Genomic DNA, 227,076 nt, shown 5'->3' with positions numbered 1-227,076 from the left:
TGTGAAAGAGTCCCTCAGCTCCACAGGGGGTCCTGACCCGCAGGTTGAGAAACACTGTCTTAAAAGCTGAGCTGTCCCTCCGGCTTCCTCAACTTTCCTGTCTTAAAACAGCCAGTTGCCTAATCAAGTTTCCCCCTTTTCAGCCCAGAAGCTGCTTCCCGCATAATTGTATACTAAGATGTCCTGGAGAGTGTTGAGTGCATCTGCGTTTTACAAATCAGGATGAATTAGAAACATGCAGAAAAGTACAGAAAATAACATTAATAACACCCACGCACCTCATGATTAAACCATCAAAACATTTTTGCAGGGCCTAGAAATGGTGTTCAGCTGTAGAGCACGTGTATGACAAGCCCTAGGCCTTTGGTTTGATTCCAGCACGGCAAATAAAATTTAAAAGGCATTTTGGGACCAGCTAAATGACTCAGTGGATAAAAGCTTGATGACCCGAGTTTGATCCCTAAAGCCCATGTGAAAGGACAGAAATGAACCCTGACCCTCTGCAAAACCAGTAAATGCTCCTAACCACTGACCCATCCCTCCACCCTCACCCATGCTTTTTATTTACATGTCATTTTCTGCCTTTGTGTAACACTGAGTTCAGTTTCAAACAACAGAAGCCAGGCTGGGCATGGTGTCATACACCTGAGATTTCCTCACCTGGAAGGTGGAGCAGGAGGACTGCAGGTCAGAGGTTATCCTGGGCTGCAAGTGCACTCCGGCTGGAGAGATGGCTCAGTGGGTAAGACCACTTGAAACCCTTTCAGAGGACCCGGTCGGTACCCAGGAAATTGGGTGCTCACAGCCACCTGTAACTCCCTCTCCAGGGGATCTAACACCCTTGGCCTCCACAGGCACCTGTACGCATGTATACATGCCCACACAGAGACACATAATTAAATATAATCAAAATAAATCCTTAAAAAAGAAACAGGCATGGTGGCACACACCTTTAACCACTTAGGAGGCACAGGCAAGAAGATTTCTATGAGTTAGAGGCCGGCCTGATCTACATACTGAGTTTCAGGCCAGCCAGGGCTGTATGCTGAGACCCTGTCTCCAAAGCAAGCACATGAACAGGTGAAGTGACACATACGTTTAACCACAGCACTCGGGAGGCACAGGCAGGTAGAACTCTGAGTTCAAGGCTAGCCAGGTCCACATAGTGAGTCAGGCCCTCTTCCCCACCATTTTACTAAACAAACAAAACCAAATAAGCTAAAAATCCATTCTAGCTAGTTCAAGTGATAAAGGAATTGCTTAAAAACCTATTTGGAAGATTGGCACAGACTCTGGTGTTGATGGCCTGGCTGCAGAAATGAGTCAACAAAGGAGCCACTACCTCTCCTGGAATAGGAAGCCACCAACCGGATAGAAAGCTGTCACTACACTTAGCTACACTTAGCAGCTCTGAAAACACACAGGGGAGGATACTCCCCACCCATAGTTTCATTTCTCAAGGTTTCAATTACACTCCATCAACCATAGTCTAAAAATAGTAAGTGGGACATTCCAAAAATTAATAATTCATGAGTTTTACATTGCTTGCCAATCTGAGTAGCACAATGAAAATTTGTGTCATCCACCTGCCCAGAAAGCATGTTCATGCTGTATAGATCTGTTTGGTTTCTTAGTAGGGTCTCAGGTAGCAGATCAACTGCCATGAAATGCTTTGTTCACCTTTATTTTTCCTAATAAAAAGCCCCAGCTGGGAGCCAGCAAGGTGGATTGGAAATGCAGACACTTGCTACCAGTCCTAACAACTTGAGTTTGATCCCCAGGATCTACAGGGCAGAAAGAGAATCAACTCTTGCAAGTTGTCCTCTAACCTTCACACAGGTGTCATGGTGTGTGGACATGTACACACACACACACACACACACACACACACACGCTAACAATGTAAAAGATACTAATAAAGAAGCCCTCACCAGGCACCTACAAGAGTGGATAAAAGCTCTTTCTGTGCAAGCTTAACTAGAGAACTGACCGACTCCTAGAAAGATGGTCTCTGATCTCCACATGTGCACAATAAATGCAGTGAAACCTTAAGAATAGATCCCTAGGGACTGCAGAGAGGGCTCAGAGGTTAAGAACTTGTACTGCTCCTGTAGTGTACCCAAGTTTAGTTCTCAGCACCCAAGTCAGGAGGCCAGAAATGGGCTATAACTCCAGTTGGAGGCATATCGAAAGCTTCTGACCTTGTCAGGCATCTGCACTCATGTGCACACATCCAAGCACGTAACGTAAAGATAAAATCCTTAAGGAATAAAGCCCTGGCTGGTCACGGCGGCACACATCTATAATCTCAGAGATTGGGAGGTGGAAGCAGAAGGATCAGGATTCCAAGGCCAACCTCAGATACCGGGCCAGTTTGAGAGTGGTCTGGACTACATGGGACCCTGTTCCTAGGTAGGGGGCAGTTTAAAAGGAAAAGCTCCAGCCCTCTGGCAATTCAGATATGCCAAAAAGAAGTTATAAAGTGTCTTACTTTTTTTTCCTTTTAACATGAAAAGGTAAAAGCTCTTAAGAGTGGGGAGGACTGTGTTTAGATTGCTGACCCGTGACACCAAAGACTAAGGGAAAACATATGCAGAGAACTCAGTACTGTCTGTCGTTCATGCAACCACAGGTGTCTCTAGCGTGGAATCCCACCCTAGGGAGCCACCGCTGTATCTCCATGGTGAGAAGCCGCTGTAGGAAACTCAGACACCACCACGGTAGCCTTCCCCAGCAGAAACAGTACACACAGCGTCGCTTCCCTTCTGTTCAGCAGTCTTCCCTTTTTTAACATTTGGTTTTATTTGCTTATGTGTGTGTGTGCTCACAGCAGATTCCCATGGTGGCACTGGGTCCCTTGAAGCTCAACTGCTTGACTGTAAGTGCTGGGAACTGAACTCAGGTCCTTGGGAGAGCAACAGGTACTTTTAATCACTGAGCCATCTTTCCAGTATATCTATTTACTGATCTTGGAAGACAAAAAAATGACGGAAAGAGACAAAATTGTGGCCAGAATCCTAGCTGCAAGGTTTCCTGGAAAATGTAGTTCTAACTTTCCAACTTTTCCCATCTGAAAGGACTGAAGGGCACTGGGATGGTTATGGAGCTAAGTGAGCTGTCTCTGTCAGCCTGAGAACAACACCAGGGGCTGTCACTGCATCCTAGATCCACGTTTCTCTCCCCATCCAATCTGGAATATATCTGGTCTGTTTCAGGTCTTCTTGAAATTAACTTGTTTTATTTTTTTTCAATGAACCCAGCATCTTGCACATTATAGGAAAGCCTCTACCACTCAACCACACCACCCAGCCCTAAACTTAAATTTTAATCCAATTAATACAGTGTTTGCAATTGCTTGGAGTAAGTACAGAGGTTTATAATTTTAGAAAGATAGTTCCACTGAAAGCGGCCCTGTAACTTTGCTGTCTGTGACGGGCTTGATCTTATAGATTGCTCATTTTCTAGTCTTGAAAAGGGTGCCTTATGCTCAGCTTTTAACATTTTTCTCTGCTTTCATTCTTTCAATGCAACTAAATGATCACATCTGATAAATCAGCATTAAGTGTGTACAGAGTATATGCTTTAGTATATATTTGAGAGAAGAGTTAAAAATTGCCTTCCAAGGGGCTGGTCAATAAGCCCTACAGCCTAAATACAGCTACTGCAAGTTGTCCTCAGGTCTGCACATGTGCCGTGCACACACATACCCACACACTAATAAATATGCATGAGGCAGAGGCAGACAGATCTCTGTGAGTTCGAGGCCACCCTGGTCTACAAAGCTACACAGAGAAACCCTGTCTCAAAAAGTCAAAATCTAAATAAATGAATGAAATGTGCATGGAGATTGGAAAAATGACTCAGTGGTTAAGAGCACTGACTGCTCTTTCAGAGGACTCGGGTTCAATTCCCAGTACCCACAGGGAGGCTTACAATCATCTGTAACTCTAGTCCCAAGAGCTCTGACACCCCCTTCTGGCCTCAAGTGGTGCATAACCATATACATTTAAAAAAAGTTGTTATGTATTTTATTTATTGGTATATTGTTGAATATATTTTTACATTTTTAATCTCACAATGCCTCCTGAGCTGGTGGAGGTATCACAATAGGTAAAGTGTATGCCTGGCATGCACAAAACCCTGGGAACAATCCCAACACTCCATAAACCCAAGTGTGGTGGCCAGGTCTGTATCCCAGCACCAAGGAAGTAAAGGGTCAGAAATTCAAGGTCATGCTCAACTACATTCTAGCTCCAGAACAATCAGGGCTACATAGTGAGACACTGTCTCAAAACCACAAATCAACATACACCCCACACACCCCACACACTCCACACACACATATACACACACACCACACACTCCACACATACCACACACACACCACACACTCCACATACACACACACACATACCCCACACACACACCACACACACACATACCACACACACACACTCCACACACACCACACACACACATACACACACACACCACACACACATATACACACACATACACACACACATACACACACACATATACACACACACACCACACACACACACCACACACACACACACACACACACACACACACACACACACAGTCTCCCTTACCAACAGGTATGGCCACAGACTGTATTCTGTCCAGCAGGATTTAAGCAGGGGTAACAAGGACTGTGCCCTTATTTAATCAGAAGGAACAGTCATTTCTTCCCTCCTGTCCTCGTCTCCTCGCCGTTCCTCTCTCCTCTTACTGTCAGGAATGTGGATTTGCCAATGAGAATGGAAGCAGCTGTCTTGGCCACTGGATGGAAGGGTTAATTTGAGAGTGACAGTACTGTCAGCTCCCTGGTACTATGGAACCGAATGTGCATCCTCTGCAGCTTCAGGACCATTGTGATCGTTTAAAACCCTGTTATTTTACCCTTTGTTAACCAGCCCAGGTCCTGAATCAGGGCCTGTAAAAGTTAAATAGAAGAATTTTTACTATACGTACATCAATATGTAGGTACAGGAATATAGAGAGTCCTGGGAAATATTATCTTCCACTTTACACATCTCTAAGGAATCTATATTTTATTTTATTATTTTTGTTTTTTGAAATAAGGTCTCCAGTAGCCCAGGCTAAATGGCTTAGGATGACCTTGAACTCTGATCCTACCTCTACCTCCAACTGCTGGGATTACAGACATGAACTATTTCCTCTTACATTTTATTTTTTGACTGGTGTATATTAACCATACATACTCATCCCTTCTCTCTTAACTGTTTATTGTTATTTTTTCTTTGTATTATCAAGTTTATGTATTTACTGTTGGGGGGCATGTAGGAGTACCACAGGGCATAATAGAGGTCATCTAACAACTCTTAGAAATCAGTTCTCTCCTCCCACTGTGGACGTCCCAGGGATGAACTCTGGTTGTCAGGCTTGGCAACAAGTTCCTTTACTCACTGGACCATCTCATTGCTGTTAGACAGGGTCTCAAGTATCCCAGGCTGGCTTCCAACTCACTATGTAGCCAAGGAGGATCTCAAACTGATTTTCCTGCCTCCACCTCTCTACTGCTGGGGTTACAGGTGAGCACACACACACCCCGTTTTTGTGGTGTTGGGGCCACAACTGGGCCCCAGTGTTCTGGGTAGTTTTTGTTTTTTTCCTTTAGTTTGATGACTGTTACTTTGTAGATAATCCTTATCTTCTCTCTGGTACAGGGATAACAGATGTGGTTCAGCTAAATTGTTCTTTGGTTTTTGTTTTTATCTTAAAAAGTCTGCTCTCGAGCAAAGCGTCTTTGGAGTAAGTCTGTTATCCTGACCCCGACATGATACTCTGTCTCTTCTCACTCCTCTCCCTTCCTTCTCTCCCTCCCCATTCCTAGTACCCCACCTCCTTAAAAAATGCTTATTCACTTACTCATTCATTTAATCTGTATAAGCGTGTTTCCTGCTTTCATGTATTCGCACCACCCACGTGCAGAGTCCAGGAGGGGGCACTGGAACTCCTGGGACTGGATTTACAGAGGGTGGCTAGATACCTTGTGGGTGCTGGGAACCAAATCAGGTTTCTCTGCGAGAGCAACCCCTGTTAGTTACTAAGTCATCTCTCCAGCTCCCTTCTTTTATTTTCCTAGTGTGTGTACTTGTACGGCTATTCTTGTGTATGTGGGTGCACGTATGTGCCTGTGATGCCAGAGGTCAATCCAGGTGTTTTTTTACCAGGTAAACACTCTGCCCTGAGCTTCATTCCCCGAGCCTTCTGCCCCCCACCACCCTTGATAGTTGTTTTTTCTGTAGACAATCCTAGCTTCATTTGGTTACTTTGCAATTTTGTTACTGTGTGTCAAGATACCAATCTTAGAATTCTGAAAATGTAAATCTAAAGAGCATATTTACTTAAGAGTATATTTCAATCTAAAGGTCTTGTTGTCTTAGACAGGGTCTCTCACTGGGACCTGAGCTTTCTGATTAGGCTAAACTGGCGGGCTGGCCAGCCCCAGATCTGCCTGTGTCTGCCTCCATCTCTGGAGCTAGGATTACAAACACAGGCTGGCACTCCTAGCCGTGTTGCTGCTGTTGAATAGAGGTGTTAAGGATTGAGCTCGGCTTCTGGTGCTTGTGTTGCAAGCACTGAACTGACTGAGCCACCTCCTCAACCCAGTATTTCTTTCCTTTGGATCCAGAGCCTCGGATCTTAAATATGGAATCTGGGCTGGCAAGCTATCTCAGTAGGTGAAGGCACTGCCACCAAGCCTGAAGACCCGAGTTTAATCCCTGGGACCCAGGTGGGGGACCAACATACTGAGTCTCCCAAGTTGTCCTCTGAGTTCCATAGACACATCCTGCACACACGCTAAATTAAAAAACATAAAATTAAGCTTCAGGTTAAGGAAAGGTCACTTTCCCACAGTCGAGTTCTCTGAGAAATTCCCACCTCCTTCTGAAAGTCACAGTCCAGGAGGGAGCAAGTCCAGCTTCCCCATCTGCCTTCCTCGTCTGTGCTTTTTCCGAGGTCCCCAGCAGCCACCAATGAGCTTCCTCCTCCATCCCTTTCCCACTGAACAGAACTTGGCCTCTGGCAGTGAAGACGGCTGTGCAGGCACCGTCTGTTTTCTGGAGCTGAAGATCAGAGCTGGCCTTTATAGATGTTATTCTTTAATTCACATCATACTGACCTTTCTAGTGAGTGTCTGGTGACTCCCCTCCAGATCTTGCTGCCACCATTAGGAGCTATGTGTATCTATAGCAATGTGTTTCACTCCTGCAACAAAGGCCCGTGGCTGTGACTGAGTAGGTTTATCAAGCGAACATTTTTTTTTCCAGTGCAGGGGCATTGCACCTAAGGCCATATATATATAAAATTTTTTCTAGGAAACAAATGACAAAATTTAAGACCGAAAAGTTTTATGTGTGTGTCTACACACGTGTGCGTGTCCGTGCAGGTGAGTGCCTGAGGATGCCAGAAGAGGGCGTCGGATCCCCCACAGCTGGAGTTACAGGTGATTGTGGAGCTGCTTGGTGTAGGTGCTAAGAATTGACCCAGTTCCCTCGCAAGAGCAAATGCTCCTAAGCTCTAAGCTGCCTCTCCAGTCTTGCCATAAGTGTTGGTGTTTATCGCAGGCTTGACTGGAACTCATCTCTGAGGGTAGGTGGCCTTGAACCTCAGATCCTCCCTCATCCCTGTGGTGGGAATGAACCAAGTTCTCACTTCCTGAGTAACCCCCCCAGCTTAGCTTGCTTTGCTTGTGCGCACACGTGTGTGCACTCTCGGTGGGGACTGAACCCTTATGCGTGTTATGCTGGCAAGAACAAAAAAATTTAAATGAACTTACCAAAACTATAATGAAATTGCAGTCTGAAGTCAAAAATTCTACACAAATTCAACATACAAATGCACAATCTTCCCTTTTTGTTTTCTAGTAATATTTGCTATTTACAGATGGCCTATGGTGCATCCTAGCTCCTTCTTGCACTGGATTTCAGAGCAGTCCTGGAGCGTGAGTCCCCCTGACAGCCGTGAGGCCTTGGTAAGGGTCAACAAGCTGGGACTGTGGGTCAGAAAATCTGTGGAAAGCTGTGCTCCATGGACTTCAGTGGGCTTCACGACCGTTTGAGTTCAGCTATGCTTTCCTTGAATTCTTATTGTCATTTTTGTTCCTTGTATATTTATTTATTTTAGCTAGAGGACAATTTTTTAAATTATTTTTATTTTTAAACTTTTTATTTATTTATGTTTCTTTTTTTAGTTATCACTGCTCTGTCTGCATGTATCCCTGCAGGACAGAAGAGGGCACCAGATCTCATTACAGATGGTTGTGGTTGCTGGGAATTGAACTCAGGTCCTCTGGAAGAGCAGCCAGTGCTCTTAACCTCTGGGCCATCTCTCCAGCCCCAGCTAGAGGACAATTTTACTAAAGCTTGAGAGAAAAACAGTAGGGCCACCAGGCTGTAAACCCTGGCGGCTGTTTCGAGGTGGGGGACAGAGAAGAGGACACGAGTCTTGCCTCTGAGTGCAGGGCCAAGAAAGCTGGCAGGTTAGAGGTGCAGGATTGTGAGCAGCTGCCAGGGGCTGATAGGGCCGTCTTCAGAGAAAGTGAGAAAGCCCAGAGTACAGGACAAGTATTCTCAGGGTTTGCGCAGGTATTCAAAGAAGAAAAAGACAGAAAAAAGAGGAAAATCGAAGTTTGGGGGCAGAGGGGTGGCTCAGCGGTTGTGAGCACTGATTGTTCTCGCAGAGGACCATAGTTCCAGGCACCTCAGTCAGGTGCCTCACGACTGCCTGTAACTTCATCTCCAGGGGTCCCCGTGCTCTCTTCTGACCTCCTCGGGCCTCAAATGCACACACATCCTGCCTGCCCACATGATTACAAATAAAAACAAAGTCTAAAAAAAAAAATCAGAGCCTCTTATGTATTTATCTTCTGTGTAGGGTATTGGAACATTGTTCTCCCCCAACGTTCTCTGTAATAGAAGAGAGAAATGCTTGTTGGTCCAAGAATCCAGGGCCCATTGTTCCTCCTACAACTGCCAACAAGTAATTCTAACTGCCAAATATGTCCAGAGCTCTCCCGACCTCTTTGCATCCTAACACCCAGTGCACAACACCAAACCTCTCCCTAACTGAGACCTTAATTGGTCCACTGGTGTATCAGACAGGATCCCAGCAGGATCAGGTGGCATACTCAAACGGAGTGATTTGAAGAGAAGTTAATTAAGAGGCAAGGCAGAGCTTAGGGATAATGCAGTGTCTCTGGGGGCTAGTTACAGCAAGAATCGTTAGATTGAGGCCCAAGGGTCTTGGGGTGAGATTGTTTGCCGCCCTGGGGAGAAGTGAGTGTTTGGAGAAGCTGCCTGTTGGGGACCCTGGGCAGAAAGAGGAGCTGGTTCACAGTGACCTGGTTGAACAAATCCTGTGCTGTCCCAGTCTCCTGGTGATGCTTCCCATCAGCCCCGCCCAGTCAGAGACCATGGGAAAAGTGATGGGTGTCCACGTGCAGCTGTGAGGGTGGCTTCCCAGGGCAGTGGTGGGGCAAGAGGGTGGAAACTGGCTCCTGAGGCCTGAAGACACCTGGATCAAGCTGTCTCGAGTCCAGCCCCGAACTCCCACACCCTTCACATTTCTGAGATAACTCTCCGAGCCATTCTTGGTCTTTGAGTCATCAGTAGCTCCCCCATTGCCCTCAGAAGGGACTCGGTGGCACAGCACAAACTCCAGAGAGGCTGTCCACACGTCTTCCCAACTTGTCATTCACCGACCAGCGGACAAGGCCTGAAGCACAGGGTAACGAGTCTGAAAGATGGAACTGTGGAGGCAGGGTTACTTGGGGAAAGCTAGGTGGCATGAAGCCCAGCAGGGGTCTTGACTTCTCAGAGTTCTCATGAGCTACAGCTATATAAAAATGGCTTTTGTTTGTGGGTTTGTGTGTTTGCGATGAACTCACAAAGTGTTTTTCTCCTTAAAGTGTTTTCCCCTACCGGAAAGCTTAGAGCTGTGTGTGCTGGCTCATGCCTGTAATCTTACCACTTTGAGGAAGACTGGGAGGTCAAAGTTATCTTCCAATACATAATGAGTTCCAGGCCAGCCAGCCTAGGCTACAGGAGACCATCTTACCACCCCCAAATATGTATGTATGTATGTGTGTATATGTTTGTATGTATGTATGCATAAGGTCCAGGACTTTATAATGATACTGTACGCATTTTAGACAAGGCCTTGTAGAATGATCCTCCTGTCTCAGCCTCATAGGACTGGGAATAGAGTATACTGTGCTAGTGTGCTGCTGTAGTCAGATGTGTTCATAGCGATTTGTTGTTGTTGTGTTTTTGTTGTTTGTTTGCCTTTGAACGGGGCCTCATGTATCCTGATCCTCATATGTTCATTTTTCAAAAGTGTCGGGGGCACTCAAGTGTCATAGCACATATGTAGAAGTCAGAGAACAACTGGCAAGAGTTAGTTCTCTCTTTCTGCCATGTGAATCCCAGTATCAAACTTGTTATCAGAGTGGCAGCAGACGCCTTTACCCATCTCACAGACCCTCACTTTAACCTCCCAGTTTTCCTGCTTCCACCTCCCAAATGCCATGATTACAGCAAATGTGTGCATGGCGTCTGGTTTATGCAGTTCCCATGGCTACCTGCATGCTAGGCAAGCCTGCACCAAATGAACTACATCCCAGCCCCATTCACAATGCTTTCATTTTACACAAAGCTCATTAGTCACTTATTTATTTATTTATCTATCTGTTGTGTGTGAGTGTATGCATGTGTGTGCACAAGTGTAGGGGTCCCTGAGGAGGACACAGAAGGCATCAAATCCTAAGTCACTGTTAACAGTTACTAATGGGGAAGGGACTGGTTAACAGCCTTTGCTGTTCCTCCAGAGGACCTGAGTTTGGTTCCCAGGATCTGTATCGGTGACTCACAAACACCTGTAATTCCTGCTCCAGGAGATCTAACATTCTCTTCTGGCCTCCTCAGGCATCCTCCAGTATGTGTGCCTGCCCACTTGTACATACACAAACACAGGACTCATATACATACATAAAAATAAAGAGCCAGGAGAGTCAAGGTGGCAGAGGCAGGTGGATCTCTATGAGTTCAAGGACAGCCAGGGTAACACAGTGAGACTCTGTCTACAAACATAGAATAAAATAGGAATCCTGATATTGTTAACTCCTAATACAAAATCTAGCCAGCTCGTTCATGGCGCTCACCTTTAATCCCAGCTTCTTGGCGGCAGAGGCAGGCAGACCTCTGAGAAATCAAGGTCTACAAAGCATGTTCCAGGGCAGCCAGGGCTACATAGTGAGATCCTGTCTTAAGACAAAAACAAAAGCAAAGCAAACAGAAATCTATGCAGTCAATCACTTCTTGGCCTTTTGGTTATGATGATGTGGAAAAACTGAGTCAGTCCTTGTCAGTGGCCACTTGGACCTCTTGAAACAGGATGAGGACAGACGTGAAGCTCTTTGTTTTGTTGTTGTTTTCTTTCTTTCTATTTTTTTTAGGGCTGTGGATCATACCCAGGGCCTCACATGAGCTGAAGAGTTGCTCTTCACTGAGGTGCGGGCTGTGTCAACTCTGCTGGGAAGCTTCGTAATGAATGAGTCAACCTGGCAACATCAATCCAACACTCAGTGTTTCCGTTAACAAAAGATAAGCCTCTGATGTGCCGGGGGAAATTCTGAACTATTCTGCCAGAGGGTAGAAACTGAGTGACACACAAAGCTGAAATTAGAAATCCATGGTGGGATTCTATCTAGGTCCATCAGCAGATCTGCGTGAAGAGAACTACCTAACCAGAGAGGGGAATTTCAGAAACAGATCAAATTAGATGTAATGTGTGGTCTTGTTTTGCAAACGTTCAAACTGTTCAGATATTATAAGATGAACAGAGTGGGGAAATTTAAACATGGATCGAGTGTGTGTGTGTGTGTGTGTGTGTGTGTGTGTGTGTGTGTGTATGTGTCAAGTACATGTATGTGCACGTGATGCTCATGGAGACCAGGAGTGGGTGTAGGATGACTTTCCTCGAGTGCTCTCCACCTTTTATATTTTGAGGCAAGGTCTCTCACTGAACTTTAAGTCACTGATTCAGCTAAATGTCTGGGGTCATAGCACACACCTCGACAGCTGGTTCCAGGGATCTGAATTTGGGTTCTCATGCTTGCTTAGCAGGTACCTTACCCACTGAGTTCTCTCCTCAGCTCATGTCTGCTATTTTAGTTATTTTTAGGTCTGACAATGCTGTAGGGATTCTTGCATTCTCTCGTGTCTTTCTTTTCCTTATCAGTAAGATCAGAGTTTGCTTCGGGGCGTTGTCCTGTTGAAGTCTAAGGTGGCTAGCAGCCATCATTGGGCTCTACCCACTAGATACCAAGAGCACTCTGCTTGTTAATCTCCAGATTTTCCAAACATCTGTTGGAAAGTAAGATTGCTCCTGTTGAGAATTTATGCCAGAGACACATCCTAAATATTTATTTATCAAGGAGTGCCAAAATGACCATGGGATGAGGGGTGGGGTGGGGGTATAAGTAAAACTAGTTTGACATGACTGGGTACTGACAGTTTTTGAGGCCAGATGGTGGACTAGTTCACTGTGCTGTTTCTTCTTATAGGTTTGTCATTTTCCATAATAAAAACTCTCAAAATTGTAATGCAGAACTGTCATGGTCAGAGTTGCTATTGCTGTGATGAAACACCATGACAAGCTGGGGAGAAAAGGATTGATGTGACTTACACTTCCAAGTCACAGCTCATTGAAGGAGTCAAGTCAGGACAGGAACTCAAGCAGGACCTGGAGGCAGGAGCTGATGCAGAGGCCATGGAGGGGGCTGCTCACTGGCTTGCTCTCCATGGCTTGCTCAGCCTGCTTTCTTATAGAACCCAGGACCACCAGCTGGGCAGTGGTATACACCTTTTGTCCCAGTACTCAGGAGGCAGAGGCTAGCCTGGTCTACAGATGATGGTGTAGAATATTATTTTAAGGTGTGTTACATTTGTTTCTGCAATGGAACATTTATTTTAATGATGCAAAGATGTGTTGAATTCTTTTATGTTGCTTTTGTTTAACTCTGTGAAGCTGTGTTACTTTGCCTGTCTAAAACACTTGATGGTCTAATACAGAGCTCACTGGCCAATAGTGAGGCAGGAGAAAGAATAGGCCAGGCTGACAGGCAGAGGGAATAAAGAGAAGGAGAAATCTGGGAAGTGTAGAAGGAGATTTTTCTCTGTCTATCTAGGTCCAGTAGACCCGTTTTCTCTCCACCTTAAGCAGGGTTCCACAGCTGCTTAAGAAATAACCACTCTGAGACTTACTACCAGCTCCAGTTGTTAAGCCAATGGCTTAGGCTTCTTACTGGATATCTCTCTCTTAATTATTAACCTGTTTCTATTAACCTGTGTATCTCAGTGTGGCCTTCGCTTACTGGAGATGCCCGGGTCTCTTGACTCCCTGGCTGCTATATGGTGCCTGTCCTTTTTCTTTCCCTGCCTCTTTGTTCAGAATTCCCGCCTAGCTAAATTCTGCCTGTCCATTGGCTAAAACAGTTTTATTCATCAATCAATAAGAGAAACATAGTCATAGCATACGGAAGGACATCCCCCCATCCGGGAAAAGAGGAAGAAATGAGGAAAGGAGGGAGGAGGAGCAAGAGAGGACAAGGAAGGGAGGGTATCAGGGGCCAGCCACCCAGCCAGCCACAGGGTAAGAGTGAAAGCAAGATATATAGAAGAGAAAGATAAAAGCCCAGAGGCAAAAGGTAGAGAGAATAATTTAAAATAAGAAAAGCTGGCAAGAAACAAGCTGAGCTATGGCTGGACATTTGTAAGTAAGAATAACTGTGTGTGATTTTGGGGGGGGGGGGGAGGGTGGAAGTTCCCCCAAAGAACACAAAGAGCCAGAGTAAAAACAACCAACAACAACAATTTGGCGTCTCAATGTGGGGCTAGAGTAAAAGAAAATCAACTACTGCGGTGATGTTTTGTTTATGATCTAACAAATAAAGCTTGCCCGAGGATCAGAGGGCAGAGCTAGCCACACTAGTTGGCCAGAGAGGCCAAGCAGTGGTGGTGCATACCTTTAACCATGGCACTGGGGAGATGGAGGCAGACAGATCTCTGATAGTTCAAGGCTACACTGACTATATGAAATTGATCCAGTCTAAAATGGAAACAGAGCTCACAAAAAGGTGATCCCAGCACTAGGGAGGTGGAGACAGGAGAGATATGGCTGGGTGGAGAGAGGAAAATAAGGCAGGAGGAGACAGGAGGTCAGTGCAGTCTGCAGAAGGCAGTCTGAGGCTTGATGGAGAGCAATACAGCCTGGAGATGCCATCTGAGGACAGGGTCGCCCCTTTGATCTGAGCATTGGTAGAGGTGAGAACTCTCTAGTGGCTGGCTGTGTTGCTTCTCTGATCTTCAACTTTGACCCCAATGCCTGTCTCTGGGTTTTTTTTTATTAATACCAGTTAGAATTTGTGCTACAAACTACAGATGGAGTTCCATGACAGCCAGGGCTATGTAGAGAAACCCTGTCTCTAAAAAGGAAAACAAAACAAAAAAAAATCCTTTTCCAAATCAGGTAATGTTCTTTCATACCAAATGTTTTCATTTTTGTATTTTTTGTTTGTTGTGTTTTTTGTTTGTTTTTTGGGAGGTGGTGGAGGCAGAGCTGGGAATAGAATCTAGTGTCTTGAGCATACTTAGTAGTCAGTCTTTATGTTCCCTCCCAATGGAACTGTGGAGCCTAGGGGCCTGGAGAGATGGTTTAGCTAAAACTCTTGCAGAAGCCCCAAGTTCGGGTCCCAACACCCATATCAGGCAGATAACTCCAGCTTCAGGGGATACCAACCATCTTCTGGCCTCCATGGCTACTTGCACACTCATGCATATAAATAAAAATCTTTTCAAAAATAATCCTTAAAAACTGGTGGAACCTAATCATGTTATTATTTCTGTTATAAGCAACTAGTGTTTTTTTTTTTTTAATAGAAATAAGGATTCCTAGAGAACCTTCCCTGGTCTCAAGAAATGAGTTCCAAACAGCTTTCAGAACAGTCCCCTTTGACTCTTCTCTGCCATTGTGGTCAATATGTGCCACATCTGCCAAGCCTTTCAGAATCAAATACTCCCTGCCCAAGAAAGAACAGCAAGATTGTGCCACTTCCAGTGGATTTGGATGGAAGTTGGTGACAAAGTCAGATACAACTCTAAGAAGACACTGGAGGGGAGTCTGGCAGGGTCCCTAAGTCCCACACTCTGCTCAACTATTCTGAGTCAGGGCAATGATCTGCAAGGGCTGAAAGTTTCTGAAGCTGGAGATGTGCATGTTTAACTGGGATTCTGATCTCTCTCTCTCTCTCTCTCTCCCTCTCTCTGTCTGTCTGTCTCTCTCTCTCTTCTCTCTCTCTCTCTCTCTCTCTCTCTCTCTCTCTCTCTCTCTCTCTCTCTCTCTCTCTCTCTCTCCCTCCCTCTCTCTCTGGGTTTTCAAAACAGGGTTTCTCTGTTTCTCTGTGTAGCTCTGTAGATCAGGCTGGCCTCGAACTCACAGAGATCTGCCTGCCTCTGCCTCCTGAGTGCTGGGATTAAAGGCGTGCACCACCACTGCCTGACTCTGTTTTGCTTTTTATCTGCTTTACAAGAGTGAGTTGGTTGATTCAGTCATAACGATGTAAAACCCTTACAAATGTATTGTTACTGGGATCAAATATGCACTTACAACGGTAGTAAATAGTGAATTTTCTGGCTGGTTTAGTAATTTTATGGTCACACAAAGCCCTAATGAAGAACCCATTTCTATTTACTTGTGTGTGCATGTGGAGGTGGGAGGATGAAGAACCCATTTCTATTTACTTGTGTGTGCATGTGGAGGTGGGAGGATGAAGAACCCATTTCTATTTACCTGTGTGTGCATGTGGAGGTGGGAGGATGAAGAACCCATTTCTATTTACTTGTGTGTGCATGTGGAGGTGGGAGGATGAAGAACCCATTTCTATTTACCTGTGTGTGCATGTGGAGGTGGGAGGATGAAGAACCCATTTCTATTTACTTGTGTGTGCATGTGGAGGTGGGAGGACTTTGGAAGTTGGTTCTCCCCTTCTACCATGTGGGTCCTGAGGCTCAAACTCAGGTTATTAGGCTTGGGTGCCAGTACCTTTAACAGCTCAGCCATCTTGCCAGGCCTGTTTTGTTGTTGGTACAAGTAACTGATAGAATAATTAAAAATAAGACTTGTTTTTAGCTGGGCGGTGATGGTGCATGCCTATAACCCCAGCACTTGGGAGACAGAGGCAGGCGGATCTCTGTGAATTCGAGACCAGCCTGGTCTACAGAGTGAGTTCCAGGACAGTCTCTAAAGCCACATAGAAACGCTGTCTCAAAAAAAACCCCAAAATAATAATAATAATAATAAAGACTTGTTTTTAGTCAGGCATTATGGGCAGATACATAACCCCAGCTACTTGTATGGCTGAAGCAAGTGGACCTAAGTACAAAGCCTGCCTAGGCCATAGAACAAGTTCAAGGCTACCATGGGCAACTTAGTGAAATCCTGTCTCAAAATAAAAACCATTTTAATAAATAATAAAATTTATACATACATATTGTATATATATTTGGCTTGTGTGTGTACATTTGGTTGAGACACGGTTTCCCTATGTAGCTTTGCCTGTCCTGGGACTCACTATGTAGACCAGGCTGGCCTTGAATGCAACAATCCTCCTGCCTCTGTGGCTTTCACCATTACACTTGGCTAATAAGTAATTTTTTTAAAGGGCTAGGGATGTGGTGAGAGTGCTTGCCTCGCATGCTCTAGGTCCTGGGTCAATCTCTAGAATCATAAAACAATATTTTTATTAGGAAAAGAAGCGCTGTGAGAGAGGAGTTTAGAGCCATAGCTTCCACTTAGCGGTAGAAAGCTGGCCCATCTCACAGGCAAACAAGAAAACAAAACCCATGAGTTTCAAGGGAGGAACAAAAGGGATTCAAAATCTCCCCAGAGCTTCATATACACACCTTTCCAAAAGGGTGCGAGCTGCCAGCTATGGCGGAACACACCGTGAAATCATTCTTGGTGAGGCACAGGCAGGCAGATCTCGGTGAGTTCCAGGCCAGCGTGCACTCCACAGTGAAACCCTATTATCAAAACAAAAACAAAACCAAACCAACCAAACAAAAGCCCTGGTGGCAGTGGGTTCCACTTGATAGCTGTATGAAACAATGGTCGCCTCAAAGGCCACAACAAACCAGCAATGATAAGGCTGCCCCGGGTGATGAGTCCATGGTCCTACGCATGCTGGGCAAGAGCCCCGTCACTGAGCTATACCCCAGCCCCCACACTTTGCAACTTAAATTTAAGACCTTGCAAGTGAGCTCTGAGTGGTGGCCCACGTCTGTAATCCTATCGCTTTGTGGAGGTGGAGGCAGATGATGGAAGTCCAAACTGTCCTTGGCAATAGGAATTGGATGCTAATGTGCTACTTGAGACCATCTAAGACCAACCAATGAAAACGAACCACCTGTCAAATTTGAAGTGAGAATGTGTAAAAGAAGATAAAAGCTTCCCCAAATCTTTTTAGGGTTAAGTGTCAGGGTGTGTACCCCCAGAGTTTCTGGAATGGCTATCAGCTGAGAGATGACCTTCATTTTGTCTAAGTCAGCTCCATGGTGCCTTTACTGATTGGATTTTGCCTGTGGTTAATCCTGCCAATTTGACTGGATTTGGAATCACGCAGGAGACACACACAGCTCTAAGTGTCTTTGTTCCTTTAATTCATGTGTATGAGCACTCTGCCTGCATCTATGTCTGCATACCCATGAGTGCCTGGTGCCTTTGGGGCCAGAAGAGGGCGACAGATCCCCTGGAACTGGAGCTACAACTGGTTGTAAGCTGCCATGGGGGTGCTGGGAACACAGGTCCTTTGCAAGAGCAGCACATGCCCATAGGTGAGGAGCCAGTTCTCCAAGCCCTCTAAGTATATCTCCAGAGAGATTTAACTGAGAGGACCTGCCCAGGGATCTGGTGGGACCTTTCCTCGGGCTGTCATCCTGGACAGAATAAAAAGGGGAAAGGGAGAAAGTCAGTTGAACAGACGTTCCCTTCTTCCTGGTTGGCATCCCCAACCATGCTGCTCGCAGCTGCTATGCCTTCTCCACCATGGTGACTGCACTCCTCTGAACTAGGAGCCAAAATAAACCTTCCTCTCTATACAGTTGCTTTTAGTCGGGTCACTGCAAGGAATAAAAGAGCACATTGCTGCCCAATTCTCTGTATTTAAGGATCCTCTTTTAATACCCTGGCTTCTTTGCAGAACAGTATAGAGCACAGACTAACAGAGTTCATGCTCCAATGACCAGCCTGCCTGATGGCACCATGTGTTTCAGAAGGAGAAATCTGTGGCTCATCCTGTGTTGGCTCCTTCCCTAAGGTCCCGTGCCAGAGAAGCCATATTCTGACCAAGGCATTCTTCCTTCCTTAGGGGGCCACCGCGGCCACTCACAGAAACCACTCAGATTTGTCAATTAAACTAACTTAGGATTATTGTTTCTATCATATTGACACTGACTTTGCACATCTGGCAACCAAAGACATGTACTCTCATGCAAGGTTGTGTGAGCATTGGTGAGCAAGGGCACTGGCCTTTATGTGGAGGCCAGAGGACCAAGGTGTCAGTCCTTGTATTCCACCCGAGACAGGGTCTTTTGTTTTACTGCCTCCCTCGTATGCCAAGCTCAAAGGCCTCCCAGCTTTTGGAGATTCTCCTGTCCCCATTTCCCATGTCCTGCAGGCACACTGAGTACAGATATCTGCTACTATGCCTACTCTGATGTAAACTCTGGGACTTGAACTCTGGTCCTCACACTTGTGTCACAACTCTTCTTACACATTAGGCCGTTTCTCTAGCATCGTTCCCTGCTCCCATTTTACTTTTATTTTTTGTAACCTATGATTTACTGTTTCCATATCCAACTTACCCTAGTCGTTTCTGGTGACTTGAATGTGACAGGACCCCCCCCCCCCCCAACACACTCTGCATGTATGCTTAACAACTGTTGTGCTCTTCATAAAGTAACATGAGGGCAATTTACACCTCCAGGCTTTAGCCAATCACAGTTAAGTGGCAACAGTCTGCCCCTCACTATATTCTTATGTTGAGGCTACTTTTAAGCACAACACACTTTAAAAGGTTAAACATCAAAATAGTCCATAATGGGGGTTGGAGAGATGACTCAGCAGTTAAGAGCACTGGCAGCTCTTTCAGGTCTTGAATTCAATTCCCAGCAACCACATGTTGGCTCACAACCATCTGTAACGGGATCTGACGCCCTCTTCTGGCCTGCAGGTATAGATGCAGTTAGAACACACACACCTTTAAAAAAAAAAAAGGGCGGTGGTGGCACACGCCTTTAATCCCAGCACTTGGGAGGCAGAGGCAGGTGGATCTCTGTGAGTTCGAGGCCGGGCTGGACCGACAGCCTCCGAAACAATACAGAGAAACCCTGTCTCGTAAAAACCAAAAAAAAAAAAAAAAAAAAAAAAAAAGAAAGAAAGAAAAAAGTCCATAATCGGAGAGCTGCGGGATGGCTTCACCTGCACCTGCTACCAAACCTGACTGGCTGAATTTGATCCCTGTGACCCACAGTGGGAGGAGAGAACCTACTCTCAAGTTTTGCTCTGACCTCCACTTCACACAATAAATAGAATGTAAAAATGGCATTCTGAGGTTCGAAGGCAGACTTGATTCGCTCTTTTTAAAAAAGACTACAAAGGGGAATGGTGATTTAATCCTACTCTAGTTAGCACTGTTTAGCAGGAACGGCTAACAATGAAGCTGAGAAGAATAAACACAAACAGGAACAAATGACCTTTTATTTCATACAGAGACACAAAGGCAATTGTGTGTAGCAACAATCTGATGGCCAGTCCAAATTCTTGGGAGGAAGTAAATTCATAGTAAATGTCATGATGGCTGGTCAGAGAGAAGGTCAGAGGAGGAGGAGGGAGCCAAGACAGAGACGGCAGCAGCTAATAAATAACACGAGCGTGGCATGGCGTCAGTGTGCCAAGCTGAGGCTCACAGGTGACGACCTCAGTGCTGCTTACAGCGGGACTCCACTGCAGCCGTGAAAAGGTCTCCAAGGGCATCTGGCGCAGTTCTAACTGGTATTCAGGTAGGAGCATCCTAACAGTTAACTGAGACATATTAAGGCACCGCAAGCCGTACTGGTACTGTCTTGGAGGTGGCTGATGGGACCACATTTGTGATGGGCTTTCTTCTTAAGAAAACATACTTGAGACCAGGCATAGTGGCCTTGTGCTTTTAATCCCAGCACTTGGGAGGCAGAGGCAGGCCACTCACTGAGGCTTCCACCATGGCCTGCCCATGTGGACACAGTGAAGGACATTTCTCCAAGACTTACATTTGTAATAGGGACATGCTACATATCCACTACTAATTAACCTTTTTTGGGGGGAGGGGATCGAGACAGAGTTTCTCCATGTAACAATCCTGGCTGTCCTGGAACTCACTTTGTAGACCAGGCTGGCCTCAAACTCACAGAGATCCACCTGCTTCTGCCTCCTGAGTGCTGGGGTTAAGGAGTTTGCCACCATCGCTTGGCTATGGGGTCCCTAATTAAAATAGTTTATTGGCCTTCAATACAACCAGTAAACTCTGTAATGTTAGTTTAATTTTATGTTTTATGCAAGAATACCGAACCAAAACATCAAAGAAATTGAAGGCTCAGTAGCATGATTTACCTATCTTTTTGGATAAACAATTTTTTTTTAAATTTATGACTTTTAACCCAAAAACAAAGGTTTCCAAATTCAATGCCTGAAACGAGTCCAACTGTCCAGGCTTCTCAGAATACAAGCGTGAATATGGTGGCAGAGAGAAGAGTGGGAAATGGACTTAAACTTCAAACACGACATGGATTGGCTGCTGTTGCTGACATCTTGCCGACTCTGTAGGTAAACCCTAATGTAGGCCTTAGAGAAGCTTCAAGAATTCAGATATACAGATAACCCAATTAGAAATGACCCTTTCTCAGGGTATTCTAAAGCATTATACAAATATTTAAAATTTCTATCACTCACATTTTAAGAAATAAACTTATACTTTAGTAAGGCACTCTTGGACACAAACAGTTTTGAAAACATTACATTTTGGGCTCGGGAGAGCCATTCCTTTGTGGGAGGGGCAGAGCGGTCACTGTCCTTGAATAGAACTCAGTGCACTGCTCTGAGTGGGTACCTCGGCCCACTCACAATGTCTCTGAATGGTCAGCTGTGGTCATGGGGTTCTCCTTCACCAGGAAGGACACTACACTAAGAGCGCTGCCCAGACATAATGGGGAATTCAAAAGCAGTTGTTTTTCTCCTGAAGCTGCTTCATTTGAATAGAGAATAGAAACTTGGAATTAGCTCCACCCACAAAGGCAGCAGAATGGAAGGCATCACAGACTTTACCTCTGATTGATGGGCCATCCTTAACCATGAATCTGGTGTTCACGTTTGCTGTTAACCTGACAGCCTTCACTTCTAAATGAGAATCTGAATCCCACCATCCTTACTTCGAAGTAAAACAAACACCAGCGTTTACAAGTAGCAATTACCACTTAGGAGACCATAACAGAAAGGGGGTGGGTGGGGCTCCGCTGTCTACATGATGAAAGGGGGTGAGGGAAGGCGGTGTAAGAGGAAGCCTGAAATACAACTTCACTATTAAAAGAGGACCCTGGATGTCCTGGGGGCGGGGAGGGGGCGGGCTTATACATGGGGCTTCAGGAGTGTGAGACTGAGGCACCACTAGACCAGGTCTTTGCTTCCGAGGAGTAATGGAGGATCCTACAAAGGCAGCGTCGAGGCGTTGCTTTTTTGAATTCTTCTGGGCTGGCAGCAAACGACCAGTTACTTCCCGTAGAACTTTTTGTTGAGAAGGAAGATCAGGAGGTTGACATTAACTTTAGCTCTATCAAATAACTTCATGACTGCAACCCCTTCATACTGTAGCTGCAGCAAGTCCTGTTTAAAACAAAAGAAGACGTTTTAACGGTCAGATCTGGGATAAGAAAAGGAAGGTCCCCATGGAGGGAGGGGCCGGGAGGGGTGAGACAGGCCTTTTGTGGCAGGTGAAATGCAGCCAGTGAGACGGGGCCAGCGCAGGGCCTTCCACCACACAATCACCACCCCGGTGCTGCAGTAACAGGCGTGCTGGCCAGTTACCCAGAATCTTCAGACCAACTTGGTCTTAGGGAATCATTTAGCTTACAGTCAAATATTCTAAACAGGAGGCGGTCCGCTCAGTTAAACTATGTACATTATTTCAGAAGTTACAATGACATTTTCCCATTCCATTTCAGCTATAAGTTAAAGTATCAGTACCGTGGAAAAGAGAAAGACATGTCAATTCATGGTGAAACATGCTAATGGCCAAAAATGAGGATGGCTAGTAATGTCTCAGGACCTACGAGGTGTTTTTGTTGTTTTTTCTTGAGACACTCAAGACTAGCCCCAAACCACTGTCTCCATGCCTGGGATAACGAGCATGAGCCACCACACTCAGTTCTACAGCGCTGGGCTCAAACCCAGGGTTGTGTGCATTACAAACAAGCATTCTACCAGCTGAGAGCCACATCTCCAGCTCTGAGAGCCACTGGACTCTTCTTTTTAGGAGACGGAACCCGGCCTCTGAATACTGAATATGTGCTCTCTGACATGCAGCCTCAGCCCTACCAGACTCAGACTTCTGCTCCGCCTGAGAAAGATTTTCTACTGTAAAGGCAAGCGAAATAGGAGGACCGCACATTCATCGGATGCCCGGCCTGTGAGAGGCATTGTTTTAGGCATATAACACAGAATCTTTTCAAGCCATCGCAAAAGTCCTATGAAGTGTGATTATCCGAACTTTAAGGATGGGGTGCTGAGGCTCACAGGGTTGGGTGGCACGGCCATCAGAAAAGAGCTGGCTTTGGGGTGGTCCAGGTGTGACACAGGCTGTTTTCTTAGCACTCTCTGCTGTCCTGAAGGCTTATGGCAGCACTGTCAGGGTCTCTACCGATAAACAAGAGTGAAGAAAGCCAGGGTCAAAGGGCATGAAGGGACCTCAGTCATGAGGATGGGGACCATGGTGTGTCCTCTTTACCTAACCCATCTCACTAACCCCATGCACCTGAGGGCCAGACAAGTTTAATGAATGTGAGCATCAGTGTATGTCTCCTTAGCAGAGTCGTTGGCCTCTACATACATGGGGAGACCCATGGGATATGGGGTTGTGTGTAGTAATTCTTAGTTACGGTGTATGAAGAAACCCTTTCACGTTTATTTAATTAATATGCTCTGAGAGACTACTGATTACCAAGAAGGAAATGGAGATGACTAAGGCATACTGTTTTGAGAGTTCACAGTTTTGGGGGTGGCAGGGAAATGAATCAGCTTATACCGTCAACAGAGGACGTCTCTCAGGGCTGCTGAGGCAAAGGGAAGAGCCGCCAATGTGGCTCTGGGGAGGCAATGCACGTGCCCGTGCTCACTGTTGGATGGAGGCAGAAGGGGGTAGGAGGACGGGAAGGCCGGCCAGTCATGTGAGGGGAGAGCATCCTGTGCAGAAGTCTGACTGGCTAGACCACGGCAATGTGAAGCAGGGCAGGGCTAAGACATGGATGAGCACAGTTCTCGGCAGAGCGTGTGCGAGGCCCTAGGTTTGATTCCCAGCACTGCAAAAACAGTAAACAATCAACAAAAACTAAGAGGCCTACTAGGTGGAGCACACACAAAGCTAGAGGGGGGCTGCTTCCTGCTTATGAGTCCTCCCAATTTTCTGATTATTTTTGGCCTTGGATTTTTTTTTTTTTTGGTTTTTTTCAAGACAGGGTTTCTCTGTGGCTTTGGAGGCTGTCCTGGAACTAGCTCTTGTAGACCAGGCTGGCCTCGAACTCACAGAGATCCGCCTGCCTCTTGGCCTTGGATTTTGAAGATGACTTTCACTATATAACTTGGCTTGGAATACACAATGGAGCCCAGGCTGGTCTCAAACTCTGAATCCCCCTGCCTCTGTGTGTTGAATTGCTAGGACTAGTGTTGTGCATCACCACTGGGTAGATATTTTTAGGTGGTCAGGCATGATGGCACATATCTATGATTCCAGCATCGGGGAGAAACAGTTGGGTCAAGAGTTCAAGGCTAGCCTCAACTACATAATGCATTTGAGGCTAGCTTGGGTTACATGAGATTCCTACCACTTTTCTAATTTAGATACCTTCCATCAAGGACACCAGTTCAGTCGAAGGTGCACTGAGTGAGGTTTCGGGTACTGATGTCCTCTAAGCTCATACACCTTGGGGAGCTCTCAGAGGGCACGGGCCATGCCCAATTCCCCAAACCCTTGACTTCTCCCATCAACCAGGCGCTGAACCCTTTGAACCCCATCAGCATTCCCCCGCGGGCCTTCTCTTATCTTCTCCCACCTCATCAGAGAGCTTCAGGTCCATGCCTGAGCGTACCCACCTGATAGTGCAACATGAAAGTCTCCATCTGAACTCCCATGAACTTGGCTTTCACTTCAAAGTCTCCCACTTCTTCTGTTGGACCGATTTCAAAGATAACATTTTTAAACCTGTAGAAACACAACACCATATGAGTGAGCTTCATGTTTTCAGGTGATGATACTGAGGTGGGGGAGGGGGGACATCAGGGGTGCCTGGTAGAAGGTACAGGATCAAAGTTGTCCTGCAAGGGGGGGGGCACCATGGGCAGGACATCCTGCCATGCCCTCTGCTTTGAGACCCAGAGAGAGAGAGAGATGGGCACCTTTCCCTGAAGCACTCATATCCTGTTCAGAGAGGACCATGGGGAATGCCACGGTGGCCTGAAATGGTGATGCCGGGGGGCTCTTCCCTGAAGGTACTATAGAAAGTTAGTGGTAAAAGAAGGAAAAGGAGCCAGGTGTGGTGGCGCACACCTTTACTCCCAGCACACAGGAGGCAGAGGCAGGCGGATCTCAGAGTTCGAGGCCAGCCTGGTCTACAGAAAGTATTCCAGGACAGCCAGGGTTCCACAGAGAACCCTGTTTTCAGGAGGGGATGACAACAACTGGAAGTGGGCTGAAGCTGAGGCAGGAGAGTGATTGATTGCATGGATGTGTGAGGACTGGGAGAGGAGACTGGGTAGGGCAGAGTGGGGTCAACAAGGAGCAGAGGTTTTAGGGGACGGAGCATGTGTGTGCACTAAGTGTGCTGAGTACACGCTGCCCCAGGGCAGCAAACTGCATAGTACCAGCAACAAGGAAGATTATGCTGCTCCCTAAGAGAACAAAGTGCACCACCCCACATTTCCAGAACCCCTTCATGGAGCTGTGACCCCCTACAAATACAACAGAGAGTCACCAAGGGTGTGCAAGAGGGCACCAAAGGCAAGAGCGCCCACAGAATCTGTGCTCTGAAACTGGACTGGAGCATGACTTTCCTAAGGCTGGCTGCTCCGGTGATCTGCATGGACGTGCTGGGGCTTCTGGGTTCTAAGCCCACAGCAGCAAGGACAGAGAAGAGAAGCAAACAGAGCGGGCGTGTGAACAGCAGCAGAAAACAACGACAGAAAGCAGGGAGAAACAAGGCTACAGACTGGGGAAAATGCAAGGTGCCAGACCACCAAACCCAAATGCCCACCGCAAAACCAGAAAGACAAAGGCCCCACGGTGAAAACCTCACCAGAGCGGGGGAGGGGACAGATGATGAGCCACACCCAAATCACACCAAAAACCTAACAGCCTGATCTACAAAGTGAGTTCCAGGACAGCCAGGACTACATGGAAAAATCCTGTCTTGAAAAATACAAAACCAAACAAAACCAAACCAAAACAACACTTCAATCAGAAATCTAAGAAACACGTACTTCAAGGAGACACTTTTAATTTTAATTAAGAAAAGAAATTTAAGTGTTTGTATGTTATGACTGTGTGTGTGACCATGTATGCATATGGAGGCCAGAAGAGGCATTGGATCCCTGGAGCTGAAGTCATAGGCAACTGTGGACCATCTGGCCTGGGTGCTGGGAATGGAACCCAGGTCCTTTGCAAGAGTGGCAAGTGCTCCTGGCTGCTGAGCTCTCTGCAGCCCTTACAGGGGCATTGTAAACGAATGGCCGTCCTCACTGACAGGAGGGAGCAGCACTGGCACTGCTGGAATGACCGTGGCAAGATTGTATCTGCACGCTTTGCAGCCACAGTGGAAAACAGCACCACAGCCCCCACAATCAAAGCGTGAGCCACCGCGTGGTCCTCCGCCTCACTTCTGGGCGCACACAGCACGACTTGAGAGCAATGGCTCTCACAATAGCTGGGAAGCGGAAACAGTGTCTGTCCATCAGTGCATGACCGAGAAACAAAATGTGGTACACAAAGACAATGGAATATTATTCAGCCTTAAAATTAAAAACGAAGGAAATCCTGTCATGTGGTTAAATCTCTGGGACATCATGCTAAGTGAATGTCCAAGCCAGTCATAAAAGATAAAAAAGTACACAGCCTCACTCATGTGAGGGGCAAAGACCATAAAGAGCACGGTGCTGCCGGAGGCTGGCTACAGGGAGGCGGGGTGAGTGCTGAGATGAGAACCTTCCAGAGATCTGGCTGAGCTACTGGCTAACCCGTAACTGCACCATTGAAAATGGTTACAATGTGAACTCTATGTCATCTGTCTTTGTAACAGTTTTTTTAAAAAACACGCTTTGTTCAGAAATCAATTTGTAGGCATCTATTATTTTAAAAAGCAATGGCCCAGAGTTGTAGTGAGTTTTTTTCTGTCCTGCCAGCCAGCTTCCAAATAATGACACAGAGACTTCTTATTAATTATGAAAGCTTGGCTGACAGCTTAGGCTTGTTTTTAACTAGATCTTATAACTTAAATTAACCCATTTATATTAATCCATATGCTGCCCCGAGGCTTATTTATCTGTCTACACGCTGTCTGTCCTGCTTTTATGCTTTCTGTATGTTTGCTCGGGTTCATGCCCCTTCTTCTTCCCAGCGTCCTTTGTGCCAGGAAATCCTGCCTAGCTAATGACCGTTCAGTTTTTTATTAAACCAATCAGAGCAACACTTCCTCACAGTGTACAAAAAGATATTCCACCCAGCCTGGTCTACAGAGCGAGTTCCAGGACAGGCTCCAAAACAATACAGAGAAACCCTACCTCGAGAAATTAAAAAAAAAAAAAAAAAAAAAAGATATTCCACAACACAGTGGCGGTGCATGCCTGTAATCCTAGCCCAGCGAAGGCTGACTCGGGCTATAGTGAGGTCCTGTTACTACTACCACACAACAAAAACTGAGCATGATGCTGTGAGCCAGTAGTCCTAGCCATGCAAAAGCGTGAGGTGGGAAGATAACTAAATTGTTAGTTCAACAGCATAGCCAGGAACCATCTCAAAAAAGATGGCCCCTCGTGTGTCAGCACTGGCTGACAGGTAAGTCTTATCACACTTACAATAATATAATAAAAAGTATAATTAAGTGTTCTAAACTAGGTTTAGATAGGAAATATGTAGCCATTATAAAGGTACTCTATCTTTTTCTTTTTTCTTTTATTTTTTGACCTAGGGTTTCTCTCTGTGTAGTCCTGGTTCTCCTGTGCTCTGTAGATCAGGCTGGCCTCTTAGTTGGAGATCTGGCTGCCTCTGCTGGGTCTAAAGGCATGAACCACCACTGCCCAGCTCAAAGATACTTTCAAAAAGTATGAGAATGTCTCATAATACAATGTTATCAATAAAAGCTGGATAGGTGACAACAAATGGTATCCTAATTTATGCTCAGAAACCGAGGTGGACTACCCGTCTCTGAATGAAGGCACAGAAGGAAGTTCACTACCTCAAGAGCTTCCTTCTACCTTGTGGAGCCTCTCTCATTCACTGCCCTACTTTCAAGGCCAGTCGCACATACATATTTCAGAGCTAAGATCCTTCTGGAACAAAGGATGGGATGGTCAGCAGTCCAAGCTCAATGTGTACTTTCTAACAATGCAGGCCAGGGCTGCCAGAGGACACTGGGTCAGAGACTTGAACTGTTCTGACCCAGGGGCAAAGAAAGCTGGGCTTCCCGGGAAGGATGCAGCAGATCCCTATATACAACAAAGCAAATACTTTTTGTGGGCATGCATGGTGGTTTCACACAGGCTCACATGTTTCAATGCTTGGGCCCCAGTTAGTGGAATTGTTTGGGAAGGATTAGGAGGAGTGGCTTTGTTGGGGTGGGCGTGGCCTTGTTGGAAGAGGTATGCGACTGTCTCTGAGATACCAAAAGCCTTTGCCAGGCCCAGTCTTGCTCTCTCTCTGACTGCTTGTGGATCAGATGTGGGCTCTTTGCTACTGCTCTATGCCATGCCTGCCTACCTGCTGCCAATTTCCCCGCCACGATGATCAGGGACTAAACCTCTGAAGCTAATGCTTCCTTTTATAAGTTGCTATGGTCATTATGTTTTGTTACAGCAGTAGAATGGTAAGTAAGACAGTATGTCTTGGTCAGACACAGAAAATGAAGGAACTGCTTCCTTTTTCTAAGAGGTGAAATTAGGATGGGGCACACACACACATTGCTGCCAACATGCCTCGGACAAATGAGAAAAAGAAATTCACTGTCAGGTGGCAAACTTTTGAGAAACAAAGACACCTGTCCTCAAGTCTGATTACAGGAGTTCCATCTCTGGGACCCATATGGTAGAAGGAGAAAACCAACTCCTGCAAGATGTCACCCAACCTCCATGTATATACCATGGTGTATGCATGTGCACACGTACAGAATAAACATAATTTTAAACATGCATTCTCCTTTATTGCCAGGTTAATGAACTATTTGTAAAACCTAGCTCTGCACATATAGATATAAGAATGCATAAAATATATAAAAAGAGCCACCTAGAAAGAGAAGAACACTAAGATAACATCAGGATGAATTCAAAATTAAAAAGCTTCTAAAACAAAGTTAAAATGGAAATATGGGAAGAAATGGCTCTGCAGGAAAAGTGCTACCACTCAAGTCTGAGGACTTAGTCAGATCCCCAACATCCTCGTAAAACTCTGGGTACAGCAGTGTATTCCTGTAACCACAGCACTGGGGACGAGGGTGGCAGACACAGGCAGAGCCCAGGAGCTTGAGAGCCAGCAGCCGAGCAGAACTGATGAGCTCCAGATTCAGAGGAAGACCGTGCCTCAGAAAATAAGGTGGAGGGTGAAGAGGAAGAGGGCACCTGACACTGGACACTGGCCTCCATGTTCACACACACACACACACACACACACACACACACACACACACACACACACACACGCACGCACGCGCACACGCACGCACCAGCACACACACACGTGCACATAAAAAGGAAATACTCACTGATTTGCTTGGAGGTCCTCAATTTCCAGAAGAACTCCCTTTTCATGTAGTCTTGCTGCTGTGTACTTCAGAGAAATCTTTTTGCTTTTCTTGCCTTTCATTTCCCTTGGCTTTTTAGAGACCCTGTGAAAGAAAAAGGAAACTGCATTATGACACTCTTTAAGTAATCTACTACAAGCCTTAGGCATCATGGAATTGAGGCTAGAAACTCACACACAAGCATAAAGACACATCAATTCTAAAATGGCAGACAAATGTGAGGACCTCTGCAAAACGGGGAAACGTTACTAATTCTCTTCCACCTTGATTTTAAGTTATATTGGAAAACAAGGCACATGTCTAAGATGCTGATGCAGGCATTTTAAGAAAAATAAAATAGATTTGTGATTATCTGTGTGGGGGCTTTGTTCTTTGTTATTTCATGTGTGTAAGTGCATGACCACCACAGGCGGGTTGGAAGAGGGCATCGGATTCCCTGGGACAAGAGCTACAGACAGCTGGGAGTCACCATGTAGGTGCTGAGAATTGAACCCAGCTATCCATAAAGCAGATCTTAGCCACTGTACCATCTCTCTGGTTTCATTAGTTTGGTTTTTTTTTTTTAAGAAGTAATTTTTATATTTTATGTTTGTGTGTCAACTGTGTGCATGCTTGTGGAGGCTTGAAGTCTGTCAGATCTGGGACCTGGAGTTACAGACAGCTATGAGCTGCCTGATGTGGGTGCTGGGAGCCAAATTCCAGTCCTCAGAAGAGCAGCAAGTGCTCTCAACCACCTGGCCATCTCTTTAACCCCACAGAATTGCATATGGTGAACAACTAGATACAAATGTTCGTCAGCGGAGAGCTGATTAGAGGCATCTTTCCTAGCTATCTCACAGGCATTCAAAGTGAACACCTATCTAGCCATGTTTGCCTAGAAGACCTAGGAATGTTGAACCTGGTTCTACATGAAACCAGGGCAGCTTGGGGACAGCACTGTTCTAGGCCTGGGCAGAGTAAACTACAAATTAAGCTAGACACAGCATCTGTCAGAAAGCCAGGGGGCACACAAAGGCTGACAGGGACATGTCAAAGGGTACGGGTGTCAGCTCTCCCAGGTGGGCTAGGGGCCCACCTCTCCAGTACCAGCCTCCCTCCAGGGATGAGTGTGATATAGGAGGGAATGCAGGGAACACAAATAAATTCTAGAGCACCTGTAGGAAGGGCTCATGGGTGTCCTATTCTTTCAACCTTTCTGAAGTTTGAAATTTCTAGAAAATGAAAGGTTGGGAGTTTGCAATTTCTTTCCTATAGAAGCAGAAGGCTCAGGTTTGTGGCCATCACAGGAGACTGTGATCCTGCCCACAGGCATCAGGGAGCCCAAAGCTCTATAAAATCCTTAGGAGGTTGGTTGGTTTGGGGAGACAGGCCTCCAAGTGCTGGGACTACAGGTGTGCGCGCCATCATGCTTGGTGGGAGATTTGGAAGCCAAGTTAGATGGTTCCCTTGCACGAGTCATTAATTCCAGACCAAACTAATATTTTAGAACAAGAAGTGCAGCTGTAGGAGATTATTATAAGTTGTGTTACATTTGTCTATGCTGTGGAACATTTGTCTAATGATGCAAAGATGTGTTGCATTATTTTATGTTGCACTAGTTTAACTCTGTGAAGCTGTGTTACTGTGCCTGTCTAAAACACATGATTGGTCTCATAAAGAGCTGAACAGCCAATAGCAAGGCAGGAGAGAGGATAGGAGGGGCTGGTAAGCAGAGAATATAAATAGGAGGAGAGAAAGAGGGATCAGGAAGCAAGAAGATCAAGGAGAAAGAAAAGGAGGAGAGGAGGACACTGGGGCAAGCTACCCAGCCAGCCAAGGAATAAGAGTGAAAGAAAGATATACAGAAGCAGAAAGGTAAGCTGGCGGTGGTGGTGCATGCCTTTTATTCCAGAGGCAGGTGGGTCTCTGTGAGTTTGAAGCCAACCTGTTCTACAGAGCTAGTTACACAACAGCCAGGGTAATCCTGACTTAAAAACCTAAAAGAAAAAAGAAAAGAAAGAGAAAGGTAAAAGCCCAGAGGCAAAAGGTAGATGGGATAATTTAAGTTAAGAGAAGCTGGCAAGAAACAAGCCAACCTAAGGCCAGGCACTCATAAGAAAGAAAAATATTCCGTGGATTTATATGGAGCTGGGAGTTGGGCCCCCAAAGGGCAAAGAGCCAAAAAGAGTAAATAGTAAAAACCAACAATAAAATGTTTGGAGGGAGCTGAAGAGATGGCTCAGAGGTTAAGAGCACTGACTGCTCTTCCAGAGGTTCTGAGTTCAATTCCCAGCAGCCACATGGTGGCTCACAACCATCCATAATGAGATCTGGTGCCCTCTTCTGGTGTGCAGACATGCATGGAGGCAAGATGTTGTATTCATAATAAATAAATCTTAAAAAAAAAAATGTTTGGAAAGAAGCATCCTCAAGCCGCTTCCCAACAGCCACATCACACTACTAAATGGAACCAGGCAATTATGCAGACATCAGAAGCAAAATAAGGAACTAAGGTAGTAAGTGGATCCTAGGTGTAGTTAAAAAGTTCTGTGTCAGCCAGGATTGGTTGATTGCACACCTTTAATTCCAGCACTTGGGAGACAGAGGCAGGCAGATATGAGTTCAAGCCCAGTAAATTTAATGAAAAATTAAAACACCCCTTCTCTACTTCTCTCCATCCCTGTAATTCTCGCCCAGGAATAATTAAAAATGGAGACTCACTTGCCCTTGCTGGCCAAGTTATCCAAGCAGGTTTTGATGTAGCTCTTGTAGTAATCCACCTGCTCTCCATAGAAAGTGGCCTTAGAGTTCAGAGCTGCGTATGTCTGCTGCAGTTTTACCAGCTCGGCTTTCCTCCTCTGCCGGTATCTCCGCTGATTCCGGATATCCTGAGGCACAACCACGAAAATGAGGAAAATGAGGACAGGCAGCCTGTGTCTCTTGAACCATCACCATTCATGAACTCTACAACCCAGCTGGGCTGAACTCAAACATGCCGACTGTTCTTAACAGACAGCAACCTGCGTTCGCAATCTGAAAGAAATTCAGATCTCATCTGCCTAAATCCTCTAGTGGCAGGGAGCTGTGTGCTCAGATTTTCATACTATACTTACAGAGCTGCTCTAGACCTCATAAACATGCTATCCCAAGAAGGAAGAAAAAGAGCCAGGTTCTTCAGTGCAAACAGCATTATCCTGGTGAAATTAGAACTCTGAGCCCCGGTTTGGGGTGATTCACACAAATCAAATTGATCATACAACTACAACTTTATATATGCCATAGCAATTATGGAAAAATCCTGAAGGATTCTTTAAAGACAATGAAAAACTGAAGGCTGTTTCCCCATTAATTTAGACCATACAAAAACACACCCCCAGGAGAAGTCCTGGTGTGAGGCGGACTGTACTATTCTGCATATGAGAAGCTATGCTGTGGCCTGAGTGGCTGCTGCCCTTTCATGAGCTCCTGAAGCAGCTGTAAACAAGGCTGGGCCACCACTGTTCCCACACGCAGTACCTTGGCAATGTCGTTGATGAGTTCCTGGTATTTGTTCTTTGGGTCCACGGTCCCGAGCTCTGTTAGCTTCTTTAGGCCGGTCTGAATTTTCTCCTTCTTCTCCTGAAGGCTGAGGTTGTTATCCTCCTTCATGGGTTTTGCCTTTTTCATCTTGTCAGGGGTTTTGGCATCCCGGATAGCCCGTCTCTGCATGGCCCTCTGATGTTCGGCTTCCTACAGATGAAAACAAAAATACTTGTTGGTGAGTTCACCATAGGAGCCCTAAACTTGGACTCATAGCGTATCTGCACTTGAATGTGGAGTTCTCCAACTCAGCTGCGAATTTCTTCCCTCTACCAGACGAGGAACAGCATTAAGGTGAGATATCTCATTTCACCTAGCAAAGTACAACTGTGAATCCAGATGCTGGTCTTTCTTAACACTAGGTGTAGTCAGAAAACTAGATTCTATGAGCTACGAAATCCTTTATCTTTCCCTAGCTTAATTTAGGACATTGAAGCCACTGTTATTTTATCCAAAATGTGGGTCATTATAACTACACAAATTAGCGCAACAGCAGTGCCCAGTGAAATCTTGCTAATTGCTCCTGACACGCTGCCTGAGCTGGAGCAGGCTCCTGCTGCCCTCTGCTCCCAAGCACACTGCAAACACTGGCGTGTCAAGGAGCCTTCCTTAGACTCCGCTGTCTTTCCTTACCCTTTTCCTTGCATTTTAAAAAAACCACCGAGACAAGGTCTTGCTAGACAGCCCAGGCTGGCCTTGAACTTGGTAATCCACCTGCCTCAACCGAGCAGGGATTGCATACTGCCAGGTCCAGCTGGTCCTTCTTTAACAACTCCATTGTCTTTTCTGACTTCTGTCATCCACAGCTGGCATCACCATCTCCTCACCCTGGCTCTGGAGTTCTAGATAATTCCACCTGGGCTTTGCTTTTCTCCTACCTACCCTCCCTATCTTCACCCCTCCCCCCCTTGTCCCCATTTTCCCTGTGGGCTCTCTGTTTTCCATCACACCAAATCCCCCAGACTTTAAGTGTGGCTTCGGTTCTTGCTTCTTTTGTCGTCACTTCCTGATACATTGTTCCTCACTGGCCTCCACCTCAAAAACTGGGGGTTTTTGTTGTTGTTTTGTTTTTTGAGATAGTCTCACTGGCTGACCTGAAACTAGCTGTGTTGACCAGGCTGGCCTTGAACTCACAGATACCTTTGCTGGTATGCTCATCATAGCCAGAAACTTCTGGAATCTTTTTTAACTTTTATGTGCATTGGTGTTCTGCCTGCATGTATGTCTGTGTGAGGGTGTCATGTCAGATCTTGGAGTTACAGACAGTTGTGAGCTGCCATGTGGGTGCTGACAATTGAACCAGGTTCTCTGGAAGAATAATCAGTGCTCTTAACCACTGAGCCATCTCTCCAGTCCCCTGGCTTTTTTTTTTTTTGGTTTTTTTTTTTTTTTTTTTGGTTTTTCGAGACAGGGTTTCTCTGTATTGTTTTCGAGGCTGTCGGTCCACCCCTGGCATTTTTATAACCAATACTATAGTTAATTTCTAATGGTCTTATGGTTTCAGGTGCATGTATCATAATTTTTCTAACTGGACCTTAAGTTTGGAGTCACGCCCTGCACTTTTATAGACACAACCAAGGTACTTCATATAATTACTACGATAAGAAAGTCATTAAATTACTAGGCAGACAACATGTTCTGTCCCAGATTAAATTCTTATCCATCCTATAGTCTCCATTTCATGTTTCCTGTCCTAAGAACACCTTCTGGATTTAGGAGCTAACAACTTTCTCCATCAGATGAGCCCTAATTACTACTGTTACATAGCAGATCCATGCTCACCCTAGGGTCCAATCCCTTCCCTGTGCCCCTAATCCCCACCCAGGGATGCACCTATCATAGAAGAGCTTATCCAGTGTAGTAACACACATATGAAACCTTCGTGTGTACCTGTTCACTGGTGGCTGGTGTCTCTAGGATTTCAGTCAAGGTGTCTCCTGGCTGGAACCGGATGACATCCACAATTAATCGTTTGGTGCTGCAAAGAGATGGGAATGGTCTGAATGTGGCTGTGTGCTCCACCTCCTTGTCATTGGATCTGAGCAGCATCTGAAGCACCATCACCCCACAACGCCTTGCTCCGGCACCCACAGGGACAGTTATCAGCACAAGGAACAAGGGGACTATAACAGGTGGTACAGGGGAGGAGTTCCAAGATTGTAATTGTATATTGGCAAAATAAGTCCTGTGCCAAGCACGATGCAGGGTGATGAGTACTGTGACGGGCAGGAGAGGCCAGGGTGGGGTTCCAGGTGAGCTGGATTCAGGCCACGCCCTTCTCCCTTTCCATACTCACTTCAGTAGGATGGCCCGGGCGTCCATCTCTGCATTCTCGTCACCAGGCACATCAAACTTGTTGGTCAACGTGAGAGATACTTCTGTCTTAGCCAGTGCCTCCTTGTTGGGGTCATTTAAATTGCCACAACTTTCCCCTGAAGTTTTGGGAGTGCAGAAAGAGCCAATGTAATAAAAAGACACTTTGGAGAAAATGATTCAAATAAATACAATGCAGGTCAGTATGACTCTTGATAAACCAATGCCCTTCAGTGTGGCGAGCAGTCTTCACTGAGAAGTACAGGAACCTAAGCCAAATGGTTGAAGAGAAGGGTCCATAATGCAGTAACTTCACGAAAGTGTGAAAAATCATTTCACTGAGCACAGTGGTACATGCCCCTAAGCCCAGTCTTCAGGAGGCTGAGAGAGGGGGATCTCTGGGAGTGTGAAGCCTGCCTGGTTTAGGGAGTTCTGAGCCAGACAGGACTACAAAGTGAGGCGCTCGTCTAAAAAAAAAGTCATCAATGTAACATTTCCTTTGTAAGACTTGCTTTCTGATTATATATGATTACTTTTGTCTCTGTATTTGAAAGTGTCTGCTATTTTGCTGGACTAAGCTGCTCGTAGGTGGGGTCTACACTGGTTTTGTCCCCCACAGCGTATCTAGACTCTGATACAGCACAAGATCAGAGAGACAATGACACTAAGTCCCCTGATTCGATCCCCTCTCAGCTTTCCAGGAGCTCACTAAGAACATTACCTATCAGGGACTCGATGGTGGGCACCTCGCCAAGGTCGTCCAGCAGCTCGTGGATGGGGTCGTTGTGCTCTGGAGCAATGGCGTCCTGGTGGTCCAACAGGAGCTGCAAAGACCCAGTGATTGACCCTGAGTCCCACCCTCACCCTCTGTCCCCATCGGCAGGCCCAACAGGGATCTGCACAAAAAAGGCCAACAACAAAGCCACCACATCTGAAGCACAAACAAGCTAACCTAGTAAACAGCACTAGGGACCAGGCAGCACACTGGACTTCACAGAACAGTGTACATCGTGAAACACTAGGGAACCTTGGCCATAACAAATTCAAATGCCCATGTAAGAAAGCCACAGGAACAGACTAAAATCATCACTATACCCGACAAGCACCAATACAATGACACACTCTGGGTCCTAGGGACATAGCTTGTTTTGTGTTTTGCTACTGTTTTCTAATGTCGGGTTTTAAAACTCTGCCAATGTATGGTATCTTTTTATTCAGAAAAGAAGCATCCAGGGCTGGAGAGATGGCTCAGAGGTTAAGAACGCTAGCTGGTCTTCTAGAGGTCCTGAGTTCAATTCCCAGCAACCACATGATGGCTCACAACCATCTGTAATGAGAACTGGGGCTCTCTTCTGGCCTGCAGGGATACATGCAGACAGAACACTGATACATAATAAATAAATCTCTTTAGAAAAGAAGCATCCAGATTCACATCAACATTATCTTAGTGTCACACGACAAGGCCTCATGCGTGCTACTATCCCAGCCAATGTCTTTTTTTTTTTTTTTTTTTGGCTTTTTGAGACAGGGTTTCTCTGTATTGTTTTGGAAGCTGTCAACCAGCCCAGCCTCGAACTCACAGAGATCCGCCTGCCTCTGCCTCCCAAGTGCTGGGATTTAAGGCGTGCGCCACCACCACCCGGCCCCAGCCAGTGTCTTCAGAGAGGACAGGACCTGAAATTCCATCTCATATGTACTTCTTGATGTACATGTCCCCAAAGTGAGAAGGAAATTGTGTTTGAATATCTGTATAAATAGAGAGCTTCCAAGAGGAACGAAGCTGGTGTTCTAGGTCCTGTGAGAGGAATAAGGCGGATGCCTGGTGTAGGAGAGAGCGTTTTTATCAAACCCCTCAGTCAGTGCTCACGATGCACAATTTGGAGTCCATCCCCAGGGATTCTGGGTCAGGACACCTGTCGTGTGGCTGGCAAACATCACTTCTCAACGTCAGCATGGATGATTCTGATGTAGGAGGCTTAGGGAATCATCTGCAGAGCAGCAGATATCTCAGATATGAAGCAGGGATGGAGTGTGAGTGTAGCGCAGAAACAGAGCACTTAGCACACACTAGGCCCTGGATTTGATTCCTAGCACCATAGAGCAGCAATAGAAGAGAAGGAGAAAAAAACAAGGAGCCCATGGTCAATAAACATCACAGCAAAATACAGGCAGTGGTGGCGCACGCCTTTAACCCCAGCACTCAGGAGGCAGAGGCAAGCGGATCTCTGTGTTGTAAAGCAAACCGGGCTACAGGGTGAGTGCCAGAACAACCAGGACACAGAGAAACAAAACAAGATCACAGCACAGTGAGACAGATCCCTGGCCATTAGGGAAGAAACAGGTGCCAGGGAAGGTAATTAAGGGAGGCATGATGAAATGAAGTAATTAAGGGGAAACACTTACAGTGTGGGTGTTGATGATTTCACCAATGGAAATGTAGATAACCGGCTTGGTGAGGGTGACGAGGTCAGAATACTCGTCCACGTTAAATTTATCCTGCAGCTCTGGGACGTCACAAGCAGTTTGGAAAAACCGTCTGAAAGTAAGCACCGGCAAGCAGCATTGACTGGGCAGCTGTGGAAAGACACTCAAACCTTCCTGGCCCTGTGTTCAGATACTAACCAGCCGAGACAATGACATTCTAGAAAAATGACCACATGTTTGCTGTTCAATTGCTGCCTGGCAGCCTTAGTCAGTTCTCTGGTTAGTTTTATTTCCACCCACAAGAATCACTTAACTAGCCATGCGGTGGTGGCGCACACCTTTAGTCCCAGCACTCAGGAAGCAGAGGCAGGGCAGGTGGATCTGAGTTCAAGGCCAGTCCGGTCTACAGAGTGAATTTAAGGACAGCCAAGGCTGTTACACAGAGGAAACCTTGTCTCGGAAAAACTAACACCAAAACAAAACAAACCAAAAGAACCCAATAACAACAAAAAAATGTACAACTCTTCCCTAGAAGAGAACATTTCTCAATTCATTTGTGAGGTCAATGTTACCTTTGTACCAAACACAGACCAAAGTGTCATAAAAGGCTGGGTATCGCCTGCTTTGCTCCTTACCTGAATTTCTGGTAGGACTGAGAAAGATACTCATTAATGATGCTTAGGTGGGCATTATCGCCCAGAAACATCTTATTGGAGGCTGCGTGCTGGAGCATCTTTGCAATGGAGCCCAGATTTCTGCGCTGGTCTGTGGTGAGCTGGCCCCCCGCGGACAGGTCAATGATGTCGAAGGCATCCGGAGCGACCGTAGCTGGGTTCATGTATCGGTAGTACAGCAGGTTACCAATAATCTGAAACAGAAGCATGGGCACTGAATACCACAGTGAAGCCACACGTGAGGCCGCTAGCAATGAAAATGAGAAAATGCAGTCCTGTGAGGAAACGGTAAACAAAAATACACACCAACATGCACACATGCACATAGCCTTCCCTTCAAGACCTAGAATTAAAACAAATTTAAAGCATCTGGGGGGTGTAAGGGGACTAAGAGTACTGAGAACGTCAACCAGGGATGAATGAAAGAATGGATTCAGACGCATAAGTGACATGTAAGCTGTGGGGTCCAACACGTCAGAGCATCTTTTGTCCTCGTGTGACAGCGGCAGCTAAGGCTGCTGCCAATGCCTGTGCTTTTGGTTTTCACGGGTGGGCTTTTGTGAAGCTATGGAGCACAGCGCAAGTAAACCCATAAATGGCCTATTTAGCACAGTGCCATCTGTCCAACCCCACCATCCACATGCTACAGACTGCAAAGGCCAAGTTCATGCCTCTGAAATGAGAGTCACTCAACACACATCTCTTCCACAGGAGAACTCAAGGACAAACATGGCATCTCCCCTAGAGTTCCAGAAAAAAATAAAATGAATTCACCTGAACAGAAAGTCTAGAATCGAGGCCTCACTGTAGGAAAGCACAGAACTAGGAGAGAGAAGAGAAAAGCGTTCAGATTAAAAAAATAAATAGGAAGAGTACAGTTGAGTAAGAGGTCGGCAGCCAAGCCTTAGCAGAGCAATTGTGCTTGCTGCTATTCACCTGACCACCAGAAGAGGGAGCAATGTTTCAGAGAAAGGAGGATTTAGGAAAAAAAATGCAACTTCCTATACTTAGTGCACATTGTGTGCCTTTCAAACGGATAGGACTATTTGATTAGAAGAACTATAGTCTTCTATTTCCAACTGCCTTTTGAGGGGCACAGTCAAGGACAGGCTACACCAGAACTGACAGTCAGGCACCCCCTGCCGGTCTGCGACCGGGGCTAGGTTTCTAATGGCTCTGAGAAGGGCAGAAACCACCAGCTTCACATTCTTACCTTCAGCAGCTCGTCCTCACCAGCGTCAGGGAACTTCTCGTGCAGTGAGTCCTTCAGCACTTTGGCAATGAAGCGCATCCCGTAACTGCGGGATGGACAAACAGAGAAGAGGTCAGGCCAGAGTACAACATCGATGCCGGGTTTTATTTGGGGCCATAATAACTGATGGCACTCACGGGATCTTGTCCACAGAGCTGATGATGGCTGAGAGGAATTTGTCTGTCACGGCCCTCATGTTCCTGATGGAGTTGTCTAGCCTTGTCTTCACTTCTTCATGGGACAAGGCTTGCTCAGGGGTCACATCGTAGGGCAGCTTGCTGAGAAAACAGAAATGACCCCAGTAAAGTCACACCAATCCTCAGGATAGCTCGAGAGAGGAAACCCATCTTTTATAAACAGACAGACCCAGAAAGTTTAGCTAACTTAAGTTTGTTCCTCTGCATGGAGCTGGTAGAAGCTGGGGCTAAAATGTGGACTTAGGTTTTCAACTGTGAACTGGATGCTTTTGCCTTATGTGTTGGGCACTCCGATGAGCACTTAGCAACCAAGTACTTAAGACATCACATCTACTCTCGAGTTGTCTCACAGCAGCAGAGGCAGGCAAACAAGTAATCATACACATGCTACATAGACCAGAGGTCGGCTCAGCAATACTGCACTTACCTAGCATACCCGAGGTGAGTTCACCACAAAGAAGAAAGGCAATGCTCATAAAAGAAAGCTGTGCTGTGGGCCACAGGGGGAGCATCTACTCATATTGGAGAAAGGAAGGAAGGCTCCCAACCCCAAGCACAGACACTTCAGCTCAAGAAAGCGGAGGTGGAGGGTCTTCTAGGAGGGAAGGAAAGCAGCGCACAAATGAAGAACAGAAGGGAGAGAAACAAGAGTAGAAAAGCTAATGGGGTCAGGCCCTGGAGGGTCCTATACACACTGCGAAGTCTGGACTTGCTTAGAAGCCAGAAGTAGCCATTAAAAGAAAGTTTTTGGATAACTGAGATTCCTCAGCAGGTAAAGTGCTTGTCATAGAAGCCTGGAGACCTGAGTTTGACCCCCAGAACCCATAGAAGGGTGGAAAGAGAGAACCAACTTCACAAAGTTGTCCTCTGACCTCCGCATGCCCCCTTATTCCCTAACATGGACACACAGACACAGACACAGACACACACAGCTTAAGGAAAGTTCTCAGTTTTGAGGGAAGACTGCTCTGGCTCCCCACAGGAATTAAAGATGAGAGATTTGGGAAACCAGTGTCCCAGCTTGAACCAGAGACGATGCGTAGGAACAAAGACGCAGGCCCAACAGTGGAGGCCAAGAAGTCCATAGGACTGGAGAGACACAACACAGCCAACAGAACTTGGTACCCCTGGGTGTCAGGGAGGCCGTCAGAAGGAGCACTGTTTGCTAGTCAGAAGAGGCAGGTTGAGAGGCTGGGGTGTGCGCCAGTGGCAGAGCGTCTGTCTAGCACACACCAAGCCCTGGCTTCAATCCCCAACAGCACATATATCAGGCCCTAAAGCGTATGCTCCGGAGGTGGAGGTGGAAGGATCATGAGTTCAAGTCGTCCTCGGCTACACAGTGAATTTAAGGCCTGGGATGCATAAGGACTTGTCCAAAAAGAAAGAAGAGAAAAAGCAAGACTGACTGGCATGAGAATAACAGATGTGCTACAACATCTGCCTACACTTAATAGGAAGGAAATAAAGATAAGGAGTTGAGACAAAAAGAAATGCAAGGATAAGGGTTCTGGTACACTCAAGATTTAAAAAAAAGTGATTATCTTAGATTATCCAAGTCTTCCCTAAATATAAACCATGTGACCTAATAAAAGAGAGACAGGGAGATTTAGTGTCCAGGGGAGAGAAGAGGTAGCCAGGGAGGCAGAGAATGTCACAAGTTAAGCAGTGCTGAAGGCAACCAGAAACTGAAGCCAAGGAACATATGTGTGGTAAGTTGGTTATGGTCGCCATGATATCCAACAGCTGCCATAGCACACTGAATGATATCCAGTACAGTATTTGTAATTTACCATAAGGCACTGTGTGTTTAACGTTCTCTTTTACACCAGTAAATTCACTGTAACCTTACGTTTGTTTTTATAAAGCAGTAGTGCTAGGGTGCGTGGCATAGTGTCGTAGCATGGTCTACCATGTACAAGGCCCTGGGTCTCATCCTCAGCATTGTACAAAAGCTAACAAACAAAACAAAAGTAGTAATAAGCAAAAGAATTAAAATCACAATTGCCAGAGGAAAAGAACACTGAGAAGAGGGAGGGTTTTTTTTTGTTTGTTTGTTTTGTTTTGTTTTCTGGATAGGGTTTCTCTGTGTAGCCCTGGCTGTCCTGGAACTCACTTTGTAGACCAGGTTGGCCTCAAACTCAGAGATCCACCTGCCTCTGCCCCTCAAAATGCTGGAACTAAAGGTGTGTGCCACCACCACCTGGCTTGAGGAGAGGGAAAATTTAAGAATATAGAGATGATTCTTCTTAAGAAGCGATAAGGCCTGAGTTGGTGGTTAAGCAGAAGGGAAAGGCTTTGGGGGGAGGGGATGGGGCTGACATGCTGGATGTTTCTCAGACCTCATAGGTACCAGTACTGAAAAACACTCAATTTCCATCGGATGAAAATCAGGCCACACAGTTCTTACCAACACCAACAAGGACCAAACCCTGAAGTGGCCGGCAGAATTCTGATTTGTAAATGACTGACTCATCGATCATCTAGGGAAATAAGTTAGTAGTCTTGAGCAGTGATCACAGGGCTGCTATTGAAGATGGCCTGGGTGACAGGCCAAGTGGGCAGAGGAGCAGCACAAGAAGAAAAAAAGAAAAAGACAAGTAAAGTGTTCATGATGCCCAGAAAGACGGCACTCATGGTGACAGACTTACAGGATACTAAAATCAGAAGACTTTGTTGGTGGTCTACAAGGGACACATTTTTTGGTTTTATTTTCTTTTGTTGAGATAGTCTCCCTCTGTAGCTGCCTCACTCCCCAAAGTGATGGCTTTACAGATGTGTGCCACCGTGCCCGGCTTGCAGGCTGAATGACAATGCTGTGAAAAGTGACTCCACCAAGTACCATTGAGATTCCTGCCATCTAGCCTGCCCCAAATGAAAACCAGAGGCAGAGGTGCTTATGTCCCTGGGTCCTCATCACTCCACCTGTGTAAAACCAAAAGCGGCATGGCTCCCTGAACCTTTTTTTGCCCGACATTACCCAAATCTGAGTGACAAGCATTTGCTTTAGATCTGTTTCTGGCAGTTGAAGTTCACTCTGGCAGACACATGCATTGAGTTGACTCCGCTCTCAGTACCTAGGCACAGAGCACCATTCATCCTCACCCTTTCCTCCCATCCAATCTGCTCCACTCAACTGCTCCAAGGACAGTAGAATCTTTTCAGGTTCCGGGCCCAGCACAACAGGCATTAGACAGGCACACTGCACCTAGCACTTACCATCTTATCCTTTAGGCCCAGCTAAAAGATGGTTTCCCCAATCACCTGCCAACACGCACGCTCTCCTGTACTCGGGTAGAATCCCTTACAAAGCAACCTTTGAAAACCTTTCCTTGACTGTAATGTTTATTTACCTGTTCGCTATCTCTCTTCCCCAATGAACTATGAGGGGGTAAGGGAATGAGTCTGTTTCATCAACTCCTACAGTTTTTTATTAGTTTCTCTTTTCATTATTATGGGGGGAGATGTGTGCCACAAAACACATGTGGAGGTCAAAGGGCAAGTCTGTGGGGTTGGTTCTCTCTACCTTTACATGGACTCTGGAGATGGAATCCAGTTCTCCAGGATTGCATAGGAAGAGCCTTTACCCACTGAGTTATCTCACCCATGCCTTGTTCACTAGTGTTTTATTCTACATGTATCTAATAGTGGTGGCATATAACAAGCACTCCATAAATATTTGCTAAATAACTGAATTATCAACTTAACTTGAAGCATAGTTCTCAAAGGAAAAGTTTGTGTGTGTGTGTGTGTGTGTGTGTGTGTGTGTGTGTGTGTGTGTGTGTGTGTGTGTGTGTTTGCTTTTTAGAGACAGAGTCTCATGTAGTCTTTGCAGACCTGGAACTCACTATGTAGCTACCATTGACATTCCTACCTCCAGATGCCAAACACTGAGATTATAAACATGCCTGACAGGAAAAGTTATTTAAACTATTATTATAGTAAATCAAAAGTTACTGCATTTTTACAGATACAGCGAACGACAAACACATGAAAGAAAATGCTATGATCATCATACCTTGCCTCTCCCGTTTGAGACTCCATCTGATTAACCCACGACTTGTAAATATCCACAGGGTCGGTCTTGATGTTGAGTGATTTGTCATCCATAATCTCCTTCACAACAGGGGCCAAGATCTGCCGGAGGGCATTCTGGCCCCGGGCACCGCGGTTGAAACTCACAACCATCTTAATAACTGTAGGGTTCCCTGTCACGATTTCTTGAATCTGATCCACCTTCGACCTATAAGATGTCAAATACAAATTAATTTAAATTAATCCCAGAATCTATTAACTTGTTTAGGTCAATTTTCCTTGGCAAGCATTTCCTAATATTCACAGAACCTCCTGGTAACTGCTCTCTCAGTTATAGGAGTCATGGCTGGACCCTTCACTTAGGACCAATACCATAGCATTGTTTTTTCCCTGAGATAAGGTCTCTATCTAGCCAAGGCTGGCCTCAAACTCCTAATCTTCCTGCCTCTGCCTTCTGGCAATAATTTCTGTGTTTTGTTTGAGAAGGGGGCCGGGGGGGGGGTCTATGATTTTCTTGCCTTCATTTCTTTAATGTTGGGATTATAGGTTGGACACCATGGCTGGCCTACTCTTTCTTTTAAAAATTACATGTAGTTATTTATGTCTACCATGTGGGTCTGAGGATTGAACTCAGGTCATTAGGCTTGGCAGCAAGCACTTTGTACCCATTGAGCCATCCTGCCAGCCCCACCTGCCTCCCTCTTAAGAAGTCACTCATAACTATAATAACTATGCTATAGTAATAACTGCTAAGCACTAGCTACTGTCTAGCTCAGTTGCAGAATTAAAAGGTCTCCCATGCCTCTTGATAAACGATAAACTAGACAGGGACAGACAGGTGACCTCACTGGACACAGTATGCTTTGCAGGCCCTGGGTATGAAGACCTGCTCTGGGCATTAATTCTATTAACTATAACCTCCCGCCCAACCTCTAGATCGCTGGGATTGCAGGAGTGCCCCACTGTGATAGGCAGTCACTGACACTTTACATTAGCTACTTTTAAAGTGGATTCACAAATTGAAGCCAAGGAAAGGCAAAGTTAATCCGAGTCTGAACTATGAGCATCTCTGGTGATGGGAGGGGCCCACCTGCCCACCCAGTCCATACTTGATCTCCTCCTGGAGCGCAGTCTTGAAGAGTCGCAGCAGGAGGTACTCCTCTCGCTGGTTGGACGCGTAGTTGTACAGTGTGAAGATTACAGAGTCCATGAACTTGGTGGACTTGTTCTGAGGCATCTGAAAGATCAGCTTGGCCAGATAGGTAGGGTTGGTCTGAAATGAAATCAACAGATCAGAAACTTTTAGATACTATGAAGGCTGATTTTTTTTAAATTCATGCTTTTTATAGTATTTTTTAAACTACAATTCTATCATTTCCTCCTTCCTTTCCCTCCCCACAATCCCACCTATAAACCCTCTCTTGCTCTCTCAGACACATGGCCTCTTTTTCTGTAGTTGTTGATATATAAATACATAAATAAAACCTGCCCAGTCTGCATAATGTTCCGTGTACGTGCATTTCCAGGGCTGACCATTTAGTCCTGGATAAGCAGCTGGTGTGTCTTCCCCTGGGAAGACTTTCTCCCCTTCTCAGTCTTCCTAATTGCCTGTAGTTCTCTGTCTAGGAGGTTGAGGCTTACTAAGCTTTCCTCTCCCAAGTGCATGCTCTGCAAAACCACAAGGATTACAATATAGAGAAGGAAAGCCCGGCGGGACTTCCAGGGGGACCAGGGGAAGGTTTCCCCACGAGAAAGATCAACTAGGTTTACACACCCAACCCCAGGAGCCACGTACTTGCAGTAGATAAAAGAGATGTTGGTAGGCCTCCAGCTTCTCTCTCTTCTCCTTGCTCAAGGCCTTGAGGCCTCCCTTCTGCTTGTTTATCATCATCATGTCAGACAACTGCTCCTTATTCTTCTTGGTAAGTTTTTTACTATGGGAAACCACATCCTACAAACAAAGCCCACACACAGATGAGCAGCTAAAGAGCAGAGCAGCACCGTGTACACCTGCACGCACCACGCTGGCCAATCCCCTAAACGGCCCGTTTTATCCTGTTTTTGGTATCAAGATATTGTCACGAAATAAAATTTAAAAAAGGTTAATTTTGGTAGTGGTAGGGGCGGTGCAGTTAGGGATCTGAACACATAGCTCAGCCTAGCATGTGTGAAGACTTAGTTCTGTTTCCTATACTGCCTAAAATGAATAAACAAACAAACAAAAATTTTTTTTAAAAGGCTGTTGAGGACTGGAGCGACGGCTCAGCAGTTAAGAGCACTGGCTGCTCTTCCAGAGGACCTGGGTAGGATTTCTAACACCCACATGGCAGCTCACAACCATGTGTAGTTCCAGTTCCAGGAGATCTGACACCTTCTTCAGGTCTCCTAGGGCACCAGGCACACATGTGGCATACAGATATATAAGCAGGAAAAACACACGCATATAAAATAATAAATAAACTGGGGGAAGAAGCTAGTGAAACAGCTCAGCAGGTGACAGCACATGGTGCTACCCCTGACAACTGAGTTTGATCCCCATGTCCTATATGGTACAAGGAAATAAGTTTCAACGTGTCCTCTGACCTCTACACATGCCCAACTTCCAAGTAAATTAAAGAATAATAGCCTGAAGTCTGAAATACCTAAAGTTTGAAAAACTAAAGGATACCCCACCCAAAATATGATTCTAGAAACAAAGTCAGCGAGGCGCAGGGGTGAGTACAGTCCTAGCCATGTGAATGATGGCAGGAAGGTACCTTGACCATAGCAGTTACATAGAGACCCTGTCCTAAAACAAGTCTTCCCGTATAGTTGGACATTGACAGGGATGTTATTTATAATAAAAACTTAGAAAAGAACTGGATCAGATAATAGAGGGACAAATGAGGTGACTCATTGACCCAAAACATTTAAAGACAAAGTCATAGTCTTTAAGCAAACAAAAATGTAGAACAAAAATGACAGTGGGCACAATTAGAAGAGGATTAGATGAGAAGTGTAACGAGATTCTTCCCGCCAGCCTGGTCCCAAATAACACACAGACACAGTAGTTACAATGCTGTCGGTCAATGTCCAGGGCTTCTCATGGGCTAGTTCTGTCTTAAGTATTAACCCATGACTACTAATATATATTTCTATAAGGCCTTATCTTTCCGAGGATGGCATCCTGACCCGTCCGTCCTTTCTTCCCCAGGATCACATGATGATGACTCCACTACATTTCCCAGAATCCTCCCAGACTCCTAGTCCCACCTATCTTGCTTCCCTATTGGCCAACAGTGCTTTATTTACATATACACAGAAGGACTTCCCCTATCAGAGAAGAAAGTCGGCCTCCATACCCCCTGTTAGACAAGGTCGGCCTCCTCACCCATTGGACAAGGTTAGCCTTCATACTCGGTTAGGGAGAGAGAAGCAGGACCCCACGGCAGCACGGGTGCCCATGCTGGTCACAGGCAGCAGGCCACACAGCCTCCACACCCCATTGGACAAGGTTGGCCTCCACACCCTATTAGACTAGGTTAGCCTCCATACTCCGTTAGGAAGAGAGAAGCAGGACCCCACGGCAGCACGGGTGCCCATGCTGGTCGCAGGCAGCAGGCCACACCTGCAGTGTGATCTTGTTCTTCACTAGCAGTCCGATTTTGATGTCCATGAGATTGAGGTCATTCTCCAGCTGCTGGTTGGAACGGATGAGGGTGATGACCTCCTCCCGCATCTTCATAAGGTCAAGCTCCTCTTGAAAGTCCTGGTCACTTTGGTCCAGGAGGTGGACAAATTTTCGAACCACAATCATCGGCGGGTCCTCAGCATTGACTGACAAAGAAAATAGGAATCAGACAGAGACCCAAGTTACCAGAAAAAACTCCAAGTCTGAGGATGGATTAGCACTGTCGTAAAGCTCTAGTGACACGTAGGATATAACACTTAGCTTTGAGATGTGCTAAGACAACCACCAAGTGTAGTTCCTGAGTTGTGTTATTGCTGTTACCACAGGGGCTATGCCGGCAAGCAGCAAGTCATCTAGCCACACGTTAGCAAAGGGGTTTAATCACAAGTGGCACCCTTCCCCCAAGCCTTGCCTTCAGGACAACCAAAGAGCTCCGTGGAGAGTGCCCAGGACCTGAGGGGCTCCCAAGCACTGCCTCAACTCTTCACTGCTGAGCCACGGTTACTCACTGAGAGTCTTGTAGTCATCACGAGCTTTGTTTGCCCGAATGAAAGCCTGGATTTTGATAATGTCATTTATCTAAGGAACAAAGAGGAGATTCCTTATTCATTTGTCCACCAGGCACAAGGAAGAACCCACCTGGCCAGCCTGCTGCATGTAGGGATACTCACATGATCTCGGAAATACTGCAGGCGATCTCTATAGCGCTTTCTAGCTTGGTGCATCCTGGCAAGGGACTGAATCTGTGGGAAAGGGTCCTGGAACTCAGAGGAGGCCTTCTCAACATGTCACACTTGTACCCCACATGGGTGAACCCTGCTGGGCTACCGTACCTTCACAACTTCATCTTTATGGGAGCGCAGGTAAGCCAGCCGGTCTTGATATGCCTTCTTCTGCTTGTACCCTCTCCACTGTGACTAAAAGTATCACATAGAATATGTGACATTATTTTCAAGAATCGGTGAAAGTTAAAAAAAGAAGTGACCTCAGCTTGCTGTTCTCCAAGCTCCCCTCCTGATGAAGCTGTTGGAGGAAGTGCGTCTGCAGGCCCAGACCTTCAGTCCACCTGGAGAACACTACTTTCCTGGCATCAGTGGAGCTTTGGTGCCAGGGACCCAATCTACGGCCTCGTGTACTCTCTGCAAGTGCTCTACCACTGAGATGTATTCCCAGCCTACACTTGTCACCATCTTAAAACACAGTCACACCAATTTGTCATCCTTACTGTTGTCAGGCAAGGGAGATACACATTAATATGCCCATTTCACAGACCAGGAAACTTAAGAGACCTATGGTGCAGCAATGGAGCCAAAATTCCTAATTCAATGTTTCCTGCTATTGTCACTGAAGCACTATTGTTTTATTTATTGTGAGTATAATATCACTATTATTTCTCTGGAGGTGCAAATATTGCCCACAGAAAGAGAACATGAGTGGGGCTCCCTAACGCCTCTTGCCACCACCATTAAGCACAATGATTGTAATTTCACAAACAGGCAGTAACCATCTGAAGATGAAAAAAGAGGTCACAAGAAGCACACTCACACATTCAGCTTTCTAGCGTGACAGTTTATTCCTCCTGTTTGGGAGGCCTGCTCACTGTCTCAAGTACCTGAATGCAGGTGATGGCAGGGATCTGTTTCTTCAGAAAGTTCATCCGCGATCGGAATTCCTGGCGAACGAGGTAGCCACGGCAGCAGGCTTGCAGCTTGGTGATCAAGCCTTCATTGGCCAGCCAAAGCTGCTCTCGGTTATATGCAGCAGTCACTCCGGAGATGGAGCTCTGGGAAAGCATTTGGCCACATTCAGGGACAAGAGAATTGGCACACAGCATCACCCAGGGCGCACAAGCTGACTTCACTCCCCCTCGATTGTACTCAGTCCTCAGTGGAGTAATGGGCGTTAAAACCTCCTGTGTGCTTTCCAGGGCCAGGCTGATTTGTTAATTAATAATTAAACATTGAAGGCCAGGTCTTTAATTCAGTCCTTATTCTTGTACCCGTGGCTCTATCCTCACTGGAACATGATGTCAGTGAGGAACCTAGAATCCCCACCCACACTGTGGAGGGTTCTTCTCAGAAGCCAGCAGTTTGGACCATTACTACAGGTGATGAACAATAGGAAAACTTTTGAACAAAGGAAAAAGTGATGAGATCTATTGGCAGATTTGTTGGCAGAACAGCTAACAGACTAAGGAGAGTTGTGTTCGCTTGTGCTGATGACAACCCCCTCCCTCCAGTTATTTTTATTTTGTTTTTGAGACACTGTCTTGGTATGTAGGCTGAGTTGGCCTTTAGCTCCTGCTTCAGACTCCCAAGCACTGGGATTACAGGTGTGTATTCATGTGTGTGAGTATGCACCCTCTCCCCTAGCACGCTGGAAAAGAATTTTGAAGTGCAAATGAGGTGAATTAGAATTCAACTATTGTGATCCCAGTAAGAGCCCTGGGCTTGAATGAGGCAGCAGTCATGACACATTTAATATCCACCTATCTGGTTACCTACCAATGTGGCCTTTCTTTCTTTCCTTAGTATTAGAGACTTTTTTTCTGAACCCTAACACACACACCAAAAACACTGTGAGCTCAGCGCTTTGGGAAAGCTCATGAGGAAGAGCCGAGAACATGCCCTGCTGCTTTTCCTCTCTCCTCTGCTGCCTGCCTGGACAGCTACTTGGATGGTTATCAGTCCAAGCTGTCTCTGGGGATGACCTTGAGAATGTTCTAAGAATGACAGAGCATGAAGACTGAAGGCTCCTGGAACTCTGAGGTCAAGGAGTCACCACACCTTCCCTGAAGGGCAGAAGTCCAGAGTTACCTTCTGTGAAGGGACTAAACAAAATGCAACGAAACCCTCACACATTTCAGCTTCTATTCTCGGTCAAGCTGTATCTCAGATATCTGGGTTTCCAGATGGAAGGGAGATCTGCTGGTGTGGGAAAGGGTTAAAATATGGAGGTACAGATCTCAGGTGGCCCCTCAAAGGAAGGAGTTGGAGCCACAGGCTTGATTAAAGTCATGGCTGTGTCGTCACTTACTGCCTGACAGCATCCTCTCTTACTTGCTTACCAGCCCTGCAGGGACAGGGGGGGATGGAGGGCCAAATCGGGCAGAAGCAGAGAGAGGCAGCAAGAGACTGTGAAAAGGCATGAGAAGCAGGAGGTCGGGAGAGAGCTGCGTGGACATGGACTGAGGATTTCAGAGACTTCCTAAAGGCACCTGACAACTCAAAGGCTGCTGCCAGGCGCTAGAGGAAGCATTTTTACTAAGAGACACCAGACAAAACAAGCGCTACTTTGCTGTGAGCTAAGAAGTGGACGGAAACAGAACGAATTTGGGGCAGACTAACTTTCAAGGCACTTAAGACAGGGCATGGGGCTGGAGAGATGGCTCAGAGGTTAAGAGCACTGGCTGCTCTTCCAGAGGTCCTGAGTTCAATTCCCAGCAACCATATGGTGGCTCACAACCATCTGTAATGAGATCTGGTACCCTCTTCTGGTGTGCAGGCAGAACATTGTATGCATATTATTAATAAATAAATAAAATCTTTAAAAAAAAAAAGACAGGGCATGAATGTAGGTTAGGTTAAATCAGAGAGATCCTATGGGCTTTGCCTTTTTTCTTTCTCTTTTTTAAAAGACAGGGACTCTATGTCTCCTTGGCTGTCCTAGAACTCACTTTATAGACCAGGCTGGCATGGAACTCAGAGTTCCACCTGCTTCTGCCTCTAGAGTGGAATTAAAAGCATGTGCCACCATGGCTGGCTGTTTCCCCTTTTTTCTTTGTTTTTGGGTAAGGAAGACAGGATCTGTGTGTAGGTCGATACTCAGAAGCACAGTCCTTAGAGCAGCAGCAACCGCACTGCCTGGGAACTGGTTAGAAATGTGGACTCCCAGATTCTGCCTTTGACACACAGATCGATCAATCTCCACACCCCACACTTTAAATTCAGACAAGTATAATAATGGAAAATATGAGAGGAGGAGTCAGGACTTGCAGGAACCAGGGAGGATGGCAACAGACATTAGGCAATATCAGACAGTGAACTCTAGAAGGAGAGACTTCCCTCCTGAGGGCACACGAAGGAGCAAGTGGGTAACCAGTAAGGTGAGAAGTGCAGAGTCGGGTATGGGAGCAGCCATACTTCCTGCCACAGTTTTTGTAGGAGTAGGAGATTAGGTCATGTGCTAAAAGTAAGGGAACCTCACTCCCTTGGGATGCTGGGCCCACATGCAAAGCACCGTCGAAGCCTGGCTGTGCCTATGGAGGTTAGGGAAACTCTCCACGGTTAGAAATCACTAGTGCAGCCTCCATTCCTCGGCCCAGCACTGGCCCCTCCCTCACGGCTTCACGCCGCAGCTCCAGCTGTTGTCAGGCAGCAGCATGTAGATAGATCTTTCCTCACACAGTCCTGGTTTTTCCATCCTCAGTGACTTTCCTCACCATATACTTTCTGTCTAGAACATTCTTTCCTCTCTTACTCACTGGTTAAAAATGTCACTTAGGCTGTCTTCCTCCAGGACAGAATTAAACTTTCCCCTAACTTTTCCATGACTGCCCAGTGCTGGAGCCCCGTCTCTGCCTGGACTCACAGCCTCTCTTCTGGGCCTGATGCTGCCACGACACTCAAAGGCCAAGAGGTAGAGACAATGGGTCACCCAAGCGTTCTTTAATAACCACACAGTGTAACTCACTGGACTGTACCACTCAGATGCTTTCAAATTTAGACTTCATCATCTCTCAAACCACTAAAATATGACTAATCCAAATAATCCGTTGCATGACCTACATTTGAGGCTACCGTGTTGCTCCTTTGAACGAATACTAGCCGGAAGCGCTTTCTCTCAAGACCCTTCTTATGTGAGGAAAGGTGGCCTACCTGGATCTCCTCTCGAGAAAGCTGCAGAGAATTCTGCACAAAGTCTGGGGGTTCGTCCCATCCTCCGCCTTGCGTCTCCAGATTGTGGTAGTAGTAGTACCCGCCTTTCACCCAGTGCTTCACCCATTTGCTGTTATTGTCCCCTGGAAAGTAAGGGAAAGTGAGGCTAACCCAGCGCCACACTCCATACCGATACACCCAACCCAGAGGGTCTACTCTCCTCAGCAGGGACAGCCAAACATTTCCAAAACCCGTTCCTTGGACCTCTCACGTGTCCACAAAACCTCAGCTAAGTAGTGTCTACTTTATGTCATCCGTGTCGTACTGCGGAAAGGAATGAACACCTAGGAGGGCCCGCCACAAAATCAGCCATGCCAATCTTTTCTTTCAAGGCCTCTAAGACCTGCATGTCAGCCATTCAGCATTGCAGTTCAGGAAGGAGGAAGCCACGGAACGGCCTCTGCTCTACTTCCAACCGTCCTCAGATAATCAGAGCTATGGCATGGTTGGCAAGGCAAACAGTCAAGTCTCTTGACCTTTCCCACACTCTCATAAAACTGTCTAGTTAACACAGTTGTCTGCAAGCGTTCAGAGCTTAGGACTATTTCCTGAAAGTGAGCCTAAAGACTACATCCACGCCAAAGTATCTTTTCTCACATTTGTCCCCTTCCTCTGCATCTGTCTCCTCTCAAGCTCGTGGACGTATTTACTCCCCCATAACTCACCTGATGCTAGTCTTTTCTTCTTGGCTTCAGCAAGGTCACTCTGGTATGTTTCCCCACACTCGGGGATGACTCCGTACAAGCCAACATCCGGGGAACGAAGGGCACTCAGCGTTCTGCCAACATCACCATTGTCTACAGCTTCATTGATGGCAAAGATTCCTACGGCAACTGTCTCACCAGAGGATTGTTAATGTAGGTTAGAAGGGTCTATATTCACATGACGTCACCAACCATGCCGACTAGTCCCCTATCCTCCTACCCAGCAGACCAAAGATTTGTCATTCTCACCCCCACCCAAGCGAAAACAAAACAACAGACACATGGATACGTACACCTCTGAGCTTCTTGGGTGTCTTTGTTGGACTGCCAGATTCCACCCTGAATTTCATCCAACCATAACACAGCTGACTCATCCTGGGTTTCCTACATATGATTAAAAGGAAAACAATAATAGAGCCATGATGTCAGGGTATATGTGATGAGGGCCTTCTGAGACTGCAGAAGAAGCAGCTTCACACATGAGCTGTGGATTAATTGAATAGAAAAGCCAGGCATCAAAAAAACCTGCCCTAAGCTAAGCGGGAAATGGCTCTGATGCAAGCACAGGATGAATGAAGACGAATCAAGCAGCTCAGCAAGTTGACAGCAGCAGAGGGAACAGGAGCACATACACCAGCAAGGGACCCAGGGACTTGTTCAGTATGACAAAAGCCAGAGCGTGTATATTAGTGCAGAAAGTCTCCTTTGCCCTTGATACTCAGAGAGAGGCAGCTCAAATTCTCCACTACAGCTTTCAAGACTGGCCTTTTAATTCTCATATTTAAAGCCTCGAGTGTCATATACCTTTCTCTTCCTAGGGTTTTGTTGTTGTTGTTGTTCTTTTTGTTTGTTTGTTTGTTTTTCTTTTGAGAAAGGGTCTCTCTACATAGCCCTGGCTGTCTTGGAACTTGCTATGTAGACCAGGCTGGCCTCAAACTCTGAGATCCAAGTGCTGGGATTGAAGGCATGCACCACCACATCCTGCTTAAGCTTTTCATTTAAATCAGTTGCTAGAAACTAAGAACACATGTCCATATAAAAATCATTATAATAAATGGTGAAGAGATAGCCAACAAAACCTGTGCAGCCTGGGTTGACTCCTGGCTACAGAGGTGATGGGGTAGAAATGGCTTGTTTACTTGTTATAGCTGAATTTTTTACGTTAACATACAAAGGTTTCAATATGTCACTTTAATACATACATCATTTTGTTTTATTCACCCCATTCCTCCCTGGTCCCTTCTTGCTGGTCTTGTATCTCCCCTCAAATATCCCTTCCTTCTGCTTTCATGTCACATATACTAAAGACAAAAAATGTTCACACACAATCCCTGAGTCCCCAACCTAAGGACTGGAAATGCTAAGCATCAATTCCAGTGTGAAGCCACAACAAGCCAGCCACAGGCTTGTGACTATACACAGCATATATATGTATACATGCAAGCACATGTCTGTAGAAGGGGAGAGTTTTTTTAAAGTCACTCATGCACACAACACTAAATGATTCCCGAGAGCCACATCTCCGCATTTAGTGTCTACTGCCCAGGGACTGCTAGTTCACTTTTAGTAAGGTAAAGGAAGAAAGAATCACCACTGATAAGAGAAACCTTGCCACAAACGCAACAAAACGCTGGCCAAAACCGGTGAGAGGTCGCTTTTCCAAACTGATGAGGCGGATAATCAGAGCTGGCATGAAGGCAGGCAGAATCTCACTGAGTGAAAACGTGCACTTGGTGGCTCACTGAGAGCGAGCTTTGTGCTCATGCGCGCTTGCTCCTGTCCTCATTTGACCTGACCAGGGGCTTAACTAGCTGTTTAGCATCACTGATGATAACAGTCTGGGCAAAGACAAAACACAACACTAAACAGAAAACTTGAGAAGGAAATCTACAGAATGGATATTTAACGAAAGCTTTGAAAATGTGGCATATTCCTGGGATGGGACTCTAGGAGGCCACACACAGTATATGTGGGGATGACTTGAACTTCTGAGGGACTGTGAGAGTTGCACAATTCTGTGAATATAGTGGAAAACACTGACACACATTTTAAGATGATGAATTTTATGGTTTGCAAGTATATTCCAATGCAAGCATTGTACAGGCAAACATGGCGTTCTCTGCTAAAGCTCCAAGCCCTCACCTTAGAGTGCTGGCCTTGGGAGTCTGAGCAAGCTTGAAGGGAAAGGTGTGCCGCTGTGCACTGCCTCCTGGGCGGAGCACAAAGGGGACAAAGGCCCTCAGCAGGGTGGGGAGGCTTCCCCGGATCCATTGATTCAAGGAACACAGTGCGATTGTTAGCAAATCACTAGCTGATTAGGGAGATTTTAGTTTTAGTGCATAGACATGACAAAGACACTTCATACAATTCACAACAGTCACTGACCAGCTGTACCTCAGAAAACTAAAGCAAGACCCTGTCTCAACAAAACAAACCCCTAAAACCATAAACAAGTGATTTATGAGAGAGAGGAATCTGATTTCTGGAATTAGCACATTATCATTAAAATGGGAACATTAAAATTAAAAATCATCAAAACAAAACAGCAAGAACAAAAAAATAAGATCTGCAAAGAGACTGGAAAGAACATACACAAAAACAAACAAAAAACCTCAACAACAACAAAACACCCCACAGGAAGACAAATTGCTGAGAAGCCTCATGCGACTTATAGTCAAAGTCCCAGATCAGCTATTTATCCAAGTTCAAAGAACTAATGGGGATCGTGTCTAGACGTAAAGTGAGAGAACATTACCAGACAGCATCTACAAAGAGAAACCACACTCTTAAACACACCAAAATGGAGATTCCAGAACTGAAAAAAACGGCACGATAACTGACATTGGAAACGCAGACTATTGCAGAGTGTGTAGAAGGGGACAAAGGTCAACCTGAAGACAGAAAACTAACAAGAAAAAAGGATGAAGGTGAACACTCCATCAGGTTAGTGTCTAACCAGCCGGGTTCCCTGACAGGAGAGGAAAACTTGCAGGCAGGCACCAAGCAAGGGATACACCACAAAAAAATCCTGTGTTTAAAGGATTTGTTGATCCGTTAGAAACTTTTAAGTCTGTACGGCAGTCTTACCCCATGATCACCACAGACACAAAGACACCCCCAGGAGGGTTACACACTGCTATCTTGTCATTATTTTTGAGACAGTGTCCATGTAGCCCAGGCTGGCCTTGAACTCATATGTAGCTGAGGACCTCCATGAGTACCTGATTCTGCTTCCACCTCCTCAGAGCTGGGATTTTAAGCATGTGCCACCCCACCCAGCTACAGACTAAATTTAAATTTGGGGCTCGCTAAATTTAGAATTCTGTGATAATTATATTTTTAAAACTATTCCCTAGATGGCTTGTAGGGCTTGGAAGCTAAACGGATGCCTAAAAAAAGACAATTCTACCCGAAGCATAGTTTACCCACTTGGTCTGGTAGTGTCCCCAAGGCTCCCTTTCTCCTATTTTTTTTGGGGGGTGGTGGAGAAACAGGGTTTCTCTGTGTAGCCCTGGTTGCCCTGGAACTTGCTTTTGTAGTCCAGGGTGGCCTTGAACTCATAGAAATCTGCCTGCATCCCGAGCACTGTGATTAAAGGCATGCATCACCACACATGGCCTTTTCTCTTTCTCTTAATGAACTTTGCAAAGTTTTTCCACAGCAAAATGAAATGCTTTAAACTCCATTATAACTTAGAAAAATGAAGTTAAATGAAGCAGTCACAAAAGTCACTATATCACATGATTCTATGTATATAAAGTATTCTGGCTACAAAAATCCACAGAGCAGGAGATTGACGGCTGCACAGCGCAGGTGAGACTGAGCAATAATAATGAGGAACCACTAACAGGTACAGGGCTTCTTCTGGGGATGATGAGAATATTCTAAAAGTGACAAGAGTTTCACAACTCCATGATCATATTGGAAACCACTGGTACATTTTAGAATAGCGAGTTATATGTTTAATATGTAAGTTATATTTCAATGAAAGTATTGTAAAGCAAACATTATGGCATTGTTCACTAAAGTTTAACTTCTATTTACTTCCCCTGACCCACTAATGGCAGTCCTAAGTTTATTGGTTTGGTTTTTGAGGTGTTGGGGGGCAAATCCATAGCCTCCTGCATGCAGGGCAAGCATTCCACCACGGAGCTGCACCACCTACAAGCATCTGTTTACCAAAGGACACATTATAATTCTCACAGAAGGACCTTCCAATAAGTCAAGAAGTAGGAATCCATAACTCCCAGTAACAGAAAATAATCAAGACAATAAGATCACACACAACAATGTTCATATGGATGAATGCCACTAGCATGTTGGACAAAAGAAGCCTACAGAGGCACACACGATGTCTGGATGCACTTAAATATAGGGCAAAAGTCAACTGTGTGTCTGAAATTGGGACAGTAGGAACCACCAAATGGGACGTGGGTGGGTATGGACAGAAGGAGACATGAGTGAGAGTTTTGGGGTGCTGATAACTCTCGCCATGTAATCTGAATGTTGATCACACTGGCACATTCACTTCTAAAAGTTTATACAACTGAATACTTCATGACTTGACTTTTTCAGGGTCTTACGTTTTAATTAATCTGAACAGATATCAGCAAGGAAAGGGGAGGCAGAAGTGGGAGGGAGAGCCAGTCAAAACGACCATTTATGAAACTGCCATGAAGAAACCTGCCACTTTGGAAGCTAATTGAGAACATTAAATTTAATTTAAAAAAGGATTTTGCTAAAGAGACATCTACAAGAGAGGAGTATCATGAGTTCCCAGAAGGTGGGGAAGCGTTTGTCCCTTGGGAGTCCCCAGTGGCCAATGATGAGACAAGGGTGCCACCTTTGCTCCAAGAGGCTGACTGCTCCGATCAGAGCAGTGCCCATGCTGCTCACCTGGGCCTTTTCTCTCTTTGCCCTGATCAGTGTGTCTTGGTAATGCTGTGCCACTTCTGCCAGGACCCCCTCGAGTTTAGCTGCAGGGATCTGCAAGGCCTGCAGGGTCTTCTGAGCATCACCCTCATCCAGAGCTTCATTAATTAAACCGATGGCCAAAATCCCTAAGCACAGAGAAAAAGTTAGTCTTTAGCTAAGGAATTTAGAAACCCATCAGTCCTACAGCCACAGCTACTCGGAGGCTGGTAGAAGAGAATCGTATGTGGCCACAAGTTCAAGACCAGCAAAAAGCAGTGCTAACTCCACAAACTCACTAAGTCATGACTCAGACTACAACTGAGCAGCACTGTGCTTCAAAGAGTGATTGGTCTTTATTTCATCTGAACTCCTTCATCCTAGCCTTTCCTACAGGCGGCTCAGGTCCTTTTGTTAAGTGGTCGGGATTTTGCTTTTGTTTCAGACGGTCTCACTCTGAAGCCCAGGCTGGCTTTAACCCTGCCCAGGCCTCCACCACGTGCTGAGGAAGTGATGAAAGTCAATGGAACCAGCTTCACAGCTTTCAGAAACATTCAGATGTGCAATCAAAATCATTCATCAATTTTCGTGAATGAAACATTTAGTGCATGACAGGAGGCGTGGGGCCCTCCTCCCTAGGATTACACAACAAACGGGGGGCAGATGGAAGAGCCAAGCCCAGGCCTGCCCACTCCAGGCCTGCCCACAAACCACTTGAGTGTTTCACAGGAGAACTCTACCGTGGGCTGCGTCCTTTGGCTGGTGTCTGCCCCTGGTTTCCAAGAGGAAGCCTGGAATGTCCTGAAGGACAGAGCGCCATCCTATGGTGGGCCTCAGTAGTGCCAGGATGGGGCTGGCCATGCCAGATACAAGACATGGCTTAAAGTCGTGTACTGTCAGCCTGGCCTCCTGATCACCAGATCCATGGCCAATAATAACTCAGCCAATCGTGTGTGGGTAATGATTCTGGATTCCCAAGGCTCAGGTGAGCTTCCCTGCTCAGTGACGGTAACAGCTTGAGGACCACACATCCTGGGGCCATAGCAGCTTTGCAGTCAGAACTCTCCCAGACAGGCCCTGGCTTTCCTCTTTTGCCTCCTGATTTATAGCCTTTATAACCAACTGTAATCCCAAGTCTAGCAAGATTCTGAGTTCTTAAGAGCCATTCCAGCACACCACTTAAACCTCAGCTTTGTAGCTGATTGTTCAGAAGTGAGACCTAGCTTGAGCTTGCAGCTGATGTCTTGTGGGGGGACGGTGCCCTTGGTCTGTGCTAGATGACACAATTCAGGCAGTTTATGTTAGAATCACTTGGTATAACTATCTCTTATATCGATAACAGATTCTGTAAATTCACCTCACCCCCAAAAAATGTATTTATAAGACACATACCGCATTATTATAACTGTCTAGTATACTGAAAACAGTACCCAACCATAGCTATTTGAGATATATGTGTGTGTGTGTGTGTGTGTGTAACATATAAACATATATGAGTCAATATTTCCTTCGAAAGCCTTGGAGGAGTGATATTTGGAACCAGTTCATACATGTTTATGTGTATACTGTGGATCTGTGCCAGTGGCCCGTGTGGGTGTATGTGCAGACATGTGGACATGCATTTAGAGATCAGAGGTGGATATGAGGTATTTCCCTAAACACTAGGTTGGCTGGTCATGAGCACCCAGGGAGCCTCTTGTCTCTGCCTCCCTCCTCCCTAGTACTGGGTCTACAGAAGAGCACCAGCACCCCAATTTTTACATGGGTGCTAGGGATCCGAACTCATGGCTTCCTGCTTGTGGACAGGCACTTTGCGGACTGCGCCATCTTCCCAGCCCCAAATCACATGTCTTTGAGAGGAAGCTTCCCGCGGGGACATGACGATTACTCACGCTCGTGTTCCTCATGCACCACCAGGTTCACATGGTCCACACAAGCCTGGATGTCGTTCCATGTAATGAACTCATTGTTCTCTGCATGTGCCTGAGCTTTCAGCTTCATCAGCTCATCGAGATACCTGTCCCAACCCAAAATTAAAAAAAAACAAAAACCTTCAGAATGATTATGCAAGGAACAAAGGTCTCTAGAAAACGGGAAGTGTTTAACATAAGTTATGGGCAAGTTCTGGAAAAAGCGGCCTTAAGACGTAAACACCCAAGGAAAGCACTCAGTCTCTATTTCTAGAAGAGTGGCTCTCAAAGCAGGGGAGTCATCTAAAGACAGACAAGGGGGCCAAGCTGCAGACAGCCCAGTGGCAGAGCGCTCGCCGCATTATGTATGAGGCCCTGGTTCCAAGCCTAACACCAGCAAAAACAGAACGCCATGGTGTCTGTAATGTCCTGACCGCACATTATGAAGACAGAAAGCCTGCAAGGAAAACAGGCATGCTTTCACAAGGAGACAGAGGTAACCGTCACGCAATGGCCCCACAGCGCGTGCTCTGGGTCCCACCTTTGACAGTTTTCTTCCTCGATATTGGTAAGGCCCGTGACTGTGCTGCTGAGCTGCTTCCACACCGTGTTCATGTCTCCTGACTCCAGAGCTCTGTTGATGAGGGCCACAGAGGATAGCATCTCCACAGCAACAGTGAGTTCGGGATGGGTGAGGCTGTGCTGTACAGGAGGGGAGAAGGGAGGAAGAGTGAGGAAAGGCGATCTCCAATACCAAGGGAATTGGAAGTTCTACACGAACACCTAAGTTTCTGGAAAATGCTTCTATCCAAGCACACGGAGATGTGGGTATTAAATTCACTTCCACCGCATTCTGCTCCCCAAAAGAACAGGCTGGCTTAACTTACTTCAGGGCTCTGCTGCTGCAGAGTAGCCAACTCCTTCTGATAAAGATCGGCTGCAAATGGATACACCTGGGGCAGCTGGGCTTCGGGATTCATTAGCTCCAAAACGGTCTTCTCGGCGACGCCCTTCTGGATCGCAGCATTGATGGCTGCTACTGCTTCCAATCCTGGCAGAAAACAGGTCAACATGCAGTGGGCTCAGAGCCCTGTGCAGAAACAGTGCCTTGCTTTGTTTTGGAGACAGGGTCTCACTATGTAGCTCTGGCCGCCCTAAAACATCTCTGGCCTTGAACTCAAAGATATCCACCTGCCTCTGCCCCCCAAGTACTGGGATTAAATGAGTGTGTTACCCTGCCTGGCTGCTTTTATTTTCTTCAAAAAAATTTATGTCATGTGTATGACGTTTTGGTTGCATATAAGTATGTGTACTGCATGTGTGCTTGGTATCCATGAAGACCAGAAGTGGGTGTCAGATCCCCTAGAATTGGAGTTACAGATGACTGTAAACCACCATGGGAATGCTGGGAACAAAACCTAGTTCTCTACAGAGAGGTAAGTGTGCTTAACCCCTGGGCCAGTAGCACCACACACACCCCTACAAGCCCCCCACAATCTGTTTTAAATTCTGTGTGGAGCCCACGAGGTTCAAGCTAGTCTGGCTATGCATCTTACCTACCATGTACTGGGATTACAAGGCAGCTGCCAAGTCCACCGGGCTTTTACATAGATCCTGGGGATCAGAATCCTGGTCCTCATGTTCAAACAGCAAACGCTTGACCTACTGAATCATCTCCAGTAGTACCCCATACTCCCATACAAAAAAGAAGTTTCGCTATGTAGCTCTAGTCTGAGTTTATTCGTAAGGATTCTCCTGACTCAGGAATTGCTGGCATTATAGGTACAGGCCTATAAAGTTCCAGTCGATGTCTACAGTATCAGCCGTGATGAAGTGGATCCCTCATCTCTAAAAACCCACCACCTCATTGAAGATGGTAGCAGCAGCCCTGCCTGCAGTGGGGGTGGAACACAGTGGCAGCAACAGGGGCATGGACTCCCAAAGGGTATGCTGGGCAGGGATGGAGCTCGGCCACTCTGAAGGTCAAAGAACGCCTTTACCACTGAGTACCTGGCTGCAGAGGCCATGGCAGTGGACACAGACCTCTTGCTGGTGTTAAGGGCTGTACCCACATATTCAAGTCACCCAAATCTGAGTCCATGGGCTAGACTATAGTCCATGAGCAAGGATCCACCCCTAACTCTCTTGTGCAGGGCCCACAGGCAGCATGGGAGACTGTATAGTCCAACAGGCAGCCCGTCATGCCGGGTACCCTGTACCAGCTGGCTATCACCCAGTAAGTCCTCTCCCGCAAGGGACTGATTTACCTGGCACCTAATTTCAAGCAGGTCTATGCCAGGCTAGCACTGTCTGGTGGTTGAGGGACAGCGTTAGGAGGTTGAGGTGATAGGCATGGGGTCATAAGTGTTTACAAAGATGTCTTCACACCAGTGCTTGGGTTTCTTGCAGGCTCGTTCTGCTCTCCATGCCACAGGCATTAAGGACCTGCTTACCTACATGCCAATGGCTACCTCTACCTTCCTGGGAATCTACTGAGCTATCAGCTAGCACCTTGCAACACTTTATATGAGAGCGTTTTCAGTTTGCAGACAACGCCTTAGTCTTGCAAGTACTAGACAGTGCCAATGGTATAGAACTCATATAGCAGGGCCACGCCAGGGAAAGCACTCTGTCCACTGTTGGGGGCAGTTCCTCCCATCTTCCTCCTTACCTCTAAAAAGGTCAAACCCCTAGCTTTGAAAACTAGTTCATTTGAGGGCTGCCTGCACCTTTGACTCCCCAGAACTTCTGCCCCATGCAGGGCTGACTGCAGCCCCTGTTCCCCCAGCCTCCCTTTCAGCGGCTGCTTCCTGAAGGGCCCAGGACCTCCAGCTGAGTGCACTCCAGAAGGGGCCCCTGCCCTGGACTGAACCTTTTGTTCTCCAGCATTCCTCCTGTCAGAAGGGATGAAACCTGCTTCCAGTGCCAGACCTGGGAACAATACAGCCCAGAGGAAAGGGCCTGCAGGACAAGCATGCTGTGGGAGGGTGAGTAATGCTGTCACTGCACTGGTCATCACGTGTGCTGTCACTGCACTATCATCACCTGTGCTGTCACTGCACAGTCATCACGTGTGCTGTCACTGCACTAATCATCACGTGTGCTCTCACTGCACTAATCATCATGTGTGCTGTCACTGCACAGTCATTATGTGTGCTATCACTGCACTAATCATCACATGTGCTGTCACTGCACTATCATCACGTGTGCTGTCACTGCACGAGACATCACGTGTGCTCTCACTGCACTAATCATCATGTGTGCTGTCACTGCACTATCATCACCTGTGCTGTCACTGCACTAATCATCACGTGTGCTCTCACTGCACTAATCATCATGTGTGCTGTCACTGCACAGTCATTATGTGTGCTATCACTGCACTAATCATCACATGTGCTCTCACTGCACTATCATCACGTGTGCTGTCACTGCACGAGATATCACATGTGCTCTCACTGCACTAATCATCACATGTGCTGTCACTGCACCATCATCACCTGTGCTGTCACTGCACTAATCATCACGTGTGCTCTCACTGCACTAATCATCATGTGTGCTGTCACTGCACGAGACATCACGTGTGCTGTCACTGCACTGGTCATCACGTGTGCTGTCACTGCACCATCATCACATGTGCTGTCACTGCACTGGTCATCACGTGTGCTATCACTGCACTAATCATCATGTGTGCTGTCACTGCACTAATCATCACCTGTGCTGTCACTGCACTGGTCATCACGTGTGCTATCACTGCACTAATCATCATGTGTGCTGTCACTGCACTAATCATCACCTGTGCTGTCACTGCACTGGTCATCACGTGTGCTGTCACTGCACTAATCATCATGTGTGCTGTCACTGCACTGGTCATCACATGTGCTATCACTGCACTAATCATCACGTGTGCTATCACTGCACTAATCATCACGTGTGCTGTCACTGCACTGGTAATCATGTGTGCTATCACTGCACTCACTAAGTTCTTCTTCCTTCCCCAGGAGCCTCCCCAGCTTCCCAGCTGTACCTTCACCACTGGGCCCACAAGTAATTCATTCACAGCAGCCACTGCTAAACTCACCAGGCACCACGGGCCCTGTCTGCTCCTCCTCCTTTTCTTTCCTTCCTGATACAAGCAGGAATGTTCTCTCCTCTTCCCCAGCCCAAGTCTCTACCCTCTAAGTGTTGCCTTCTCCAGGTACTTCCCTAACTACCCACAAAGGTTTATTAACCACAGTCAATCTGCCCAGACTCCAGTTCTGCTTTTAAAACTAGAAGATCTCTATTGCTACCAAAGGACTTGGCTTTTCATCATGACTAGTAGGCTTAGGTATGAGGTGACATAACTTCAGACCCCTAAATGACAGAGCCACAGCTTTCCTCCCCTTGAACATTTCTGTGGCCTGGGGCTAAGGATTCTCACTTCGTTGATATTGCTGGGCAGCACTGTTGGCAGCATCCACTCCGGCCTGTATCTCCTCTTTCTGCAGGGCGTCAGTTTGGCCACTCTAGGGAAAGCAGGGGACATTGATGAGATGATTGTTCATGCATTGGCCTCTAGGGCTGAAAGTTCTCTTAACAGAAGTCACAAGGGAGAGAGAACCAGAGACCTAAGTGACAGCTCCAGGCTTCATACAAACAAACCCTTGCTAAATCTGAGGTACAATGGCTTTCCATATTCTAGAATATTAGTGCGTGCGGGTGTGTGTGTGTGTGTGTGTGTGTGTGTGTGTGTGTGTGTAAAGCACTGAAATGTTCTATGAACAAATATTTATTTACTCGCAAGGGTAATGATGTGGCTTATTCCAACCAATGCATGCTGGGAATCTGTAAGGTACAGATTGTCTTTATCTAGACCAGAAAGAGGAGGCTTTCCTATTTGTTCTTCAGGGAAACGCCTACAAGTAGAATCCCACATGATCCACCCACCCTGCAGCCCCTGAAGTATTCTCCAGTGTTGGCTGGAGGAAACTAGTGACACAGGCCTTCCCTGAAGTAAGAATGGAAAAACGTCAGGTTTTCCTGCAAAGCTTCTCCTTCGAGGAAGGGGACCGGAGGAGTGGGTAACGGAGAGAGGAGGCATTATGTATTTTAAAGGAGGATTCACAGTTCTCAGAGTGAAATGGGGCTTTAGATAGTGTGTACTCTAGTGAAACTAAACACAGCTCAGGCCTAAGTTGTTTGAATGAAAACAATTGCATTAGGGATGACTACATAAATGCCTGGGGAGACAAGAAGTGAGGGGGACAACACAGAAGTGAGGGCCAGACATCTTGGGGGAGAGCGTGGAATCAGGAAGGCGGGGCAGCCCCGCCTACCCGGCAAGCCCACCTGTCTCTTTTGCTGCTGGTCGCTCTGGAGCTGCTTCAGGTACCAGTCACTGTTCTGGGTCTGCAGGCCTCGAAGGCCCAGAGCCGGTGATTGCAGAGCCTTGAGCAGGGCCAGCGCACAGCCCTGCTCCAAAGCCAGGTTGATGTTGGCCAGGGCAGAGAATGCTGAGGGCAAAGGCAAAGGCTTAAAACCAATCTGACACAACAGCCTACAGAATCTTCCTTTCCCCCAGACAATCCCAGCTCCAAACTGCGGAAACCCAGTCCTGGCACTACTGCGACTCAGAAGCTCAAGAGTCTAGAGTCAGAGAAGCAGAAAGCCAGTAAGTCGAGGGGCCTCGGAGCAGACTGTTCTCAGTCTACAGACTCCCGCCCGCCACGCCCCAGGCCTACTGAAAAGCTTGTAGCTGTGGATGGCTTAGCGCCTTGATGGGCCCTCCAAACAGGACCAATACAATTCCCACAATCCTCAAAATGCCATGTCTTTCCCAATGATGCTTCCAAACTGTGGAACACAAACAGAATAAAGGGTCTTCCATGGCAGCTTTGGACAATTTGTTTTTTTAAAAATCTTTGGAGATGTCAACATGGAGTTCACACTGGATTCATCCAACTCTCCCCTACTGTGGCAGCATACACCTCACATCAACCATTTCTCCGATGGCATTTGAATCCATTAGCCTGCTGTGCCCTGTGCTCGATAGTTTTATGTCAGCTTGACACAAGCTAGAGTCATCCGACAGGAGGGAAACTCCACTGAGAAAACACCCCCATGAGACCTGGCTGTAAGGCATTTCCTTAATTAGTGACAGATGGGGAGGCGGGTGCTGCCATGCCTGGGCTGGTGGTCCTGGGTTCTACAAGAAAGCAGGCTGAGCAAGCCATGGGGAGCAAGTCAGTGAGCAGCTCCCTCCATGGCCTCTGCATCAGCTCCCGCCCTGTTTGAGTTCCTGTCCTGACTGCCACGGTGAGGAACTGTGATATGGAAATACAGACCAAATGAACCCTTTCCTCCTCAAGCTGCTTTTGGTTAAGGTGTTTCATCACAGTAATAGTAACCCCAAGACACCCCCAACACACAGCGGTCAGAAGCAGACAAAGGCAGTCCAATTGGCAAAGAGGAGGGGGCTGTGTCTCCCCCTCAATACTCTTCCTTAGTCACAGACCTAAAAGGCCCGTGACGAGAACCCAGATGTTTCTTCATCAGAAAAGGCCTCCGTAGGTGACTGGGGGTGGGTAGGTGACTGGGGGTGGGTAGGTGACTGGGGGTGGGTAGGTGACTGACTGGGGATGGGTAGGTGACTGACTGGGGATGGGTAGGTGACTGACTGGGAATGGGCCATCTCAGTGTGTTGCCCAAGCTCATCTGCAACCTGAGGGCTTGCTGAGCCTCCCGAATGAAGGGACCTGAAGTGTGCACCCCACGCCTGGATCACAGGACAGTTTGTTTTTTTTTTTGTTTTTGCTGTGTTGGGAAGATGGTGTTCTGTTTTCTATTGCTGTGTAAGCTAATGGATCCCTGTGACATTGTCACACGTCCATCAATCACGTCCATCTACATGTTCACCCTGCCCGCATTCTTCCTCTCATTCCTCAACCCTCCCCCAAGGCTGGCTTTTAAGAGTAAATGAAATCATACGCATGAAAGCCCTTCACTTAATGTAAAGAAGGCAATTCTGATTTAAGAAACTATAGCTTAGGAAAAAAAAATTAAAGCCAGGCATGGTGGTGCACACCGTTAATCTCAGCACTCAGGAGGCAGGGCAGGCAGAGACCTCTGTGAGTTCGAAGCCAGCCTGGCCTACAGAGCTACACAAAGAAACCCTGTCTCAAAAAATCAAAAACAAACAAACTAAAAATTAAAATATTTGGGACATAGCAATACTTTGAGTGATTAAAGAAAGTAGTTAGAGAGAGAGATGCAGATCACAAGGTCTCTCAGAAAGTGAGACAGCCGTCTAAGAGGGACGAAGTCTCAAATAAACCAGAGGTACAGAGTGAGGCCAGGGGCGCAGCACAATGGGAGGGCTCGCTGGGTATGAGTGAAGGCCTGGGTTCAACTCCCAGCACTGAAAACAACTAAAATTAAACACACACACACACACACACACACACACACACACTCACTCACACATACACACTCACTCTCACACACACTCACTCACACACTCACACACGCGCACTCACACTCATTCACACTCGCTCACACTCACTCGCTCACACTCACTCTCACTCACTCTCACTCACTCACTCACACTCATTCACACTCGCTCACACACTCATTCACACACTCACACACTCACTCTCACACACTCATTCACACACTCACACACACTCACTCACACACTCACTCACATACACACTCACTCACACACACTCACACACTCTCACACACTCACTCACACATACACACTCACTCACACACACTCACTCACACACACTCACTAACTCACACACTCATTCACACACACTCACTAACACACACACTCATTCACACACACACTCACTCAACACACACTCAACGGTAGGGGTAGGCTGAGTGAGAAGTTGTTTTAGATTTGTGATCTCACATCAGCTCCTATGAAACTGTCCCTTATGTCTGCAATTCAGTTAAGTGATATCTGAGCTGGGGTGGTAGCTTTTTTTTCTTTTACAAAAGAACACCAATATAAACAGAAGCTAATGCATAAGATTGTTTCTTAACAGTTACCTGTGTATATATATTCATATATAGAGTCAAAAAAATTTTTTGAAGGAGCCATCTCTTAAAATCCTTCTTGTCGTTGGGGGTGTAACTCAGTGGTAGAGCACTCGCTCAGCAGGCCCAGGACTACAGCCTAGACCACAGAGAAAGAAAGCTCAAGCTCTTTGGAACTGGAGAGACGCTCAGTAGGTAAAAGCACAAGCCTGAGTTCAACCCCCGTGAGCCACATAGGGTGGGGGAAAGGACCGGTTCCACAGCACTGTCCTCTGACCCCTACAAGCGCATGTGCATCTGTGTATTACTGCTCCTGCTAGTAATAAATTAAAAATAAACAATGCTTTTGGTGAGTGAGAGAGCTCAGCAATAGCAAAGACAGCCTTTGCAGTGAAAAAAGGCCCCTGGGATAAGGCCATGTCTCCATGACAGGTTTTCAGAGCCTAAAGCTATCAGGGGTGGTACTGGTCAGTGGTGGTGCTCGCCTTAATCCCAGCGCTTGGGAGGCAGAGGCAGGAGGATCTCTGAGTTCCAGGACAGCCAGGGCTACACAGAGAGACCCTGTCTCAAAAAACAAAAGAAAAAAAACAAAAATAACAACAAAAAATATCAGGGGCCTGCTCAGTCCTTAGCATGGCTGTGGCCTTGTGCATCCTAATTTCCAAGGTAACACAGCACACAGCTGGTTATACTCCACCTCCTCACTGGCCTGTCTCTAAACTCTACTGTCCTCAGCACTAGCAGACTTCAAGCCAGCTCTCTACGGGACAATGCTGTCAAGTCGGTCACCACTGTGCTCATTCAGAACCTTGGGCATCTTATGCATCCACGTCCATTTTGGGGAGCCCTACTGGTCGCATTTTCAGCCCCAAGTCTTTAGAGTGGAAAAGAACAGGGATGTCTCCTGGTGAAAAGCCCTTCACAGAGACAAGATCACAGAATGGCACCACGCTGCCAGCCCCTGCATAAGGCCCTCAATGAAGCAAATAATCCAGACACAACATGCCCAGAGGTCTTCATGACCACCGTGTTATTCCTTTACTTCAACAAAAACCCCTCACTCTCATGGCACTTTGGCAGCAGTGGAGGGACATAAAAGAAAACAAAACAATGTAGTTAACAGCCAGGCTTTCTCTAAATTGCACTTGTAGTCTCAGTGTAGCCATCCACAGAAGCTTCTAGTCCGTGAAGCTTTCCCTGGAAATAAACTTAGCACTTAAATATGCAAATGAACCCTGAGCAGCATCCGACTGCAAAGTTTAGATGAGGTATCTCGGTGGACACACTGGTACAACTAACAATAATCACATGCCACTATCAGTGTTTACTGAGTCCAAATGCCACACAGCTTACTTACCCAGTCACATCCCTACACCCCTTGGGAGGGGGCAGGGCTGGGGCACAGGCATAGAGGCAGAACCTGTGCTTAGCATGCAAAGACTCTAGGTCCTCAACTCAGCATAGGAAAGGAAAAGGAGAGGGCAAAACAGGGAAAGCAGAGAACAAGAAAGCAGTCCCGGGTCTGAGACAATTCAGAAGCAGCCAGGAAATGAACCGACTGCATCTGGGAGAAAATCAAACAACTGGTCCTATAGAGGGCTGCATTCATGAAACGCCGCACAAGTGGCCATCCAGGTTAGCGCTGCAGTGTCCAGCGTGTTACAATGACCCAACACAGGCTCTTCAGCAGAAGAGCGACAAAATGAATGACAGTCCAGAGGAGCTATTCTAAAAGTGTGTGCTACACATTTTCACAAAATCAATGTAAAAATAGAATCTCATTTTTACTTAAGTGCACCTTTTGAAGGATATAAAAAAATACAGAGGGTATTTCTATATGACAGGACTTATTCCTTATTGTTTGCACAGCTCTTTGTTCTTTTTAATTTTTAGTTGCACGTTTGCATTTCCTGGGAGGGGAGGGCGCATGTGCCATTGAGCACTTGCGGAAGACAACTTGCTGGAGTTGCTTCTCCCCTCCCACCACGTAGGTCTTACGTGGGGCCTGAACTCAGGTCATCAGACTTGGCAGCAAATGTCTTTACCTGCTGAGCCACCTTGCCAGTCCCAATTATTCTTTTTATGAAATTTTATTTGTGTGTGTGTGTGTGTGTGTGTGTGCCATGGTGACAGTATGGAGGTCTAAGGACAGTCAGTGGGACTGAGTTCTCTCCTTCCATCATGTGAGTCCCAGGGGTCAAACTCAGATCATCAGACTTGGCAGTAAGCATCATTTACCTGCTGAGCCATCTTGCTGGCCCCATCTCAAAAAAAAGAAAGGACAGGACAGAAAATATTTTTTAAGTTTGCAACAGGGTAAGAGTATGAAATTGCAGCCAAAAAGACTACCCCAGGAGCTATTGCAGATGTGTGAATGAAGATCTGCCATAGGAACACGGGTCATGCTAAGCACAGACTACACAACCCACTGAGAGCCACAACTAACTGGGCACTCCGGCTGCCATAGGCCACCTCTTAGGTGTCCAGCGCAGTCATACTTACTATTGACTTTGTTTACATTCCCTTGGATTTCAGCTTGTGTGAGCAGCTCCTCATAAACGTCCCTTTCCCTGTCAGAGTTTTCTGTCTGAGGATGAACAACAAGGGTAGAGATTAGCTAGGTCTCTGAAGAGCCTGGAGAAGTATGTGTGTACTTCTCCCCAACCATGACAAAACCAAGAACGAGTCCACGCCTGAGTTCAGATCGTCTGTACATGACATAGTTACATGACTCTACCTAAAAACACAAGACCCAGGTCCACCTGGCACTAACAGCAGGCGGTTCCTCCAGAGCTGGGCCAGGAAGGAAGCACTAGAGGAGCCGCCCTGCCTCCTGAGGGCAGAGGGCTGAGCCGGCATCCTAGCCCTGAGAGCAGAGGACTTCTGCAGGTACCGGCTTGCAGCCTCTCACTGGTGATACGGGCAGAGGCATGGCCTCACCACCTGCCCGCAAGCATATTCAGCACCTACTTTGGGGCTTCAAATTCCCTGCTCTATAATACAGAAACATAAAAAAATCTATACCCAGACCTTCAATTTGACATGTGAATGCCTACCACTGAACATGTCAATCTGACTTAAAAGGCTCAATAAGCACGTGTGGAGTCTTTTGTCCGTCTATTGCTGTTGTGTGTGGGTATGCTGGAGGGGTAGGTGCAGCTTGTACACGCAGCAAAGACAGCTCTGTGGAACTGGTTCTCTGCCTCCACCTTTACCACGGGCTCTGGTGACTGAACTTAGGTCCTCAGGCTTCTGTGGCTTACTTGCTGAGCATCTCACAGGCCCCTGTGTTTGCTTTGAGACAGGGTCTCACTATAAATCACTGGCTGGTCTGGAGCTCACTATGTAGACCAGGCTGGCCTCGAACTCACAGAGACCCACCTGCCTCTGCCTGAGTGCTGGGATCAATGGTACACACCATGGCTGTTTTGTTTTGAGACAGGGTTTCATCTGTGGCTCAGGCTGGTCTACAACTACTAATAGAATCATTCAACTAACTTCCACATACTTATAACAACAGTAAACAAACATTTCATCCCAGAGAACAACAGTAAATATACATTTCATCCCAGGGCCATATCAGTATTTGGAGGTCACCTTTCAAAAGAAAACTATTCAAACTGATTTGAAATGGCCACACACAAGTGTGAAATGGGAGTGTATGTGCAATACTAGAGGACTATGAACTAAGCAATTACATTTATGGGAAATTCTAGGCAAGGTAAGATGTAGTGATAAACACACTGGAAGCCAGCCGGGCATGGTGGCATATAGCTTTAATCCCAGCACTCGGGAGGCAGAGGCAGGCAGATTTCTGATTTTGAGGCCAGCCTGATCTATAGAACGAGGCCAGCCATGGCTACACAGAGAAACCCTGTCTCCAAAAAACAAAAAAAGGAAAACCAGACTGGTCACTGCCTGGAGTTGGGGTGAGGAGTAGCCTGATGGCCAGGGGCAGCAAAGGACAGTTAAATGAGCACACACACACATCTACCAAAACTCAACTGTATACTCTAAACAGGCAAACTGTACTAAACATAACTTACATTTCAATAAAGTGGCCTTAAAATGCAGATTTACCAAGCATGGAAGAATATAAGCTAATTTTTAAAATGCTGCATTTTTACCCTGTTCTTAGCATTTGTCATCTTGTCCTGCTTGGCCTGGTAAAGAACATCCTGGTAAGTGGAAGCCAGGGGTTCTTCAAGATTGACGAGCATGGCATTAGGGTTTTTCAGAGCTGTAAACGTGTCGGCTGGAACTCTACGGTCAACAGCTTCATTAATAGCAATGACAGCAGCATGTACTAAAAGACAAACAAACCAAACCAAAGTTCAACATTGAAGTTATAGACGGTACTGAGTGTACACTATACAGACAAACAATATTGCAGCCAGCTGTTACAGAGAAAGACTCCTTTCCTGGAGAAAATAACAAGCAGGACTATTGGCACAGCCTGGCCTCCACTTGCCATCTCTTCCCTATGCACAGGGCAGCAGTTCCTCCACTGGAAATTCTTAAGGTAACCTGGCCAAGAATATTTGCTGTGAAAAATTGTTCATCCTTAATTATGTAGTAAATACCATTAAGAAAAAGATCCCGAAATGAGGACTCACTTTCTAGTGTCTTTAGCAAAAAGTGATAATCTATTTCCAAACAACCACACCATAGACTACAGCAGGGTCTAAAACTATTTATAGATTAAAGCTTGCTAGCAAAGCTGCTTGTGCCTGGGACCCCAGCCCAGCATTAGCCACTGTGAGCCCAGAAAAGCTCCCTTACATGCAGCTTCATCCACTGAGAGTTCATTAGCCAGGATGCCCCCGATCTTGCTGAAGGCAGGCATCTGGATCCCGTACTTCTCCAGCTCGATCTTCATGTTGTTGATTTCTTCTTCTGCAGACAAGAACAAAAACCCAGGCAAGCAAGCTAAGCACGTTCTCATAACTCAGAGGATCAGATTCCAACCATAAGATGGAATAAATTGGTCTCTGCCTCTAATTGATGAAAAATTAAGGAAATACTAAAATACTATATGAAAGCACTTAGTACAATACCTGCTAGATGACATGTCATCAATAAATACCAGTTCATTACTATTATCAATAGCATCAAACATAACTATAAGACAAGAAACTGTAGTGGACATAGGGTTTTTTTGTTTTGTTTTGTTTTTCGGGACCAAATGGATTCCTCTGTGTGCCCTGGCTGTCCTGAAACTTGCTCTGTAGACCAGAGATCTGCCTACCTCTGAGTGCTGGGATTAACGGAATGTGAGCCACTGGGGATGAAGTTTTTAAACACTGAGACTCACAGCATTTACTACAGCAATCTATGGATGAACGGAGGCATTAAAGGAAACTTAATGACTAAATCACAATCTATTGTCTCAGTCTTTATAATCCAAATCACTAGCTGTTACTCCATTTCCTTTCTAAGGCAGAAAGCCAAATAAATGATAAAGAAAACAACTGGACCTTGACCTTTTCCTGAGTCTAGTGAATGAGTTTCCTGAAAGGAAAAATATTATAGATAAAAGCTTTACTACCAATTTTAAACTCAAAGGCTGACAAAATAGTCACCAATTGAGAGATTTGAACCTTATTCTTAAGCAATGTTACTCTTGCCAATTCTCTTCCCAAGCCTCCATCTCGTCAAGCACCTGACGACAGCAAATACACAAAATGCTACGGCCTGGAAAGTGGCTTACACACAACAGGCCACATGTTAGAGGCTCAGTCCACACTGTGTGGTGGTGAGAGGCACTGAGCTCTTTAGGAGGCGTAACTAGTGGGAGGTCCCTGGGTTACTGAACACACTGTTCCCAGAGAGGATTAGGCTGTTGTGATAGATCTTCACTTCTCACAGCTAACTCTGACAGGAAAGCTGGGCCCGCCCACTTCCCTGGCTCTAGTCTTGAGCAAAACCTCCCGTGTATGTGCACACACCAGGCCGTTGGTCTCTCATCAGAGGTCAGACCAATGGGGCTGTCTGACTCTATAAGGTATTTTGTTATACTTAACAATACACAGGAAATAAGTACCCAAAAAAGCTTAAACATGAAAATAAAGTATGGTTTCCGAGTCACCTCACTCTACACTCTTGCCCCTTGGCTTTCCCCAACAGGTACCGGCTGGAAGGGAAAGACCTCATTTTATAAGGCTTTTTTTCACAGCACGGAAGCGTTTAATGTTAGCTCCACACACCACCATTTTGCGGTTTATACGCTACTGTTCTCAGATAGCTGATACTCGTGTGAAAACTATGTATAAGATAACTAAATTCACCAACCATCCCACATAGTAAGTCAAAGAGCAGAGGGTGCAACCCCCAGGCTCACGTGGTGCCCACCACACCGAAGGGCAGTTTCCTTACTCCTGTCGTCTTCCTCCCCCGGGAGGATTTTCTAAAGCCTTCCCCTTTAAGACAGGTACTGCTGAACTTTCCAGGCGATTACCACATGACTCATACATTTGCTGCCAAGCCTCGGTGACTCCTTACCTGTGAAGTCAACCTTTCCATACAGGTCTTGAATCTGAGGAGCCAGGCCCAGTTTGAACAGGTACAAACTAGAAGACAGCAACGTGCAAAAGCATGAGGCCTCGCACTGCAGCAGCTGTGCTCTCAGACAAGAGTGAAACCGGGAGACTGGACGGAGACGGGGACGAACGGACGGACGAGACACACACACACACACACACACACACACACATTGACACACTCTGAAGAGAGTCTCCCTTGCCGTGACAGTGTCCACCTCGGCATACTTTCTGTCCCAGCACTCGGGAGGCAGAGGCAAGTAATTTCTGTGGGTTCGAGGCCAGCCTGGTCTACAGAGCGAGTCCCAGGACAGTCAGGGCTGTCACAAACGTCTTGAAAAACAAAACAGACTCTAGGTCCATGAAGGGCAGGACAACGAAGCTCACCAGTGGAATATTCCAGAGATAAGTGTCTACAAGCCTGTGCTGTCAGGTTGATTCTCAAGCTCAAACAGATCAAAATTACCGAATTAGAAGAGCTCAGATATGCATTTTACAAACACTGACATCAGTAAGACACAGGGGGAGAGATAAGCACATCAGGAGGCGCTGGCATTGGGTCCAGCAAGTGAAGGCACTTTGCTCTGGTCCAGCCTGACAGCCTGTGTCTGATCCCCAGGACGCACATGGTGGAAGAACAGACTGACTGCTAGTGACCTCTGACCTTGACATTCATGCCATTGGGCACACACAAATAAAATGTTTTTTAAATCATTGTAAAAGACAAAACAGGGTACTACACAGCTTTGTACACAATCTATAAAACCGTGGTATCTTCTAAAACACACTCTGTAGATAACTATCTAGATAATCTCAGTTAATTCTTACCACAATTTACAAACAAATGAACTCATACTAACCTAAACTCAATTTTCACAACATGAAGGATTTTTTTTCTTTTTTCTTTTTTTGGTTTTTTGAGTACAGGGTTCCTCTGTGTAGCCCTAGCTGTCCTGGAACTCACTCTGGAGATCAGGCAGACCTTGAACTCACAGAGATCCGACTACCTCTGCCTTCTAACTGCTGGGATTAAAGATGTGCACCACAACTGATCTCTTTTTTAAAAATTTATTTATTTTTACTTTATATATATTGGTGGTTTTTGCTTTCATGTCTGTATGAGGGCATCAGATCCCCTGGAACTGGAGTTACAGACAATTTGTGAACTGCCACGTGGGTACTGGGAATTGAACCCGGGTCCTCTGGAAGAGCAGTCAGTGCTCTTAAATGCTGAGTCATCTCTCCAGCCCCTATTTCTCTTAATATAAGGTGAGGGATTATGGCCCTATTTAACATCCAAATCAGTAAGGTTTTGTTTAAATTTGCTTTTGGGGGGTTGGGGCAAGAGTCTTACTATGCATTCCTAGCTGTCCTGGAACTCACTATGTAGTCAAGGATAACCTAAAATGCCTGATCCTTCTAATTCCAAATGTAAAACATTAGAGGGAGAGGAAAAAAAAAAAAAAACATACAAACAACAGAGAATGGAATGTTACCTACAAAATAACCAAAGAGCAGTAACTATCTCTGGAACAATGCCAGTTAAAACTCTTTGTAAGGGGGAGGCAGGGAGAGCATATCTCAGTGAGAGAGCACTTTCGTGTGGGTAAGACCCCTCGGCACTTGGCAGTCAGGGGTGCTCCAGGGTGACTGCTGGCACAAAGGAGGAGGATGTCCCCATAACAGTGAGGTGGGGATCTGCCCTGGGAGCTGCTGTTGAGGCCCTAAGTAGTTAACAGCCCTTCCTACACACTATCAAGTGTTGCCAACTTACCTTTCAGGAAAACACCAAATGGGAGGAAAGAAACCATAAATCCTGAGCCAGAACACCCTGCTCTGTATGAGCTTTCTAAGCACAGACTACATATGCAGGAGAAATGGAGAACAATAGTGCATTTCCTCCCTTTGTCCTGGCTCCATCGTTAGAAAGGCACAGTAAATTCTTAGTTGGTATTTCAAAGAACTGAGGGCTTGGGACCCAGGCTACATCAGAGGCTACAGAAGGAGCAGAGGGGTATTCTGCCAGCTTCGCCTCCATGCCTGCCAAGTTCAGCCGGACATTGTAGGCACGGCCTTTCCAGGTTATCAATGCAGACAGACCTCAGCACACTAAGCCAATCACAGTGCTGAGAATTAACCAAGTTTTGGTCCAGACTCATGCATTTGAATTTGTTCCGTTCTTAACACTGGAAACGCATTAGCCAGATGTTCACCCTTCTGCATGCTCAAAATGATACCAAGAATCCAGCCTAAGTCTCACCAAAAATCCCAAAACAGGTCAGGTCAGCGGCGGCAGAACGTACACTTGGCACGTGTGAGGTCCTAGACTCAACTAGAGATAGCAGGCTTCTTATAGACTCATGCCATATATCCCCTTTCACTCATAAAATTGACATTGATTAAGCATATACACAGAAGGCTATAGCAAGAGGAGCCAAACAAACATATCTCATCTTCGAGTCTCACTTCCTCCCCAGCCTTCTCCTTTAGTCCTGTAGCCATGAAGTAAATCTGACAAAATACCACACTACCATTCCCAGCTACATCCTCATCTCCCCCGACCCTACCTTCAGACAGCACTGTTTCCTGCTATTCAGTACCCGGCTGATTCTTGAAATTAGGCCTTTTCCCATCAAATGATACTTTATTTCCTACCACATTTGTGGTGGTATAAAATTATTCAGTGGATAAAAAATAGCTTACAAAGGCAAGGGCCTAAATGGCTGAATAAAGGAGACCTCACCCTGATTAAGATGCAGAGTCCAGAGAGACACTGGATCAATAGTGAACGATTATGCCATGTTTTTGCAACAGTAATATATCATGGGGATAAACAAATCCCTTCTCTCTGCTCCCTAGAAAAACGCAGGTGTTTCTGTCAGGATAATAGCCTTCTATTCCATTTGAAAATCCTGAAGTTGATGTAAAACCTCTTTCATTCTTACACCACCGACAAAAAGGATGCACACTTGACTGAGAAGTTATCCTTAAATGATTTATTTCACCAAGAAGCCCTGGTTACCTGAGAGCATGGATACAGTAGATACATCTTGGCATGTTCTTCCGATCATAGATATCTGTGGTTTCTGGGTAAAAAATCTAGGGAGAAATAAAAGAAGCAGACTGAGTGAATTGGTGGAAGAACCTGGAAAAGAACAAAGACCTTTACTAAGTCAGCGAGAGTGAGGAAAAAGTCTAACGCTTTCTGAAATGCACAGAATACATTGTAGAAATTTCTAGAAAACACGGTAGCTATGTAGGATGGAGTCAGATGATTGCAATCACGTTCAAAGACAGACCTGGCGAGTGGGACACAAAGCTGCGCCCTAGCTTAGGAGCAAAGGGTGGAGCTTTAGAGGCGCTGCCCAGGCTGTGCTGAGGAGTGGGGAGAGAGAAGCTGGAGAAGCAGGCTGGAAAGTTGTTGTGACGGTGGATGGACAAAAGAGGCAACGCAAATAAAAGAGAGTTTGGGGGAGGCTAAGGCAGAAGAAGCCTAAGTTCAAGGTGTGCTGAAGGGCAGCCTGGACAATGTGCTGAGGCTGTCTCAAAATAAAAACTAATGACGCTGAGGATACAGTGCCGGGGCACAGCACTTGCCTAGCATGCATGAAGGCCTGGGGTCAGTCTCTAGTGCCACCACAGACAACAACAAAAAACCCCTGGCAACAGCAAACAGACACGCTCCAGATACCACTCAAAGGAAGTTACATTGCTCCTGCCCACAGATGACAACACTGTAGAAAGGCAGGAAGTCACAAGTACATGGTGTAGTATTTTACACTGACGTGCATTTTACATCGTAGAAAACGGGAACAGAAGGTATAGGTGCACAGAAAGGCCAGGTAACCATAGCAACTTGGTGCAATGCATTTCCTGGCATTTGTGGGAGCCAATCTCAAACACACCCTTGAGGAAGAAGAGCACTTCAACACCCTGCTCTGAAGAAGTGAGGACCACAGTCGGCCTCTTGCGAAGACTCAGGTCTGGACTAGAGTCAGCTCAACAGACCCATGTGCAGTGATGAGCTAAGCACCGTGCTGCTCCCACGCGGCTGGCCTCTGCATCTTACTTCTATTCTTATTCCTTCTTCAGTTACAAATGCCTGGGCCCCACAGGGAAGTATAAAGAGAATAAAAACCACCCCCTAATCCCATCGCACAGGAACGAAAGCCTCTCCTCGCCAGTGTTTCATTTCAAAGCCTACCTACTTTATTTTTGCACAAAAACAGTGGTCTCACCTTTATTGAAACAAGCTTTTATAACCTTAAGTTGGTGTCCTTCCCCTTACCTAATATCAAAGACAATTTTTCAATATTTATGCATATGAACCGGGTACAGACAGGCCTGGCCGCTGTGCAGGCCAGGGGAGGCCAGTGGAGCTCCCGAAACTACAGATGGTGTGGGTGCTGGGACTCAAACCCGCGTTCCCTGGATGAGCAGTCAGTGCTCGGAAATGCTGAGCCACCTCTGAGGCCTCTCAAAGACAATCTTTTTTGGGGGGGGCAGGGGGATTTCCAGACAGGGTTTCTCTGTGTAACAGTCCTGGTTGTCCTTGAACTCACAGAGATCTGCCTGCCACTGCCTCCCAAGTGCTGGAATGGAAGTCATGCACCATCACCGCCCAGCTTCAAAGACAATCTTCAATGGCACTAGGATTTGTAGCTTTGACATGAGCATCTCCCCTACTTTAGAACATGTAGTCTGCTCCAGTTGCCCCCCCCCCATCATTAGCACTGCTGAAACCATCTTGTGACTTTTTAATTATGGGGGAGGGTAGAAGTATGTCAAAAAATGGGAAGGCAGGCAGGCAGGCAGGCAGGCAGCACTGTAGATGCAGAAGACAGGCAGAGTTCGAGCCAGCCTGGTCTACATATATAGTGAGTTCTAAGCCAACCAGGGCTGCATAGTGAGACCTTGTGTTAAAAAAAATTTTTAAAGAGAAAAAAAAGCAAAATGATAACTACGTAAATGTATCCTCTAATGGTAACTACTGAGTAGGTGATAGATGATGACTTACTAAGGGCATCACAAAATATGCTCCTGAACAAAACACTCAGGATGCATGCTCCCATAGTAAAACCACAGTCACCTCACACACAACTCAGTACACTGCCTCAACAACTAAAACGTGAAGTAGCTCTCCTACTCCCTGCAGGTCTGAACACTCCGAGGCTGGAAGGTGACATCTCTACAACAACACTGTGAATAAGTGAAAACTACTACTGTGCACTTTAAAATGATGCATCTCCATAGTATATAAAGCGCATCTTTGAAGAACGACACTATGTGCACGAGGCAGGTATAAAGCCACGGGCTGGATGATGCCTGCTATCCCAGCACTCAGAAGGCTTGGGCAGGAGGATCTTCAAAGAACCGAGCTGGGCATGTAGCTCGTGGCTCAGTTGGTAGCGTGCTGGCCTGGCATGTGCAACACCCTTGGCTTGATTCCAGTAAAAGGACAAAAACAAATCAAATGTAAAGCTACAATTGATGTAGTCAAAATAAATACCACTATAGGAAATTTCCCTAGGAAAAGGACACACAAGGAAAAAGAGCAAATAGAAAAGAAAAAGAGCAAAATTATTTTCCTAAGTCACACTGAAAGGAACCTTTAGCATTAAGGAGATGGGGAAAAATTAGCCAGCATGTTGTTATGTGTCTATAACCCCAGTACTCTGGAAGCTGAGCCAGAAGGATTCTGAGTTCAAAGTCAGCCTGTGCTAAAGCTTGAGTTTGATCCACTATCTTAAAAACAATGAAGAAAGGCATAAAGGGAGGGAAGGAGAGAGGCAGGGAGGGAAAGAAGGATGGAAGGAAGGCTAGAAGGAAGAATGGACAGATGACTGGTTGTTATGGAGAGTAATTTTACAGACTGAATGAGAGTTACTATGCCAAGACCACCAATAGTATGAAAAGCAGGTAAGTTACCTTAGGCAATCCAATCTCATCCATGGCATTCAGCCACTGAATCACATTGTCCGTGTGTCTGAAATGCAGGCCAGTAGCCTGAAAGAAGCACAAGAGTGTTAGGTGCTGCCGGCAAACACCATATAAAACTCTTCTTATGAATCCCCTGTGAGACTCTACAAAAACCCCTCCCGAAGTAATACACTCACTAACAAGAAGTTACACTCTCCCCTCCTCTCACGTAAGAACTGCCCGGGAACCTCGTTCACCAGAGTGCTCTACAGCGTGGTCTCTGGAATCAACTTTTCCAAGACTCAGTTCTACTGGTGACAGTGGACAGTCATTCACCCTTCAGCCTGAGACACTTCTTCTAGTATAGCTACTTAGTGCATCTGTGTGAGGCTGTATGAGACAGTGTACACAGAACCACTTAGGTTAGTGTTTGAACAGATATTATACAATGTGTCAGTGAAGGCTTTCATTATATACTTAGAAGTAATCCCCTGCAAATGCCCACCTGCTTATTTTTTAAACAGTGCTGGGTATCATACCCAGGGCCTCATACATGCTAATCAAGAGTTCTACCCCTGAGTTACAGCCCCAACACTATGTCTATTAGTTTGGGGCAAGATTACTTTACAAAAGAAGTCTGTTTGTTGTTTTGACTTTTTGTTTATTTGTTTGTTTTTTTGAGACAGGGATTCTCTGTGTGGCCCTGGCTGTCCTGGAACTCTCCTTGTAGACCAGGATGGCCTCAAACTCAGAGATCCACCTGCCTCTGCTTCCCAAATGCTGGGGTCAAAGGTGTATGCCACCATGTTCAACTACAAAGGGATATATGAATAGGGCTTTTTAAGAAATCACTGTTTCAAATCATTTTTCAAAAATTAATATAAGGTTGCACAGGATGGCACGCCTGTGTCACTCAGGAGGCAGGAGCAGAATTGTCACAGCTTTAGGCCAGCTGGGATTACAAATTGAGACCCTACATCACACAAAACAAGCAAAACCTCTACTCTGTATTAGTGTGCTGCTATTGTGTCGACATGTTCTGGGTGTGATGGTACGTGCGTGTTTAATTCCAGTCCTTGGGAAGCAGGGGCACGCAGATCTCTGTGAGCTTGAAGCCAGCCTGACTTATAACAGCAAGTTCTGGGTTAGCCAGCATACAAAGTGAGACCCTACAAAGGGGAGAGGTGGTTCTAAAGATATCTTTAGCATAACTATTTACTTAAAATTCAAAACATTAAATCTTACATTTTTAAGAAGTAATACTTAGGGAGCGGATATTATAGAGTCTCACAGGGGATTCACACTTGGGAGACATGTAGGTTGGATCTATGAGTTTGAGACTAGCCTGGTTTACATGGTGAGCTCCAGGCCAGCCAGACATCAAGACCTTATCTTACATATCAAGACCCTGTCTTAAAAAGAAGAAGTCCAAGTTGTTTCTGTTTAGGATCTCATGGTTTGTACCTAGATAGAAAATTCTGCAATATCCTGAGTTTCAGGGTTAGTCCCCAGCTAACAGTGCAAAGAGGTGACTACTAACCTCATCAATGATTAATCCATTGATTAAATTCATGGCTGGTTGGCCCAGTGGGGTGGGAGAGGGTCACTGGAGATACATCTCTGGAGTCTGTCTTCTCCTCTTCGCCCCCTCCACCACCCGAGACAGTAATTCCCATGGCCTTGGTCACAGGAATCAGTCCACTCACTTACCTAAGCCTTCTGAAATTAAGTCTTTTTCCCATTTGATCTTAAACTCCATTACTGTAGTAAGAATTTTCCCAAAGTCACGATAGCTACACTTCAGTGCCTAGCTCTAGTCAGACTGACAGTGGTAATTCCCCCAGTTACTTCCTCTACTTTCTAAGAATGAAAAAACGACACCAACAAAAAAAACCATCCAGGACTGAGAAATTCTAAATAAATAGCATGCTACCAGAAATGCCCAGCTGCCGGCATTCCCCACCGTATCTACATCTGTACTACTTACTCCCTGCTACCCTGGGCTTGCCGGGAACGAACACCAAACAAGTGTGCTAACCCCCCCTCAAGCACACCGAATAATCTAAGCACTAGACAAAGAACTCACCTTGTATCTGGTCTGCTCTCGATCATAGATTTTTTTCAGGGACACTACTTTGGGAGAGAAGAAGTTCCCTAGTTTGGCAAGGTAGACTCCATTCCTAAGCCCCTCCTCTAGCTCCGTGGTAGGCGGTAGGTCCTCCCCGAGGCACGCTTCCATCCACCTGCACAAGAGGAAATGAGGGTAAGAAGTCCTTAGGGATCTTAGTTTCCATTCTCCTAAGCCAACTCTAACAGTGCTCTTCACCACCTTCCATACAGCCTCACCTCCCAGCTCAGACCTGTGAGCTGGCACCTTAAATGCTGAGGACGAATGCCACCCTCTCCACAGGGTGAGGCTGCTGCAGGAACCTCAGACTCAAGTCCTTGCTACCCCTTAGCAAGGCCAAGAAAAGCCACTTGCAACTGAAGCCACTGTCTTTGTCACTGGTGATCTTTTCAGGGCGGTGACCTGTTAGGCTAAGGCACTAAGGTTGTTTTTGGAAGAGTCAATCTGGTAAAATACCACAGGGAGGAAACGCCTAAGGAAAAGTAAGTAGCAGGCTTCCCCATCCCCTCCCTTTTACCTCATTGGTTTTGTTTTGTATTGTTTTTCGAAGACAGGCCTCAAAATCAGAGATCTGCTGGGCAGTGGTGGCGCACGCCTTTGATCCCAGCACTCGGGAGGCAGAGGCAGGTGGATGTCTGTGAGTTTGAGGCCAGCCTGATCTACAGAGTGAGTTCCAGGACAGCCAGGGCTACAGAAAAACCCTGTCTCAAAAAACAAAAACAAAAACAAATCAGAGACCCACCTGCCTCTGCTTCTGGAATGCTGGAATTAAAGGCGTGCGCCACCACTCCAGGCTGGAATAACGAATTTTAAAGTGTGACTGTACCCACCTCACAGAAGTTTACACTAAAAGCCAATGAGGGATAAGGCTATAGCTCGGTGGCACAGCACTTACCTAGCAGCAAATTTTAATCCTAAATTCTAAACCCTAAACTAAATGCCCGGGACCTCCACAACACTAACAAGGTAGGGGCAGCAGGGACGGCTCGGCAGTTAAGAGCACTGGTCGCTCTTCCGGAGGACCTGGGTTCCATTCCTAACACCCACATGGCAGCTCACAAACATCTATAACTCTAGTTCCAGGGGATCCAAAACCCCCATCTGACCTTCATGGACACCAGGCACATACATGGTACACATACATACATGCAGGCAAACACTCATGCACATAAAATAAATAAATCTCATGCATCCACACACCCATTAAATATATGTAAAGACTTTTCCTAATCTTTTTAAAAACAAGAAAAATAACAATTCTCCTTCCCCCCACACACACTATAGAGCGGTCAGTTTTGTTTTCAAGTCTATTCTCTTTTAGTGTACCTTGCACTACTGACACACAGCAGGCATTAAGTCAAGGCTGATGGATACATGGATGGACCAGAGAACATCTGCTTGTCTACTGAGCACAATGACAACAAGCTCTTCTTCTGACCTGAAATAGTATAATAACGAAAAGAAGCAAGTTTCCCAAGAGTTGTCATGGAAACTAAATTAGCTATCAATCTGCCAGGTCCACAAACGATACCATTGGTAAACCCTAAATCCCAGGACAACAGTGTGGGAGAGAATGGCAGCTGCCAGGTGCAAAGAGCTGTCGCCAAAGGACACGTGTCACACACCTTCTTTCTAATATCTTACTGCTAGGAAGGCTATGGACGGCCAGGCACAGTGGCGCACGCCTCTGATCCCGGCACTTCGGAGGTAGCGACAGGTGGATCTCTGTGAATTCAGGGCTACAGAGTGACTTTCAGTCAAGGCTATGTAGAGAGACCCTGTGTCAAAAACCAACAGGGGAGAGAAGGAAGTGAGTCTGATGACTCTGGCAAACAGTTGCTGGCAACCCCAGCTCTCAAGGGACCTTCTAACTCAGGTTCTCATTAACAGGAACAACCTCACAACAGCTGAAGCCAGGAACAGCACAAGAAACAAAAAAGCATTTATTCTTTGCTCAGTATAGGGCAGAGAATAAAAGTATGGTGGACTCATCTGCCCAGGTCAGAGACAGTTCCCAGGGGCAACTGGATCTTCCTCCTCTCTGAGGTTACTAGACTAACAGAAAATAAAGACAGGGCTTGGGTCACCCTAAATCTTTTCTTTGCCTTCCCTGTCCAACAGCTAATGCCTATGTTGACAAGTCTCCTGCAGGCACAGCACCCACAAACCAGAGATAGGAAAGCCAGCTGTGATCTGGTGACAGGGTGAGCAGAGGCAGAAACTAGACTAGAAAGAAAGGACAAAGCAGTCACAGCTTCCAAACACGCACTCAGGCTCCTCTGAGCCAGCTATTCCTCAATGGTTTGTTTCTGTGACTAAAATAAATCAGATTTGGGAAAAGCAGGGTTCTGTGTGTCTTAGTTTGCTTTCTATTGCTGTGATAAAACATAACCAAAAGGAAGCTGGGAAGTAAAGGGTTTATTTCACCATCACTGAGAGAAGTCAGGGCAAGAGAACTCAGAACAGGACCCTGTGAGCAGGTACTAGGACGGAGGCCATGGAAGAGCGCTGCTTACTGGCTTGTTCTTCATTGCTTACTTAGACAATTTTCTTATAGCACCTAGGACCACCAGCCCAAGGTTGGCATCACCCAAGAGAGCTGGGCCCACCCACATCAATCACCAATCAAGAAAATGTACCACAGGCTTTGCTCACAGGCTAAGCAGGTGGGAGCATTTTCTCAACTGCAGTTCTCTTTTCCAAAACGACAATTGCTTGTATCAAACTGACATGCAATTAGCCAGCACGCTGTGTTAATCCAATGTTGAATATTAATTTTAAGTACAGTGCCTTCATATTATGATTGATTGATTGACTGATTGACTGACTGAGCAGAATTTCTACAAAGCCCAGGCTCTAGACTGGCCTCAAACACAGGCTCTTCCTGACTTTGCCGCCAGCGCGCTGGAGCTGCAGGTGCTCAGCACCACACCTTGCTACGCTGTTGTAACTTCTGCATTAGCACTTTGGACTCCACTGCTAAGAAAACAACAACCCTCTTTTCAGTCCTCCATAGTGCACATGAAATCTCTCTTGCCAATAAACTGGAGTCTTAACGTCTGAGAACCACAAGTCCACAAGTGTTCTTCTAGTGTAAAGTCCCTTTGGGTTTGTTCTTTGGGTTTTCGTTGTTTTGTTTTGTGTATGTGTGATTTGTTTTTTGTTTTGTTTTTGTTTGTTTTGGTTTTGAGACGGGGTTTCTCTGTGTAGCCCTGACTGTCCTAGAACTCTCTCTGTAGACCAGGCTGGCCTCCAACTCAGACATCCTGTCTCTGCCCCAAGTGCTGGGGTTAAAGGTGTGCACCACCACTGCCTGGCTTTTGGTTTGGTTTTGAACATAGAACAAACATTAAAGAAAATCATTTAACATTTTCTTTCAAATTGCATTACTATTTTACATGTTATTATATAGTTTCTGAAGACGTTTAAGTTACATAAAGACTCCACCAAGGTTGGTCACATTTTGGCATTTATGTCATTTATAAATGTTCAACCATTAATAATACTGCAAGAATAGCTCTGTGCATAGTGTTAGAATTAATCCTGAGGAGGAGAAACCCTTAGACAGAAAACATACTCAGAAAGTGCAAAGTCCTGGGTCTAGTTCCCAGAAAAACCAAAAATAAAATAGGAATATATGTACATTATACACACAAACATTTAAAACTATTTTAACACTGAAATGGGCAATGGTTTTTAAATAGTTTATGTGTACGAGTGCTTTGCCTGCATGTCTATATGAGCACCTGTGTGTACCTGGTGCCCACAGAGATCTGAAAAGGCATGGGATAGATGCCCTGGAACTGGACTTACGGACAGTTGTGAGCTGCCATGTGGGTGCTGGGAACTGAACCAGGGTCCTCTGCAAGAGCAGCCAGTGCTCTTAACACACTGAGCCATTTCTCAGGCTCAGTGTTTTTGGTTGCCCAAGAAGCTCCTTCAAGGTTGTACCTTAATTGCACAATCACTAAATTTATAAATTATGAATAACTTACCCAAAGTCACTGCTACTAAGAGGCAAACTCTTAGACTGGAATTCTTCTCGTGGTACCACTGTTGCTGTTGCTACACACTCGCCCAAGAGCCCAACAGAACTGGGCACCACAAGGGGGGTGAAGTTTCAGAGATGTCATGCAAGGGGGCGGGGAAAAGACTGGGAATTCCTCATGGCCTATCTCCTCAACACTGTTTTTATTTAGCTCAATAGTAAACCTACCAATATTCTCAACTCGGACACAAATCTCCCTTATAAAATACAGCACTTAGGGTTGACAAGATGGCCGTGTGGGTAAAGGCACTTTACCACCAAACCTGACAACCTGATTGATCCCTAAGACCATTCTGGAAAGCTGCCCTCTGACCTCCACACACATTTGTGGCACACGTACCCCTCCCCCAAATAAATAAATAGATAAATGCAATTTTTTAATGTAAGTATTTTTGTTTTGTTTTTGTTTTTCCAGACAGGGTTTTCCTGACAGTCTCCCTGCTCTTGGTTGTCACTGAGAGTCTCATTGTGTAGCCAATGTGGGCCTGGAACCTGTGGTCCTGCCTCAACTGCCTTAGTGCTAGGGTCAAGTGGTGGTTTACAGAGAGACCCAGGCCTCCACACTCTAAAATTTCTTCATTTGATGACAGGGGAGAGTAGCAAAACCTTCCAAATGGTGCTGTTCCTAAGAATTCAGTAGGATTGTGAGTGGAGTCTAGCATGGTGCTTGGCTGATGATTAAAAGATATCTTGGCCTTTTCCTTCTATGAGTCACACATTCGCCACTTGACACTTCCGTTAAGTACAATGATTCCAGTTCCTTCAAGTATTCTCGTAAAAAGAATAATAGCATGTACCTGTAGAATGTACTGGGTGGTGAAACAGTATATATAAGTGCTAAGACTACCGAGTGGCACAGAGAAGTCACTCAGAATGGCACCTGGCACTAACAGGAGTGTGGGACCTGCTCCTCGTGCCCCTTGACATCTTTCAGGCTCCCCTCTGCCATTCTCCAGCTGAACACTATGACCCTGACAAGATCTAGGGTCACAAGGGTCGGACCTCTGAACACATCTGTGAGGGAGTTTTTCTATTGGGCTAACTGAGGTGAGAAGATCTACCCTAACTGTGAAGAGCAGCATTTCACGGGCTGTGCCCCCAGCTGACTGAAAAAGAGAAAGCCAACTGAGTGCCAGCATTGATCTCTCTACTCACTGAGAATGCAATGTGACCTCACACTCCTTTCACCATGACTTCCCCACATGATGGACTGCACCCTCAAACTGGTGGCACACACCTGGAATACCAGTACTCAAGAGGAAGCAGGAGCTCTGTGAGTTCAAGGCCAGCTTTGTCTATATAGTGAGTGCCAGGCCAGTCAGGATTACAAATGAAACCTTATCTTAAAAAAAAAACAAAAATAGCCGGGCGGTGGTGGCTCACGCCTTTAATCCCAGCACTCGGGAGGCAGAGGCAGGCGGATCTCTGTGAGTTCGAGGCCAAGCTGGACCGACAGCCTCCAAAACAATACGGAGAAACCCTGAAACCCTGTCTCGTAAAACAAAAACAAAAACAAACAAACAAACAAAAAAAAAACAGAGCAAAACAAGAAATAACTTTTTTTTAAGTTCATAGAATATCATAACTGATTATCTAAAAACAACCTTACATGTGATCAGGATTCAGATACAGCTTGGCAATAAATTGCTATTTCTATAGAAAGTGGAGTTCTCCCTCTTACAAAAGGTATAAATGTTCACCATTTTCTCCTACTACTTGCATGAAGCCTAAATGCAAAATAGTATTCAAAGTTCTATCAGATCTGGAACTACTTCACAGCATATTAGATTAAAAGGCTTGCTGTCAATATAAACAAAACTTTTTAAAAAATCTCTAACACCTTGTGGCAGCTATGAAAATAAATATATGCATTATCTCATGTGATCTTTACATCAAACCCAATAAAGCTAATAGTGTTGCCTTGCTTCACAGATAGACAGTAACCCCAAGACCACTCACTAGTCAGTTCACGCTTGAACCTAGCTTGGCATGATCCAAAGCCCACACTATTCTTTGAAAGCTTTCTTTTTATATTTATGTGTATGGTGTTTGGCATGTGCACCATGTGCCTACAGTGCCTGTGGAGGCCCTAAGGTGTCAGATCCTCAGGACTAGAGTTACCCACAGTGGGGAGCCTCCATACCAAAGCTGGGATCAAACCCAAGTCCTCCAGGAGAGCAACCAAAGTGCACACTCCTAGTAACGACAACATACTCCTTCCTTCAAAGACAGTAACAGTACCACCTCACGAACCATCACAAGCTCAGGCTCTGGAGTTGGCCTTCCTCAAGCTATCAGCAGCACAGTTCATGACCTCAGTAACAGGCTCTGCTTTAGCCAAGTCCTCAGAGAGGAGTCTCGAGAGGGCTAAGCCTTGGAGACTACTGCTGACACAATTAGTAGGAAACCATGCACTTGTATAATTACATAATAATTTTAAAGAAATTCTTTATGGGGGAGACGTGCTGAGACAGGGTCTTCCTATATAGTCCAAGCTAGTTTCAAACTCCCAATCCTCTCACCTGTCTCCTAAACACAGGGATTATAAAAGACTGTCACTATGTCCAATACATAGAGCTAGGATTTTTTTTTTTCCGAGACAGGGTTTCTCTGTATTATTTTGGAGGCTGACCTGGAACTCGCTCTGTAGACCAGGCTGGCCTCAAACTCACAGAGATCAGCCTGCTCTGCCTCCTGAGTGCTGGGATTAAAGGTGTGCACCACGAATGCCCAGCAACATTGAGCTAGTTTTTTTTTTTCTTTTTTTGTTTTTGAGACAGGATTTCTCTGTATTGTTTTGGAGGCTCTCCTGGAACTCGCTTTGTAGACCAGGATGGACTCGAACTCACAGAGATCCGCCTGCCTCTGCCTCCCGAGTGCTGGGATTAAAGGCATGCACCACCAACGCCCGGCTCATTGAGCTAGTTTTTGACCATACATTTTACAAATAATATGAATACCAAAGTTGACTTAGAGACGTGTATATATTTGTGTGTGCACATATATACATACGCATGTATGTATGTATATATATATATATATATGAAAAGTTATATAATGTTAAAAACAAGACTACACGCAGAAATCTGAGAGGAGAATGTAATAAAATGCTTATACAGAAAGTATTTAGGGGTGGTGAAATGGCCCAGGGGTACAGGCATGATGACCAGAGTTCAATCCCCCAAAGCCAACTTCCCCCAGCTGTCTTCACATGAGCAGATGGCATGTGCATACTCTCACACCCATACACACGCAAGACAAACACATGTAAAAAAAAATAGTATTAGCCAGGTGCAATGATGCTGGCCTGTAGTCTCAGACACAGGGAAGCAAGAGGTTCATAGGCATGCCTACAAGCCTCACTATAACCCTTAATCTCAGACACAGGGAAGCAAGAGGTTCATAGACATGCCTATAAGCCTCACTATAACCCTGCGCTCGGCCAGCCTGGGCTACATACCAAGACCTTGTCCCCAAAAAACAAAAAACAAAACAAAATAACCCAACAACAACAAAACATTCGACAAAACTAGACATGGTGTCCTATGCCTTTTTCCTCTATGAGTTCAAGGCTAGTCTGGTTTACATGGTGGACTCCAGACCAGCCAGACCTACACAGCTGAGACCAGGACTTAAAAAAATAAAAATCCAACAAAATAAACTGAAGAGGTAAAATTGCAACATATAACAACTGATAACAATTTCCTGTATTTATACATATATATTTTAAACACTTAAAATACAATGACAAATATTTCCCTAAAAAAAAGCAGGCTACAAACAGAAGCAAGCAACTCATACAAGGAAAAATAGAAATAGCCAGTACTCACATGAAACTTTCAGTCTTACCAGTCATCCATGAAATGCAAATTAAAGTAACAATATCACCATCTGTCAGACTGCCAAATAGTAACAATAATAACCTATTATTTGATTTGTGGGAAAATCCCACATTATCACACAGATCCAGAAAACAAAACAAAACTGGCACCATAAGTCATCTATAGCAACTTACAGAAACTTCTATAAAAGGAAAGAGAGAAGGCTTTATTTTTAAAAAGTGACTTGGTGACCTGCGGCAGAGATGACTAAATAGGAGATGAGGCCATCAAATGAGATGGGGGGGGGGGACAGGACACATGACACGACACGACATGGAACCAGAGGACAAAAGGATGCAGCGTACATTCTGGGCCCGAAATGTCAATGGGTCAGCGACATCCTGCAGGCACTGGAAACACAAGCCTGGGGAGGGAGGGGCTCTCCTGAGGGGCCTGCTGTCGAGACAGATACAAGAGGGGAGAGAGTGCCTGGGACAGAACCCTCCACGGGTGAAGTCACTGTGCAATCAAGACGGAATGCGTCCAGTGGTGGCCAGCAAAGAAGGAAAGCACTCTGAGCATCTGGATGCACTCACTACCTTCAAATGCCGTAAAAAAGGGACAGCAGGAAGAAAGGATGTGGCTGGCAAAGAGAGGGTGTGGCAAAAATAAAATGAAAAACTCAGTGGCCTCTGAAAAGGGACGCTCAAGCAGGAGTCAGCTTGCAATAACCACAAAGAACTGACAGCCAAGTAGAAAGATAACAGAGTGGCATTGGCAAGGTGGCAAGGCAGCAAAAGTTTAAGCAGAAAAGAGTTTTCTAAGCAGAGCCAGTATGATGCAAGCTTTCACTTAAAAAACAGGGAAGACCATCACACGGAAGGCTCAACACTCAGATTCTACAAAAAGAAATGTAAACCCAGGTCCAGGATAAGGACTCCTCCTAATCCAGGCTGGGCAAGCATTCAAAAGGGCCACTCTTCACCTACTACGGAGACTTCAGGACACCAAGTCCTAAACCACAAGAGAAAGCAGCTTAATCTCAGCACTAACAAGGCAGAGGCAGGAGGATCTCTGTGAATTCAAGGGCAGGCTGGTCTACACAGCAAGTTCCAGTCCAGACAGGCTACACAATGAGACCCTGGGGGACAAGGAGAGGAAAAGAGGGAGAGAAGGAAAGAGAAAGGAGGGGAGAGGGAGAGACGAGGGAAAGGGGAACCACAGAGTAAGTTCAACTGGGCAGCCCTCAGCCCTGAGGAGTAGAACCTAGTTGCCTTCAATGGGAGGGCCTTTTAGATGAAGGCTGCTAGCCACCTTGACAGACACGACTGCAGTAAATGTCTGTCTCAGCAAATCATTGTGCATGAGTGATGAAAGAATGAACTAACAAAAAGAAGGGGGTCCAAGGAAAGTTGGAGAAGTGGATGGGGACTAGTCCCGGATGGTGGTAAATCCAGGGAAAGGGGAGTGTTCATTTTCTCCTTGTGAGGCCATAGGGTATGCCTACAAAAAAGAATAAAGATGGAGAACTTGAGAATTCAATAAGGAAAACAAGATTGGGAAAGGACATGCCCTATGCCCTACTCCTTACCTGAGAAAAGAGGGAAGGAAATAAGAATGAACAAGAATGACATGTTATCTAATGACCCCATGGACTTCCGTTTCCTGTCAGTAACATGGATTAGGACCAACATGTAAGGTAGTGTGAAGATTAGAAGAGATCATATACACTAAGAAGTGGAGGCAACAAATGCTGGTAGCTATAGTATGGGTGTGTGTGTGTGTGTGTGTGTGTGTGAGAGAGAGAGAGAGAGAGAGACAGAGACAGAGACAGAGACAGAGAGACAGAAAGAGAGAGACAGAGAGGGAGGGGGAGAGGGACAGATGCACAGAGGGAGGGAGTGAGCGAGGGAGGGAAAGAAGGAGGGAGGGAGAGGGAGGGAGAGAGAGAGACAGAAAGAGAGAGAGAGAGAGAGAGAGAGAGAGAGAGAGAGAGAGAGAGAGAGAGAGAGAGAGAGAGAGAGAAACAGCTCAATTCCCAGAAATAAATCTTCCACAGGCCAAATCCAGTGATTACATAATACCCGACTACCTGGTCCTACTGATAACATTTTTCAGTTCTCAGCCCTACCCATTCTGCCACCAACAGAACAAAGCTGTGACTATCCCAGAACACTACTGTGGCAAGGCTAAAACAAGCCCGGGCCAAGAGCATGTGCAGAAAAGAATCAAGGTGGGAATCTGAATTAGGGGTCTGTAAAGAGGAAACCAGTTGAACAAGTTCTGCAGAGCACATGACTTCAGTGGTTTCCCAGCTCTGTGCAATACAGAAGGGGAACCGACCAATGCCGGAACTGACTGCTCCAACCGCTGAGATTCGGTTCCTCCAGGAGCAGAAACTGCCACCACACCCATCCTGTCCAGTGGAACCCATGCCAGGACTGCCCTATGCTTAAAAACCTCCCAAATACGGCCAGCTTGCCCTGCACTGGGGATTCCACCTAGGTGTATGAACGACCTCAAAAAGTCAACAGCGTGTGGCAGGTGCAGCCCAGAGACAAAGCAACAGCAAGCATAAGACAGCATTGTGTCTCGCAGGAGGAGGGCAGGCAACCCTCCCGCTTCCTAGGGAAAGTGCAACTTGGGTATTGAAAGACTTTGGGGTTCAGGGGACCGGAGGAGGGGTGTGATAGGAGAAAACACACCAGGCTGAAGGAGAGAGAGAGGAAAAAAGACAAACCCTTTGGGGATTTGAAACAGGAATGAAGGGATAAGATTTGATTTAAAACTGGGTGTGGTGACAAACACCTGTAATCCCAGCACTGGAAGACAGAGATCAGGAGTCCAAGGTCACCTTCATGAATGGGCCAGATGGCCTCAAAGCAAAAGAACAAGAAAGACAGACACATGGGGGAGGGGAGCAGGAATTTGATTTCAAAAGATGTTTCTGAGCAGTATGGATAAAGAGAAGGGGCCAGTGAGAGAAGGCATGAAATGAAGGAAAATACTACAGTAATAGGGACAAAACACACACACACACTCACACACACCACACTCATACACACACACCACACTCATACACACACTCACGCACTCATACACTCACACTCACACTCACACACACACTCATACACACACACCACACTCATACACTCACACACCACACTCATACACACACTCATACACTCACACACCACACTCATACACACACTCACACACACTCATACACACACTCACACACACTCATACACTCACACACACACTAAAAGCTTGTTTCCAGGTTAAACCAGCAAAATGAGAAATTTTGATAGCATCTGTTTTGAAAGGAATTTCTGAGTTCAAATTAAACCAATTTGGAAAAAAAACAGGAATAAGTTAGAAACAGAGGAAAATATTCTCCCCCTTAAGTAATGTCTTTAATTTCTGTGGGGTTTTTTTTTTAATATCTAATACAGACTTATCCCTGAGCAAATCATTTTATTAAGAGTTGAACTGGAGGCCTGCTGGTGGTGGCACAGACTTAAGGGGGCAGAAGCAGGAAGACCTGAGTTCGAGGCCACTGGTCTACAAAGCAAATTCCAGGACAGCCAGGGCGTTACACAGAGAAACCCTGTCCAAAAAACAAAACAACAACAAAAAAGAGTTGAATTGGGAAGGGTGTCTAATCCTATTTCAATAGGCCCTCTGTCTGACTGGGGTGATAAAAACCAGACTTTGCAAATGGGTGGCAGAACCAAATTCACTAAATATTACTTACAACTGAACTTTTGTCATTTAGAGTCTACAAATATATTTTCATTAAATTTATTTATGTATTTATCTGTGTCCCATGGCACACAGCAGAGGGCTCTCTCCTTCTACCATGTGGGTTGTTCCACACACTAAACTCACACTGTCAGGCTTTACCCACTGAGCCATCTTCCAGAATGGTTAATATTAAATAATAATTTTTAAAAATTCAGGGCGTGGAGGTGGTAGCCCATGCCTTTAGTCCAAGCACTCGGGAGGCAGAGGCAGGCAAATCTCTGTGAGTTCCAGGACAGCCAGCTACACAGAAAAGCCCTGTCTCGAAAACAATACAAACTGAATTAAGTCTAGACAACCAACAGCTAGTTCTCAGCAGTTCAGCCTAACCATTGCTGTGACCCACTCTGAAGCGCAAGCCAGGAGCTCAATAGTGAGACGACTGCCTTGGCATGTGTGAAATCTTCACACACTACAACACACCAGATAAACAGAAAGTACAAGACGGTTCCTCCTTCTTTATGAGAGCAATTTTCTCTAGAGCCCTGGGAAGTTAGGTCACAATAGTAATATACTTCAAAAACTTAAAAATTTCCAATCTATGACTTGGTAACAACAAATTAAAGCATGGTTAACTATGGGTCTTACTAAGAACACAGTTTCTCCAGCGTAGGCTCATTACATTTCAGGGGAGAGGAAGGGCTGTGAGAAGCTGTAACAAAGCTCGGAGAGGAGTTCTCCACTCAGCTCTCCCTTAGTGTGTCCAGAAAATTCCAGAGTTCATGTTCTCAAAAAGGAGACACATTTTTCAAACACAGTTCAAAATCAAGAATCTGTCCCAGCACTCAGGAGGCAGAGGCAGGCAGATCTCTGTGAATTTGAGGCCAACCTGGTCTACAGAGTGAGTGCCAGGATAGGCTCCAAAGCCACAGAGAAACCCTGTCTCGAAAAACAAAATAAAACCAGAAAATCCAGAATCTGAAAACAAAACAAACAAATAAAAAAAAACTAGAATCAGGGGTCACTGCTGATCTTAGCAAGAAATTCCAGTGAGGGAGAGGAAGGGTCAGCAGCTGCACCCTCGGAGTATGGCTGGCATGAAGAGTAACAGAGAAGCTCTTCCCTGACAAGCAGGGGACAGTCATCAGCTGGAAGTGTCAGGACTAAGGAGGCGCATGGCAAATGGTTTCTGTGTGCTGAGAAAGGAGCACGTTACAGTTAGGAAAATAACACTGGGTGATGGCCCCAAAGACAAGGAAGACTAGCCGGACAGGAGGCCAAGACAGTGCAGTAAACAAAATGGGATCTGCTGGGGTGCAACAAATTTTGAGGAATTTTCTGGAGCAGACCAATGTCATCAAGCCATGGAGATGAGATGCCTGCCAAGACTTCCTAATGAGCCTCATCCATCCATCCCTGTCAATTCCAACAAAGCCTGGAAGCCACCTTCCATAAGCAGAAATCACAACACCCAAACTTCTAATACCACCTGTATCTCTTCATTCACTGAAACCAGTCATTATGCACATAAAGGCACTCTCCTTGTCTTCGGTCAAAGTGCTCTAGCTACTGGAAGATCTCTCGGTTGCTCTTGCCTAAGGAACATACGACCTATGGACTCAATTCTAAACAAACAAGAAACTAACAATACCCAGAAAATTACAGCAACTTCATGACGCCACACCACTAGCCCACCGTTGGCCTACATGCCAACTGAGCCACAATTCTGAACACCCACTTAATGAGGAGCACTGTGGTCAGGGGTACCCGACTACCAAAGGTAACTGAGGGCACCAAGAATATGGACGCCATGTTTTCCTTCTCTCCCTCAGCCTTTCTTGCAAAATCCAACCAACAAATGCTTCCCCCACACCTAAACCTTTACACAGTAACTGTTTGCATCATTCCCTTAGCCACCATATGTCGCCTTGTGACATTCAGGCTTTTCATTCTTTCATGTTGGGTAACTTTTCAATGCTTATGTCTTGTCAGTCCAAATAATATGGAGGCCTCTTAAAGAAAAGATTATCTCTTTAATTATGTGCATGCAGTTCTATACTCCTAAGTGCGGGTACAGAGGAGACCAAGAGGCCACAGATCCCCCGGAATGGGATTTCACACGTGGGTGTCTGGGAATAGGACTGGAAGAGCAGCCAGCATTCTTAACTGCTGAGCCACCTCTCTAGTCCCTGGATGGAAGCCTCTTAATGGCAGGACTGGTTTATCGCTTCAAACCCTCCCTGGTACTACAACCAAACTGTGCTGAACAATGGAAGAGTTTGAAAATGCTTTTCATTTGTCTTAAAGCAATAAAAACACTTTTTTCCCCTCAATCCCTTTCCACATCAGAGAAAAATGGGCAGTAGAATATCACCAAGTCATTCAAATCAGAGTTTAATAAAACAGGAAATGAAAATAAAACTTATCTTTAAATAACTTCAGAAACAGGCTGGAGAGATGGCTTAGCTGTCAACACTGGCTGCTCCTCCAGAGGTCCTGAGTTCAAGTCCCAGCACCCACACGATGGCTCACAACTGTCTCTAATGGGATCTGATACCCTTTTCTAGTATGCAGACAGACAAAGAATGCACATGCATAGATAGATAAATAAATAAATCTTTAAGTGGCTTCAGAATAGGCTAGAGCAGAGTGAGAAGTTTGAATATCTTTTTCCAAAGTGGCTCTGACAACTTCAAGTGGGTGTGCTTGGAAAGGATGCCCATGAGGGAGCTGGTGGTGCACGCCTTTAATCCCAGCACTCAGGAGGCAGAGGCAGGCGGATCTTGGAAAGCTTCCCATGAACATGCTTGAACATGCTTGAACATTCACGTTACGACCAGGTCAACCTCACAAGTCACGCCTCAGGTGCTGTCCACCTTGTGTTGTTCTTTTTTATTTACAATATTTACTATTGTTGTTTGTGTGTATTCCAGACCACAATGCACAGGTGAGGTCCAGGTCAGGGCGGCTCCCTCCTCCACCTTCACAATGGTCCCAGGGTCAAATGCAGGTCACTAGACTTAATGGTTAACAGATCTCAGGTTTCATTTGTTTTTCCCACTAATGCTACTTCTCTCCTATTCTGTGCTGAGACCTTTTTTAACCACAATGTGAAAAGTTATCACATTTAAGGTTAGTGTGACCTAGACAAGACCCCATCTAAAAAACAAAACCCAACAGCTCTTTTTCTGAGATAAACTTTGCAAGTTCATCATCTTTAACCATTTTAAAGCAAGCAATTTGGTGATTTTTTTTTGTTATATTATGTTGTCTATCACTACACAATATAGTCCCAGGACACTTTCATCACCCAAAAAGAAGCCCTATACTCAAACAACCACTCCCCTCTAGCACCCCTTTTAAAATCTGGCTGACTCAGGCAGCTGTAAATCACCTTAATTACATTGCAATCTAGTTCATATTTATCCAGCCTCTCTGCAAATGCATCACAGGACATTCTTCCAAATGCCTTGCTGCAAACTAGACAGAACTTGGTTTCCTGACTCACCAACTGGTGGCCCTGTTCAGGAGAGGTTTCTGCAGCACAGTTCTGAAGGAGTCCATGCTGAGGAGTCAGTGGTTCCCAGCATCGCTCTGTTCTCAGGAAGTCCTCAGAATCGGTCTATCTAACAATATGCCCTGGGGCTCTGCCATCCCTACATTCCGTGAGAAGTTAGTTCACTAGATCAGAATTTGTGATATGTTTTCTTTTCCTTTTGAATCCCAACTCTTAAAAATTAGGGGTGGGATTGACATGTGAAGCAAGTATGTTTCTAATTTAAATTTAAAAATATAATGGAAAAAAATCACAGTTCTGTCCTTTACAATGAATGACTTGGGAGAGCTGGGTTTGATGGTACACACTTGTGACAGTGTACACTTGTGATGGTGCACACTTGTAGTCCCAGCACTTAGGAGGTAGATGTAGGAGGAAAATCAGGAGTAGCCTTGGCTATATGAGATTATCTCAAAAAACAAACAACATAAAACAATGTCCTATAGATCGTGGACAACAATTTAGCAATTATACTCAACTAATCAGTGAAAGTCTTTAATTTAAACTTTGTCAGCCTCCAGGAATGAGGACTCAATTACACAGGAAAGAATTTAAACCACAGAATAGGAAAGAGATTACCATAAACATCACAGGTTGGTTTTTTTTTTTTTTTTTTTGAGACAAGGTTTCTCTGTAGTTTTGGAGACTGTCCTGGAACTTGCTCTGTAGACCAGGCTGGCCTCGAACTCACAGAGATCCTCCTGCCCCTGCCTTCTGAGTGCTGGGATTAAAGGCATACACCACCACTGCCCAGCTACATCACAGTTTCTTAGTGAGATCAAATCCCTAACTCTGACAGAGAACTGTGCTTCCCAGACCAGAGGAACTCAGAGCACTATTTGCAAGGTAGGCGATCCATGAGAGACAACAGAAAACTGAGTGGGTTTGAGGAATGCTATATACACCATTCTCTGGTACAGCACACCCCCCTGCCTGTTTATTAAGACAGCTGTTAATAATGTACAAAGTTTCAGATATTATGCAAAAACTACCTGGATATGGTGGCATAAGCCTCTAAAGGAGTTCGAGGCCAGTCTGGTTCACACAGTGAATTGTAAGTCAGTCAGGGTTACACAGTGAGACCCTGTCTCAAAAAAAAAAAAATAGATACCCACTCATGTCCTCATGCCAAAATTCAAAATGAACCAAAGAGTTAAATAAAATGCTAAAACTCTACATAAATACACATGTTCAGTTTTATCATTTACATATATTATATGTATATACATTGTATGCATCCATATCAAATGTTATATATACATATATTTATATTAAATGATACTACATATACATGTATGCATATATATTTTAAAACACCATTAGGCAGTACTGGTCTGGAGGTAAAGCCCAGCAGAATACATGGTCAAGGCCCTCAATCCCCATCATTGAAGGGGGAGAAGAGAAGCCCATAAGGTAATGTTTTTAAGACTTCTTTCTAGTAATTTCTAATTATGTGTATGTGTGGGTTCGAAACAAGCCTGTTTAGCAGGCCATGTTCTTAAAGAGATGTGTATGCTCCCTTTTGGGTGTCATACTGCTGAAAAAATGGACCCCAAGAAATTGAATTTCCCCAGTACTCTCCTGCTGGGAGAGGAAACAGCACAGTCCTAGGGGCATCAGGAAAGGACCTATTTTCCAGGAAAAACACCTGCTCAGATGACCTTGCAGAGAGCCAGGAAGCAAGACTGTGAAATACTCCAACCACACCGTGCTGGACTGCTTATCTGTGTGTGTCTTGCTTCCTACTCAAACCCTACTCTTAGGTCAGGTCCCCCTTCCCAACATGGCTCCACTGACGAAATCCCTTTTTTTCTGCTTTTGCTATTGTTTTGGCTCTATTAGTTGGCTTACTAAGGACAGATGGCTGGACCAGGCTTGTTGAGGGCACAAAATATACAGATCAGTGCAATGTGTGTATGCACATGTGTGTACACATGTGCCTGTTGAGTACCCGTACCTAAAAGGACAAAGAAATCAAATGCCCGTGAAGCTGGAATTAAATCATTCAACATAGGGGCTGGAAAGCAAACTCAGATCCTCAGGAAGCAACTGATGCCCTTAACTGCTTAGACATCCCTCCAACCCCAGAATGATTTTATTATATCATTCCATCTACATTAGGACTGTATAAAAATGGCCTGAAGAGGAAGACCCCCAGGAGCTAAAAAGATTAATAATAAATTCAAACATGTTTTAAGATGCTCCAGGAATGAGGACTCAATTACACAGGAAAGAATTTAAACCACAGAATAGGAAAGAGATTACCATAAACATCACAGGTTGGGTTTTTTTTTTTTTTTTTTTTTTTTTTGAGACAAGGTTTCTCTGTAGTTTTGGAGACTGTCCTGGAACTTGCTCTGTAGACCAGGCTAGCCTTGAGCTGTTTTTTTAAACAGTTAAGTCTCAAACCCTTTGAGTCCTGCTTTGACACATTAAATAGGCACCTGAGTCATTTGTCCCAGGTTTGAAACTTAACACCTTACACAAATAAAAGCTTAGAGGGCAAAATGGAATAAAAAAAAATTTACAACACGTAAGGCATAAAAAGCACCAAGTTCCTCAATATATAAAGAGTTCTTACAAACCAATAGGAAAAGATTAATTGAGTAACCATGGTGGCTCAAGTCTATAATCCAAGCTTTTAGGAGGCTGAGGTAGAATGATTGTCAATAGCATACACACAATGTTGCTAACTACAGCACGAGTAAAATAACAAGAGCTAAGAGGGACAAGAAATGCTCACCAATGGTCAAGCCCACAACTGAAAACAAAGTCACTGAAAAATAAAAATGAGGCACTTTGTTTGCATTTTGTGTAGTGCACAGCCACTTCTAAAGGAAAGTGACCCCTGTTCATCACAGAGAGGCTCTGGAAGTGGGCGGATCCTAACAGCCTTCTATCTGGAAAAGATGATCCTGGGTCAGGAAAAACAAGACCAAGGAAAACATGTGGGCTTTTTTTTTTCTACTGTATATCCTCCCATACTCTATGAATTATGTACCATAGCCATGTATCTCTGATTTTGAAAAAAAAATTCAACCTGGGCCACAATTATACTTAAAAAAAAATCGGCTGGGTGGTGGTGGCACCCATCTTTAATGCCAGCACTCAGGAGGCAGAGGCAAATGAGTTCAAGGCCAGCCTGGTCTACAGAGTTCCAGGACAGGCTCCAAAACTACACAGAGAAACCCGGTCTTGGGAAGAAAAAAACAAAACAAAACAAAAACAAAAACTACCTCTCACAATCAATACCAGTATTCCCTTCTTCTGTCTGTTCTCAAAACTCTCACAATCTTGGGATCCTCCTCAGTCCCCTGGGGCATCTGCCCCGGAACCAGCAAAGCCCTGGGCTGGCAGCTGCCTCTCCAGTCTTCCTTCTGCTTTTCGTTATGATTTCCAATGACTCAACAGGAAGGCATTCTCAGTAAAGAAGAAATAGAGGCCTTTAGACAAGTCCGTCCTCCACCCACAACCCCCCAAACACAATTCTTGCCAAAACGAAGGAAGGCAATTTCCAATCCAACTTGCCACTCCTGTCTGCATGAGGTCACTATTTAGCAAATGACCGTCTGGTGGGACAGGAGCTAGGTCCAAATGCAGAGACCAGGTTAGAAGAGGAATGATGAGAAATAATGCAACGATCCAGCTAAAGACAAAAATAAATGACGGAATTGGGTGTGGTGGACTGTGCCTGTAAATCCAACCTACTCAGAGACCAACCAGAGCAGGACTGAAATCTGAAGCTAGCCTAGACAGCTTAAGGAGGACCCTGCTTCAAACTGAATCACTAGGGTTTGGGGTGTGGTTTAGCGGAAGGCAACTTGCCCAGCATGTGTGAGACTCTTAGCTTAATCCTCAGTATATGAAACAAACTAAAAGACAAACTGGGCATTAAGAGGTGGACGAGACCACAGTAAACAGATAAGGCCACACACAGAGAGCTCAAGAAATGGTACCGATGACCACAAGGGAGAGGGAATGAAGCAAGAGGAAGTCACTGAGTTTGGGACACATGGGGAGTATTTCCATCATTGCAAATGGCAGGTTTGGGGACCTGGGGTTTCACGGGGATTTTGTTGTTTCCTTTTAGCTCTCTTAAACACAAAGGATTACACTTCCTATAATATAACACCTGATTGAAATAACTAAGTCTTCCGAAATAATTATAAGAAGTTTTCTGAAAATTCAAACTTAAGTAAATTTTTACTTTTCAAACTAAATCATTAACCAAAATTTTCATTTATACGTTAAACTTTTTATTAAAAACACTGCCAGGCCATTATCAGGAGCCTTCCAAAATTAAAATGAAGAAGCAGAACTGCCATTTATTTGATCAGGTAGGTCCTGGCCCTTGACATTTAACTAGTACTTCACACAGCTCAAAGATATGGTCTCTAAGCAACAGAGTCCCAAATTAAACAAACAGCAGCCATAATATGAATCACTTCCGGAAGGTCTCATTTTGTCTACCAGCACTTTCTTTACACAAATACTTGTCACAGGCTTTATTTAGGCAGCCCCAATTAAAAGCAACCAGAGGCCATCAAATGCCACATAGTTTAAAAACACTCAAAACCGGTCCAGCTACCTACCAACAGGTATCCCCAAATTGCTACATAGTAAGGCAGGGAAAAAAAAAAAAACGGTACAGAATCAGGGACAGGCCACCAAGCAAGGCCAGGAAATGAAATTCCTAGAACAAGCTAACTCAGGACTTCAAATACATTTTTACTATTTTGTCACCGGGGTTTAAAATATACATGAGCACAGTTACTGCTTTGATCTCTAAGACCAGGAGAAACAGATGCCAAATTAGGTCAAATGAACAGGCTGCTTGGCTCTCTAAGACTTTCTGAGTCTTGACTGGTGAACAGTCTGTACACTAAGCACTGGGTTAGCACTGGTCTGCAGTCACGTCCGCCTCCACAGCGCTGTCTGTAAGGAGAACTGTAAAGTGTCAGCCCACGTCTCCTGTGAGACTCCTCTCTCCACCTCCCAGAGGACTGCTGTGTACCCCACTATTCTTCATGAACTAATGGAGGCCCACTTAACTAAGAGTAAAAAGACTTAGCAGATTGAATTGAAAGCTATAAGAAGTCAGTCAACAGGACCAGTGAGAACAAAACCAAGGGAGCGGAGCATCAAGCCAGAATGTGGTGCGCACCGAGGATGAAGGCAGCGGATGACTTACGATACATCTCTGCTGCAGCGACTTTACATAAACAAACGAGCTGAAGAGACAGCATGAGGAGACTCTGCAGCTCTCACCCTCACGACAGGACTAATGAATCAGGGCAATTATTAAAGGTTAAATGGATAATTTCCTAGAGCTAAAACAAACAAAAAGATATTACAGGAAGGGACGAGCTAGGGGGAGGGCAGAAGACACAGGGAAGAACAAATTTGAACAAAATATGACACCTATGCTTGAAAATGAAGCTGCCACAGTGAACCACATTACTCTGTGTGCTAACTTGAAATTATAATTTTAAGAAAGAGAAAAGGGGAGGGTAAAAACTTTAAAAATACATTATAAATCGAGAAGAGTCTTGGACTGAGTGCTGTGTTGGTAGTAGTGTGCCTGTGTCTCACACCGCACACCTGGAGCCCTGGGTTCAATCCCCACCACTGAAAAGAGTTCAAATTACAGACAAAACTGCTAAGACAATGCCAATGTCAAAGGAACAAAGATTCTATAAAAGGAAAGCACCAAGCAAATCACAGCATTTGTCAAAGAGCCAACATGGAGCTGCTTCGGTGCTGTGCCCCCAGAGAGAAGCACATAACCACAAAACTGGACTGCACACTTGGCATTTACCAAATTAGACTAAGATTGCTTTAAGCTGCACACTTGTGGTTTGGTTTTGTCGTCGTTATCGTTGATTTTGTTTGGTTTTTGGTTTTGGGAGAGAGGGTCTCTCTATGCAGTCCTGGCTGTCCTGGAACTTCGTCTGTAGACCAGGCTGGTCTTGCTGCCTCTGCCTCCCGAGTGCTGGGATTAAAGGCATGTACCCCATCCCTGGCTAACTTGCAAGAACTTGGGAAGTAGAAGCAGGAAGGTTAAAGGTTCAAAACTAGCCTGAGCTATAGGATCCTGTCTCTCACACACACACGCGCACACACACACACACACACACACACACACACACACACAGAGAGAGAGGCAGACAACGACAGAAAATCTGGATATGAAGACAAAAACTACAGACAAAAATGTTAGAAAATGTTCAACTTGGCCAATAATCAAAGCAATGTAACTTTAAACTGGATAAATCTCAATAAAAATATTATGTAGTTGCTGAAAATAGTAAGAAAAATTTTGGATTTGTGGTACTGGAGAGAGGGCTCAATGGTTCAGATCATATGCTGCTCCTGCAGAAGACCTGAGTTCAGTTCCCAACACCCATGTCACAAGCTCATAAGTGCCTGCAACTCCAGGAGATCCAACTCCCTCATGTGACCTCCCCAAACTCCTGCATGCATGTGTACACCTACCCACATATACACAAATGGACAGACATATAAAAATAAAACAGGTCTTTTAAATGTTTGTGATACAACTATCTAAAACTATGTACATACACAGGTAATTCCTTAGCCCCTCCCTTTCCTTTTATTATCTCATTGTAAAAGAACTTTAGATACAATGGTACAGTAGTCAATAAAAAAGCCGCCTCCTTACTCCCTCTACCCCCATTTTCCCCGTTACTGTGTTTCCTTTCCAAAAAAGTACAAGTCTCCAGTGGAAGCAGTAGGGCCACCAACCTTACAGGGGTGTCTACCTTCTGACATTGTGATGTGAGGCTGTTGAGGGTGTTGGGTCACATGGGTAGCTCTGCATCCTAGGCCACATACTGGGTACAACTTACTTAGGACTCAGAAAGCATATTAATGCTGCTTCAAGTTCTTATTAAATCTTTAAATCTCCCTCTTCCAGAGGATCGGGGTTCAATTCCTAGCACCTACAAAGTAACTCGCAACTCTCTGTAACTCTAGTTCCAGGGGATCCAACACCCTCATCCATGCAGGCAAAACACCAAAGAACATAGAAATTCAATAAAATAGAATGCACTTACTGAATGTTTTCTGTTATCTCCCTGGGCCACCACTTAACCCGTACAACAACTCTGTACAATGCAGAGAATTCCCACTTCGAAGAGCAATGCAGGCCCACTGCCTGAGGTCAAGCAGCTTGCAAAACCAGAATCAGAATGTGTACCTGCTCAGACTCAAAGTTCCATTCTTTTCCCTTCACCAAGTGTCTCAACATTCTTTTCCATGGCCCAATTACCTCAACAGTCAAGATTTTCAAGGTTGTTTTTTTTTTTTGAGACTTTTTTCAGTTATAAGAATCATGAGGGTAGCTGTGTGACTTTTTAAAATAATGTTGGTAACTACTAATGACTGCTTTATATCAGACTACTTTTAATATTGTTTCGTTTTGTTCTGTTTTTTGTTTTTAAGGCAGGCCTCACTTTGAAGCCCACACTAGTCTCAAATTCTCAATCCTCCTGCCTCCGTCTCCGAGTTCTGAGATTATAAGAGTGCACCACCAGTCCTGCCTTTTGTTTTGCAGTTCAGGCTGGCCTCGAACCCAAGATCCTCCCATCTCAGGCTCCCCGACTGTTCAGATCACATGTCACCCCAGCTCCCTATTTCTTTGTGTCTTGAGATTGAGTTTTGCGTGGCTCATGCCGGGTGTGGCTATGGTGCGGACAGTGACTCTGAACTCCTGATGCTCTGTGTCGCTACCTCCCAAAGGCTGGCAGCATGACTTGCCATTCTAGCCACCCATACAGCTTCACATTTTCTTTTTCTTTTTCAAAACTTTTTTTTTCATTTATCAAGACAGGGTTTCTCTGTGTAGTCCTGGTTGCCCTGGAATTCACTCTGTAGACCAGGCTGCTCTTGAACTCAATTTTCGTGTTTACATACGAGTATTTATTTCTGTTTGTGTATGCACACATGTGGGTCCGTGTGCACACACGAACATGGAAGCCTGAGGTTTACCACAGGAACCCTCTTCCATCACTCTTCCACCTTACTCAGTGAGGCAGGGTTTCTCAATCAAACCCAGAGCTTGTCAAACGGCAGTCTCACTTGACAGCTCTGAGTCTGCAATTAAAGATGGGCTCCACCCACCTACAGTTTTCATGGGTTTCTAAGGACTCAAGTATCTTTAACCCCAAAAACCATTAAGTCATTCCCCAGCCCTAGCTTCACTTTTTTGGGGGGGAGCGGGAAGCTATAGTCTCCTTACATTGCCCTGGCTGGCCTGGATTTCACTATGTAGACCAGGGAGGCCTCAAACTCATAAAGATTTGCCTGTCTCTACCTCCTCCTGCATCCCCAGTGCTAAGACTGAAGGCCTATGCCAACCACACCCTGCCTCTGCTTCACATTTGTAAAGTTTACAATGGGGTCTGGTTAAAAAGTGACTGACAGCCATACTAGGAAAGAAAACTCATATCTGTAGCACTGTTTGTTACTATGTGAGTAGTGGTGTTACTATGTGAGTAGTCTGTTACTGTGTGAGTAGCACTGTTTGTTACTATGTGAGTAGTGGTGTTACTGTGTGAGTAGTCTGTTACTGTGTGAGTAGCACTGTTTGTTACTATGTGAGTAGTGGTGTTACTGTGTGAGTAGTCTGTTACTGTGTGAGCAGCACTGTTTGTTACTATGTGAGTAGTGGTGTTACTATGTGAGTAGTCTGTTACTGTGTGAGTAGTCTGTTACTGTGTGAGTAGCACTGTTTGTTACTATGTGAGTAGTGGTGTTACTATGTGAGTAGTGGTGTTACTATGTGAGTAGTCTGTTACTGTGTGAGTAGCACTGTTTGTTACTATGTGAGTAGCACTGTTACTGTGTGGGTAACACAACTGATCCTTCCCTCACCTTAAGCTATACCTCTCCATCTAAGGACTCTAAAGGCTGATGAGCGTGCTGTTTTTCCTAGCTACCTCACCTATGCATTAGGGGGTTTTGCCTTGTAAATATCTTAATGTCTGTTTTCAAGATCAGAGTCTGAGCCTGGATGGAAATAGTCAGATGTTCCTGGAATTCCAATACCATTCAGGAAAAGTGATCTAAAGGGGCCAACTCAGAAAATGTTCCATGCCAACAGCAAAGATGTACACACAAAAGGGAATCTGTTTCCAAGAGCTGCTTTCTTTCCAAAATACTTTTTCAACCCCCCTCATCTGACGGTAAAGCGCTTCTGTTGAATACTAAGCTCTTGTTAACATCATGTAGTTTCCGACGATCTCCATCCAGCTACACCCTATACTTGCCCTTCTACAAAGGTAGCGGGGGAGTGTCTATACCCGTAAGCTGGTGTGTGGACACTCAGGAAGAAGGTTGCCCAGGGAAGACTCAAAAGGATACACCAAAAAGCCCCTGAAAGACTATGCAGATTAGCCAAGATAATACTAGAACTGTCTTTTTGTGACGTTTAACCTACCTGAATTTTCCTTCACTTCCAACTCACCTCACCCTCTCCACTCTTCCGACCTACCTAATAAGTTCTTTCTTGGTTCCTTTTTTCTTTTTTTACCCAATCTTCTGATTCTTCTCTGTTACATTCTCTTGTCTCAATCCTAAGTACCTACATACCTTAAATGTCATTATCACCTCCTTCAAGTGGGTGAAATGGCATACCTCTCTCATTCAGTTACTCCTTAGCTAAAATAAATGTCAGGCCCAATCAGAACAGGCACAGATAGATGATAGATAGATAGATGATAGATAGATAGATAGATAGATAGATAGATAGATAGATAGATAGACTAAAAGGAGTCCCTATCATTCTAAAATTTTATTAGACCACCAGTTTAACTTCCATACTGAAGCCATTTTTCAATAAAGCAGAAATCTCTACATTGTATTTCTCAACTATTCCCAGGACACACTTTTATGAAATCCACACTTAACGTTCTCACTTAATTTGGGGGGAAACTATGAACCCAAACCAGTTCCCACAGCATCCTCTAAACTCTCTACACACAGAGACACAGCACAACAGTCTCCACACATCCAACCTCTCTCTTCGCTCCTCCCTTTCCCCAGGAACAAACCCTGTTAAAGGTCCAGGGGAAAGAGAGAGCCCTGGGGCGCACAATGGTGCCTCTGTACTAAAAGGTGGAGCGCTCAGCAGGAGCAGAGGAGTTATAAATAGGAGTGAGGAAGGGAGCCTTTCTCCCCTGGATCCCTCTCATCTTTATTCCTGGCCTCCTAGTTGATGTGAACCCCAGACCTTGGGGATCCTCCAACTTGAGAGGAAATAGGACCAGGTCAACCCAAAAAGGCACACAGGGCTTTTGCTGGAGGGGAAGATGAGCCCAGGAGCATACAGACACAGCCCTGCTGCCCAGGTGAGGCAACAGGGCAGAGAGAGGAAGTCCTGACGAGTGGTGACTGACGGGCAGGCACTGTGTGAAGTGACTGTAGAAATTCTGCTTCTCTGGTCCTATCATAACATCCCCAGGTTTCTTGGCTCTCTCTAGTTGCAATTCAGACACTTCCATAGCTGATCTTCTAATCAGAGGTTGCTGTTGGCTTTGGGGGTGGGAGGCAGACAGACTAGTACTGAATCTGAACTGGATACCATTTACTCCCTAGGAAAAACAGGCGGCATTTCCACAATGCCAGGGTATGGCAAGATGATGCACAACTATTATGTCCAAAGCCTTGAAAAAAAATACTATCCCAATGTCTCCACTGCCTAAGTCACTTCCTAGGCTTAAAAAAACCCTTCAGGGACTAATGGACTCTAAATGGGTCAGATAACGGGCTGCTTTTCTATACTGGAGATGGCTCCAGTCAGAAGGTACAGGCTCTGAAATACTGCACATAGAATGTTACCAGTGCTGCACTCGAAAGGAAGTTAAGAACATCATTAACTTCCTAAGAGGTTATGATCTAAACACCATTCAAAATGTTTAAATATGTTAAAAGTATAAAAATCTTCTCAACTGGGGCAAAAGGACCAGCTAAGTCACTAGAGACATTTAAAATATTTCGGGATGGAGCTCAGCAGTAGGACACTTACTGACTGTTCAGCAGTAAAACCCAGACTATCTGTAAAAACTCTCCCAGGAGATTCTAACAATGCACACACCACACACCCGGTTAATGACCGCTGCACAAATAAGGAACATTCCTTAACCAAGAACTATGAGAAGGCAGGTGTGGCATGGGGCTCATAATTTCAGTCATCTTCATAGTGAGCTCCAAGCCAGCCTAGGTTACACGGCCCCCATCCCTAAAAGAAGAACCTCCAAGTAGACTAAGAAAGTTCAGGCCTCGGTTTCATCCCTGAAACGAGAGGGCTGCTTTGGACAGAAAGTGACCTTGAGCTAGGGATGTAGCCGGGTGGTGCACTTAGCAACCACACGGCCCAAATCCCTAGAGCTTTGGGGAAAGTAAAACTGTGAGCTAGACTAGTGTAATGGTACGGTAATATCACAGTGGATACTGGCAAGATGCTCTGAAATACTACAAATGAAATGTAAAATGTGGTCAGTGTCACTGTAAAACGGCAATGTCACCATAGAAATCCAGCAGAAGGGCTACTGGCAGGAGAGGGAAATTAGGAATACCTTAACAGAATCCCAATGACTCCATAGAGCACAAGATGGTATGAGACCAGCAGCCGCTTACAAATTCCTTGACCTTCTATAATAAGAAGTTCACAATTCAAGTGGCAGAAGACTTAGATCTTCATTTCCTTACACACTTTTTTTTAGACAGGGTTTCTCCATGTAGCCTTGGGGCTTGTCCTGGAACTTGCTCTGTAGACCAGGTTGGCCTCGAACTCACAGAGATCCTCCTACCTCTGCCTCAGGACCGCTGGGACTAAAGGTGTGCGCCACCACCACCCAGCTCCTTACAAACTTCTTACGAGAAAATATTCCCTTTCTCACAAATATCTCATCTCTTGCTGTCTACACTTTCGCTTACCATTAAGTTGGGAAAGAAGCTCAGTGGTATGGCAAATGCTCTCTGCTTCACCCCTGACACCACCAAAACTATCATAATAAACTTCCATTCAGAAGACTCGTATCAGGCAGAGGCAGGAGGATCTCTGAGTTCGAGGCTAGCCTGGTCTACAGAGCAAGTTCCAGGGCAGCCAGGGCTACACAGAGAAACCCTGTCTCAAAAAAAAAAACAAAAGACAAAAAAAAAAAAAATCATCACCTAAAGTATCACTAACATCCTTCTCTGACTTTCTAAAAAGTAGAGAAGCAGCCAAGACTCAAGAAGACACAATAGGGGACAGGAAAGATGGCTCTGGAGTTAAGAGCCCAGTTCAGTCCGTAGCACCCATGTCAGGTGAGCCAATCTCCTTCCACTCCAGCCCCAGGGAACCTGATGCCACTGGCCTCTGTGGACCATTCGATTAAAACTAAAAGTAACTAGGCCCTCTGTATGTGGCAGACAGTTGTGAAGCTTGGACTATCTGAGGGGCCCCTGGCAGTAGGACCAGGATCTATCCCTGGTGCAGGAGCTAGTTTGTTGGAGCCCATTCCCTATGGTGGGATGCCATGCTCAGCCTTAACGCAGCGGGGAGGGGCTTGGTCCTGCCTCAACCTAATACGACAGGCTCGGTTGACTCCCCATGAAAAGCCTTACCCATTGAGATGAGTGGATGGGGGTGGGCTGGGGGAGAGGCAAGGGGGAGCTGGAGGAGGGATGGGAGAGAGAACTGTGGTTGGCATATAAAATGAAAATTTTAAAAATAATAAGTAAATCTTAAAAGAGTCCAAGGAAGGGCCCCTAACTGAGACTGGTTTTTTGTTTTGTTTTTTGTTTGTTTGTTTTTTTTTTTTTTGTCATCTTTTAGAGAAAGGGGAAGATCTGAAGGGCTTAGAGTTCTGGGGCTTAAGGATGCTTGTTGTATGTACTATCGACTTTCCTGGATTGCTTTTACTATTGCTTTCCTGGATTCCTGAATTATTTTAAAAACACACACAAAGTCAAATCTTCACTCTTGATTTCTCAGCCCCATTTGGAACATCCCTGACTTTTAGTAAACTTGGATGACCAGTAGCTTTCATTATTCCTCACTGTACACAATATATAATTGTATTTATCTACTCTGGAATCTTGCAAAGGAATATAAGCGACAGAACAAAAGGAACTACTGATAATAAACTGACACCCTGAAATTAAGATCACAAGGTCTTGAGATATCCTGAAAAGATAACCAGCAGCTGCTCATCTACTTCATAAAGAATGCAGAGGAGATGGGTGTGGTGCAGCATGCCTGTAATCTCAGCACTGGGGAGGTGGTGGTAGGGATCAGACGGGCCTCAGCAACAGGAGGAGTCTGAGACCAGTACGGGCTACCTGAGACCCTGTCTGCAAATGGATGGATCTGCATCTACAGCACAATCCTTGGTAGACAAGGTTCTTTGGTTTTCTTCTGACACGGGGCATCTCCCAGGACCTTGGGCATACTTGTCTAAGGCACATCCTCAGCCCCTCACAGCACTACCCTCATCAGCCTCCCAAATCTAATACCTACTCCACAAGTCACAAGGGGACGGGACTAAATACACGAACAAAAACCTGTGAGGAATTAGGAAATGTTAACACCAAGAGCATCAAACCCTAACTTAAAATGTTATTTCCAGGGCTGGAGAGATTGCGGTTAAGAGCATTGGCTGCTCTTTCAGAGGAACCAGGTTCAACTCCCAGCACCTACATGGCAGTTCACAATTGTCTGTCACTCCAGTTCCAGAGGATCTTACCCCCTCACACAGACAAACATTAGAGAAAAACACCAATGCACAAAAAAATAAACAACTCTTCAAATGTTATTTCTAACAGAGAGCTGGCAGTACTCAAAATAACCCCTATCCACACAAAAGCTGTATAACACAAATCTAGAAATCTCTTCAGGAAGCACAAATATTCAACAGTGCTCACGAAAAACCACCTTGGACCACTTGTTCCCATCAATAAACACTCTGCCACCAACCTCCAACATTCTTACCTTAAATTTAATACACACAAAGAAAGCCATCTGGAGGCTGGACAGATGGCTCAGCAGTTAGGAAAGGACCAGAGCTGGGCTCCCAGCACCCACACCAGGTGACTCAACTGCCTGTAACTCCAGCTCCAGTAAGATCTATCGCCTTCTTCCAACCTCCGCGGGCAACAGCACACGGGTACCAAAACAAACACATAAATAAAAACATCTTTAAAAAGCCCCCGTATCAGTTCCCTTCATTAGTGCGCCTTTACCTCTTTGCTTCTTCCAAATGACACAGGTACTCGTAAGCCACGTTCTGCCGTCTCCTCTCATCCATCTCCTCTGCGGTGATCCTCTCATTGTCCAGCACAGCTAAGACGAGAAGGAAAGAGCGTAAAGGCCAAGACCTGCTCCTTTCCTCAGTCACAGCCATCAAACTGCTGCCTGTCACCTAGAAAAACAGGCTAACTAACAGATATGTGGGTAGCCAGGTGCACTACAAATGACTTTCCTAAAAAACAGTAGCTGGGCGTTGGTGGCACACGCCTTTAATCCCAGCACCCTTTAATCCCAGCACCCTTTAATCCCAGCACTCAAGAGGCAGAGGCAGGCGGATCTCTGTGAGTTCCAGGACAGCCTCCAAAACAATACAGAGAAACCCTGTCTCGAAAAACCAAAAAAATAAAATAAAATAAAAAAATAAAAAACAAACCCGTATGGTTTCAACTATACTCATATAGCCTTACGTGTGTGTGTGTGTGTGTGTGTGTGTGTGTGTGTGTGTGTGTGTGTGTGTAAGGGACTGCAGAGATGATGGACCTGGGTTCCTAGCACCCACATGACTGCTCACAGGCATCTGTAATTCTAATTCAAGGGGATCCAGTGCCCTGTTTTTGACCTCCAAGGACACCATACATACATGCATATCACATACATGCATGCAGGTATGGGTCACTGGTAAGCTGCCCATGCCCCAGTGGGCAATCCGACATACACACACACACACACACACACACACACACACATAGGAGCATCACCAACTGGACCTAGTTGGGCGTTTCTTATTGTTATTTCTTTAAAGGCTGGAGAGATGGCTCAGCCTCAGTTAAGAGGATTGGCTGCTCTTGCAAAGGACCTGGGTTCAATTCCCAACATCCACATGAAGGCTTACAACAGGCTATAACTCCAGTTTCAGGGGATCAGACATTTTCTTTTGGGCTCTGTAGGCATCAGGTACACATACAGACATCATACATGTAGACAACAAGTCACCCATCACATAAAAAAAGTTAAAAAAGAAAAAGAGCCAGGAGTGATGGCACAAGCCTAAAATCCCAGCACTTGGGAGGCAGAGGCAGGCAGATCTCTGAGTCCAAAGTCAGACTGTCTAAACAAGTTTAGGCCACCTAGAGTTATGCAGTGAGATCCTATCTCAGATAAATTATTGAAGGGGAGAATCAAATTTTAAATATGTACTACATTTTTTGGTAGCCTCAGAAGATGCCAACTAAGATCTGGTCAGAACTAAAATAGAGGGCATCATAATCTCCCCTCTTTATCCTTAGCTAAACCGTGAAGCTTTTACATTCATTCTCTCACAACAGCCCAGAACAATCCTGTGGTTACCACTATTTGACAGAGGAGGAAATTGAAGCCCCATGAACTCAGCCCCAGGGCTAACAAAGGGACCTACATTCAAATCCACCAGTCTCAAGGGCCTGTGGGCTTAACCCTGAAGCAATCTGTCTCCTCCATAACCACCCCAAGGTGTGAAATGAATTCCTAACCCCCTAGAAAAGCAAACAAAACCATTCTAGCTCTGGCCTCGGACTAGTAGGAAAATAAGTTCTCCCTTCTTTCCCTTCCAGTTCCACCCCTTCACGACCACACCACTCACGGAGTATCCCTAAAGTCTTCAGTACCACATTTAGTTTACGTCTGCCCTCTCAAAGTCAAGTATTGCCAAACACAGCATCTTTCAAGTCCCATGGCCTCCCTAAGTCTCTTCTCTTCACCATCATGGCTCTTTATCCCTAGTTAGATCAGGCACCATGTATCTTTATTGCACCTTATTACCTCTTTCTCCCCTGGAGCTGAGGACCCAACCCAAGGCCTTGCAGTCCTTAGGCAAGCGCTCTACCGCGGGACTGAATTCCCAACCCGGCATCTTACTATCAATCGTTTGTACACCTGTCTGTCTCCGCCAGTTTTTGAAGGCACTGCATGGTCTTACTCATCTCCGATTTCACAAATGTGGCACACTATCTCACACCTAACTGTGGATACGTTAAAGGAGCCCTTAAGAATGTACTTTTCCCGGAACATAAAACAAAATCTAAACCCGTCCAAAGGATCCTCTTGTAACTACTATCCCACGTACATTTGGTTAGTTCACTGATGTTGCAGGATGGCCACAGAAAATGAGGAAGTGGGGGTGTGATTATTTGGGTGTGTGTGTGTTTTAATTTTACTTTTGAAATGCTGACGAGAGAAGCCAGCCCGAGGAAGTTTAAGCAGCTTGTCCAAAACTGCACCTCGCAGCTAGTCTGGCCGCGCGGGTCTACACCTTGGGTCACCCTCTCGGGCAGCAATCGGGGCAGCTCAGCACTTTCCCACCACACCCGAGCAGCACCCGCGGGTCCAGTGCCCAGGACACGCCCTGCACAGTCCTCCTGCCACCTCACCCCAGGCCATCTTCCCCAATCTCAGTAGAGCTCAGCGGCGGAGGCGCTGGGTGGGGCTCCCCTGCCGCAGCGCCTGGCGAAGGCTGAGGCCTCCAGGTTCCTATCCGCCACCTCCGGAGCTCCAGAGGGTTCGGGCGCCAACCTTGCTTCTAGCCACCACACAGCTGGGCTGCTCTTCCGGGTCCGTGCGGTCCCAGGCCACCCCGCGCACCCACCCTGCTGAGCCCCCGGGAAAACCCGAGGCTGGCCCGTCGCCCACGCACCCCAAGCCCCCGGCACTCACAGCCATAGTGCGGCCGGACCACACCCAGCCCATCAACCTCCTCCGCGGCGGACATGGCGGCCGAGTCCGTTCCTCGGTGAGGAAGCGCTGAGACCTTGAAGACGCGGACGGCAGTAGCGGCGGCAACTCCTGCCCTAAGCGCGGGCTGTCGCTGTCCCCGAGGCCCCGCCCCGCGCCATCGGCCCCACCCTGCAGGCCCCGCCCCACAGACCCCGCCCTGGAGGCCCCGCCCAGAGCGAGCGGAAGGGGCGTGGTCGCTTTTGCAGGACCCGCCCTGCCCGCTTCGTCCTCCACTTGCGGAAGCGAGGAGGCGGGGCGCAGTAGGCAAGTCCCTAGACCAGCTTGGTCCGTTGTCCCGGCACTCCTCTGCAGTCGTCCTGTCCGCAGCTCAGACTGAAAGACCGCCTGTGTCCGCAGCTTGAAATCCAAACTTTTTCGGCCGCGTGCCTGCCTTACCCTGACAGCTGAGTTAACTCCCTCTGCACTGCGGCTCATTGAAGGAGCCCTTTCAGGTGGCTCAGGGTGCTCTTGTTGGACGCAAATAGGGCCCAAACTAACAGGAAAGACTGTCACCCCTACTCTCTGCCACGTTTTGTCTATCTGGGCTCCGTTCTCCCCAGCAGTATCGCTAAGTCTCTGAAATTTGGGGGACAAAGATGCTGAAGCAGGAGAGCTGTTTATCAGACTAACTTTACATTGATGCTCTTCTTTGCACGCTGTTAAGGATGCCTCTTCTTGCTCTTGTGATCTGCTTTCAAAGTGTCGGTGCCTGCCCGTGTTGGGGATCAAACCCATTCTAGGACACCCTACTCTCTACAGAGACAAGAGAACCCCCCCCCATCCTATCCTTTGCTATTACCTCAAAACTATTTTTTCTTCACTTGTCATGGTCTTGATTAACCCTCACATCTCTATGCAGCAACAGCTCCATTGTTAAGTTCATCTCAGCTGCCCAATTCCATCGTTCACTGAATGGCACCTAAGTGGTCCAGCTATCTTTTCACCTCATTGGTGTATCCCTGCACACCCACAAGTGGGCTGCCCTTGAACTAGATACCAATTAAGAATAGAGCATGCTAGCCGGGCGTTGGTGGAGCACGCCTTTAATCCCAGCACTCGGGAGGCAGAGGCAGGCTTTGGGGTCTCACATACTCAAGCTGTGCCCAGTGTCACAGTTAACTTCCTGTTGCCTATGGAGTAAGATGTAGCAGCGTGGCTCCTTCTCCAGCCCCATGTCTGCCTACATGCTGCCGTGTCCCTCCATGACAATAATGGACTAAGCCTTTGAAACATAAGCCACCCCAATTCAATGTTTTCCTGTCGTCATGGTGTGTCCTCACAGCAATAGAAACCCTAAGTAAAACAGAAGTTTTTCCCACCTAGCATGGTGGTACATATATATTAATCATAGCATTTGGAGGGTTAGGACAGGAGGATAGCAAACTTGAGGACTGCCTGGACCACATAGTAAGTACTTGTTCCAACAACAAAGTAAACAAATGGAGACATTCTTTTTCATTTTATGATGACATAAAAGATACAAGTTCAATAGAAACCATACTTCAGATTTTAAACTGTAGTTGTTTTCTTGGGCTGGAGATAAGTCAGTAGATGCCCAGAGGTGAGACAATGGAAGTGGTTTGGGAGGAAGGTGAGGCTGTAGCAGCCACTTAGCCGGATGTGTTAGTGCGCTTGTCAGCTTACATGTCTTCATTATGTGGGTTGTATGAGATATCTCACCATAAGCAGAAGAGCATCTGTATGTCTTTAGAAGGAGACTGGGTAAGCAAGAGACACTGGGATTCCTGAAATTATGCTTAAATGAAGATAAATCCTGAACTCACAAACAAATTATGATGCCATTTTTGTTTTAAAATACATAGACATCCAAGGGCAGTAATACATACCTCTAATCCCAGTCTGGTCAAAGAGTGGAGTCGTGTGAGATTTCTGAGTGCTTGTCTAAGAGGGCTGTAGTATTGTACATGAAGTCTATTAGCATTAGTGTGTAGGTGTTGCTATCCCTGTTCGGCACCACTAGTTTACCACTCCAGAGGCAGTGGGACTTGGGAGAATGGGGCCAATAAATGAGGCAAACTAATGTCTCATGCAATAGTCAAATTTATTCTGAGCATCAGTTTTTACATTGAGGGCTAAGAGGAGTCACAGGAGTAAAATGTACAATCATAAGGGTAAGCCAACCTAACAAAAACACATTTTTCCATAAAGGCATGTAAACAAATAACTACAGAGGTTGTAATGAATGATCTAACATATACTCACTCCTGAGATCACAAGACTTGTCTTGTTTTCTCAGAGCTTTCTCACAAGTACTCAGAAATCTCACACAACTCCATTTTTGGACTGTGTTCTGACAAAGGAGAAAGAGGAGGACAAGGAAAAGAAGAAAGAAGAGTAAACAAAGTCAGGAGTAGTGATACACATCTGTATATCCCTGAACTCATGACGCACATCTGTATATCCCTGAACTCATGACGCACATCTGTATATCGCTGAACTCATGAGGCACATCTATATATCCCTGAACTCATGACACACATCCGTATATCCCTGAACTCATGACACACATTGTCTATCCCTGAACTCAGGAGGTACATCTGTATATCCCTGAACTCAGGAGGCTAAGACAAGGGGATAATAGGTTCAAGACCCTGTCTGAAGGGTAAGGGGATCTGGGATGGTCATGCTTGATTTTCATCCTAGCACTGGGGAGGCAGAGACAGGCAGATATCTATGATGCCCAGGTCAGCCTGTCTACAGAGAGTTCTAGACAAGCCAAAGCTTGTGTGACCCTGTCTTAAGAAGAAGGAGGAGGAAGAAGGAACAGCAGCATTTGGAACAATATATTATCAGTGGGTTCTCCAGGTTGTGAAATCGCTGGATTTGTGTAGGCCTCGTTTGTTTATATCTCTATGTTCTCCAAAATGAAATACTAGAAATACAATCTTGTCAGTGAACACAAACATGAACATTTTATTAAATAATGAATCAGTCTAATTAAAATTAAATGGCAAAAAATGGGCATTTTATGAAGTCACATTGGTTCATGACCTCCAGGGGTTTGTAAGCTCATGATGGAGTGGAGAATATTAACAGAATAGCTTGGGATAAGCATCATAATACAGGTTCCCTTGGCCTGGAAGAGTTTTAGCTCCTCATCTGCCTGGGAAACTCCCACTTAACTTCCCAGACCCAAATGAAATATTGCTCCCTCCCCTCAGCTAATCTCTTTCTTATCGAGTTCCCAGTAGCACTTCAGAAATCATATATCTCCAAAAATAAGTAGAAAGATCCTTCACATGTTAAGTGCTTCTGAAAGCAAGGTCAATCTTAGAATCAGCACAAAACAAACAAAACTCAACTAGCTAAATAACTCATGAAGAAAACAGCTGGGAAAAAAAACTTGCATTGCTTAAAGATGTGTGACATCAGAGATAGGAGTGTGGCTCAGTTGACAGACAGGCTAGTGTGCATTAGCCCTGTGTTTAGTCCCCAGATACTTCATTCACTGGGCATGGTGGTGACACCTATAATCCCAGCACCCAGGAGGTAAAGGCAGGAGGATTGCTGTGAGTTTGAGGCCAATCTGGGCTATGTTGTGGAATATTAGTTTAAGATTTCTTACATTCATTTAGGCTGTGGAAATTTTGTTTATGATGCAAAGATGCGTTGCATTATTTTATGTTGCGTTTGTTTAACTCTGTGAATCTGTGTTACTACTTTGTCTGTATAAAACACCTGATTGGTCTAATAAAGAACTTAACATCCAATAGCTAGGCAGGAGATGGATAGGCAGGTCTGCCAGGCAGAGAGAAAAAGTCAGAAGAGAAATATAGGCTCAAGAGAAGAGAGAAGAGGGAGGAGTGAGAAAAGGAGAAGGAGAGGAGGATTCCGGTAGACAGCCACCCAGCCATGGAGTAAGAAGGCAAGAAAGATATATAGAATAGAGAAAGGTAAAAGCCCAGAGGAAAAAAGTAGACAGGATAATTTAAGAAAAACTGGCTAGGCTGGGCAGTGATACCACACACCTTCAATCCCAGCACTCAGGAGGCAGAGGCAGGCAGATCTCTATGAGTTCGACACCAGCCTTGTCTACAAGAGCTAGTTCCAGGACAAGCTCCAAAGCTACACACAAGCTCCGAGCTACCATGCCTCGATAAACTTAAAAAAGGGAGGGGGGAGGAAGAAAGACTGACCAGAAATAAGCCAAGCTAAGGCCAACTAAGGCATTCATAAGTAAGAATAAGTCTCTGTGTATTTATTTGGGAGCTGGTGTTGGGCCTCCAAAGAGGAAAACAAACAAAACCCAACAATAAGGCTACACAGCAAGACTCTGTCAAGAAGAAGGAACTGGGCAGTGGTGGTGCATACCTTTAACCCCAGCACTCGGGAGGCAGAGGCAGGCGGATCACTGTGAGTTTGAGACCAGCCTGGTCTACAGAGTGAGTTCCAGGACAGCCAAGGATACACAGAGAAACCCTGTCTCGAAAAAGAAAAAAAAAAGGGGGTGGGGAGAAGAAGCCTACCTAGATTTCAAGAGAAAACTAATATAAGTGCTCAGGGACACGGGGACATTTGGGGTGTTTGGGTAGGAGTCTGAGGTGGCTCCTAAGTATCACTGTCAAATAAGCTAATATATAAATAAAGATTATGTGTCAGCTGAGCTCCTTCCTTGCTTCTCTGTGACAGGTCTGATGTAGCCCATAATAATCTGGTCTTAGCTAGGCATTGGTGGCACATGCCTTTAATCCCAGCACTCCGGAGGCAGAGGCAAACAGATCTCTGTGAATTCGAGGCCAGCTTGGTCTACAGAGCGAGTTCCAAGACAGCCTCCAAAACAATACAGAGAAACCCTGTCTTGAAAAACCAAAAAAAAAAAAAATCTGGTCTACACAATTTGAGTTCATTTCTTTACCCTATGCACTGAACACCCTGGATAACCTAATTCTAGAGATTAGACCCAAACAGCTTGCATATACCAAGTAACAAAGTCAGGGCAAAGGCTTCCTTCAAGCTCAGGTGATGCTCTTTGGTTGGTTGGTTGGTTTTGGTTTTGGTTTTTCAAGACATGGTTTCTCTGTGTAGCCTTGGCCATCCTGGGACTCACTCTGTAGATCAGGCTGGTCTTAAACTTGGAGATCCACCTGCTTCTGCCTCCCAAGTGCTGGGAGTAAAGGTGTGCACCACCACCATTCCCCAGCTTTCTTACTGATACTCTGTCAGCACTAGTGAGCTCTTTTAACTTGTGTTTATACGTGTTAGGTAACAAGACTTTTTAATCTCACTATGGATCTGAGAATGAATTTCTGACTCTTCCTCCTAAATGCTGGGATTATAGGGTTACAACCAAGGACTGCCATTTACCTAGTGTATGTGATGCTGAAGATCCCACATGTCAGGGATACACGTTACCAAATGAGCCTCATGTGAGCCCTGGACACAATCTCATTTACTTCTCACAAAAATGTGTAAAATGAAGAAACAGGAACAAATCAGTCAGTTAGGTATTTTGCTCAAGGTTTGAAGATTCAAAGTTGAGAGTAAATACCAGGTCTTTTTGATTTTGGAATCATTGACAAGTGATCCCAGACCACCACCTCCCATATTAAGGACAGCAAAACAATGGGAAGGTTGTGAACTGAGTTCACTGGAAGACCCCTGCTGAGCGTCATGCACACCGGCTGACTTATGAGAACTTCTGCTGTAGAATATTAAGATGTGTTATACTTGTTTTATGCTGTGGAACATTTGTTTAAGGATGCAGAGATGTGTTGCATTCTTTTATTCTTTTATGTTGCATTTGCTTGACTCTGTGAAGCTGTGTTACTGTGCCTGTCTGAAACACCTGATGGGCTAATAAAGAACTGAGCAGCCAATAGCAAGGCAGGAGAAAGGATAGGCGGGGCTGGCAGGTAGAGAGAATAAATAGAAGACATCTGGGAGAGGCAGACTTCAGGGGCCAGCCACCCAGCCACCCAGCCACCCAGCCAGCCACAGAGAAAGAAGAAAGGCACACAGAAATGGAGAAAGGTAGAAGCCCAGAAGCAAAAGATAAATGGGGTAATTTAAGAAAATCTGGCTAGAAACAAGCCAAGCTAAGGTCGGGCATTTATAAGTAATAATAAGCCTCTGTGTGTGATTTATTTGGGAGCTGAGTCGCTGATCCCCAAAAAAGCCAAAGAGTAAAGAGTCAAACACACAACAACCAACAGAAAACTTCTATGACTGTGGAGAACTGGAACGTTGCAGAGTCACAGGGAAAATATTTCATGCTGTCTCTTTATCACCCACCTGGGTGTGGCCTAACATTGCACTTACTATCGGGCAAAATCTTTGAAATGCATCCTTAGCAGACCACTCACTTCTACCAACCCGCAAGCTGAGAATGTCCTCAGACAGCATCTGAGACCACAGCTGGGCTTCCCCTATCCTGCTGTAACCCACCTGCCCCAGGTCCTCACACAAGGATTTACTAAGTGCTTTGATTTCTCGTGACTATGAAAGTCCATTAAACTGTTTCCACAATGGAACATGTCCTTCAGGCAACCTGAATCCATGTATGTGGCCAAGGTCACTCATATTTGACTCAGAATAAAGTCTCTCATTCCATTTGAGATGAGAGCTGTGTTTTATTTTGTCTGTTTGACTGGTTTTGTTATTGTTTTTTTTTTTTTTTTTTTTGGTTTTTCAAGACAGGGTTTCCCTGTGGCTTTGGAGGCTGTCCTGGAACTCGCTTGGTAGACCAGGCTGGTCTCGAACTCACAGAGATCTGCCTGCCTCTGCCTCCTGAGTGCTGGGATTAAAGGCGTGCGCCACCAACGCCCGGCTTGTTATTGTTTTTGTCAACAAGGTTATTTAAATATTCACTTCCTAACCAACTCTGGAAATTCCTCCTCAAACTTTAATACACTGTGTCCGAGTCTATTGACACTATGTAACAGAAAACTAAGCCAGGTGTGGTGGACACATCTACAGCAACTTGAGAGATGGAAGATGAGAATAGGATTTTATAACCAGCATCAGCTATATAACACATTTGAGGCCAGACTGGGCTACATGAAATAATTTTTTTTTGAGACAGGGTTTCTCTATGGCTTTGGAGGCTGTCCTGGAACTAGCTCTTGTAGACCAGGCTGGTCTGGAACTCACAGAGATTCACCTGCCTCTGCCTCCTGAGTGCTGGGATTAAAGGCTAGTGCCACCAGGAAATAAAATTTTTAAAAAATTGGAAAGCTAGAGTGGCATCAGAAATCAGGTTAGTCCAAAATGGAGTGGAGCATTGTTTCTGGGCTGGGGCCCTCCTGAGGTGTCAAGGCTAAAGACAAAGGACAAATCTAATGAACCATCAAGAAAAATGGTTAACCTTGCTTAGTGGTACACACATGACAATGGAGAATTGTGAATTTGAAGCCAGCATTGACTACAGTGTAAGTTCAAGGTCACTGTATCCCAAAACCACCTAGTGGAATGACTAACAGGTGGAGTGCTTGTCTTTGACTTGTAAGGCCTGCGTTTGATCCTCAGCATGGGGAGGTGGGCACAGAAAAAGAGTGTTAGTTCAGGGATGTGGCTGGGTAGTAGAGCCTGTGCCTAACACGGTTTTCATCTCTACCACCTCAAAATCTAGAGAGGAAGAGAGAGAGGCAGTGATGTAAAACAAAACAAAAATATAAAACTGAAAAAGTACCACTACCCAAAAACCATCTGTTATGTTAGCTGTATTCCCAGATCCCTGTCACAAAATCCAAAAGTTCCTGGAGAGTGCTTTGACACCTCTGTGACCATCACATATTTTTTTGTTGTTGTTGTTTCTTTGTTTTGAGACAAGGGCTGTCTTACCCTGGGTGGTCTGGAACTCGCTAAAAGACCACTGGCTATGTATGTGATGGTCATGTTACTTTGTTGTTGTTTTAATACAGTGTGTGTGTGTGTGTGTGTGTGTGTGTACTTGTACACTTGTGTGGAAGTCAGAGGACAGCTTGAGAGTCAATCAATTCTCTGCTGTCACCGTGTGGGTCCTAGGGACAGACCTCAGGCTGTCAGACTTGGTGACACACACCTCTACAGACTGAGCCATCTCACAGATCTGCTTTATTTTGTCCTTTGCTTTGTTGGTTGGTTTATTTGTTTGTGACAGTGTCTGGCTATGTAACCCTGGCCGGCCTAGAACTCTCTATATAGGCGAAGCTGGTTTCAAACTTGTGGCAATCCTCCTGCCTCTGCCTCCTGAGTGCTGGGATTTCAGGTGTGTGCCACCACACCTTGGTACAAACAGTTTTTACTATGCTTTCCTAGAAGTGTTGTTTAAATAAGGCTTCCAGGGAAATCACAGAGCAGAGTTAGGGAAGTGGTGTCAACAAAGCCTTGAAGTCAGGGGGATGCATGTGATTGTGTGTGTGTGTGTGATTGTGTGTGTGTGTGTGTGTGTGTGTGTGTGTGTGTGTGGCTGCGGCCGTGCTATCTGCCTGGCTGAATTCAAGCTGGTCTTCTCAAAGCAGGAGCCACACAATGCTTCCCAAAGTTCATGTGGACTCTTTTTGGAAAGGTGTTCTGTGCTTGGGAGAGACTGGCCTCCTCTTTTTAGGTACCACGGGCTGCTGGGAGATGGAGAACATTTGGGTGACAGGAGCTAGAATGTTTTCTTCCTTTGTTACTTCTTGTTCTCATTAAGACTGAGACTGGATAACTAAACCAGGTGTGTTACTGGACATGGCAGCACGTGCCTATAATCCCAGTCACAGTTGTTCTCAACCTTCCTAATGCTTCAACTCTCTGATAGAGTTCCTCATGTTGTGGTGGCTCCCAGCCATGAATTTATTTCATTGCTACTTCATAACTGTAATTTTGCTACTGTTGTGTATTGTAATGTAAATATCTGATATGCATGATATCCAATATATGACCTCCTAAAGGGGTCAAGACCCACAGGATGAGAACCACTGTCCCAGTGCTTGTGTAGGAGAATCAGAAGTTCAAAGCCAGCCTCAACTACATAGCAAGTACAAAACTAGGTAGGGCTACATGAGATCCTATCTGAGTTACTTTCCTGTTGCTGTGACAAAACACTAACCATGTGAATGAAAAAATGGCTCAGCAGACTGCTGCTGCAAAGAATCCAAGTTCAATTCGCAGCACCTACCCAAATAGACTAGCTCACAATTGCCAATGATAACCCCAACTCTAGGAAAGTCCTACTCCTCTGACCTCTATGGGCAACTGCACTAAAAGTTCACATACACACTTAAAAAAAATAAAAAGAAACCCTAGAAAAAGAAAAGTAATAACAACAACAACAAACAAGAAAGCCACATTGGGGGTTGGAGAGGTGGCTCAGAGGGTAAGAGCACTGACTGCTCTTCCAGAGGTCTTGAGTTCAATTCCCAGCAACCACATGGTGGTTGACAACCATCTACAATTCAATCTGGTGTATATGTAATAAATAAATAAATCTTTAAAAAAAAAAAAGAAAACCACATTGACCAAAACCAACTTGGAAAGGAAAGAGTTTATTTCATCTTGTGGGTTAAGGAAAGAGTTTATTTCATCTTGTGGGTTGTAGTCCTTTCTCAAGAGAAGCCACGTCAGAACTCAGGGCAGGAGCTTGCAGGCAGAAACCATGGAGGAACGTTACTGACTGGATTGCTCTCCACAACTTGCTTATCTCTCACCTCAGTCATTAATCAAGAAAATGTCCCACAGACCGGCCTAGGGACAAGTCTGATGGAGGCAGTTTCTTAGTGGAGCTTCCCTCTTCCCAGGTGACTCTGGCCTGTGTCAGACTGGTAATAAATTAACCAGCACAGACCTTGAGTCAGAAAACAACAGAGACAGGTTCATTGGAATAGCACAGAGGGTAAAACGGTTGCTCTGCAAGTCTGACAAGCCACGTTCAGTCCCTGGAATCCACACAGGGGAAGCAGAGAAGGAGCTCCACAAAGCTTTCCTCTGACAGCCACACATTCACCAGGGCATGTGCATGTCCACTCACAGTAATAATAATTTACACTTGAAACTCTAAAAGCTGAACAAGCCAGGTGGTGGTAACCCCAAATTTAATCCTAGCACTCGGGAGGCAGGGACAGGTGGATCTCTATGAGTTCAAGGCCAGCCTGATCTACAGAGTGAGTTCCTGGATAGCCAGGGCTACACAGAGAAACCCTGTCTTGAAAAACAAAACAAAACAAAAATAGTCCTTGTGGTATCTACTAAAATACCAGCACTTAGGAGGTAGAGTAAGTAGGATCAAGAGTTCAAGGTCATCCCCAGCTACATAGCAAGTTCAAGGTCAATCTAGGTTACACAAGAACCTCTTTCAAATCTCTTCCCCAAAATAGTGGAGGTGAGGAAAATCTTCCTGAGCCTCCAACCATTTGTTTTTTGGTTTTTGGAGACAGGGTTTTTCTGTGACTTTGGAGGCTGGATCTCTGCCTCTGCCTCTGGAGTCCTGGGATTAAAGGCGTGCGCCACCACCGCCCAGCTAAAAAATGTTTTTAACTGTACCCCTGTCCTTACCAACCAGTTTATGTCCCTCAAGAAAACTGTCACATTCGTACCTGTGTCTCTAGCTGCAGCCTGGCTTAGGCCGACACTGATACGTGAATGATTATCTTTTATTGAGTTAAATTTGATAAATCTAAGAGCTACAGCATGGAGTTGGCCATGCACTGTCTGATACACCCATGTCTTGGTCGGGACAGGGTATTCTGGGGGTTGAAGGCTAAAGTTGAGTGTTTTACCTTTTCTTCAGTTGGGCCTGGTTTACCAGATTAGGGCAAAACCCCTGCTCAGTAAATAAAAACAAGCTTCCGGCTTCAGGAGCCCTAAATTGCCTCTTCAAGAATCTCATAAAGACTGGACAGTGGTGGCACATGCAACTAATCCCAGCACTCGGGAGGCAGAGCCTGGCAGATCTCTGTAAATTCGAGGCCAGCCTGGTCTACAAAACTAGTTCCAGGACACTCTCCAAAGCAATACAGGGAAACCCTGTCTCAAAAAACTAAAAAACAAAACAAAAAGAACCTCATAAGGGGTTGGTGAGAAGTCGCACGGGTAAACTCACTTGTCACCAAGCCTGACCATCTGAATTCTACCCCCAGAGCGCCCTGCTCAACCTGCCACATGCATGCTGTGGCACATACTCATGAGGGTATGCAAGGCATGCACATGGGAGAGTGCAGGCACATGCGTGTGTGTGCACACACACACACACACTAAATAAATAAGTAAATAAATAAATGTTGTTGGCTTTCTTTTTCTTTCTTTCTTTCTTTCTTTTTTTTTTTTTTATTTTGAGACAGGGTTTCTCTGTACCGTTTTGGAGGCTGTCCTGGAACTGGCTCTTGTAGATCAGGCTGACCTCGAACTCACAGAGATTCACCTGCCTCTGCCTCCTAAGTGCAGGGATTAAAGGCATGCACCATCAATGCCTGGCTAAATTTTATTGTTTTAATGTAAAAAGATTCTGATGGGCAACTAAAATGGGTGGATGGACCTGCCATCCTAGCTGCAGAGAGTAGAACCCAACAGTGTAAACCAAGAACCGAGGGTATAAGGCAAGAGTCAGGCAAGTCAGACTGGTACCTTTGAAAGAGCCTTAAATCCGACACTAAAGTAAGCCAGGCCTGTTGGAACCTGGGTATAAATAATCCCAGCACTTGTGAAGTAGATGCAGGAGAATCAGAAGTTCAAGGCCTGTCTCAGCTACATTGTAAATTCAAAGCCATACTGGGTTACTTAAACCCTGTTTAAAAACAAAAAGAAAACAACTGTATCTGGGGATGTGGCTCAGTTTGTATGGGCTTTTCCAGTCCTGGAAAGTAGAGGCAGGGTAATGTAAAGTGTAAGGTCATCTATGGATAGACAGAGGTCAAGGTCATCCTGGGCTACTGCAGACCCCGTCTCAAATAAAATGTATTTCATACTTTACAAGTGGGGGTGGATTGTGATTAGATTAAAAAAAAAGAAGACAGGACATAAATATAGTCTCTGCCCTTAAGACAAGAATTCAAATGACTGGAATAACAGATACAAGGTAAGCTGAGCCCAAGCTGTGGGAAGAAATGATTCATATTCAAAGTAGACCCTATCTGCCTGATTGAGGAAATCCAGGAATGTTTTAAGTAGAGGGAGACATTTGTTGTTTCTTATTACTGATTTACTTATTCATTTTGAATGGTGCTGGGGACCAAACTCAGGGTTCTCTCATATTAGTAGGGATTTGACAACACAGACTTCTCCAAAGAGATAATATAAACAACAAACAAACTTGTAAAGGTTTGACTTTCCTACTAATTAAGGAAATTTGTAGTAGACTCGTAGTAAGGTATCACTTCACACATCAAATTGGCTGTTCTGAGCAAACCTAGGGTTGACTGGGGAGAAGAGCGATGGAGGTGTGTGTACCACTGCTTCAAGGGAAACTTAAGACAGCCACTTCAGAGGATGAATGGAACTAAACTAATCAACTACACACTTACGCTGGGCCCTCAGAACCCAATTCCCAGGGAAACTTCTACATCTTTACACAAGATGGACCAAAACATTCAAAGCCAAGGGCCTGTACCCTAAACCCGCCCCAAATTACCAGAATGACCACAACAGGAAAACAGATAAACCACAGGTGTGTCCTAAATACTAAAGCTGCAAAACTGAATGGAACACAAGGACTGATGTTAATCCAGATACCCCCCCCCCCACAATATAACATTGAAAGAGAAGAACCAGACATGGCAGCTCACATCCGTAATCCTGGCTTGTGGGAAACTAAGATCAAGGCCAGCATGGACTGCAGAGTTAGATCTAGGCCATCCTGGGCTACAGAGTGGGATTCTGTCTCAAACAAACAAATGAACAGGCAGAATATTGATGGAAAAAAATACCGAGAATACTTACTTTGATACCCATTATAGAAGTTTAAGTAAGTTGTGTAATCAAATATTGTAAAATACATGGGAATTTCTATATAGTATATAAATGAAATATAGCAATTTTTCCCCCAGAAGAATGGAAGGAAAGGCTGAGAACATGACTTGGTGATAGAATACTTGCTTAGCATACACAAAGTTCTAGATACCGTTCTCAGCACTCAAAAGGCAGAATCTACAGTAGGAGACTCTGCCTCAAAAAATAACAATGAAGTGCAATTGAAGAAGATACCAGGTGTTAATCTCTGGCCTCCATGTATATATGTGAGCTCAAGAGCACACACACATACACACCGACACAGACACTCACACACACACACACCTGAAACTTGAAGTCATACTAGACAGAAAACTTTAAGAAACTCACCTTTAGCCGGGCGTTGGTGGCGCACGCCTTTAATCCCAGCACTCGGGAGGCAGAGGCAGGCGGATCTCTGTGAGTTCGAGGCCAGCCTGGTCTACAAAGTGAGTTCCAGGACAGCCTCCAAAGCCACAGAGAAACCCTGTCTCGAAAAAGAAAAGAAAAGAAAGAAACTGTGTCCAGTGAATGACAAAGCTTGCATTTAAATAATAACTTGTACTTTATCAACGCTTTTTTGTTGTTGTTGTTTTTCGAGACAGGGTTTCTCTGTGTAGTTTTGGAGCTTATTCTGCCACTCACTCTGTAGACCAGGCTGGCCTCAAACTCACAGAGATCCTCCTGCCTCAGCCTCCCGAGTGCTAGGATTAAAGGCGTGTGCCATCAACACCTGGCTTTTATCAATACTTTTGGTAGAGCTTATGGGTAAAGGCACTTGTCACCGGGGAACCTAAGTTTGCGCTCATGAGCCACATGGCAGAAGGAGAGAACTGACGACAAGCCGTCCTCTGACCTCCAGATGTGCACTGTGGAACCCACCCCTGTGAGAAGTGGTCTTTTCTATCAAGGATGGCCAACCCACCAAGAGCTGGATCCTAAAAATGGCCCTGTCCTGTGAAATCTTACCTCATCCAGGCCCCTGGATGACAGACATTCCTGACACTTGATTCCATCACACTCTTCCCCTTTGAACGAGAAAAATGAGGACGTGACTGCTTCTGGGTATGGGTTGAGGAGAATGTTTATTGTAGACATGAGGGAGAAAACAGCCAGAGGCATCTGGAAGGTTCCAGACTGAACTGGGCCATGAGAGGAGAGAGGAGGGTGGAGCAGCAAGAGAGAATGAGAAGAGAGAGGAAGTAAAGAAGGTATCCCGGAACCCAGAGAGTAAGAGCACCAAAAAGACCACGTAGCCAAAATGGCTGAGGTTCTATAGGAATCAGAGAAGCTGGGGGAAGGGACAGGAGGCTCAGGGGCTAGAGAGGGTCAGGGTAGGGAGCAAGTATGTAACAGGTATTGGTGAGGCTGAGAGATAGGCAGCCAGCCTCGATGTGATATGATAAATAGGCGCCTCAGCCATTTGTCCTGTGGTTCTTTGAGACCTAACACCCTTTGTTTCCATTATGTCAATCATGTCAGATTGTGAGGTCCAGCTCCCACCAATGGGGTGTTAGGATAAAAACTAAGTGAACGGGTCCAGTGTGCCTGCTGATCTGGTTTGAATGGTTTGGTAAAAAAATAAATTGCCTTGCTGAGTTACTTTTTTTTGTGTTTCTCTTTGTGAGACACCAGGATTATTCTTTTCCAACAATTTGTGAGTTTGGGGGTTGTCTGGGATTTCAAATCCATCTGGGAAAGTGTTCGGATCCCATCCCTTGAAGGAGGCATAGTCAATGGCCCCTCTGCAGTGATACCTCCAGGGTCTCAAGCAAATGTCACTTCTTTAAGATTATTATTTTTTTATGTGTATGGGTGTTTTGTCTGCATGCATGTTTGTGTACCAGTGAGGCCAGAAGAGGGTATCGGATCCCCTTACAGGTGGAATTACAAACTGTTGTTTGTGTCATTTGTATGCTGGCAATAGGACCGGGTCTTCTGAAAGAGAAGTCAGTGTTCCTAACCGCTGAGCCGTGTCTCCAGCCCCCATATGAACCATTTAGGATCAGTGATGGGATTCCCTCCCAGTACTTCCTTAGCAATGTAGTTAAGGAGGGGCCCAGGCCAGCACTTCAGTGACCAAATGGGCCAAGTATTTCCTTGAGGGTCAGGACACATCTTAGAGGTTACAAGAGAGTGAATGAGACATGCTCTGAACACAAAATAAGAGTACAGCCGGATTCAGGGTCCACAGGTGTTCAGGCCGCACACACACGGCTCAGCCACAGTCCCTCAGACCTAATCAGAGGTTTACACCAAACTGCCAAGACATGCCAGCACTGAACACCCAAAAAGGGATTGGTAGGAGATGAGCAAAGTGGTTGATTTGGAGTGCAGGAAACCATCGCCCCAGGGAAAGGAATTCAGCTCTCAGGAACTCTCAAGCCTGAAGGCCGGGTGGGAAAGAAGCAAAATAAAAAGAACCTTTGGGAAGATGAAAGGAGGGATAAGATTCCCTTTGGTAGCCCCTGAGACTCCTGCTTCACAATTGGAAGGATAAAGAGAGAGCCAAAAACCAATGTGAAAGGGAGCTAGCTTCAAAACCTTCCCTTTCTTTCGGCCCCACGAGGCTAACTTCAGACTTGATTGTCCCTGAGGGAGGTCTCTCCAGTGGAGGGAGAATTGGGTTTGTTAATCCCCTCTGACTAGCCCTGAGGTCAGGAGTTGGGTCTGCCCTCCATGCGGATTAAATGGCACACCCTCCCTATTCTCTCTTCCATTCTTCTCAAACAATAGCTAAGATGTATGGCTTGCCTGTTTGGGGGTCTTTTCTTTTAAACCCTAATAAAATTGTCATTAAGTTTCCATTTGAATCCTTTCTGAAATTATTTTATTGTGAGGCTAAAAATTTCAAGAGGGGACCCCAGTTTCCCCTGTGTCATCTGACAATCACAAAGGGACAACAAAATACCAAACCAGTAATATTGGTGGATGACATATACTCTGAATACAAAACAGGTGATGTCCTTTATCTGTCTTGCCTTGGGACTGTGGTGCTCTGGCTCTCTGGGAGGAGAAAAAACAAAACAAAAACAGAACCTCTTTTAATTTTCTTTTTTTCCCTCTTGTCTCTCCCAGGCTGCTGTGGCTCACTGACCATCATGTGCAGGGAGCAAATAATGTCAAGTTTAAGTCCCTATGCTCTCTCCCTGGCAGAGGGTCTTCCTTCTTTCCCTCAACCTGGGAGACTTTGGATAAGGTTTAGGGAAGGGAGAACAGACAGGCGTGTGGTGTAGTTAGTTCAGATGCTGCCTTAAGACTATGTGGTTCCATCAGGTGTTGGTGGTGCATGCCTTTAATCCCAGCACTGGGGAGGCAGAGGCAGGTGGATCTCTGTGAGTTCGAGGCCAGCCTGGTCTACAGAGCAAGTTCCAGGACAGCCTCCAAAATGATACAGAGAAACCCTGTCTCGAAAAACTGAAAAAAAAAAGACTATGTGGTCCTTGGAATGTTGCTTTTCGGTCTGGGTAAAAGTACCACAAAGCACTGTTAAGGTTTTAAATCAGGATTAACTAATTTTAACAAGTTGGTTTGTAAGGGACTTAAATTTCCACTGACAAGGAGGGTCAGAGGTACCAGAGCTATCAGATCTCAGCCTATGCCGTGCTCCAATGGGACAAAATGGTGCCAAGGACACCTTCTCCTTACTCAGATTTATTGTTGTTGTTTATTTTAGAAAGGAGTGTGTGTGACTGTCTGCATTTAATCTGTAAAATGCGTGAATCCTACACGTACTTGTGCCCTGATGAGAGACATGATCGTTTTGTTATTGAGTTGAGCTTACAACAAGCAAAAGGTAACCTCACAGCTTTGTCACCATTTAGCTGGTGACTCATCAACACGGTGACCTCATTGCCATCTCAGTTAATGCAATTGCATAGCAGAAACCAAAGTGGTAGCACCCCTAAAACTTCACGGTACCATTGAGCCATCTGGGGATTACAGACCCCTATAATTTCCAAACCACAGACATTCAGTCACACATCCCAACATTCTTCTTTTGGGTTTCACCATTTTGGCTGTCCAATGGGATCATGGGAATGAGAGAACCACAGGGGATTCAAACACTGGCTTTATTGCCAAGTGATAAAGTCAGTTCATTTTTACATCAAACTAAGGAGGTGCTACCAGACCTAAGGAGGTTTTGTTTGTTTATTTAAATTTTGACAATTATTTTTGCTCAATGTATTTTACTGGTGTCTAGAAGAGACTTTTCTCACCCAATGCTCCCAACACTAGCCAGCAGCCACCAGAAGCTAACACTTCCAGGTGGCCCTTAACATTTCCAGGTGGCCCTTAACATTTCCAGGTGGCCCTTGTGAACTCACTGGACTGAGTCCTGGGAAGCACAGAACCAATCAGGACCCAACAGATAGATTGCCAGGTGCAGCTAACCACTATGCAATTGCAGCAGCCTGAGGCAAAGAGATTGTTTGGATGAGAGGCTGACCTCTGGGATTGAGTGGAAACCTGCTCTTTCTGCCCTGCATCTCCAAGTCTGCTTTTCTCTAATCCAGATAAAAAAGCCTTCCCTTCAAGATCCCTTTGCTCCACTGGAGTCCTGGGTGTGTTTTTCCTTTCCAATTACAGTGACATAGACAGGCTAAAGACAAAGAACAGGCAAGAACCATCCCTTTCCAGGCTCTTGTAGGTGCCATTGTTTTCTGTAGGCTCTCATTACAGGTAGAAACAAAACAAAACACAGCTATTGACAGTCAGTTCGTGAAGAGGATAGAGAGGGCTCTCTGCCTAACACGTCTCTTGGTTGTAATTCCAGTGTCACAATTTCAACAGGGCTTCCTTAATTGATCGCTGCTGGATGATGTAAACATCTTCAGTTCAATGAGGTTTTACCGTTGCTTCTAGCTGCTATTCGCACTCACTCAAAACCAACAGCACAGCTTTGGTATTTTACTCTCTAGACTGTACAAAGCACATAAAAGATTTGATGTGTGTGTGTGTGTTTCCAGACAGGGTTTCTCTGTGAATCCCTGGCTGTACTGGAACTCACTCTGTGGACCAGGGTGGCCTTGAACTCACAGAGATCCACCTACCTGGGCCTCCCCAAATGCTGGGATTAAAGGTGTGAGCCACCAACGCCAGACTCAAAAAGATTTCTGATTGCCTTTTTTCTCTATAAGGTTTCCATTATAAAGTCTTATAGTTTAACGATATTTTCACAGGTAATATTAATTCATTACTATGTCCTACGTGTGTAGTTGGAGTTCAGTGTATATATATATATATATATATATATATATATATATATATATATATATAATGTAGCATGGTCTTCTGAGCCAAGGACTGCCATCCTCACAACTTCAGCTGTGCCTGCTTGCAACTGATCATCTCTGCTGCACTGCTAACTATTGGTGTCCCTTCTCTGAGGAAGGGTGGGAGGGTCATGGGACCCTCACCTGAGACTTCAGCCACTCCTCCCAGCCAGTTATGCACAATTCTGCCCCACTTCCAAATGGCCTGAAGGTGTTGGGGACAAACAGAGTACATATGCTGGGAAATACCAGGAGGGGGGCACTCTACCTACGTGTCTGTGGGAAAGCCCTCATCCTCATGCGTGCTGGGTGAAAGCTCTTTCACTGAGGCTGTTTTGGGTCACCTATACTTTTGTTAGTAACTCCTTACCAATGCTCTGTAAGACACATTGGTTCCCTGGGTGAACTTTGCTAAAACAGAACTCTGGTTTGTCATTAGGGCCTTGCAAGGAAAAAGTAGACAATACTTAGCCCCGCCCACACTTCCAAGAGAGAATTTTCACAACTGGTGACAAACTATTGTTAATATTGCTTATGCCTATGGTGTGATGGTGGGGGGTAGTAAGTAAAAAACACTAAAAAGGATGTAAAAATAGAAATATTTTTAGTAAAGGAGAATTTGTGTATGAAAATTAAGATGTCTAGATATGGCCTGGAGAAACGGCTCAGAGGTTAAGAGCACTCACTGGCTGCTCTTCCAGAGGACCAGAGTTCAATTCCCAGGACCCACATGGCAGCTCACAACTGTTTGTAACTCCAGTTCCAAGGGATCTGACACCCTCACACAGACATAGATGCAACAAAACACTAATGCACAGATAAATAAATCTTAAAAAAAAAGATGTCTAGATGTTCTTCTGAAAACCAGAAAAGCTTAAACTTAGATATTTATCTTAGCAAGTTACACAAGGGATGTAAAATATGAATTTTTTTTTTTTTTTTTTTTTTTTTGGTTTTTCGAGACAGGGTTTCCCTGTGGCTTTGGAGGCTGTCCTGGAACTCGCTCGGTAGACCAGGCTGGTCTCGAACTCACAGTGATCCGCCTGCCTCTGCCTCTATCTCTACCTCCCTGAGTGCTGGGATTAAAGGCATGCACCACCACCACCTGACCCAGTATTAAAATTTCTAAGGTCAAAGTTTAATACATTGATGCCAAACTTCTGTTTAAATCAATGGGACTAGAGAGATAGTTTATTGAGTAAGAGCACTGACTACTCTTCAAGAAGGCCTGGATTCAATTCCCAGCACCTACATGGCAGCTCACAACTGTCTGAAACTCCAGTTACTGGGTATCTGGTGCCCTCTTCTGGCCACATTTGACACTGATGCAAATGGTACACAGACATGCATGCAGGCAAAAAAACTCATACACATAAGTAAATCTCAAAAAAATTAAGTCAATGGAGCTATTGATCCATTATTGATAACAATTACAAGGACTTGCTTAAAGAGTAGCTTAAAGAACAAAACCATATGTCTACTCACAGCTTATGTAAAAGTGTTTGGGTTTTGCCCAAGTTGTATGTGAACATTACCTAGTAGTTACAAAGTCCCTGAGTGGTGTGATTCACCATCTGGGTCGTGAATAACCAGATATAGAGACCTATACTGATGTTGTCAGAGGAATTAAAAAAGGGGGCAATATTCTGCTCCTTGTCCTCTGAGGTCACTAGGTCCCAGGAGATGGTGAGGCATTTCTTAAAATGCCCTGTAACTGTGGGGACTCACCTATTCTATTGTTCATGGAGGCCATGAAGACCCCACCTAGTGCACTCTTATCAGATTACAAAGAAGTGGACCAACCTAGAGGAAAACTTTCCTAAACGCTCCCCAGTGAAGCCACAGTCAAGCAAGGCCTTTGCCTGATCCTCACATGGATGGAAAAGACATGGGGCTGCAGAGATAGCTCAGAGGTTAAGAGCACTGAGCACTGACTAAGACAGCACCCTCCTCCTTGTTGGCGGGCAGAGATACCGGAAGTGCCTAGGGGTTCTGATCTTTGATCTGGTTGCTAAACCATTTTAGGGTTACCTCTTCAGAGGGGGCATGTTACAGTACCAGTAGAAACCCATTAGAGAAAATCGCCTCTCTTCGAGAGTCTCTTGAATAGAATCTCTAGCCTGGGAGGATACCTGACATTTCAGCTGGGTCGCATCACCCAGTCAAAGGATAGAGGGCTCACCATAAACCATGCTAACAAGCCAGGTGGAATAATTAATTCCTCCTGTTAGGGGGCCTCATCCAGACCACTCTCACCAAACAATCCCCAGTCACTCCCTTGTCATAACAGTAATTTACTGTTGCTAGAGGCTGGAGAAGATGATCAAGTCTTTTCCATGTCTCCCTTCCACAGAGAGAAAAAAAAATTCTCACCTTATGGTCCTGTAGAAGACTGATGCTGTTCTTTTTGTTTGTTTGTTTGTTTTTGTTTTTGTTTTTTCGAGACAGGGTTTCTCTGTGGCTTTGGAGGCTGTCCTGGAACTCCCTTGGTAGTCCAGGCTGGTCTCGAACTTACAAAGATCCGCCTGCCTCTGCCTCCCGAGTGCTGGGATTAAAGGCGTGCACCACCAACGCCCAGCCTGATGCTGTTCTTTGATACTTCTGCCTCCAACACAATGGAGACTTGGGTATGGCTAACTATATGTGGACTGGTCCCTGTCATTTTTATTAGATTCAAAAGTTAAATAGAATTTATCCTTCTCAGATCTCTGATAGTATTGATGGTTGAGCTAGCTATAACTTTGTTAGCTTGGCAAGCATTAGGCAGCCAGATCCTTCTATAAGGTTATGGCCAGCTTGGTAGTTCATTTTATATATTAAGATCAAGACTTGATATAGTTCCTAAATAAAAACCTGAGGATATAAGTACATATAAGTTTCAAGGATATAAAAATAATTTAAAATATATAAATGATTTTAGACTGTTTTCCCCTTCTATGATATAAAAGTTCAGGTCTTAACTTTTAATAAAGTTCTGATAAGCTGATAGAGCAGTGACTACCTGCTGTTCAGTCACAAGCTCAAGAATTTGGATTTATTTTGGTTGTCATCTAAGTATAAATCTAAAGGGCTTCTGATCAGGCCATAGGTATCTCTGTCCAATCTATACCTGGCCCTCTCTGGACAGAAGAAAAATGTACAAAACTGTAGGTTTTGTTGAGACTTAAAGGTATGAGTCTATTACAGATACCCAATATCTGCTTTTTCTGCAATGTGGATTTCAATACAGATTGGTAATGCTAATATATCTAAAACTCTTATGTCCCTTTATATAATAAAGCTCTTATAGGCTTCAGAGGATCAGAAAGTCATAAAGCTTGGATCCACTTCTCACGGGTCAAAAGGACTCCAGATAAATGTCTCACCTGTCTGTTCCTGAGGATGGGATTTTCTCTCCTGGTCTTGGGACTCCTGCCCTTCCTGATCACAAAACTATGGGTCTAAGAGTTCTGATTGAATACATACATTTTAACTTCTGTGCCTAGTTTAAACATGTCTCAATGGGTTTACACTTCTGGCAGACACATCCAAGTGTCAGTTGCTGACTACAGCCTGCTCCAAAAGACTGTGAGCCCTGGACTTGCTGCTGATGTAGATCAGTCCAAACAATGTGAACACTCCCCATATCTTCAGCAGAGTCTTTGAGCCAGCTGCTTCTGATAAAGACCCCCTTGCCTAAATCCCCATTTCAGCCTGCTTGGACCCCTGACAACAACCCAAAAGTCAGCAGGAAGTGGCAAAGTAGCGAATACGTCGTCACTTTTCCCTGGTTGAGATGCTAAGTCAAAAGAAAACTCCCTTACATAGGGGACAAGAAGACAGTAGATCTTGTACCCCAAACTTCCCCCAGAGTCTTTTTAATTGTCCACTAGTAACCCAAGAATGGGTTGCCTATAAGGAAGGGGGGGGGGATATAAGAGCAAGGTAAACTGAGAGGATGGAGTTAACTCCATTCTCAGAAAAAGTCACCGTGGTTCACCACTCTGTTGTCCACCCTGATGGGCCCCTTGCTTATTCTACTCCTTTTACTTACCTTAGGACCTTGCATTCTTAATCGCTTAGTTTCTTTTGTAAGAAAAAGAGTGAGTGCAGTTCAAGTTTTGATGCTTAGACAGCAGGATAATGCTTAAGTTAAAACTGAGTGTTAAACAGAAATTTCAGGATTGAAATTAGTAACTAGAAGAAGAGGGGAATGAAGAGTCCTAACAGTTGGAAAATTATTAGCTGTCCCCAGGGTGAGCAGCTGCACTTAAAGATAAACATCCTCCCCTGGTGGTCCTCAAGGACTTGGGAACATTCCCCAGACCTCAAGGTTTCAGGCCGGTCACAAAGTTCAGCCAGGCACAGCCGTTGCCTAAGACAGATAACATAACGAGCCCGTCAGCCACAAGCGTGAGTGTTTGCATGGAGGTCTGGCACCGATTACCTTGTACCCCCACCACCCCGTTTGCGGTTTCAGGCTTTAAAAACTTGCTGTAATTTCTGCTCACGGTTCACTCCTTCTCAAGGCTGCTGAACCCCAGCACTCCGGCTTAATAAAAATAAAAATCCTCTTGCTGGGCAGTGGTGGCGCACGCCTTTAATCCCAGCACTCGGGAGGCAGAGGCAGGCGGATCTCTGTGAGTTCGAGGCTGGGCTGGACCGACAGCCTCCAAAACAATACAGAGAAACCCTGTCTCGTAAAAAAAAAAAAAAGTAGAAAAAAAAACAAACAAAAACCCTCTTGCGTTTTGCAACGAACTTTGGCTCCCTGGTGGTCTTTGGGGCTAGGGTCCCGAGAGAAAGACTGCAGGGTCTTTCAACTCCCTTGTCATAACAGTAATTTACTGTTACTAGAGGCTTCAGAAGATGATCAAGTGGGGGCTGAGTTTGAAGAAATGAATAAAAACGTATGCTGAAGAGGGGGGAAATATGAAAAAGTTTCTCCTATCAAGGATAGTTAGCCCAGCAAGAGCCAGTGTTCTAAAAATGACCCCCATCTTGCGAAACTCTTGCCTGCTTGCCCAGCTTCTGGATGACAGACATTCCTGAGATTTGACTGTTGTGGAATATTAACTGGACAAAGCTGTGTTACATTTGTTTATGCTTCAGAATCTTACTTTAGCTGTGTAAAGAAAGGTGCGCTCATTTTGTTTATGCTGCATTTGTTTAATTATGTAAAGGTGTGTTGCTATTTTACCTTGCCTGCCTAAGGCACCCAACCGATCTAATAAAGAGCTGAACAGCCAATAGTTAGGCAGAGAAAGGATGGGTGGGACTGATGGGTGGAGAGAATAATAGGAGGAGAAATCTAGACTGGGGAGAAAAAGGGAAGAATGAGAGAAGGAAGAGGGAAGGAGGGACATGGCCGGGGCAAAAAGCCACCAGACACCAGCCAGCCAGACACAGAGAAGCAGGGAAGCAAAGACATACAGAAGTGAGGCAAAGGCAGATCAAGAGAAACAGGTTAATTTAAGTTAAAAGAGCTAGCCGAAACAAGCCTAAGCCAGGCTGAGCTTTCAAAACTAAAAGTAAGTCTCTGTCGTTATTTGGGAGCTGACTGGTGGCCCAAAAGAAAAATCCTGGTACACTCGACTCCGCCACGCTTCCCCTTTGTGCCCATTATAAATTAGCCAATTGCACATCGGAGTGAAGCAGAGCGCCCATCAATGGGGTGAGACAGTCACCACCTTGTGTTAGGATTAAAACGGAGTGAACTGCCCAACCAATGTGTTTGCTAACTGGGGTTGGGTCCTTGTGTACTTTCTTTTTCTTTTTTGGTTTTTCGAGACAGGGGTTCTCTGTGTAGCTTTGTAGACCACACTGGCCTTGAACTCACAGAGATCCGCCTGCCTCTGCTTCCTGCGTGCTGGGATTAAAGGCGTGCGCCACTACTACCTGGCTCTTTGTGTATTGTTTAAAACTTTTTTTTTTTCTTTTGGTTTTGGTTTTTTGAGGCAGGGTTTCTCTGTGTAGCTTTGTAGAGCAGGCTGGCCTTGAAGTCACAGAGATCGGCCTGCCTTTGCCTCCCGATTGCTGGAACTAAAGGCACGTGTCACCACCACTTGGCTTTAAAACACTTTTTTAACACAAGTTTTTACTATATAGCAGCAGTTCTCAACCTGTGGGTGGTAACTCCTCTGGGGGGGGTCACATATATAGTTACCATTCATAACAGTAGCAAAATTACAGTTATTAAGTAGTAATGAAAATAATTTTATTGTTTGGGGGGTCACAGAAACACGAGGAACCATATTAAAGGGTCACAGCATTAGGAAGGTTGAGAACCACTGCTATATATATCTTTGACTGGCCTGAATCTTACTATGGAAAGCTGGCTGGTCTCAAACTCATAGAGTTCCAACTGACTCCGCCTCCCAAGTAAGTGCTGGGAGTAAACGTGTGTGCCACCATGCCTGGCCCCTTAAAATAAAATTATTTTCATTATTTCATGTGTATAAGGGTTTGACTACATGGGAGTCTGCATCACATGCATGCCTGGTACCTGAGGAACCCAGGAGAGGGAGTTGGATCCTCTGGAGTTACAGTTATGAGTTGCCATGTGGGTGCTGGGAAACCTGGATTCTCTGGAACGGCAGCTGGTGGTATTAGGCACTGAGCCATCTCTCCAGCCCCACCACCCAAAAGACAATTGCCTTACTAAGTGTGTCACTTTGTGCAATATCCAGGAGCATGTGTTTCCAACAATTGGGATTTCTTTTCCAGCAGTCCCAATAAATAAACACAAAAAATTTTTAATTAAAAATACCTTTGCAGGAGCCGGACATTGGTGACACACGCCTTTAATCCCAGCACTTGGGAGGCAGAGGCAGGCGGATCTCTGTGAGTTCGAGGCCAGCCTGGTCTACAGAGCTAGTTCCAGGACAGGTTCCAAAGCAACACAGAGAAACCATGTCTTGAAAAATCAAAAAAACAAAAACAAAAAACTACAACAATAAAAAAAAAACACATTTTCAGGCTGGATTGATGGCTCAGAGTTTAAGAGCACTAGCTGCTCTTCCAGAGGTCCTGAGCTCAAGTCCTAGCCACTAATATGGTGGCTTACAATCATCTGTAATGAGATCTGGTGCCCTCTTCTGGCATGCAGGTATACTACATGCAGGCAGAGGTAGGTAGATGGCTGTGAGTTCTAGGACGGCATATAAGAGTCCTCTCTATTAAATGAGCAAAACTGTATCTCAAGGAGGAGAGTGTGTTGAAAGCAGTAACCATAGACTATGGCCGATAACATTATAAAGTGGTAGATTTGCTTAAAAGACTTGGCAGGAGTAATTAGAGCTATAAAAAATGTTCACACCCTTTAAAATAATCATTGTTTTCTAAAGGGGAAAAACGATGTTCGCATGAGGGTTGCTTTCTCACTCAGGCAGTCCAAGTTTGGAGGTTTATAGACCTTCTGGACTGATACAGAGTGGGAGTGAAGACAACCGTGAGCCCTGAATTCAGTTCCCAGCACCACGGAAGAGTAAAAGGCTGGGAGGCAAGAAGGCTTTGGTGTCGGTTCAGGGCAGGAACTTGGATTGACTCCTACCCCGATTGCTATAACTCAGTTTTATGGGGTTTGAGGAGAAAGGTCAGTCTTTGGAAGAACGCTGTTTTCCTGTTTGTCATTGTGGTGTTTGGCCTTTAGAGAAAGGGTCTCTCCCTCTTTTTTAAAAAACATGTTTAGTGTGTGTATATGTATGTATGTATGTACGTGTGTGTATGTATGTGTGTGTATGTACCTGTGTGTGTGTGTATGTGTGTGTGTATGTATGTATGTATGTATGTACGTGTGTGAGTGCATGTATGTATGTGTGTGTGTATGTATGTATGTGTGTGTATGTATGTAGGTATGTAAGTATGTATGTGGTTTTGCCCATGTCACAGAGCACATGTGAAGGCCAGAGGACAACTTGTAGAAGTCAGATCTTTCCTCCCACCACCGGGGTGTCAGGGATACAACCTGAGTCATCGTGCTTGGTGACACTGAGTCATCTCACCGACCCCAGCTTCAGTCCTTCAATTCTATTTACATTGCTCCTCTGCCTTTTCAAAAAAAAGTTTACCCATCTCTCCTGACCTAGGTTTTCTTGATTACAAGTTTTATTTTATGGGAGTGATATATGTCTCTCTACCACTTCCTTGCTGGCACCTGTATTGTTTTGGAGTCTGTCCTGGAACTCGCTCTGTAGACCAGCTGGCCTCGAACTCACAGCCATCGCTCCACACTCTACCAACACCAACACCTTTTTAAAAAAAATTTTTTAGAAGATCTCACTCTATAGTCCAGGCAGGCCTCAGATTTATGGCAGTTCTGCCTCCCAGGCATAAGCCACCACACCCAGCTTCTTCACCTAGATTAGTGCACTGAGGTCAGTAACTTATCCAAGGAAAAGGCTGTCATCACTGGTGTTGTCGACATTGACGATTATGGAGCAGAGTGTTCCAGGAGCTGCACGGAGCTATCTGTATTGTCCTATTAATCGTCACCCAACCCCATAAGGAAGAGACTGTGACTGTCCTTTTTTTACACATAAGGAAATAAGGGAGGTCAAATAACTTGCCCACTGTCCAGCAGCTTTTGAAGGTGGATCTCTGTTTCTTCCGTTCTCACACTTCTAGGGTTCAGGGTAGGACACGGTGTGCTGCGGAAGGCTCTCAGGGTTTGACAATAGGGACCGAAAGGGAAAGGTAAACAGAGCAGATGGAAAGCCATTGCTGTGGTTCTGATGATGGCTGTGGGAATGGAGAAGAGCTGGAAGCAAGACCTGGCTTGCCAGACTTCACAGTGCTGAGATCTAGGGAGCGAGGCTGGGGGAGGGGAAGACTGTACGTGCTGTTTCCTTTCCTTGGCTTTGGGCACATTTGCATTTTAACAAATTCATAAAGCAGAAGGCATTTACAAATGCTTTAAACACACCCACCCACACACACACACACACACTCTAATGGCAGCTACAACAGGACTTGGCACCAGCAATATAAAGGAAACAAGGGAGAGGAAGAGAGCCAAGCAGAGCAGGGGATTGCTCCAAAGAGAGAAGAAAAGGCCTTTGGAATGCTTTGGGAGGAGAGGCTGACTATAATTTGGGATCTATCAAGCTTAGCAGGACTTACAGGTCTAAAATTCCAGAAAATCAACCAGACCACATCTTTTAATTTTATTCGTACATTTGTTTGTTTAGTGTATACATGTGTGTGTGTGCTCATGCATATGTGTGTGTGTGTGTGTGTGTGTGTGTGTATTTACAGGTACAGGACAATTTCTGGGGATCAGATATCTCCTTTCACTATGTGAAATTCAGGTTGTCAGTATTGGCAGCAAGCACCTATACCTTCTGAGCCATCTTGTTGGCCCCAGGCCATGTTCTGAAGGATTCCAGTGGAGGCAGGGGAATATACACAGTAACACATATGCTTGATTGTGCTTGTAAAGATTAATGTGCTTAGTATAGACAGGGCCCTGAGTTCTGGACTCACCATTGGCAGAAGGGGTGAGTAGTAGTATTGAATAATAAAGATAATACAGGGCTGGAGAGGTGGCTCAGAGGTTAAGAGCACTGACTGCTCTTCCAGAGGTCTTGAGTTCAATTCCCAGCAACCACATGGTGGTTGACAACCATCTACAATTCAATCTGGTGTATGTGTAATAAATAAATAAATCTTAAAAAAATAAAGATAATACAGGTATACCACACAATCCTACAGGGCAGGCAGTTATAGAAAGATCAAACCAAACTCTCTTTTTTTTTTTTTTTTTTTTTTGGTTTTTCGAGACAGGGTTTCTCTGTGGCTTTGGAGCCTGTCCTGGAACTCGCTCTGTAGACCAGGCTGGTCTCGAACTCACAAAGATCCACCTGCCTCTGCCTCCCGAGTGCTGGGATTAAAGGCATGCGCCACTAACGCCCAGCCAAACCAAACTCTTAAAGGATATGCTAAGTAGACAGAAAGGGATGATAAAGAACCTCAGAAATAGATTCCATAATGCCCTATTAACTTTTAATTTTTCTGAATGCTAATGAGCAAGGAACAATAGCTATGGAGAGACATTGGATAACAGAAAATCTACAGAATTAAATCAGCCAATATACTTTAAAGGTGTCTTGATTTCAGAATGGAGACCAGGACATGTGTTACGTTGGGGAAGAGGTTTTGCTTTTGTTTTCACTGGTGAAGAAAAGCTATGGATACCATCAAAATTGATAAAGATTGGATTTGAACAAGACAGCTCTTAATTAGAAGAGATGATTGTTCATCAAGCAGCATGACTATTTAATCTAAACTAACCTAACAAACTAACAAATGTTTCATTTGATCAGATATAAATTGCCAAAGGAGAACCTCCCCAAAATTTAGGGTTGGGGAAGGGATTTTATTTTTGTCTTTTCAGGAGAATAAAGGGCTCCAGCTAAGGAATCTGGAGACCACTGGACAATTGAGACATCTGAAGAAAAGGGACAAGTAATCCAGAAAAAATTGTCCCAAGAAAAGGAATAAATTGCCAGGCATTGGTGGCGCATGCCTTTTAGAGAAAAGGTATTGGTGTTGGTAGAGTGTGGAGAGATGGCTCAGTAGTTAAGAACACTGGCTGCACCCGGCGTTGGTGGCGCATGCCTTTAATCCCAGCACTTGGGAGGCAGAGGCAGGCAGATCTCTGTGAGTTCGAGGTCAGCCTGGTCTACAAAGCGAGTTCCACGACAGCCTCCAAAGCAAAACAGAAAATCCCTGTCTCAAAAAAGAAAAGAAAAAGAAAAGAAAAGGAATAAATTGATCTATTGATACATCATATTTCCAACAGGATAAAATTTCATAAATCTTCCCAAATGTTTGTTTCTACTGTTCTCTACAGACATAATGCAAATGGTTCTTTTGAAGTCCAATTAAAGATTGATGTTGGGTTTGGAGTTAGAGTATGGCTCTCTCCTTCTGTAAACCTAAGCAGGCTTGTTTAAGAAAAATCCAAAATCTCTGTCTCATGTCAGAAGAGTCACCTAATGTGGGATGGAAGAAAAACAAATAATTGAAGGACTTTTGTATTTCCACAAATCTCATAATTCTTTGGTTTTATATTGTTTTTAACAGCTTTTCTTAAAGCACAAATCTTATATTTATATAAAAATTTATAAGATTATTATATATGTATTTTAAAGTTTTTGTCATGATATTAATGATCATATATATAGACTACTAACTAATTCTAGAAAAAGGTTTCATCTACCTTCCTGTACATGATTTCGGGTTTAAGTCTCTATTAGTTTCCTGCAGTGAACCATAACCACGACTAACCTCGACCTTTGAAGTTTCCAAAAGGAGGATGGAGCCCCACAACAACATTTTATCCAAGACAATGATAACACCAGTAAGTTGAACAACACCAGCTAAAGATCAGCTTTGGACTACAAACTGTTCAGAACAATTTCAAGGTGACCAGCTGAGATGACCCAGACTCATGACTCTGCTCAGAACAATTTCGAGGTGGCTAGCTGAGATGATCCAGCTTCATAGACTACTCTAGCCAGGACTTGAGGCAATCCCTGCACTTTCCCATTATGCAGAGATGAACAACAAATGATACAGCTTGACATTTAATCCAGTTTTTCTTTTCAGGGTCCCCTAAAGATGCCATCACCCCCAGAGAGCAGGAAGTAAATTTAAGAACATGACACCCACATTCCCAAGAGTGGACGGTTTTTGGTCATTCAATAGGTTATGAATATTTGTCTTTGTTTAGGGGGATGGTTACAAGTTGTTATTGGTTTAAAAAGGGGGGAGAGGGATACAGATATGATAGTAGAGAAGGGTAGATTATTGAATCTACTCTTTAAAAGAAACTACTAGTTTTAAATATTTTACATTGGATTGGACTTTTGTATATTGTATACAAATATTGTATACTGACACAAATTTGAAATTAATTGGTTAAAGCTTACTGTATATATATCTCTAATATTGTTCAAAGTATTGTATCTATACAGCTCATTTGACAATGTAATGCAAATTTCTAGTCCTTGAAAGTTATTAGTACCAACTATGTAAGAGAATAAGGAAATGTAAGGTTAGTAATTAGTAACTATTCTAATCAAACTTGTAGTCATATTACGTATGTTATCAAGGTCAAACAGAGATATATTTTAAATAGACAGGTCATCTTCAAACACATTAGAGATCTGCAGAATATGACATTTAAAGTGTTGTAATAATATAGGTTCTTTTTTTTATGACAATGAGACATGACTGCTCCTGGCAGCATCAATTTACTTCAGAAAAGATGTTGGGCCTTGAAGAAACTCCACACAGAGTTTACTTTCTTTATGGCAAAAGTAAGTCACTAAGCAAGAAAGTGCACTTGCCTTGACGGCTGCCAGTGTGTTATCCAAATTGGACAGACAGGACACAAAAGAGAGTGACTGCAAAACCTTACCAAGACAAAGTGGGAGAGTCCTTCAAAAAAATTCTGCTCCACAGAAAAGTGTCAGAGATGCTAGGCCTATAGGCCAAAGATGGATGCCCCAACATTGCAGAGAAATCTTGGATGACTATTCAGATAGCCAGATGTTTTTGTCCCTTCTCACATTTTTTAGAAGTCACTTCCTTGCACTTCCTGCTTACTCAGTTAATATTATTTCCTTCCCAGGTCTCTGAGCAAGTTGAAGACTAGATAGTTATAGTTTTCATTGTTTACCAGACTCAGAAAAGAAACTCATTAAAGAGATGTAAAATGTAGCCGGGCGTTGGTGGCGCACGCCTTTAATCCCAGCACTCGGGAGGCAGAGGCAGAGGCAGGTGGATCTCTGTGAGTTCGAGGCCAGCCTGGTCTACAGAGCAAGTTCTATGACAGGCTCCAAAACAATACAGAGAAACCCTGGCAGTGGTGATACATGCCTTTAATCCCAGCAGCCAGAAGCTAGGAGTTGATGGCACACACCTTTAATCATAGGACTCAGGATTAAGAAGTAGACAGATGTCTTTGAGTCCCAGGCCACCCAGATCTACACAAGATTGATCCAGTCCTAATGAGAAACAGCTCACACAAAGATGATCTCAGCACCTGGGATCACACTACAGGAGTATAAAGAGAGGAGCAGGGTCTTTAGTAGTCGGTATCAGGCATTCATTCTCCAGCCACAATGAGGGCAGGAAGACATTGACGTCTCAGGATTCTCCAGCCACACTGAGGAGAGGTTATGGTCTGCAGTTTGGTGGAGCCCAGATCACCTTTCAGTCTGAGGTAGAGTGAGAGCTAGTGACCAGCTGCTTTGCTTTTCTGGTCTTCAGCTTGAAGCTTGAACCAGAAAGTCTGTCTCTGGGTCTTTTATTTTCATGTTACAGCCTGGTGTGATGGGTCATACCATAATCCCAACATTCAGGGGGTGAGGCAGGAAGATTGCCACTAGTTTGAGGCCAGCCTGTGCTGGAACTGAGACCCTGTCTCAACCTAATTAAAAAGAAGAAGGAGGAGGAGGAGGAGGAGGAGGAGGAGGAGGAGGAGGAGAAGAAGAAGAAGAAGAAGAAGAAGAAGAAGAAGAAGAAGAAGAAGAAGAAGAAGAAGAAGAAGAAGAAAAAGAAGAAGAAGAAGAAGAAGAAGAAGGAGGAGGAGGAGGAGGAGAAGGAGAAGGAGAAGAAGGAGGAGAAGGAGAAGAAGAAGAAGAAGAAGAAGAAGAAGAAGAAGAAGAAGAAAGAAAGAAAGAAAGAAAGAAAGAAAGAAAGAAAGAAAGAGAGCTCATCATTACTTGGGATGTAGAAGCAGTGAGATTAGGAGTTAAGGTCATCCTGGGCTACAAAGTGAGTTTGAAACTAGCCTGGTATACATGAGACCAACGAAAAACAGTTTTAAAGTCAGGGGGTAGTGATGCATGGCTTTAATCCCAGCACTCGAGAGGCAGAGCCAGGTGAATCTCTGAGCCCAAGGCCAGCCTGGTCTATAGGGTGAGTTCCAGGACAGCCAGGCCTGTTACACAGAGAAACCCTGCCAAAATATATTTAAAAAATAAATATTAATCACTAATAAGAGTTACTGAGTGGAGAGAAGACAAAAAAGAAATGAAATGAGAGGAGCTTGGAGAGGCTAGCTCCAGAGCATGTTTAATTTAGAAGTCATTGTCAAAGGGTCTGGACACAAAATCTTGGAGAATACACACACTGACTGGAAGCTTGGCCAAAAGGGAAAGGCAGGCATAGTCTAGAATATCTTCCTGACTGTGCCGTGTTGTTGTGGTGTCCCTCATACTTGCCATGACCACTGAAGAGTTACATGCCTGGCACTGTTTTAATGCCTTCACTTTTTCTCTATGTAACACAACTTACACATAGTGGCCAAGTCTACCTTTCTCAGTGTTGACCATGCCTCTCCATCCCTGGATAACTTTGGCCACACCCCATTCTTAAAGCAGAGCATCCAAACTTCATGGTTAGCAACTATGTACCATAACAGTGAGACTCTCACTCACCTTTACAGCTTCATCTCACTCCCAGTAAGTCCCTTAACTGACAGTGGAAGGGTGAATCCATCCATCCATCCATCCATCCATCCATCCATCCATCCAATAAGCTTTTGTTTGTTTGTTTGTTTGTTTGTTTGTTTCAAGACAGGGTTTCTCTCTGTAGCCCTGACTGTCCTGGAACTCACTCTGTAGACCAGGCTGGCTTCAAACTCACAGAGATCCGCCTGCCTCTGCCTCCCAAGTGCTGGGATTAAAGGTGTGAGCGGCTATCACCCAACCACAAACATTTCGTTAGCATTCATTATTGCAGAATGGAAATAAAAAACGAACATTTCCTTTCTGGGACTTATAAACACAAACAAGCAGGAAATTGTGCAACAAGTGTAAGGACTTCAGTGAATAGAGAAGATTGATGGTGACTGCTGGGGAAGGAGGCCAAATGCAGATGTGATTGCCAGAAAGTATTGATAAAGAGGCCAGTTTAGGTTAAGCCTGACAAAAACAGCCTATGAAAAGATGGAGTAAGGAAGGTTCTTGGTAGGGAGAGCAGTCACATAGCCTTGTTGTGACAGAGGAACGAGGACTGCAGATGTGCAAGGCACAGCGAGGGACCAGGAAGGTAAAGTCAGAAGAGATGGAGTAGCTGGTGTGGTGGCTCGCATCTGGGAAGCAGAGGCAAGAGGATCAGGAGCTCACGACTGTTCTTGGCTACCTAGCTGAGTTCAGGGCTAGCCTGGACTCTTGAGACTGGTCTGGGAAAAGTGTGGGTGTGTGTGTGGGGGGGGAATTGCTTCAATAGCCGGAGAGGCAGAGTTCAGTCCTCAGCCAGACACACACTAGTAATCCCAGCACTGGAGTCAGGCACGATCCCTGGGGCTTGCTATCCAGCCAGTTTGGCTGATTCATAAGCTCCAAGTTCAGTGAGAGCTCTGCGAATATGAGTTCACCGCACACATACACGGGGGAGGGGGAGGGGGTGGGAAGAAACAGGGCAAACAAAAGAGGAGGAAGCTGCTGGCGGGATGGGGAAGGGACCAAACGGAAGCTCCCATGTACATTTGGGTGCCAGGAGCTGCTGCGATTCTCCCAGCGCCTAAACCACGGCATCCACTAGGATAATTTTGCCTTGTCACAGCGATGAGACAGCTGGTGACTAATGCCTGAACAGCAAGTCACTGGGAGAGAATTTCCATCTTTATATCTGTGCTACTACTACTGTCTTCCAGGTTCTGAACTCAGACATCATGAGATTGATGAAACAAAACAACCAAGCCAAGTTTAGTGAGAGAGAGAGAGAGAGAGAGAGAGAGAGAGAGAGAGAGAGAGAGAGAGAGAGGAAGAATGAAAGAAAACAGGGAAGGGGACTGGTGAGATAACATGCCTGGAGACCTGAGTTCAATCCCCAGAGCCTGGATAAAGGAAGAAAAGACTCAACCCTACAAACTGCTCTCTCATAACACACCCATATCAAAGCAATAACAAAAAACTAAGCTTGAACTGGAAATAGTGGGTTTTTGGTATTTGCTTTTATGGTATTGCAGATTGAACCTGGACACATTTTACATACTAAGGGCTACTCCATCACTGAGCTGTGTTCTCAGCCTGTGTATGTATGTGTGTGCTGAGCTGTGTTCTCAGCCTGTGTATGTGTGTGTGTGCTGAGCCAGGGTCTCACTGTGAGGCAGCTTGGGCTGGTGTCACCATGTCCAATTCCCAGTTTCATTCTGTATGTTTAATTGTGTGTGTGTGTGTCTGTGTGTGTGTGTGGTGTGAACATGAGTGCAGGTGCAGGTGTCTACTGATGGATGTTGGAAGACGGCACTGGATGCCCTGGATCTGGGGTTACTGGCAATGTGGGTGCTGGAAAACAAGCTCAGGTCCTCTGGGCAGAGCAGTATGTGCTCCTAATTTCCAGGCCATCTCTCCAGCCAGCTGTTTTTGTTTCTTTTTTAACGTTTTCTTTTTAGATTTTAAGTTATTTTATTATTTTATGTGTAAAGTGTGTTGCCTGCATGTATGTCTTTGCACCATGTGCATGCTTGATTCTCATGGAGGCCTGTAGAGGGCATCAGATCCCCTGGGACTGGAATTACAAATGGATGTGAGCTGCCACTTGGGTGCTCTGTAAGAACAGTCACTCCTCTTAACCACTGAGCCATCCCTCAGTCCCTTAATGTTCTCATTCTGAGACAGAGTTCCACCAAACGGCCCCAGAAGTCCTTGTTTTGATTCTTTTTTTTTTTTTTTTTTGGTTTTTTGAGGCAGGGTTTCTCTGTATTGTTTTGAAGCTTGTCCTGGAACTTGCTCTGCCTCTGCCTCCATAGTGCTGGGATTAAAGGTGTGTGCCACCAATGCCCGGCTCCTTGTTTTGATTCTTATGCCTCTGCCTAAGTAGCTAGAATTAAACCACCTGATTTCAATGTTTCTTGTTTATAGTGCTGGGAATCAAACCCATGACCTTGTGCATGCGAAGTTTTCCTATTTTTTTAAGAAAAAAAAAAAAAAAGGAAGGGTCTCATGTAGCCCAGGCTGCCTTGAACTCACTGTGTATCTTAGGATGAACTTGAACTCCTGATCCTCTTGATTCCCTTGTGCCTAAATTATAAGAGTGCACCACCGTGATAGCCGTGCCTCAGATATTAATCATCAATACTGAGCATCTACTCTGACCTAAGCATCACTAGATAGTTTATCACCGGTAGGCCACCAATCTTTCATTTCTTGCCTGGGATCCAGGCATCAGGTTATTAAGTGCATAGGTCCCCATCTAAGACCCAGTTATAAATAGTGAAGGAATGTCTTCAGTGTTTTGGAGCAGTGTTTGGACCCTCTTATTTATCCTGTTCACGTAGAAAAGACAGAGCAGACCAGGGCCTGGCAGAGCTACCAGCACTCAGGCTCTGTTCGGGGTAGTGGAAGACGGCCATGGGAACTTGGGATGGAGACTGAAGACCTGCTAAAGACCATTCCCTAAACCAGGTGGGTGTTTTGGTGGCATTAAAAGATGTGCTTTCTGGTCAGTCGCTGCTCGCTTGGGTCCATTCGCGCCCGTCCTGTCGGCCACGTTCCGCGGGGTGGGGGGCGCGCTGCGGCCCCTGGTGCAAGCCACGGTGCCCGCCACCCCACCCCGGAGCCTCCTGTTCTGGACGGGAAGCGACCCTTCCTGTCTCGAAAGTCGCTGAGTGGCCAGGCTGCAACCGGCCTTTGGTCGCCACGGTGGGCCTCAATGTTCCTGCTTCTGTTCGTTATTCCCATACAGATGTCAAGGTGCCGGACTTCTCTGACTACCGTCGTGCTGATGTTCTAGATAGCACAAAGTCTTCTAAAGAGAGCAGTGGCGCTAGAAAAGGCTTCTCGTATCTGGTAACTGCAACTGCTACTGTGGGTGTTGCATATGCTGCCAAGAATGTGGTCATCCAGTTTGTTTCCAGCATGAGCGCGTCTGCTGATGTACTGGCCATGTCGAAGATTGAGATCAAGTTGTCTGATACTCCAGAAGGAAAGAACATGGCTTTCAAATGGAGAGGCAAACTTCTGTTTGTGTGCCACAGAACCCAAAAGGAGATTGCCCAGGAAGCTGCTGTTGAAGTGTCCCAGCTAAGGGATCCACAGCATGATTTAGAGCAAGTAAAGAAACAGGAATGGGTTATTCTGATAGGTGTCTGCACTCATCTTGGTTGTGTACCCATTGCAAACGCAGATTTCGGTGGCTATTATTGCCCGTGCCATGGGTCACACTATGATGCCTCTGGCAGGATCAGGAGGGGCCCTGCGCCTCTCAACCTGGAAGTGCCTACCTATGAGTTCACCAGTGATGATGTAGTTGTTGTGGATTAGACACTAGACTCAGGCCCAGGCTTCTTTCAGTCTTCCTGTCCCATCAGAAGAGTTGAGAGAAAGCCTTGTGTACTTCTAGGTTGGTTGATTTAAAATATTTAAGAATTGTGAATAATGTATTGGCAAACATTAATGTGAAGTAATTGAATTCACTATTAAATATTGTCAAGCATTATTGTAATAAAGCCACTGTAGAGCATCATTAAATTCAGTCACAGACTTGAAAGGTGCAATGTCTTTAATAGCTAATTCTAATAAAACATTACAGATTGTTGTAAAAAAAAAAAAAGATATGCTTTCCGCCAGCAGTTCTTGTCACGTTTTCCAAAGTGAACTGGTTTCTCTGCTGTATGTGTTCTCTGGTGTGTGAGAACACAGGAATGTTGGATGAAGGTCTTTCCACACTCGGGTCGCGGGCAGGGTCGTCTCCCAGACGGCTACGATGATGGGTTGTGAAGTAGGAAGTCTGGCTGAGGCTCTCCCCACACTGGAATTTGTAGGGTCTTTCTCCTGTATGGATTGTTGGTGTTTTTAACGAGGGCCGAGCTTCCAACAATCCTTTCCCACAGTCGCTGCACAAGGCCTCTCACCCATGGTGTCCTCTGATGAGTGGCATTTGGGACAACTGAAGAGAGTGTATTCACGTGAGCCACAAAAGGAGAGCTCCCCCCGAGGCCCTTCCTGCACCATGGGCTTTGAAAACCCTTTCTCCCGTGTGGGTTCCATGGTGCTTGATCAAGCCTGAGCTCTGGCTGAGGCCATCCCGGCAGTGCTTACTTATACCTGTAAGGTTCCGCCCCGTGTGGGTCCCCTGGTGGGTGATGAAATTTGAGCACTAGTGCTTTAATGACACCCCAGCACGTGTAGGGCTTTGATACCGTGTGCATTCGTTGGTACGCGCTGAGACGGGGCCACCGCCCAAAGGTCTTCCCAGGATCTGGGCACTCGTCGGGTCTCTCACCGCTGTGGGTTCTTAGGCTTTTCCAGGTGTGGAGCTATGGCTGAAGTTTTTTCTCACAACTGCTGTTTCTCTCTTGGGTGACCTCGACCGTGAGTGACGAAATCGGACTCTGTTGGAAGCTTTTCCCACACTGCTCACATTCATAAGGCCTCTGGCCAGGATGGGTTCTTAGGTGTCTGGCGAACTAGGTGCCCTGGTTAAGGAATCCCACACAGTCTGCACACACAGGCTTCTTTCCTATGTATTCGTGCTTGTTTATATCTTTCTCCTGGTCCTCATCTCCTAGAAGCGTCCATGATGTTCTTCTAATTCCAGAGCCTTCTCCCGGCTCCTCCCCAATTAGAACTATGAGAAATATTATTATTGGTCCATTTTGAAGCGGTTTCATACTTTCTGTTGTCTCAGGCTGAGTTTCGTCATAAATTGGCAGCGACAGCACAGACTTTGGGGAAGGATGGTCATAGTTGGCTACTACGTGGACTGGTGATTCATTGAGTCATTACAAAGCATCGGGGTCACCAAGAAATATAAGGTGATGTTTTTTCCCCTTAACGAGTTTGCAGTAGAGGGGTTGGGGAGGCGGCTCAGAAAAAAGTGCTTGGCACAAAGCATGAGGACCTGAATTTGGATGCCCAGCTCCTCCCACACAGGGTGGGATTTAACAGGGGATACCGCAACAGGCAGATTTCTGGGCAGTCAGACTAGCAAATCTATGAGCTCCAGGTTCAGTGAGAGGCCTAATCTCAAAAACTAAGGTGGCGGGTGACTGACATTGACCTCTGGCGGCCAAGTGCACGCACACATCCACACACGGATAACACACACACACACACACACACACACACACACACACACACACACACAGAGTTCCAGTAGAAAATGGAAGTTAGCTTCTCAGTTTCAGGAGGTCCCGTTTATTAATCGTTGCTTTCAGAGCCTATGCTGCTGGTGTTCTATTTAGGAAGTGATCTCCTGTTCCTTAGTAGTTGCTTTCTTGTAGAACCCAGGACCATCAGCCCAGGGATGGCACCACCCACAGTGGGCTGGGCCCTCCCTTATCAATCACTGATTAAGAAAATGCTCTACAACTGGGTCTTATAGAGGTGTTTTCTCTGCCAAGGTTCCCTTCTCTCAGATGATTCTAGCTTATGTCCAGCTGACATAAAATTATGCAGGACACCATTCATGTTTATATACACAAACACATTTATAGACACAAATATAGGAATACTTCCCTAAATTTTAAATCCCCCTGAACAGACACATAGATTTTTAAATTAATTTTAAGAATTATTTATTAAGGGCTGGGCGTTGGTGGCACACGCCTTTAATCCCAGCACTCGGGAGGCAGAGGCAGGTGGATCTCTGTGAGTTCGAGACCAGCCTGGACTACCAAGCGAGTTCCAGGACAGCCTCCAAAGACACAGAGAAACCCTGTCTCGAAAAACCAAAAAAAAAAAAAAAGAATTATTTATTAAATTCTACTCATTGAAACGTTTCAGATAATTCATATAAAAGGGAACAAATTTAGAAACAAAGTAATTTTCATTCTTGCTAATAATAAAAGTAGCAAAATTAGTCTAAATCCCTTTTTTATTATCCTTATTTTTTTGGATTGGTATTTTGCCTATATATATGTCTATGTGAGGGTGTTGGGTCCCCTAGAACTGAAGTTACAGACAGTTGTGAGCTGCCATGTGGGTGCTGGAAATTGAACATGGTCTTCTGGAAGAGCAGTCAGTGCTCTTAACCACTGAGCCATCTCTCCAGCCCTATCTAAATTCCTTTTAACTTGAGCCACTTCCAATATGAATAACTTGGATGTTAATTTCTAATTTCTCCTTTCTTTTTCTTTTCTTTTCTTTTTTTTTTTTTTTTGAGATGGGGTTTCTCTGTGTAGCCCTGGCTGTCCCAGAACTCACTCTGTAGACTCGAACTCCTGCCTCTGTCTCCCAAGTGCCTTCTCCTTTTTTAAATAGAAAATTTTATATTTAGAGAGAGAGAGGGAGAGAGAGAGAGAGGACAACTTATAGGAATCAGTGTTCTCTCTCCTCCATGAGCTCCATGAGTGTTCTGGGTATGGAACTTAAGTCAGTCAGGATTGCTTGGCTAGTGCAGTTACCTGCTGAGCCATCTGGCCAGGCCCAATTTCTCCTTCTAGGTAAATGTCAAACCAAAACATCCAATGCTTAGGCCTAAGCATGTGTGTGTTGGGGTGTGGGGATGTGTATCACATAGGGTTTGTTACAATAGTATAATGATTGGAAAGTTTTCTTACATTTATCTCCTAAGGACTGGAGATGGCTCAGATTTTAATTAGCACTGACTGCTCTTCCAAAGATGACTCAGAGGATAAAGAGCTTGCTGTGCAAGCCTAAGGACCTGAGTTCAGATCCCCAGTCCCTATAAAAAAAAACCAGGTGTGACAACACATGCTTGTTTCTGAATACTGGAGGGTGGGGCCAGGCAGCCTCTGGGACTCACTGGCCAGCCAACCTAGAGGTTGTGCAAGCCTAAGGACCTGAGTTCAGATCCCCAGTCCCTATAAAAAACCAGGTGTGACAACACATGATTGTTTCTGAATACTGGAGGGTGGGGCCAGGCAGCCTCTGGGACTCATTGGCCAGCCAACCTAGAGGAATCGTGAACCCCTGGTTCAGTGAGAGACCCTGTGTTAAAAAAAAAACAACATAGTGATGATGATGATGGGGGCTGGAGGGAGGCTCAGTGCTTAAGAGCACTACTGCTCTTCCAGAGGACCTGAGTTCAATTCTAGCACACGTATCAGGCAGTTCATAACGCCTCTAATTCCAGTTCTAGCTTTCACAGGCATGTGATGCCTGTGGTGCACACACACGTAGCTAAGCAAATAAATTTATTTTAAAAATTAGTGACGAGTGACTGAAGGAGACATCCAAATGTCAACCTCTGGTCTCCCCAGGCACCACAGAGCAAGCACACCCACAGGCATTCATATACCACACATGCAAACACACACAAAGCAGGAGGGACCTTGAGGTTAGTGGGAGTTGTCTCTCTGAGTCTGGGTGGTACATAGGCCCAGGGGCCCCACAGGATGAAGGAGTTGTCTGTGGGCTCAGAAGTCTAAGGGTAGTTTGAACAATTTAACAAGATCCTGAGCAGGAGGGAGGCTCTTACTTACAGATAACAAAGTTGAGGACCCTCTATGTGGCCAGAGGGTAGATTTCCATGGTGTTTCCCACCACCTCCTGCCAAGAGCTGAAAACCAGCTTCCTTTCCTGTTTTGACCTCCACAGCACTTACAAAAGACTTCTCTGTGTTCTGTGAGCCCTGGGATGGCGCTGCTGTGACCACATACATTAACTTTGTAGAGAACAACCGATTCTCTATGTAAGGATTCATGAACTCACAGCCCTTCCCCATGGGAAGTTTCTCATTACTTCCAACAGAACATTTTATTTTCATACATACATGACATTATAAGTTCATTTTAAATATATAAATACAAGTAAGTAAAAATGGAAAAAAATACTTCAGGAAAAAACAAACAACCAACCAAAACCTCTCTATTGTTGCATTTCTTTTTGAAATAGGAACAGCAGTTCCCAACCAGTGGGTTTTGATCCCTTGGGGGATCAAACGACCTTTTCACAGTGGTTGCCCAAGAACATCAGAAAACACAGATATTTACATCACAATTTATAACAGTAAAATTACAGTTATGAAGTAGCAAGGAAAATAATTTTTTGACTGGAGGGCCACCACAACTGAGGAACTGTGTCACAGGGTCGGAGAACCACTGGAATGGAAAAAGTTGTATCGAGGGCCAGGCAGAGTGGAACAAGCCTGGAATCCCAGCACTTGGGAAGCAGAGGCAGGAGGATCAGAAAGTCATCTTCTGCCAAAAAGACCTTGGGAGGCCAATCTGGGCTACATGAGACACCACTAACACCACCACATCTCAAAAAACAAGACACGAGAAGAAAGCTTAGGGCTCAGGAGAGGGCTCCGTTGGTAAGGAACCTGCCTGGCTGAGTGTGATTCCACAGAACCAACTTGAAAATTCAGGGCACAGTGCAGCTGACTGTTGATCCCCCACCCTACCCCAGGGTTCCCTGATGAGCTCCAGGCCAGCAAAGAGCCTTTCTCACGGGAGATAGACCATCTTCAGGAAGAGTGAACCTGCAAAATATGCTTGAAAATAGGTGGGTCAAAACAGGCTCTGGAGACTGATATTAATTTCCATCAGGCAGATTTCTTGACACAGTAGCCCAGCTCTTTCCCCCAGGAACCTGCAGGCATCTGTAAAACAACTGGAACGGATTTACATCTTGGTGTTATAGCAAAGGGCTACGGGTTAAAAGGCATGAACATTTTTAGAAGACAATCAGAGGAAATTTAAAACTCTGAACCTCTGAAGTTGCATCTGAAACCTGTTCATTCTGGACTATGAAGCCTGTAAAAGAGGCACACACACCTGTCTGTATTTTTAGCAGGAAACATAACTAATGAGCTGGTGAGCTCTCAGTACCCTGCTCATCAAACGCCATCAGATAGGCCTGAGAGGGAGGAGTAGATGAACAGAAGTGAGACAGCCTTTCCAGCTCAAGCAGTCCCAGGTTTCTCCGAAATGGGAAGGAATGGGTCCCATCCACCCCTGTGACAGGAATTGGCAAGGGAACTGTGGGACCCGAGTGAGAGGTCAAAACAGAATAGGTAACTCCCAAGCCCAATAGAAAGTCAATGGACTTACATGCTATTGTCAGGCTGGGAGAGGGGAATGAGTCTCCAAGGCTCCCTCATTTCTCCACCAGGCTGAGGAGTTTGAAGGCTGGCAGAGTCTCAGATGGCCGGTATTGGTGAGGCTGGACCTCCATGGCGTGGCATATAGGATGAGCCCGCATGGGGGCATTCTGATTTCCAGTGTCTAGGTGTTGGCAGACAGGGCATGGCCTAGCTGGCAGCTGAGGATCAGAGCAACATTGTGACAAATGACTATACTGACCGCATTTAAAGCAGGCTCCTGGCTTAGTTGATTTGGGCTGAGCTCCAATGGGATGGAGCCTAGTGGTTAATATTCCTTGTCCCTCTTGTGGCCTCAGGGCAGCTGCTAAGGCTTGCATACACACACACACACACACACACACACACACACACACACACACACACACACACACACATCGTGGTGGTTTTGAGACGGGTTCTCTCTGTGTAGCTCATGCTGACCTGGGATTCACAATCTTGCTGCCTCAGTTTTGAGTGCTGGCATAACAGTGTGCCCTCTAAAGGATTTCTAAGTTTTGTTTTGAGTTGTTTAAAGGGACAGAGCAGAGTGGTGGGAGCTGTCATCTTGCAAAGGGCAGCCCATGTTCTCTTCACATGGCCCTGAGGTGGGTATCACGTGCTCTGAAGTCTTGAGTGGTTTACCGGTATCACAAGAACAAGCAGGATCCTCACCCCCCTTCGGCTGAGGCCTTTCCAGTGCCAAGATGTAGATCTCTGACCTGTTTCTGAAGAAGGTAAAAGCTGATGAATTCCTATTATGTGGCCACGTGGTGTCAGATTGAGCGTGAGCAACCCTCCTTCAAAGCCCTGGAGTCCGTACACCCCTATTTGTGCCAACAAGTACATTGTGAAGAGTTGTGGGGGAAATGGCTTCCATATTCCAGTGAGGACATGCCCTTTTCACCATCCGCATCAACAAGATGCTGTCCTGTGCGGGGCTGAAGGCTCCAGACTGGAATTCAGAGTGGAGCGCTTTGGGGAAGCACTGGGCATAGCGGCCAGGGTTTATATTGGCCACGTCATTATGTTTGTCCTCACCAAGCTGCAGAATAAAGAACATGTGACTGAAACCATGCCAATTTCAAGTTCCCTGGCCACAAGATGATCCACATCTCAATGAAGTGAGGCTTCACCACCTCTAATGAATTTGAAGATAATGGCAGCTGAGAGGTGGCTGCCACTGATGGCTATGAAGTGATAAATGTCCCCAGTCATCCCCTGGAGAAATGGCAGGTCTGGTGTTTGAGGGCTTCCATTGTGCTGGGTCCTATGTCACACCAAATTGTATTCAGTAATAAATCTCACATCCAGTTTGGGGGAAAAAAAGGGTTGGGGGAGCAAAGAGGGGAGTTTTGGAGGCTGGAAGGCTGGGGGAGAGTCTGCTGTCGGGCCGTTTTTTCTGCCATCCCAAAGGCAGCAAACAAGAACAGAGGCTGGAGGTGGCTCTGGCAGGTGACACGATGCAAGCTAGAACCTGAGGAAGAGCATTCCTTTTGCAAGCAGTCACAGGAGGTGGTACTGTCAGGAGGACCACACCCTGGGAGAGGACCGGGAGGAGGACGGGGGATAGGGATGGGGCCTGAGCATTCCTTTTGCAAGCAGTCACAGGAGGTGGCACTGTCAGGAGGACCACACCCTGGGGGAGGACCAGGAGGAGGACAGGGGATAGGGATGGGGCCTGGGGGATGTGGTTCTTGCTTAGAGAAGCGTGACAGTGCAGGGAGAGTTTTTCCCTGTGGAGGACGGGAAGTAGGACCCTGCAGTCTCATTGCCAAAGTGATGGTGTTTCTCAAATTTAATGTTACACAAGTTACCAGGGGAACTTCCTTAAAGGCAACAACACAGAAAAGCCTCATGCTACCCTCCCCCCAAAATTCAGTACCAAACTCAAGGCTTCTTGTGCTGGCTGTCACCCCCAGTCTGTCACCCCCAGTGCTGGTCAGCCACTTTTACCTTCAGCAACTTCTCTCCCTTCCTTCCTTCCTTCCTTCCTTCCTTCCTTCCTTCCTTCTTTCCTTCCTTCCTTCCTTCCTTTCTTTTGTTGTTTTGTTTTAGACACAGGGTTTTTCTGTGTAGCTTTGGCTGTCCTGGAACTTGCTGGTCTTTAACTCATAAAAATCTGCCTGCCTCTACCTCATAATTGCTGGGATTAAGGGCCTGGACCACCAAAAGTCTCGTTCTATCTTTCTTTCTTTCTTTTTTTCTTGTGTGTGTGTGTGTGTGTGTGTGTGTGTGTGTGTGTGTGTGTGTGTGTGTGTATGCATGTTTACATTTGTGTGGACACAACTTTTTGGCCAAGGAGGTCTGCTTTACATCCGGTAATTGCTCTCTATTAAGGCAGGGTCTCTAGCTGAACCTGGATCTCCCCAATTCCAGTTACTCTAATCTAAAAAATTTACCCTCAGGGACCCCCCCCAGCTCTATCTCCCAAGTGTGGGATTACAGGCGGCCATCGTGCCTGTGAGGTGCTCATTATATGGGTTCCATGGGTTGTGACTTCACCCACATGTTTGCATGACAAGTGCCTTATCAAGTGAGCCATCCTCCAAAGCCTGTCCGTCTGGTTTAGTTTGTGTGTGTGTGGATACAGATTCATTAGGGGGAGTGAGAAGGCACTGACAGTGGCGGACTTTAAGGAAGGACTAGCTTGGTTTTCTGTTGTTGTTTGAGACAGTCTTGCTATGTAGCACCCGCTACCCTGCTTGCTATGTGGACCAGGCTGGACTCAAACTCACAGAGCTCCTCTTGCCTCTGCCTCCAGAGTACTGGGATTAAGGATGTGTGCCACCATGCCTGGCCTACAGCAGTATATTTACAAAGAACCTTTTGCATTACAGTCATAGGGAATGGTTCAAAATAACCCTCCAGGACTTTTGAGTGGGGAACAGAACGATAAGCACCAGCTGAGGTAACCTGGGCGGGGGACTGAGCCTCTATTTTCGAACATGGAACATGGAAATTTAAGATATTAAAGTAGACACTTGGCTGTAGTGTTGATTAAATATACACATTTTAAAAATGAAAGTAGAATCACGCTATGAATATTACTTAGTAATTTGCTTCTACAACTTATTTAGGAACATAATTGCTTAGCAAATAAATGCCCAATCGGATCCTGACCCATCAGGTCCGTACTGGAGCAGCTGGAGTTCTGTGAGGCTCAGGGCTCCATTTCTTTTGTCAGAGCTAAGGAGGTGCTAATCTTTAGCCTTCATTTGGCCTAACTCTAAGCTATTAGTCGTGAGCACACGAAAGAGCCTGGACTGACCTTAGCACACATATAAAATGCCGGTTCCCAGAAGAAGCCATATTCTGTCGAGTTAATTGAAGAAATTGCTAGAATCAAAATACGAATTGGATTTTATGTTTTCCCTTATTATGGATCCCTGTCTCCCTTTTTAACATTTTACTGTTGTTTATTTTGTGTGTGCTTTGTGTGTACTCATGTGTGAGTGAACGCATTTTAATTGAACATGCCAAAAAATAATTTGAGCACATAAAAGAAATGAATTTGAAAAGAGAACTGAGCCGGGCGTTGGTGGCGCAGGCGGATCTCTGTGCGTTCAAGGCCAGCCTGGTCTACAAAGCGAGTTCCAGGACAGCCTCCAAGACAATACAGAGAAACCCTGTCTCGAAAAACCAAAAAAAAAAAAAAAAAAGAAAAGAGAACCTAAGTGGCCATAACATGTTAACATCGTTGACAAAAACAGCATATGAAAACAACCATAGATACATGAATTACTAGAGACCCATGACACAACTACATGAAAATAGGGCATCCAGATTAGAAAAAAAAGTTAGAAAGCTTATCTCTAAATATCTTAATACCTATTAAAATGATATCTTTGGAGTATTAAGGTTTTTTTTAGAAAATATAATCCCAATAAATAATGAAGTTCAAACTCTGTTTATTAAAAAATATCTTCTATATGATTATGTATATGAACTATCTGTCTACAAGTGGTTATATTTTATTTTTACATAATGCATTTTTTTTGCCCAATTGTCTTGTAACAAAGTGCTCATGTAAACTAAAGTTCTTAACTCAGCCCAACTTCATTTTGCTCATAGTAAATCAAAAAATTTAAGGAAACAAAATGATGTTACAAGACAAAAAAAAAGGAAAAGTCAGCTTTAATCCCAGCACTCAGGAGGCAGAGACAGGCAGATCTCTGTGAGTTCAAGGCCAGCCTGGTCTACAGATAGAGTTACAGAAGAGCTGTTATATAGAGAAACCTTGTCTCAGAAAACCAAAAAGAAAAAAAGACAAAAACATTTACTCAACATGACCACATAGGTCAGAAAAAGAGATGGCTAATGTCCTAAATCTTTTTTAAAAACACATAACATAAATTTTTAAATAAAAAAAATTAAATCTGCTTTTAAGCAGGACATGGTGACACACACCTTTAATCCCAGCATTTGGGAGGCAAAGGCAGGCGGATCTCTGTGAGTTCGAGGCCAGCCTGGTCTACAAAGCAAGTGCCAGGATATCCAAGGCTATTAATCAGAAAAATTCTGTCTTGAAAAACAAAAAAGCAAAAAAAAAGAAGAAAAAACAGACGATCACCCCTACTGCAGGATGTGTCTTTCCTTCTAAGCAATTGTCCTTCCTTGAGATACTAAACACTTTATTCCAAAGATTAAGAGGGTAATTTATATCTGTGCTCTTAGATATGTCTTGTTTATATATGAGTATATAGATAAATACAAACATTTTTAGTATGTTTTTGACTATTACTATTTTAAAAACAAAAATAATGAAAAGGTTTTTATTTTTTTTAAGATCCCTTTTTTTAAACAGGCCTATATAAGAGAAAATCCTAAGTGTTTTCTGTTTGGTGGGGGAGGAGGGGTTGTTTTTTGTTGATGTTTTTTTGTTTTGTTTGAGACAGGGTTTCCCTATGTAGTCCTAGCCATCCTAGAACTGGCTCTGTAGAAGAGCAACCAGGCTGGCCTCAAACTCACAGAGATCTGTCTGCCTGTGAGTGCTGGAATAAAGGTGGGCACCACTACTGCCTAACTACTTTTTATGAATATGTTTTGGGGCCATTTTCTTTCAAACCACCACAGTAACCTATATCACAAATAAATGCTATGTCAGACAGAAAGGGTGTTTAAAAAGTCAGATCCAGATAGTGATGTCTAATAGATTTTGTATAACCCAGGAGCTTCTTTCTTTTTTAATAGCTTATGTTTCTCTGTTTTACATGCGTTGGTGTTTTGCCTGTGTTCACGTCTATGTGAGGATGTCAGATCTGGCACTGGAGTTACTTACAGTTACTTACTGCCATGTGGGTATTGCTTAACCAGTGAGCCATCTCTCCAGTCCCCAGGAGTTCCTTCCTTAATGGTCTTTACCAGCTGTTCCTGAAGATTGATGTCCTGCTAACTACTCACCTTCAACTATATCAGATCCTAGGAACAGCCGTCCCAGCTATGAGGGACTTCATTTAATAAATAGTATGTGCCCCCTTATAAACATAAAATGTGATATTTGGCCAATAGGGAAAACTGTGAATGAAAACTTCCAAAAAGAAGCTGTGGAGACTGACTGCCTGACTGACTGCTGCAGGTCCAGAGCCATCTTGAGCTAACTCCAGCCCCAGGACAGCTGTCTCTTGCGCTTATGACACCTGGGAACTCCCTTCTCTTGCCAGCTCTTCCGTGTCCTCCCTTTTCTCCAGCTGCCCTTCAGCCTGGCTCCTCCTAGCAGGCCGGATTCCCCGGTCTCACTTTCTAATCCACCAGTTTCATTCTCCAAGCAGGGGATTCCCCACCATCAGCTTCTGCAATTTTCAGGCTGGTAGACGTGTTCTGTGTGCTCAGACAGAGAGGTGCAAACAGCAAAGACAGCGCCATCTACTTCCTGTCTCTTTCCTGCCAGCTGACTGGCCTGGGAGTGAGGATGACACGGAGAAATTTACAAGGGAAGTAAGCAATGGATCAGTACCTTGCTCCTGATATGTGCGTAAGATCTTCCCTGTCACTGAAAAATTGCTTTCACAGACATTTTGGTCCTCAGTTTGGAACTTAGTGCCTGAACACAGGGAATCCTCCAACTGCATGCTGGGCCCTCCAAATGAGATATGTCTTGGGGAGTGGGGTGCAGAATATAAAATAGAATTGGAGGAAATAGAAAGGCTGTACCTTGTCAAGCTGGGATGTGCATGACTTTCTCTTTCTTTTGTGTTTTCAGATGTACATGCCTGTGCACACGCACACGCGGAGGTCAGAGGTCAATGTCAGCTGTTTTCCTCTATTGCTCTCCTTCCTACTTTTTGAGACAGGGTCTCTCACTGACCCTAGACCTCACCAACTGGCTAGACTGACCTACAGCAGGCCTAGGGATCTTTTTGTCCTGCCTCCATGCTGGGTCTGCAGCCTTATCACTCTACCGAGCTTTTTATGTGGGTACTGGATCCCACCTTAGGTCCTCATGCTTGGTGACAAGAGCTCTTACTGACTAAGCCATCTGTCAGCCCCTTCCTTCTGTCCTTCTTTCCCAAGACATGATTTTAGCTGTTCATTTTATTTTGTTGGGAGACAGGGTCCCACAATGCACCTGAGACTGGCCTGAAGCTCAGACTCCTCCTGAGTCTGCTTCTGATGGTGTTTATGCCCGAGATGAAACTGAATTGTATATAGGCAAGAGATGTGCTTATATGCATAAAGCAAAAAAAAAAACAAAAAACAAAAACAAAAAAAACAGCACTGTGCTTTGGATTGCGAACTTTAGCCTTTAGCCACTGAGACTTCTCTCTGGCCAAGCACTAGGGAGGCAGAGGCAAGTGGATCTCTGATTTGAGTCCAGTCTGGTCTACATATTGAATGCCAGACCAGCTAGGCCTACATAATGAGACCCTGTCTGAAAAAGCAACAACAGGGCTGGAAAGATGGCTCAATGGTTAAGAGCACTGACTGCTCTTTCAGAGGACCTGAGTTCAATTCCCAGCAACCACATGGCAGTTCACAACTGTCTGTAATTCCAGTTCCAGGGGACTTGACATCCATGGCTAAAGCACCAATGCATATATAATAAAAATTAATAAATAAAAAAGCAACAACAACAACAAAAGATTACTCCTGGAAGCAAACCAAACAAAACCAATGCAACGTAGGTTCATGGAATCGGTGGTATCGGTGGTATGGTTTGTGCCAAATTCCAAAGCGATCTTCCAGCACAGGCTGCTGGACACAGAACCTGCCTAATGCTGTACCCTACATGGATTTAAACTAACAGAAAGTAAATATTTAAAAGTAGATTGGGGAAAAGCATAAATAAAATACATTAGTTGGCTACGGTAGTAATTACCTGTAATTTCAGCTTCAGCACTTGAATAGCTGAGGCAAGAGTATTGATTACAGGTATGAGGCTAACCTCATTTCCATAGGGAAATGTCTTTTTTAAAGATTTATTTTTTATAGTGTTCTGCCTATGTGTATTCCTACATGCCAGAAGAGGGCACAGGTCTCATTATAGATGGTGGTGGGAATTGAACTCAAGACCTCTGGGAGAGCAGCCAGTGCTCTTAACCTCTGAGCCATCTCTCCAGCACAGCACATGTCTTATAAACCCAAACACTTAGGAGGCGGAGGCAGGAAGACTGTAAGCTTGAAGCCAGTTTGGGCTTTAAAAGGACTTGAAGTCCAGCTTGAGCCAAAGAATAAGATCCTATCTCAAAAACAAAACAAAAACAAACAAAAGGTAAATATGTCAAGAGAACAGAAATTCGCAAAGTCGAGCTGGCATGATGGTTCAGCTAGTAAAGGTACCTCTGCCAAGCCCCAAACCCTGGGTGTGATCCCTAGGACCCACACTGAGGAAGCAAAGAACAGATTCCACAAGTTGTCCTCTGACTTCACCATATTCTCCATTGAGTACACACACACACACACACACACACACAACCAGGAGTTGTCCATAATCTCCATTGTGTCTACACACACACACACAGTCAGGAGTTGAGTGTTGCTCAGTGATTATGTGTATGTTTAGCATTTACAATAACCTAGGCTCAATTGCCTGAACATTAAAAAGAGAAACAAATAAATCAGAGTATGGACTTTTATATGTGATATTTATAGCCATATAAAAATGTATGTTCCATTTAGCTATTTATAGCTGAAGATGTAAACTTGTGAGTTGTGTGTTTCTACTGTTCTACTAGAATGCCAAAAAAAAAAAAAATCTCCTGAGGCTGACTCCCACAGGGTCCCAGTCCTCTTGGGGAAATAAACAGAATTAGTTGTTGGGGAGGGCTGTTTCCCCTGAAGGCTGTCAAGTTCACTGCCAGGGAAGTGGGGACCAGTAACCACCCTTTTGTGTGAGGGGGCCGACAAAGAAGACAGGGGTGTCAACACGGTACTAGAAATCCCCTTTGGGTACAGCGTGGTGGTGGTGTGTGCTTGTAACTGTAGCACTTGAGGGACAAGAGGATCGTTATAAACTGGAAGCTAGCCTGGGCTACAGAGTAAGACTGTCTCAACTCAAAAATAAAATGAGCAGTCACCGTGGGGCTGTAATCCTAGTTCTTGGGGAGATCAAAAGTTAAAATCATCCTTGGCTACATACTCCCATCCCAGACCAACCTGGGGTACAGGAGACCTTGTCTCAAAATGGACAAGTCAGCCTTGGATAGTCGGTGAACTTTGTATCTCTTCGGTCTGTAAAAAAGCCAAACTGATGAGATTCTATTTGTGGATAGAAAATGAGAGTCGTTTGTTGTCTGGGTCAGGAAAAGACTGGTAGCTGGTAGGAAGTGGACTCTTACTGGCCTCTATCTGAAGGACTGGCAAGGTCACCCTGGGGAGAACTTGCAGGGCCACCAGAGAGTGACACCTTGTGGTGGTCAAGAGTAATGACAGAAACAGTCCCGTGCTTGGGAGAGCTGGGCTTTCCTTCAGTAGGTGTGACAGGCCCAAGGTCTCTATAGGGAATTATTTGAGTCCTTGGCCTCAGCAAAACCTGGAACAGGGACAGCTTAAATAAAGCTAATTGACTAACTCAGTCTTTGAAGAACAAAGTTAGTTTTTAGTTTCATTTATTTTGGGTTCTGGGGGTGGGGGTGGAGAGTAGGGGCAGGGTCTCACTATGTAGCCAAAGCTGGCCTTCAACTCAGGATCTTCCTGCCCCAGCCTCCTGGGATTCCCTGGGGGGAGGGGGGCATTTATTTTTAAAAAATGCTGATTGCTGAGCTGCACATGATGGCTCAAATCACAGCTCTAGGGATGCTGAGGGGAGCAGAAGTCTGAAGTTGCCCTAGGCTATGGTGAGTTCTAGACAATGCTAGTCTACAAAGTAAAATGCTGTCTCAAAAATCCCAAACAAAAAACTCAACCCCATTGGGATTAAAAATGATGGTAGTGGTGGTGGTGGTGGCATTGGTGGTGGCGGTACACACCTTTAGTCCCAGCATTTGGGAGGCAGAGGCAGGCAGATCTCTGAGTCTGAGGCCAGCCTGGTCTACAGAGTGAGGGCAGCCAGGGCTACAAAGAGAAACCCTGTCTTGAAAACAAAACAAAAAGCAAAAACCGGTAAAACAAAACAACAATAGCAACAAAAAACTCAACCCCATCTCTTTCCAAATGCAAACAAGACCGTCAAAAACCAGCAACAGGGCTGGAGAGATGTCTCAGTGGCTAAGAGCGCTGATTACTCTTCTAGACAATGAAAACTCAGTCCCTAGCACCCACATAGTGGCGTATAACTATCTGAAACTCCAGTTCCAGGAAGCCTGAAGCACTCTTTTGGTCTCCTGGGGTACTAAGCATGCATGTAGTGCCTAGACAAAATGTAGACAAAATACTCATTGCATAAAATAAAAAATACAATATTTTTTAAAAATTTAAAAAGGAGGCCATGCATGGTGGCAAAGCCTTTAATCCCAGCCCTTGGGAGGCAGAGGCAAGGGAATCTCAGTGAGTTCCAGGTTAGCCTGGTCTACAAATTGAGTTTCAGGACATTCAAAACTATTTCACAGAGGAACCCTGTCTTGAAAAACCACTCAAAATTTTTTTAAAAAAGAATCCAGATTTTTAAAAAATCCACTCACGTTATAAAAAGCAAGCAAACAACAACAAAAACCCCAAAGCCAATCGTTTTCCAGCCTCGCTCACTAACACAAACCATTATCAGTACTATTTAATTTTGTTTTTACTTCTGGGCACCTAGGATTCTAACATTTGGAAGATGAAGGCAGCAGGGTCAGTACTTCAAGTCCAGCCTGGGCTACATAGTAAGACCCTGTCTAAAAAAATTTTTAAAAGTGGGACATTGGGCTGGGCGTTGGTGGCGCACGCCTTTAATCCCAGCACTCGGGAGGCAGAGGCAGGCGGATCTCTGTGAGTTCGAGACCAGCCTAGACTACCAAGCGAGTTCCAGGACAGCCTCCAAAGCCACAGAGAAACCCTGTCTCGAAAAACAAACAAAAAAACAAAACAAAAAAACAAAACAACAAAAAAAAACAAAAAAAAAGTGGGACAGTGGGACCAGAGAGCTAGTTCAGTGGTTAAGAGAGCTTACTGGGGCTGGAGAGATGGCTCAGAGGTTAAGAGCACTGACTGCTCTTCCAGGGGTCCTGAGTTCAATTCCCAGCAACCACATGATGGTTCACAACCATCTACAATTCAATCTGGTGCCCTCTTCTGGTATGTAGGCAGAACACTGTATATGTAATAAATAAATAGGATCTCTCACTGAACCTCAGACTGTTGGCAGTCAACAAGCCTGATCCTTCTGTCTCCATCTGTCTCCTACCCCTGTAGGGTGGGAGTTACAAGAACATATGGCCACACCCAGCTTTTTACTTGGTGCTGGGGATTTGAACTCAGGTCCTCATGCTTGCACAGAAAAAGCTCTAACCTACTGAGCCATCTCCATAGCCAGCTCACTTTTCTTCCTTTCTTTCCTTCTGTCTGTCTGTCTTCCTTCCTTCCCTCCCTCCTTCCCTTCCTTTCTTTCTCAAGACAGGGTTTCTTTGCGTAGGCTTGACTGTCCTGGGACTTCCTCTGTAGACCAGACTGGCCTTGAACTCACAGAGATCCCCCTGCCTCTGCCTCCCAAGTGCTGGGATTAAATATTTTTATATTTGTGTATGAAAGCTTTGCCTAAATATATGTCTGTGTACTGCATGTGTGTCTGGTTCCCACAGAGGCCAGAAGAGGTCATCGGGTCCTCTGAAACTGGAGTTATGGACGGTTATGAGCCGCCATGTGAATGCTAGGAATCAATCCCAGATCTTTTGGAAGAGCAGCAGATGCTGTTAACTACTGAGCCCTCTCTTAGGTTCCCCAGTTTTCTTTACTTTTAATGGCAGTGCTACATAGCAAACCAAAGGCTCAGCCATGCTAGGCCAGCACTCAGTCCTTAGCTGTGACTCCAATCCACCTATGCCTTTGACACTGCACAATATTTTTTTTTTGTTTTTTTTGTTTTTCGAGACAGGGTTTCTCTGTGGCTTTGGAGGCTGTCCTGGAACTAGCTCTTGTAGACCAGGCTGGCCTCGAACTCACAGAGATCCGCCTGCCTCTGCCTTCCAAGTTAAAGGCGTGCGCCACCAACGCCCGGCTGACACTGCACAATATTTTAATTTTATGTATTTTTGTTTTTCTTATTTGCTTGGCTTAGTAGATATGCTGTCATACCTAGTCATGCTCTGTTTCTGCTCCACTCTCATTTTTCATGTATGTGAAATGGCATGCATGTATGTACACATGGTTTTTCCTATGTGTGAGTGCATTTGCATGTGAGTATGTGCCAGTACATGTGGAGGTCAGAAGTAGATGTTGGAAATTATCGTCCAGGAGTGGGGGCTCACGCCTGTAATCCCAGCATCTCAGGTGGGAGGGAGCAGAAGCCGTACTTGAGAGTTTGGGGTCAGCCTCCTGGGTTTCAGGAAATTATCCTCCACTACTTTTCCACTTTATTCAGGGTTTCTCAGTCAATCCCAGAGCTCACTGGTATGATTAGTCTTGCTAGGTAGCTTACTCTGGGGACCCCCCCCATCTCCACTTTCCAAGGCTGAAATTACAGGTACGCCATCATGCTTACCTGACGTTTATGTGAGTTTCTGGGGATCCAAACTCTAGTCTTCAAGCTTACAAAGCAAGTGTTTAACCTGAAACACTTTTATAACCCATTTTTCATTTTTTGAGACATGTCTTGCTATGCCGCCCATGCTGGCCAGGAACTCTATATAGCCCCAAGCTGGCCTCGAACACTTCATCCTGCTGCCTCACCTCTGGGGTGTTAGGATCACTAGATTGTGTCACCATGCCACCTACTTACACACGAAAGCTTGTCTTTATGTTTGTCCTGATTTCTTTTTTCATTGTTGTTCCTTTTGGTTTTTAGAAACAGGGTTTCTTGGGGCTGGAGAGATGGCTCAGAGGTTAAGAGCACTGACTGCTCTTCCAGAGGTCCTAAGTTCAATTCCCAGCAACCACATGGTGGCTCACAACCATCTACAATTCAATCTGGTGCCCTCTTCTGGAGTGTAAACAGAAACTGTATATGTAATAAATAAATCTTAAAAAAAGAAAAAAAGAAACAGGCTTTCTTTGTGTAGCCTGGGCTGTCTTAGAACTACCTCTGCAGACCAGGCTGGCCTCTGCCTTCCGAGTGCTGGAATTAAAAGCCTGCATCACCACCACCTGGCTTGTCCTGATTTCTGAATGGGTTACTTTTATTTAACTTTTTATTAGTTAATTTATTTGAAATAAAGTCTCATAATGTAACCCTGTCTGCCCTGAAACTCTATATATAATCCAGGCTGGCCTCTTACTCATAAAGATCTGCCTGCTTATGCCTTCCAAGTACTGGTATTAAAGATGTGTACCACTGGGGCTGTCTGCTTTTTTTTCTAAGAAAAAATTTGAGGGGTGTGTGTGTGTGTCTGTGTGTGTGTGTGTGTATGTGTGTGTGTGTGTGTGTGTGTAATCAAATACATAATAGTATAATAGTGAAGTCCGTTAAAAGCAATCTTTGGCACCAGACAACTCCCTGAGGCAGTCTCAATTTCCAAGCTGTACGGCTCTGTAGGTTGCATAGTTAGCAGAGGGACTTGTGGTAAGAACAGCTTATGATTAAGGAACTTGCATGGAAACTGCTTTTGTCTGTGACAAGTTTATAATTTTTGCTGAAGGCTATAGGATTTTTTCTTTTCAATAGCCAGCTCACTGTTTTAGAGACACTTTTTTTTCTTATAAATTAAACAGCCTCTGAGTGTCTGTGTCCTCTTTCCCTCTGTGTGTGTTACATTTTCCCTTGTTTTTATTTCAATCCTATCTTTATGATTGGTTTGTAATACCTTAGGAAACATCGTAGATTATGGAGATGAATCCCTTCTGAGACACACCCTGCCCCAAGCTCTCTTTGGTGCCACTCATGTCTGTCTCTCTCAGCGAGGACCAGCCCACACTGGGGTTTCCTCTGAGTCATTTTGTTTAGCCTGGAGCACCCTTGTGCCTTCCCACAAATATCTCTGAATAGAGAAATTCAGAATAGGGCATGGGAACCAGTCAGAGGTTGCAAACCCATTCTCCTCTTGGCAGGAAGGGGCTGGAATAGAGCCTAGCCCCGGGTCCCAGAGAAGCCCTGACCAGCACAGGACAGCTAAGAGAAAAGCAAGCTTCCCCTGAGGAATAACAAAAGGTCCTAAGGGCCCTCACTGTCACATTCAATGCAAACCATAAGTAAAAAGCAAGGAAAGTATTTGACCATAGAGGATGGAAAAGTTTGTTTTTGGAAGACACCCAAAACCTTGTATGTGTTCTAAGGGAGGTTGCCCCTTTGGAGTCAGTACAGGACATACTCAGACAGCAAATTCTCAGCACAAAGGAGATTTATTACCCCAGGGGGCAACGGGGTGGGGAGGGTGCAAAGGCGGTGGCGGCAGCAGCAAGTAAAAGCAAGAGAGTCAGAGGGTGTGTCTGCAGGAGTGGGGTTGTGAGGGGAAGGGGTGGTCTGCGCCAGGGTGAGCTGGTAAATCCTCATTGGGCATGAGAGCCAAATAATGAACTTTGATTGCTGGAACTTGGTGTTTTGTCTCAGGAATGAGTCAGTGGCTGAGTAAGGGAGGACCTCGTGGGGTAGCTTTAGGAATGTAATCGTTTTTAGCAAGAGAGGGTAAAAGGGGCAAAAGGGGCAAAACCTGTCTGCAATGTTTGCCCTGCTCGGGCCTGCTAGAGTAGAGCCCTAGTGTAGTCCTAGAAGTCTGGAGGCAGAGGCAGGAGGCTTGTCACGCCTTTAATCCCAGCACTCGGGAGGCAGAGGCAGGCGGATCTCTGTGAGTTCGAGGCCAGTCTGGTCTACAGAGCGAGTTCTAGGACAGCCTCCAAAACAATACAGAGAAACTCTTTCGCAAAAAACGAAAAAAAAATGCCTGCTCTAGTTCTCTTCATATGTCATGTCATGTGATATTAATTTCACAGCTGTTCAGTGACACTTCCTTGTTGGGGGGCCCCACTGGTCAGAGGTTACAGTCTACCATTAGTTTCACAGCTCTCCTAGGGCCTAGCACAATATGGAGGATTCTGTTGCCCTCCCCCCTAAAGGGGGCATCCTGCTCTCTACCTAGCTCTATCTGGAAGGTGTCTCTGGGCCCAGATGCCTGACTTATCTCAAGGATGACCCTTAAGACTCTTCCCCAGCTGCCACATAGTAATGAAGTAACATGCTCTATTTTCATAGAGCCAGGCTGCCACTAATCCAGCTGTATGATAGGAGGATGCCACCTAATGCAAATTAGGGTTTACCCCAGCTACCACCCCAATCCTGTGTCTCCCCTGTACTCTGAAATAAAATTGGGCTGTCTCACCGAAGCCATCTTCCAGAAGGCTGTTTCTGCCATGTGCACAGGCCGTCTTTCTGCCCTTTTGTCCTCATGGACTGGTGACACTGGCGACCAATGAACCTGGAAGAAGAAGGGCCCCCTCATCTTCTTGGACTGGATTTCACTCTTCCTTTCTTGCGATAAATGTTTCCCCATCCCGTTTTCCAGTCTCTTTCTGTCTAAGTGTTTTGTTTTGTTTTCTCTAGTCTTTTCTTTCTCTTTAGGCTGATCTTACTACTTCTTACATACTGTGCATTTAAATGGTCTTTTCCAAATCACATTTAACAATCTAGGCCTACAGCAATGTTGGGGGGGAAGTCCTGTGCATTTGTCATTAAAGCACTGCTGGCCAATAGGGAATCAAGATAGGTGGGACTAGGAGTCCAGGAGGACTCTGGGAAGGAGAAACACAGGGAGTCAAGATGTAACGCCATGGGGTAGGAAGCCCGGAACTATTCTCCGAAAATGAAAAGCTGAGGATTCCTTCCAGGCTTCTGTGGTTTAACGAACCAAGACCCCCGGAAGCAGTGGCCCAGGTGTTTCAACAATTGAGACAGCTAAGATAATGGAGCCTTACAGACCCCAAAATAAGGACTTATACAGGTTTCTGAGTTTTTTCATGATCCCCATTGTCCCGTGCTACCATCTCGCCAGCAAGAATGACGCGGCACACTTAGGATCCTTCTGCAGAACAGCTTTAATGCGTCTTGAGAGGGAGAGCATAAGCTTACAGAGCAAAGACCCAGGGAGCGAAAAGCCCAACCCTTATATAGCTCAGCAGTCCCCGCCTCGGACGTGTCATCTCCTGACTGGCTCCTGCTCGTCAGCCCATATGACGCCACGGGAGAGGCAGAGAGTAAGGGATAGAAAAGTAGCAGGCACGTGCGCACCAAGGTTGTTTACTCCAACTGACAACTGGTGTCAGCGCCATCTTGTAACGGAGAATGTGGGGGCGGCTCCCCACATCTCCCCCTTTTTTGTTTTAATAGCAAACAGGCTCTCCCAGGACATTAGAGGGTAGAGACAGTGGTTGAACTTCCCAAAGAACAAAATTAGTGAGACGTGTACGAAACCTATCCCTAGATTCATCAAAATCCGGGATGCTTCCGACCTGTCCTCTGCCTTTTTCTGGGAAAAGGGAAAAAATACAGCAGGTAACCCTTATGCAGGACAACATGTCTCTCAGAGGAAAATATCTCTCTGTGCGATGCCTTTGCTCAACACCCCTCTTGGGAGGCCAGACTAAACACTCTACCCTGTGCAATGAACCTAAGTTCTGGGTGTGCAGGAGCTGTTCAGTCGGCAGCCTATTGCTTAAGCATAGTCAACCAGATATCGGTTGACACCCCTTGCTCGAGCGCAGTCAGTGCTTGTGCTATGACCACCTTATCTCTTTTGTTTTGGGTTCTGAGCTTGCAGACCAGCCAGAGAATAAACACTATTCCGCAGCATAGGACTGCTCCAAACAATCCCACCCCCACCCATTCTTTGAAATATTAAACAGCTGAAGAAATCCACGAAGACAATCTCTCCCCGTGAAGGACAGGTCAACTCAAATTCATATGTCTCGCCATCCTTTTGCTCCATAACGGTTCTGGTGAGCCATTCTGGGACCCAAAAGGGATTTTCTTCACTCTGTGGAAAAACACAAACAGCTCCCCTAGATCTTATTAGAATAGGATCCGGGCCTTTCCATTCATTAGTTAGCACATCTTTCCATTTCACAAATTCTTTGGGTCTTTGCGGATCCGAGCAATGCCTGGTTGCTGCATTTTGACCCTTATCATCCAGATTTTTAAAAATTCATAGTAAACAATGCCATGGCAATAGCCACTCTTGGTGTTGGGGGAAACTCCTTCATAATTCCCCCTTTTTGTTTTATTAGGTAAGACTTAAGTGTGCGATGTGCTCGCTCCATGATACCTTGTCCCTGAGGATTGTAGGGCAGGCCTGTAGTATGTGTGACTTGCATTTGTGCAAGCTTCCAGTTCCTGAAAAGGGTATAATCCTTCTCCCATTTTTGTTTATCTTCTAATGTCCCTCTTGAGGACTGTAAGGGCTCCCCCTTATCCTTAAATTTACCGGGGGGGGGGGGTGTTATCTTTCTTAGTTACAACCGGTTTCTTTTTACGTGCACCTAACCTCTCACTACGCTCGGTTTCTGACATGCTAGACGGATTGAGAGGAGCCATGATAAAAATAAACACCTGCGGCTCGAATGAAACAAAAGTAACGACCGCGCGCAGCTCTTTTATCTACAAGAGACTAAAGCACACAGTCAGGCACTGCCGCTTATCCTAACAATTGTAACGATGTAACAATTGTAACACAGGCTCCAATCCAAAGTCCCAGAATAACATACCTCTCCGAGCGTAGTTACCTGCAGTTCTGAATCCTCCTTGAATCCAAGGGGTCTCCGATGGTGCTGACGATGATGAGGTCTCAAGTTCCCGGGTTTCGGCACCAGATGTCCCGCGCTACCGTCTCGCCAGCAAGAACGACGTGGCACACTTAGGATCCTTCTGCAGAACAGCTTTAATGCGTCTTGAGAGGGAGAGCATAAGCTTACAGAGCAGAGACCCGGGGAGCGAAAAGCCCAACCCTTATATAGCTCAGCAGTCCCCGCCTCGGACGAGTCATCTCCTGACTGGCTCCTGCTCGTCAGCCCATATGACGCCATGGGAGAGGCAGAGAGTAAGGGATAGAAAAGTAGCAGGCACATGCGCACCAAGGTTGTTTACTCCAACTGACAACTGGTGTCAGCGCCATCTTGTAACGGAGAATGTGGGGGCGGCTCCCCACACCCCATGGTATGAACAGCGCTCCCTTCCAGCAGGAAGCAGTTTGGAATGAGTGACGTCCTAATTCCCATCTTGTTTATAAATCTTTGTTTTCATTTAAATGGGATTGTTTATAATTAGCTAGTGATCACAGCCAATCTCTTTTTAATGGTAGAAAGGGGAATTATGGTATGGGTATGGTTTTTCATTTATTGAGACAAATTCAAGGTCAATTTTGTGATGTGTGTATTTCTCCTCTTGATTAAGTATTGTGCTTATACTGATCTCTTAAAACATAATGCATAATTAAATACAGATTATAGATAGTTACTTATAATGGTCAGAACTTATAGTTAGGTAAGTTAGGTTTTCTAGATATACAGAAATATATTTGAGATAGACAGGCTTCAAACCTTTCAAAGACCTTCAGAAAATGACATTTAAAATGGTTTAGGGTTTTTCTTGACAATGAGAAATGTCTTCTCCTGGCAGCACCAATTACGTCTGAGAGGAAGATGGGCATCGAAGAAACTCCTTATGGAGTTTGCTTTCAACATGGCAAGATTAGCCATTTGGGCAAGACACTGCTCTTTCCTAGACTGCTTGACTGTTATTGTATAATCTGGACATGCAGGACCCACAGGAAAGTGACTGCTGAACTCAGTCTTACAGGGTTCCTGCTTCATGGAAGAGTCTACGAGACTTTCTGCAGGACACAGAGAAGCGACTGACAGACTGCCAATGCAGATGGACAGTTTGAAATTTCCTGCTTTGCTGAGAAGTCTTCCAGACACATTGTGGCCTTATGGGCTGAAGATGGATGCCCCAACGTTACAGAGGAACTCCAGGTGACTGACCAGGAAGTGAGATGTCTCTGTCAGTTCTAGTGTTTACATATTATCCTTCTGAAGTCTTTGATAGAGTTGAAGACAGATAGTTATAATTATAGTTTTCCTTAGTTATGATAAGAGATAAGCTACATATAGGACTTTGGACTCACAAGAATGAGATAGATGATATTTTCTTTAAATCTTGCTAAATGTTGATAGACAAAATATTGTAACTATGTTCTTACTTGATAACTGTTCTTTTATATATAATTTGACTATGTTAAAGTTAAGACCTTTTTTTTTTGTTTGTTTAAACAGAAAAGAGGAGATGTTGGGGGGAAGTCCTGTGCATTTGTCAATAAAGCACTGCTAGCCAATAGGGAATCAAGATAGGGTGGGACTAGGAGTCCAGGAGGACTCTGGGAAGGAGAAACATAGGGAGTCAAGATGTAATGCCATGGGGTAGGAAGCCCGGAACTATTCTCCGGTAAGAGAAATACTTAGATTAACAATTATGGGGTAATTACTTAAGTCAGAGCTAGCCAGTAAGAAACAAGCAAGGCCAACAGCTTCATAATTAATATAGCCTCCTGTGTGTTTATTTGGGACTGATGCGGCTCTAGAACCAGGCTGGCGGGAAGGCTTCTCTCAAGGAAAAAGTTTCTCTTTACACTTTAGGCTGATCTTACTACTTCTTACACACCGTGCATTTAAATGGTCTTTTCCAAATCATGTTTAACAATCTAGGCCCACAGCATCAAAAAGTAAAATAGCACCTGTGTTCAGCAGCAATAGGCCCCCAAGAAACACTGAGGAAGTAATGGTGGGTATCAGATAGCCCAAAGCCTCCCTGCCCCAGTGACTGGGCCTCTTGTCAGGGCTGACTGATCCTGTGACCAGGTGTTCTGAGAAGCCTAACCTCTCATTATCCCCATCTACTCTAGGAGAGAAGAGGGTCTCAGAGGACCTTAGGCTGGGCATTCCTTGAGGTGAGCTTCCTTCTTGCTTAGCATCTAAGACAATCAGGGAATACGTAGTTCCTAACAGACGACCTGTGTCTGCTGGAGAACCTGCTTTTGTGCAGGGTGGCAGTGAGGAAAGGCTCAAGGCCAGAGCCACCCACTCTGGACCTGGTACTTCTAGGAAGTGGGCATGTGGCTTAGATTCAGCCTATCAACTGTTCCTTCCTTCCTCTAGGGAGGTGTAGACAGGAGGGAGAGAGACACAACTGGTTTTAGTGTCACCAGGGCTCACGGGTGAAAGGCTGAACTTTGGCTAACGGATTACTGTTGTGGTTCTTGGGGACTTACACTTTGTTCCATGGTTCCCAGATGTCCCCAAGCCTGGCTACTCAGCTGCCATCAACTCTGAGAGTTCCTTGACAGTCTTCTGATTTGTTTAAATTACCTGTAAGTAGTTTCACCAAGGTTGTTGTATTTATTTTATTTTAAGTGTTTGGGTGTTTTGCTTGCATGCATGCCTAAGTACTTCATATGTGTCTGATGCCTTCAAAGATCAGAAGGTGGTGTTGAATCACTGGGAGCTGCAGTTACAGGTGAGCCACTGTGGTTGTGCTGGGAGTCAAACCCGGTCTTCTGGAAGAGAGTGCTGTTAACCACTGAGTCATCTCTCTGGCCTTGGTTCCGTGAAGGTTTTAGTCGTGAGTTCTTGGTGCAGCAGAACCACTCTCTCCCTGTGGTTGGCTGGTGGTGAAAGGAATATCTTGGAGGAGATACCACAAACTTATCTGTGTTTCTTTCTTTTTCTGGGGGGGGGAGAGGTTGAGACAAGATTTCTCTGTGTAGCCATGGCTGTTTAGGAACTCACCCTGTAGAGCAGACTGGCCTTGAACTCACAGAGTTCTGCCTGTCTCTGCCTCTAGAGTGCTGGGATTAAAGGTGTGTGCCATCACAGCCTGGCTCTTGTTGTGTTTCTAAGATGGCCTTGTCAGCGGAGGCAAGGATGGAGGCACAGCTGCCCTCTGATGTCCACAGAAACCTGACTTTTTAGTGACCAGACCCTTTAGTGATGCAGAAGATAATTTGGGGATAAGCCAGTATGAAGCAAAGTAAGGTTTATTAGGGGGTGTCTGGGGCTGGTGGAAAGCCTCAGCTCTAACTCGAAGCTTTCCCATCTGCTTCTCTGAAGACATCTTCACTGACTTAATACCTCCATTTACAAATGGCGTCTCTTGCAGGATAAAAGCTTCGTGTGTACTGTCTTTGCTATTTTCTTATCTGTTGCCTTACTTATTGAGATAGGATTGCACTATGCAGCTCTGGTTGTTGTAGAACTATGTAGTTCAGACTGACTCAAACTCATAAAAATAGGTTCACCTGTCTCTGTCTCTGAGTGCTTAGATTAAAAGCATGCACCACCCTGCCTGACCATGTTTTGTTTTGTTTGTTTGTTTGTTTGTTTACTTCAATGCCTGTGAGTATTTGTCTGCAAGTATGAATGTGTACTACCACATGCATGCCTGGTGCCTTTGGATCTCAGAGGAGGGTGCCGGGTCCCCTGAAACTGAAATTAAATGCTTGTGAGCCCCTGGGTAAGTACTGGTAATTGAACCTAGGTCTTCTGTAAGAGTAGCAAGATGGCTTAACCATTGAGCCATCTCTTCAGTCCCCCCGTCTCTCTATATATGTATGTATATATTTTTCAGTTGTTTGTTTTGCTTTTAGACAGGATCTGTGGTGGTTTGAATGTAACTCATCCCCATAATCTCGTAGGTGTGGTTTTGTTGGGGTAGGTGTGGCCTTGTTTGAGGAAGTATGTCACTGTAGGGGTGAGCTTTGAGGTCTCCTTTGCTCAAGCTTCACTCAGTGTGATACTCAGATCACTTCCTGTTGCCTATAGGATCAAGATGTAGCTCCTTCTCTACTCTCAGCTCCTTCTTCAGGACCATATCTGCCTTCCTACTGCCTTGTCCTGCCATTATAATAATGGATAAACCTCTGAAACTGTAAGCCGCCAATTAAATGTTTTCTTTTATAAGAGTTGCTGTAGTCAGCTGAGCAGTGGTGGTGCACCCCTTTAATCCTAGCACTTGGGAGGCAGAGGCAGGCGGATTTCTATGAGTTTGCGTTCAGCCTGGTCTACAAAGTAAGTTCCAGGATAGCCAGGGCTACACAGAGAAACCCTGTCTTGAAGAAAAAAGAAAGAAAGGAAAGGAAAGAAAAAAGAGTTGCCATGGTCAAGGTGTCTCTTCACAGTAACAGAAACCCTAACCTTAACTCGGTGTGTGTAATCCTCACTGGCCTGAGACTCACTTTATAGACCAGGTTGACTTTGAGAGGCTTCTGCCTCCCAAGTGCTGAGATTAGAAGCATGCATCACCATGCCCAGCCTCCCTCTGTTTTGATAAGTAAGTTATAGGATGAACCTAAAAGTGTCTTGGATGGAATTATAATCTGGCAAAGGATTTAGGACTTCTCTTCTAGAGAAATTGGGGACCAGTGAGTTGAATGAATCAGTCAATAAAGGTGTGTGCTGCCAAGTCTAATGAGCCCCATCCCTGGGACCTGCATGGCAGGAGAGTGCCAACTCCTGAAAAGTGTCCTCTGACATCTATATTTGCACTATGGCTCACATGCACGTGCACAAGCAGACACACATGCACAGAAGATAAACTAATAAAAATGCAATTAAGAAAATATTTCAAGCCAGGCGTTGGTGGCACACGCCTTTAATCCCAGCACTCGGGAGGCAGAGGCAGGCGGATCTCTGAGTTCAAGGCCAGCCTGGTCTACAAAATGAGTTCCAGGACAGCCTCCAAAGCTACAGAGAAACCCTGTCTCAAAAAACCAAAAAAAAATTTTTTTTCTAGAAAATTATAGCTTTAGAGCTGGGAAATGACAAGAAGCCTTACGCCAACATAATTGTGTTGCTCTCAGAGGCTAGCTTGAGCAGCAGGCCCCTTCTCAAGAGTATTGTTATGCCATGAGCTGGTCTCACATGTGACTTATCCTTTGTTTCACTTGGGATGGTTGACCTAAGCCAAGACTAGCTTCCTGGAGCCTGAGTCACAGGACTGCCATGACTGGCTGTGGGACACTTCTGTGACAAACTATGGTCAACAGTGGGTTTGGGATGGGAGCAAATATATAAATGAATCCTTAGACTTCTGGAAAGTTGCAGCTGTGCACCAACGGCACATCAAATCTTTCCCTTGTGGAAATTTCCTCTGGTAGTTAAGAATGGACATACAAAGAGACAAACTTTTGTTGAGATAAGGTTATCCCTTGGCACCATCCCTGGCAGTATTCTTTTAGCTCTTCTCTCCAGAAGGGTGGTGGCTGGCAATTGGTCCAGAAACTTAGTGTAGACTTCTCAGGTTGGCCTGGAGGTGGTGCTGTTTGCATGTGGTCAGTTTAGGATTACTAAATTAAGGTGCTGTCATCTTGGTGATAAGATTCAGTCTTATACCTAGTAACAAATCTGAATGCTACTTGGATATCTTTTTGTTGAGTTGTTTTTTAGATTTATTTTACTATTCTATGTTTATGATGTTTTGCTTACAATGCATGTAAGTGCACCATGGGTGTGCCTGGTATCTGTTGAGGTCAAAAAGGGTCCTTGGATTCCCTGTGACTGGAGCTACAGACAAATGCTCTTAACTGCTGAGTCAGCTCTCCAGCCCATCCTTTGTGTTTGGATTAACGGGGTTAGTTAGTGAAAAATGGTTGATTCAAATGATCTTTGGGGTGGTGTGGAGGTCTTTCTAACAGAAAACTCAGGATCTATAAAAAGACAGGACGAACAAAATTGATTGGATAAAAATTCAGATTTTGGGCTGGGGAGATGGCTCAGTGATTTAGAGCACACATTTGCTCTTGCAGAGGATCTGAGTGTGATTCCTAGCACCCATGTCAATCACCCTCTAACCTTCTGTAACTCCAGCTCCAGAGGGCCCAGTGCCTCTGGCCTCTGTGAGCACCCAGACTCATGCACATACTCACACAGAGACACACAATTAAAAACAAAAGGAACCTTTAAAAAAGCCAAATATTTTTAATTGAAAGCTTTTTTAAAGAAATATTTTATTTTGTGGGGTGTGTGTGTGTGTGTGTGTGTGTGTGTGTGTGTGTGTGTGTGTACAAGTTCTACGCTGGTGTGAATGCCTGAGGAGAACAGAAGAGTGTTGTGGGTTATTTGCACACTGTGTGAAGATATATTGCTAGGATTGGTGTAATAAAAAAAGATTAATGACCAATAGCTAGGCAGGGAGTATACGCGGGATGTTCGGGCAGAGAGGGAGAAACTGAGAGGAGGAATCTAGCAGACTCAGAGCTAATTGAGTATGCTGTACTAAGAAGAGGTAACCAAGTCATTTGGTAGGATGTTGGTTAAAAAAATATGGGTTAATTAAGTTGTAAGAGCTAGTTGGGGGAAAAGCCTAAGCTAAGGCCAAGCTTTCATAATTAGTAATAAGTCTCTGGGTCATTATTTGTGGATTGTCAGTCTAAAGATAGTCTGACAAGAAAGCTTGCTACAGAGAAGGGTGTCAGATCCCCTGGAGGTAGAGTTGTGAGCCACAGATATAGATGCTGGGATCTGGACTCAGATCCTCTGGATAAGTAGGGAGTGCTGTTTATTCAGTAAACCATCTCTCCAACATTCATATTTCTTCATTTGATAAACTACCAGAAAACAAGCAGCAAACTGAGAAAAAATAGTAGTTCCTGGGTCAGCAAGATGGCTCAGTGGGTAAAAGCACTTGTTTTATCATAGACCACAAAGGATTGTTTATTGCTTCTTCCTTAGATTTCCTGTCCAGGTGGTTACTCTTCTGCTCTGTTTTTTTTTTAAAGATTTATTTATTCAGTGTGCATTGGTGTTTTGGCTGTATATACTCTGCGTGAAGGTGTTGGATCCCCTGGAACTAGAGTTACAGACAGTTGTGTGTGGACACGTTATTTATGATTTATTAAAGTTTGCCTGAGGATTCAGAAAGCAAAGTCAGCCACAAGCTACAGAAGGTGGTACACACCTTTAATCCCACCACTTGGGAGGTAGAGGTAGACAGATCTCTGTTAGTTTAAGGCTACACTGAGCTACAAGAGATATATCCGGTCCTAAAGAGAAACAGCTCACACAAAGATGATCTCAGCACTTGGGACCACAGGCTTTTAATTCCAGGACTTATAAGAGGTATTTAAGACAGGAACAGGGTCTCAGAGATAGCATTCATTCTTCAGCCACCTTGAGGATAAGAAGACATATCTAGCTATGTTGACGAGAGCATAGCAATCTGAGTGAATCTGAGGAGCATTGAAGTTGAGAGAAATTTGAAGATTGCCCCTTTGGCCTGAGCTAAAGTAGAGGTAAGAACTAGTGGCCGGCTTGAACCCCAATATCTGTCTCTGGGTCTTTTATTTATGGTGCAACAGTTGTGAGCTGCCATATAGGTTCTGGAAATTAAACCCAGGTCCTCTGGAAGAGCAATTATGCTCTTAACCACTAAGCTATCTCTCCAGCCCTACTCTCCTGTTTTCATCCAGTATGGAGGCAGCCATTTATTTTGTAGCACCAACCTTGGCAACATAGAGGTGCAGTCAGTCTTTCTCTGTCCCAGCAGCAAGCTTCAAATAATGACACAGAGACGTCATATTAAGTATGAAATCTCAGCCTATAGCTTAGGCTTGTTTCTAACTAGCTCTTCTAACTTAAATTAATCCATTTATATCAATCTAATGTCTATCATATGGAGGCTCCTCTCTTCCATCTTGCATCTCCTGACGTCTCCTGGCATCTCCTGTGCACCTAGATTCTCTTCCTCTCCCTTTCTCTTCCCACAGATCCTGCCTTTACCTCCAGCCCAGACATTGACAGTTCAGGTGGTTTTTTGTTTGTTTGTTTTGGTTTTTTGAGACAGGGTTTCTCTGTATTGTTTTGGAGGCTGTCCTGGAACTCGCTCTGTAGACCAGGCTGGCCTTGAACTCACAGAGATCCACCTGCCTCTGCCTCCCAAGTGCTGGGATTACAGGCGTGCGCCACCAATGCTCAGCGAGTAGTTCAGTTTTTTATTACACCAATCACAGCAAATACAACTTCACACAGTGTACAAATACCCATTTCCCCTTTTTGTCTAAATAAAAAGAGGGTTTTAACTCTAGCATAGTAAAACTATATACAATAAGAACAACTATCAGGTAAGAATTACATTCAAATGTCCATTTGGATTTGGCAAATTTGGAGAAAGTACTATATTACCTATCCTATCTTAGTGAGTCCAAAGTTTTGTACCTATAAGTCCCTTTTTATCCTAACTTGTATCACCAACCTAAAGCTGTCTTTTTAGACCTCAAAACATTTTCTTAGATAAACAATTTAAACTTTTATGTCTTCCAATCTTTTACACTCTGTATCTTTAATGTAATTTATTTTCTGAATTTGGTAGTACAGAAAACTGTAACTATAACTATCTCATCTTAAGCTCTACCAGAGACCTGAGAATATAATGTTACCTGTGTAACAAGAAAAGCAGAGCATTAATTCCAGCACTCAGGAGGCAGAGGCAGGCGGATCTCTGTGAGTTCGAAGCCAGCCTGGTCTACACAGTGAGTTCTAGGACAGCCTCCAAAACAATACAGAGAAACCCTGTCTCGAAAACAAACAAACAAAACAAAACAAAACAACAAACAAACAAAAAAAAGAAATGCAGAGCAAACAATTTCCAAAACTAAGAAATGACAGAGACAGCTGGCTGCCTGGTCAGTTGTCCAAGGCTCCTCTGTAACGTTGGGGCATTAATCTTTGGCCTACAGGCTTAGGATATCTGACAGACTTTTTGTGAAGCAGGAATTTTTAAGAACTATCCTACCTTGCTTTGGCAAAGTTCAGCGGTTGCCTTCTTTTGTGTCCTGCTTACCCAATTTGGACAGCGCACTGTTAGCAGTTGAGGCAAGGGCAGTTTCTTGCCTAATGGCTAGCTTTGTCACAATGAAAGCAAACTCCATACAGAGGTTCTTCCTTGCCCATCATCCTTTTTTGAAGTAAATTGGTGCTGCCAGGAGCAGACTGGTCTTATTGTCATGAAAAGCCTTAGGTTATTAAAACATCTTCAATGTCATATTCTGCAAGTTTCTGAAGTGTTTGAAGACCACCTATCTATCTAAAATATATCTCTGTTTGACCTTGAAAACATACTTACCATGACTACAAGTTTGATTGTTATAGATGACTAACTACTAACTGATGGGGGAAGTCCTTCTGTGTATATGTTGATGAATAAAGCACTGTTGGCCAATAGGGAAGCATGATAGGTGGGACTAGGAGTTGCAGAGGATTCTGGGAAATGTAGTCAAGAGTAGAGAGTCCTCGCCATGTGATCTCCGGGAGAGGACGCATAAGGCTGCGTCCCTGGTAAGATAAGACCTTATAAAAATATATATTAGTAATTATAGGTCAATAATTAAGTCAGAGCTAGCTGATAAGAAACAATAGCAAATGGCCAACAGCTTCATAATTAATATAGTGTTTTGTGTTGAAAGACCCCTACCCAGGACCCCCTAGGAAAAGAAAAGCAAGGCCAGGCCGTTGCCTAATGAAAGAAACCCAGACCAGGTGCCTCGCCCAGCTGGCAGGATGTCAAACAGGATCTGTGGTCACCAGAGCAGTCATGGGACTGAAGCGTGCCAGGGTCTTTTATGTGGCAATACCAGGACACCTAGTCCTTGGCAATTACCCCTGCCCCCAGTTGTGTCTATGATCACCATAGTAGTCATGGGACCCGGATAATAATTGCTGAAGCGTGCCGGGGTCTTTCATAAAGTAATACCAGGAAACTTAGTCCGTGGAAACTACCCTTGCCCCCAAGATGAGCCAATGAAATGCCTGTTACTTATGTAACCATTAAAACTCTATAAATATTGTGCTCCCTGCAAGCCCGGTATGCTCTGCACCCGAGTTGCAGTAGCATCCACAGGCGCCTGTGTACTCAATAAATCACCTCTTGCATTTGCAGCCAGTGGTCTGGCCCCAGTTCTTGGGCAGAGGGTTCGGTTCAGTGCCCGGTGCTTTGATGCCGAGGTCTTTCAGTGTGTTGTTTGGTGGCTAAAGTGGTGACAGGACCCAGGTGGCTGGTGGGAAGAATGCATGTTACAACTAACCCATGATTTTTTAATCATAAATGGTTTGTAATAACAGCTTCCAAGGACTAGAACTTTACATGTTTGTATTTTTAAAATTTTATTTGTTTGCTTATTTTTTGTTGTTCGAGACAAGGTTTCTCTGTGTAACAGCTCTGGCTGTCCTGGAGCTTGCTTTGTAGACCAGGCTGGCCTCTGCCTCCTGAGTGCTGGAATTAGAGGACTGTACCATCATACGCGGCTACATTACATTTTTATTTGAGCTGCATAGGTACAATACCTTAAACAAGATTAGAAGCTTATATACAGTATTAAAAAAATAACCTTACATTTGTATCAATATACAAAAATACCTTAAACAAAAGTAGAAACATATACTGTAGGAGGAGACTTAGGACGGGACATTAGCCATGTGGCTCGATAGAGCCGCATGCGGATGTAGTAATGAAAGGGCGGTTTACCGCGCCACTAACCACACCCACTTTGGGCGTGACTAGAGAGGCATATGGATGTGATGATGAAAGGGTGGTGAACTATGTCACTAGCCAGGCCCACTTTTGGACGTGGCTGGAGGCGTGTACAGAGGTTCTCATAAAAGACTGCTGGCTTCAGTCTAATGCCCTCCCAACTGAGCTAGGAGAGATGGCTCAGAGGTTAAGAGCACTGACTACTCTTACAGAGTCTTGAGTTCAATTCCCAGCAGCCACATGGTGGCTCACAACCATCTGCAATTCAATCTGGTGTATATGTAATAAATAAATAAATCTTAAAAAAAAAAGACTTCTGGCTTTAGGTTCGGTGATGAAAACTACTTGACTCATTTGGGTTGCCCATTTTCTCTTATAAGTAATTTTTACAATAAACAATTACCTATACCCTCAACAAGTGTGCCTTTTATCATTATAGCAACAATATATAGAGTGTGTTATAACAAAATAACCTTAAATTTGTATCAATATACAAAAATCCACACAAATGTAAAATATTTGAGACTAGTGGTTGTTTAAAAGTAGACTCAATGCCGGGCGTTGGTGGCGCACGCCTTTAATCCCTGCACTCCGGAGGCAGAGACAGGCGGATCTCTGAGTTTGAGGCCAGCCTGATCACAGAGCGAGTTCCAGGACAGCCTCCAAAGCCACAGAGAAACCCTGTCTCGAAAAATCACACAAAAAAAAAGTAGACTCAACAATCCATCATTTCTATACTATATCCTCCCCTTTTCCCTTCAGAAAGAGATCCCTGAATCTAACCTCCTTTGTTTAGCTTTTTTTTTCTGACCATCACCAATAACAACTTGTAACCAGCCCCCCTAAATGATAACACACATCCATAATCCACTGAGTGACCCAAAACTACCCACCCCCACCTCTTGGCAATGTGGGTGTCATGTTTTCTAGGCAACATCTTTAGGGGACCTGAGAAAGTTGGAATAATGGTCAAGTCCTAGGAGAGCAGGTTGTATTATTTTTTGTTGTTGTTGTTTAGTCTCTGTGTGATGCTGAAGTATAGCACTTATCTGAAGTCTTGGCGTTGTAATTTTAAAAAGCAGCTCAAGAGAGAAAGTTGTCATGCAACAGAGTTCAAGCAGAGGGGTTTTTTATTGAGGGAAAAGGATCATAAAAAAGGGGAGACCAGCCTCCAGGGACAGGAGCAGGGGGAAAGAGAAGCAGAGAGGGGCAGAGGGCAGCAGAGAGGCAGGGGCAGGCCGAGAGAGAGAGAGAGAGAGAGAGAGAGAGAGAGAGAGAGAGAGAGAGAGAGAGAGAGAGAGAGAGAGAGAGAGAGAGAGAGAGAGAGAGAGAGATGGGAGAGAGAGAGAGAGAGAGAGAGAGAGAGAGAGAGAGAGAGAGAGAGAGAGAGAGAGATGGGAGAGAGAGGAGTGGGGGAGGGATGGGAGGGAAATAGGCGGGGCTCTTTTAAAAGTGAATAGGCACAGGTGGCGCTCTTGGTGGCAGCAGTTGAGGACGTATCCTGTCAGAACTCCAAAGGCAGGCCAGAACAAGTGCCTAAAACTAACTCTTGGCTGGATAGTCTGTGAGACGGGACCATCTCAGTTAGCAGCTTTGAAGTTATTCTGGATGTAGAATTTGGAGGAAACTGCAACAGAAGTAATATGATGAGAAGCTGGATCACCTGGGCTACTTGCCTTTATTGTCTGGTCCTTTTTTATTTTTCTGAAAACACAAACACTTTTTTTTTTTTTGGTTTTTCGAGACAGGGTTTTTCTATGGCTTTGGAGGCTGTCCTGGAACTCACTCTTGTAGACCAGGCTGATCTCGAACTCACAGAGATCTGCCTGCCTCTGCCTCCCAAGTGCTGGGATTAAAGGCGTGCGCCACCAACACCCGGCCAAACACAAACACTTTTAAAGGTGACATAGGGCTGGAGAGATGGCTCGTCCTATAGCTTAGGCTTGTTCCTAACTAGCTCTCCTAACTTAAGTTAACCCATTTATACCAATCTATGCTCTATCGTGTGGCTTTCATTACCTCTCTGCCATCTCATACCTCCTGTTTCCTCTCCATGCTCCTCTGTGTCTAGATTCTCCTTCTCTTCCTTTCTCTCCCCAGAAATCCATCTAATACCTCCTGCCTAGCTATTGGTCATTCAGCTTTTTAATACACCAATCACAGCAAATACATCTTCACACAGTGTACAAATATCCCTCAACATAGAGGTGCTGCTGTGACACCAAGGGACGAATGGAAACACCGCGGGAGTGGCCACCTTCCTGTTCCCACCCATCCAATGGGGACACGAACAAGCTAGCCTATGATAGCTTAAGTACTACAATGGAAACTTTATACAGCTGTGTTAGGGGCAGGGGTGACCTAGGCAGGTGGCGCTGGTGTTGTGGAGAGGTCCACACTTTCCTCTGGTCTCCACACCAGCAACAGTCTTTGTTCTTGTGGTCACAAAAGAGAAAAATTCAGAAACAGGCATAAAGGACACAGGAGTAAAGCAGTTTTATTTTTGTGTGAATTAGTATTTTGCCTGCATGTCTGTATGTGCACCGTGTGCGTGCCTAGTGTCTGAGATGGTCAGAAGAGGGCTTTTGGACCCCCTGGAACCAGACCTACAAACTGTTGTAAATTGCAATGTGAGTTGTTGGGACTTGAACCTAGGTCCTCTGAAAGAGCACCAAGTGCTCTTAACTGCTGTTCCATCTCTCCAGCCCCTAAGTCAAGAGTTTTAACTAGAGCAAGAAGGGAAGTAAAAGTAGGCTCTTTGGGAAAAGCAATGCTCTGTCTGTCGCCCCTTCCTGTGCCTCCCTCACAGAGGGCGCTAAACGAAAGTGGCATGCTTTTTCTTGGAAGCTCGTTTTACCCACTCTAAATAAACAATTAGGAAGCAAGACTATATGACTAAGAAAGACCCTGAAGCCAGTTTAAGATGAGCCGACTAGTAGACCACTATCACCTCTTGCTCTTTATGTCCTGTTTCAGGGGGCCTGGTTGGCCATTCCCTCGCTAGAGTTAACCTCCTGCTGAAACACTGTGGCGGTCTCCCAGGAGGAGGCTGAAGAGGACTAGGAGTTCCAAAGCAGAGAGAGCAGGGCGGGGCTTTCATGCAGACGCTGGAATATCACGTGTGAAAACAAAGGGGGTGTGCAACCCTCGTGCATGTGCGAGGCTGCAAACAGCGCGGAGAAGTGCGGTCTTGGGCCATGAGGGACTTCACCTGTGCAGATTTCTTCCCTGCTTAGAGGCAGCTTTTGGCTGTCGAAGGCTCAACAATATCATTTACCACGCAATTTTCCGCTGAAAAAGACAGACAAATCCACCCAGCTTTCATTTTTTTTAAATAGACAAATACACGTAGGCTTTAGAGACTTGACACTGTCTCAGGTAAAAGGCTTGGGTAGCAGTGGAAAGCAGACTCTAGTCCGCGGATTTTCGCTGCCTCCATCACCTCAGAGCTATATAACCCTCGTTAAGCCCTGGTTCTGTGGTCGGCCTTTATCTAAGTAGACTACATTTCCCACAATGCCTCGGTCCTAGCGTCCCTCCCACTGCCCTGCTGAACGCTGCCTCCACCAGTAGCGGAGCAGAGTTTCCAGGGATTGTCCTGAGCAGCCAATGAGCGTGGCGGTGGGCGGGCCTCTCCCGTCCATTGTTCTCTGTACCCCGTGGGCTTGAGCTGAGGTGAATCCAAAGGGGCCGGACCGGGCCGAGGGGCGCTTTTGCGCGCTGAGCGACTTGGGGAGCCGGATCTGGTCCCTGGAGAGGCGAGCGTGAGAGGCAGGTCTGGAGCCGCGCGCCCCGCGGGGGACAGCCAGAGAGACGAGCGAGTAACGGGCCTGGAGCCAGCTGAGGGCAGTTTGGGGGAGGGGCGTCGGTGTCGGCGCCCGGCGGGTCGGGGCCGGCGCTCAGCTCTGCGCCCCTGCTCCTCTGGGCCCGCGGAGTCCCGCTCTCGCCCGAGCTCCGCGCACACGCAGCCCAAGAGCGCACCTTTTCACTGGGAAGGGATGCCCAGCGACATCCCGCCGAGCCTCCTCGTCCAGATGGGGAAACTGAGGTTCCGAGGGGGCGTGTCGTCTCCCGGTTTAGCGAATAGACTGTCTAGGGTCAGTGTACCGGTGCTGCCCGGCAAGAATTAGGATATATTTGTTTTTCACGTAGTCATTTGGACAAATTGACATTAGAAGCATCAGTTTTTTTATTGTTGTTTTATTGCTGTTCTGTTTCATGGGGGTGAGAAGGCATGTTATCTGAATCTATGGTGCAATGATTTTTAAAAATAAATATTCATTGCTTTCATAGTATTTAAATAGTTTTTAATTCCACTGCTCTGAATATTTTGTAAGAATTGCTCTTCAGCCCCACCACTCCCAAGAATCCCTATGTATGCTCCCAAGAGAATTGGGAAATCCTAGGTGATGGGGCATGGTATCTCAGCCCTCGGGAGGCGGGACAGGAAGATCAGGAGTTCAAGGCCACCTGGGCTACACAGTGAGACAAAAACAGAATGTCTGTACTGAACCTGCAGGGACTTTTTTTGTTATTGCTCCCAAGCAGTACAATATAACAACTGTCTACTCGGTATTTACACTTAGGTATATGTTGTCTAAAGATGACTGAAAGTACACAATGCACCATTTTATATAGGGGCTTCAGCATTCACAGATGTGGAATCCGTGAGATTCCTGGAAACAGTCACCTGAGGATAACCTCCCTTGAATATAGCAGTGATGCCTTCTCCTCATTGACATATGCTCCATGGCTAGCCATTAAGATGTCCAGTGCGATGAGGATGAGTGTTACTGTCTGTTTATTAAGTGCTCTGTGTATTAGTGAGGTTGAATGGCTGACCTCTTTGTTGGATCAGGGTCCCTTGTTCCGCAGGAAGTCTGGACTGACTCAGGGCAGGATATGTCAACTCAGTTTCCCTCACCCCAGAACATTGCTTTTCTACTGCTCATTCTTGGGGCTTCAGGAAAGAACAGTGCTGTGGGTATATGTGTTTGCCATATTTCTTTTGCCATAGAGTAAGGCAGCAAGCCTCTGTTGGTTCTGCTTTGCATTTAGTTTGGTTATTTTTGAGACAGGATTTCTCTGTGTATCTTTGACTGTCCTGGCACTCACTCTGTAGACCCTCGTGCCTCTGCCTCCTGAGTGCTGGGATTAAAGGCGTGCGCCACCAACGCCCAGCCCCTCTGTTGGTTTTGAATGTAAGGCGGCTGCTGTACTTAGTGATTCTGGTTCTCTGTCTTGTTTCTCAGCAGTGTTTCCTGTTGAGATTGGAGGAAGGGGCTGCCTTCTCGGAGAGAGCCTGCCTGGAGACACTGGTGTAAGGCTTGAGGCCTGAGTGATCATCCAGGAAGTTGGACAATGGCAGAGGAAGAGCCCGCAGTGACCACTCCCCTCAGCCCTTTGGTTCAGGTACCTCAAGAAGAGGAAGATGAACAAGCAGAGGTCACCACTATGATCCTAGAGGATGATTCATGGGTGCAGGAAGCCGTGCTGCAGGAGGATGGCCCTGAGTCTGAGCCCTTTCCCCAGAGTGCTGGAAAGGGCAGCCCCCAGGAGGAGGGTGCAGCCGGGGGGCCTCAGGGTGCGCTGGTACGGTTCCGGGAGCTCTGTCGGCGCTGGCTGAGGCCGGAGGTGCACACTAAGGAGCAGATGCTAACTGTGCTGCCACGGGAAATCCAGGCCTGGCTGCAAGAGCATCGGCCTGAGAGCAGCGAGGAGGCTGTGGCCCTGGTGGAAGACCTGACCCAGACTTTTCGGAACAGTGGTAAGCTGCAGAAAGAACCACCTGGGGAGAGCGTGGAGAGGTGTAATGTTTGTGCAGGAGCAAGTGTCTTCACACACAGTGGAAGATGGCACTTGTCTCTCCCTGCCCTGTCTGTGGTACTCAGCAGGATCTTAGCTCTTTTAACGCCCTCACTGTATGTAGTGGTAGCTCCAGAATTTCAGTATGAGCGGCTTGGAGGGCTGTTCTTGGAGCTTCATTTACACGCTAAACTCAGTCTTGTTGATTCGGGAGGCTGGGAAGTTGATTCAGATCATGGCGTGGTCTGGGATAAAGTTCAGTGGTAAATAAAATGCCTGCCTAGCATGCACAAAAGGTTATCTGGGAGCTATTTTTGTGCTTGTGACTTTTTTTTAAAGATTTATTTATTATGTATACAGTATTTTGTCTGCATGTCTGCTTGTAGGCCAGAAGAGGGCAGCAGATCTCGTTATAGACGGTTGTGAGCCACCATATGTTTGCTGGGACTTGAACTCAGGACTTCTGGAAGAGCAGCCTGTGCTCTTAACCTTTGAGCCATCTCCAGCCCCCGTGCTTGTGATTTTTAATTTCCGTTGTTATAGAGAGGAAGTGGTGGGTTGTTTGTTTGTTTGAGATAGGGTCTTATTATATAGCCCTGGCTGACCTGAACTCGTAGAGATCAGGCTGGCTTCAGGCTCACAGAGATATACCTGCCTCTGACTCAAGAATAAGGAATCCTTCCCCTAAGAAACAGAAATTTCATTGGTTTGCAGATGTAAGCTTTCTAATCCACCTCTTGGTCCTTTCAGTTGGTTGTAATTATTCAGATAGTTCCAGCAGTTAGAAAAAATGCATTTTTCTCCAAAGTGGTCATTGGATGAAACCATGGTAAAGAACAAGTAAACTGTCTGGGCTTTCTATTGTATGAAGTTATCTTAGACCCTTAACAGAGTAATTATTGGCCAGGCATGGAGGGGCACATCTGTTATCCTAGTACTCAGAATTGAGGCAGGAGGATTGCAAGCTAGGTCTCTTCTCTGTATATAGAATAGATCCCACCTGGAGAAAGAAAGGAAAAAAAGGTAATTCGAGGCAAGCTCTTTACAATGTTACTATATTTGTCTGCTTTGTTGGTAACAAGGTCTGGATCCTTGTCCATTTAGCCGTGTGTTTGCATTTGGCCCTGGGTGGTAAACTGTACTCATTTGGTTACCAAGTATCTACTTCAGTTCTACCTTTCCCCTAGGACCGTTTCAGGACCCGTAGGATGGGTTGCTTTGTGCTGATGAAGTAGCACAAGTGTTTAGAAAGTCTAGACAGGAGTGTGGAGAGGACAGGCCAGACCACAGGAGGGGGCATAGTAGACATGGGCTGTGAGTAGGAGGAAGCTGAGAGCTGAGAGAGCTGTGTTCAGCCAAGGTTCTGAAGTGGGAGCGCAAGGAAGTAGGTTTCTTCAGATGACAGTGAGGCAGACTTGCTGATTGGAATGGAAAGTGCATTTTCAGGAAGTGGTGGGAGTTTGGGGGAAGGGAGGATGGAGTTTTGAATTAAACATCATTGGCCTCCACAGGTTCTTGAACCAGGGCCTGTGGGGCATGAGAGGAAGCTGAGTTTGGCAACAGGATGTAAGTTTGATTAGACTGGGGAGAGGCTATCGGCTGGCTAGTAGCCAGGAAGCAGCCTGGTCATAAGATGCACAGTGATGGAGTCAGGAGGAGGTGGAGACTATGGGATGTGCAGTGATGGAGTCAGGAGGAGGTGGAGACTATGGGATGTGCAGCTATGGAGTCAGGAGGAGGTGGAGACTATGGGATGTGCAGTGATGGAGTCAGGAGGAGGTGGAGACTATGGGATGTGCAGTGATGGAGTCAGGAGGAGGTGGAGACTATGGGATGTGCAGTGATGGAATCAGGAGGAGGTGGAGACTATGGGATGTGCAGTGATGAGAATGAGGAGGAGGTGGAGACTATGGGATGTGCAGTGATGGAGTCAGGAGGAGGTGGAGACTATGGGATGCGCAGTGATGGAGTCAGGAGGAGGTGGAGACTATGGGATGCTCAGTGATGGAGTCAGGAGGAGGTGGAGACTATGGGATGTGCAGTGATGGAGTCAGGAGAAGGTGGAGACTATGGGATGTGCAGTGATGGAGTCAGGAGGAGGTGGAGACTATGGGATGTGCAGTTATGAGAATCAGGAGGAGGTGGAGACTATGGGATGTGCAGTGATGGAATCAGGAGGAGGTGGAGACTATGGGATGTGCAGTGATGAGAATGAGGAGGAGGTGGAGACTATGGGATGTGCAGCTATGGAGTCAGGAGGAGGTGGAGACTATGGGATGTGCAGTGATGAGACTCAGGAGGAGGTGGAGACTATGGGATGTGCAGCTATGGAGTCAGGAGGAGGTGGAGACTATGTGATGTGCAGCTATGGAGTCAGGAGGAGGTGGAGACTATGGGATGTGCAGTTATGAGAATCAGGAGAAGGCGGAGACTATGGGATGTGCAGTGATGGAATCAGGAGGAGGTGGAGACTATGGGATGTGCAGTGATGAGAATGAGGAGGAGGTGGAGACTATGGGATGTGCAGTGATGGAGTCAGGAGGAGGTGGAGACTATGGGATGTGCAGTGATGAGAATGAGGAGGAGGTGGAGACTATGGGATGTGCAGCTATGGAGTCAGGAGGAGGTGGAGACTATGTGATGTGCAGCTATGGAGTCAGGAGGAGGTGGACACTATGGGATGTGCAGTGATGGAGTCAGGAGGAGATGGAGACTATGGGATGTGCAGTGATGAGAATGAGGAGGAGGTGGAGACTATGGGATGTGCAGTGATGGAGTCAGGAGGAGGTGGAGACTATGGGATGTGCAGTGATGGAGTCAGGAGGAGGTGGAGACTATGGGATGTGCAGTGATGGAATCAGGAGGAGGTGGAGACTATGGGATGTGCAGTGATGAGAATGAGGAGGAGGTGGAGACTATGGGATGTGCAGTGATGGAGTCAGGAGGAGGTGGAGACTATGGGATGTGCAGTGATGAGAATGAGGAGGAGGTGGAGACTATGGGATGTGCAGCTATGGAGTCAGGAGGAGGTGGAGACTATGTGATGTGCAGCTATGGAGTCAGGAGGAGGTGGACACTATGGGATGTGCAGTGATGGAGTCAGGAGGAGATGGAGACTATGGGATGTGCAGTGATGAGAATGAGGAGGAGGTGGAGACTATGGGATGTGCAGTGATGGAGTCAGGAGGAGGTGGAGACTATGGGATGTGCAGTGATGGAGTCAGGAGGAGGTGGAGACTATGGGATGTGCAGTGATGAGAATGAGGAGGAGGTGGAGACTATGGGATGTGCAGTGATGGAGTCAGGAGGAGATGGAGACTATGGGATGTGCAGTGATAGAGTCAGGAGGAGATGGAGACTATGGGATGTGCAGCTATGGAGTCAGGAGGAGGTGGAGACTATGGGATGTGCAGTGATGAGACTCAGGAGGAGATGGAGACTATGGGATGCTCAGTGATGGAGTCAGGAGGAGGTGGAGACTATGGGATGCTCAGTGATGGAGTCAGGAGGAGGTAGACAGACCGCAGTGACTGAGAATAAGATTGGACAGGACGAGCTGGGCGTTGGTGACGCACACCTTTAATCCCAGCACTCGGGAGGCAGAGGCAGGTGGATCTCTGTGTGTTCGAGGCCACCCTGGTCTACAGAGCGAGTTCCAGGAGAGCCTCCAAAACAATACAGAGAAACCTTGTCTCGAAAAAACCAAAAAAAAAAAAAAAAAAGATTGGACAGGATGTGTGAGAAAGAAGTTCAGAGTTTTTTTCTTCAGGCCTACAATCTGTTTAGCATCTCATGTACAAAACTTGTGTACATGGCCAACATTGTCATCAGAGGGTTAAAGTAACCCACTTTAAGATCATGCAGCTGGTATGAGGCAAGACCAAGACCCATGTTCCTAACCTCTTGATCACATGGATGGTCCTGAGGATTCCTAGTGAGGAGCTGGAAGGAGGAGACTCCCATCAGGACTAAGGCAGTGACTCAGTGCCATCCAGTGGACTTAGACTTGGAAGGGAAAGGATGAGGGGAAGATAGTTTAGAGCAGAGGGTGTGACAGTGGCCAAGGACTGAAAGAGACGGATGTCTGTTCCCAGCAAGGTCCCGACTTTGAAGACTGACTGTGACCAGCCCCACACTGAGCACCTTGCATGGTCGTGTGAGGTGAGTGGCACTGTCACCTGGCAGATGGGAGGCACCGCACTTTCACACCACTGTCAGTTGGTGGAGCCAGGACTCAACCTCAAGACTGTGTGCTTCTCTGCAGGGGTTCCACAGATCCTAAGTTTGATCTGAGGCAAAGTATTTTAATTTCTTTGGCTTTGACAGATAACTTCTTTAGGAGCATGCTTGAGAGGAAGCCTACAGTCTGGATCGTGCCAGACGAGTACCATATCACTGAACTATAGCTACAGCCCCATAACTTTTATTTGATAATTTATTTTTCAAACAGGATTCTGTGTATTCCAAGCTGATCTAAAGTTGGTATGTACTTGAGGATGATCTTGAACTTAAATTTTTTCTTTTTGCTCATTTATTTTTATGTGTATGGGTGTTTTGCCTGCATGCATGTCTGTATACCATATGTATGCCTGGTCCCCTCAGAGGTCAGAAGAGAGCATCAACTCTCCTGGAACTGGATTTACAGACTATTCTGAGCTGACAAGGGATGCTGGGAATCGAACCCTGGTCCTCTGGAAGAGCAGCCAATGTTCCTAGCTGCTGAGCCATTTCCAGCCCCACTTTGAACTTTTGATTCTCCTGCTTCCATCTGATGGGATTATAGATGTATATTGCTGTTCCTAGTTTGTGTGGTGCTGGAGAATCAAACCCAGTGTTTCATGTCTCTTAGGCAAAGCATTGCACCAACTGAGCTACACACACACACACACACACACACACACACACACACGCACGCACGCACGCACACTTTATTTTTTTATTTCATTTGCATTTGTTTTTTGCATGCATATATTATCTCTGTGAGGATGTCACATCTTGGAGTTACAGATAGGTGTGAACTGCCCAGTGGATGTTGGGAATTGAACTCAGGTCCTCAGGAAGAATAGCCAATGCTCTTAACTGCTGAGCCATCTCTCTAACTACATCTTTAATATGTTTTTTGAGACAAGGCCTCACATTGTAGCCTAGCTTGGCCTGAATCTCATGGTAATCCTCCTGCTTCAGTTTCATAAATTCTGGGATTGCAGGATAGCTACCACATTCAGTTTAATTTTATTATTTGTACAAGGAAGAAGAAAGAAAAGAAACTCTCTCATCCCATTTTAGACTTCACTTGTCTTCTGATGGCTGTGGCAAGTTTATAATGAACTTCGGATTTCCAATATATCATAGAAGTTTGGGTTGAGGAGAGGTCTGTCTGGGGATAATTTACTTGGGGAAGTCACAGATATGCCATTTCTAGTCTGTATCTGAGATGATCCCCCCAGAGGAACCAGGTTGTCAGTCCTGACTTCTCCTTTAAGATTATCTCTGCTAGGTGGGGTGGTGGTGGCATGCTCCTTTGCTCCCACAGAGGCAGGGAAGCCTTGTCCTGGGATGATCACTGTTGGTCTTCATTTGATAACACATTGTGCCCTTCTTCCTCATAAATCGTTGCTCACAGGAATCTCTACACTTTTCTTCATTCCTTCTCAAACATTTGCTCTACCTGACACCAGCCAGCCTCGGTTTTGTTTGTTAAGATCAAGGTTTTAGAGTGGGCTTACCCAGAAAAGGGCATTCATTTCAAGGCCTGGTTAGTCATTGTTTAATATTTGACTAAGGGACACCTCTGGGTGTTCATGGTTAAATGTTCTATAATTCCAATAAACCATACCTCTAGTAATGATTTACATGTAAAGCTCCAGTCTATTTCTTTTTTTTTTTTTTTTTTTTTTTTTTTTTTGGTTTTTACGAGACAGGGTTTCTCTGTATTGTTTCGGAGGCTGTCGGTCCAGCCCGGCCTCGAACTGCTCCAGTCTATTTCTTCATGTTTCCCATGGGTGTTTTAATCCTATCCCAAGTCCTGAATCAGACTGTTATTTCTTGACTGAATTTTTTTTTTAGTAGAATGTCCAGTTTCCTTATGTATTCTTTTTTATTTTATTTTTTCTTTTTAAATTTACATGTCAATCCCAGGTCCCTCTCCCTTTCCCTCCCCTCCTCCCACACCCTCCCACCAACCCACCAACCCCCCCCCCATCTTGACTGAATTTTTGCATTCACTTCTAAACTAAACCCGTGTCTGGCCTCTTCTCCCTCATCTGTGCCCCTCCACACCTCCCGGAGCAGTGGCTTGAAACTCTACAGGCTTTTCCACTTGTCTACCAACCAAGTACCTCCCTCTTCTCCTTCAGGGTATCTGCCGTCTCTCTCTTTGCATTTTGTCATTTGCCGACTTGTTGTTTTGACATGAGACCTTACTATATATTGTGTCTAGCCTAGGCTGACCTTGAACTCATCATCCTCCTGCCTCAGTCTTGACATTTTATCAGTCTGGCTTTTTTGTTGTTATTTATGTAAATGCTCTACTTGTTTCTTTTAGGAACCTAACAAAAGTCCCCAAAGGCCATGGACCTTGTTCTCTTTTCTTCTTCCTCTTTCTGGGTTCTCTCTCACATGAGAATTCAATGAGTATTGCTGGGATTAATAAAGGAAAGGGGTTTTTTTTGTTTGCTTGCTTGTTTTTTGTTTTTTCAAGAAGGTGTTTTTCTGTGTAACAGCCCTGACTGTCCTGGAACTCACTCTCTAGACCAGGCTGGCCTTGAACTCACAGAGATCCACCTGCCTCTGCCTCCCAAGTACTGGGATCAAAGGTGTAGGCCACATGCCTGCCCATAATAAAGGAAACTTTTGCTCTTGAAGCTTGAGAGACCTCCGCTTAGTCCATGAAGGAGACAGGCATATGGCTAGCTCTTTCCAGACCCTTATGATCCAGAAACAAGGATTTGTAGGAAATCTGAGTTACAGAGGAGCGCTTTGGTTGGGGAAGGCAGTGCAAAGTTCTCAAGCTGAGGAGCTGGCTCTGGTGTGGGCTACAGTGTCTGTCCCTCGCAGGGAAGTGAGGTCGGGAGCCGGAATGATCAGATCTCAGAATTAAAGACTGAGGAGAGGCCCAGCAGTTAAGAGCACTTGCTACCCTTGCAGAGACCTGAGTTTGGTTACCAACACCCAGATGACAGCCATCTATAACTCCAGTCTCAGGGACCTGATGCCCTCTTGGGTCTCTCTGGGAAACAGGTATGCACATGGTGCTCATGAAATGAAAATCACAGGCTGATATCACTGCTCCTGGGGGAGACTGTCTCTCAAGTGACTTGGAGCTTGTATGAGATTGACCACATTGTCTTTGTTTGGCTGTGTTTACAGTCTACTACAGATCTATCAAAAGGCCACTTATACAAAGCAGAAGTTTCTGTAACTGGTTACAGGTTATTGATGTTTAAAAAAAAAAGAATATGTGGGGGGGCCTGGGAGGTACTTTTTGAGACAGTTTCTCTGTATAATCCTGGCTGTCCTGGAACTCACTTTGTACACTGGGCTGGCCTCGAACCCATAGACTTGCCTCCATTTGCCTTCAAGTGCTGGGATCAAAGGCATGTGCCCCCACTGCCCAGCTGTGTGTTTATGTATTTTTCCTCCTTGAATGCTTTGGGGAATGAGACTCAGGTTTTCCAGGAGGAAAAAAAAAAACCTGAGTTTAAAATATTTGTCTTAATGGGACTGGAGAGATGGCTTAGTGGCTAAGAACACTGCTCTTCCAGAGGACCTGGGTTCAGTTTCCAGCACCTACATGGCCATGTACAACTGTCTGTAACTCCAGTTCAAGGGGATCTGACACCCTCACACAGACTTATATGCAAGCAAAACACTGATACATATGAAATAAAAATAAATTAATTAAAAATATGAAAGATCTGTCTTTTGGTTGGAGAGATGGCTCAGGGGTTTAAACACTTATTGCCCTTGCTGAAAATCTGTTTGGTTCCATGCACCCACATTAGGTGGCTCACACCTGACACCTTAGCATTCAGGTGGAACAGGATGGTTCAGGGTTAGAGGTCAACTTGAACTACATAGGAACTTGACGTCCTTCATGGGCCCTGGGGGTAAGGCCCGTCACCTAGCCCCCTCCCAGAATTATACAAACATTTCACATTCCAATAGTTGGCAGTTAAACTATTCCATCTGTTTCATACCTAAGGTTAGAAGACCTTTATCAAATTCATGACCCAGTTTTTGATCTCAATAAGGCTTGGTATAAAATGGGGACAGTTTGTCTCTGAGCTGCTCTACTGCTGTCCCCAAGTTCACCCGTTTTCTGTGAGATGATGAGACAGAGAAAGACCTGTAGGGTCAAGGAGACCAGTGAGCTCTTGCCATGGCTGCATCCCCCAGGCAGCTCCGGGCAGTGTAGTGGGAGGAGCTAATCCTCTCCTGACAGATGCATTGGCCTCATGGAGTCCCATCACCCTAAATCGTGCTGATAGATATCACAGGGAAGGGAGTGTCGGGGGTGGCCTGGAGAGATGGCTCAGAGGTTAAGAGCACTGGCTGCTCTTCCAGAGGTCCTGAGTTCAATTCCCAGCACCCACATGGTGGCTCACAACCATCTGTAATGAGATCTGGCGCCCACTTCTGACCTGCAAGCATACGTGCAGACAGAATACTGTATACACAATAAGTAAATCTTTTTAAAAAAAAATGTCAGAGGTGGGAAAAGTCAAGAATCATTGCTTAGACCAACCTGTGATTGCAACTTGGTTAAGAGTTCACTGTTGACTCTTAGAGTAGCAGTTCAACTGTCTAGTGGACAGCTTTTGGGCAGCTGTCTAATAGTTTTTGGGGAAAAAAAAACAAACTAAAATTGAGGCCAGGTGTGATGGTACATGCCTTTAGTCCCAGAACTCAGGAGACAAACAGGCAGATCCCTTCCAACCTGATCAGTTCCAGGACAGTCAGGGCTACACAAAAAAACCGTATCACAAAAAAAAGCAAAACAAGTAGAAAGGAAGATAGAAAACCCTAAGATTGGAACCCTACTTTTCAACTTAAACAAAAATAGGTCTCTACTTCCCAAGTCACAGGGAAAAAAAAATTCTACATGGATTTATTACCAGAAATATAGGTCATGAGAACCCCAGTTTGATCCTCAGCCCTAGGCACCAGGGTGATCATTAGGGTCATTGTGTACCTTGTCACTGTCCACAATTGAGACTTTCAAGTCCCTACTTGAACTTATTTGCTTGTGCAGAAACAAGTAGAGACATGGAACGCATTTTTTTTTAAGATTTATTTATTATGTATGCAGTATTCTGGCCTGCAGGCAAGCCAGAAGAGGGCACCATGTCTCATTACAGATGGTTGTGAGCCACCGTGTGGTTGCTGGGAATTGAACTCAGGACCTCTGGAAGAACAGCCAGTGTTCTTAACCGCTGAGCCATTTCTCCAGCCCAGGAACGCAAAATTTTAAGACTTGGTGATTGCCACAAAGATATGAAACCTGGCAACTAAATAGCCAGTCAGGAGGAAAAGAACTTGGGTCCTTCTAGGCTTTTGTTGTTTGTTAGAAATCGAGGCCAAAGGGGCTGGAGAGATGGCTCAGTGGTTGAGAACGCTGGCTGCTCTGCAAGAGGACCTGGGTTCAATTCTTAGCACCCACATGGCAGCTCACAACTGTAAATCCAGTTCCAAGGGATCTGACACCCTCACAGAGACACACATGCAGGCAAAACATCAATACACATAAAATAAAAATAAAACAAAAAATACTAAAAAAAAAAAAAAAAAGGGAAAAAATGAGCCCAAAGCCGTTGAACATTACTCCTAGAACCAAACCTGCTTTTGTAAGTTGAGAATTCTGTAGCCATTGTGTGTGTGTGTGTGTGTGTGTGTGTGTGTGTGTGTGTGTGTGTGTGTGTGTGTGTGAGCATGAGCATGTGTGTGGAGGTCCGAGGGCGACTTGCTGGAGTTGGGTCCCAGGGACAAACTGAGGTCGTGGGATTTGGCAGTGAGCACTGTTGAGCCACTCTGCAGCCCCCACCCCTTTAACTCTGTGTTGGTTTCTTTTTCTCGGCACAGTGGGGAATTGACTGGGTGTTGTATGTTTTCCTTTATTTCAGATTTTCAGATACAGAGTGAGAATCAAGACATGTTTGACCATGTGGAATCCCATGAAATGTTCCTGAAAATGCCCGGAGGGGACAGTGGTCAGCAGTCTGATGGGGAGAGTGACTTTGAGAGAGACTATGGCTCTGGGGGTGCCCAGGGAAATGCCCCCAGCGAGGACCACAGGGACTTGCCATCGGAAGGCAGGGAAGTTGGCCAGCTGATAGGCCTTCAGGGCACCTACCTGGGGGAGAAGCCTTATGAATGTCCCCAGTGTGGGAAGACTTTTAGCCGGAAATCCCACCTCATCACACACGAACGGACCCACACAGGAGAGAAATACTACAAATGTGATGAATGCGGGAAGAGCTTTAGTGACGGTTCAAACTTTAGCAGACACCAAACGACTCACACCGGGGAGAAACCTTACAAATGCAGGGACTGCGGGAAGAGCTTTAGCCGGAGTGCAAACCTCATCACCCACCAGAGGATCCACACGGGCGAGAAGCCTTTCCAGTGTGCCGAGTGTGGCAAGAGCTTCAGCAGGAGCCCTAACCTCATCGCGCATCAGCGCACGCACACCGGCGAAAAGCCCTACTCGTGCCCCGAGTGTGGCAAGAGCTTTGGCAACCGCTCCAGCCTCAATACCCACCAGGGGATCCACACCGGAGAAAAACCCTATGCATGTAAGGAATGTGGCGAAAGCTTCAGTTACAACTCCAACCTCATCAGACACCAGAGAATCCACACAGGAGAGAAACCATACAAATGCACCGAGTGCGGGCAGAAGTTCAGCCAGAGCTCAGCGCTCATCACCCACCGGAGGACACACACCGGGGAGAAGCCCTACCAGTGCAGCGAGTGCGGCAAGAGCTTCAGCCGCAGCTCCAACCTGGCCACGCACCGGCGAACCCACATGGTGGAGAAGCCCTACAAGTGCGGCGTGTGTGGCAAGAGCTTCAGCCAGAGCTCCAGCCTGATCGCGCACCAGGGCGTGCACACGGGCGAGAAGCCCTACGAGTGCCTGACGTGCGGGGAGAGCTTCAGCTGGAGCTCCAACCTCATCAAGCACCAGCGGACTCACACCGGCGAGAAGCCCTACCAGTGCGGCGACTGCGGCAAGAGCTTCAGCCAGCGCTCGCAGCTGGTGGTGCACCAGCGGACCCACACCGGCGAGAAGCCCTACCAGTGCCCCATGTGCGGCAAGCGCTTCAGCCGGGGCTCCATTTTAGTGATGCACCAGAGAGCCCACTTGGGAGACAAGCCTTACAGGTGTCCCGAGTGCGGCAAGGGCTTCAGCTGGAATTCCGTGCTCATCATACACCAGCGAATTCACACAGGAGAGAAGCCCTACAAATGCCCCGACTGTGGCAAAGGCTTCAGCAATAGCTCCAACTTCATTACACACCAGAGGACTCACCTGAAAGAGAAGCTTTACTGACGTGGCAGGAAAGTGAAGGCAGATGCGGAGCTGACTCTGAAGGGAGAATTCCCCCAGTGCCCCCAGTGTTGTCCCTTTAAAAGAGCCGCTTGTCCTAACCCTTGGGAATTCTACGAACCATACCGCTTGTCCTCATTTCCTGTTAGAGCCCTGTGCCGTTCCAGAATGAAGTGGCAGTAGCATCTTCTCTGTTGTGTCTCGTGATTTGATTGGCAGCCCCTCCTTCCATCCCTATGTGCTGCTGTTGAAATGGGGAGCTATTTCTCCATATGGGATGACAGGCAGTCTCGTGCAGTCTAGGCTGAGCCCTTCAGGAAATGCTGGACACTGCTTGTGTGAGTCTGATTGGTTTGCTGTCCATTCACCTTGTCCAGCTTATGTGCCTTTACACCGAGCTGCTAGCATTCGAGGCTCCCCGCCCTGGGTCAGGCTCCACCCGGAATGGCCTTGTGTCAGGTCAGGGTGATGGCCCTCCAATTCTGAATCATCCATATGAAGGCAACGCCCTTTTCTAGTTTCAGAGAGTGTCCAGAACACAGTTTGGGAGAGCATGGCCTGGAACTCATATCCTAGGTCTCTTCCGTTGATGAGAGAGACAGTGACTGCAAGAAGGGTATCCACTTAGATTTGTGTGCCTGTTTTTGTGTTTGCATAACAGTCCTATATTAAGTTGGCAGTGTGGGACACCTGACCTCCAGCTGTCTAATAGTGAAACAGTTCTGTGCACCATGTAAGCATTTCTGAATCGCTCTGTGTACTTGTTTTCTCCCTGTCCATATTTTACACACACACAGAGTTTTTGGAGACAGGGTCCCATATAGCTCAGGCTGGACTTGAACTTCTGATCCTTCTGCAATCACTTCCTGCATGTTGGAATTACCAGTGTGTGCCACCATGCTCAGTTTATTCAGTGTTGGGGATTGAATTCAAAGCTTCATGCATGCCAGGCCATGACACTATTGAGTTACACTCTTAGCCCCTTACAGCTTTCATTTTATTTGTGTGTGTGTGTGTGTTTATATATGTGGGTCTAGAATACTGCCCTGCAGGCTTTGCATACTGAGGGCATTCATTTTAAGGAACTGTCAGTTTTGAGGGTGTCAGAAATCCCCCGGTGGGGCTGACAAGATGGCTCAGTGGTTCTGAGCACTTGCTGCTCTTCCAGAGGACCCTGGTTGAATTCCAGCACCTGCTTGATGGCTCACAACCATGTGAACCTCCCGTTCTGGGGGATCTGTTGTCATCTTCTGATCTCCATGGGCACTATATGCACATGGTGCACGTACATACATGCAGGCAAACACACATACACACTTAGAATAAAAGTCACATAAAATAAAAATCAATCTTTAAAAGGGAAAATCCCCTGATGATGTTTGGTCTTGAATCAGGAGTTAGCCCTGCAGATTCACACTTAATCTTAGCTGCTACCACAGGGCTTAATTCTTAAGATCCCAAGCCATGAAAAGTAAAGACAGGAGTGCTAATTGAAGAAGAGAGCTGTTATGAGGGAAAAGAGAAATGTGAAGTCATCACCTCTTACAAAGGAGGCATCAGGCATTTTTAAAAAAAGGATGTTAAAGCCGGGTGTTGGTGGCGCACGCCTTTAACCCCAGCACTTGGGAGGCAGAGGCAGGTGGATCTCTGTGAGTTCGAGGCCATCCTGGTCTACAAAGCGAGTTCCAGGACAGCCTCCAAAACAATACAGAGAAACCCTGTCTCAAAAAAACAAAAACAAAAACAGAAAAAAAGGATGTTAAATTATTGTCAAATAGAGTCCCATTCTTTTCCTGACTTTGCCTTTAAAAAAAAAATAGAGTTGAACTCTCTGGTTCAGACTAGCCTAGAACTTGTAAGCCTCCCGCCTTGGCCTCCAGAGTGCTGGGATTACATGCCTGGGTTATCATGCCGAGCTCCTGAGTCGTATCTTTCAATGTGTGTTAAAAACTTGAGCTTGGCCAGGCATAGTGGCACATGCCTTTAGTCCCAGCACTCAGGAGGCAGAAGTATGCAGATCTCTGTGAGTTCAAGACCAGCCTGTTCTACATAGTGAGTTCCAGGACAGCCAGACCTACATAGTGAGACCCAGTTTAAGAAAAAAGAAAAATAAAAGAACTTGACTCCACTATTAGCAAATCTGTACCCACTTCCACACAACGTCCATCTCTTGCCCCAGGCTAAAAGCGGCCTAAGAAAAGAACTAGTTGTTTCAAATAACCTATATTGTGTTAGATACTCACCACTGCTGTTTGTGAACCATACATCATGTTTGTCACCCAAGCAGGTGTGGTGGCTTAATCTTATAAGCCAGCTCTTGGGAAGCAGAGGTAGAAAGATCACAAATTCAAGGCAATCTGAACTATACAAAGCCAGACTAGTTTAGTTACCTGTAATTCAATATTTGACATGACAATATTTGGCTAAGAAGTGAGATGACATTGAGAATTATCTCTGTTCAGAATCAGTTCATTTAGACAATGAGGATGTTCTTAGTGATGGCAGTAGACTGAAACCAAGTAGGCTGTAAGATCCATCAGTGATTCCATCCCTTTGCTTATTTGAACGCTGCCTGCCAGGAAGGGAGTATCGCTGGAATCATTTCCCAGGTAGCCCAAACTCCCTGTACATGTAGTCTTAAACTCCCTGTGTAGCCAAGGATCATCTCGAACTTCTGAGCCTCACAGCTCAATTTCCCAAGTGTTAGGATTACAGGCATGCATCAACATAGCCAGCCTCAGAACCTCATTACCAAAGGAATCTGTTAACTGCTGTTTCTTTTCTGTTCTGTTTGTTTTTAAATGTTTGTACCTGTCTGGGGGTACAAACTCATTTTAGGCCAGACAGTGGTGGCACACGCCTTTAATCCCAGCATGCAGGAGGTAGAGGCAGGCAGATCTCTGAGTTTGAAGCCAGCCTGGTTTACAAAGCTAGTTCCAGGACAGCTGAGGCAAAAACAAAACTCTTTTTAGGACCCAGCTTAGTGTGTGATACCAACTCTATAAATACCTTTCTAGTTGACTTACTCCATAGAGATATATACAAATTCAAGAGGCAGATGAAGCCCTAAATTTTGGGTTAGAAAATGGATTGGGTTCCTTAGACTGTCCTTTGCTAAAATTAATGATATCTTCAGTGCCCACCCAGTAATTACCTGTATAAATTACACAGCTGACAATATCCATCGAAATCAACCAATATCAGTAAGACTTCAGTATACACTGGAACCCTGAAGAAGTATGCTTTAATACCAATGCAGGAATGGACTTGTTAGCAAGGGTGAGAGCAAGCCGACAGAGAGAAGCCTCCTTCTTCTGTGTCCTTTTATAGGCTTCCAGGAGGTGTGGCTCAGATTAGAGGTGGGTCTGCATTAAAAGTATATCTTCCCACTTCAAAGATCCAGGTTAGAAATGGATTTAATTAAGCAAAAATCCTCACAGGTGTGCCCAGCCATTTCTGGGTTTTAGTTAGTTCCAGATGCAGTCAAGTTGGAACCACGAAAAGCCATCTTGCTATGGCTGGCCTCAGACTTACAGTGATCCCCACCCCTCTGCTTCCTGAGTACCGGGGCTACGGTTGTATGCACCACCATGCCCAGCCACTCTCACACATTAATCCAGTGTATAATTCTATTCTGAGACAGTCCCCTTAAAGAGCTTACTGAAATACGGCAGATAAGTGCATTAACATGTATAGCTTCTTTCAATCTCTCTCACAAGCTGATACACTTATACAACAGCACCCAGACCCAGAAAAAAATGGAGCAGCAGTGTCCAGATGTGCCTCTGAGCACCTGCCCTGAAGCTTATGGTGTGGGTAGAGTGTGGGAAGCTCACCAGACCTGGCTGTAGGCAAAAACTGTTAAACACGTCTGCTTTTACTATGTTACAATCGAGGCAAGTCATAATGAGAAGCCTTCTCCATAGAATTCTCCTTTGGGTTACATTTAGGTTTGAGACACACTGTAATATCTTACAGCTAATGAAAGGGTACAGTGACAGTAGCTGTGTAAGCTCCTACTGACCTCATTTGCTGACAACTTTCTGAGGTAAGTAGTGGAGACTTGGGGTGTGTGGGAAGTCCATTAAATAGCACCTGTTAATCACACCCGTGGTCACGTAGCTACATTGTATCAGTTTCTTTTAAACTTTTATTTCCATGAGGCAAGGTCTGGGAGTATAGCCCAGGCTGGCCTCACTTTGGTAGATCTCCTGCCTCAGCTTTTCTGGTGCTGGGTTACATGCATGGGCACCACACTGGGCATTCAAATTTATTATTAAAGCCATAAGAAAGGGAATGGTGACTCAAACCCATGATCCCAGCATTAGATGAACCCCACCCTGGCCACATATCGAGTTAAAGGCTAGCCTGTGCTACATGACAAAAACATCTCAGGCAGGCAAGAAGGCTCAGTGGGTAAGGAGATGGCCACCAAGCCTGACAGCCGGCATTCAGTGCCTGCGTGCTGAATGGAGAAAGGAGAAAGTCGTCCTCCGATGTCTACATTTGCATCGTTGCTCTTGTTCCCTGCCCTCCCCTGTACATTTAAGTCTAAAGACACACAAGACACACTAATAGGGACAAATGGCGGGAAGAACAGACACATTAAATAGAAATGACACTTAGCTGGCCTTTCATCTCTAGTCAGTAGCCAGTTGTATTATTAGTCTTCTTAAGTAACAAATCATTTTTCCTGGCCCTTTACCCTGATTGGGGCAGGGGCCTCTACCTCATGACCAGGAAGCTCCACAGAGGCAGCTGCCTTGTTCCAGTGTCTCTCAGAGGGCCAAGCAGATTTTCACACGGAGACTTCTATTGGGCTTTTTCAGATCTTTGGGTAAAATAATCGCTTTTTTTTTTTCACTTCAGACAAAATTACCCAAAGCCATGGAGGAAATGGATATAAAACTGTGAGTGAGCCGGGCGTTGGTGGCACACGCCTTTAATCCCAGCACTCCAGAGGCAGGCGGATCTCTGTGAGTTCGAGGCCAGCCTGGTCTGCAGAGTGAGTTCCAGGACAGCCTCCAAAGCCACAGAGAAACCTTGTGAAAAACTAAAAAAACAAAAACAAGAAAAAAAAAAACCTGTGAGTGACAGAGAGGTTTAGAGACAGATTAATTCCTTTTGGTTTGCCACGTTCCCTACCCCAGCCCGGTGTCTAGGTATGGGGACCTTTGATAATCAGAGCAACGGCTGTGATTCCAGACATGACTTGTCCTTGCATTCCTCTCTGCTGCACATCCTGTGCTGTCTCAACTCTCAGTGTAATCGGCTTGAAGCAGCTGTGGGAGAAACACGACTGCAGACATTTTGCCCAGTCCTTCATAGTTTGCTGATGTAAAATTCGTCGAAGAAGTGCTCTGTCAAAGGACAAGAACTGCAAACTCTCTCCTGGGATAGGCTTTGTCAGACCGTTTCAGTCCTAAGGCAACTGAAATTCCTGGGCTGGTTCAGGGAATGGTCTGGAAGCTAGCTGTGCGCTGGCCTGGGCTCCCACGTAAGCTACCTTAGAGCTCCTGAAGATGAGAGAAAAGTCTGCGAGCCCCAGACTTGAGTCTCTCCTGTCATCCTGGCTTTCCTCACCTCTCCACGGCTGCTCTTCCTGAGAGTAGTCACTGCTTAGCTATCTTGAGTTTTGGAATTTTCACCTGGTAAATATTGAAAGAGACCAGGGATAGAGCCCAGTAACAGCGCTGTGGTTAGCATGTGTCAGGAACTGGGTTTGGTCCTTAACACCCAAAATCAAAAACACAAACAGTAATTTTTATTTTTGAGGCAGGGTCAGAAACCTCCAATCTCCTTCCTCCCCCTGAGAGCTGGGATGACAGATAAGGACCCACTGTAACTTCAAAAACCCTGATGAATTTAAGTGCTAAGTGCCTTCCCGCCCCTTCCTTTAAGCCCCCACCTTTTCCCTTCTAGGCTCTCCCAGCCGCTCTGCAGTATCCCCACGCTGACTTTGAACACGCCTGCGTTTGGCATGAAGCACGCTGCTCTGCCGGGAACTGGGCTGTTCAGAGCAGCGTTTTGGAAAGGTTCTCTCCCACCTGCCCGAGTCTACTCAACCAGGAATGCTCTGCTTTTCTTTTTCCCACCGCAGCATAGTTCTGGTCTGGCGCTTACCCCGAGTAGATGCCCCACAGCTGCTATAGGTGAGTTAGTGTCAAGGGTACTCCAAACCCGCCAGGCCTGGAAAGAAGTGGGCTGCGTGATGCCGCTTCTCATGACAGGCTCGTTACGTGGTAGAAAAAGTCAACTGGACCTGGAGCTCCATATTCACCTCTACACTAAGTAAGAATAAACACCTCTGCCCCTGCCGTGAGTGACAACTTTGAAAAGGCCCGGGGTGGCGAGGACCCCACTCACTCAAAGACCATCCCTCCTCCCGCTACAACCGCCACGCCCTTCGCGCCTTCCCGCCGCAAAGCGTACGAAGGTCCCGCCCCTCGCCAATGATTCGCCTCAAGCAAATAGGAGTGGAGGCGTTCCCATATTTTACTGGCTAATGCTGCTGTGCAGTCTGAATGTGGAGCCCTTTAGGAAATGTAGTATTTGCTGAGTGGGTTGAGTGTCACGGGAGGATGGACTGTGGTCCCGGAGGAAGAGGCTCCGGACTGTCCCCCCTGCCGGGTGGGTGTGGCCAGGCCGAGAGTCAGGCTGCTCCAGCCCTCTGGGCTGAATGTGTGCTTGGTGATGGAGGCGCATCTTGCTGCTCTTTGGGCCTGGAGAGGACCTGCGTTTGCCACCAAAATGTACATATGGAGTGTGGAGCAGAGTAGCCTTCCTCTTCCTGGTCATGGTCATGGGACTAACCTGGAGAAAGTCCCCGGGGTACGGGGATCCTGCATTTTTATTATTTTATTATCTGTTCTTTTTTTTTTTTTTTTTTTTTTTTGGTTTTACAAGACAGGGTTTCTCTGTATTGTTTTGGAGGCTGTCGGTCCAGCCCGGCCTCGAACTCACAGAGATCCGCCTGCCTCTGCCTCCCGAGTGCTGGGATTAAAGGCATGCGCCACCATCGCCCGGCTATTATCTGTTCTTAAGAAGTAACGATGCCCTGTGTGGAAAAGAGTTATTACGTTAGGGCTAAGAAGTTCTGAACAAGGTTGACAGTCTAGCCAGAGACATGGCAGTTTAGCTGTTGGAGCATTTTATTTTATTTTATTTTTTGATTTTACAAGACAGGGTTTCTCTGTATTGTTTTGGAGGCTGTCGGTCCAGCCCAGCCTCGAACTCACAGAGATCCGCCTGCCTCTGCTTCCCGAGTGCTGGGATTAAAGGTGTGTGCCGCCGCCGCCCGGTTAGCATTCACCACTTTCAATCCTTAGCTAGGATGTGCAGTCAGAGGAGAAACAGCCCTCAGAACTATTACTGAGTTCCCTGGACATCCCCTTGCAGCAAGCACAGAGTCAGGGTGTCTGCTGGGCAGTGATGAAGGCTGGCAGTTGGATCCAGAGGAACACTGGAGTCCTGGTCCCAGAGCAGAGTTCCCATTCGTCCACAGGAAGAGCGAACAGCAGTTTGTGGGGAGGAGTGGGGAGGGGCATTCTGTGGGAAGGGCATGGATTGGTCCTCTGAGGAATGTGAGGCGGAGGATTTAAGCTCCCTTATTCTTGAAAGATGCAGCAAGTGAATTGAGGTTGACTTCGTACGTCTGTGATAGCCTGACTCCTCACCGAGGAGGGAGGAGAGGAGGGGGAGGAGGAGGTGCTGGTGGACTGGAGCTGGCATGTTCTATTTTGTTTGTCTTTTGTTTTTTCAAGACAGGGTTTTTCTTTGTAGTCCTGGCTATCCTAAGACTCCCTCTGTAGACCAGGCTGGCCTCAAACTCAGATTGGTCTACCTCTGCCTCCTGAGTGCTGGGATTAAAGGCGTGTGCCACCACCACTGGGCTAACTGGCATATTCTTAAAACAACATTGAGTAGTCAGCCATATCTCTGGTTAGGTGAGTGATATTTCTGGTCCCGTTTGTTATGATAGGGACAGATTTTAGGTCTGGTTTGTGGGAAGGGATAAGGTAAGGTTAAACCCAAGAGCAGTAATCTTTAAAACAGCCGAGAGCCTCCAACCAACTCAGATGACTCATGTATGTTACACACACTGGAACGTAGAACCATAAGCCCCTGATAGCATTTGGATCGATACAGAAGGAAAAACTTTGAACTCGAGTTCTAGAAATACATCTTTTGGGTTCTGTTTGCTTTGCCAGCAGTACCTTGCTAGGACAAAGCAGACAGGAAGGGCAGGGGACATGATGCTTCAGAAGTCAGCGGTGACCCTGTGCTCATCACCTTTGACTGCTGCATGGGTCCTTTGTAACCAACTTGCACTCCTCAGAAATCCCCAAAGGGTTCCACTTGCTGTAGGCGGATCTGTGAGAGTTTGAAGGCATCCAGGTTTATGTAGTGAAAAAGGAGAAAGCTGGGGCTGGAGAGATGGCTCCGAGGTTAAGAGCACTGCCTGCTCTTCCAGAGGTCCTGAGTTCAATTCCCAGCAACCACATGGTGGCTCACAACCATCCGTAATGAGATCTGGTGCCCTTTTCTGGTGTCCAAGCATAGAACACTATATGCATACATGATAATTTTTTTTTAAACTTTAAAAAAAAAAAGAAAAAGGAGAAAGCTGAGACCATAGGCATTCTGTTCTCTCTCTGCTTCCTGGCTGCCTCATGTGAGCTTCTCTGCTCCACCGTGCCCTCCCTGCCACAATATTCTGAAATTCCTGAAACCCCAAGTTTTTGTTGTTATTGTTTTGTTTTTGTATGCAGTGTTCTGTCTGCATGTATCCCTGCAGGCCAGAAGAGGGCACCAGCTCTCATTACAGATGGTTGTGAGTCACCGTGTGGTTGCTGGAAATTGAACTCAGGACTTCTGGAAGAGCAGTTAGTACTCTTAACCTCTGAGCCATCTCTCCAGTCCCCAAGATAAATCTTTCCTCCCTTGGTTGGTAGATATTTCCTCATGGTGATGAGAAGTCTGACATACAAGGCAATGTTTTTCAGTTTTGTTTTTATAGCTCTGGGGATGGGGCCCAAGGTCTCACAAATGACAGGGAAGTGCTCTACCACAGAGCTAATTCCCCAGTCACTGTGCTATGACATCGAGTGATGTGGCTTTTTATGTCTCTCAGGAGATGCACAGGCCACCAGAACCCAGAGAGAAGGGACACCTAAAAGAAGTGACTTGGAGAATTCTACACATCAAGTTTCACTAGGTAAGTCTGTCATTTCCTGTAGGGTCAAACTTAGCTTCAGAGTTTCTATAGTAGTCTCAACGCGAGGCCTTAGAAGATACGTTTTTATGTCTGTGTATGTATGTATACATGTCATGTGTATGTGCGGGTACTCATACAAGTCATAGTATACATGGGAGAGCTGAGGTAGTCAGGAACAGCCTAACATGGGTGCTGGGAACCAAACTCAGGTCCCCTGGAAGAACAACACGTACTGTTAACTGCTACACCAAACATTCTTATGTTAAAAGTTTAAAAACTCATTCCTTTCCTCAATCCTGCTTCAAAAGAAACAGAAAGTCAAATTCCACTCAGCTATAGACAGAATGTTTTCCTCTTTCTCTCCCTCCCTCTTTACATCCCCCTATTTTTTAAAAAGTTGTATTTATTTTATGTGCACAATGTCTTGTCTACATGTATGTATGTGCACACTGTGCATTCCTTGGCACACAATGATACCTAGAGAGAGGGTCAGGTGCCTGGGAACTGGCATTACTAGGAATGGGTGTGAACTGCCACCTGGGTGTTGGGAATTGAACCCTCCTCTTCCTCTGCAACAAGTGCCGAGTCATCTCTCCAGCCCTCCCGTTTCTTGAATGGAGGTCTTCATTCGTGCTAAACACATACTCTGCCACTGTACCACCCTCTCCTCTGGAGCAGTGAGGACCTGAGCTCTATAGCTCCTTATCCCAGTGGATGAATTGCTTTTTGTTTGTCTGGTTTTTGTGTGTCTGTTTTTCAAGACAGGGTTTCTCTGTGTAGCTGTGGCTGACCTGGAACTAGATCTGTAGACCAGGCCGGCCTTGAACGCACAGAGATCCACCTGCCTCTGTCTCCTGAGTGATGGGATTAAAGTTGTGCACCACCATGACCTGGCAGATGAGTTTCTTAAACTCAGGAAAGATATCAAAGTAGATGTTTTTCGCAGGGAGGGAGCCTGTTTAGGAATGTGCCTGCAATTTGTTGTGGGATATGAGAATATATACACAGATGGAGGCCTGAAATCTTTTTGTTTCTTCACAGTCCTCAACATTATTTTCACTGAGGCATCCCAAGAATCTTCTTAGACATTTTAAAAAATTAGTATACCTCCTACCTGAGATACAAATTGGCCTGTACTGAATTCAGCAATCAGTGTGCCTTCTATTTAATCTCCGTGTGGGTTTCCAACCCACAGGCCCACTGTAAATTCCCACCCGGCGCAGGAGGATTCACAGAGCCAGAGCTTATGTCGTCACTGCCCAGAGAGGAGAGTAGAAGAAAGTTGTTGGCTTGTTTTTTGAGACAGGGTTTCTCTGTGTAGCCCTGACTATCCTGAAACTCACTCTATAGACCAGGCTGGCCTCAAACTCATAGAGATCCACCTGCCTCGGCCTCCTGGGTGCTGGGATTAAACATGTGAGGTACCATTGCCCCAGCTGGGGGAGAGTTCTTAGCAGGGAGGTAAGAGCCAAGCCTGGTCTGGTGCCAGTGTTGAGAACAGCCACAGCCTTTGCCTTACGGTTTCTGTTGATGTGATAAAATATCACGACGAAAAGAAACTGGGGAGGAAAGGGTTTATTTCATATCAACTCTCAGGTAAACAGTCCATCACGGAGCAAAGTTAAGGCAGGGCCAGAACTCAAGCAGACGCCATGAAGGTCATCTTATAGCACCCAGGACCACCTTATAGCACCGGCTGCCACCCAGAACCACCCACATCGAGGTGGGCCTTCCCACATCCACTATCAATCAAGAAATGCTCTACAGGCTAGTCTGGTAGGGGCATTTTCTCAATCGAAGGTCCCTCTTCCCAAATGACTATGGCTTGTGTAAAACTGACATAAAACTAGCCCACACAGCCTTGAACGGGCAGGAGTGGCAGGGCCTGGAGGATCAGAAGGTAGCAGGGATGTATGAGGGCTGCTGAGACCTTGGTTTGACTTCTCAGTGAGCCTTGTATCCAAAAAAAAGCCCCCACCTATTGAAACTGCTACATGTGCTTAGCACCAGTGTCACTACTGGCTCAAAAGCTCAGGACCCATGAAAAAGTGTCTAGCTCACATCTGTAATCCCAGTGAATTACAGTGATATGGGAGGCGGAGACAGGAAACTTACCAGAGACTCATGGACCAGCAAGTCAAGTGTACATAGCAGAAAAATTACAGAGGCCCTGTCTCAAACCAGTGGAAGGGAGGACTGCTACCTGAAGTTGTCCTCTGACCTCCATGTGTGCCCTGTAGCAAGGCAGTTCACACATGATCACATACACACATGCACACACACAGAGACACATTTTTTAAGGAGCTGGAGAGATAGCTCCGTGGGAAAAAGTGCTTGCTTGCAAACACAAGGTTCTGAGTTGGAATCCCCATAAGCCTCATAAAGCCAGCGCAGTAGTGCACATCTGTAATTCCACTGTACCTTCAGCTAGATGGGAGAAGACCAGAGAACCCCAGAAGCTTGAGGGCCAAGTGGCCTGAGTATGCCGTAGCGAACCGGAAGAGATCCTGCCTCAACAGAGTGGAAGATGAAGACCAAGACTCAAGGTATCCTCTGACCTTCCTATGTGTGGTTTCACACCTGCACATACATATCATACACACACATACACAATCATGTAAACAAATGGATAAATAAAGTATGTTGAAAAAAGAAATGTTTTTATACTACTTTGATTCTTGAGACAGGGCCTCACTATGTAACCCTGACCAGCCTGGAACTCATTGTGTAGACCAGACTACACGGAGAGCCGCCTGCTGGGATTACAGGTGTGCCCACCACCACCTGGCTTCCAAACCACTTAGAAAGCATCACACCTACACACTCTTGGAACTCAGTGGGAATGGCTAATGAGTGCCGTCAGAAGTGTAGCGGGACTTTCTTTGAACAACAAGCTCCCACATAATGACATGGAGACTTCTTATTAGGTATGAAAGCTTGGCCTTAATTTAGGCTTGTTCCCAACTACCTCTTACAACTTAACCCTTTCTATTAATCTACGTTCTGCCATGTGGCTAGGGTACCTTTCTTCAGTACCATACATGCAACTTCCTCCACATCTGGCTGGCGAATCTCCTGCCTATCAGATTCTTCCCCTCTCTGTGCAGAAGTCCCACCTGTCCTCTTCTGCCTAGCTACTAGCCATTTAGTCTACTAAATCAACCAGAAGGTGCCTTAGGCAGGTGAGGTAAGCCAGAGACATCTTCACCCAGGGTGATCAAGTATCCTGCATCACAGAAGCTCCTGTTTATTGAGCATCTGTCTTGCCCTGAGACTTGGCTCTGCTCGGCTTCCTCTCTCCAGTTCAGTCCTTCCAAAGGACGGCTATGTGCAGAGCACCTGTTGTTGGAGATGATTTTCTTCTTTTGGTTTTTCGACACAGGGCTTCTCTGTATTGTTTTGGAGGCTGTCCTGGAACTCTCTGTAGACCAGGCTGGCCTTGAACTCACAGAGACCAACATGTCTCTGCCTCCCAAGTGCTGGGATTAAAGGTGTGAGCCACCAACGCCCGGTAGAGATGGTTTTCAAAGTAATGTTCCAGAAGTCAGAAGCTGGAGTTTTGTTTCTTACAAGGCCAATAAATGGCACAGATTGTTTTAAAATGTCTCATGATTTTAAAAAAACCTCTGCTCCACCATCGAGGCTCTGGCCACACAAGACCCTGCGGTTCCTGCCTGGAGGCCTGCTGCCCGCCCCCCTCCCCAGACTTGCAGCAGTTGTTTCCGTCTGCCTCTGCTGCCTGTGCACCACCCAACTCAATTCAATTCCCCGACTGCTACACCTGAGCAAAGCACCTTCCAGATCACACACAGCTCTCTAATTTTCTAAATTACTCACTCTGCTTTCACTGAGTGAAACACTGCAGTCTACTAGCGTGGCTGCTGGTAACTCCGTCTCTGGGGGAAACAAGAGCCTTGCTTTGAGATATTTGCCAGTTTCTGAGATGTAAATACTCCCACCACGGCCAATTTCAATGCTACAGCACCGAGCATGGTGGGGAGGAGCCTGCGGAATGAGCTTTAGGAGGGGCCAGAATGACTGGAAAGATCAGAAACCGAGCACGAACATCATGTTGTGAAACTGCAATTCTCAGTGCTCTCCAAAACCAGACTTCTATCAACCTCACTGTAAAATAGTAAGTAATTCATTCCATGCTGCTCCTCATGTCACATGCCAGTATCCTAGCTACTCGGGAAGCTGAGGCAGGAGGGGAAGGAAGACGCCTGAGCTCTCAGCCTTGTGTTAAAGGGAAGAGAACTACATCTGTGACCACATCCTCTGGAGATGGCCTCAGGAGGCTTGCATGTTCAAGGTCAGCCTAAGCTTTTTGTTTTTGTTTTTTTGTTTTTCAAGACAAGGTTTCTCTGTGGCTTTGGAGGCTGTCCTGGAACTCACTCTGTAGACCAGGCTGGCCTCGAACTCACAGAGATCCGCCTGCCTCTGCCTCCCAAGTGCTGGGATTAAAGGTGTGCGCCACCAACGCCCGGCTCAGCCTAAGCTTTTACACAATGAGTCCATGTCTCAAAATCAGTAAGTAAAATAAAAAGAAATAAAATTTCCTTTAAAACATTGTTAGGTTTTGCTTATTCCCAAATATTTCTTAAGTGCTATGGAAGGAAGTATGTACCCCTTACCAATTCATACACTGAAGCCCCAAACCCAGTGTGATTTTTGGAGTTGGGGTCTAGAATTAAGGTTAAATAAATAAGGTCATAAGGATGGGATCTGTGGTGATCTGAATGAAAATGGCCTCCACAGACTCTAGGAAGTGGCATTATTGAAGGTGTGGCCTTGTTGGAGTAGGTGTGGCCTCGATAGAGGAAGTGGGGATATGAGCTTTCAGAAACTCAAGCCAGGCCCAGTGTCTCTCTCTTCCTGCTGCCCATGGATGGAGAAGTAGAACTCTCAGCTACGTCTCCAGCGCCTTGTCTGTCTGTTCACCATCATGCTTCCCACCATGACGATAATGGAGTAAACCTCTGAACTATAAGCCAGCCCCAATTAACTGTTTTCCTTTATAAGAGTTGCCATGAGCTGACGAGCCGGGCAGTGGTGGTGCAAGCCCTTAATCCCAGCACTCGGGAGGCAGAGGCAGGCAGATCTCTGTGAGTTCGAGGCCAGCCTTGTCTACAAGAGCAAGTTCCAAGACAGCCTCCAAAGCCACAGAGAAACCCTGTCTCAGAAAAAACAAACAAACAGAGTTGCCACGATCATGGGATCTTTTCACAGCTATAGAACATTGACTACAGGCCCTTTATCCAACAAGGAGGAAAACAGCTCACTCCAGTCCACCAGCATGCACAGAGGTCATAGTGTACAGAGAAAGCAGGATGTATCCATTAGCCAAGCAAAGAGGACTCAGAATGACCCCACCTTGCCAGCACTTTCTAGTACCCACACTCAAAACACACGTGCACACAAGCACAGACACACACACACACACACACACACACACACACACACACACCAGGAAAAATTTTAAAAAAAATTCAAAGGGGTTGGGACATAACTCAGTACAGAAGGCCCTGGGCTCAACACCCTGTTCAAAAACTGAATAAACAAACAAACAAACAAATAAATAAGTAAACAGCTATTTGCTTATTTTTTTTCAATGTTTACTGGCCCATAGACATTGTTTCCTTCTGTAAAAAAGTTCACACTCCAGCTCTCCTATTCTCACCCCACGCTGTGACAAAGACAGGAACACAACACTGCCACTTTACACCTGGAGAGTGGGGCTCCTAGAGTCAACAGTTGCCTCCAACCAAAATGTTGTGCCACACACCCTACCAACTCTTCTCAGATACTTGTGACAGTCCCCACAGCCCTGGGGATTAGTTACCGCCACTTTCATTTTGCAGATAAGAAGAAGGGACAAGAAGGGCAGGCTAACTTGCCTGAAGCCAGCAGCTGTGGATGACCTGTGGTCCTCAGTCCTGCATCAACATCCTTGTCATTCAAGCAAATCTCCCTCTGAGATTCCCAGAGGGGAAACCGCCGTCAACAGGAGGCCTGGAGGTCCACCCAGTCCCACACATGCAGAGAGGCGTCACTTGCTGCAGACAACAAAGTTCTGGGTTTGCAAGGGTGCCAGGTATGGGTGGTGACAAGAGGAGCAGTGTCAATCTCATTTCCATCAAGGAAGATGTGGCCTTTGTGAGTGAAAAGAGGCTCCGCTTGGCTTTTCTTTCCATCCCATGATGTGACATTATAGATCTGCACTGTCCCATCAAAGCCTGGAGAAGAACACAGAAAAGAGAGGAGTGACCCTACATCCCTCACTTCCTTAGGCAACTTCCTCTGTCATCAGACACTCAAGAGGCCACCCACAGAGAAAGTCTTACCTCTATCAGTGGGGGATGTCTCCATAAACATCTGTGAATACCTATTACCCATCCACAGTGTGTGTGTGTGTGTGTGTGTGTGTAGGTCAGAGAGGGAACCTTAGGTAACATTTTCCAGGCACAGTCCACCTTTTTTTTTGTCATGGGGTCTTGTCAGTGGCCTGGAACTCACCAAGTTGGCCAAAGAGCCCTAAAGACCTGCCTGTCTCTGCCTCCCTGGTGCTGGAATTAAAGAACACACTACCACATCCAGTTTTCCCTCTCTCCCCCCTCTTCCCTCTCATTCTCTCCCTCTAGGAGACATAGTCTCAATAAGTAGCCCTAGCTGACCAGGAACACTCTATAAAGACCAGCCTGGCCTCAAACACACACAGAACCACTTCCTCTGTCTCCTAAGCGCTGGGGTTACTGGCATTCACTATCATACCTGGCAATGTCCAGGTTTTTTACAAAAATTCTGGGGCTCAAACTTACATCCTCAAGCTGCATGGCAAGCTTGACTGAGTTATGACCCAAGTTCATCATGTGTTATCTTTAATCCTCCTAACAGTATCTCCACAGGAAATGGAGCAGAAGAAAATGTCAACCCTTTTCAACTTGCCCCAACCTCCAATCGCTCCACTGCTGGGTCCGCAGTGAACAACCCTGTCTCGTCTTTAGTGTTAGCCCTCTTGTCCACCCACTGAGGTCCATCTGTCCCTCTCCCATGCTGCTGGCACTCTCGGATCCTGGAACTTCCCCTTTTGCGCTCTCGGCAGACCGTTCTCACTGGCTTTAGATGGTCGCATTGAGCACAGCCTCGCGATGAGAACCCCAGGCTTCAGGAGCCTGCTGCTGTGGCTCTAGTTAAAACATAAGCAGATAAGCAGTGCCGTGAGATGCTGCGGCCTCTTTCTGGTGCAGCCTCTGGCTGTTCCAGATCTTACTGTGTGCAAGTCTCTCAACACACTGACCCTCTGCCAGGCTTATAAGGGCACTGACAGTTGGTACAAGCTGAGTGGCCAGGGTGGGGAGCCACCCACCTTTGAGGAGCCCAGAGACCAAAGTGACATTCCAGGTAGGCAACCTGAACTTCTGTAGCCAGGTTAAGCATGGGGCTGTAGACTCCTTTCCAAGCTCCTACCATCCCTGGGAGAGAGCAGTGGTGTAACAGACACATCTTCTCAACAGTACCTGAAATAGCCAAGCAGTTGTCCAGGCCTGGAGCCCAAGTAACTCGGAGCAGCTCTGGGTCGGGGCTGGGTTTGGACACTGGGCACTGGGCTGAGCTCACAGGATGACAGAGATTCCGGGGGTCAAGGAGACAGAGCTGCCCATCTGAGCCAAGACTGGCGACACAGGGCCCAGGGCCTAGGCCCCTGTTCCTAATGTCTGCACACCATCTCTGTCCACTAGAGCCAGGGCAGGGGCTGAGAGCCTCCAGTGGTGCCCACTTTTGGCGGGTGTCCACAAGCCCCAGCCGACCTGAGGTGCCACAGAAAGCAAAGGTGTGGGCATCTAGGACCTGGAGGCTGCTCAATGACTCACTGTCACTGGTACCTAGAAGAGAGGGGGGCAAAGAAAAAACCGTGCTGGAGTCAGGTGGGTCTGGCAATACGGCAGGGCTAGTGGGCCGCACCAGGCCAAGGCAGAATAAGTCATGTTTATGCCTTTCCTTCATCATGACCGTCTGCTCTGCTGGGTGGGTGCTGTGCACTGCAGGCCCCAGGTTCCCCCACATCTGGCAGAGGCCTGTGCGATGTCCCTGGGTTGAGCCTGCTCAACAGAGCTGCTCGAGGAGCCAGCAGCGGCTCCCTGTGGCAGTACCTGAGCTGTATGTGATCTTCTGGGATTCTATGTCCACAGTCCTCAGGCCACTGAGCCGCGCCCCGTGGAGGATTCCAGGTGCCACAGAGGAGAAGACAGACACCCGAGGCCAGAGACTCTCCTCTCTGTCCTGCACATCAATGGTACTGACAGCTTCAATGACATCTGAAGGAAAGGGAAAGAGACCAAAGTGCAGATCATAGTAAGGGCTGCCCAGAAACCCTGACATTTAGAAGGCCAAGGGAGACAGGGAGCCAAGGGCTGGTTCACATTCTTGAACCTGCCAGACTCACTTTCACATCTTCATAATTTGTCTCATGAACTATTTTTTGCAAATGGGAGACAATGAGTCATTGCAGCCATCTTGAAATCACGAAGTTCTGACTTGTTTGTTGGAAAAGAGGTAGGAAGGAAGGGAATGAGCACGCTACTGATGTCAGTTACATCTCCAGTGAAAAGTAACAAGTTCTGAGTTCACGAACCAGTCCTGCCTCTTCCAAAACATGCTCTGTGAGCTCACACAGCAGGCCAGACCCGGGGGCTCACAGCTGTGCTACAGATTTGCTGATGAGAATGGGAAAACAGGAAGGACAGCCTCTTTGAAATTTGAAAGCCAGTGCACTTCAAGTAGAATGAGATTGGAGTTTTCTTTTTAAATGTCACCAACTTTGTTTATTACTGTATCTGTGTCCATGTGTGAAGGTCAGAGGACAACCTGCAGGCACCAGTTTTTCTTTCACTGTGTGAGTCCTGGGACTGAATTTAGATTGCCAGATGAGCAGGCTTGGCAGCAAGCGCCTTTACCTGCCGAGCCATCTTGCTGGACCTCCCTCCCTCCCTCGCTTCCATCCTTTCCTCCCTCTCTCTTTCTTTTCCTTTTTTGGTTTTTTTCAAACAGGGTTTCCCTGTGTATCCCTGGCTGTCCTGGTACTGACTCTGTAGACCAGGCTGGCCTTGAACTCACAGAGATCCGCCTGCTTCTGCCTCCCGAGTGCTGAGATTAAAGGCATTGCCCAACCTTTTTTTATTTTTTTGAGACAAGGTCCTGCTAGCCCAGGCTGGCCTCAAACTTTTGATTCTCTTGTCTCCATTTCCTAGTGCTGGAATAAAATACAAACTTTCATTTTATCAGGTTCTCGTCTCTGCAGTTTTACCCTGTCTCAGACTCAGGCTGCTAGGGTAGGTTAATTTTTATCAGGGTCTTGTCTCTGCAGTTTTACCCTGTCTCAGACTCAGGCTGCTAGGGTAGGTAGCTGTTGCTTGCCCCCTCACTCTACATTATTTGATACTTTCTTTTTTAGTTTCTGGAGATAGGTCTCATTACATAGACCAGGCTGGCATCAAACTCAGAGATCCACCTGCCTCTGCCTCCCGAGGGCTGGGATTCATTTGATGCTTCTCTTGATGTCACCTGTAACAGTCTGGGACAAGTCATTTGCTGCACAAACTACTTAAAAGAGAAATTCTCGTTTTATGCTTTGTTTTCTTTCTCTAAAAAAGAACTATTTCATGCACTCACTATGTGAAGATGAAATCTGTGGGCATCTCCAGTTTTAAAGGACAGGCACTGGCCAGAATAGAGAGTGGATGGATTTGAGAAGGGTACTAAGTGACTCAACAAGAGTGAGTGTGTGGCAGCATGTTCCTTCCAGACAAACAGTTCCCTGCACCCTCAGGGCATTTCACCCAGACTTCTCAACACAGGAGCTGCAAAGTGCTTGCAGCAGACACAACAGCTGAGCCGCAGAGCTGCTGTAGCTGGTCTCTGGGGAGCACAAAAGGCTGCAATTGAGGCCACTTCAGCAGAGCCTGCCTGGTCTCCTGGGCCACACTTCCCTGACTGCCCTGCACTGACTCCAAGGAGCCTGAAACCAATTCTCCCAGGACCTGCTGCTCTGAGCCCAGGGAAGGGTTCTCAGCCGTAGGAAGGGATACTATTTCAAAGATTCAGGAGGGGCTGGAATGTAATTCAACGTCAAAATACTTGCCTGGCATGCCTTGGATTCCCTCTCCACCCAGTACCATAATAATTACATACATAGTTACATACATACATAAAACAAGGATCCAGCCTTTTGCTGGGCAGTGGTAGTATACACATTTAATCCCAGCACTCAGCAACCAGAGGCAGGCAGATCTCTGTGAGTTCGAGGCCAGCGATTTCCAGGACAGTGACGGCTACACAGTGAAACCCTGTCTTGAAAAACCAAAAAAAAAAAAAAAAAAAAGGAAACAAAACCTCATAAATTTACCATATAATCCAGCAATATATCTCCATATCAAGGTTTGTACGTTAGGGCTGGGACAGATAAAATGTGCCATAACCATCCAAGGGAAGAGCATCAACAACAAAAAGGAACAAATTACTGATGCATGCTATAACATGCAGGGCCTTAAAAAGCATACGTTAAGGGACAGAGGCCAGATACGAGAGAATACACGAAAGATTCCACTGAGAAGACCTTTAGACAAATCTACTACAGAGAAAATATATTAATAATTGTCTGGGGCAGGGTATAGGAGTGAGATTAATAGTAAATGGCATAACAGATCTTATTGGGAGTGATACAAATGTTCTAGAACTGATTTATAGTGGTGGCTGTAAAATTTGGCAGATTTTCTTTAAAAATCATTGACCTGTACACTTGACAAGATGAGTCATATGGAAGGTAAAACATACCTCATTAAATCATTAAACCTACCACATGTATAGGGCAACACAAGGATTGGGAAGGACCACACAGACGACAAGTGACAAGGAGAGAGGCACAGGGTCAGGGATGCGCCCACCAGCATGCCCTGGGCAGCAGCGAGGCCCGGGAGAGGTAAGCACCATGCTGAATGTGGGAAGCTTTGCCCGTGCGGGACGGCTGTAAGATGTCTCTCCCTGCAGAGGGCTGGGCCAGGCTAGAGGGATACAGGTGCTGGTGACTGCTGACAGGGACCTGCAGTCCCACTGACAGTCCCCAAGGGGACTTCCTGCTCCTCTGTGCCCTTGGGATGAGGTGTGATCTCTGGGTAGACTGCCAGCGAGCCTCTCGCTCACTCGCTCTTTTCCTTCCCCTGAACTGTAAAGAGAGACCTCTTCGATGCCTCCTCTTGTGCTCCTGAGTGGCCCTAGCTCAGCCCTTCCCCTGGACCTGCCCAGCTGAGAGGCCCTGGCTCTCTAGGTGCTCTGCCAGCGGCTGTGTTGGTAAACTCAACTCCTGGAGGAAGTGCAGAGCTGTGGCATTCAGGCCTGTCCGCCACCCTGTGGATGCTAACTCTTCTTTGCTGTACAAAAGCAGACAGAAGCTGTGCTGTCCCACCCCGTCCCTTACGTGCTTCGTCACTGGCTCAGCATAACGGGCAGGAGTAGGAGTGACTTTCCTCAAACCTCAACTTCCACCAAGCCAACTTCACTCACCATTGTCCTCTCCAATTTGCCACACCTGTAGGTAACGCCCTGGAAGGCCACTGGTCACCAGCAACCTGTTCCAGAGACAGAAAATCAGTCCAGACAACCCTGGCAGCCTTTCCCCTCCAGCCCACTCAAGATCCCTGGGACCAGCTGCCCTCATTCGACAGATGAGCAGGCTCACCCTGCTTTAGGGACAGGATCACAACTCAGAGGGAGCCACAGACTGAGCCCAGGCTTCCACAGCTCATGATGGTCACCTAGAAAGGACACAAGTAGGGAGCCTGAATACATAACCCTGACTGAGACAGCTCTCCAAGAAGCTTCAGAGAATTTTCCACTCTGTATTTGGTTCCTGGAGCAACTCCAGGGACCAGGTGGTTCCTTCCACTACTCGAAATGGCTGCTAAGCTAACGGTTTCTTCATATGCTAATTCACATGCTAAGTCTACGTGTGCCCAGCCCCATGTGTACCCCCACTCATGTCTGGAGACTGAGAAGTGGGCGTGGTGGTAAGAAGACAGAACACTGAGCATTTCCTGTCATCCCCACAGAATGGGAATGGAAGGTCTGGGACACAGACCGGCCATACCTGGTATCTGGCACGTGCTTTAGGTCAAAGACAGACCTGTCTGAAAATCCTCCATGGCGTACTTTGAAATCTCTCTCTGGAAATAAACCCTAAAACACAAAGGAGTGGGGGCAATCAGATAGCACCTGATTTTTCTGTTTCTTTAAAAAAAAAAAAAAAGGGTTTCTCTGTGTAGCCTTGGCTGTCCAGGAACTCACTCTGTAGACCAGGCTGGCCTCAAATACAGAGATCCACCTGCCTCTGCCTCCGCAGTGCTGGGATTAAAGGTGTGCGTCACTACCACTGAGCTCAGCACCTGCTTTTCTTTCTTTTTTTCCTTAAAATTTATGTATGTACATTGGGGTTTTACCTGTATGTGTATCTGTGTGAGGGTGCCGGATCCCCTGGAACTGGAGTTACAGACAGTTGTGAGCTGCCATGTGGGTGCTGGGAATTGAACCTGGGTCCTTTAGAAGAGCCACCAGTGCTGTTAACCACTGAACCATCTCTCCAGCTCCCTAAATCTATTTTTTATCCAGTAAGACTACCCGCCACCTTCCTCAGCATTCATCCCTATGCATAGGAGCTTCTTCTGTAGACCCAGAGCTCATCAGGGACAGTATGCGGTGGGTAAGAGGCACTCCAGAAATGCCTAAGTACAAGTTCACACATCTAACAGATTCTCTGTTTAAGTTACCTGGTTTTCCTTCACAGAGAGTCTGAGAGGTAGTATCAGATGAAGAATCTCATTTTTTTTCAAACTTTCATAACCAGCAACAAACACTCCTGAAACAAAACAGTCACTATAATTGTTAGAAATGTCGTGGATTACAGCTGGATTTATTAATTCTCCCAAAGGATAAATTTCTTCCTAGTTCACTAGTTGGCAGACTTGTGTCAGGGAATGGAAGTTGGATGGGTCTCTCTAAAGGCTGAGCCCTTAGAACTCAGTCCAAGGGGCAGACAGCCATCTCCTTTAGAGGCAGACTAGGTATATTACCTTTTTCGCCAATCCACTCAAGCACTCGAGTGGCTCCTGAGAGGTCAAATGCATGGAAATCTTGGTACCTGCAGAAGAGGGATTAAAAATAATATCACACGGTGCACGACACTGTACAGCTGACCAAGAACTCTGAGATCACTGCAGAATTAGTGGACCCAGGCTCTGGAGTCAGGTAGACATGGGACTGGGTATTTATTCCGCATTTTACCCTGCGTGTGTAAGACCAGGCACCGACCCATGGTTCTTAGCTGTGGAACTCCCAGATTTCCTCAAAGTTGATTTCCACAAGAGGAGATGAACAATTGGAAAACCCGTGTTCAGGTTAAGTTAGGGTCGGCGCAACATAATCAGTCTTCACGAGTGAGCACCTGGTCCCACTACTTGCTCACAAAAGGACTGAGTGTCCCAGAAGCCAGAGACGGATCAGGACCCTCCGCCCGGTCCGTCTGGGCACCGCCTGCGAGCCCACACGCGGATCCGGGCTGCCCGCGCCCTCGCCCACTGCCCACCAGACCCGCCCCCGGCCCGATTTACAAGCGCAAGGACTCCACTAGCCAGTCCTCGGCGAGCTCCATAGCAACTGTCGCTTCCTCCACTCCACTTCCGCAGGCTCGACTTCCGGGGCGGGTGCGCGCTCTCGCGAGAAAAGGGCGTGGTCTCCCGCCTGGCAGTGCAGGCAGCGCTCGGAGCTGCGCGAATCCCTGCTGTTGTTTCCCGCGTTCTGTGGGCCGACTCCGGGTAAAAACGACGCAGAAACAGAGGTTCTTAAATGTCAGCTCCAAACAGGACCGGAGACATCAAATACGCCCCTGTTTTAGGATCAAGTATGTGCAGCCGAAGAGCTGTCAAGCGTCCCAAAGCCAGGTACAATACAGACTTAATTGGAACTTACGGTGAACAACAGTTAATTTAAAAGTTCGCGTAAATATGACCGTGAAGGATACGTTAGGATTTTTTTTAATGAAAGAAATCTTGTTGGGCTAGGAATGTAGCTCAGCTGGTAGAGTGCTTGCCTAGCATGCACGAAGCTCGCTTTCCAGTACCACGTAAAACCCCTGACATGGAGGCGCACACCTGTAATTCCAGTGCTCAGGAGACAGAGAATCAGAAGTTTTAGGTTATCATCTGCTACATAGGGAGATCATGGTCGGTCTACGTTACACAAGACCCTGCATCAATCAATAAAGTATATGACACTCTCATTTTTATTCGATAACTTTGGCAACCTGCGGAGGTCCTTACATCCAGAGAAGAACCAGAACACAGCAGGGCTGGATTCCAGCACACTAAAGCTTGGGATGAAAGATGGGGTGCGTGTAACATAGTGTAGGCAGTCCCCCATCGCAGGCAAAGACATTTTAGGTAGTAGAAATGGCAATGGGCCAGTGAGCAAACACAGTATCTGATTGCCAAAAGTTGACAGTCAATCATTGCCTGGTTGGCACCATGGTGAGGGGTGATGGGGCTTTTCCCAGACCACCCCATCTCAACAAACATGCCACCTTCCAGAATCCTCTCCCCTTTCCTCAAATGTGGGTGGAAGGAGATGCCCAGACATTTTGTGTAAAGTGCAGTGTTTTTATTCACAACTTCACCAGGGAAGCAAGAAACACAGCAGGAAAGACTTTGTGTCTACATCATCAACATTCCTGGTGACCCAGCCAGAAATGCCAGTAACGGCATAAGTAACACATTGGAGCTTAGGATTTACATCCCGACGGGGCCACTGCTGGAGTAGCATTCAGCAGCTTGCCTAGGTGGACACATTCTAAGCCACGCTGTTGTGTTGATCCTGTTAATGGTGTCACTTCTTCAGGGTTGGCTCCAGCAGCCTCCTGTACTGAAGGCAAAAGGAGAAGACTTGACCCCGGAGCCCACATGTCATAGGGATATGCTGGGTGTGCATAGAGGTGGGCTGGGTCTCTGTGTGAGTACCTTTCTCCCTCAAAGTCCTGAGAGGAGTCAGGGGTAATGGTTTCCCCAGAATGTGGCACCGATTTCACAGGGAGGTCATGACAGCTTAAGGGCACCACAGGAACCAAGTCCAAGGCACTAGACAAGTGTCAGTGACACTCCTGTACCTCCCCCAAGTTCTGCCCCAGACCTCTCTGACGCTCCCTGCCACTGGCCGTGACACTGCTGTTTCCTCTGGGAGTGTCTGGTTGGTCTTGGTATTTCAGGCCTTCAAAATAATGCCCTAGAGGTGATGCACTGTCTCTTTGGACTCTGCCAGTCTCAGCTTCTGGCTCTTGCATCTGAGGTTCCCGGGGTGTTTGCCGGCATGGTAGGTAGACTTTCTCTAAGGGATGTCCCTCCTTGCAGCATATGCACATCGCTAGGCATAGCGCGGGGATGCGAAGGGAGTCAGCAGCAGGCGCACACCAGGCAGTAAGAGCTCCTGCTTACCAAGAGCTTTCTGTGTGCCACACTGGGCATGTGCCAT

The 227,076-nt window shown here is 45.7% G+C and overlaps 4 protein-coding genes, 1 long non-coding RNA gene and 1 pseudogene across 10 annotated transcripts in view; 2 read left to right on the top strand and 4 right to left on the bottom strand.

Moving 5' to 3' along the window:
- Positions 1–19,852: 19,852 nt before the first annotated feature.
- Iqgap1 (IQ motif containing GTPase activating protein 1) lies at positions 19,853–114,885 on the bottom strand. The gene is made up of 38 exons (XM_005077813.4): positions 114,719–114,885; positions 112,024–112,123; positions 82,566–82,722; positions 80,489–80,566; positions 77,583–77,659; positions 74,523–74,590; positions 72,804–72,917; positions 72,149–72,327; positions 70,524–70,608; positions 65,325–65,488; positions 64,417–64,501; positions 60,884–61,047; positions 60,538–60,698; positions 59,979–60,103; positions 58,072–58,235; positions 53,469–53,559; positions 53,137–53,304; positions 52,412–52,554; positions 49,147–49,317; positions 48,368–48,451; positions 48,206–48,277; positions 48,044–48,113; positions 47,472–47,680; positions 45,660–45,815; positions 44,974–45,137; positions 43,848–44,072; positions 39,773–39,913; positions 39,597–39,681; positions 38,345–38,577; positions 37,689–37,821; positions 36,007–36,109; positions 35,269–35,404; positions 34,863–34,950; positions 32,910–33,122; positions 32,115–32,281; positions 29,376–29,498; positions 24,505–24,613; positions 19,853–22,023 (listed from the first exon to the last, which is right to left on the bottom strand). Exons 1-38 carry the CDS (start codon positions 114,771–114,773, stop codon positions 21,910–21,912), a joined length of 4,974 nt encoding a protein of 1,657 aa, XP_005077870.1. The 5' UTR covers positions 114,774–114,885; the 3' UTR covers positions 19,853–21,909.
- LOC101826815 lies at positions 114,772–151,416 on the top strand (annotated as a pseudogene).
- A 4,306-nt stretch (positions 151,417–155,722) lies between these two features.
- Positions 155,723–172,185, bottom strand: LOC121133339. Its single transcript, XR_005870175.1, has 3 exons — positions 171,762–172,185; positions 157,615–157,667; positions 155,723–157,121 (listed from the first exon to the last, which is right to left on the bottom strand). It is a non-coding gene; the product is annotated as an uncharacterized LOC121133339 (long non-coding RNA).
- Positions 172,186–176,356: 4,171 nt separating this feature from the next.
- Zscan2 (zinc finger and SCAN domain containing 2) lies at positions 176,357–202,485 on the top strand. 5 transcript variants are annotated; one of them, XM_040729561.1, is made up of 4 exons: positions 176,357–176,375; positions 176,718–176,795; positions 190,198–190,712; positions 200,872–202,485. In XM_040729561.1, exons 3-4 carry the CDS (start codon positions 190,307–190,309, stop codon positions 202,296–202,298), a joined length of 1,833 nt encoding a protein of 610 aa, XP_040585495.1. In that variant the 5' UTR covers positions 176,357–176,375; positions 176,718–176,795; positions 190,198–190,306; the 3' UTR covers positions 202,299–202,485. The 5 variants fall into 5 exon arrangements, with proteins under 5 accessions (XP_040585495.1, XP_040585499.1, XP_040585492.1 ...); XM_040729565.1 differs by lacking the exon at positions 176,357–176,375 and having other exon boundaries at positions 176,700–176,795; XM_040729558.1 differs by lacking the exons at positions 176,357–176,375; positions 176,718–176,795 and adding an exon at positions 188,574–188,720 and having other exon boundaries at positions 190,201–190,712.
- Positions 202,486–217,110: 14,625 nt separating this feature from the next.
- Wdr73 (WD repeat domain 73) lies at positions 217,111–225,264 on the bottom strand. Its single transcript, XM_005077878.4, has 8 exons — positions 225,168–225,264; positions 224,631–224,698; positions 224,328–224,416; positions 223,652–223,740; positions 223,069–223,133; positions 219,663–219,827; positions 219,030–219,395; positions 217,111–217,748 (listed from the first exon to the last, which is right to left on the bottom strand). The coding sequence occupies exons 1-8, from the start codon at positions 225,206–225,208 to the stop codon at positions 217,513–217,515; spliced, it is 1,119 nt and encodes a 372-aa protein (XP_005077935.1). The 5' UTR covers positions 225,209–225,264; the 3' UTR covers positions 217,111–217,512.
- A 933-nt stretch (positions 225,265–226,197) lies between these two features.
- Nmb (neuromedin B) overlaps positions 226,198–227,076 on the bottom strand; it is a 6,328-nt gene continuing 5,449 nt past the window's right edge. The window contains exon 3 of one of the 2 annotated variants that reach the window (XM_005077817.4): positions 226,198–226,468. In XM_005077817.4, the coding sequence (XP_005077874.1) occupies positions 226,334–226,468 (135 nt within the window). In that variant the 3' untranslated portion in view covers positions 226,198–226,333. Of the gene's footprint in view, positions 226,474–227,076 lie in introns of both variants that reach the window. The other variant, XM_005077818.4, reaches the window with a different exon arrangement.

The sequence above is a fragment of the Mesocricetus auratus genome, unplaced genomic scaffold, assembly GCF_017639785.1.
Source record: "Mesocricetus auratus isolate SY011 unplaced genomic scaffold, BCM_Maur_2.0 Super-Scaffold_4256, whole genome shotgun sequence".
Lineage (NCBI taxonomy): Eukaryota > Metazoa > Chordata > Mammalia > Rodentia > Cricetidae > Mesocricetus > Mesocricetus auratus.
Note: the sequence above shows the minus strand (reverse complement) of the source record. Positions and strands in the feature narration are given on the sequence as shown.

What these genes read in the sequence shown, in the direction of transcription:
- Zscan2 (XM_040729561.1), top strand. Translation starts at nt 190,307, where the DNA reads ATGGCAGAGGAAGAGCCCGCAGTGACCACTCCCCTCAGCCCTTTGGTT. An exon ending in CCAGACTTTTCGGAACAGTG is followed by an intron (nt 190,713 to 200,871) that starts GTAAGCTGCAGA and finishes CCTTTATTTCAG; the next exon opens with ATTTTCAGATACAGAGTGAG.
- Iqgap1 (XM_005077813.4), bottom strand. Translation starts at nt 114,773, where the DNA reads ATGTCCGCCGCGGAGGAGGTTGATGGGCTGGGTGTGGTCCGGCCGCAC. An exon ending in CTGCCATCACCTGCATTCAG is followed by an intron (nt 48,452 to 49,146) that starts GTACTTGAGACA and finishes TGATACTTTTAG; the next exon opens with TCACAGTGGAGAGGGTACAA. An exon ending in ATCTCTTTTATCTACTGCAA is followed by an intron (nt 45,138 to 45,659) that starts GTACGTGGCTCC and finishes ATTTCATTTCAG; the next exon opens with ACCAACCCTACCTATCTGGC.
- Wdr73 (XM_005077878.4), bottom strand. Translation starts at nt 225,208, where the DNA reads ATGGAGCTCGCCGAGGACTGGCTAGTGGAGTCCTTGCGCTT. An exon ending in CTAGTGGAGTCCTTGCGCTT is followed by an intron (nt 224,699 to 225,167) that starts GTAAATCGGGCC and finishes CCTCTTCTGCAG; the next exon opens with GTACCAAGATTTCCATGCAT. An exon ending in CAACTGCTTGGCTATTTCAG is followed by an intron (nt 217,749 to 219,029) that starts GTACTGTTGAGA and finishes GTTCTTCTCCAG; the next exon opens with GCTTTGATGGGACAGTGCAG.